Raw genomic sequence first — 274,439 nt, forward strand, 5'->3', positions numbered from 1 at the left:
TGCGAGGCACGTGTCGCCCCGGAAGGATCTGCTCGGCACGCCGACGACGCGAGGGGCACGGCCGGCGTTCTCGTCACCCGCACAGACCGCGGCGTCCGGGAGGACCGGACGGGACTCTGCCGTCGGCTCCCGCGTCACCCGGGACATTGGACAGCTGTCCCCCCACATCGTAGGCCCTCAGGGATGGTTGACACGTGTCCCCGAAGGTGAACAGCGCTTGACAAAATACTAGATTGCGATGCACGCCCTTTCCCGGCGCGACCGGAGCCGCTCGGAGGCGGAAGCGTCGTCGGTGCTGGGTGCTGGGTGTGGAATGACGTGTCTGGGGGTGGGGGGGCGGTGAAAGGTGGGTCCTGCCTCCCACCTGGACGCGGGTGTGAGCGCCGCCTCCCGATGGAGGAAGCAGGGCTCCGCGCCCCGCTGTGATGACCTGTCATCGATGCCAGTTAAATGCCCGGTTGCCAGTCGCTTCGCGGGCCCCTCGGAGCTGCAGTCGCCGGAACGTTGTCCCAGAGTCAGAATTCGCCGCGGCTCTGCTTCCCCTCAGTCCCACGAGACGGCCCCAGGCCGGGGGCCAGTTCACAGACTGCAGGGCCTCGGTTCCCTCCCCTGTAAAGCGGGACAGCTGGACGTGTGACCTGAGAGGTCACACTCCCCTGCCGTGGCTCTTCCAGGCAAGCAGAAAATTCACAGACAGAACGTGTCCGTCGTGAGCCCACCCCTCACCCGAACAAAGGCATCCTCGGTGACCGAACACCCGTTAACGGTGTCGTTGCATAAGTGAGAAGCCAGGGTGAATGTCCCCGGAGACGCAGACCCTTCCTGCCTAAAGGCTCTGTGGCCTGAGACAGAAGGGTGTGTGCGGCCTGGGGTGCCCACCGTGGGGTGACCTCTATTCCAGGCGCGGGCCACACTTCCGGGCACGCCCACGCTCACTGCATTCACGGCGTCTGGTTTCTAAAGCTGACTCCTGCTCTCATCCACATTCTCCTCCTCCCGACCGCGGCCAGGAAGCTGGGAGCGAGGCCAGAGGTGACCCCCTGAGAGCAGAGGCGGCTGCCCGGAGCGGGCTGTGGCCGTCCGCTCGGGGCAGTTCTGGGACTGCGTGTAGGAAACGCGGCCGCCTCCCCCACGGGGTTCCCGAGCGCAGTGCGGAGACACCCAGCCCACCTGGGGCACTGACGGTCAGCTCCCCCTGTGCCACGCGGTCGACAGGACTCATAAACGACTTCGTTGGAGACCCTTCCGCGTCTCGCCGGCCACATTTCCCTCTCTGCCTGACGGTGCAGCCCCCACGGGAAAAACCACACCTTCTCACTCCTAACCATCATCACGGAAAGGGAGTGATCAAGCCAGGCCCCAGAGAAGCAAGCAGAAAGGAGGAGCAGAGGCTCTCGCCCGCCGCCTGGGTCCCCCCCCCACGCCCCCGCAGAGCGGCACAGGGGTCACCGTGGTTCGTGACCCTCCTCGCGCATCCCTTTTGAAGGCGTCCGGCGAAGAGCATGGCGCACACAGGTTCACCAGCTCATCAAGGCTGGAAGCGATGTCGGGGACACCAGGCCACCTCCTCGAGCCACAGCTGGTACACGAGGGCCCGCCAGGTGCCACGGTCCAGGTCACGGGGCCCGCACGATGCGAAGCCACACCGGCGGGGCCCCAGCTGTGTCAGATGTGAAGAGGAATGAGGGCCCGCGACCCCTGCACCCACCCAAACCTGGCACCCCCCACAGCTTCGCCAGGGGACAGGGATCCGAAACTTACCCCTAAATAACCTCACGAGACCTCCTCTTCCTCCCTCTCCTTTTTAAAGGACTTGACTGTACCGGGAGTAAAAGTCTGTTAAGAGGATGTCGGTTTAAACCACAAAATGGAGAATTTAGGGTGGTTCCTAGGCGGAATCTTGTGATTTGAAAATTGTTAACAGCTGGGCTGGACACAGCTGCTCGGGAGGCCTTGCTGGGTTTTAAGTGGCGAGAGCCGTGGGCTGAGAGCTGGGACGCCCAGGTCCCCCTACTCTGGCACGGAGGACGCCGTTTCTAAGGTCCCTGTAATCGTATGCCACAGAGTCCTCTTTCCTAGCTTAAAATATAATAAATATCGATTTACTGAGATGCTCCCGCAAGGCAGCAACAACATCCGTTCAGAGGACCTGCAAAGAGCACTTACGACCTAAAACTGGGCATTGACTGATATTCCCGGCCTTATTTATTTACTTATTTTTTTCAGAATCAAAAAGACCCTCTGGCCGTGGACAAAATAATGAAGGACCTGGACCAGTGCCGAGATGGCAGAGTGGGCTTCCAGAGCTTCTTCTCGCTCATCGCCGGCCTGACCATCGCGTGCAACGACTACTTTGTAGTGCACATGAAGCAGAAAGGGAAGAAGTAGGGGGCACGGGGCAGCGCCCCCTGCCCTCGTGGGGGCTCCCCCAGTGAGCCGCTTGAGGAATCTCTGCCCCGCAGCCTCCCCGTGTAAGGATTCCACGAGAAGACCGGGACCCTTAGAGAGTGTACAAATGAAATCCCGCCCCCATTTTGACAAGAGAAAGAAAAGCCAGTGAAAGCCAGATAAGCTTTTGATTTTTATATTGCTTGCATCCCCTTGCCCTCAATAAACAAAATTCTTTTTTTAGTTCCTAATTTGAGACAGAATGTTTGTTCCTTCCTCAGATACCCGTGTCCCCAGCGTTGGCTCACACGAAGCCCGCGCGCCCCGGGGAGGTGTGTGGCGCAGGCTTGGGGTCCGACTTCCCTTGTTGATCTGCCCTGTAGCTGTCTCTGCCCGAAGGACCACAGCTCCGCGGAGCGAGAGGAGGCACTTCGGGAGCACGCGGTCATTCTATCATTGTCGGGCGGTCTTGCCAAGCTAATTCACTGCCTTTCCGGCCAGCGCGGTGGACGTCTGAGGGGTCTGCGTCCATTTTCCAGAGCAAAGTTTCAGCAAACTCTAGGGTAAAAATAAGTCCACAGGACAACTACTCAAAGGAGTGTAGCGTGATGCCTCCACGACATCGCGTTAACATTCACCGAGCTGTCAGGAGATAGACCGGCGCGACTCACGTCCTAGGACGGTGCTTTGGTGTTGAAATGCTAGTACTGACGTCTTGGTAAATAGCAAAACGGGTCTCCCGGCCAGTTCACACACCTCGGCACACGCACGTTACATTCTACGTGCTTATTAATAACGCAATACTCCACGAACCGGCATATGAAATTGTTCCAACTACATAGGTCTATGAAATGGAAACATTTATCTTTATGATTGGACACATCATCATTTTGGGGAAAAGTTCCATATAAGGTCATCTACCACCACAAGGAAAAGCATGCAGAAGGGAACAGGGTAGTCCAAAACTAGCTTTGGGGAAAAGAAAGTTAATAAAATCAAGGTCAAAGATAACATTCCACCATTTAACTTTGTCGCAGCCATCAAATGAGCAAAGTGAGACAACTCCCAGCGCGGTAGCTACGGGATTATGTGAGCGAGTGGGTGTCCGAAGCGGGGTCCATTACAGGGGAGTGGATGGAGGAGGGGCGCGGGCTAGCGGAGGAAACCGAGTCCAGGGATGACTCCCAAGTCCAGGCCGTGGGGCCGCGCCATGAAGGGAGCTGCTGGCTCAGGCAGCTGCCTGCTGAAGGCAAAGCCCCTGCCGCCCCTGGCAGCTCCAGAGCCACACGGCCCAGGGCACAGTCCACCGCAGCAAGCGCACATCCTCCCTGCCACACGGGCTGTGGCCCCCACATCCGCGTCTCAAAGCAGCGCCTCTAACGGGCAGAACCTCGTTCACGTCAAAACCTGAACTGCCAGGGAACCTGGAAAATAAAGTTTTCCACCGTCCAGCCTCTGCGCGCCAGGAGTCAGCGGGCCGACCCGCCATGCCTGCCACGGTGACGGCTCCTCACTCGAAGTCTTCCGACCTGCGGGCTAGAGAAGCTGACCTCTAAGGACAGGCAGCTGTGAGAGCCTCTGACGCTGCAGGGAGCAGGAGGAAGCAAAGCCACCCGGGATGTCACGCCTCTCTCTGCCCACGAGCAGGTGGATCAGTGCGGAGTCACACCCTCAGGCTGCACCGTCCGTCCGTCCCCCGGGGCGGCCGCGGTCCTGGGGCATTATAAAGCTCGCGAATGGACGGGTGACGTTGTCACAGGGAGATGCTGTGTGCTCAGATGTCCCCAGACCCATAGCAGACTTTCACGGTCTAAGCCTCTCTCCCTGGAAACAAGAAGTACCCCAGAGGGAGGGCTCTGGGGGAGGGGACAGGAGGGGTCGATTCATCGTTACCGTGCGCATGCAGATTCGAAAAAAACCTGTAAAGCAATGTGCGATCCCCAGGAGAAGACCCCAGACTCCACTCAGAAAGGCACCCAGTGCCAGAGAACTATCTGGGTCACACGTCATTAGGTGTGTGTGCGCGCGCGTGTGTGAGCGTGTGTGTGTGTGTGCGCACGCGTGTGTGTGTGCGCGTGAGTGTGTGCACGCACGTGTGTGTGTGTGAGCGTGTGCACGCACGTGTGTGTGTGCGTGCGCGTGAGTGTGTGTGAGCGTGCACCCGCGCACGCTGCGTCGAGAAGAGGCGGGGAGCCTGCACTCCCCTCACTTTAGCCCCACTGCTGACAGCACTTAGTAGGGCGCTGGCACAGGGATGATGGACGTGGGGCCCATGGCCTGAAACCCTTCCCGCTATCCAGGCGGCGCAATCGCACAGAGCCCCGGGCTGGCCTGCCGCCGGCCTCCCCACAGCCGACCAGCTCCCCGAGGGCAAAGCTGCAACTGCGGTGGCAACGCCCATCAAGAGGAACGGTCTGGAAAACTCCACTGGCTCCTGCCCTGCGGAGCCCAGAGCAGGCCCCGCCCGGAAGGAAGAACCGGGCGGTGGGGAGGTGGGGTGGGGAGGCCTCGCACGGCTGCAGGGCTCCGCTGGCTGCAGGGCTCCGCTCGCCCCAAAGCACCTCGCTTTTCCGCTTTTCCTCAGGGACTGGGTTCCCTCGCCCGAGCCCCTGAACACGAGCCGAGCGATTACCTGTGATTTAACACTCTCCTGCCCAGCTCGGCGCCGTGGGAGGAGAGGGGCAAGTACACAGATCTCTCTCAACCCGACCGATTTGAAAGTCGCTATTCAAGCACCTTCTCCAGGTCTTAACCCCAGAGGGACAGCGTGACCAGGAGTTCACTCACGGAGCAAATACCGACAAAGGGCTGCTCTGAGGACGACATCGAGCAGAGTTCTGCGGCCGATGTGACAAAAGGGTGAGCCTGGACCAAAGCACTGGCACCCCGCGACGGCCGGCGTGCTGACCGCGATGCTACCGGGCGACCACGGGGCGGGGGCCGGCAGCACGGGCACGCGGGGCCCAGAACGGCGACTCACGTCACGCGGGACGGATCCAGATGGCAAGCTGCTAGCTGGAAACGCAGCTGCGCAGGGCGGTGCGAGGGCGGAGCTTGCGATGCCTCCAGCGGGCTCCTTTTCCTCAAGATCGAGACAGCGTTCTGCGGAACAGCCGAAGCCTGGACAGGGCCTCGGTGTCCAGCAACACAGCTACGGGTCAATCGGCTGTACACGGGGTGCTACACCACGCGTGAAAGCCATGATTTTGACGAATAGTAAATAAGATGGGGGAATGTAAAGCAGATTGCAAAATTGGTATGTAATAGGTTTCCTTTCTTTTTTAAAAGATGTGTGTCTGGAGAGAGAGAGAGAGAGAGAGAGAGAGAGAGAGGTACTGGCTCGGGAAATTGCTGTCTCCAGAAAGATGTTTATGGGATTACTTCAATTTCCTTCTCTATACGCTGTAATGTTATCTAAATTTTCTACAATGATTCTACTTTTACAATCTGGGAAACGGATTGTAAAAGTGTTTATTAAGGGTCTACCAGGAGTCAGGGATTGTACGAGATACACTTCCTAAGCATTATCTTATTTAGCCCTCACAAGAATTCTGTTCAACTACTTTAATACTCATTTACAGAAGATAAAACTAAGACTCAAAAGCAGCTCCCTCAAAGTACCATAGTAAGCGGTAATGTTAAGATCTGAACTCTGATGTTGTTTTTCTTTCTTTCTATTCTGCATCTATCTCAAGGTGCTATTTGAGTAAATTAAGAATCAAACATGTTATATTTTCAAAAGAGTAAGAGATCGTGGGCTGGGAGGGACCAGTCAGAGATTTCAGCTAAGAGGCGGACTTTTGTCTGGTCCTTGCAGATTAGGAAAAATTTGGATAACAGCTCATATTTTTTTTACTAATATTATTATTAATATTTAATAATATTAAGTTCTTACACGTTCCAGGTTCCGTCCTAATGCTTTACAAGTATTAAGTCCTTGGCTCCTCTCAACGACCCGGGAGGTAAGTACTGTCACTGACCCCGCTTCAAAGGTGATCTGACCAAGGTGTGGAGCTGACAAGTAGCAGAGGCAGAATTCGAACGTGGACCGTCCAAGGGTTTAACGAAGCGCCTGCTGCCTCCCTGGGCGTGGCCGTGAGGACACAGGGGAACCCCCAGTCCACAGAGCGCCTGGGAGGCCACACGTAGTCCGGCCAGCTACCCACAAGCAAGGTGCAGCAGGTGGGACAGGAAAGGCGGGAAGCGATGAGCCGAGCACTATGTGAAGAGTGGTGGTGAGGTCACCGGATTGAAAACTACAGACCTAAGGTCTGGGTCGTTTCTACTTCGAGGCAACCAATCGATCGCATCCGGCTTGTGCAAGAGAGAGCAGGGCGGGGATCTGCATTTCTGAGAAGCGCGGAGAACAGAGGAGGGAGAGAAACCGACCTCTGCCAAGTCGTGCCTAAGCCAAGGAGGGTGAAGACCAGGACACGGGAGCCGCCTCGGGGCGACCAGACGCCCTGTGGTGGAACCGAGCTCTTCTCGGCTCCTCCCCCGACTACCACCTATCCACAAACGGCCTGCAGCCACCCTGTGTTTGGAAGATGCATGAACGTGGGCAAAGTCTGGGAGGGGCGACGTGGAAGTAAAAACGGTCACGTTATTACAGTCCTCCTTGAGAGTGTTGTATCACCCCTGCAGTAAGATCGACCAAAGGGGGAAAATTATTGCAAGTAGCTCTCCAGACACAGAGCTTGTTCTGCAAAGTCCCATTTGTCACAGTGCCCAGAACAGCTCATCAGGGAGCAGCCCCGTGTGGCAGGGCCCTCTGCCAAGGCTCGGCCTGCCCCTTGAACCCCTTACGGACACTTCCCGCAAGGCGGGCTCCGTGAGCATTAACAGTACGAGCCTCCTGCCTGTTTTTCCAGAAGAAGGAGGAAGATGATTCAGCTTTGCTCTCTGCAAGGAGGACTCTGCTCTGTCCGACCCCGTTCTGGGTGAGTCAGCGCACGGAGCCGGGTTTCTTGGCATTCTTACAGATATCACCGGCACTGAAATTTCCTTGCAAAGACGGGATTGGAGGTCCTGCAGGAAGGAGCAAAGGACAGGGAGAACGCGGCCTCCGCCTGCAGGGAGCCTGCGGGCTGGCGGAACAGCAGCCACGCCCACCAAAGCAACGGTCAAGACGGTGTGCGCGGCAGAAGAGGCGGCGAGCGGCGGGCGCCGCGGTCAGCTCTGAGGGTCGGGCGTTCCGTGGAGGAAAGTTTCTGGCGAGAAAGGACAGAAAGGAAGATGCATGTGGGGCGGGACGGGGTGGGAAGAACGAGAGGAGCCAGAGCGTGCGGAGGACGGACAGGCCCGGCCGGGCAGCCGCGAGCGCTGTCAGGGCGGCGGTGGCCACGGGCCTCGCCACAGCTGGTGGCTGCCGGGGGCGCAGGCGGGTTCACGCGACCTCGCGGGTCGCTCTAGAATTAAGTTATTCTACCTACGGCATCTAGAATAATGCTTGGCATATAGCTGACACCATATAAAGATTGACTATTGTTAGCCCTGCAACTCTTTCTTAATTTAAGTGTAGGACGTTGAAAGGAGAAACAAAATCCTGGCGGACAGGATGTATGCCGGGAGGTACCACACAGGATGTATGCCAGGAGGCACCGCAAGGCCTCGAAACCCAGCTGCCGGCCAGCAGCTCCTCCCTTGGAGTCGGGAAGACGGGCCAGGTCCTCCTCCCCTACCTGCTCTGCGGCCTCGGGCGACTGACCTGACTGCCCCGAGCCTCAGTCTGTTGATGGGTAACAGAAGCAATTATATCCACGGGTCACGGTCACTGGGAGGACCGAGGAGATAACTATGCAAGATGGGCTCGCCGGTGCCAATCAGCCACACACGGACAGGGCCGAGGCTGCTCGCTCCAGCAAAATCTTGCCGAGGAAGAGAAGTCAGACCTTTGACACCGAGGCGGTCAAACATTAATGAAGGGCGGCTGCTTTCGCTAGGTCTCTACCAAATGGCACCGCGTGTTTGTGCCAGTCAAAGTTCCTTCCGTTCTGGTTTATCGAGTCATAAAACAGGGACAGAGCTCGATTTCACTCGTGTCCAGGGCACTTCCTACGGAGACCCGAAGCTTCTAAACTACTGCAGGCAAATGAGCACTAGAGCTGGGGTTCAAAGGAACCTCAGAGCCAGGCGCTCCACGTTCTCCCTTGTGACTCCAAACGGGTTTCTCGCCTCTTTTGCAGGCCTCCGCTCCGCCACTCGAACATGGGGGGAAACACTATCCGGCCCCAAAGAATTCCGTGCAGATCAAATGGCGTAATAAATAGCGTACACTGGCTCTTTCCCGCTCTTCTCCCACTGAAATGGACCACACGTCCGTCTTCCCCTCCGAGGTTGACCCTTCGTCCCACGCTCCGGTTCTCGTCTCCCCCTGGGCACCTACGAGATGCGTCCTCTCGTCTACGTCTGTGCCGTCACGCCCTCTGCCCGCTCACTACCCTCACTCCCATCGACATTCACATTTGCCTAAATCTTCCCACCAGAAGGAAATGATGCACCATCAAATCTGTTTCCCACGAAGTTCCTGGAAAAGAAATCGCCGGCCACCTCCCCTTCCTCGCCCCCCCCTTCTCCGTTCTTCCTGATCTGTGCTGCGCCCGGTCCACTCCCCTGCACGTGCTCTCTCCCAAACTGCCACACGGCTCCCTCCAACGGGCAGACTTCGGCCCCGAGTGCGTCTGACCTTTCGGCAGGATTCACTCCCGTGGAGAGTCCCTCTTCTAAGACCTTCTCCCCTGGGCTCCGTGAGGTCTCGTTCTTCTGATTTTCCTGCTTCTCGGGCTTTTTCCTGTTCTCCCTGCGAGCGCCTCTTTGTCTCCCACCGATGTGCGTCTTCCTTGAGCACAGCTCTCTGCTCTTCGCACGCTGCCTCTGTCCCTGGGTCATCCCGTTCACACGGTAATGACCGCACTTGGATGCTCCACAGGCCCCTCGGACCCGCCACGAAACAACAATCGCGCGTTCTGGTCCGGCACATAAGAAGCTTGGAAGTCACCCCTCCATCCCAGCAAGGAAAAAACTGGATGAGCTAAACCAAAATGGACTGGCTGCTGCCGAATGGACCAACCGCCAACTCCAGCGATCACAGAGACAGCGTTCGATAAAGAGGACACAAACTGTGAAGGTCTGTGGATAGGGTCCCTGTCAAAGTAACTCATGAACTGATCGGAGTTAGCCTTGATCACTTTGGATGGGAGACCGCCTGGGAAGACCAGGTGCTGTGGGCGTAAAAAAAAAAAAAAAAGGGGGGGGCTTGTAAGCTGACAAGGTCCTTGCAATCTGTGAGGTCAACCAAGGGTTGCCTCCCCTAAAAATAAAGAGAATTGGGATCCCCTATTGGGACAGCTACACTCCCGGCGTCTCATCGGACGGCGAGTCTCAGATGGGCACTGCCAGCTTCTGTCACAGGGCCCCCTGCGGCACCCTCCACTCTCAATGGCTCCCCGCCTCCAGTCCCACCCCGCGTCGCCCCGCGTCGCCCCGCCTCCTCTTCCAGTTGATGAAGTTTGCTTTCTGAACAACCGCTCTAAGTTCCAGTGCGTCCCACTTAAATCATGTCAATGGCTCTGCAGCTCCTTTGGGCTGAAGCGGACATTCCCCACCCTCCGGCCTCGCCTCCTGCCACCGCGTCCCCCCCTCCCCACCCCCCCCCCCCACACGCTCCTGACCACCTGCAGCTCCCCGAAGCGCCCCGCGGGAAGCGCCCTCTCCCCTGCCCCCGGGGACGCCCCTGCTCTCCCCCACGACCCGGCCTGAGTCTCCCCTGCCCCGTGGAGCCCTCTCTGAACCCACCGGCCGTGCCCGCCCAACGCCCAACTGCAAGACGAGGACGTTTTCTCCCCGGAGCCCGCACTCGCCCGCGGGCGGCGCGCCATCTGCCGAGGGGCAGCGGGACCGGCGGGGGCAGCGCCGCCGACTGCGGCCTCGCCACCGGCCGGGACGCGGCCTGTCCACGCGGCTCCCCGCTGCGGCGCGCGTGCGCAGACGACCTCGAACGTGGTCCCTCCGTCTGGCCTTCGTGGACCGCGTGCTGCTGCCGCTGCCGCTGAGCCACCTCACGACTCAGACTGCGCGTCACCGGCGCCGAGATGCGACCACGTCAGCCCTGAGCGTGGGAGCCGTTAGGAGGCACTGAAGGTGTCACATAGTTTGGGAGCCATAAAGCAGCTGCTGAGACTGTGTTATCAATGGTTAAACGAAGCGATTGGTTGATTTAGTCATCACTGACCCTGGAGGGGAGGTTTGCCTCCTGAAGAAATCCTTTTAAGATAAGGGGATGTTTTACAACCCAGATAACAAGGATGTTATATGGTCGTGTGTGATTGTTAGCATTCGAATGATATACCTTGTGCTTTGCTATTGTATCCGAAAACTTACATAAAGGCCGAGCTAAATAAAGACGGGGCTGCAGCAGTGAGACTGTACGCCCTCCCGAAAGTTCTTTCCTGTCTTCTTCTTTTTTCTTAGGCTTCACCCCCTCTTTTAGGTGCTGTTCCACTTTAGCCGGCTGGCTGGCTCCGGCACCTGAGGAACAGGCGCCGTCCAGAGACCGTGCATTTGGAGACGGGCACAGTGACTGAGGATACTGCCGTCCGCCCCCTGGGGAAGGGGAGAAACAAGTCACACACACTGCGGTGCGTCAGGCTGTGCGGGACGAGCCCTTCTCCTTTGCAAGTGTAAATACAGGACAAGGGAGGCAGGTCGGTGCTGGACCAACGGGATGGGCTGCGGGAGGTTTTTTTTTACTGGATGTGGCACGCCACTACCTGGCATCTGGAGCCTCTTCCTATGGAAATTTTCCAGCCTCAGGAGTTTGGGTGGGCGGGACAGAGAGAGGCAGCTGTCTGGCCACACCTGCTCCTACGCATTTTCCTTTCTTGAGATTCCACGAGCTATCCAATACTCTCTCAGGAAAACCCTTTCTTGCCAAGCGTATGATTAAATGTATCGTTGGTTTCTGTTCTTATGAACTGAGAACTCCGATACGGGCGGATATTGTCTCATTTCCTCCATATGAAAATAGAAATCTTAGAGAGATTAAGTGACCACGGATCCAGACGTGACCGAGGAGTGGCGGGCTGGGCTTGGGTCCTGGCCCACTTGCCTCTCTCCTCTGTGCCGTTTCCACGGCAGATACGACAGTATCCAGGACTGAAGTGTCCCCTCCACAGCGGAAAATGGCTCACATCACGGAGGCTGCCAGATTAACGAGAGAGAGCTCATGCACGACGTTTGAATGGAAGAGAGGGAAAATCATTTTTTTCCAAGATCGCTTCCCATCTTCTGCTTATCAGAATCAGCCACCAGCGTGGAAAGCGCCGGAATGCAGAACTTCCATCCTCCTCAAAACAAAACCTGTTTCCTTTGTCTGCCAGAGCATGCTGGGGAAAAAACTCTGTGCCTAAGAAAGCAAAGAAAAGCCAGCCTGACCAGCTACGAAAGTCCCTGCTGCCTCTCTGGAGCGAGGCCGGCGTCCCCCTTACTGAGCGAAGCTCCTCCAGAGAGAGGGGTGGCTGGGTCGTGGTCACGGGCAGGTCAGCCTCTGAGCTGGGGAACCCAGAACGCTGGAGCTGGGCGGGGCTTTGAGGGTGTCCAGCGCCGTCTTATGCAGTGAAGGAAGCACTTGCCCAGAGAGCTCAGCTGACTCCCGGGGACACAGGGACCTGTTGCGGAGTGGGACTCCAACCCTGGCCTTTCGGCTTCCAGTCCAGGACCTGGTTCCCATCACGCCGGTGGTTTCCAGAATCACCGGGGAGCATTTTGAAAAACACTGATCCCGAGCCCCACCCCCAGAGATTGTCTCGTCCCCCATTTCTGACCCTCCCTTGGCCTGTCCTAACATCCCGACATAGACCAAGTTCCGGGACTGAGGCCTGACCTCTGCTGCTGCTCCGATCTCTCCCGTTCCTGGAGCCCCGGCCCTCTCTCCGCCCTCCCTTCACGCCCACCTGGATCCCGCCCGCTGGTCTCCGCCTTCCGCGGTGCCCCGGACACGGGACATTGCTAATCATGTCTTCCTGCTTTTTATTTTCAGTCGTCTCTCCCCTAGTTTAGAAACTCTCAGAAGGCGAGGGCTTCGTGTTCGTTTCTGTCTGTGGCTTCGCACTGTGCCTTGGGCATTGGGCACAACAGCTTAATCAGGCCTAATTAGGTGACTAGAGGTTGATTTTCATTGGTGTGTCCCTCCTGGAGGGCACATCTACACTCTGCTCCAGCTCAATGAGCCACAGGGCCACGGCCACGGAGCACTAGACCCCGGGACCCGCCCGAGGCGCCCAGCTTGCCTGAGGCAGGCCCGCCGACTCCCAGAAGCCAGCCAGCTCCAGAGGCGTCCACCCTGCAGGTGTGATGCCTGTGGCGGTCCCAACGCTCCTGGCTGAAAAGTGTCCTCCCAGGCGCTTAAGGAAACGCTGAACACTCCGCCTCGGTGTGCCTCCCCACCGGACAACGAACACGCGCGAGGAGCCACACCTGTTTGCTAGGTTTGCTGGTGTTGAGGCTTCGCAGGAAAGGATCTTATCTGTGTCAGGACTAAGTTTGCAATTTCTCGATACACGTGGAAGAGCAAATGGATCTACAGGTCCCTCTACTGGGAGGAAGGAGTTAGGAGAAAATGTGCACAGGACAGTCACGGGAGTTTACAGCCACACCCAGACCTGAGCTCTCCCTGGTTTACTGCAGGGACCGGGCAGTCGCCCAACCCAACTATCTGGCGGTTTTAACTGAAAGCGGTTGCCTCTCTCCACCCAGCCGTGAGCATGACTCACCACCTGTCCCCCTGGCCGACTGTTTTACAAACGACTCTTCATCACCATGGCAACAGCCCGGCATCTGCACTCACTTGGGTGTGGTCAGACTAAGTATTACTGCTTCTTTTTTTTTTTTTTGGTATCTGTTTTACCAGTTATAAATGTGAAGCAATAATCACAAGAAGAGGCCACACTTGGCACAGAGCTGCCGTAGAGCCACGCAAGAAGCAGAGGAAAAGGTGAGCCCAAAAGAATGCACTAAACATTTCGTCAGCGGCGGGTATGAGGACTCCGTCTCCGCCGTGACTTAGACACCGAGGACCTGAGGGCGGCGGGAAATGAGGACGTCGAGAACTGGCGGGGTCTGACAAGGGCCCCCTCTGTCCTTGCAGTGCCATTTATCACTGTTCCCGCTTGGCAGATGAAGAGGCTGGGACACCCAGAGCTGGATGGAGGTCGCACCGCCGGTAGCAAGTCCAGGCAGTCTGCCGACCGGGACCCGCCCTCTTCACCGCCAGGTCCCCATCACCTCGGGCTGCACGAGACGGTCCGAGACGGTCCGGTCCTCACCCGTCGTCCGGCTGGCGTGTAGCCCGTTTCTGCCAGCTCGGGCTAAACTAGATGAAGACCGTAAAGACTAAGACAGGACGGGTCTCTAACTCGAGAGGTAACGGGCTGCCTTAGCGGCAACCGAGGAAGGGGCGCGGCAGAGACGCCCCTCGGGCGCACGGGGGAAGCCGTCTGGCGCCGAAACCGTCAATTCTGCTGGGGACGGATGAACACGAGTCCGCCGCAGTCACGGAAACACAAGGCCCAGACCCCGTCCGACTGACAGAGGGCCCTCAGACACACGCGGGGCAGCCTGGCGGCCTGAAGATGCGTCTTCATTTGCCGGGCCGCCCGGGCCACTGGACCTGCTCGCGCTCAGGAGGGCTGTGGCTCTGGGTGACCACGTGGACTTAACGCACAGGGGGGAGCAGAGGTGCGCTTGAACCCAAATCCGAAAGCAAACGGAGCATGAAACTCAACCACTCCTTAGGCACTGCAGTGATTTAAGTATTGTGACATTGCGGGCTAGCTGTTATCTTAGGTCTGATTTGGGTCATCGGGGGCAACAGCGAAGTTCCTCTGGGCTTGCAGCATTGTGCATGACGCAAACCCGTGGTGCCACCATCACCAGACATGCTAGACACACGCCATGTCAGGCCAGCCTCGGAGAGGCCAGCGAGATGTGACCGCCGGAGGTCAGCTCCTCGTCAGCGTGCGGGCCTGGCGTCTGGGCTGCCCGGGCTCGGGGCCCACCTCTGCCGTGACTGGCTGCGGCACTGGGCGAGTTACCCTAAAGCTTCCCAGTCCGGGGCCTCGCCAGATGTCGAAGCCCAAACAGGGCGGAGTCAAGCACGATCGCTTTTTCAAAGTGATTCCGACCACAGTCCCAACCAAGCACCTGATCAAGTCCAAAAGGGGTCAGAAAAGCAGACCACAATGCCACTCTGCCCGCGACAGACCCACTAATGCAGGGAAGGGACCGAATCCCTACTGCTCTCATTCACGGCACCCTTCAGAGTGGGGTGCAGGCTGCCACCCGCCCTTCCGCGCTCCCCCAGGAATTCCTCGACAGGAGGAGTGGAGGGCAGTAAGGCTGGGAGGGGCAGAGGGCGTGGGTGCTTACCTTCCAGCTTCATTTGTGATAGCAAAACCTATTATTTTATTCAGTTGCATATTTACTTGCAGGGGTGGGGGTGGGGGTGGGGGGTGGGAGGTCTTTGTGGGAGGTACTTATGAGAATGAGGGGCTGAAGCCCCCAAACTGCCCCTTGGTTACTATTTCTTTCCACTCAATGGCAGGAGTGTTTAGTTCATCAAGAGTTTACATTAATTATGTTTTAAGAATATTCTGAGACTCTCCCCTTCCCCAGTGAGGTCCCCAGAGGATTTGCCTAGAGGTATCAGAAAAGGGAAAAGAGAAGCCACAGAAATGCTCTCTGACCAGAGCCATTTTCCTGATTCAAGAACTTCTTTCTGAATTTTCAGCTAAATGCCCCAATATCACAGGCACGTAAGTGCCTTCTGGTCCATTAGCTCGAGCTGCTCCTGAAGAGTGGGCGTGAAGCTGCTATGGCCGGCAGGACCGTGGCATGCCCGCTCGGCGGCAGTGCCCGGACGCGGGGGCTTCCGGCAGCCTTGCTCTCCAGGGGTCTCGCTTCCCTGCGCCCCACACGTGAAGGGCGGACACGGCTGGCTCTGTCACCGGGGGCAGGCACTGGCTGAGGCGTCTGGGGTCCAGGCAGCAGCTAAGTCGACTGACTGCCTTGGAGCGGGCGGCTCACAAGTGAGTGGGAAGTGGAGAAGAGAGAGGGCGCCTGCCGGCGGGGACAAGCCCGTCTCGTTCCAGTCTGTTGCTGCCACACAGAAGAGGACAGGAGATTTTCAGACGTCTGGGAATAAGAGGATATTTTCAAGGCAAGCGAAAAACTGAGGTTGTTACAGAAAATCTGATTTTTAAGGTTGAGGAATTACTAATTTACTAACTGTTTTTAAAGGACTGCATGGATGACCAAACGTGTATAGGCCACTAAGTCACTCTGGCCACTAACGACACTCCCTCTACATATGCTCCCGACTTTTAAAGGCCCGGTGACCTTGGGGCACTCAGGAGGTGGAATTCATGTCCACGGCATGAGCCTTCGGTGCCCGGTGGCCTGGTCGTCGTGCACTCGCCCTCATTCCACCCTGACGACAGATGAGTTAGGGGCTAACACTGCGACCTCCACTGACGGATGAGAAAACGGAGTGTGGGCGGGGATTTGCCCTGGGGCCACCCTGCACTCTGGCCGACTCCACCAACCGGGGATCTCAGACTCGGGGCACCAATAGTCAGAGTCAGTGTGGGCAGATGTCAACCACTCAAAACAAAATTTACTTAACTATTTTTTAGTAAAGGGCAGACAAGTGTTAAGAGATCTGCCAAAAACATCTAAAAATTTAGCAATTTAAAAAGCCACCACGAAGCAATTCCATGCCATGGATCCATATGCCTTAACTTGCAAGATTTGGCCAAGACTGTCATGAGTGATGCCAACAGAAGTGGCGGGGTGGGGGGGAGGGGAGGAAGAACTGCTGGATTTTTGTTTCCTCACAACAATAGTAAGAGCTGGAGACGGTTCAGGGAGTGGGAAAATCCACAGAGCCTTTTACCAAAGCTGGTTTCAATTTTTTTGACTACATAGAAACAGCATGTAGTTACCAAGCAACTACATCGGTGATGAAAATACAACACACACCACAAACCTGACGTTTCCAGTGAGTGGCCCCTGACTCATTTTCACGGGTCCTGAATAGCACCATCCACAGATCCGCCACAGCTGTGACAGCATCATTTCTCCCAGTGAGCCAGAGGGAGTATTTGTGAGTGTGTGTGTGTGTGTGTGTGTGTGTGAGAGAGAGAGAGAGAGAGAGAGAGAGAGAGAGAGAATGAGAAGAGGGCAGGGCAGCTAGAAAGGAAGTCAGATGGTCTTGATCAATTCCGCAAGCAGCGGGCTCACTCAGATCAGCTTGGGCCTCTGACAAACTCTAACAGAACCACTAAGCATTTTGAGGGAACTGATTCAAGACCAACCAGTTTCTCCCACCAGGCAACGGGGTGCAATGGGTTATTCACATAGACTCGCACCAGATTCCCTTGGTTTGCACCCCAATTTCTTTACTTACTATCTGTGTTTCCTTTCCTATCTTGACAAGCTTTAATTTCTCTATCTGCAAGTTTAATTTCCCCATCGTAGGGTTGTTGAGAAAACTGAGTTAAACTAAGTTAAATATTTAGAACAGTGGATGGCATGAAATTAATACTCAACAAACATCAACTTTATTATTATCTCTGCCTAGGAAAATCACAGGTAACTCAAAAATCCACGGACCAGCCAGGATGGTGTCGCCTCTGCGAAGTGGGAAATTTACAAGTGTGGTGTTTTTTTGGTTGTCACAGGATTGGCAGGCACTGCTCGCCCTCGGGCAGGGGCAGGGACAGGGCAGGGGCAGATGCCGGGAGTTCTGCGTCCACACATCAGTGCAGCGTGAACTGCCCACATCCCACACAACCGCGCACATCCTCCCAGCCTTCACGTCAGCACAAACGTGGTTCACGATTATCTGAACCTGGGGCCTACTTCCATTCTACATACAAATACAACGCGGTTCTTGCACAGCTGGAATATCACCGGGTTTCCTAGGAAGGCAGCCGTCGCGTCGAGCGCGCGAAGCTAAGCTCCATGCTGTCCGACACCTTCCCAAGAACTGTTCGCTTGGTCAGATTAGACGACTAACGACGAATCCGAGTCCCCACCACACCTGCGCCAGCCAGCGTGTGTGGCTGCGGCGATCGCAGTGGCTCTGTGCGCCCCGCGCTGTGCCTCCTGACGCGGCTACGTCCGAACAGTTCCATATTGGAACCGATAGTGTCTCATCACGAATTACGTCTTTCATTTCTCCTCTACGTGACTGGGCATGAGACTGGCTTTTTTTTTTTTCTTTTTTTTTAAGTTACACGTGTAGATGTACATTACCTCTGAGTTTTGTTTCAGGAGCGCGAAGGGAGCATCGCGAAGGGTTTGTTAGGAGCAAGGGGGCTTGGACCACAAGTGATGGAAGGACCATCATCAGAGACCCCACGATGAACAGGGAATTAACTGCCAGACAGTGCAAACAACGAATTCTTCAACTAGTCAGCTAAACGCTATGTCGACGCTGTTGGTACCCGACGCGAGAGGCACGTATCCCCCCAAAGGCGCTCGTTCACGTGCCGACCCCCAGAACCTGTGAAACGGCAGGTAGCGTGGCAAAGGGGCAGTAAGGCTGCGGATAAAATGAGTTACCCATCAGCTGCCTTTAAGCTGGGAACCACCCGGGTGTGCCCGACGACGTCCCGTGGAAGAGGGAGGCGGAGGAGCGAGAGTCAGAGGGAGGAGTGACTGGGAGAGAAGTGCGGAGAGCCTCCTGCTGGCTCCGCGGTGCAGGAAAGGGGCCGAGGAACACGGCACGCGGCGGCCTCCAGATGCTGGAAAGGGCAAAGACTGCCCCCTGCACCTCCGAGAGGAAGACAGCCCTGCCTGGACACGAGCCCCGGGGGACCCAGGCCAGACTCCGCTACAGGCCTGTAAAAGAACAAGACGTCTGTGTCGTTTAAACTGCTAAATTTGTGATGACTTGTTACAGCAGCAATAGCAAACTAATACACCCGAAAACATGAAGTACTGTTAAATGAAAAGCAGCAGAGTTCAGCGCACACGCGTGTACACGCGTGCATGCATGTGCGCGCGCGCACACACACACACACACACACACACACACACTGCCGCAGTGGGGTTTGAATGTCGATGAGCAGACGACGCGTGCGGAGCTAGTGCTCAAGTGACTCGACGTCGACAAGCGAGACCGGTGAGCATGGACCAGGGACCCCGGGCCCGGGCCCGGCTCCATGACAGACTTGCTGGATGAAGTTGTAAGAATCAGCCATCCCTCTGGGCCTCGGCGTTTCTCATTCGGATAACACGTATTTCCAGGACACCTGCTGCTGACCGGGCCCCGAGCTGGGCTGCGTGGAGTCAAAGCACAGGACGGAGTCCTCGGTCTCGAGGGGATTCAGTTGCTCCGGAGGACAGGGGAGGCGACTGAATGCTGTCTGAGGTCTCCTTGAGCTTCAACAGTCCATGCGTCCACGAGCCTAAGCGTGATTTCACGCTTACTACCTTCCATGTGCGTGGGTGAGGCTGCCTGAGTCCGCAAAGGTTTTCGATCACAGACAAGTTTCGTGAAGTAGAGCGAGCTCTGAAGCGGTAAAGGAAATCACGGTCTCGACTTATCTCAAGTCGAAACAGCTGCTACATTTCCTTTTCTCGACCCCATCTGATTTTAACTCAGTGCCCAGTCCTCATCCCCACCCGCCACCCCGGAAATCCAGTGAGTGCCGACCAGCTCTCGCTTCTCCTTGTAGGAACTACTTGTGCCATAATATCAGAGCTGCCAAGTTCCCTTTAATTTACATGTGCAGAGACAATTTTAAATGAGGACGTTTTAAGACAAATTCAAAGTTCTTAACAGAAATAATCTAAAGGCGGAGGGGGGGAAGAGTAGGGAGGAGAGTGACTTATAAGAAATCAAGGAGCTAAGTGAATGTGGGACTCAGATGCAATTACCGCAGGCAGGACTGGGATGGAAGTTTAAAGACAACATTAAAACAAACAAACAAACAAAATTAAGAGAAGAGAAATGTGGCAGGAAACAGCCGGGGGAAGGTAAGACGTCGCCTCTTCCTGTCTGTAAGCTTCACTTTGCTGCTGCCCCGCCAACCCCACACAGAGTGACACCTCAGTCGCCCTCCGGCAGCTTTCTGAGTTGTCCCAAGGCCAATGAGGACCGGGCTCCATGGGCCTCTGGTGCTCCCTGCAGGTCCCCAGGCACCCTGCTCTCCCTTTGTTTCATGCTACCTCTCGGACCATGCTTAACCTTTACAGTAGAAACCTGGGTCCAACAAACAGCTCCAGCAACTGGTTTCGCCAAGTGTGTGCTTCTGGGAACGATTCTGAAATGATGTTTTGACATTCCCCGTGTTAATGAAATGAAGGATTTCGCCTTGATTTGGAAGCGACCTGTAGTATAGTTTGCTGTGATTTAAAATGCATGAACCTTGTCAGAAAGATATGGATTTGAATTCCTGCCTCCTCCATAACTTACAAACCATGTGATCCTGGAAAGCTCACTCATCCCTCAGAAGTTTCCTCACCTTCCAAATGGAGATTTCAAGACAGAACTTACAGGGTTGCTGTGACCAAACGAGCTATCATGGGCGTGAAGTGCCTCGTTAGGCACCTAGTGCCCCGCGGCTCCTCAGTAAGTGGCAGCTTTCATCACCTCATTCCAGAGAGAAAAATATCTGGTTAAGAGCTCTATACCCCTTGCCATACCAGAAACCAAGGAGATGTAAATAGCATCTTAGAACAGTCTTCCTGTCCTCTCCCCCTCCCCCTGCCTCCCCCTCCCCCTCCGTGCAAAGACGGTGGCTTGTGTGGTTTCTGCCCTGGAGATCCTACAGGTGGAGGCCTGCTTCCTGCAGCTGCCAGACCCCACCCACGTCCCGTCCCGGGGGTGCTGCCCTCAGGGGGCCTTCACACGTCATTTTCCAGGAAGACCTTTGGAACGCAAGTCCTCTTCCCCAGCAGTCCTGGGGCCTTGGCACGGCGCTAAGCTACACGCTTTCCACACGGCAGATTTCTGCACCCCGGAACCTGCTTTCTCGCCCTAATCCCACTCAGGGGAGGACACACACTTCCTGTGAGCCTGTGTCTGCTGCACAACCCACACGCCGCCAACAAAAAGCAACCATTCGAGACCTGCCCCCGCCGCTGTTCCAGAAGACAGGCGGGCGCCGCAGTGCAGGCGTCGGGAGAGCTGGCCCCGGTGTGAGCTGGCGCAAACCGCGGGACACGCCCCTCGGTCGGCCGCGGGACCCGAGAACTGGAAGAGGAGGGGGCATCTTACCCCTCCTTCCACAGAAGAGGACAGAGTCTCCAAAATCTCCCTCTATGTATCTGTTGGCTCTTTTATACCCAATTTGAAAACCAAAACGGTTAGATAATAGAGCAATCAATCTCTGTGTGTGTTAGCTGGAAGATTCCTGCTTAAAATTGATTCCTTGCTGGAAATTACTGTTTAGCTATCGCCATGAGAACATAGGCTATTAATTATGGGGACAAAAACATTCTAATAACAAGCTTTCTGCTTCTGTAGCCCCACTTACACACCCGAACTGTGGGTTGACAGGTAATGAATAAGAGAAAACAGACCTTTGTGTTAAGACAAAATGAGGAATGATGGGATTTAGGGTTTAAAAACCCTGTACCTCTACATTTCGCGGCTGCTTAATTTGGGGTCTGCGTACCCCTGGCAGACCCAGCTGGCTGAATAAAAAGTGTGTTTCCTATAACTCACTGAGTTCTGGTGGTCCGCGTGTCTTTCGGGGGCTGGCGGCTACAACATGTATAAGGCCCAGGAGACTGAGTCCTTCCTTTTGAAGTCCTTCTAGGCCCCTAATAAGACAAATCACTAATTACAGGTTCAAACTAACAGGTAGTGAGAGAGACATACTGATCAGCTTACTGAGGAAAATTAGCCTAAAATTATACTAGGAAATAGAGATGTATAAAAATCTTCCTAATTGCTCAAAGGATGTTTCAAATAACCCAAATTTGACCTCCTGACCACAAAATCAGAAGATTCAGGATAAAAGTAAATGGAATAAATAATTATCCAAATACACTGTGGCAGGCAGAATAGTGGACGCCCATAGATGTCCATGTCTTAGGCCCCAGAATCAATGCCTATGTTACTTCACATGGCAAAAGGGACTTTGCCAGATGCGACTGTGTCTGGGATCTTGAAATGAGATTTTTCTGGATTGTCTGGCTGGATCCAGTGTAACCACAGCAGTCCTTAAATGTGGCAGAAGTGGACAGAAGAGTCAAAGCAGACATGAGAGAGAGGCTACGGTGAGTGATACGGCCACCGGCTGGGGCCCCCACACAGAGGGGCAACGGCACCCTCTAGGGGCTGGAAAAGGTAAGGGAAAGGACTCTCACCTGCATCCACCAGGCCTGCTGACACCTCAGTTTAGTCCCACGACACCCACTTCAAACTTTGGACCTCCAGAACTATATTTGTTATTTTAAGTCACCAGGTTTGTGCTAATCTGTTACAGCAGCAATAAGAACTAATACGCACTATTTTGGCTATTTCAGGTTTATGTGCAGTTTTGGTGAGAATATAGCGATCGAAACTCAACAAATTCTGTGGTTTCTTTGTGTGTACTCAGTGACACTATGAGATAATTAAAAAAAAAAATGGAAGGTAAAAAATGTTTTAAAGAAAGAAATGGAAGAGTTACTGCAATTTAGTTGGAAAGATTAAAAGCACAAACTTTATGGAACATAGAGCTGCAACCAGTTTCACGCAGAACACACAAAAGAGAGTGATTAAGAAGGTACAAGGAATCTGGCTTTATTCCTAACGCATTTCCCCACAAGCTGGTAAGACGTCACAGTTGTCAGTGGACTATTAGCCATGTTTAAAGCCTAAAAATCCGTATTTTATAGTTTCTCTAGCAAAAAAAAAAAAAAGTGGCATGCACTTGAGAAAAGTCTAATAAGCAAATAGATCTATAATGGTGGTGCTGCTTCTGGCCATCTATCAAAATGAGGATTATCTGCGGCATATGTAAGTCACAGTTCATTGTCCTCTAGATGAGGACAGATTGTCAGAAAGCTGTGTACCTATAGGACACGGTCTCACCTGCCCTCTGGGTCTCCTCCATCTTTCTCTGGACTTTGGTGCCATCAGCTTATGCTGAACCCTGGTAGAACTTGGTAGAACCCTGTGAGACTTGTTGCCTTTACAGCAAGGGTGCCATTGAGGATGCCACTCACGGCATTATACAGAATCCCCTTGGTGAGAACTCCAGTATAAATCCGTGTCTTAAGGTGTCAGCAGCAGAAACAGGTAAGCTGCTTCTAAGCAGAGGGTCATTCTTTTTTTAAACTCTTAGAGAAGTACACGTGGCATTACACTTTTGTCAAGAACAACCGACCTGTACAACATAGAGTGCACCCTAATGTAAATTATGGATTTTAATTAACGTACCACTACTGGTTCATCAACAGTAACTAATATACCTCACTAATACAGGATGTTAACAGGAGTGGGGACATATGGGGCTTCTCCGTACTTCCTGATCAACTTTTCTGTGAACCTAAAACCGCTCTAAAAAATAAAATCTATTGAAAATACATACATAACAAAAAATAAATAAAATAAAATAAAATACATATACAACATACATACGGCAAAGCGCAGATTAGGGGATCCTGAGAGGATGCGACGGTGGCGGGCACACCGTTTGTCAGCCTCTCCGAAGCCCCACACAAAACAGACAAGGAACCAGACAGCAAAACCAAAACCCTAGGGCCACTTACGGTAAAACGAGACGATAAAGTATGCCCATGACCCCAAAATGGAAGCAAGCGGGGACAAATCAACAGTCACGAAACCTGCAGGGCATCGGCATCGGTGTGGGGAAAGGAAGGGAAAAACTGGGGCGGCATCGGACGGGCTGGAGAACGGGCTGCAGAACGGTAACAGGTTCTAACAGGTTCGATGGGCCCTGCTGACGCTCCCTCCGATGCGAGGTGAGAGCAAGGAGCCTCCAGGAAGGACCGAGGGGGCTGGAGCTGTCTGGCCCCTGTGACCTCTCAAAACTCACGTCCCAGGGCTTCCTTCCAAGACGGGGCCCCAGGCAGGGCGTGAAATAAAAATCGGGCAGGCTGGGGACTAGAGAGCAGGCAAGGCCCGGATCAGAGGCCGGGGGAAGACATCGGGAGGCGTCAGACGGCAGGCTTCGTGCCGGGAGCGCTACACCGACCGCGACCGCGGGAGGGAGCTCGGTGAAGTCAGAACTGCTTTCTTGCCTCGTTCAAAACGTTCAGGAAAGGTCCTTTCACATAAAAATGAGCACCAAAAAAGGAATTAGATGGCAAAGTTTAATAATAAAAAAAAGAGTAGGGAACAAACTAACGTCCCTGCAAACAATAGAGCTTGGCAGAAAGACATGCCCACAAAACAGATAAAACCTATAACCTGTTAATGATGGCTGCTAGCATTTAAAATTAGTTCTGCCGGTTTTAGAAAGTCATATAAATGAAACTTCATCTAACAGCTTGGTCGGGTCCAACAATCCAGCTGCCTTTACTTAACACATTTTATGGGGATCTTTACCTCTGAATTCGACAGAAGCGATGTTGAAAAAGACCAGTCCAGCACTCCGTAACGAAGCTCTTAGGGGGCACCGTGACATCTGTGAAACTCTCCATCTGATGTCGGCACCACGATTTTCTTCAGGTGTTTCATTTGTCAAATAGGGATAATAATGGTTGTTTTTTTTTTTTCCACACAATCATACTGGTGACTAAGTGAAGAGAACTTTGAATTGGAGATAAAAAGTCAGGATTTATCAGCATCTACATGGTGTTTAAATCCACGGGAAGGGATGCGATAACCTAGAGAGAAAGAGCCGAGGGGAAAAAAGCCCCAGTCTCCCCCCCAAATGTTTCCCATCCATTTCACCAGCTCTTGCGTTTCCTCTTCCCTCCATTCTCCTTAACCAAACAGTAACCAAGCAGACTCATCATGGCGATCACTTTGTGAGGTATATAAATAATGTCTAATCACTATGATACACACATGAAACAAATATAATATTGTAAGGCAACTGTAAATTAAAAATGAGTTTCTAAACAATCAGTATAATTCACAATATTAAACAAATTTAAAAAGAATACCACATGATCACCTCAATAGATGTAGGAAAAAAAGCATCTAAATCCAAAATTCATTCCTAGAACTCTTAGCAAACTAGGAATAGAAGGGACTTCGCCTCTTACGAAGCATCCACGAAACCCTTACAGCTAACACCATACTTAACGGTGAAAGACGCAATACTTTCCCCCTAAGATCAGCAACAAGACAGGAAGATGTCTACTTTCATCACTACTATTCAGCATTGTACTGGAGATTCTAGAAAGTACAAGGCGGGAAGGGGAGGGGAGGGGAGGGGAGGGGAGGGCTGTCCGGATAGTAAAGGGAGAAGTTAAACTATTCACAGATAACATCTATGTAGAGAATCTAAGGAATCTATTAAAAAGCCACTAGAACTAATAAGTGAGTTTAGCAAGTTTGCAGATATAAGATCAATACAGGCATTCCGGGGACATATTGTGGGTTCGTTCCACACTACCAAAATAAAGTGACAGTTGCAATAAAGCGAGTCATAATCTTTTTGTCGGTTGGAAGAGCCTACCTTCAATTTGTAAAAAATGCAACATCTGTGACATGCAATAAAGGGAGGTGTGATAAAACGAGGTATGCCTGTATATAAAAAGTAATCGTATTTCTACATACTAGCAATGAACAATCAAGGATTGAATAAAAACTATTTACAGTAGCACTAATACATATGAAATATGGCAAAAGACATACAAGGCCAGTACAACAAAACAGTGTTGAGAGAAATTACAGCAAATTTAAATACACAGAGAGATATAACTTACTTGAGAAGAGATATAACTTACTTGAGAAGATTCCATTTAAAAGGTGTCAATCCAAAATCCCAGCAGGTTTTTTGGTAGACATTGATAAGCTGATTCTAAAATTCATATGGAAATGCAAAATATCTAGAATAGTCAAAACAACTTCGAAAAAGAACAAAGTTGAAAATAAATTTGAGACTAATTATAAATCGACAGGAATCATGACATTATCAAGTATCAAGAAAGATAGTTAGATCAATGGTACAGAATAGAGTTCAGAAACAGACCCGTGTATATATATACATATATATATACACACATGCATATGGATATACATATATATATAACCGATTTTTGATCTAGGTGCAGACAATTGAATTGAGAAAAGAGAATCTTTCAACAGTCCTGGAGTAATTGAAAACTAATTTCGAAGATAATAATTGCTCACCAAAAAAAAAGGTAAAATGGGGCTCTCTGAGCTTAGATCCAAGCCCAAAGCCAAGTATATCTATTTCTGATAAATCTCTCCTGAAAAATGACCCACCTTTATGACGTGAGTGGTTACAGAGCTGTGTTGGTGGGGAAATATTGTATGGTGTGCCAGGGGTAAGCAATTCTGTGGCAGCCTGACCCTTGCCCGGCCATTTCTTGCTCAAACCTGACTGCACTTCCTCCACCTCTAGGACTCTAGGCTACCACTGTGTTGTAACTGAAGGCAGGTGTCAGAAGGTATGTGCCCAGTATTCCCACCGGACAAATACGACAGAGGTAAATAACCTCAAGGGCACGGATAATAGCAAAACGTAGGAAACTGAGGGATTTAGTTTTAGTATCTAAACCCGTTTTTAATATTTTTAATTATAAGTTTACATAATTTAAACTTTAATAATGGCAGTGCTCCCATGAGCTTATAGAAGCCAGCTCCCAGGACTACGTTCTTTGTAAAGCAGCTAGTACAAGGTTAACTCCAGGTAACTTCTAATTTTGTGACTCTCAATGAAAGGGAAGGTCTCGACAATAGTAAAACTCGATATACGTTCTTTTTAGTACTCAACAAACAGATGAGGAAACAGGCTGCACAGAGTGTTAAGTGTGTGTGGGGGGGCGCTGAGCTCAAGCCTGTCTCCAAAGCCAGAAATAACACATCCTTCGAATGTTCCACGACTTCTATTTCTATTTGAAAAAGGCAGACTTAAGGACTTTTTGCTCTGTTTGTGGAAGGGATGCGACGCGGAGAGGCAGACAAAGGAGAATTTTAAGAGTCTAAATACCCTCGGCGCTCAGAAAGCCAACACCGCCCCGGTCCCAGGGACTCGTCTATGGCCTCCAAGAAACAACTTCACGCCTGCACAGCGCAAAGTGCGCTCCTACGCGCCCCCGGGGCCTTCAGTCCTCTGCGGGAAAGGACAACCACGAGGGACCCAGACAACGCTGAGCTGTGCGGGCGCGAGACCGCCGGGGGCCGCGCCGGGAGGGAAGGCGCCGGCTCGGAGCCTCGCAGCGCGCAGGTGCACGGTCCAAGGGGCGGCGGGAGGCCACAGCCGGCGGGGCGGGCCCTTCCCGCCTCCTCACCTGTCGGGGACTTGGGTCGCGGCCCTCCGGGTCACGTGGTCTCCGCCCTCCTCGCCCGTGTTAAGAGTCGTCGGTGACCTCAGGACGTCATTCGCCGCTCGGGCCGAGTTACAGCCGGTGCTCGGAGAGATGCTGAGCAGCTGCGGCGCGCGCCTGCGCGCGCTCCGGGCTCTGTGCAGAGACGCCTCGGCGCCGGCGAGGAACCCGCGGCCGGCGCTGGTGAGTTCCGGGCGCGGGGCGGGCGGAGCCTGCGCGGGGCGTCCCACCGGGACCGCGCCTCCGAGAGCCGACGCGTCGACTTGATCGATTATCCATTACTTCGACCGACTGCTCTCAGAGTAAAACTAACATGGGCTCCAGTGCTAACAGGGTCGCGGGAATTTATAGTCCCGAGATTCGCACCGTTAAGAAGACAGGGCAGGAAGGTGACTCCGTTTGCAAACCGTGCAAGCTCTTTAACGCCGGTTAACCGCTGCTCAAGGAAGCACCGCTATTACCGATATTAATAAAGGTGAAGTTGATCCAGCGAGGTCACAAAGAACACGGAGTTGGTTAGGAACCTCGGCGGGCTGGCTCGTAACCATGCATAATACCGATCTAGAAGGGCACCAACTCGCCCCCAGGGTTTAATCCTAATTCTTTGCCTGCCACGTTAGCACATTTCCCAGACAGCCATCTGATCTTGAAAGGTCGTCGCAAGACTTAATGGAAGTGATGACGAGGCCTTTACTTTATCTCTTAGTTCTCACCTCTGAACTGTTACAGAATTGACTGATTCTCCCCACGGGAGAATCAGAATTGTCCACCTGCCCTCCTGGGTGAGTCTGCCTGGCGTCTGGGGCTGAGGAACGTCTCTCAGCGGCCGCCCCCTGGACAGGGCAGGTCCTCACCCACGGTGGCAGGGGCCGCGGGTTTTAGGAGATTAACCCGCCCCCCGCGAAATCTCGCTGGGGCCTCCAAATGTTATGGCACGTTCAAATCTAAGACCCACGGAGCCAATTGAGATTAATTACGAGCCTTTGTTAGTCGGCTGGCGACTGACCCTCCCCACTAGAGAGTCAGCCCTGAGGCTCCGGAGGAGGCAGCTTATAAAGCCAGAAACTATGTCCTGGTTGGCTTTGATTAAGCAAGCAAGCAGATTACAAAAGCCAAAGTTCGGTGTTAGCGTCTAGTACAAAAAAAATATGGTTTCTGGTGGACAGCTATGTTATCTGTACTCCAGCAGCAGTATTGTTTTATTTTTCTTCTTAGGAGCCTTGGAGCTATTTACTCCTAGGCAGCTGGCACCTGGAGATATCACTCTCTGCCCTGTCCTTGGGGCTGACTTACTGAGGAATTGATACCAATAACCATAACAACATATTTTCCAAAGGAGTAATGGCTGGAGTTAAGAGGGGAGATGTGAACAAGGAAAATTTATTGAAATGCATTTTTTTTACACTGTTACACAGGCCCTTGAAAGCGAGGCCTAAGTCTTCTCTCTTCGTCTCGCCCGTTTCAGGCACAGAGCCAAGGCACATAGTAGAGCTCAAAAAAGTTTGCTAGTTAGCTGAGTCCCAGACCTTCAAAGTTAAAATCAGGTTGGAGAGCCTACAGTCGAGGTAGTCATTCTAATACCTAAACATCTTCAATTATTTCTATTATACTGATCCATAAAAGGACCCTGGAACTGATCGATCCTAGAGTTTTCTATTTAAGATGAGACCTATGGATGCGATAAGCCTGAATTCACAATGCCAAAGCTTACACAGCCTATTCTACGTCTCAGTTGACATGGCTTGGTCGATACCTAGTAATTTGTGACAAATCATATTGTTTCTGTTAAAATGCTTCCAGTATTGGTGTACTTTCAAAGCTATCTGATTGAAACTGGATTCTAAGGAAATAATCCAAAATAGAGAAAAAGCTATAGTTATAATGTTCCAATGAACATTTTCATTTAGAGCAGCAAAAGATTGAAAACAAACGTCCAACTTAAGTGGTTAAGGAAAAGATAGTACATTCGTTCGTTTAAAGGACTGTCTTTCTGCTGTTGAAAATAATTGTGATCAAGGACATGAGAAAGTGAACACAACAATTTTAAGTGCTGAAGCGAAAAGAAAAATTATATTCCTTATTGAGATGAAAATTACATTTTCAAAAACTTGCAAGAACTACATCACGGTTTTATTATTGGTCACAGTAGGACGGAGAGATAATGGGTGGATTTGTTGTTGTTCTTGTTGTTTTTCTTTTTCTTCTTTTCTAGATTTCTCGAGGTGGGTTCTGAAGGGGTGAGTCAATTCAAAACCACAGTAAAAAAATAAAGGCACACAAGTCCTGGGCTAGGGAATGGCGTGGTCTTGACCCCGCTCACAGTCCCCCTAACAAAATCAAGACTTCCTTTCGTTCGACCAGAAAGTCGTTAGTCCTATAGAGCTCTTGAGACAGGCTCACCGTCGGACCAGGATTGGAGCCAGCCCAGGTGTCAGCAGAAGTCCAGGTAGCCAGTTCTTCCATCACAGGAAGCGTGGTCTCCCGACTGTGGTTTCAGGGTGCAGTCCACATGTTGTGGGTACATCGAATCTGAATGGATTGATAAGGGTGGCCGGAAGCAGGACGTCACAGGTAGCTTCTGTGATCTCAAATGTCTCCAGATTTCCACTGAAGGCAAAAGATCCAATTGTCCTTTCCAGGAACCTGGGGATGGTCTCTGCGTCCTGCTCCCCCAGGGCCCTGGCCCCTGTCCTGGTAGCAGTCCTCAGTGGAACAGAGAAATGCCCCAGGTGGAAGCCGTTGTCACTATGACCAAGCACCTGCCCCTCCCCCTCCAGCTCCCGCCTCCTCCTCTCCCCGGGCATCCATCTCCTCTCTGCACAAATGCCTCTGTCACCCCTCTGTGGCTCAGTCCAGAAACCTGGATGGGCTCCTGTGTTTTCCCTCTTCCCTCGCCCTCCTTATCCAAATGATCACCAAGTCCCGCTTCCTGTTCTTGTGTCTCTTGTCTCTCGCCTCTTGCCTGGGGCACCCTGGTAGCCTCCCAACAGGGCCCTGCCATCCGGTCTTGGTGGCTCCCACTACCTTTCATGTTATGGCCAGATCGCAGCATGTCTCTGCTTGTTTAAAAGCCCAGAGCACTGCAGAAACAATTCAGACCAGTTCAAGGAGTTGTGGAGGCTTCTCACAGCCAGGCCCTTGCCTACACCTCTGCAGCCCTCAGCACCTCCCCTTGTGAAAGGGAGGCAGTAATTAGTACCTTCTTCGCAGGGCTGTAGTAAGGCCCCTCAAAACTGTTTCACGTCTCCTTGCTTTGCATGCAGTGTTTCTTCGCCTACAATACTCTGCCTGATTTCTGTTTGTCTCATCAACATTCAGGTCAAAGTATTCCCCTCCCAGACCCCCGATCTGAGATGAATACCTCTCCCTGTGCCCTGGCTTCCTGTGCTTAGTTAATATTTGAAAATAGGAAGGAGTTTGCAGACCTGGGTTTTAATACCGGCTCCGCCGATAGCTAGTTGGATGACACCAAGCATGGCATTTACACAGTGTAAGCCCCCCGTGTTCCCCACGGAGGTCCGAGCAGGCAATCCGCGAAATTTGCTTCTGCTCCAAAATGACACGCTCTGGGAAGAGGAAACGTAGCAAAATGGTCTTTAAAAACAGGAGAATGTGTTATGCCATAGGATGTACTTCCCGTGACCCTCTCTTTCTTTGGTATTTTAGAGGTCCTTTTCTTCCGAGAAGGACCCTACTCCCCTGAGCTCCAGCTGGAGCGAGGAGTTAAGGCTCCTGTCCCACCAGTTCATGAAGAAATGTGACAACGGCTCCTGGACGTTAATTCCTCCCCAAGTTTTTCACGATCTTCAGTATCAAGCCTACAGAACCTTTCAGAGTAAGAACAGCCACTCTCCCATAAAGGATATTTAAACATCAAACGCAAAACTAACAGATCAAAGCACTACTTACCACTCAGAAAAGGAAGGCGCATGGTGCCAGGGTTTCTGGACAGGCCAGGCAGATCCGTGAGTTTTGCAGATTGCGGGAGGGATAAAGCCTCTTGCCGAGGGTAAGACTCGCCACCGCTCTGTCTTGGCGCCATATTCAGTAATCTCACTTTACCCTTTATCCCGATGTGGCTCCGTCGGCCGAAGAAGCTCAAGACACTCAGGTTGCCCCCTAACCTCCCAGACTCATAACTCCCAAAGCAACCCACCGCTCCTGCAGCAGGCATCATACTTCCCGCGCTCCTGCGTGTGTGACCCTTTTCATTGAGACTTTAGTTCTCATGTACCCCAGCCCCCAGCCTTCCGTTGTTAACACCACGCATTAGTGTAGTACATTTGGTATATTCAAGGAGCCGGTATTGATACATTATTATTAACTACATAGTAAAGTCTGTATTTTACTTAGGCTTTACTCTCTGTGTTGTACTCTCGATGATTTTTGGCAAATGCATAATGATGCATATCTATCATAAAAGTATCGTACGGAACGGTTTTACTGTGCTCCAGGAAACCCTTAGTAGCCACTGATCTTTTTACTGACTCCATAGTTTTGCCTTTTCCAGAACGTGTCGTATTTGGAATCATATAGTACGTAGCCTTTTCCGATTGTTTTCTTTCGCTTAATAACACGCAGTCAGTCAGGTGCGTTTACTGCTTTCTACAGTGCTGACCACCACCCGACATGCTTCGCACTTTCTTTCCTTCACGGCCGCTCTCTCCGCACCAGAGCGTTAGCTCCGGGAGGGCAGGATTCTTGTGCGCGTTGTCCACTGCTGTGTCCCTGGTATGTAGGGAGCACCCTACAAACGTTTGTAGGAGAGGGAGGGAGGGAGGAGAGGCAGCAGGGGACCGACTCCCTGGAGAGGCTCTGCCTGTTTTTCTGTACCTACAATGCCTGCCCCCACGGACAAAGACAAACCATTAAACGAATAAACCGAAGCATGTCAGATGGTGATAAGTGCGATGGAAAAAAAGTAGAACTTTTTAATCTCTAAAATGTGCCAGATCTCTGGGATAGAAATTGGAAGGAATAGCGAACGCTTTCCTTCCTGCCCATTGCTTTCTTAAAACAAGTAAACAAACAAACAGAAGTATACAGTTTTTGGAAACCAATACTTGTCAGAATCCTTTCCATGACTCTCTTTGAAGACTAAACATGTCTGAAAAAGCATCGGAATAGAACTATGACTGTAAATGACAAAAAAAAGACTTAGAAATGGGCATAATCGAAGGTCCAATAAGAGTTCATTCTAATGCAGTCGACAAGGACATTTGGCTATTTCCGTGACATACATTTTAAGATTATGATTTGAATTACGAGTGATAGCATTATGCCAGGACGAATCAGATTCCTAGAGATTTCATACAATTTCTGGAGCATTTACAATCTCTTATCAAGAGTAGACCAATAATCTAAGAAAATTGTCCTTTCGACATGTGAAAGTGTTGCATTTTAATTTCACGTAGGCACCCTATCGATATTAAAGCTTATTTTACTTTTTCATTCTGAAACAAACAGTTCTACTTTAGAACAAGGTTATTCTCTTTCCCTTGAGAAAAACACAGCTCCATACCTCATACCTTTTCTTACCCGAAACATTCTGTTTTCTTTGTAATGCAGAATTGTTTCCCTAAGATGCTCATGGCTTCAATCAGAGACATCCTCCCCGACCTTCTCCCCACTTCTGACCAGATCTCATCTCCTATCTTTTTCCAAGTTAGTTAATGTCAATTCGGTGACAATAAAACTTAAACAGTGTTATGCACGGGAAATTGTGATGAGCTGTGAAAGAAAGCTAAGAGTTTTGGCAATTAAATCTTGAAACAGAGATGGAAGGACAAATAGAGCAGTAGCTTTCGGTGTTTATTTATCTATTTATTTATTTATCTATCTATCTATTTATGAAATGACCTGCGTTTTGACTCATAACCCAGTACATAGAACTGGTGCACAGTTGTATAATTGAAAAAAAAAAAAAAACCTAAAAGAGTGTACCAGTATGTCCCAGGATATATGTAAAGCATTCTGTTTCTTTTAAAAGTCTGATTATAAATCACTGATTTGATTTCATGAAGCCTGACAGTTCTAACCCCACGTTTGGGGGCTTGAGATTCATGATCACATAGCACATTGAGTTGAACTATACGGGTTTCTGATCCAGTATGATAACTGTCATCTGCTCAGGCTACGCTCATGTCTGCAAGGAAAACGTCCCTAACTGTTACGTTAGTCCCTGTCTTTAAATCCCATTGGAACCACGTGCATTCTAAGAAGGATTTCTGCATACGCCTTACGGTTATATTCCGTGCACCCTCAGCATTTAGATTCCATATCTCCTGATTGCCACGTGTGGTCTCATTTCCATTTCCAACGTCCCCAGTGAGGCTGTTACTTCCACAAGGGCAAAGACCCTAATTCTGTTTCTTTGGGACCTTCCCATTCCCTTCAGTGTCGTAGCTGGCGGACATTTCGATCAGTCATCCATCATCCCGTGACCCTGACAGGGTACACTCGTCGAGCTCTGTCACGGCATCTCCCTCATATCTGTTTCTCATGTGCCCATCTGGCTTCTTTCCCTACAGACTCAAAGTTAATGAAAGGGAGACAAGTGTCAACGACCCTGTTCTTAGCCAGAAACTTCCAGGAAATCCTGGGCTTTGAGTATGCGCTATTCTATAACAAGGATGAAAGAAGAGTGGTTTGCTTCTTTCAAGGAGGTCCTCTCCTGCAAGGATTTCCTGGGTAAGAATGGCGGCCTAGAGCTGTAGATGCAAAAGGTCATTATCTTCAAGGTCCCCACGCAGCCGCGGACTAGATGGAGGGCATTAAAGTGGTCCTTACACACACTCACGGAAACGGAAAGCTGTCTGTAATAACCGGTTGGATCGCCAAAGCACAACACATAGAATATAATTTGAAAGAGTATCATTGACATGTTACCGGTGGTTTGTCACTAGATGGCCTTACAGTTTTCTATTTCTTTAGCCGCATTTCCTAAATTTTTAAACAATGATGTGTATGATTAGTTTAATAAAAAATAAGATATGCTTTTTAAATAATATTTCAGATTTTTGCTCACTTATGATCCGATTACCATTAAGTTCCAGTTTATTACAAATACAGTACAAACAGTAAAGTTGGGGACGTGGATATTTGACGTTTAGTACATTGAACGTGGACTAAGTGGACCTGTCATAAGCCAGTCACACGAAGATCCTTGGATAATTCTCTCTCTCTCTCTCTCTCTCGACCTTTTAAAAATGCCCCGCTTCCCCCACTGTGGTAACTAGACTCCTGCACGGGGGTGCCACCGCGACCCTGATAGACAGTATCATGGCTATCCTTGCGGTTAACACCATGGGGTTCATAATGACCACCACTCTCAACATCACTTATAAAAGGTAAACTCGTGGACGTGCTCCCCTTAGGTGTTGTGGGTCGGGTTCTCCAGCAGCGGTCCCTGAGGCGAAGAGTTGTGTGCAGGCGACCACGAAGGAGAGGCTCCCATGGGGAATTAGCGAGGGCCTGAGAGGAGCGTGGAGGGGAAAGGGGTTGCGGGGGGGACGGAGCCCTGCGAAGGGGTCTGCAGCCCGCTCGCACCGGGAACGCTGGGGTGAAACGCAGAGAGTAGGTCGTAGGAAATCCCCATCCTGCAGACTACCTGGCTCTCTGTGTGTGAGCCAAGCAGGCTGTAGGGAAAACAACCACAAAATTAAGGTGAAAGAATCATCGAAGGGGATCCGGGTGGAGCACCGGCATCCACCGCGTGGCAGATACGGCCGCGTTCTGTACCTTCGCACAGGAGTTGACGGCAGCAAGGTGAGTTTGGTGTCTGTCAAAAACGAAGCTCAGTGTGACGGCGGTATGGAATTCTTCACTCACACAGCTGTCCCCATACAGCTGACAAAGTAGCGTGGGTATGGCAGAGGAGGAGAGGAAGGTCGGAGGCTCCCCTAAGGGAGGTTCTCCCGCGTGAGCCGTATGGGTTAGCACGTCCCACGTCCCACGGAAGGGGGCCTTTAAGTGACAGCACAGCTCCAGTGGACCCCAGGGAGTTGTGTGGCTTGCAGGGCCGTCATCAGGAGCCATGCTTCATAAATCATGGGTTCGTTCACTGCAAGTGATTCTTCGCCAGCTGTCTCTTGCTCGGCACATTCTGTAGAATAGGACTCTTCCCTTCTGGTGACTATCATTCATTTTTTTCAGGGGTCAGCAAAACTTTTTATGTCAATATTTAATCCTTTGTGGGCCAGATAGTCTCTGGCACAACTACTCAGCTGTGCCCCTGCGGCCCACATCAGCCATAGACAGTGTATAAGTAAAGGGGGTCTAGCTGTGTTCCAAGAAAACTTTATTTACAAAACCACAGACGTCCAGTGGGCCATAGTTGGCCAACTCCTGGTCTGTTGACCTGGAGGCCCTGTTGGAAAAAAAATTAGACAGGTCACTTGCCTCCTTTTCTTTTCTCTCTGCCCCGCCCTCCGCGCGCGCGTGCACACACACACACACACACACACACACACACACACACTCTCTGTCTCTCCCAACCCCTCCCCCGCCCCCCTCAATGAATTGGAGGTCAGCTGCTTTAACTTCTCCCCCCCACCCAACTGCCAATAACAGTGACTTCAAAATAATATCTTAAACGAGATAGAAATTTATGGAAAAGAAGTCTAGAAGAAGCCATCCTAGGCTGGTATGGCAGCTCCCTGGTCCCCAGAGTTACAGGCTCCTTCTGGCTCACATGTTTACAGTCCAGAGTGTCAGCAAGAGCCATCACACGTCCTGGGCCGCAGAGCTGAGGAAAGGGAGAAGGGCCGAGGAGACGTCCTGGGAGCACTAGCCAGCACGTGCATTCGCTCTCATTAAAGGAGGTTGGCAAGGTGGTCCCTTAACTGGTGTTATCACCTCAGATTCAGGGCCAGCAACTAATACAACCACAGACATGGTAATGAATCCAAACTTATAAATTGTAAATATTTAATATGTATTTTAAATACTGAAACATTAATTTAAAACGTGATCAGATTCTACTGAACACATCAGTAAATAACATAGCAAGTCTAATCTGGTGGTTTTTCTAAATGCCTCAAACACGAAATCATTTCTCAATGACTTACAAGGCTTATTATTTCACCTACACTTAACCTATTAAAATTTTTTCATTCTGGATTTGATTAATTTCTTTAAGATGTCAATACCTGTATTCCTCTGAAGTTAGCATGTCATTTGTTGGGGGGACATTGTTAGTGTTTGAGCATCTTTTTATTTTTCAGTGGGGAAGGTGAATGAGTGTGTAAATAAAGCCTAAACCAAAAGAGTAAAAACTAAGATGGATGGATGGATGGATTAAATGATATAGATAGGTAGATGATAGATAGATAGATAGATGATAGAAAGAATTCAGTTTTTTAAAATGCAGGAAGGAAAAAAGAGAGTCAGAAAAAGTGTGTCAAGAGAATGCCAAAATAAGACAACAGAAGTAAGTCTAAATAAATCACTAAATAAACTAAAATATATAAATGGACCAAACTGTCGGTTCAAAGAAAGAGGTGAGAAAACTGAGTTTTAAAATGTAAAAAGCTGTAAACTGTTGATACGAGACCTCTAAAGCAGGACACAGAAGAGTTTAAAAGGAAACAAAAATATGCCAGGAAAAGCTAACCAGAAAAGAGCTGGAATATCAAAAATAATAATAATAATAATAAATTATTTTAAAAAGGAATATTAGAAATAGAGAAGACTACTTCATAATAATAAAAGATTCAGTTCAATAGCTGATAGTAACAGTTCTAAATCAGTATGCACCTAGTAAAATAACTTCAAAGTATATAAACAAAATTAGTAGAATCGTAGAGAGAAATCAACCCCGATCCACTTTCATAGTGGAAGATTTCAATGCAAACTGTTGGTGATTAGTGATGGAGCAAGTAGACAAAAAAACTTAGAAAATTTAAACACCACGAGATAACAAGTATAATTTATTGAGCATATATAGAAGCCTATATCCAGTTATTAGAGAAAAACGTGCTTTCTTCCCAAGCACACATGAGACATTTACAAAAAGTGATCACGTATTGGTCCATAAATCAAATCCCAATACATTTTAAAGAATTGGAATCTTACAGGCCAAGTTGTCTGGCCACATTGAATTAGAAGTCAAAAAGAAGAGAATTTTTTTAAAAATCTGTAGTGAATTAGTTGGGGGAACACTGGCTACTATCACAGCCCCGACGTTTTACTTACTGAAATCGAGAGATTAGGTGCAGTCTGCCACGCTCCTCGGCGAGGGTCTCACCCGGCGTGGTCCGGAGACCAGGGCTTCTTCCCAGGTGTTGCTTCTCTGTCTTCTCAGGGCCTCGGTTTCTTCCTTGTTCAACTCTTCAGGCTCCCTAATCTTTTCTTTTTCTTTTCTTTTCTTTCTTTTTTTTTTTTTTTTTCAGTTTGGATAGTATCTTTTTCTGCAAGAATTTCCATTTCATCTAAACTTTCAAATTTATTGACACGAAGTTATTCATAGTATTCTTAATGTTTTGTTTTGGTTTTTTTTTTTAATCTCAGCTAAATCGATAGTTATGTGTTTTTAAGTCTTAATAGTATGTATTTCTGCTCTCTCTTGTTTTTCTTGATCTGTCTTGCCAGAGATTATTAGTCTTTGAAGAGAGCCATCTTTTGGCTTTGTTAAGCCTCTCTGCTGTATATGTTATTTTCTCTTTTCTCTTTCAAGTTTGCTTTTCTTTTTATTACCTCTTTTCTGCCTCTGATACAAGTCTCAGGAAGTTATCTAGCAAAACTCGATTTAAGGAAAATGATCTGAAGCCTGTTTTCTATGCCAACCAAACTAACCTATGCCTAAATATCACTTATATTTACAAAGTTATACTCTATAAACAGCGGTTCTATTGTTTTGTATTTGCTGAGACCTTTTCTCTTAGCCTCTCTTATTAATCAAGGACCATTTCCAGTGTAAGAGCTAGAACTCGACTCACACTAGCTTAAAGAAAAAAGGGGAGCTGTGGGCTGATGTGGATGAGAAGACAGGTGTGGCTGGGTGCAGGTGTTCAGCGATGCCGTTCATGTCTCAGGCACACTTTCCCCTGGGTCCTTCCTCCTTGGGTGCCTTTCCCAGTGTAGTCCCTTCATCTGCGTGGTGCTACCGTAGGAGCATAAACCGCACCATCCTATTCTGCGTTGTTTCCACCAGCTAAAATTTCTTCTTTTAAAGAGATCTGTTTGGTTATGGTGCTGTATCTCTAGGATTCCCAAAGGGTGCCTCTAGCCACTACTCGAATGTAGCTACTTAAATTTAAATTTAAATCAATTAATTAGCATTCAATACATTTAAAGATTCAGTTTCTCATTCCCAGTAGCCACATTTTTGAATGCTCCGCCACCTGCAGCTACCATCCTGGACCACTCAGAGAGGGAATATGTCTGTCATCATGGAAAGCTCTATCAGACAGCACTGGCTTAGCACATCAAGCTGTTACCAGAAACGTGTTGTTGTTAGGTGTCTTTCTAGTGAAAGTTACCCTAAAGGGGTTGGCGATAAATGTTGATTATGATAGACAAAATGAGAGAAGCCTCCTGGGGTCATCCCATGGCCCTGTCTTTAAAGGTTTCCAGCTCCCTTCAGACCTGGCTCTGGATCTCCAGGCAGGACAGCCTGTGCCGTCACAAGCTGGGATCCCAGAACCTTTGACCCTAACCCAGAAGGGCCGTCAGGGGCGCAATGCCCAGCAGCGGCCGGAGCGCGGGGCGCTGCTTGGGAGCAAGGGGGCTTGAGCAATCGCTGTGGTCAGCCCTTCTGAGGACTGTTTTATCTAAGACAGTCAGCACCCACCCACATAAGCTGTCAAGAATGTCCACCCCCTGCCATGTACTGGACCATCTCTTGGTGTTATGTAAATCTGACCAAACCTGATTTCTTTTTTCTTCTGCAGACCTATCGCCATTGGCTCGGTGGTTGTGCTAAATATCCAAGTTGATAAAATTGAAGGAAAGAAAGTGTTTCTTTCCTGTAGTGTTCGAAGTGCTGATGAGAAGATCCTGTACTCAGAGGCAACGAGTAAGAAGCCGCCGCTCTCTTTTTCTGGTTGGGTTTAGTTTGGTTTGGATGTTTTTGTTTGGTTTGGTCTTTTATTTTTCCTTTTTTTTTTTAATTGTTTTGGGGCAGTTATTTGTTTGGGGGGTTTTTTGGCTTTGGTTTATGAGCCACACATGCCCAGAAATTCCTAATTCCCTATCATCCAAGATAGTGTCAAAGGTATTCATTGTACATGCCCGTAGGGAGCTATTTGCCAATATTATTGAAATTAAAATTATATATCCTTTGACCCATTTCTAGGACTCAATCCCACAGGCTTGCTAACATGTGTGCAAAATTACAGAGTATAGAGTCGCTCTAGGGTCTCAGTAATCGTGCTACTCATGCAGAGTTATTTGGACTAGCAAAGGATTAACAAAACACAGATACCCACAGATGGGAGGCTGGTTAAAGAGACTGCAGTTTGTCTGTGAGCCGTATCGCGTGTGCCATAAGAAGTCTCATGGAATGTCAGCAGCGCCATAAATAAGAATGAGGAAACTCTTTCTGCCCAGTGTGGCGCCATCCCCCTGCATATGGCATGGAAAAGCGAGGTGCCACCCAGTGGACGCAGTACGTCATAACTGCGGAAGGGACAGAGAGGTTCCTATTCTCCTCCTGTTCCTCCTCTTTCCCGCTCACCCTTTTCTTCCTTCCTGAATAATTTCTTCCAAAAGCCATAACGCAGAGCCAGACCTGGCAGGCTCGTGGGGCGGGGGGGCGTGGGCAGCGCCGGCACCGCCCCGGGGAGGGGTCCAGCGCAGGGGGTCCGCGCCTGCAGGGCGAGGGCGGCCCGTGTGCGGGCTGGCGGGCGTAATGGGACCCGGGTTTCTCACTGTCACACCCCGGGCTGTCAGACGCGGGGAGAGGGAGAGGCCGAGAGCGAAGCCCGCCCTGCGCGCGGGGCCGGAGGCCGGACGCGCGCGGTCCCCCGGCGCTTTGCTCTTTCTTTGCTCTCGCACGTGACGCCGTCGTGGATGGCTTTGTGTATTGTCAGTGTGCACGGATCTGGGCGAGTCACTCTCCAGTGTGTCGGGAGGAAACGGTCCTTCGGACTCTCACAGTTTTTCTGTAAGCTCGAAATTATTTCAAAATAAAAAGTAAGAAATGGGAGGGAGGCGAACATGTCTGTATAGAATCGCATAGACTCTTTCAGGAGCGTCACGCCGGAGAACAGCGGCTGCCCCCGGGGAGCGGACCAGGTCGGCTGGGGAGACATTCCACTGTGTGCCTTTTGTATCCTGCGGAAGCAGTTTCCTAACCGGGGTGCCAGGACAGGACCTAGGCTTGGGCGGGTGTAAATAAAGCTTATGCAATTCAGGAAGCCAAACTTAAGAAAAAAAGATTGCAAACTTGGGTACAGAAATTAATATTTATTTTCAAAGAGAATAAATATTCACAGCATATTACCGCTGTCTCAGAGATGCTGGTCCCTCCCTTCTGTGATCAAGTGTGGACGTGACGCGTTCCCATAGAAACGCTTCCCAGTATCTCCCTGAGCTTCGCCCAGCTCCCAGCTCTCACCGTTCCTTCGCAAGCGAGGGCCCCCCCCCCCCCCGCAAGCCTCACGTTATTAACTTCAGGTTTAGACACATTAACTTAGATACCCAGGGCTTTTCGTTCATTCTTATTCTTTTATTTTAACGGACCTCAGATGGCACAGGTTTAGGTTAATCATAAACTTGGACTTAGGACACACAGTCATCACTGAACGGTCATCTTTCACTTTTGCATTCACTCATGTGTTTAATCTTTTTAATTGAGTAATAAACACCCTGGAACCTACCATCAAACAAGAACCAGAATCCTAATAATAATTTATCTTGCCTAATTACTTTCCCTCGTCTCGACCTGCTTTTCCCCCGGAAGTAACTCTGGTCTAGAATTTTGTGTGCTGTATTCCTTTGTACTTTGTTTGTTTGTTTGTCTGTTTTTGTTCTTATCAGGGATATAGGCCTACCTAAGGAATATATTGTTCAGTGTTTGTTTTTGAAATTTATAGAAAAGAGATCAAGCCGCATGTGCTCGTCTGGGACTTGATTTTTTTGTCACTCAGCTTCGTGGTACTGAGGTTCACCATGTTGCTGGCTGTGTAATTTGTCCGTTTTTATTGCTGTGTAATATTCCACTGTGTGATTATGTCACAGTGGATTCATCCCTTCTGATGGTGGGCCTCTAACTGTTATGAATGGGGCTGCTGCAAACAGTCTTTTTTTTTTTTAATCAATTTTTTTTTTATTTTTCAGTTACAGTTGACATACAGTACTATATTAGTTCTGGTGTACAACACATGATTAGACATTTGTATAACTTACAAAGTGATCACACCGAGAGAGTCAAAAGTTGATTCTTAATTTGCCTGGAAAATAAAAGCTGGACTGAGGGTACAGATATGAATCTAAATGCCCCCTTTTTTTTTTTTTTTAATACATACTTCTGCTTAAACAATTCTCATCAGGTTGAAGTCAGTTGACTCATAATCATCTTCTGGTCTTTTGTTTAGGTTTATATATAAAGCTGGATCTTGAAAAACGTCTGACATAAAAGAGCTTCCGGCAAATTCCACATCACCCTGCGTAAGGTTTTCCTCCCTCAAGAGCCATGGTCCCAGCCGCGGAGAATGAAGCCGCCTTCCCAAATGGTCTTCCAAGGACAGCCGCGGGAGCTCCATTTCCACCTTAGAAAGCATTTATAACACAAATACCTTGATCCCCTTACGATGAATGTTTGGTTTTCCTCAAATTATCAGGGTCCTTAAGGTGACCTGCCCCACTGTAGACTGGAGAAAAGATTTATACTGAAGCTTTTACTGCAAACTGGGAAATGCCAGAACACCAAAGGAAGGAATAACTATGAGGCCGAGGTGCATGCGCGTGCTCGTGTGATTAACAGCCAGCTTTGCTGTATCTAAACAGATCTTTCTGACCACAGCAGGAAACACCGCTACTTTCTATGAGAATAGACACGCCTCGAATCAGCTGTCTCGGATTAAACCACTCACTGTGCTGTTTATAACGTAGCCCGGGTGGTCGTCGTCCCTGGGAGCAGCCTGCATTTGTTTTCTATGAGTTGTAATCTGTCCAGGCTGCTGTAACAGACCGGAGTGGGGGTAGGAGTGGGCGGCCTGTAAACGACAGAAGTTTATTGCTCGGTCCTGAAAGTCTGAGACCAAGGTGCCAGATTCCCACAGTCACCTTCAGGTGAGGGCTCTCTCCCAGCTTCATAGCTGGCACCTCCTCACTGTAGCCTCATGTGGAGGAAGGGGGGCCCCTTTGGTAAGGGCACTGATCCCATTCACGGGGTCTCTGCCCACACAGCCCAAGGACCTCCTAAAGGCCCTGACTGCTGGCACCATGGCCTCAGGCATTAGGGTTTAAACATCCGAGTGTTTGTAACAGTGTAAAAAATTCATTTCAATAACATCTTCCTCGTTCACATCTCCCCTCTTTATTCCAGTCATGACCACTTTGGAAAATATGTTGTTATGGTCATTGGTATCAATTCGTCAGTAAGTCAGCCCCAAGGGCAGGGCAGAGCGTGACATCTCCAGGCACCGGCTGCCTAGGAGAAAATAGCTCCAAGGGTGCCAAGAAGAAAACTAAAACAGTATTGCCACAGGAGTATAGATAACAAAGCTGTCCCCCAGAGACCACATTTATTTGTGCTGGACGCTAACAACTATCTTCTGCTTTTGTAATCTGCTTGCTTGCTTGATCGAGGCCAACCAGGACATAGTTTCTGGCTTCATAAGCTGCCTCCTCCGGAGGCTCGGGGCTGACTCTCTAGTGGGGAGTGGTCAGCTAATGAAGGCTCATAACGAATCTCAATTGGCTCCGTGGGTCTTAGATTTGAACGTGCCACAACATGTTACGGAGACACAAACATTCGGACCATAGCATTAAGGATGCCATAAAAAGGACCACACGGGTAGCTTCAAACCACAGAAACTCACTGTCCACAGTTCTGAAGGCCGGAAGTGCAGAACCAGGCCGTCCTGCACCTGTGTCGTAACCCCTGGTGGCCTCAGGCGGCCCCTGGCTAGCAGTCGGACACCCCCGTTTGATTGCACTTCCCTTTTACTGCACATCGCAGATCCTGTTTTTCACTAACGAAAGGTTTGTGGCAATCCTGGGCCCAGCAAGTCTTAGCGGCACCATTTTCCAACAGAGCTTTTGCTCACTTCACGTCCCTGGGTCATAGTTTGGTAATTCTCTCAATATTTCAAACTTTCATTGGCATAATATTTATTCATTCTGGTGATATGAGATCTTTGCTGTTACCGCTGTGACTGTTGCGGGGTCCGTGAACCACACCCACGGGGGGCGAATGGGCTGTTCTACCAGCTGTCCAGCTGTCCAGTCCCGTCTCTCTCTCTCTCTCTCTCTCTCTCTCTCTCTCTCTCTCTCTCTCTCTCTCTCTCTCTCTCTCTCTCTCCTCCTGTCTCTCTATCCCCTGGGACACAATATTGAAATTATGCCAATTCATAACCCTACAGTGCTCTCAAGCGTTTGAGTGAAAGGAAGAGTCTCACGTCTCTTTCGAAAGCCAAAAACGGTTAAGCTTCGTGAGGAAGGCATGGCGAAAGCCGAAACAGGCCGAAAGCTGGGCCTCCTGTGCCAAACAGGTAGTCGAGTTGTGAATGCAAAGGAAAAATGCTTGCAGGAAATTAAAAGGGCTACTGTAGAGAGCATACGAATAGGAAGAAAGAGAAACAGACTTATTGGTGCTAGGGAGGAAGTTTTGGTGGTCACAGACAAGTGTGTATCTTTCGCAACCTTTGTAACCAAGCTGAGAGATGTGTCGCCTCTTGCCAGCCAAGCCGCCCACGGCCCCTCTGGGCAAACCACTCAGCACCCCAAGCCTTTTGGCTCCATTCTATGGACCAGGCTAGATGAAGATAGCCGTTTCCTTGTCTTGGCTAGTCTGAGACCTGGCTTCTCAAGCTTCCCCATGAATTCCTCCCACCCATGGCAAAGACCCAGAGCCTTAGAAACTGTGTGAAGCAGAAACTCTGAAGATAGTAGAGTCAACTGACTCACCGGCAGCCCACAGGGCAAGATCCAGGCAGAGATGGAGGTTTGGCTTGTGCAATATTTTCATAGATCAGTTGTAACAGTTAAAAGTCAGAAGGTTTCTTAGGAAGGTCTGGGCTCCTGCTGCCTGTCCCTGGACAATCAGAAGGACTGACACCAGGCCCATGTTCCATCAGGGGCTCCTCAGTGGAGCAGAACCAGGACCACCCCCTCTGCACACCCCAGCTTTACCCATCACTCTCCACTGAGCACAGCGGCTCCTGCCGAGCCCACCCCCTGGCCCTGAGCTCAGGAGGTGGTCAAGAAAATGAGGGCAAGCCAACCTGGGCAGAGTGTGAAGGGAGGGGTACAGGAACAGGCAGTCTGGAGCCTCCAGAGACCACCTGTGGGGCCAAGTCTTCAGGACGGACCAAGTTCACAGAGGACTGAATAGCCACGGCACTAGGAAGCCTGCTGGGAGGTTCCTTTCTCATCCAGAAGGGCCAGATGGAGGGCGCCCTGATGGACGCGTCTGTCGGGAGCCATTCTGAGAAGCCATTATGAGGCACTGAAGAAGTCACGTAGCTAAAAGCCATGCTATGGCTGATGAGTTTAAAACAACGGTCACCTTGGTAAGCCTCATAAAGTCACCTTTTAAGGTAATGGAATGTTATACTACCATAGAAATGAGAACATGTAGGATCTCAGGTAATTGACAAGCATTGTCATAGATATGTATGGTGTGCTTTGCTATGGTAACGTGGTGATTGATTATGGTATTCAAGAATCACATAAAAAGGCTATGCTAAATAAACTCGGGGCTGCAGCTCTGACTGTATGCCCTCCCGGAAAGATCTTTCCCGTCTTCTCTTTTTTTCCCTTAGGCTTCGCCCCCCTCTTTCAGGTACTGATCGACTTTAGCCAGCTGGCCCCGGCAAGCACCTTAGGGTGCTGGGAGCCCCACCAACACAGCAGGCAGAGGCCAGCCTGCCCCATGTCCAGAAGGGTCGTCTGAGAGGGGGCATCCAGGGCCCCCCACGACTGTGTCAGTTTCCCGGAAATGTTATGATTTTCCTCTAATAAATGTCCCACGAACTTATTTGGTGGGCAGCAGGGAAGAGGGCAGGCCGGGGGGACCAGGGGCTGCAGTACGGCCACCTTATGTGTGGGGGCAGCCAAGAAGGAGGTGCGGGGGGCGGGGTTGCGGCGTGAGCTGAAATGTGGGAGCCCGAAAACGGGAAGAAAGGGCCCGGGCCTGAGAAGTGACACTGACCCCACCAGGCCTCGGTCACCTCTGCTGCTCCGCTGGGTGACATGTGATCATCACAACCACGGGTCGACGCCTTCGGTCCCCTGGACCACGGCATCCAGCTGAACCTCGGTGGTCATCAACTCAAGGAAGAGGAGTTACACGAGAAAGGAAATGTGACTGCAATTCGTGGTAAGGCTGCAAACGTTATTTGCGTACCCATAACGACATACATGTTTGAAAGTCGATTTAACTAAAAACTGTGAAGCAACTAGAGGGGGAGGGGATCTGCAAGAAAAATTCCGTGTTTCCCCTCCGCTCTCCACAGGGCATGTCCGACTCTGGACGTGAAGGGTGTTTTCCCCAACACCGGGCGGGTCTCCATGATCCCAGCTGGACGTCCCACAATTTAGTTCCGACCCCAGCCAGAGCCGGTGCAGGCGAAGGGCTCAGTCCCACACGATGGCACCCCCTCATTTCAGAAGCCAGGAGATAGTGGGCCCCCAGGTCACCCACGACTTCTGAGTCGGCGGCAAATCGGCAGTTCCTGCCACCGCCGTCCTTGGCCTTCACCGTCTGCCGGCAGCTCCCAGAGCTCAGGGCCACTGTGAAGCTTCCCTGCTTCTCACGGGACGGAGGCTGTGTGACAAAGGACACAGATGAAGAGCCACGCGGAGAGGGGCCCAGGGCGAGTCGTGGGACGGCTTCTGTCTCCAAGGAGTTGGGGTGTGCCGACCTGGGAGCTCTCCAAACCCCAGACTCTGGGAATTCTGTGGAGGCTTCCTCAGGCAGGAGCCATCATTCATTAACTCGGCTCCAGACCCTCTCCCCCTCCGGAAGGGGGGGAGGAGCGGGTAAAAGTCCCAAGCTTCTGATCATGGCTTATCTTTCTGGCGATCAGCCCCCATCCCTGGAACCCAGGCGGAGTCAACTCATCAGAACGAAGGACACTCCTTTCACCCCGGGATATGGGATATTCCGAGGGATTTAGGAGTTCCCTGCTAGGAATGAGGGGCAAAGGCCAATATATGTTTTTCCTGTGATCTCAGAGGGTGTTACTTCTCCAGTCAGGTGACAAGAGGTGCAGATCCGCCCTCCCACCCCCACCCCGCCGGGCCGCACGATTTGCAAAGAGATTCTGACCGTGTGAGGGTGACCACACAGCCCCCACGGGGCTCTCAGGCACTGAAACGAGGATCTCCTCTCCGGTCCAGCTTCTGGCTCCTCCTCGGGGAAGGGAGCCGGAGGCGGGAGGTTAGGGATAAGCGTCTCCCCCTCCCAACTTCGCTAGGCCAGCTCCCTGGCTCCAGGACCCCCCCCCCCCGTGGAGCTCCTCCCCTCCCCACTCCCATTTCCTCTTCGGGCCCCTTCCCCTTCCCTCCTGTCTCCTCAAGTCCCATCTTCCAAATCCAGAGTCACACGGAGAAACTGGGGGAGGGAACATGCTGCCCAGCGCCGTGGGGGGCCTGGGACGAGTGGAGGGCGCAGGGGTGAAGGTGCGCATGCGCCAGAGCTTTCCCCCTCCCCAGAGACCCCCGACCTTCTGTTTTGTATGAAACTCCCTGGTTCTAAATGTTGGCAATTCATTTACATAGTTTTGGTTAGACCCAGACCCTGAATCCATCGAAAAACTGGTGCCCCCAGTCCTGGAGGAATTTGCATTCAAAGCGTCACAGAGGTGAATATATTTATAGTCTCTTCTTGCCAAATACGGAGTGTGGGATAAAATCTTTACATGTCTGTATTAAATCAGTTTGGTCTTTCAGGACCTGCCAAAATGTCATCATTATCGTTATTATAATTCCAACCTGTGCACTGTTCTGACCCTTGGGATATGTGTTATTCTAGTGAACTAGAAACTGGTGCTTTTACTTGAAAACTGGCAGTTTTAAGTCAATAGAAGAAACACTGCCAAGAAAAAAGGCCCACGGGCCTGCAGATTGTGGCCGAGTGCCCCTCGCGCTCCTCCGCTCGGAGCCAGCTGTCTTTTCCGGGCTTCCCACCAAAGAAGCCTCCACTGCCCCACGTCGCCCCAGCACTGTCTGCCCCCGTCACCCCTCCTTGGGGTTCCCAAAACACTGGAGTGCCCTCGCCACGCTGCTTCCCCCTAAACGATTTTCTGTCCTCTCCAAGATTTGCCCCTTCTGACCCCGATCCCCTGCGGGGACCAGCAGATGCCGGCTTCCCTGTGCTCCTCCTTGTCTGGGGCAAAAGAAGTGGGTGGCTAAGGGCTGCGACTTGGTTTCCTGAGTCCCAGAATCATACCAGAGCTTGGGGAGCATACGGCACAAATGCCCCACCAACACACGCACCTCACGCCCATGAAGAGATAGCCCTCCCTTATCTTCCCGGGCGTTCTCTTGGCTTCTTCCCACAAAGCTCCGGGCCAGCTCCCCGAGCCCTCCCTACTTCTTCACGTGCCTCCCTGCTCCTTTAAGAAACACCCTTTCTGAATTGGAGCTAGTCCTGCCAGATAGCAACATCTGCCCCATCCAGGGTACGGGGTGCGGCTGGGACCAGATAAAGGTGTCAAGCATTTTGAGGTGTGTCAAACCAGTTCCACCTTGCCCCAGAAATAAAAGCCGACTGATGACAAGTGCAAGCTAGAAAGGAGAGGGGCCGGAGAGGGAGCTGCAACCACGGCCCCAAAGCGCGGCTGAAAGGAGCTCACTCACATCGGTGCTCGCCATGATCAGGACAGGCTTCCAAGCGGCAGCAAGACTGGGCCACCGCAGAGCCCTACCTGGTGGCCCCCGCATCCCGCCCGGACTCAGCTCTACCTCAGCCTTCGGATACTCTGTGGACTCCCGGGTGAGTATGTCCCCAGCCCGGCAGGTTGGACAGCCCTTCCCCCCAGGGGCCTAGGGCACAAGGAACGCCCCAAACCTCCCCTTCCTAGATCGTGGCTGGTGTAGGTGGGCAAGGTGCTCTGGGACCCCAAGTAGCCCAGATCAGAAACTAAGAGCAAGAAGGCCATTTCTTCCCGTCTGCTTTTGTGTGGCCACCAGTGACTCACTCTCCTTCCATGATGCTCGGGGTGCTGTGGCTGACCGGGAGCATCCCCAGAGAGAGGGGCCTGTGTGTGGTCCTGGCCAGCGGCTGGCTCACTGCCTGCAGCTGCGATTGGCGTGTGGGCACCTGATGCCTAGTCCCACGAATGGTACCACACCTCTGTGGAAGCCCAAAGCCTGCCACGCCATGCCCGCAGCTGTAGACAGAGCCGAAGTAGCCCCTCAAGTGAGGGGGTGGTGAACGTGGCCTTGGCCACCTGTGGTCAACCGCCCTAGAGAATCCAGCGACCCTTGAGGGGCTCTCACCTGACCACCAGCTCTCACGCTCACAGCCTGGCAGCCCTGGCCCTCTTCCAGCTTCCCCATCTGTACGATGCAGCTCACAGGTTTTAAAACAATGGAGCAGACGCCTACGCGGGGCTCCCAGCCCTGCGCAAAGAAGGAAGATGGGCCATTTCCCTCAAGGGACTCTGGCGGGGGGGGGGGGGGGGGGAGACCGAGGGGCCCCCCACGAGTCCAAGTGCACACTACCGGGAAGTCCCGCAGCCCGTGCGGCAGCTCCCAGGAAGCCCCGCTAGTCCCCCTGAATTTTCCTCCCCAGGTCTCAAGATTCTGCCTGCAGAAGACCGAGTTGAAGGATTATGCCCTTCCCAACGCCAGCTGGTGTCCAGACATGCTGAGCCTGTACCAGGAATTCCTGGAGAAGACCAAGACCGACGACTGGGTCAAAATACCCTCCTTCAAGTCCAACAAAGACCACATCCGAGGGCTCAAGCTGCCCTTCGAGTTAGCAGTGACCTCGGGTAAGGCCTGGCCTGAGAGGGCGACAGCGCTGGGTCCCAGCCGCCCAGCCCAGCCCCCTTCCCTGTGCTCAGAGGCACTTGGGAGCGAAGGTCACGAGCCCCCCACCCAGGCTTCAGCCAGGGTTTCATTCTGGTGTCTCCGTCCGCACCCCACCGGTGCTGCAGCCCCAGGCAGGTAGATGGAAGCGACCCGTCCGCTCTCCAGCACCCCACCTTCCATCTGAAGAGAGCGCACCCCAGAGGCACCACCCGGGAACTGCCCTCCCGCCGCATCCCAAGCCCCCCTCCCCCACCCCAAAAGGCCTCGGGGTGGGGGTGGGGCGCCCTCCGCCCCCGCCCCTCCAGGCCTGGGCACGCCCTCAGCACCTCGTTCTCCAGCCGGGACACCGCCGCCTGTTGATCCCTCCGCAGCAGACACAGAGGACACGCGCCTCTTCACCAGGGGATTCCAGGCGGACGGGCAGGGCTTCGAGTACGTCATCTTTTTCCACGTATCCCAGAAGAAGGCTGTCTGTCTTTTCCAACCAGGTCCCTACCTGGAGGGGACCCCAGGGTAAGACTACAGGCTGCGACAGGGTGGGCGGCCTTGGCTGCGTCCTGGGCTGGGCTTTACCCGTGGATCCCGCGTGCACCGGGCTCCGGGGCTGTACCTCTCCCGAAGGAGCGGGGTTGGGGGGTGCACTGGGCTTCAGCCTCACGCTGTCAGGCCTGGGAGGACGGCCGGGTCATCTGGTCCAGTCCCGCTGCACAGGTGAAGGGGAGCCTCCTGACTGAGTCTGGGAATGTTCCGGTGAGAAGAGGTCTCAGAAGCCCCTTACAGAGGAATGCAGTGAACTTGGAAGAGAGCGAGCTAGACTTAGGAGCCAGGCTTCCAGTCCTGCTCTGCCACTTCTGGCCTTGGGACCCCATGCAAGCAGTTTGGCCTCTGGCTTTCCGTCTCCTGATCTGAACCCTGGGGCGATGATATCTATTTGCCAGAGCGCCTGAGAGGTTCGCTATTGTGGGCCGGCGTGTGTGGCTCGTGCACCATAAAGCACGACACAGCTGTCCGACACCATCTGTCCACACCACGTATTACCCCGGGGCGAGTTCAGACGCAGAGGTAAGGTAACTTGCCCGAGGTAGCACAGTCCATCAAGGTCAAATGCAGGACTCTAGTCCAGGAGCTGGGCACTCCAAGTCCAAGTCCATTGCTCTCTCCGCGGTGCTCTGCAGCCTCCAGACTCAGGAAAGAACTCACTCTGGACATAAACACACCCACAAGATCAGTCAGGCCGGCCCTGAGCCTCTTGCCAAGGGCCTAACCACCAAGTCCACGGCCATCTGCCTCCTCCATCCCTGAGTCTGCTCCGGACAGCCATTGAAGGCCGTCGGCGGTACCCGCGCTCCTACGAGGAAGGGCGAGGAGAGGGCGGAGCAGCTGCAGGGTGCCGAGGCCCGAGGCCCGAGAATTCAGAGACGTAGCAGGTGTCAGCACCTCTGCAGGCGGTGGAGAGAGACCGCAGCCCTTGGTCACCGTGGCCATCTCGGAGGCCTCTTCTGTGGGGACGCCGCTCTCCCCACGAGTGTATGCAGACACGGGGGGCCCAGGTCAGAGCCCGGCGCGGGCCTGGGATCGCCTCCCTTTGGAAGAGGATAAACCCCAAGAAGGCAGGCTTGGGGTGAAGTGTAGCTGGCTCTTGTCTGGGGGCTCGTGGAGATGGGGTAGAGGAGGCCAGAGACGCACCCTCCAGGGCTGAGGCCGGCGGACTGGGGGTGTCCAGGGAGGACATGACTGCTGGATCGTGTACACCCCGTTCAGTCCGCCTCCCGTGTAGGGAGAACCCCAGCTCTTTCTGCCGTGTCTTCCCTGTGTGTCCCCCGGCCCGCTTGCACAGAACGCTCCCCTTCTGACACTTCCGGTCGCCAAACGCGAGGGTTTCGCCCATGCCACGCCATTTCCTGCGACTTCAGCCGGGTGTCCTCCAATTCATCTCAATGCTAATACTGTCTACCTGGAGATAGTGTCACATCCCACAGGTGAAGGACTCCGTCCCACAGGCCCCCCCTCCCCCCACTTCAGACGTTGATCGTGAGTAGTAGGTCTCCAGACCACTCACAACTTCGGACCGACTTGGCTACACATCAGAAGTTCCCACACCTTCTTCCTTGGGTTCGATTAATTTGCTAGAGCAGCTCACAGAACTCGCGGAAACGGGTATTTATATTCACCGGTTAATTTAAAGGCTGTGACAAAGGACACAGGTGAACGTCTAGGTGAATACTGAACTTTTCTATTAACTCTACCAGGAAAAAAAAATTTTCCCGGTGAAATAAATTAAGTGTGGCAAGCGGTCGCTAACACACGCTGGTCATGCCTGGTTCGATCGGAGGAGGTCGTACTCCGTTTCCTTTCCTTTCCTGGCGAGGAGCAGAGGCAGGGCGGCTCCACGCAGGGTTGTGGGGTCGGGGGAAGCCCAGGACCCAGTCTGCCCGGCACTACAGCCCTGGCCTCGCTCCCCGCCCCACCCCAGGTTTGCCCACGGAGGGTCCCTGTCAACCATGGTAGACGAGACCTTTTCTAAAATTGCCTACCTGGTCGGAGAGGGGCTGGTAACGCTAAGCCTCAACATCAGGTTCAAAAAGTAAGTATGGATCCCGGGAGTGTTGGCCAAAGTCATGGCCCTTTTCAGCAGTGAGGGGGTGGCCATCCTCGGCAGCCGGAGTGCTGGAGGGAGCCTGTCACTCCCCTTCCCCGGCCCCCCGCTGCCCTCTGACCCTGGGGGCTGGCGGGTGGCCCCTGAGCCCAGAGCCCCTTGAGTCCTTGAGGCAGGGTGGGATGAAAAGAAGGATGGGCGAGCCAGGGGGGTCGGGGGGAGGCCGGGGGATGAGCTCAGCCGCCTCCTCTCCCAGCTTGATCCCCCTGGGCTCTCTGGCTGTAATGAACATTGATGTGGAAAAGATTGAGGACCAGAAGATTCACCTGTGCTGCGTCATCCAGAGCAGAGACCAGCAGACGGTCTACGTCAAGTCCTCAGGTAAGCAGGTGCTTCGGCCACAGTCCCTGTCTTGGCACCTCTGCCCCTGGAGCAAACGGAAGGGGGGGGGGTTGCCAAGGACCCAGTCTGGAGCTGGGCTCGGCTTTTTAGCTGGGGGCAGGGTGCCTCCTGCAGACACGGGTGAGGAAGGCAGAGCCGCCCTGGGATTTTTTTTTTTCCCCCTACGTGTGAGTTGCCCATGCTGCACCGCAGGACAAGGGCTGGGTGCTGGGCAACTGGATGCAAATGCCCAGCGTGCCCGCCAAGCGCCCGCCGCCTCCGCCTCGCCCCTGCCCTTCGGCTCGCCCTTCTCTTGCAGGTGTTTTCCTTCGGCTGCCTCTGGAAGAGGGGTTGTCCCCCTGACAGTCGCCATGCCTTCAGGAGAGCCCACCCCTGCCTGCCCTGCCCGCCTGGACCCGCCACGCCACAGGCCGGGGGTGGGGGGGCTCCCAGGGGAAGGGCCCAGTGAGGAGAGGGAGGGCGCACGTTCCTCTGAGTAAGCAAAGTTTTCAGCCCCAGACCTTTCCGCGGTTGGGTAACAAAACCCTCCGCAGGCGCTCCTTTCCCCGCCTCCTCAGCTGGCACCGACAGAAGAATTCACCTGCCAGGCCCCAGGCCAGCGAGGTGCCGAGCACACTGCACCGAAAGGGCCCCTGACCTCGAGACACACCGCCTCGGGCCAGGCAGAGTGTGTGCACGGTCCCTGCGGCCCACCGAAAGGGAGAAAGGGGTCCATTTTCCTCAATAAAAGAGATCAGAAAAGGCTTTCCAGAGAGAGCTCTGCTTGAACCGAGTCTCAAAAGTTAAGCGGCGTTCGCCAGGCAGGCAGGGCACAGGAAGAGCAAAGGGGCGGACGGGCGAAAGGGCACGGCGATCTTGGCGCACAGGCGGAACACGCAGGGCTTCCGTGGGGCGGGAGCTGACGGAAGAGACGAGGGCAGCGGGCGGGGGCCGGCCGCCAGGTGGTTTCAGAAGCCCTGCCGTGGAGTTGGAATTTTGTCTTGCAGGTAGCAGCGTTTGGGCTGGGGGATGACACGAAGTTTTGTTCCTTAGAAAGATGACTCTGGTGGCATTAAGAGGTCAGCGAGACTGACGGTGGGAGCTCTGCTTAGGAGACCCCCAATGGGGCTCCACACGAGGGCTAGTGAGGGCCTGACACTGGCCAGAGCCGTGACGATGAGGCAGGGAAGTGTTCCCAGTGCGCGGGACCGCGCCGCCACTTGTGTGTAGCGGATCTGCGCGGGGGAGCTTTTGGGGGTGACTGCGCGCTTCCGGCTTCCAGGTGGCACCACCGGGAATAGAGGGGAGCAAGCTTGAGGTCAGGCGAGGTAACGAGCTCAGTTTCACCGAGCTCGAAGTGCCCATGGAGCGTTGGCCACGCAGCGAGAGACCGTGGGAACCCGGGCGTGGGCTCAGCTCGATCCCCCTGGGCTCTCTGGCTGTAATAAACCTGGGCGTGGGAACCTGGGCGTCGTGATTTGGAGCTCCAGACTGATGAGCTGCCGACCCAGCTCGTGAATCATCAGCATGAAAACAGACGCGGACCTCCTGGGAGTGGATTATGCTGAGCAAAAGTGAAGAGGAGGTGAGGAGAGCGATGGGGAGAGGAGGGGAGAGAAAAGCCGGACAGGGAACGGGGCCGAAGACGGAACCTTTGGCCACACTGAGGCTTAAAGTTGGGGCAGAGACCGAAGACCCACTCAGGCGGCAGAGAACGAACTTCGCTGAGGGGGCGGTGGTAGCGGGAGAGGCCACGCCGCCGGAGCGACGTCCTAGAGGGGAAACGAGCTGGACCCCACTGAGAGACCTAGAGGGGAAACGAGCTGGACCCCACTGAGAGACCGAAGGCTGGCGGGCGGGCCCACGTGCCCGCCGTGCAGGCCAGGGCTCGTTTTGTTGGCAGTGGGCAGAGCTTCCGAGGCTCTGCCTCCGGGGAGGGCAGGGAGGATGTGGGGGAGGGGCGACATCCCTTATGTTTACAGTTTAAGGCCTTCTGCCAAGTATGGGGTAGCGCAGGACAACCTGACTCTGACCCACTGACGGAGCCAGCTCTGTGCTCGGTGCCTCTATGTCCAGAAATCTCGAGCCTGGTCACTTTTTCCTGGGCCGGTGTATGTCAGAGAAGTAGCCACTGAAAGTCACTCTGTCTGGCAGCCGTTGGAATGGCTCCAGGACTGGCGTAATGGGGCCAAGGCAGGGCTCCCGGGAGGAGAGCTAGGCAGAAAATGTGATTTGTGTGGCCATGGCTATGGGCTTCACCTAGGAGGGCTGGGGCGGGGCCAGTGTGGCACCAAGCGGGGAGGCCCCCTGCTGGCCCCCTCGCTCTTTGAAGCTGCCCTCCTCAACACCCCAACAGAGGCGGCCAGGGGAACGCGATTGGCTCGCTGCCAGAAACCGGGCTGGAGGAAGGAGTTAAGGAGGCCTGGCTGATGGCCGCAGAGACAGAGCTGTGTTTATCCAGGAAAGGAGGTCATACGTAGGCAGCAGGCAGCAGGGGCCCCTGCCAGCTCCTCCCAGAAGGACTGGTCTGGGGGAGCAGGCGGGAGAGGCAGCCGCTCGGCGGCACGCTCCGCGCGCCTCCAGGCCGGAGGTCAGGGCCCAGCGGCGGCGCACAGGTGAGGCCCGCACCCCTGGCGCCCGCCCGAGCCCACCGCGGGCTCAAACAGCGCGCGCCGGCGCTACCTCCTGGGGCTCGCCGGGGTTGGCGGGGAGTCAATGCTGCCTTTGTGCTACACGGTTTCTCAGGCATAAAGGAGTAGGCGGTGGAAGGGCGGCCCAGCGGCCGGCCCCGCCCTGCGCCCTCGGGCCGGGGTGGGGCTGGGGGGCAGGGACCAGCCCCGGCAGAGCTTAAGGCGGGTGAGATTCTGTGCCCCCCATGCGGAGGAGGGGCCTGCGTCTCCTTGGACCAGCCCTGGGCTCTCGCAGGTCAGCAGCCAGGTGTGCATCCGGTCTGCCGCTGGCCTGGGGCGACCCAGGAAGGCCAAGGAGAAGCTGAAGGAGGCAGGGGGGCTGGGGCGGAAGGGCGGCTCAGCCCAGAGAAGTTTGCGGGTGGGACAGGGGAGCACGGCGCGGCCAGAGCGTGGGGAGGGGGAATCAGGGGATGCGGTGGGGGGGCTCTTATAGGTTCCAGACCAGATCTTGGAGGAGAGCCTGAGTGTTCAAATGAGGGGGTGGTTTGGCCACCCTGGGGGTGCTTGTATGAACGCGGTTTGGCATCTGGGTCCCTGTTTGTGACTACAGACACTCTGATAAGCGGGTGTTACTCTGGTCCCCTAACAGGAGCCCAGGCCTCTAGTGGGTGTGTCGGGCCTTCTCCCTCTGAAGCGAGTGACCCCTTTAGTGCCAGTGGGAGAGTCTGTGTCTTCCGGATGTCCGATGCCCGCGTCTGAAAATGTGACTGTCCGGCCGTGAGCCCCTTCTTTGCTCCCCGGGACCCTGGCTTCTCTGCCCTCGGTGTTTCCTACTCAAATAGGGGCCGTGCGCAGCGCCGTGGGCGCAAGGAGAGGACGCGGCTCCGCGGGGTGCATGCACCTCCCTAACGCCGCGCAGGTCCCGCGCCTCTTCTGCCCTGGCCCAGCCCAGCCCCGCTGAGACGCGGCGTGCGGCCCCGGCTGGCCTCGAGGGATTGACAGTCGCATCACCCCCCACCCACCGCATGTGGCTCTTGGAGAAAGCCGGCTGCGGGGTGGGCACGGTGGGGCCCGCGAGGCCCGCGACCCGGTGGGCGCTCTGCAGCCGCTTCCCTAAGCGCTGGGCCCCCGGCGCGCCCGCGCGCACCTGCCCCAACGTGCTCACCCCCGATCGCATCCCGCAGTTCTTCATCCCGCCGCGGCTCCCGGACCCCGGCGGCGCCGAGCCCCCCGCGGCGCGCGAGGCGGGCGGCCGCGGCCTGCCCGCGGCCTGCTCGCTGCCGCACCTGGCGGGCCGCGAGGGCTGGGCCTTCCTGCCCGAGAGCCCGCACACGCGCCGGCGCGAGTCCCTGTTCCACCGGCCGCCGTGCGCCGCGGCCCGCGGGCCTCCCCCGGCGCTCGCCCGGCTGCACGTCTCCGCCCCGGACCTGCGCCTCTGCTGGGTCCCCGACAGCGACACGGCCTCGTCGCCCGAGTCGTCGCCCTTCGGCTCGCCGCAGGCCCGGTCGCCCCGGCCGCCGTCGCTGTCCCCGGAGGAGGCGAGCTCGGAGGACACCAGCCCGCACGCGCCGCGCCGCGCGGGGCCACCTGCGCCGCCGCTCTTCCACCTGGACTTCCTGTACTGCCAGCTGCGGCCCACCAAGGACAGCGTGCTGCGCCTCGCGCCCCGCGGCGGGCAGCTGCGGCTCTCGGCCGAGTACCAGGCCGGGCCCGGACGGCTGCGGCTGCGCCTGGTCAGCGCCGAGGGCCTCCCCTGCGCGCGGGCCGGCCCCGGCGGCGGCTGCTTCGTGGTGCTGGGGCTGCGGCCGCGGGTGCGGCCGCGAGGCCAGCGGAGCCGTGTGGTCAGGTGCAGCGCCAACCCCATCTTCAACGAAGACTTCTTCTTCGACGACCTCGGGCCTCCAGAACTGGCCGCCCGCAGTCTAAAGGCCAAGGTGCTGGACAGAGGCGCAGGGCTGCGCAGGGACGTGCTGCTGGGGGAGTGCGAGACGCCCCTCGTCGCCCTACTGCCCCCCTTGGGTGGGGGCCCGGGTCCAGGAGCCTCCCCCGCGCCTGCGCATCTCAGCCTGTAGGCGGAGTCTGTCCTCTCCAGGAGTCCTCCCGGGGTGTGCGGCCCCCACTCCTTCCATCCGCCCAGCACGTATTTGCTTTTACTAATAAAAGTTCCGTCTCTGGTCTCTGGCTGGACCTGTCCCCTTTGGGGCACCCTGCACTCTCAGTCTGCAGCCTACCCACTTCCCTCTGCCCTGGCCATACAGGGAGGGAAGCAGCTCATTCGGAGCGTCTGAGTTGGAGAGGACCCGGAGCAGTGGCCCTCAAACTGGAGAGAGCGTCAGAAGAACCAGACCCCGGAAATGCCGAGGGAGCTGGTGAAACACGCAGCAGGCCCGGGCTCCATCCCCAAGAGAGGCCGCAGCCCATTCACTGGGTGTGAGCTGGGTAGGCCCTTGCCTCCCTATCCAACAAGGTCCCCACCCTCTCTGGGGGCCCTCGGATCTCCGAGCCACTCCAGAAAAAAAGCTCCGTGACTGAAACCCAATAAGCCATCTTGCCCTGGGGTCTCCTCAGGGCTCCCCCCACCCCACCGTCTGCCTCTCCGCTCCAACCCACATCCGTCTTGAAGAGAGATGCCACTTCTGGGCCTTGAGAGTGAAGAGATTCAGGCTATAGCGCACGGAGCCTTCAGGTGTCCTCTCTCTTGCCTGTCCCTTCTGCCCCTGTGCCACCCGGGGGGGGGGGGGTGCGGAGGCAGAGCCAAGAGCCAGAGTGGCACTTAGGCACTAAACGGCCGACATAATAACGTCCCAGGGGTTGACGACTCTGGGGGGGAGGGAGTCCTGCCTGAGTGTGGGCGCTGGGGGCCATCCAGAACAGTGCGCGGCAGGAGTAGGGAGAGGGCGAGGAGGATGGAGAAATGCAGGTCAGACCGTGTTCGCCTCCTGTGCGCACGTCCCTGACGTCAGCAGTGACCTTATTCTCTGTCTCTCCACCTTCCGAAGCAGGTTCCTCTTGGCTCGGGCCGGGCCGGGAGGAGGGGAGCGGGGAAGGAGGGAGGGACCTGCCTGAGGCGTCTTCCCCCACCCTCCCTCCAGGCCTTTTCTCGTTTTCCACGCTGCCCGGAACCAGGGCTGAGCGCGCTGGAACCCTCGGCTCGTGCAGTGCGACGGCACCCACGCCTCTCCCGCTCAGATCGCTCCCCAGTTCTTTCTCCCCGGCCCCCTCCCCTGAGCCCCCACCCAGGGCCCGGGAAACCTCTTGCGCCAGATGTCCGCCAGGTGGTAGCATTGACCGAATAAAAACAAGTGACAACAGCTAACTGATTATCACCAGGCAAGGAACTGCCATTCCAAGGACCAGTCGAGTCTTTTATTCCTCCCTGCAACTCCCATGCGGGTTAAGTACTGCGATTATCAGTGCGACCTTGGACTCGACTCACCTAGCAGGGAGAACCAGGATTCAACCCCGGAGAGTCCGGGCTCCTCGTCACCTCTTCATAATGTCACTTCCCCACCAGGGCACTCTGAAAGGGGGCTCCTCCTTCTCTAGGATGATGGCGCTCCGCCCCATTCAGTCCACGAAGGCCACCCCTCGGTCTAGCTCTATCCCTAGTACTGTCCTCTACTTCAGCCCCGAATCCTTCCGCAACGACCTTTCACAAGCGGCTGGATCTCGTGCCCATTTGAAAATAGCTGGGAAGAAACGTCGCTGTCATCTAACCTTTGTCCACACCTTCGTCAGGCCAGCGGGGAGCCAGGCGTCGGACGCAGGAGTGATCGAACCACACGTGGGGATCAGACAAGTTACGAAATGAACGAGTGAGATGTAAATGGCGTTTGCGGGCGACGTTCTGAAAGGAGACAGGAAGGGCACGGGGGACGGGCCGGGGGCTGAGAAGGGACGACCATAGCGATGGAAAGACGAGGGAGCCCTGAAACATTTTTTTTTTTTAAATCGACTCCTTCGTGCCAGGTCCTATACTTTACCTGTGCTTCTCAGTTCATTGTCACGCTGAGGTCGGTGTGTCCCCATCTTACCTCGGAGCCTGATCAGGAGGTGAAGTGTCACTGGGGATCACCTAGCTTCAGGGAAAGTTTAGGGCTGTGGCTCCACGCAGACCCCCCACACACACACACGCACTGCATCCTGCTGCTCAGAGGAGGCTGCGAGGCTGGGTTCGAGTCCACTCCACGCAGGAGCCGTTCACTCGGTGGTCACCGCTGTGGACCATCCCCCTGTAATGGAGGCCACAGTGTCCCCAGAGGGACTTTCGGGCTGGCTAAAGCCACAGAAACATGCCCTGGAGCACATGGGCTCCCAAGAACCGCTCCGAGTGCCGACCGCTGTGGCCGCTGAGCCGCTCACGAGCACGGGCGGACAGCCGGTTTCTACTGCTGCGGTGACTGAACTCGTCGTGGCAGGCCACGTTCTCAGCCAGGCTTTCTGGCTGCCAGATTCAGAGCTCCTGCTTCTCCATCCTCCTCGCCCTGTCCACGCCTGAGTGACCACAAATGTTAATTGACAGAGGATAGAGGAGTGGTACGGGCAGGGTCACCGTGGAAAGTCCAGGGCCCGGACCTGGGGTCAAACTCCAACTGTTCCCTCCACCCACAGTGGCCTTTGTGACAGGGAGGGGGAGGGGCAGAGGCTGTGAGATCTATAGCTGTTTATAGAGCCTGGGTTGGCCTACTTTTTAATGGATGACGGAGGGAGGGGTACAGCCCCCTCGCTGAGTCCCTGCCCTGGGTTGAGGTGTCCCCAGACATGGACCTCCTAGAGAGGACCCAAAGAAAGATGGTCCGTAATCACTGGATCAGGCTTTTGCAGAGGGGCAGCCCTTGGAAGATGGGGCCAGGGCCATGAGAGGCTCGCAGGCCACACCAGGCCCACACGCTCTCCACCCCACAGCCGGGCCCTCCCTGGCAGGGCAGGCTTGCACTGAGCTTTAAGTGGTTTCTGCGGTTTAGGGGGTGGGGAGGAGGAGAAAGAGAAGTTGGTGACTGCTCCCCAGTTCCAAGCCACCACCACCGGCCTCCACACCCTCCAGGGTGCGTGCCCCCTGCCTTGAGATGCCCGGCTTGATAAGGGAACCGGGGCACGTGGGGGGAAATGATTCTCTCGATCTCTATCAGTCTCCACCTTGCCCAAGAATACAGGTATGTATTTTAGGAGGAAATACCCACTGGCCCTCTTTGAAAGGACTGATTCATCCAGAAAAGGGGCTGTGTTGGAGCAGGAGGGAGGAAGGTTCAGCATCCTTCCTGGAAGGGTGACCAAGGGACCTACCCCCTTGCCCCGGGAAGGAAGGACCCTAGCCATCGATGCTTAGGGCAGAGAAGGGGTAGAGACATGAGAATGTCTAAGAAGCATGTGACTCACATAGGCCCAGAGGCCAGGACCTTGTCTTCCAAGCCCCTGCCCCCCTCCCTGTCACTTCCTCCCCATCCCACACGCTGGCACGAAGTGGTGCAGCTGGGAGAGGCGGCCACTCCTGCGGCATCTGGGGCAGGAAGGGCTGCCCAGCGTGGTGCCAGCGCCAGGGGCCCCTCCCCAGGCACTCTGCAGGGCTTCATACTGTGCCCACGGCTGGAAGGTCAGGAAGGGTCTGGGAGACCGGAGTCACCGAGGAAGACGGACTTAAAGAGGAGACGAGATCAGAGGGAAGAGCGGACAGAAAATGGGAGAGGCTGCAGGGAGGCCCAGAGAGGACCCGGCATGGAAGCAGAGCCGTCCGCAGAGCGAAAGGCGAGCAGGAGGGCAGGGGCCCAGCTCTCCCCCGCCCTGGTCCCTCGGGCCCCTGCGTCTTGCTGGCCCCTCTTGTCCGCTGGAGGGCGCTGGGTGGAGAGGTGTTTTCGGAGCGCTTGGCTCCGTCCTCCAAGCCCACCCAGAGAACGGCACACACACACACAGACGCATGGGCCCCGCCTTTACCGCAAGGACGCGGGGTTGATCAGAGGCCGGAGACACAGACGCCCTCGGACTCTGCGTGCGAGAAGCTGCCCGGAGATTTCCGTTCCGCTTTTCCTCACTCCCTAGCCCCTGGTTCCTATCTGGAGACGTGGAAAGTCCTCCTCCGCTTCTGACCTTTGTCCCTTGGGTTGCAGCCTTGGAGACTCTGGGAGCTGCCCAGGAATTTGGGGGGCGGGGGTAGTTGCTCATGGTAGCAGAGTGCTGTGTGCTCCAGGTGGGGCAGGAGTGGAGGGTGGCGAAATGGGAAGGCAGCAGAGGGAGGGGACAGCTGCCTGGCCTCTCCACGCCGAGGGCCACGTGCACCAGGTGGGGGTGCGTGAGTCACGAGGCGGTGGCGTGGCTGGCTTCTGGCTGCTGCTGTTTACCGGCGGGGAGGGAGGGCAGGGGGCGGTGCCAGGGAGCCTCCCCTATGCAGCCTGGCCCCTGGCCAGCTGGCCTGTTGGGTAACCAGGAGAGCCAGGCCCAGCTAATCAAACTCTGGGCCCAGGCTGTGCAGGAGAGAGGTGGCACCCAGGACCTGCAGAAGCCTCGTGGGGCCGCCGTGCCCCCCATGGAGCCCTTCCCCCCATGCAGGCCCCCGGCGGGCACACTTGGCCTGGGGGCCCTCTCTCCCCCAGCTGGGGGAGAGGAGCATCGTCCCCTCCCCTTGCTCCTCTGCCTCCACACCCTCCTCTAGGCCTGACCCCTCCACCCCTCAACTGACAGGAGGATGCGGAGGCGTGGGCATCGGGGAACACCGGGTAAAGGCAGCGAGGGGCAGGGGCCAAGCAGGCAGAGGCCACAAGGAGCCACTAGGACGTCTGACTTCATCCTGGAGAAGAGGCGCAATACCCCCAGGCCCCAAACAAGCATCCCTTCCCCGCGGCTCCCTCCCCATCTCCCCGGCCCTGGTCACCTGTCAGCGAGAAAGCACATGATTCTGAAGCCACAAAGACCTGGGTTCAAATTACGCTCAACCCCTCCCGGTCCGGTCCTCGTGCAGGTCCACGGGGAAGCCGTTCGCACCTCCGTGCACCCTCGGCTCACGGGTGCACCTGGGACAGCTATGCGTGCTCACGGCGGCTTTCGCGAGACTGGAAGAAAGTCATGGACCTACACAGAGTGCCTGGCGAAGGGCCCGGCACAAGACAGGTGACCACCGAGGCTAGTCCCCTTCCCTCTGCCTGTCCTGTTTTGCCTCGAGGCCCCAAAGTCGGTTCCTCCGGTCTCTCCCCTGGTCCCCTCCCCGTGCCAGGACACTCTGCCAGCCACTCCTTTCCCCTGCCTGCTGACAGGCCAGGTGCTCCCTCCCTCCGCCCCCGCCCTCCCCTGGGCCCTGTTCCCTGCCCTCCTGGGCAGCCGAGGCAGCAAGGACGGCACCCGGGGAGTTGCCCATGGACAGGTCCCCACAGAAACACCCCCGAGCCTCGCAGGGTAAGAGGCCCTACGGCCCTGCAGGCAGGTGGAAGGGGCTGCCAGGAGGTTCAGGAGAGGAGCCGATGGGACTGGCCACGAAGCCAGGCGGGGAGCGGGGGGATAGATTGGCAGGGGAACACGGACGGGTGACACAGGACGGATCTTGATGGACCCTGAAGGAGGCACAGGAGAGGAGCTGGGGGACCTTCCAGAGGAGGGGGAATAGGGAAGGGGAGAAACAGGACATACGTGGAGAGGGAGGCAGGGGCGAGTGAGGAGAGAGGAGACAGGTGGGGTGGGGGAGGCGGGAGCCGCACAGGTCAAGGGAAGGGTCAGCGCCCACGGGGCCCCCTGGGGCCGCGGAGCCCGCTGGGCCCCGAGGCCGCAGTGGCCGGAAGGCTGGCCACTGACTCTCTACTCGGTCACCCATAAAGGAAGCCGCCCTGCCTTCAAGGATGACAGACAAAGGCGGGGGGATTTAGCAAGCTGCTCTTGCCCACTACTGGTCACCTTTCTCCCACTGGCCTGGAGATATAGGGTTTCATTTCCGCAGGGAATGTGGCCGGCGGGGCACAGAGCGACAGGCAGCCCTTAGAGACGCCCTCAGAGCAGACCCCACAGCCACAGGCTTGGTCAGCTGTGAGCGCCCAGGCTCAGGGTGCACCACCAGGCACGGGGGGTGGGGGGAGGGTGCCCCCATATCAGGGCTGCTCTGAGGTGCAAGGCTGGAGCCCAGGGAGCCGGTGCCACGTCAGGGAGGAAGCTGGGTGGGGCCAGGCCAGAGCAGCGGGGAGGCGGGCGGGGCCGACGGAGCCACGCCCCCCGAGGCCGCCCTCCCCCCACCCCACGCGGCAGGGCCCAGGCCTGCGCGCCCACCCTCCGCTGCAGCCCCGTGGAGGTGCCTGCCGGTGGGGAGCATCCTGGGAAGGCGGACGGTGTGGGGCGGCGGTGGCCAGGACTGGCCAGCAGAGGGAAAACGAGAGCAGGGCAGAGGTTGGGGAAGCTTTGCCGCCCGGGGCCTGAGGCCTCGGCGTTCTCTGGCCCTGTCCGCAGGAGGACCTGCTGTGCGGATGGAGGAAAGGGACCAAGGCCTGGCGGGGTGCCTCTCCGGGGGCTCCCCCGCGCGTGTTGAGTGAATGCTGAGCACATGAGCAGATGACGCCCCAACGGTGCTCTAGCTTAGGGTCCCCAGTCAGCCGCGCCCCTCTGGAGCTCTGTGCCTCTCTGGGGGTGCCCCACGGTGACCCGCCTGCTCCCTACTGCCCGGTGCCACACGCAGGCCAGGCGCCCCCCGTCCCTGCAAACGTCCTCGCCTCCCTGCTCTCAGGCCCCGTGCCCGGGTTCCAGGTGCCCTGAGGTGAGCGACCAAGAGGCCTCGCTCTGTCGGCAGCATGTTCACTGCTCCCCTGTACCAGGCCAGGACCACGGGGGGTTCTGGGAGTTCAAGGTGAATCTACAGGATGGACTCTGGCCCTGTCTCCGGGGCGGGGGGGCTCACCATCTGGCGGGACGGCCCCATTTCCTGGGTCATGATACCATCCCGGCAGTCAGGAGACGTGTCGAGGGCGGGTGCCTGGTGTGGCTGCAGCAGAGCACAGAGAGGGCAGGCACAGCCGCTCCGAGGAGGAGGAGGAGGAGGAGGAGGAGGAGGAGGAGGAGGAGGGGGGGGTTTTTTTTTTTCTTTGAGGGGTTTTTGGGGGGGGGGGGGCTTGCTTTTTGTGTTCTTCGGTCCTTTTTTGCTTCGTCGCTTTTCTTTAGGGTCGTCTCTCTGTCTTCTTTCCGGCTCCGTTGCTTCGTCCTGGAGGGTTCCTTCTTTTTTGCTTTTCTCTTCTTTTGTGTTTCTTTTTCGAGGGGGAGGGGAGGGAAGGGGGAACCGATGGGCAACCTTGTGGATTGAGGCGAAAGAGAGGGGTTGGGCTGGGAGAGGGAGTGAGGGAGGAACATTCCAGGCGGGAGAAATATGGACACTCTGGAAGTCGCGAGGGGCCTGGCTCTTCTGAGGGTCTGGACCAGGAACGTTGTGACTGAAGGGCCGGGAAGGAAGGAGAGGAAGGCGGCGTGGAGGGAGGCCCCACCTCGTCCCCCCCCCCCCCAAGCCAGGCAGCGCCGGGCAGGATCAGGGCCTGCGAGCAGGGCCGCATCTCTGGGTCCTCCAGGGTCTTCAGCTGTTGGTCCTGACGCCATCTCTTCTCTCTACAGAGCCTCTGACTGCAAAGAAGACCCACAGCTGTGAGTAGAGCTGGGGCGGGAGCCGAGGCTGGGTGTGGAGCTAGGGCGCAGGGCCCGGCGGGGTCTGGGGGAGGCTCGCGGCACGCGGTGCACAGAGCGCGAGGAGCCGGGCAGAGGCCGCGGGGCCAGCAGAGAGATGCAGCCTCGGGACCCCGCGAGAGGGGGCGCCGCGAGGCGGGGGAGGGGCGCAGAAACCTCGAGGTCCAGCAGTGGGAGGAAGCCAGGGAGCGGCCTGCAGAGCGAGGGGCAACATCTCAGAGCCGCGGGGCGAGGCGGCCGCCGTGCTGGACAGCGGCACCAGAGCCCGGTCCGCGGGCGGGGCGGGGCGGGGCGGGAGGCGGGACAAGCCGGGGGGGGGGGGGAGGCAGAGTGGCCTGCGCCGCGCTTTGTGGCCCCAGAGCCAGGTTTGGTGTTCATCTGTGTGGTTAACACTCCGAGGTGTGAACGAGCTGAGCCTGGGGCCAGGCCCTGCAGGGCTGAGAGCGGGGAGCACCTGCAGGGCACCTGCAGGGGACACGATGCACAGGGACACCCGGGTCGAGGGGCCCGAAAGACTGAGGCCGCAGCAAGCAAGGACTGGGCAGGGCTCGGGAAGGACTTCCCAGGGGACACTAGTGAGTCGGCATCCTCCGTAGGCCCGCCCCGCACCTCGGGTCTGCCCTCCTGGTTTGTGGGAGAGGCTGCTCCCCCAGAAACACACCACCCCAGGGGCAGGGGCCCTTTCACTGATGAGGACAACTCCGGAGGGGGAGCCTGCCAGTTCCTCCTGAGAACTCGCCGCCACCCCTCCTGCCCCCACATTGCCTAGACCCTTGGCGCGGGGGCCAGAGGACGCACGGCGGGGAGCAGCGTCCCCCCCTTCCTGCGCTGGGCGGACAGGGGCTGGGGGGCCATCAGGATGCTGCCCTCGGGGTGAGGGCTTGCTTTGCTCAGCACAATCCTGGTTGAGCCTCGCCTGCCCCTAGCCACAGGGCCCCACGGAAATGCTGAGCAGGCCCCTGGGAGGAAAGCGGGTCAAGGAGTGACGCGTGAGCCGGGGGAGGGGCGCGGGGACGCTATGTGGGTGGGGGGTGAAGGGGGACTTTCGGAGCGGCTGGAGCTGGAAGAGGCTGAACTCTCTTCCCACCCTTCGCCCCCCACCGCAGAGACCTGGTCCAGGACCACACCTCCGACGCCCTTCCCCACCCCCGCCCCGGCCCCCCCATGTCTGTGTATGCCGAGGACCCAGGCCGGCGGCCCCTGTCCTGCGCCACGGCCCAGCTCCTGGGAGTTGAGGAAGGCTGGCAGGGAAAGGCCCGGACCAGGCTGAGGAGCCGCCGCGGTCCAGGCGGATCAGGGACCCTGGAGGTTTTACCGGTAAAGCCAGGAGAGGTCAGAGCCTCCCCCAAGCCATGACAAACGCTCTGAACAGAGACAACCCGGAGGAGAAAGGAACTGGGGAGGGACCCCCCAGATGAGGAGGGGGCATCACTACAAGGGAACCTGAAGAGGGAACCCCCAGGGTCCCCGCAGAGCAGAGACGAGGCTGAAAGTGCCTCTGAAATTGATCGGGCCCTCAGAAGGACCCCCAGGCCGAGAAAATAGAGATGCTCAGAGGCCAGGAGGCTATTAGAGACCAGGAGGCCACCCAGGCGAGACGCCCTCGAGGGCAGACTTGGACCAGAGAACCCTTCCCGCTCCTCAGCTCCTCAGACAGGTCTGGGGCCCAACGGCCTGAGGGTGAATCCCGACCACCACTCGCAGCCGCGTGACCTTGGGCACATTTCTTAGCCCAGTTACTCTGCGTCTGGCTTGCCCCATCGTCGAGGGGGGGCTAAGGGTACCTACCTCATAAGGCATTTTGTGAGGATTGGACCGTCCGCGTGAAACGTGAAGAGCCGTGGCTGGCTCGTCGCTGGCATCGGCGTCCTTGGCCACAGAGCTGCATTCTAAGCTCGGCGCTTTTGCTCCTGAGGACATCGTGGGGGGCCTGACCCCCTCCTGCAGCTGGTGGCATGTGGCCCTGATATCACTGCTACTGCTGCCATGTGCTCCCTAGCCCAGGGCCTCCACCGTGTCCGCAGGGCGGGGGGAGGGGGACGCGGTGGCCGCCGGGGTGGCCTCCCAGACTGGGCCTCGCTGGGCATGGCCCTGGCCAGTCCACGGGGCCTCCGGTGGCACACGCCGCCACCCTGGGCGGACGTCCTGCGACTTACCTCTAGAAACACCCCTGGCCCTGGAGTCGCCTGGCAGAGAGGGTCAGTCTCGGGGGTCCTGTGGGGGGGGCACTGGCCGGCTCCCATGAGCACCCCTCTGGCTCCTCAGCCAGAGCCGCCCTGTCAGGTGGAAACGGCTTTGACCGCGTGTGGCTGTCGCATGTGGTTTTGGAATTTTCCGACGCCCCCTGCGATTGGCTGCCCCGCCCCTCACACCCTGCCCCAGGCCCAGATTGGCCACGTGGGGCGCCTGTCATCCTACCCACTACACCCCAGAGGGGGTGGGGGGTGGTGGAGTGGGGGGTTGTCACTGGGCCACCTGTGTGGTGCGAGCTTAAACCCCCCCCTGCCCAGAAGCATTGGGGGAGAGCTGGGTGCTGAGCTTCAGACTGAGGCTCTGCCGAGAGGGCCTTGCCCCAACCCTGCTGCCAGCTGCACCCCATCTCTGGACCCCCTCCCCAAGAAGGACAGGGAGCCGAGGCAGCGGGGAAAGCCCACGGCTCAGCCATGAGAAGTAAGTGAACGGGGCCACCTGGGAGTGGAGGGGAGCCTGGGTCTCGCCGTCACCCCGGGTCCCCTGCAAGGGGAGGGGTTCTAGGGAACAGAGCGAGCAAAGCTGGGTGCTCTTCCCTGGCAGGGTGTGTCCTGGCCAAGGCCAAGGTCTGTTGGCAGATGGGTGGAGTAGCTGAGGAGTCTGGCTGCCAGGCGGTGCCCTGGGAGCAGCGACAGTTAAGAGGCCCCTCTGCCCTGAGCTCTGGAAAGGGTCTCCAGGAGCATCTGAGGAGCCCTGCCCCCTCTGACACGCAGAGAGGCTGGGCACGTCACCCCAGAGCACACAGCTGTCGCAGGGGGAGGTTGGCGATTGCCAGGTGGCCCGAACTCTCTCCCCCGGGTCCCACAGCAGGGTTGCCTCCGACCTGCCTGTGAGCAGGTGGAACAGGAGGCCGGAGGAGCCTCTGAGCCCGGAGTGGCAGGGCAGTGAGAGTCGAGCGAGGTCAGCAGGCAGCAGGGGCCAGAAGCCCAGGATCCGGGCCTCGGAGCCACCCAGTTCAGGGACGCAAGGAATGAGTGAGGTCCAGCCAGGGTGTCCCCGGGTTCAGTCGCCTCAGCTGCACCCTCTTTCTGGCTTGGGTCCATGGGCTGACAGCCCGTGGGCAGGTGTCCTGGGTCCCCGTGTCTTCTAGTGGATGGAGCGAGGCTGGGCGAATCTGCCAGTCCCCATGTTCATGTGAGGGGAGCTGGGGAGCCTCTCAGAGCCCAGGGGGAAGGCGAGAAAGGGAAGCCCCGGGCTCCGGCCTCAACCTGGGGTCTTCCCACGGGACACAGAAGGGAGGCCATCTTGGGTGCGGGAAAGACCCAAGGGCTGCGAGTCCAAAGACCAGGTTCTGGAGCCGCCTCTGGCACTGACTAGCTCTGCAGTCTTAAGCAGGTTACTGGGCCATGGTCTTCTCATCTGCATTACAAAGGAGCTGGGTTTTAAAAAGAAAGGCAACTTGGGAGAAGCTCCCAGTTCCGTGGGCCCGGTACAAAGAGGAGAGCCCTGGTCCCTGCCCTAGGCACCCCCAAGGGTGGGGAAGGGCACTAGGCTTTCCGGGGGGGCGGGGGCGGAGGTGGGAGGGAAGAGCCACACGTCCAGGCTTGGGATGGAGTCTCTGGGCGCAGTCTTCTGGGGTGGGGTGAGCCGGGCGGGGCGAGGAGGAGAGACAAAAGCTCCCGCAGGAGGCTGGGCCCCTGGAGCATCGGCTTCCCTTCTAGCTTCTTCCTATTAGCAGCCAAGGGTGAACACACCCATAGTCCCAAATCAGCAAGACCGCCCCGGGAAGTGATGCCTGGGTGGGCGTCAGAGCCTGGCAGACGGGCAGGACCGGGCAAGTGGGGCCCCGGGCAACTCTATGTGATGTCCGCGCACAGCTCCATCCAGGCCGCAGGGAGGCGGGGGGGGAGGGGGGGGAGGGGTCTCCTGCAACCTGGGCTCGGTGCCAGCGATCCTTCTCGCCCTTCTCGCTCGGACATCTCTGGGTATCTCATAGCCCCGACTTCTCTGCCTGCCCCCCGCCCATGGGTGCCGGCCACCACCGTGGCCTCTGACCGCAGCTGGGACAGGGCAGAGCACTGAGGACTTGGGACTGTGATGCACCCAAAGGCCAAGGGACAGAAACAGACCAGGAAACAAGGAGAGATGCCGAGGCCCAGCTCGAAGGACAGATTTGCGAAACGCGCGGGAGAGAGCGATGTCTGGACGGAGATGCGTGGAGAGAGCAGGAGAGCCGAGGGCTCGGCTGAGGAGCCGGAGGCAGAGGTGGCGAGGGCGGAGGGGCCGCAGGTGCGGGGCGGCAGGTGCGGGGCGCGGGGTCCCCGAGGCCGGGAAGGCGGAGCGGGAGGCCTGGCTTCCACGGAGGGTCTGGAGTGGCCTGCCGCCCCGCCACGGCGGCCTGTCGCTCAGCAGAGCAGAACCGTCCGCGAGCCAGCAGGGGGGCGCGGGGCCCAGCTGGTCCCCTCTCAGGCCACGCCGGCCAGAGGCGGAAAGGCCGGGGTGGCGCGGCAGGAGGAAGGAGCCCGGTCCCCGGCTGGTCTCTGCTGCACCTGATACTGAGGAGGAGTTGGGGGGGGGCGGCGAGGCCTGGCTGAGGACCTGACAGAGGGCCCGTCCTTCCTGCCCTCACCCCTGCTCCTGCGCCTTTCCCTCTGTCCCCATTCCCAGTGGGAGAGGCGAAGCCGCCGACATCGAGGGTGTCATGGTGTCCTGGTGGGTGTGGTGTTGCCACCCCTTCCAGGGGCTCCCTCCCCCTGCCTGCCTCTGGGCCCTGACTCACACAGGGGACGGGGACTTTCCCCTGCGAGCTCTCTAAGGACGGCCGCCCCGGGGTCGCCTCCCGTCCTCCATGGCCAGTCCGCTCCGCCTGCTGCCAAGGCACAGCCGCTTCCCGGCGGGCCGGGCCCCAGGGGTGCAGCTGTCTGATTCGGGGACGGGGGAGGGCTGGCGATGGAGCAGGGCCCCCGGGCGGGAGCCAGCGGCGCCCCCAGCCCGAGCCTCCTGGAGGCAGGCAAGGGGGCCCGGGGGCCGCCTGGGCCCCCGCCCCTGGGAGCTTCCTCCTGGTGATTCACCCCTCCCCCATTCTCTGGTTGTTTTCACTCAATTCTCTTGTTTCCCCTCTTTCCTCCTGTCCCAGACTGCGGGGGTGGCGGGGGAGCCACGAGGGGGGTTTCAGGTGGCTGGCTGTCTTCGGTGGCTTTTCAAAACCCCAGACTCTCCGTCGCCCACCTGAGTTTTAGCTTCGCTACTTTCTCAGCCCTGGCATCTGGTGTATCAGCAGAAAATGCTCGCCGCGGGCTGGGAGGCGAGCTCACCAGGTAGAGTCGCTCCCCCCTCAGCCCCCACCCGGCCCTGCGGCGGCGCCCACCGCCGCGGTTTCCAGCTTTGCAGAAGCTGCGGGAACCGAGCGCTGGGAAGGGAGGGGGGCTGGTGGCAGGCTGGGGCACACGGGGGACCCCTGGCCGGAGCTGCGGCCTCCACAGTGAAAGGGACTGAGCGTCTCGGCTGTGTGGTGGCGGGGGGTGGGGGCGGGGGGCGCTAAGCTAAGAAAAGAGACCCCCGCCCCGGCACCACTCACTCCTTCACTTCTGCAGAGGTCTCCCGAGATGCGCGAGGGCCAGTGCGCGCCCGTGGGAGCTGTAGACTCCACAGGGCTCCCGAGCCAGGGCCTCTGTTGTTGGGACGGGAGGAATATTGTCCCTCTGGGTCTCTCTTTGCACAAGACACGAGTCTGGGCTTTAGTTCCAGGGTTGTCCTCCCTGCATTCAGCCCCTAGACCACCCCATCATTTCACCCACCCACCCCACCCCCCCTGCAGCAGGTAAGTGACCTTGTCCCCTGTCACAGTGTACTCGATCAGCTCGTCCTTGTAGGGTGTAGAGCTTAATGGCCGAGCGAGGACGCTGGCCCTCAGGTTGGAGAGACACGTCTGCCACTTCCGGCTGTGCAGCCTTAGTCAAGCCATCGACCCTCTCCCGAACTCAGTTTTCTCATCTGCAAAATGGGGACAACCCGAGTAGCTGCGATCATTCAATGAAAGACGAATCCGGAACCTGGCACCGAGTTAGAGTTCAGCCGACACCTATGCCCGCCGCTATTATGCCTCCTTAATCCATGTCCTCTGGAGAGAAAGAGAGAAGGAGAGGAGCAGCCCAGCTCTAGACGACAGAGCTCCAGGAGGAGACGGCCCCAGGGTGCTCAGGCCTGGGGGGAGGGGTGCGGGGTTCGAGCAGAGAGATCCCCGGGCTCGCAGCCCCCACTTCGCGCCCGCCGCTTCCTCTCTGTGGCATAGGGCACCTGGACAAGGCCCAGGGTGGCACAGGGCCAGCTCTGGGTGCAGTGGAAGGGAAGACCGCCGTCAGGGACTCTCACAGCTGTGGGACGGGTGAAGTCGGAGGCGGCTGGGGGGCCGGGGGCGCGGACTCTCCCGTCTCTACCTGTCTACGCACTCCCCACGTGAGGTGTGCTCATGGGAAGCTCCCTAGTGATCCCGCGAAGCCCAAAACAAGCCCAAAGCGATCAGGGAGAGATGCGTTCTCTTTTCCTCGTAATGCGTCAGAATCATGTTTTTAGAGGTTCCGCTGGATGGTGCGGAAGGTACCAGGATGGGCTGGGGAAGAGGCCGCCCACCTCTCCCTCTGCTGCCCGTGGGAGCAGCCTGGCACAGAGCAGGAAGGGAGGAAATTCCTGCTGCTCGGAAGTGCGGGCTGAGGACCAGCCAGCTTGGGCACCAGGCAGGAGCTTGTTCCAATGCCGAATCAGGCCCCTCAGGCCTCCGAGCTTGAGTGCACAGATGCCCGGCAATGTCTCTCGTGCAGGCGCACAGGGCCCCAGGCATCCGCCGCCAGGGGACTTGGAGAGGGAGAGCATGGTGGGCGTCTCTCTCCCTGGGAGAGGGTGCCGGCGAGACAGGGGTCTTCCCGCAGCAGCGCGCCGGGCAGGGCGGGCTGCCGCGGGAGCTGCGCTGCAGGCTGGCCCAGAGGTCCCTGACCTTTGCTGGGTTCTAGTTCCTGGCACCAGCAGGCCCCTAGATGGTAAGTTCCTGGCAGGCCGGGCTCCCGGGCCACAGTTTGAGTAATCACAGGATTACTCAGCTCCCCCTCCCCAATCTGGCTTCCCAGCACCTGCGGCTTCGGCTCCTGGCAGCTCGGGGCTGGGTTCAGAGGGCGAGGTCTCCTCTTCGAAGAGTTTTTTTTTTTTTTTTCATCTCCTGCTCCCCCCTCCACCACCTCTGCCAGCCCCCTTCCCGTCCTCTCCCCTCCCCCCCACCACAGTCACACTCATGTGCACCGGGACTTTCTCTTTGAGGTTTCGGGTAGATGGCATTGAAGGAGACACAGGTGGCAGGGGAAGGAGGGAGGAGTAGGGCGCAGGGGCCCGAAGGTGCTGACAGGTCCAGGGTCTGGGCCAGGCCAGGATCCGGGGGGAGGCGAGGGCTTTCTGTGGCTCTCTGTCATCTCTGGGTCTAAGTGTTTGTCGATATGGTCCTCTAGCTCAGACCCTCTGACTCCGTGCCTGTCTCAGTGGCCACCTCTGTCTTGGACTATGGTTGGGGACGTGGGGGAGTGGCTGGCCTAGTGGCTGGGGGTCCAAACCCTGACATCCCCCAAACATGCTATTTGTGAAGGAGGCCTGTGGCTGGCCACAGCGTCCCACGAGAAGGGCGAGGTCTTGGTGACACCATTGTGGGGTTCCGGGGGCCAGGACCAGCAGCGGGCCAGGCGTGGGGCAGGGAGAGGTGTCTGGGTCCGCCGTGTGGTCGGCGCACACACACGCACGCGGATGTGGCTCTGGGAGAAGGGAACAGGCAGGGAGGCCTGTGGTTCACGGCCGGGCTGCGGCCCGAGTTCCCACCGTGGCTTGGCCTACCCTCCCACCCCCCCACACGCCCTGCTTGCTTTTCTGAGTGACCCACGTTGGTCTCTCCGCCGTCTGGGCTTCGGGCCACTGAGGAGAGAGATGCAGCAGTGCTGGGGGCACGGCGTGGGGGTGGGGGCGCGGGCATGGCCTCGGCCTCGCGTGCCCACCGGCTGGGCCGTTAGTGGCACACGCCGCGCTCCGCCCCCAGCACGGCGCTCTCCACGGGTGACGCCGCGCAGCTGTCCCACCCGCAGCCATCCCGTGGACAGCCACGCGCTCTCCATCCTGACCTGACGGACAAGGGGACCGCCCCTGACCCCCTCTCCTTCTTTTTCCCCCTCCATCATTCCAATCTGCTCCTACGCGCACCGGAAAGACTCTGGAAGCCTCCCTTTCCATCTGTCCTGGAGGGGCACGGCTCACCGCGTGGGTGTTGGGCAGACAGGTGGGGCCGGGGTGCGGGGGGGGGGGGGAGCCGTGTTCTAGTGGAGGGTGGAAGACACCCGGGCGCCCTGTCCCCCTTGAGGAGGCAGCTGCTTACTCCTGCTCGGCTCAAGGCTGGCCTGAGGGGAACATGGATCGAGAACGACGTGAACAGCAGTTCGGGCAGCGGTGGGCAAGCCACAGTCACCCCCCAGCTCCCATCGGCAGGCCCTACGTGGAACCCCGGGTCCAGGCCTGGGCCCAAGAGAGCTTGCAGGGAAGATCCGTGCCGGAGAGGAGAAGAGGTTCTAGAAAACTCAGTTCTAGACCAGTTTTGTGGCCCGTTCCGCTCCCCTCGGAGGGGAGGTGGCAGGTCAGCGACGGCAGAGAAGAGACCCGTGTGCCCATGGGAGTGACGGAAGCCCCTGAAGTGGCAGGGCCCTGACTCTGCTCAGCCCCTCTTCTAGGACCGGCTGGCGGAAGGCCGGCTCTGGTCCCTAAAACTCCGTAGCGCTGCGGGCACTGGCAGGGACAGGGCCAAGTAGAGGATAAGAGCCTGGGGCCAGCAGCGAACCACCGTCTGGGGGATAGGCACAGCTTAGGACGGCCTCGAGCGGCGGGTGGGCTCCACTGCGCACACGCTCACACACACACACACACACACGCACGTGTGCACACTGGGTCGGGCAGACACACCCGTTGGCTCGCAAGTCGCATGTCCCTTTCATGTGTTTACACACACGTGCGCGCACACACACGTGCCCACTGACGTGCACCCCCAAAGCCACGTACTCAGAACAGCATAACGAAAAGCCTGGGGGAGCTGGGATGTAGACCCAGCTCTGGGACGGACTAGCTGTGCGACCCCAGGCCCGCCCTCTGCCTCATCGGGCACCTTTCTCCATCCGCAAAGGGAGGGGAAGGTGGGCTGAGAGGGTCTCAAGTCCCAGTCAGTGTCAGGAGGGGGACCCGGCAGCCTGCGCGCGCGCAGACGCAGACGCACCCCGTCCCGCGGACCGGTACACCCCGTCGCCCTCCCTCTGCTCCGCGGCCTGTCGGAGCCTCCCCCGGGCGGGCTCCGGGGCAGCCAGCAGAGCTGGCTTGTTGAGCTCCTCTCTCCCGGGCTCCACCTGGTCTTCTCCCGGCCCTCCCCGGGCCCCACGGCGTGGCCCCTGCCCCCGTGGCCCCTCCCTGACGCTTCACTGAGTCTAACTTGCGTCTCTGCCTGGTGCCCCCTTGGCCCCACCGTGCCCATACGCTGCCCTGGGGAGCCGAGCCCCGATGGGGGAGGGCGGCCCAGAGGAAGCCCCCTGGGCGGGAAGCAGGTGTCGTGAAGCAGCGAGGACTCCGAGGTCCCGGGCGGGAGGGAGGCAACCGGAGCTTTTCGACTTGAAGGGCTGACTGAGCAGGTGGCCTCCGTGCAGCTGCGTTCTTGGCCCCCATAGCTGGTACACCTCCCAGCCGCCCCACGGAGCAAAAAACAAACAAACAAAAAACGGCCTCCACGGACCCTTGCTGAGCAGCATTTGGCGCCTCGCTCCTTCCATTTTGCACGAGGGAGCCGGGGAGCCGGAGTGGGGCGGCCCGCGGTGCGCCCCTGTCCGCGGGGCCGACACGGAGGCGGCTCCTGGGCTGACCTCCTGCCCTCTCCCTTCCAGCTCAAATCGAAGTGATCCCCTGCAAGATCTGTGGGGACAAGTCGTCTGGGATTCACTACGGGGTCATCACCTGTGAGGGGTGCAAGGTGAGCATGCGCACACGTACACGCTGTTGGAGATGAGGAGAGGGGCTCGGCCGCCGTCGACCCCAGGGCTGGGCTCCTGGGCGCCCCTGCTCACGGGGGGCCCTTGTCCTGAGCCGGGGAAGTGATTCCAGGACAAACTGCCATTACGCCAAGAACCAGAGGAGAGAACAGTGACCTGTCCTGGGGTGTGGGGCGGCCGGAGGTGCCGGGCCGGGGCCGGGCCTGGCCGGGGTCAGCAGCCTGGTGTCTGCCCGCCCCCCCCAGGGCTTCTTCCGCAGGAGCCAGCACTGCAACGTGGCCTACTCCTGCACCCGTCAGCAGAACTGCCCCATTGACCGCACGAGCCGCAACCGATGCCAGCACTGCCGCCTGCAGAAGTGCCTGGCGCTGGGCATGTCCCGAGACGGTGAGGCCCAGCGGGCAGCCCCCCGCTTCCCCGGCTGCGCTCCGTCCCTCCCTCTGACAGGCCCTGTCTCCCCCGCTGTCCATCGTGGAGGAGGGCAGGCCGCCCTTGTCACAGCCCAGCGCGGTCCCCAGCTTAGGCTCCGCTAGAACCACCTTCCTTTCCCCAAGGTCCCTGACGCTTCATCTCCTTCTCCTGGGGATGGGTGCGCCTCCCTCCGCACCCTTCCAGCCCGGAAACGGTCCAGGTTCCACAGATTTGCTCCCGGCCCCACATCTGCAGCCCCTGCCCGGGCCATCTCCCTCCACAGCCCCCCATTCCCGCCCTCAGACACGGGACTGTGGCAGGAATGGCACCAGAGGCGCCTGAGAGCACCCCGGAGGCCTCGAGGGAGGGGGGGGGGGCTGCCGTTCCTGGCGCCCCCTCAGGCCCCCACCGCAGAGGGAGCCCGGGGCAGGGCAGGGGACGCAGGAGGTGACGAGGTGTCAGAAGGAGCCTGTCAGCACTTTTCGGCGCCCAAAATAACAAAGTGAAAGGAAACGCACAGGGGCGCAAGGGGCAGGGGGGTGAGGGGCCGTGCCCCGACACCTGGGTGGGCGGGGGAGAGAAAGGGCAGGAAAGAGCAGAAGAGGATGTTGGGAGGCGAGCCGCGGGCGGGCTGGGCTGTGGTGAGTATCTAGGTCACCAGGGAGCCTGCAGGCCTGACCACAGGGAGACCTGTGTGCTCGGCTCTCCTCTTCCTCCGACCCTCCTAGACAGGCGAGGTGACCCCAATGCGGCTTGAGGGGCCTCCTCGACCACCCCCGGCCCCGATATCCAGACTCCTCAGTCCAGACTCGAGTGCTTGAGTTCTGCCACAGTTAGAAGCTGGTTTGGAGCCGGGAGCGTTTGCTGGGATGAAGCAATGTCTGGGCCGGACAGAGCCGGGAAGCGAAAGAGAGCGAGAGGTGGGGAGGGGTCTTGAGCAAGAGTACCCCCCCCCCCCACTCAGCTATTCAGGGAGCAGCAAGCTAATCCCTTAAGGATCTGAGTGCCTATTGACTCTGCCCTGCCCTGTGACCTCCTGGCCTCAAACACTCCTGACCCCTGACCTCTTCTAGCTGTCAAGTTTGGCCGCATGTCCAAGAAGCAGAGGGACAGCCTGCATGCCGAGGTGCAGAAACAGCTGCAGCAGCAGCAGGAGCAGCAGCAGCAGCAGCAGCAGCAGCGGCAGCAGCGGCAGGAGCAAGTGGCCAGGACCCCGCCCGCAGGGGAGCAAGGGGCGGACCCCCTCTCCCGCACCCTGGGGCTCCCAGATGGGCAGCTGCCCCTCGGCGCCTCGCCTGACCTGCCCGAGGCCTCTGCCTGTCCCCCGGGCCTCCTGAGAGCCCCCGGCACCGGGCCCCCCTACTCCGGCAGCTTGGCCAAGGCGGGGCTCAACGGGGCCTTGTATCACCTCGAATATAGCCCCGAGCGGGGCAAGGCTGAGGGCAGGGCGAGCGCCTACGGCGCGGGCAGCCAGCTGACCCCCGACAGATGTGAACTTCGCTTTGAGGCCCCCAGGCATCCTGGGCTGGGGGCGCCAGGGCAGGGCCCGGACAGCTACTGCAGCCCCGGTTTCCGCAGCACCCCAGAGGCGCCCTATGCCTCCCTGACAGGGATCGGTGAGCAGCTGGGGAGACGCACGGGGCCGGGAAGGCAGGGCGGGGGCGGCCCGGCAGAGGCGCCCTGCGCCTGCGCGTGGCGGGCCGCGGCCGGCTGAGTGAGGCCCTGTCTTCTCGTCCGCCTCAGAGCACTTGGTGCAGAATGTGTGCAAGTCCTACCGAGAGACGTGCCAGCTGCGGCTGGAGGACCTGCTGCGGCAGCGCCCCAACCTCTTCTCGCGGGAGGAGGTGGCGGGCTACCAGAGGAAGGTGAGGCCAGGCGCCCGCGGGCAGGGAGGACACCCACCACCACCGGGAGCCCAGGGGTGGCTGCCACCCGGGGTGGCTGCCACCCAGCGTGGGGGCCAGCGCGAGGCGGGGCAGCCCCGACGCTCACAGCGCATGCCCGTTTGGGGTGGGCGTGGGGGTCTACACCCCGGCGACGATGACAGTGAGCACTTTCCCCGAGCCCCCGCACACCGGGGGACGTGTGACTGGCCCGCATCCTACCTCCTCTCCCGCCCCCGCCCCCGCCCCCACGGACGGTAACCGCAGTCGGAGTCCAGCTTCCCTTCGGTTAAACGCCCCTTCTCTGCCAAGTGCTTTACATCGGTTGTCCTGGACCCTTACTGCGACCAAGCTGTGGGGCTGGCACGTATTTCCGTTTTGAACGGAGCAGGAACCTGAGCTCAGGGCCGCTCACAGGCTGGCTCCAGGTGACAAAGTGCTGCAGCCGGAGGCAGAGGCAGGTGCGCAGGGCTCCAGGCCCGCTGCACGGTAACGGCACCGCCAGCTCGGGAATCACTCATCGGCACTGCGCTTCTGCTGCTCCGGGCTATTCAGACCTTGGGGGCCTATGTCCTTTTGGGGAGAGGGGGTTCAGTGCATCCTTTCCGCATCGACGCGATGCAGACGCTCTGAGGGCAAAGCTGTGTCTCAGACTTTTGCTATTCTCCCGTGAGGCCTCACTCGGGGGCCAGCTCAGGGCGTGCGACCCAAGGACAGCGATTGCCCCCGAGTGTGCCCGTGTGCTCAGAGTAGGCTGGAGCACCCTGGCCGGGAATGCGGGCGTCCAGAACCTACGCCCCGCAGACAGTCGGTCCGCCCGGGCTCCCGGGCCTGGCCGGCCACCGGGCGGGTGAACGGCGAACCGGCTGCAGTTGGCCCCGTCTCCCCGCAGTCCACCTGCGAGATGTGGGAGCGCTGTGCCCGCCGCCTCACCGAGGCCATCCAGTACGTGGTGGAGTTCGCCAAGAGGCTCTCGGGCTTCATGGAGCTCTGCCAGAACGACCAGATCGTGCTGCTCAAAGCAGGTGCCCGGGGAGGGGAGGGCGGGGGGGGGCGGGGCTCGGGGGACCGGGACCCCGGGCAGGGGGACCGAGACGCGGGCCTGGCTCCGTGTGAGGCCTGCACCTTTCCTCCCCGCTCCCCAGGGGCCATGGAAGTGGTGCTGGTGAGGATGTGCCGTGCCTACAACGCCGACAACCACACCGTCTTTTTCGAAGGCAAATACGGTGGCGTGGAGCTGTTCCGAGCCTTGGGTGAGGGGCAGGGGGGGAGTGAGACAGAGGGCTTGGGCGCTGACTCCCTCTACAGCCCCAAGACCCCGGGCGCCCTTCGCTCCCCAGGCCCCGTGGCCTCGCCCGCCTTGCTCACCCCTGCATTCCCACCCACCGCGACAGGCTGCGGCGAGCTCATCAGCTCCATCTTTGACTTCTCCCGCTCCCTGAGTGCCTTGCGCTTCTCCGAGGACGAGATTGCCCTCTACACAGCCCTCGTCCTCATCAATGCCAGTGAGTGTCCCTGGGCGTGGTTGCGGCAGGGACATTGGGCTGAACGGGGTTCAGATATTGAAGAGCCTGGACCTCTGGGCGTGGTTAAACCCGGGAAATTGCTTTAAAGAGCCTGTGAGCCCTTTTCTGCCCAATATCGCTGTTAAATAAGATGAGCTGCGACGGAGATTCGGAGGAGGCTGAGAGAGGCAGGATGCAGAAGTGGGGAGATGGGAGGGCCCCGAAACGGGTCTGCGTGCGCGTCCTCGAGGACGGGTGGGCTGAGCTGAGCCCGCTGACTTCCAAGTATTCGGAGAACCTGTGGAAGTCGGTCAAGGAACCAACCTGAGTTTGCAGACCAAGCTTGTCGGTCTTCTGGCTCTGCCGATGAGTCGAGACCTAAACGTGCTTCTCAAACTGGAAATAAAGTCCCAAAAGATGGTTCCTGGCTATTTTACGGAGCCATGGCGAGAAGGCGGTTTGTCTGTTGCAGTTAGCTGCAGAAGCCCTGATGTTGGCCTAGGCGGCTTCACGGAGGCCGGAGGCCTCCCCTATCTGCGGTCTCCCTTGGTGGGGGCAGAAGGCTGTCTTCCCATCCCCGCCCCCCACCCCGGCCACCCATGGCAGGATCCTAGTGCCGGGCATTGGATGGGCTATGTGAAATGTCAGGGCACCAGGGAGGAGTTTGGAAATTGGACGTTCTCATCCCTTTTTTCACCTCTCTCCCCGGTTTTTATCTCCCCAGCTAGCCAAGCCCAAGGCATCCTAGCTTACCACTATCAAACCGACACACACACACACGCACACACACAGACACACGCGTGCGCGCGCCGGAAGACCTCATCCAACACAGATGCCCAAAATGCTCCACGCTTTCGGTGGAAGTTCATGTCCACGCTTTTCCTTGTTCTCACCACGTCCCCACCCCCGCCTCCTCCAGGCCGGCCGGGGCTCCAAGAGAAAAGGAGAGTGGAGCAGCTGCAGCGCAGCCTGGAGCTGGCCTTTCACCACCATCTCTGCAAGACGCACCGCCAAGGCATCCTGGCGAAGGTAGGCGCAGTCCCCGGGGCTGGGGGCGGGGGGGCCGGGCGCCACCGCAGAGCTGTGACGTCCGGGCTCGCGAGGCCTGGGGTCTGTGCGTACGGAGGAGGAGGTACCGTCCGGCGTTGGAGAGCCTGCGACAGCACAGACAGTCACTTCTATTTGCGTGAAGAGGAGAGTCAGAGAGCCTGGAATTGGGAGCGACCTTCGGGGATCAATTCCGTTTAAGATAGCCAGTTGTTCCCAGCACCTGCTGGCACAAGGCGCTGTGGCGTGGAAGGATACAGGGATGGGTCCTTGTTCCCACCAAGAGTCTTCAGTCCGGTGAGAAGAGACTCACGTGCCCGTAGCTCTCACGCGGAGCAGAGTGGGAGATGTGATATAATAATAATGCGATTCGCAAGGGCACGTGGCAGACATGCTCTCCCATGCCCAGGGGCCTCCGTCGGGAGGACAGGTATTAATCTCTCCGTGGAGCGATCAGGAGACCTGGTGACTTATCCAAGTTTGCGAGATTGGCAAGTGAAAAATGCAGGATTTAATCTAGCCCTGTGTTCCTGATGCACCGCTTCGGTACAAGACTTTGGAGAAGCGATAGAGGAGCACAGGACGGGATTAAGAATAATTTGGGGGTAAAAGGAGGGAATCATAGATGCTCCTTAGAGAAGGCGGCATTTAAACCAGGCCGTGAAATCGGTAAGATTTTAACAGACATTTTCGGGGGCAGGGCAGGCATTTCATTCAGGCTTGGAGTGCCACCCGAGCAGAAACGAGGAGGCAAAATCGTGCGTGCGTGGAGAGCAGAGTTAAGGCGCACTTTGACTGAAGTACGAGCTCAGGATAGATCGGAGGGGGCAGGGAAGTAGCAGAAGACAAGCTCGAAAATTAGGTCAGGGAGCAAATCAGAGAGGACTTTCAATGACATCTTAAAGGGTAAAGGCTTTATTTCTAGGCAATAGCAAGCCCCAAGGGCTAGAGGAATGATATCATCAGAGCTATTATTTAGGCAATTTAATTTGGAGCCGGTGTAAAGGAGTCGCTTATGTAAGCACTCAGGCAATGGGCGCTTGCTGTGTGCCAGACACGGTGCTGAGCGCTGAGGACACAGCAGGGACCTGAACGACGGTCTCTGCCCTGACGAGCTGCAGGTCTGGTGGGAGAGACCGGAGCCGGGGAGGGCCGGGGGGAAGCAAATCTGCTTAGATCCACACCTTCGGAAAGCAGCAGCTCCCACGGTCCACACGCGCACGCGCACGCACACGGACACACCTTCCAGCTACCAGTTCGCGCCCCGCCCCGCCCCCGTCTGTCCTGCCACACAGTGCTGTCCTCAGTCCTCCTGTGGCTGCCCCTCACGCTGAGAATCAAAGCTAGAGGCTGAGTCACAGCCGAGGGGCCCCCTGCCCTCTCTATCCCCTCTCCCCTCCCGACACGACACTGCCCTCCCAGCCACCCGCCCCGGCCACACCGGCCTCCTGGCTCTTCCTGGAACACGTCACATACAGCTGCATCTCTGGGCTTTTGCACCTGGCGTCCCAGCTGCTGGAAGCTTCTTCCCCCCGGTTTCCCAAATAGCTCGCTCCATCCTTTCATTCTGGAGAGATTTTCCCAGACCACCCCGTACAAAAAGCCCGCTACCCTTCACCCTCCTTTATTGTTCTTTAAAGAAATTCTCTGATATATTATATATTTGCTTATTTTCTGGCTCCCTCTTTAGAACATATATTTAAGATAAAGATTTTATTTTATTCACTGGTGTATCACCACAGCCCATCCCAGTGCCTAGCTGAGTAAATTCTCAACAAATTTTTGTGGAGGAAGGAAAGAAGGAAGGCAGGAAGGCAGGGAGAGAGGGGAGGAAGAAAGAGGGAGGGAAGGAAGAAGGAGGAAGGAAAGAAGGAGGAAGGAAGGAAGGAAGGAAGGAAGGAAGGAAGGAAGGAAGAGGCTATTGCGATAGTTCAGACAAACTCGAAGCAATAGAAATGAAGAGACGGAGTCACAGGGAAGACGCCGCCCGCTCTTCCCTGCTGGCCCCTTTCCTGAGAAACTGAGCCGGGGAGAAGTGGGGAGGCTGGTAAGAGGTGTAGTTAAGGCTCGCTTAGTTAGACAAAAAAAAAAAAAACGCAGAAGATAAATGGCTTTCTCAGCCTTTCCGTAGGAAGGTCTCCCGCTCTGTCTCCTCATGGCCTCTGGCCCTGGTCGTCTGCCTCTGGCCGGCAGTGTTGGGCACCAGCTGGGAAACTGTTTAGTTCAAACGAACAGTTACTGCGTATTTGCCATGGGCAGGGGGGCGGTGCAGGGGGAACTCCACCTACGGAGCTTAAGCCTAGGGTGGGAAGGCAGACAAATTGGGCCATTTCCTTAAAATGGGGCGTAAGGGCCACACGGCGGGAAGCCCACAGGAAAGACCCTTAATCCAGGGGGTAGTTAGGGAAACATCATTGGAGAAGGTGACCCTTGAAGGTGAGTGACAATTAGCTAAGCAAAGAATGGGAAAGGCATTCCAGGTGAGGGGCGCATCATCAAGGCCGTGGGGCAGACCGAAACCCAGAGAGCCACAGAATTTCACATCGGAGCATGAAGTGTGATGTAGGGTCACAAACAGGGTTCATTTCAGGAGTAGCGGGAACGTGATTGGGGTTCACCCAGAGGTCTGCTCTCGCCTGACACATACCTGCCCCAGGGCTCTGGTGGGGTCTGGCCTGTCCACAAATGCCAAGGGCACAGAGAGAAAGCAAGAAGGGGACGGACTCCTGACCTGGGAAGGACGGAGGGGCTGGGGACTCTGGGGAGAGCGCTGAGTCCCCCCCCCCTCCCCCCACCCCCGTCCCGTTGACCCGCCTCCAGCTGCCGCCCAAGGGGAAGCTGCGGAGCCTGTGCAGCCAGCACGTGGAGAAGCTGCAGACCTTCCAGCACCTCCACCCCATCGTGGTCCAAGCCGCCTTCCCCCCGCTCTACAGGGAGCTCTTCAGCACTGAAATCGAGTCGCCCGAGGGACTGTCCCAGTGACCTGGAAGAGGGGCTTCCTCCCCAGAGCCTGCCGCTGCCCCCCCCCGCCACCTTCAGCCTTTGCCTTTCCCATGCACCCCCACCCCGGGAGGGTGGTCCCTGCCTGTCCTGTGGGACTGAGCAAAGGCTGAGACCAGTTTCCTGCCACCGGCCTGCCTGGCAGTGGACCAAGAGCCAGAGGGTGGGGACAAAGGACCGGCACCTCCGGCCTCAGCTCTGTTCTGGCCCCTTTCCCTTGCCTTGTCACCCCAGCTTCTGGGAGGCCTTGGGGGGAGGGTGACAGAAGGACCTCGAGGAGGACCAAGCTATCCTCAGGACAACGGGGGGGGGGGGATCCAGGACACCCTGGACGAATGGAACTCAACGCTGGGCTCAGAAGCTAAGAACTGGTCTTTGAAATACCTCATTGCATTCCCCTGTGGGCTTCGGCTGGGGAAGAAGCACCAAGCTCAGAGACCGGTGGCCGGAGCCCAGAAGGGCTGTCCAGAACGTGGCCCCGGCCCCGCAGATACCCTGCCTTCCCCCTTCCTGCAAGGAAGTGGTCGGGCACCCTGCCCTTTTCCTGGGGTCAAAAAAAAAAAAAAAAAAAAAAAACTGCATCCATGGAGGGTGAGGGGCTGGGAATGATATTTTTATGGGATTTGGGTATAGGATAAGGTACAATGAAGGGTGAGACCTCTCTACGTGTATTTGACGCTAGGGGTTGGTACAACCCAATCAGAGACACAAGTCCACATACAGGTGAAACACACACTCAGACCACTATGCAGTTGTACAGACACCTCTAACCTGACGGGATCTGTCCTGGCTCAGAGGAGTTTAGTGGCCTCAGGAAGAGCGCCAACCCTGAGGGACCCCGAGAGCATTGCCGTGCACCCCATCCACCAGCCTTAGACCTCTAGAGAAGCGGAGGTGGCTGGACACAGGTCAGAGGCCAGGGACAGACTCTCGGAGGACTGCCTGGGCCCCGCCCGCCGGCTCCGCTCTCACTAGAGAGGAAGGGACGCAGCTCCACCGCCCAGCGGCTGGGCACCACCACCACCGTCGCCAGCAGGCAGTTCCTCTCCAGCCCTGACCTTCCCCAGCACGCGGTCTGGCTTTATAAAGAGCCGTGAGCCCCCCCCCCCACCCTCCCAGGGAGAACCAGCAGGTGATGGGGGGAGGGGTTAGCCGGGGAAACCTGAACCCCGACTTGTGCCATTCTTTATAAAATGATCTTAAAGGCCAGAGGTGTGTGTGTGTGTGTGTTGGGGACGGGGGCTGGGGGTGGGGGGGGAACTGGGGAGCCTTCGATTAGCTACATGCTGCCCTGCAGCAGCGCTGCGGGCGGGGGCGGGGGCACCCTCTGGTCTCCAGCCCGGCCACCATCAGCGTTGTAGGGACTTGAGCCCCAACTCAGAACATCCCCCGCTGAGGCTTGGGGTCCGGGCCTCAGGGACCCCCACCGAAGGAGCCTCAAATTCGGCTCCCCAGCGGATGCTCTGAGCTGAGAACTTTGCCCACACATGGTGCCCACCGGAGGCGTTCACACTGAGAGGTCGCACAGGATTGCCGTGCACCTGCCAGACTAAATGACAGCCCCAAGGCAGGTGCTCAGCCCGGGGAGCCCCGAGGGGGGTCCGGAGCCCCGAGGACCCTTCCGAGCCGCCCAGCTGCGTCTGCGGCGCCCCGCCCCTCTCTCCGAGCCGGAGCGCCGCCTGCTGCGGCCCTCCCTGGCTGCTTTATTTATTTATTTTGCTCCAACAGGGTTGCTGCAGACTCATTCTCGCCTGGTTTAAAAAGAGAGAGAGGAAAAAAAAAAAAAAAACAACGGAGAAACGCTTTCTGGCTCTTTTCTCTACCTTGGTCTTGGCAGCAGCGGCCGCAGCAGCAGCAGCAGCAGCGGGCGGGCGGGCAGGCAGCGGGGCGGGGGGAGCGAGGCACCCGGCGGAGGTGCAGGCTGAGGTGACCTCGAATGGGACGGGCCCCCAGCCCCGGACAGCTGCAGCCGCCGACTTGATGCCGCCCTCCGCTTCTCCGGTAAGCGCCCCCACGCCCTGCCCCGTCCGCAGGCTGCAGTGACCCCTCCCCTCACGCTCCGGGAGTCGGGAGTCGGAGCCAGCCCAGTGTGCCTGTCCACGCTAGAGGGTCTGTGACAAACCCCGCCCCCAGCCAGTCATTGATTCTGGCCCCACGGGACTTTGATGGGAAAAGTAAGATGTCCCAAGTGCCCCTGCACTCAGAGAAGACCTCCCTCCATCTCCCCAGTGTTTCCCCCACCTCTGGGAAGGGCCCCTCTCCCCCACCCTGCAATCAGCCTGGCTATTCCAGAAATCTTTGGTCCAAGAGCCCCCTCCCCACACGGGTCCCCATGCCTCAATCGAGCCTGCTCTAAAGAGGACATCCAGGTTCAAATGTGTCTTTGGACTGCCACAGAGATCCAGGAAGAAGACGGCACCCTATTCCTCGTGGGGACGGTGCCCCAGACCCTAACCCACTTAAGGAGAGCGAGAGGTGGTTCCGACAGCTTTCCCTTCCTGCAAAGTGGCCAGAAGCCAGTCCTGTGGCCATGGCGACTGGCAAGGGAAGTCTGCGATCCAATTAGCCACCTTATAAATAAATAAGAAGGGGTCGGCCCCTGTCCCCCAGCCCCTGGCCCGGCAGGCTTGGGGGACTGAGCGGGAACTGGCGGCAGAGGGGAGGAGGGGAGCTGGGCTACACGCTTCGCTGCACTTGTGCTGGGCGCAGAGCGAGGAGGAGCAGGAGCTGCAGTGGCACGAGACAGGGCCGCTGTCCCCTCGCCGTCACCGTCACCGTCCCTGTCCGGCCGACTTCCCAGGCCGGACGGGAGTGGCCGGGACAGCTGTATGCCTGGAGCGCTCTCAGCAGGCCACAGAGACCTGTTAGGCCGGACGGGGACGGGCGGGACGGTCGCAGCCTCTGGCCGCCCCGTGCCTCGGCCTCAGAACAGCGTCCTGCGTCCCGCGGCTGTCGGGGCCTCTCTCTTCAGCTTCCCAACTACTGCGGTCCCCTGAAGCGGCTACGGGATAGCGGCCACCACGACCCTGCTAGAGGAGGGTGTAGAGCGGGGAGGACAGGGGGAGAAGTCCCGCCACGTCCCAAACGTCCTCTCCTCAGCGCCACGCGGGAGGTAATGGGGCACATGAGGGCCCAGGAAGCCGGAAGCCCGCACCCCAAAGCTGACCAGAACCTGCAGCTAGAATGAAAGGCAGGCACCCTCCCTTCGCTGGGCCGCCCCGCGCTCCCTGGGGGTCCCTCGTTGGTGTCGAACAGGGGGAGTCAAGGGCCCTTACCACCTGTGGACCCTTCGCCATCGCTAAGGCCAGTGTCCAGCGGTCGGTGGTCACCGTCTTCCTGAGGCTGCCCAGGCCCCTGGCATGCAGAAACCCACGTTAAGTCGACAGCTTGTGCCCAGAGATCTGCTGTGCCAGCCACGGAGTGCCCTGCTCCCCACCCGCCGCGTCCGGTCAGGTGCTGTCCCTCAGCGCCTGTCTGTGCCTCCCGGCTTACAATCAGGCCGCTGAAGCCAAAGGGGACGAGACGGTTTCCCTCAGGTTCACACGCCGGACTTGAATCAAAACACCACGAAGGAGGGACGTAAGAGCAGCCGAGGACCAAGCGGCGGAACCCCAAACCTGGGCATCTCTCAGGTCCCTCACGCACCCCAACGTCATCCATCGGGGAGGAGGGGTGGCCCTTGCGGTTCCTGTGAGGGATTCAAGTGGCCCTGTGTCCTGAGCCACGGCTAATGTGCAGCTTGGCCGTTACCCACAGGAGCACTCTGGGGAGATTGAATCTTGCTGGTCCAGGGCCTCGGGCCCTGTGCCAGGCCAGAGGGGGCCAGAGAGGCAGTAAGGCTGGGGGCAGAGCTGAGGGGCAGAGCTGAGGGCCGCACGGTTCCCGGCCTTGGGAGACCGGCTCGAGGGGAGGCCTCCACCCTTCTACAAAGCTATAGGTAGATAATATGGGAGAGAAGGACAGAGCAGAGCTTGGGGAGAGCAGATTTCAGGGAGAAGGAACCCGAGCATCCTTGGATTTCACAGATACGGAGAAAAACCAGTTACAGGGAGACCAGCCCAGAGTTACTTCCTGCTGTTCCCGGTCCCAGCCCCATAAAACTTCTCCATGGAAATCAGTCTCGAGCAGGGTCCCATGAGCTCGTAGCACTTGGCCTGTTAGCCGGGGCCCGGAGGGAGGAAAGCAGAGAGGCCAGGAGCCCCAGGGGGCCCCAGGGAGGAGGCCCTGTGCCCCATCTGCTGGCCGAGCGGAGATGGGCAGCTCCATCTCTCCCCGCTCTGAGGAGGCCCAGGAAAGCCCAGGGTGACCATCATCCGAAGCCACTTCCCAACAAGGACCATGTCACCGTCTGTTTCAGGACTGAAGAGGGGATGGCCACGGCCACAACTCCGCAGCAAGCCTGGCACCCGTGGCGCCCCCTCCTGGTTCTGCTCCTCCTGCTGGGAGGGGGCGGTGGCGGCTGCCCGGCTGCGTGTGACTGCACCTCCCGGCCCCGGGCCGTGCTCTGCGCCCACCGGCGGCTGGAGGCTGTGCCTGGGGGGCTCCCGCCGGACACGGAGCTCCTGGACCTGAGTGGGAACCGCCTGTGGGGGCTTCAGCGAGGGATGCTCTCCCGCCTGGGCCTGCTCCAGGAACTGGACCTCAGCGACAACCAGCTGTCGGCCCTGGAGCCCGGGGCCTTCCTCGGCCTGCAGAGCCTGCTCACCCTGAGGCTGCGGGGCAACCGGCTGCGAATCCTGGGGCCCGGGGTGTTCTCCGGCCTGTCTGCCCTCACGCTGCTGGACCTCCGCCTCAACCAGATTGTCCTCTTCCTCGACGGAGCTTTCGGGGAGCTGGGCAGCCTCCAGCAGCTGGAGGTTGGGGACAACCACCTGGTGTTTGTGGCTCCGGGGGCCTTTGCGGGGCTGGCCAAGCTGAGGTCCCTCACCCTGGAGCGCTGCAACCTCAGCACGGTGCCTGGCCCGGCCCTGGCCCGGCTCCCGGAACTGGGGGCCCTCCGGCTTCGCGACCTGGACATCGGGCGGCTGCCGGCGGGGGCGCTCGGGGGGCTGGGGCAGCTGCAGGAGCTGGAGATCCACCGCTGGCCAGCCCTGGAGGCCCTGGAGCCGGGGAGCCTGGCCGGGCTCAACCTCAGCAGCCTGGCCATCACCCGCTGCAACCTGAGCGCCGTGCCCTTCCAGGCGCTGCGCCACCTGAGCTTCCTGAGGGTCCTGGACCTGTCTCAGAACCCCATCTCGGCTATCCCGGCCCGGAGGCTCAGCCCCCTGGTGCGGCTGCAGGAGCTCCGCCTGTCGGGGGCCGGCCTCACCTCCATCGCTGCCCACGCCTTCCACGGCTTGACCGCCTTCCACCTCCTGGACGTGGCGGATAACGCCCTGCAGACGCTGGAGGAAACCGCCTTCCCGTCTCCGGACAAACTGGTCACCCTGAGGCTGTCCGGCAACCCTCTGACCTGCGACTGCCGCCTTCTCTGGCTGCTCCGGCTCCGCGGCCGCCTGGACTTCGGCTCGTCTGCGCCCGCATGCGCCGGCCCCCAGCATGTCCAAGGGAAGAGCCTCAGGGAGTTCTCGGACATCCTGCCCCCGGGCCACTTCACTTGCCAGCCGGCCCTGATCCGAAAGTCTGGGCCAAGGTGGGTTATCGCAGAGGAGGGGAGACGTGCTATCTTCTCTTGCTCTGGGGATGGGGACCCAGCCCCCACGGTCTCTTGGATGAGGCCTCAGGGGGCTTGGCTGGGAAGGGCTGGCAGAGTAAGGGTCCTAGAGGACGGGACGCTGGAGATTCGCTCGGTGCAGCTACGGGACAGAGGGCCTTATGTCTGCGTGGTCAGCAACGTCGCTGGGAATGACTCCCTGAGGACCTGGCTAGAAGTAATCCAAGTGGAGCCACCAAATGGCACTCTCTCTGACCTCAACATCACCGTGCCAGGGGGCCCGGGGCCTTTCTTCCTGGACAGCAGAGGCGTGGCGATGGTGCTGGCTGTGGGCTTCCTCCCCTTCCTCACCTCCGTGACCCTCTGCTTCGGCCTCATTGCCCTCTGGAGCAAGAGCAAAGGCCGGGTCAAGCATCACGTGACCTTTGACTTTGTGGCTCCTCGGCCCTCAGGGGATAAGAAGTCTGGGGGGAACCGGGTCACCGCCAAGCTCTTCTGACCCCTCCCTCCACACTAGGGACCCGGCCACACCAGCTTCGGGCATCGAAAGGGACGGGAAGGAGATAAGGCTGTTTGGACGGGAACCCGGTCCCAAGCGGCCCCAGCCTCCCACACCTGCCTGCACCCCGCCCGCCATTAAGGGTGCCTGACAGGTCAGCCTCGTGCTTCTGCAGTCTGAATGGCACTGTCATCTCTTCCCTGGGGGTCCCAGGGAGCTGGGACTAGACGCTGTAGCCAGCCCAGCCCAGCCCTGCCCCGCCACACACGGCAGGAAATGGGCCCAGGGCTCCCGCCTGCTCGTCTCACCACCAGGCTTTCTTCCCACGTGTACCCACCACCGCCATGAGGTCGCTTCCGAGGGAAGTGCCACTTGCTTCTCAGAGACTCCGCTCCTCGCCCAGGAGTCTCCCTCTCTTTCCTGCTCCATCCCCTTGGTGGGCACCAGGAGCTGGGGCCTGCGGGGAGGAGGACGGGAGTGTGGGATGGGGAGGGCGGCTGCGTCCCCGCGAGTCCTCACCACCCGCTCGTGTCACATCATTAAACCTGCTGCCCAACGGCCGTGACCGTGGCAGCCCAAACCGAACATGATTTCCGGAGTTTTCTTTACTTCCGACCTTTTCTGCCCCTTATTTCTATCACATCTCCCCCTTCTGACGCCTCCTGTGTCCCAATAGCCTCGCCTGAATCTAACGAACGGGTCTTTGCAAAAGGGGACCAGCCCATTTCTGACCCAACCCTGGCCCCCTGCTCTGCGCCCCCAGGCCTGCAGGGGATGCTCTGCAGTGCGACCTGACCCCGAGCTCCGCCCCTTTTTTCTCCTCCCTGGGGGGCTCTCCCCAGCATCCCTGGGTCCGGCGCCCTTGAGGGGAAGCGCGAAGGGAAACCTCCGCCACCCTCCCGCAGCCGCCCCGCCTCCGTGCCTAGTGCAGCCCTGGCGGGAAGCCGACTCTGGAGGGAGGTCACCTGGTCACCTCTGACGCCCCGCGCAGGGGGCGGGGGGGGGTGTGCAGACTGCCTCAAAGTGGGAGACAGTGGAGATGCTGAGAGCTCCAGGGACCGAGCCGAGCGTCCTCCATCGCAAGGGGAGGGCGAAGGGAGGGGGGAAGAGCATTGAGGAGGGGCGGCGGAGTGGCGAGTCACGTGGCTCTGGGAAGCCCCCCTCTGCGGCAGCGTCGGCGCAGCGTCCTCGCCCACTCCTCACCCAACGTCATGCAATCATCGTGAGAGTCCCTGCTCTGAGGAGCCCTAACAGGTGAGCCAGCGCCACGAGGTCGCAGCCGGACTTTACCGCTGGGCTGGGCCCGCTCCCCGGCCAGCAGAGGTGGGAAGATGGGGGCGGGGCCAGAGGTGAGCGTGAGAACCCGCGGTTTGGAGTGAGGCTGGAGAATGACAGGCCTGAGAAATGGGTATCCCTGGGCCTCCGACCCCGCCCCCACCTGCACGCGCAGTCCCCTCCCTCCCTTCGCATCCCAGCGAGGTTCCCACCCCCGGGGCAGAGCCTCCTCCCTCCGCCCCAAATTCCCCACCTGCAGCCTATTCGGCTGGGACTTTGGGTCAGGTGCTAGCTGTCCTCACTCTAGCTGTCCCTTCTGCAATGCAGGCGAGGCCGGAAGCCAGCACTGCTCTTTAGAGAAATCTCGGGGAGGCCCCCTGAGGCAGACGGGGACAGATGCCACAGATGAGACGGTGTGTCGTCTAGAGCCAAGATGCTGCCTGCCGCCTGAGGCCCAGTCTCCAGGGCAGCATAGCCCAATAGAAACGGAATGCGAGTCACATATGGAAGTTCCAATTTTCTAGTATCACATTAAAAATAGGGAAACGTACGATTACTTTTGATACTATTTTATTTAATCCAATGTACTCGAACTATTATCTCAACATGTTATCAATATAAAACTTGGTAATGAAATATTTTACACTATTTTTTGTATTAGGTCTTTGATATCCAGTGTATATTTTACACTTCCAGGACATTCCCATTCGATCACTAAATTTTCACCAGAAATATCTAATCTGTATTTAAGGTTTCATAATATTCACTGTTAAAAAAAAAAAAAAAGTCGATTTACACACCTAAGCTGTTCCAAACATTAAAACTTTTCTGATAACTAAATCAAGAATCGGTTTTTCATGCTTAAAATTAAAGAAATTTCAAATTCCACGTCCAGGTCGTACTGGCCACCTTTCAATTGCTTGACGGCCACATGTGACCAGTGGCTACTATAGCGACCACATGGCTCCAGATGCTACAACTCTGGACATAAACTGGGGCCTCCTCGGCAGAGGCGGGCAGAGCGTCCCCGAGGCAGCGCGCTCTTGCTCGGGGAAATGCTGGTGGCGTCACCCCCGCTGCCACCCTATTCTCTTTACACAGCTTTTCCAGGGTACCTTCGAGAGGCGAAACCCGTTAACATAGCAAGGTTACTCTGACGAGCACCTCCACAGTTTGCGCGATCCTCAGCCCGCCATTCTTCACCTGGCCCGTCCTGGAAGGCTGCCCTTAGCTCAGGTGTGACTGTATAGGCCGGTGTGTGTCAATAAGTGTGTAAATGCAACCGGGGGCATGTGCACGTGTGTGCACGTGCAGGCATGTCATGGTCCCCATCTTCGCTGCCATCTGTGGCGCTCCCTCCAGGGTGGGATAGAGGTGGAGAGAGCAGAAAAATAACATTTATCGAGGGCCCTGTGTCAGTGGCTTTATCTTCTTATTCATCTTCACATCAGTTCTGTAAGATAGGGCATCTTAGCAGATGGAACTAAAGGTCACATATGTGAAGTAACTTGCTCAAGTACGCAGAGCTAGTTAGTGAGGGAGCTGCACTTGGACTCAGGGCTGTGTGGCTCAGAGCCTCATGCCATCAGCTCTAGTCACTCCCCCAGGGCCTCTCAACTGCAGGACCCGGCCCCTGAGAAAGGTAAAATCCGCGGGTGATCATCTATCCCGCCCGGTCTGAACAACTCTTTTCAGGGCCTGGGGCCAGTTGTTAATCCTCGCCTTCCTTCGGTAACTCCAGTACACCTGATTCGGGAGGCTGAGGGTGGGTTTTCATTCTTTCTTCTCAGTCTCCTCCCCATTGTCCTTGCTGCCTCTGCCCCAAGGACCAGCAGAAAGTGGCAGAAATTCCAGGAATTGGTTGGACTGAACGGAAATGCCTGGTTGCCAGTGACAGCCCCTCTCATGGTTAAAACCAGGCTTGAGACTTCCTAGGTCCTTTTCTGGGTTCCAACCCCAAAAACCTCTCAGGCCACAGAGAGGCTGCTCAGGATCCCTAGTGTGGAGAAACATACCTGAGCCGTTTCAGATTCAAGGAGAATTTGACTGCCCACCTTCTGCCTACCCCAGCTTGAAATCATCTCACCTAAAATTATCTCTTCTACTCCCCAACCTCCCTCCCAACGAATTAGAAGTCAACCCTCCTTCAAAAGATTTCCAGGAAAAGTGATTACACCTGGCTTTCCACTGCTCTAAGAAGTTCCTCCTGTGGTTTAATTTTTAATTTTTAATCCCTCTTTTTTGGACTTGCACTTCATTTCCTTTTTTGTGCCCACCACCTCCCACCGGAGCTAAAAGACGATGGATGAGCCCATAAAGTAGGGCTGTGCTTTTTATAGCAGCAGGCAGGCATCCTTCACCGGGTCTCAGCTACTCTTACCCTTGTAAAGGTAAAAATAGCTATAGCAATTAAGGCACTCAAATACCCAGGGATCTTAAGAAATACGTAAATTCTAAATGACAAAAACTTTAAAACGCTACTCATGGGACATCAATGACTTAAATATGTATGTAGGAAGATTCTATATTACAAATAGAGCAATTCTCCCTTAGGGAATCTAAAGATATGTGATTCCAATCAAAATAGCATTAATAGTAATCGAAGTCAATTGTGGTATACTCCCACAACATACTGCTACGCACTGATGAGGACAGGCCAAAACTACGCACAGCAATATGGCTAAATCTCACAAAAATTATGTTGAACAGGAGAAGCCAGATACAGAAGAGTAGACACTGTATAATTCCTTTATATAAAATACAAGAGCGAGCAAAACTAGTTTCTGCTATTAGGAGTCAGCAGAGTGGCTGCTTGACAGGAGCAGGGATTGGGAGGGGACACACAGTGGCTTCGGCTGAGCTGTAATGTTGTTTCTTAATCTAAGTGCTGGTTAAACAAATGTGTTCCGTTTGTGAACATTCATTGAGGTGTACGCTTTTCGTTTGTGTACTTTCTGTATGTGTATAGTATAAATTTTTTTTAAATTGTGGTAAGAGAAAAACACATAATGTATATCAATTTTAAAAACCAGTATGGAACTAGAACATGAATAAAAGATCAAGGGAACATGAAAAACCCAGAAAGAGACCAAAATATATATGGCAGGTGAGTCTTATAAAGGTAGCATTCAAAAATGATGGCGGAAATATAGGTTATTTGATAAGAAGGATCGGATAAAACAAAATAGTTATATTTCTATCTCACTTTTACACCAAAACAAATTCCAGGTGAACCCAATATTTAAATATACAAAAAGAAACTATAAAAGTATTTATGGAAAACAGGATAATTTTTAAAAATAATCTGAGGTAATAGGAGGCTTCTCCAAATATGATATGAAACCCAGAAGTTATCGAAGAAAAGGCTCACGGATTTGACTGCATAAAAATAAAAAATATTTGCGTAGCAAAAGGTCACCATAAACAAAGTAAAAAGGCATAGGACAAATTGAGAAAAGAAGAGCAAGTATTAAGAAAAGACCCAATAACCAATAAAAATATGAACAAAGTATATGAACAATTTACAGAAAAATTAAATATAACTGCCACTTAAAACATTAAAAGATACTCAACCTTATAAAAGAAATGAAAATGAAAATTCCAATGAGATACCAGTTACACTATCAGATTGTAAAGACTCAAAGTTTGATAACATACTGTATAAACATGTTGATTGGAGAGAGAATATTTGTAAAACTTTCATGGAAAGCAACTTGGCAATACTAGCCAAATGAAAAAAAAAACAACGCTCACAGTTCTATGACCTAGTATTTGCAGTCCTGAGTATTCATCATACAGATATGCAAGAGCCAAATGAAATCTACTTGGGTATCAATATAATGTTCAAGGACGACTGAATATATCTTAATATGTTCTTCAAGCTTACTATGAAACTTTCTATGAGGCAATATGAACTGCTATGAAAAGACGTTAGACTATACGAAAGGAAATTGCAAAATAATATGTTATCAACTGAGTAAAAATATATAATACAGGCATGTTTACTGAGTCCCTGAGGCATCTCCTTTGTCGACAAAAGATACTATCTTGCGTTCATCAACAAGTCGCTGAGTGCCCGCCATGCGCCAGGCATTGTGATAGAAGCTAGCGCGGAAGATCCGCGCATTACAAGGAGGGCCCCATCCCTGGTCCCCAGGGTGAGTCCCTCGTGCGGGGCGGGGGGGAGCGAGGAGGGGCGCAGTGACCCGCTCGCGAGGCTCCCCGTCGCGCAGGGGCAGCAGCAGGGCCCAACCGTCCCTAACGGTCCAGGACCCGGCCGGCGGCTGGAATGCGCTCTTCCAAAGCAAACCGCCGCCTGCGGGAACCCACCCCCTTTCCCGCCCGCGACAGAAACGGCCCCCCGGCGTGTGCCTTGGCGCCTGTCGCGGTATCGATTCCCCTCAATCCCCAGGGAAGGGCGAGCCCGAGGCTCCCTTACCACGGGGCGCTTGCAACTCGCATCCCTCTCCATCTGTCCTGCTGCGTGTCGGTCCTCGTCGACACAGGAATACAGCGGACCCTCGCTCTCTGCAACGCGGCTCCTTCCCCTTGACCATCTGTCCCTCTCTAAGCCTACTTTATGTTTTCGGGGGGGGGAAAAAGTGCTTCCTTGTCTTTCTAGTCCCTGGTGTGGGGAACGATCGAGGCAAAATCGCGCAGAGGAAACAAGCGGCGGAGCGTGGCTCATCGCGAGGCTCCCCTCCCAGTGGTCACCGGGTTGTGGGGCGGCACTGGCATCGCACAAAAGCACTAACGTCGTGCGAACCGCGATACGGGGCAGGGGCCACTCGAGCCCCTCGCACCTTGGTCCAGCCTCGGAACGCAGGGTTCTCCCCGAGGTTCAGGAGGTGGACGCCTCCTCGGTAATTGGCCTGGAGGCGACCGCACGACGCCTCTAATTGGCTGTTTAATTCTCAGCAGCTGCACTCTTAATTAGCATCGGCGGCTTTCCCGGGATCCTATTGGCTGACACGGAGGGCCGGCCCCGAATTCCATCCGGGTAACTGGGCATCGGCGCGCAGCCCCGTCGCTCAGGGGCAGCCCGGGGCGGGATTGGTTGTGGCGGGGAAGGCGATTGGTCGGGCTGCAAGGCGGCCGTTGATTGGTGCGGGCGGGCTGTGGGGGCGGGGAAGAGGTGGTAAAGGCAGGCCGGCGGGGCCGCGAGTCGGCGGCGCGTGGGCGGAGGCGGCGGCGGCGTCGGGGTTGAGGTGCGAGGCGGAGCGCGCGACGGCCGACTCCGGGAGCGGTAAGGGCGGGGACCGGGAGCCGAGGTCGGGGGAGTGGGCAGCCTGGAGGCGGAAATGGGTTGAGGAAGGGCGGAATCCGAGGCGCCCGCGGCCGAGGCGGGGCTCGAGGGTGGGGGGGATCTGAGCCCCAGGAGGCGAGTCGCGGCTGCGGGCAGCCTCGCCCCGGAGGCCAGCCACCGCACCCGGAGCTAAGCCCCAGCGGACCAGGCCAGGAGAGTTCGCCCCGAGCCAGTTCAGACTCTTCCACCGACCGGTCCTTTTTGAGAACCATCAGTGTCTCAGTTTGCCTTTGCCTCAGTTTCCCCAGCTTTTCCTTTTAACGATCTCGGTTTAAAAATAAATGTAGCTGGGATGAGGAAATCGAGCTGTTTCAGTTCGACAGGCGATCACCGTGTTTTAGGTTCTCTGGTCATTCGGAGACCCTTGCTGCCCTGCTGCTCACCACGTGGTTCGACTCCTAACCGTTTTTGAAATGATATGTAGAAGGAAGCCTTAGTTGTGCACATCAGGTAGTTGTTAGCTGCTCTTTAATACAAAGGTCAGGAAACTTCTAAGTTAGCTTTTCCCCGAAAGCCATCATCGAACTACATTTCTCACCTTGAAATGAGCCACATCTCTTTACCCAGCTTCCCCTGGGAACTGTGGTCTTAAATTCTACCCTCTTCATATCGAGCTGGAATTAATAAGAACAAACACAAGCTAGCATTCAATACTACACAACTGTCCCAATTGCCATCATATTATTTCCCACTTTTAGATTTTTTTCTAAAGAGAAACTTAAAAGTGTGCAAAGATGTGTAAATTGTAAACAAAACTAGATCAGTGGAGTACCTGTTAATTTGTTGAGACAGCAGCTGATAACTCAAATTAGCCCAAACCTCATTTGTAATATCTGAAGAGGACTTGGTCAAATTTAGTTTTTGGTTCAAGTAGAGGTCACCCAATCAATTTATCCTTGTCACTGACATTCCCGTCTTCCTACCACACAACCCACCTCCACCACCAAATCATCAGTGTTCTCTGTCTCAAATGCCCCCATCTATCGGGTGCTCGGGCTCAAGCGAGAAACCTGGTCGCCAGCTCCTTGGCTCACCATCTAACCTTCCCATAAATTGATTGCTAGGTCTTATGTATTTACCTATTAGAACTGATCCAGCCACTTCTCTCCATCCTTATCGTTTATACTAGCCTCTAAATTGGTCTTCCTGCCTTCAGTTCATTCTCACTGCAGACAAAGCTGTTAATTAAAAATTACAAGTGATGTATGTGTTATGAAGGGATGCTTGGAGCGTATGGAAGCCCATTGCCATGAAACCTGACCTGGTTAGGACTGGGGATTTGGCTGCAGAGTCAGGACTACCATATCCTTTTGCTTTGATTCTGATAGATTCCGAACTGGAAAAAAAAATGCTGTTAGTCCTTTTAGGCTCCTTGAAGAGGTGCGGTGTGACGGTCTTCAAACCACCTTTCGCAGTGCATTGTGTGGAAATGACCAATTAGCTGTGTGTCCTTAGGGAAACCCTGTATCTCCCTGGGTCTCGGATTCTCAACATTATTAGTGGATTCAGGTCAGCTCTGTAGTCCCTTCCAGTTATACAATTCTATGACTTCTATGCCCCATAAGCATGAATTATGGCCAGAAAAATGGTGTTAAAGGCAGACAGCATCAGAGGTCGGATCAAGTTACTGCTCTTGTTCACAGGGCTATCCCTGCCTGGAAGCTTCGTAAGGCAGCTACTAAGTGGGCCTGGACCGTTGTATCCTCAGGGCCAAGCACACATTGGATACTAAATATTTGTTGGTTTGAATGCAGAAGAAAAATGATTTGTATTTTAATGGGGTGGTTTTAAGAAATAAGACTTTTAAGTTCTGGTTCCTCCCAGCTGTTGCATGAACCAAGAATTTATACTGTCTTTGTATTGCCACATAATTAGTCATTCTGGTGTTTATCTTTCCTACTAGACTATCTCAGGGCAGGAGGTATTACTCTTCCTTGTGTCCCCAGCATGCTCAGCGCATAACAGACAGCTAGCACTATATCGCTGAAGCACATTAAAAGTGAAGACAAGCTATGTACTTTAGAGCCCATATGAGAAAATATATGAAATAACCAGTAGATAAGTGAAATCCTTTCTAGACACCCAGAACAAAACAAATCCTAATATAGGGGCAGTATGAGCTAAAGAAACTCACCCTCAGCCAGCCAGGGGAAATCCCAGAGGCCTCAGAAGTGTTAGTAGCAGAGCTGAGATTTGAAGAAGGAACAAGCTTTTGCCAGGGATACCAGATGGGCTAAGGAGTAAAACTGGGAAGGCAGGCGACACACAGCAAGGAAACAGAACGGAGCAGCATGTCCTGTTTCTCTAGTAGAGATGGGATCAGAATATAATAGTAGGGAGAGGTCAGGTTACACAGAACCGTGCCTGCCATCGATGAGTTTACCTGAGGGCCACAGAGTTGCTGAAGAAGAGAGAGTTGATTCCAACAATTATTGACCAAATATTTATTGAGTGGCTGCTGTTTGCTAAGCACTAAGGAATGAAACAAAAACTCCTGCCCTTCTGCAATTTAGGTTCTAATGCAGAAACAATCAAAATAAATACCTTGCCAGGTCATTATGATGACTTTGGCTTTTAATTATACTGAGACAGGAAGCCACTGGAAGGTTTTGAGTGAATGAGTGATGTCATTTCACTTTGTCCAGCCATTGAGGATAAACTGAATGGACAATAGCAAGTGCAGGGACATAGTTAAGAAGCAATTGCAAAAAAAAAAAAAAAAAAATTGCAGTAATCTAGACGAGATAATCAAAAGTGGGTTTGAACAGGTAGTGGTCATAATGGCGGAGAGGTGAAAAGTAGTCAGATTCTGCATAATTCGAAGATAGCATGAATAGGATTCGCTGACAGGCTGGATGTGTTGTTCAGGGGAGAAGATGAGCAGGATTTTTAGCCTGAGGAAATAAAAGAATGGAGCTGTCATTCACTCCTGAGATGGCAGAGACCACACACTGGAAGGGAGTGAGATTAGGAGCTCAGAGTTAAGTTTGAGATGCCCGTGAGACATCGAATGGAGATGTCTCCTAGACAGTTGGCTATTCAGACCTGGAGTTCAGGAAAGCAGTCCTGACTGGATCCGGGAGTGCTCCGCATGTAGGTAGGATTCAGCATAGAGCATGAGACTTAATGAGATTAAAGAAAACAGGGAAGAGGGCAAAGTCAGTCCCGGAGCACTGCAGAGGTTAGAGAAAGAAGGAACCAGCAAAGGAGACCAAGGGAGCAGCCAGAGAGGGAGAGGGAAAGCCAGGAGGATGCTGTGTGGGAGCCACAATGTCCAGAAGAGAGGCAGCCTTCAGCCGTGCCAGACACGGGCGAGGCGGGGTAAAGCGAGGACGGAATTGGTCATTGGCTTTAGCAATGGGAAGTCACTGGTGGCCTTGCCAAGGAGCAGTGAGAGTGGATTCAAGAGGAGAAATTGAGCACAGAAGTATTAACGCTCTTGAGTTTTCTTGTAAAAGGAAGGAAAGAAAGGTATTTGGAAGAAGTAGTGAAATCGAGGAAGTTTCTTCAGGAAAGGAGAAATAAGAGCACGTTCGCCGATGGAAGGGTCCAGTGGAAGGGAGACGTTAAGGATGCTGGGGAGGGAAGAAGAGCAGCAGCTCCGCTGTGAGAGACTCGGGGCTGGGAGCAGAGACAGTCGTCGTGAGCACAGGAGAGAAGACACAGTAGCTAGCCGCAGGTGGAGGTAGGTGGGCAAACGTGGACGTTTTATCTTCTCTGATGTACTACTTTCTCAGTGCACTAGGAAGCCAGGACATGAGTCGAGAGAGAGGGTGGAGGAGGAGGCCCTAGCGGTTCGAGAAGAGATGGTATGAAAAAATGGCGAGGGTGAGGAAGTGTCTGGAATAAGGAAACGCATTAAGGGACGTGCTGGGCATTAAGGTTTGCTTGGCAGCAAAGTGAGGATAGAGTGACACGGGATCTGACTGTGTCACTTCCTCCTGGCCGTTGTGAGAAGGCCGGTAAGACCGCCGCGGCGCTGCGAGGTTTGAGGAGTCTCCAAATCGATTGGGGCGCAGTGTTGTGGAGTCGTTAGCAGGTAGGTAATGATGAGGCTGCAGGTGTGGGCGAAACGAGCCGAGCAGAGCAGAGTGACAGTAGCAGCGCAGAGGCAACAGGAGGGCGAGCCCCAAACTCAGTGAAGCAGGAGAAGCCAAGAAAAAGAGGGGACGGGGTGAGCTCAGACGAGGCTCGCAGGCGCCTTCTGCGTTGTTTTCTGCGAGCTGGAGTTTTGGCGGAGGAGCAGGGCAGAGCCCGCTTGCACTGCTGAGTGAATGGAAATCAGGAGTGCAGACAGCAAAGATCGTGCCTCTGGGAAAGGTCCGCAGAAGTCGCAAAGCCTAACACGAGGCTGCAGAGACAGCAGCTTCTGGAAAGGCCTGGAAGCAGAGAAGAGCACGAAGAAGGAATTTTCAATAGTTTGATGTGAAATCTAAATACGTATTTTTTTAAATAGGAATAGTTTTGTGTTTATTTGTCTTTTAAAACTGCTCAGTGTATAGTTCGACTCGGACCAGGGGAGGAAGCACGCCTCTGCTTTGATGTATGTGTCCCTTCGCTAACTTCAAAAAATATCAAGCCCTTTTACGTGACACAGGCTTGGAGACCACTCAGGCTCTTGGAACGGGGCAGCAGGCGCGTAGCGTTCTCAGGAGCCTCGGACTGCGTTCCCACGTGCCTCCGCCAGCCGTGGGGGTGTTGGGCGAAAGCGCCTCCTTTTCTCTCACTTGCTTGTTTCAGGATGTAAGAGTACACCGGAGAATGTCCACCGAACGGACTTCTTGGACAACTTTGTCCACTGTTCAGAAAATAGCGCTGGGCCTGGGGATCCCGGCCAGCGCCGCGGTTGCCTACATCCTGTACCGCAGGTACCGGGAGAGCAGAGGTACGTGGCCCCCTCGCCTGCGGCCTCGTCCAGGCGCAGTGGCAGCTTGCCAGGCCCGCTGTCCTTTGCTGGGACTTAATTGGCTTTCTCTGAGGGGTCTTTGAAACGCTTTGGTTTCTTCTTTTCCCTGTTCTTAATGTGAAGCTATTGTCATTTCTATGAACTGGTCATTGCTATGAAATAATTCTGTTGATCTGTTCCCTTCAACATCAGTGCTGCAATGGGTTCCTTTTTTTTTTTTTAATATCTATACTCATCTTTTTCATATATAAGCTTCTATTTAGTCGTTAGGAGAAGGCTAAGTGGGGTTCAGTTTCCCCGGCGGCCGGACAGGAGAAGTGACGTGTGTACAGATGGGGGCTCCGAGCCTGCTCTCCGGGCACCGTAGCCTCCATTCTTCTCCAGAAGTAGTTCGCCTGAACCCAGCAGAGCCCAATGCTTTCCCCACTTGCGTACCTGAAACAGTCCCAGAGAGAGTGCCCATCTTCCAGTCTTTCAGGGTCTTCCAGTGCCCACTCAGATGTGACTTCTCCCTGTCCTTGTGGCTGAGACCCTCGGTTTATCTCTCGGATCGGTGTCCGACGGCTCCGGCAGGGGAGGGCTGGTAGTGGCGCTGGGCGTTGTCGGTCTGACCAGTCGAGCGTGATCTCTGCAGAAGAGCGGCTGACGTTCGTTGGGGAGGATGACATCGAGATAGAGATGCGAGTGCCCCAGGAGGCCGTGAAGCTCATCATCGGCCGGCAGGGAGCCAATATCAAACAGGTGAGCGTGCGGAGGCCTCCGGCTCCCCCTTCTCTGCCCCCACCCCACAAAAGCCACCCATGCTATGTATACTTTAAAAGTAAAAAATGGAGGAACTTTTTTTAGCTGGTATGCTGACTCCCTTCTAGAGATGAGTACTTCTCCCTAGAGAATGGATGACTTAGCTTGGAACGGGGATCTCTGCGTGGACGAGTCTCAGCTTGGTATAGCTTGAATCATTCTACTGTGGAATTAGTGAACCCTCATTAATCCATAGTAAATATCGACTCTCTGCCTGATTCTTCGTACCATCTTCCATTGTTCAGGTAGAATGTCAAGAAAACAAAATATCTGAGCCTCTAATCCAAGTAAGGTTAGGAGGAAAGCGGGCTCCAAGCACGGGGAGAAGCTCTTTCGCGTTAACTGCTGTTTGGGGTTGGTCACCTTTGTCACGAATCCCCTTCCGTAAGGGGACTGCACATGGCGGCCCGATTTGGCTGATAACTGTGCAGTGCCGTCTGCCTCCAGGGCTGGATTTCAGGCGCCCTCGCTGGCCCGGATGGGAGCGCTTCCAGAAGCACACTGCCTCGTGTCCTTTTCTCTGCAGCTGCGGAAACAGACAGGTGCTCGCATCGACGTGGACACAGAGGACGTAGGCGATGAGCGGGTGCTGCTTATCAGTGGTTTTCCTGTTCAGGTGTGCAAGGCCAAAGCAGCAATCCATCAGATCCTGACAGAGAACACCCCAGTGTCTGAGCAGCTCTCAGTTCCCCAGAGATCTGTGGGCAGAATCATAGGTATCACCGGACGGCGTCCTCCGCTGTTTCCATTTCTTCTTTGCCTTTCTCTCACACCTTTCCAAGGGTTCCTGGCTGATTTCCCCTTCACCCTGATGTGAAAAAAAGACATTGGGACGAGAGGTTTCCTTTTTTACAGAACTGTTCGTAAAGCAAAACCCATTACCGCAAGTCGTATGAGCTGAACTTTGCAAATAGGTGTCAGAGGGTTCAGGTTCAGGTGACCGTCCTTACCTCGTGACAGATGTGTAGAGGGAAGCCGAGGGTGCGCGTGCTGGCCCGGCGCGCTCACGGGAGTGCTGCAGAGCGCCCGGGCGCGCGTCCCCTCGCACTGCCGTTCAGGGCGCAGACGGGCCCTGTCCTTGGTCCCACGTTTCACATGTCACGCAGGCTCTCGTCCGATGCAGCGGGAGGCGGGCCTGCTGAGTGGTCAGAAAGGGAAGTGGCGCGAAGCCAGCCTGGCCAGTGCCGGGGTCCACGCCAGGCGGGCGGAGTGCAGGGCCCAGCGCGCCCCTCCGTCCGGCGGGGGTCCCCATAGCGTCTCTCGCGTCGGAGTTTTGCTCTCCACACCTCATAGATGCGCACACAGTGGTTTCTCTGGTGGCGGAGGCCAGCCAGGACCCAGACGGGGTCTGCTGTGTTGTTGAACGTAGGGAGAGGCGGCGAGACGATTCGTTCCATCTGCAAGGCCTCTGGAGCCAAAATTACCTGTGACAAGGAGTCGGAGGGGACGTTACTGCTGTCGAGACTTATAAAAATCTCAGGCACACAGAAGGAAGTGGCAGCAGCCAAGGCAAGTAGCCGACGGAACTGAGTCACGTCTCAGAACCAGGCGAGCCGTTCATTCCGTCCTGGGTCACGCTGGCTGGCCACACAGCTCCCGTCCCTTCCCTTGTTCTCCACAGCACTTGATACTAGAGAAAGTTTCCGAGGACGAAGAACTTCGCAAGAGAATTGCTCATTCTGCAGAAACCAGAGTCCCACGCAAGCAGCCGATCAGCGTGAGACGAGAGGCCGCGGCCGAGCCGGGCGCAGCCGGAGAGCCAGCTTCATGGCAAAGCGCCGGGGCCAGGACGCAGCAGGCTTCACCCCTGGTGGCTCCTCCCCACAGAGGGGGCGGCGACATGGCCGTCCTGGGGCCAGAAGAAGGTTCCTGGGAGATACCCAACAGTGACAGCATTCAGAAGTCTGGAGCCCAGACCAGCCCAGAGACGTCCATGTTTGAAAGTATGCAGCTGGTGGTGGGGGGGGGGGGCCCCCACTGGCTACATGAAGATTGAAATCCTGGCTTATGTAACCCAAAATAGGAACAGTAAAAAATAACTTCTGGTTTCTTAACTACACTTACAAGTCTCTTCACAGGCCTTTTTGGTAATATTTTACTTAGATTGGTGCTAAAGATATTTTTCTGAATACAAACCAGCTAGTGATGGAGAACATTATAGAACTTTGCTAATTGACAGGAAACTAGTCTGGGAGTAATATATCAAATAATTGAATTTACACGGTGTTCTTTCTCCAAATATAGTTATCAAACAAGTAAAATACTCAGCCCAATTTTTTTTTATTTTTTGCCTGTCTCGTTTTTTAAAACCAGCTGTTGAAGAATTAAAAGGCTGTGAGCTTTCTATTCCACGCATAGGTGTGGGATGGGCAGAGGAAACGGGGGCCCCCAGGAGGCTCACAGACTTGTCCAGGGTCACGGAATGAGTCAGTGGGAGAATGGGATAGGGAGCGAGCCCACGTCTGTCCGAGCACCGCCACCGGTCCGCGCGCAGCTGGCGTGTGCAGGGCTTACCGTCACTGTAATCGATGACTGATCTGAGTACCTGGCCGATGACTAAGAAAGTAAACTCTCATTACTCAGTTCCGTAGGAAGGCACAGAACGTAGCTCAGTGCCTTTCAGGGTGTTGCCGTGTGAGTCACCCATTTGTCCCTCCAGCTCCCTTCAGAAACGGTAATGGCCACTTTTTTACTTGGCACCCCTCACCCTCAGGTGCAGTCTCCCCACGATGTGGTCACCACATCAGAGGGTGGTGGTTCTGCAGCTTAACCGGCTTCTCCCCGTGTTCAGTCCCCAGTCCTGACTTCAGTTTCCATGCCGACGAGTTCCTGGAGGTCTACGTCTCCGCCTCAGAACATCCCAACCACTTCTGGGTCCAGATCATCGGCTCCCGCAGCCTGCAGTTGGATAAGCTCGTCAATGAGATGACCCAGCACTATAAGAACAGTCTGGTGAGTCGCCTTAGGGGCAGGGTTGTGTCTGATGCAAAGAGGGACCTACCCTGTTCCTGGTGGTACATTTGCTTCCTTTTCCTGTGGAGCAGCTGCTTGTCCTTTTTCCTTCTGGCATTGCCCGTTAGCTGTTTTCAGCCTACGCCTCCCTAAGTCGCCCCTCTCCTGGCCCCTCCTTCCCACGTGTAGCCCGAAGACCTGACCGTGCACGTAGGGGACATCGTAGCAGCACCTTTACCTACAAACGGCTTCTGGTATCGAGCCCGGGTCCTCGGCACCTTAGAAAATGGGAACCTGGACCTCTACTTTGTTGACTTTGGAGATAACGGAGATTGCCCACTGAGGGACCTCAGGGCACTCAGGTCAGTGTGGAGGCCAGGGTGGGGTCAGGCTGGAGTCCCAGCTGTCGCCTCGGCCCCAGCTGGAGGTTGGTGAGCTGCTGCCCCCTCACTGCGGGCCTCACAATAGGGCATGGTCACGTGGAGCATGGCCACATGGAGCAGACCGTGCCTTCCCCTGCTGGGTGCGCCACCGCCGTCTAGGAGCAAAGGGCAGAGGAAGGCCTCCCGGCACCGCATCCTAACTGGCATTGCTTTCTCTTCAGGAGTGACTTCCTCAGCCTCCCGTTCCAAGCAGTAGAGTGCAGCCTGGCGCGGATCGGCCCCGCAGGTAAACCGGTCGCGACACCTACTGACCTTGCCTCCAAGGAGAACGATGACGCAGCCTGTGGGAGGAGCTCTCACGGTCCAAAGCCCTTTGAGTTCTAGGGGCTCGGGCGTCTCGTCTTCACCAGCACCGGAAAGCGACAGCCAGAAACTTGCCTGGCAGTCACGTAGGTGCCTTCCAGAACAGGAGGCGGCGGTTCCCGCCGCCCTCCAGGGGGGCAGTTGCAGCCCTGCAGCCCGGGCAGCACGGACCCCTTCCCGCTTCCGAGTCCCCCTCCCCCACCCCCCGCCCAACAATCTTTTGCCAGGCGAACAGTGGGAAGAGGAAGCTTTGGACGAGTTTGACAGACTTACTCACTGTGCCGAATGGAAGCCCCTGGTAGCCAAGATCTCTAGCTATGTCCAGACTGGGATCTCGACCTGGCCTAAGATCTACCTGTACAGTACCAGCAGCGGGAAGGTAAGCCTGGGGCTCGCACACTGCTCGCTGGATCTTCGGTGTGTTTATAGCTCGTTTACTTTTCTTTCCCAGAAGCCCTGACAGACATGACTCCCGCGTGGTCGGATCTGCTTACTGACCCAGCAGAGGGATGTCCGGAAAGCATCGATCCCAGCTGCCCTGCCATGCCTCAGGTTTGCCCTTCCCCACAGAGAGAACATCACGCCCTTTTCGTTGTTCCTCTCAGAAACTCGACATCGGGCTAGAGTTAGTTCGTAAAGGGTACGCAGTCGAGCTTCCCGAAGACGTGGAAGAAAACCGAGCTGTCTCAGACACGCTGCACGCCGCGGTGAGTGAGCCAGCGCACTGCCTCAGGCCACATCTCGTGCCTGTCAAGGCACGAGGGCTCTTGGGCATGCCATCCTGCAGAGGGCTCTACCGAGGACGCCCGAGTTGCTCCGCGGGGTTATCAAAGGCAGTGTCATGTCTGTCCCTCTGGGCAGCCAGACTCGACTGCCTGAACCAGATCCTCTGAGCAGAAAGATTGGCCAGGCCTTTCCCTCTGGCCAGCACAGTCTTCCTTCTCCTGTTTGCATCCCCTCAGGCCAGAGAAACAGACATCTCTATCAGCAGCATGGTCACTGAGACTAAGAAGAGCCTCGAAGAGAGAGCGAACACCCTGTCCTGCCTCAGCTTATCAGGTACCAACAGCACCTCCTCCTGGAGCGCCCTCCGCAGCCACCGTTTCTCCGTCGGCCCCTCCAGCTAGGGAGCTTATTGAGGCCCTTGGCGGGGGGTCACGGAGCACCCCGAGCCTCCATGGAAGTGCCTGCTAGATTAGGGTGGGGTCTGACTTTCTCCTCATTTCTCTACGTAGAACCTACCTCCCTGTCTGGCGATGATAATCCCGAAGATGACTTCTTAATCTGAAGTCGGCTTCCGCTGCCTTGGCCGCCCGCTTTGCTGTGTGAGTGCATCTCTCTTCTGTCTGTAGCAGCAGGAGCAGTAGGGAGGGTGGCAGCAGGGCCCTGCTGCGTCCTTGCGTCTCCACAGCCTAAGCGCCACCTCTGCGGCTGCTTTCCTGTAGCTTACCTTGCTCTCGGATTGAGCCCTCCCAAGCCTCTCGTGTCTTCGGCAGAATTTGCACAGGATTTGGTGCCTGGAGAGAGGAGCCTGTGCCAGAGATCTCTGCCGTCCTGCCTTCCTCACACACACGGTCGGGCCCGCTGCGGGCCGAGTGCGTTTTCTCCTTCCGTTGGACTACCAGAAAGTGTGGGTGGGGGAGACACACGTGCCCCTACTCCACCCCCTCCCGCCGCCTCCCGGGGTTTGACTCCTGCTTATGTCCGGGCTGCTCAGCATCTGGCTTGTTCCCCTCTGCCAGTCCGGATGCCCCTGCTGCCGGGCTGTGTCCTTTGCAAGGCTGGGAAACAGCCGGGGCTCGGTCTTCGGAAGTGACGGGCTTCCGATACACCCCAATACACCCCGTCAGGCTCTGGTTAAGGGAAGCTTTGCGTGATGAACTGCCGTTGAGTCAGGAGGCAAAGGCAGAAATCAGCGTATTCATATTAAAAAACCTCAGGAAGTGGGAGAATACTGCCTCCCAGCTTCAACTGCTGATATTGGAGACGCGTTTTTTGAAATAATGCTCCAGCCATTTCCCTGTACACTTGGTTAAAATACAAGTTAACAGAGAGGCGGCTCAGGAAATACTCTAAATCGCTAGTGTGGTGACTATAGTATATGTGTACTCACACACACTGAGAGAAAACAGTGTAGTCGTTTAAAGCACTTGGGAGCTGCTTTGCTGAATAGAGTTCTCAGAAACTTAACACTACATGCTGATTGCATCGCAAGGTGGAAGCAGGCCCTTGGCAGTTTTCGCCAGATTTAGGTGAGAAGGTTCCCAAACAGCTCCCAGAGAGGGGCCGCCGCGGGAGCGAGTGTCCCTCCTGTGTGTGTGTCACACTCTTTTCCTAAAGTTACTTCAGAACTAACCATTCGCTAAGAACCAGAACCAACTCGGTTCGGACTGGGCATAACCCCACGTAAACTATTTGGAAGAAAAGGCCTGGACTAGGGTTCTAGAAACCTGGGTCCTGGCACGAGGCCTCCGCTGTAAACAGGCTGTAAGGCTTTCGGGAGCCCGACCCCCTCCCAGCGCCTCTCCACTCCCACCAGCACTGCGAGGACCCAGTGAGAACCGTGACGGGACTCGAGAGTAAAGAGAAATGTATAGCAGTGTGGGTGGGGGAAGACTGGTAAATGAACATTTGTTCTTCTTAAGGGTCAGCAAGGTAAACTGGAAAACTTGAAGTTAGCACGTGAGGACGCCTTATGCTGGATTTGTTTTTCAAGCTAGGAATTAGTGAGGTCTACCCGTATACTACATGGCAACTCCATTTTCCCACAGATGCAACTTTCAGATTTTCTCCGAAAAGCCTCAGTACCAGTGAGCAGAGGCTCCCGTGAAGGAGCAGCCCCCGGGGTCAGAGGAGGCCGTGGGGGCTGCCATCGCTCTGGCTCCCGGGCCGCGGCTGCCCGAGCTCGCGCACTGACGCAGGCTCGGCCCCCAGCAGGGTCCTGAGGCCGCTTAGTGCCTGGTTTCCTCGCCCCTCATCCTCTCAGGCAGAGAGGGCTCCTGACATAAGTTCATAAGACGTCCTGTTCTAGAACACGAGTGGCTTCTCGTTCCTGGCCGTCATTTGCTACTGTGCGTCAAAGTCTGTCCCTTTACCGTGGCCTCTAAGTCTCGTCAGCTTACGTCGCATTCTGATGGGTTCCCTGTCCTTCCAGTACGAGCCTGTGCTGTCCTGCTGCCTGGAACGCCCTCTTCCACGCCACCTGTTTTTTGTCGAAATCCCTTTGAGGCAAAGCCGGGGGACCCATGTGCCTTCTCTGTCCTCCATACCGCAGAGGAGGAATTAGCGCTTGTGTCCAGTTAGCTTAATGTGGATGACAGTCTCCCAGCACGCTTGGCTCTTGCTCCCGTCGGGTGCTCAGTAAATGGTTAGAAAAAAGGGGGCCTGGTTTCGGGGTGGAGGGAAGGCAAAGGCGCCTAACATCTTTGGGCCCCTTCTGCCTTTGGTCAGGTCCCTGACCTTTCCAGCCATTAAGTATTTCTCGTACAGCAAATTCTCTGCGATGCTCATGTTCCACGGCAGCCAACCCCACTTTCGCCCCCAAGAAACCGTGAACACGAGGACTGCACTACCCTTTATTCCTAGGGTGGAAGGCGGTGTCCTGAATCACATCCTCGGCCCCCGGGTCCCGTCTGTCAAGGCCCCCAGCCCCTCACACAGTAGGAATAAGCACATCAGGGAGGCTCGCTGTGGCCCAGGTCCCTTTCAAGGGGGTACACCATGAAGATGGCATTGTCCCAGGGAGGGAGAGCAGGGTGGTCTGGTCTGACCAGCTTGAAGCCCATGTAGCTGAAGGCCCGCAGCAGGGCGCCTGTGGAGGAGAGAGGGAATTAGAGCTGGGAAGCCACGAGCATCCCAGGGGTCCAGCGTGCTCCACGAGGGAGTGGCCACGGGGGAGCCGTGTGGTGCAGGTATCTGGAGGATGCGCTTTAGAGTCCCCCAGGCCCAAGACTAACCCTGGCACGAACGTTCACTTAGCTACGTGACAGTCTACGAATTGACCCTTCTGAACTTCAGTGTCTTCATTCGTAAATTGGGGACTATAGAACCTTCCTCAACAGAATTTGGGATTAAACGGGATGTTGATGAAATGCCTAACAATGATAGTTCTGTCTAGTCTTGACCATCCTTTGTCTCATGTCCAGCAGTATAAACTCGAGGGAGCAGGTAGTTTCTGTAAGAGGTGCTGCGCATCTGGTTGAATACACTGCTGGTCCTTACTCCTGACCCTTTCAAACCGCAGGTGCTTAAGCCACTCGATACCCTTCCCGTCCTCCCAGCTGCATCCCTCGGATGGATGCCGCGGTTTCCCCAGTGCCGCTTCAGCCTGCTCTCAGCTTTACCTGCAGGGACTGCCTGACAGCGGCCCGCTGTGACTTGAACAGAATGCTGGATACCTAAATTTCCTTTGTGGGGGCGAGGAAGCCCTAAAATGCTTGCGGGTGCCCTTTTTAAAGGGTGGGGGAAAGGGTGTCTCCTAAAAAGGCAAAGTCACTGGGAACCGCTTCAGCACCAAGGGCCAAGGACAGCAGATCCCACCTCTGTCGTTCCGGCCGCTTTGGAAGTTTACAAACACAGAGTCCACGTTGGTCTTCTCTTCCACATATTCCAGTGTCGCAGTCAAACTAGGAGCCAGGGAGAAGAATCATGGTTAACGAAACATTTAGTGGACGCAGAATCCAGAAGGTGCCCACTTGGAGCGGAAGAAACCTCACGGGTGAGGTTTTGCTGATCCCAGCCAAGAAGTACAAGTTACTAAATTCATTTTGATAGAGCCGTCTCTGAAGCCAAGGGCTCATTCACTGTGAGGTGTGACACCCCTGCCCCGGGCAGGGCCTGTCAGCAGCTGAGAGCACATCCCCGTCAGCTGTTCCCCGATCCTCTGTTTCTGCCCAAATCCAGCAACCTCCCGTGGGCCGCATCCTCGAACCCCGGCCCCAGGCGGGCTCGCAGGCCTGTCTGCGTGCAGTTCGGCTGGTCCAGCTGTCTCCAGCTCCCGAGTCCACCCTCACCCGACTATGACGGGGTGAGGGTGACAGCCCCTCCCCTCTCCCAGCCAGGTTCAGTCACCTTTCTCGGTTTGCTCGATCTAAGGCCCGATACGGGATGTCCAGGAAGAGTCGGTGGTCACAGAGAAGGCCGTGCCAGTGGGCGGAGGTCTTAGGGGTGAGGCGGAAGTGGAAGTCCAGCTGCACGGGGCCCTGGTGGAGCTGGGGGTCAGTGGCCAGCACTGTCAGGTTGCCAGCCTGGAAAGGGAGCGGAAGTGGTGGTCTCCTGCTTGTGTGCGCGTCTAGTCCTCACGTCAGACCTCAGGCCGCCTGAGGCATCTGGACGCGAGGAGGGGGCGGTGGAGAGCCTGCGAGAACCGGAACTGGGGTTCCAGCAGCATCCCTTAGCCCTAGAACCTACTCCATCCCTAGCTTGGAGTTCCCGATGGGGAACGTCGCGTCTGGAGCCAGCGTCATGTCGCTGCTGCCAGCCGCACCTCGGCACACGGCCCTTCAGAGACGGACGCCTCAGAGCTGGTTCTCGGGGCCGTGCCGCCTGCTGACATTCTCACTGGCAGATAAGACAGTTCCACTTTTTGCCATCATATGGGTGTCCTCTGAATTCTCCCATTTCTCATCTGAAATGCAGAGGTCACACGCAGGCGTGCTGGTGCAATATGATATGGGGGCAAGTGCAGGAGTTCCGGGTTCAAGTTCCAGTTAGCATCTGAGCAGCCTTATGTCCCACGAGCCCCAAGACGGGCTGCTTTACCTCTGTTCCCACTTTTCCCATCCTGCTTTTCACCACCAGCTCTCCAACCTTGACATGAGATCTCTGAGTCAGAATCCTTGTCTATAAAGCAAGTAGCTTTTGCACCTGAGCTCCGAGGTCTCTTCTAGCACTCTCTCTGACTTATTTTCCAACCAGCTAATGTCCCTTGTCTGCAAGGTATCATTACAGCAAGCACAGGGCTGTCCGGTACCAACTCGGCGCCAGCTCGCAGTCCACTTACCGAATACAGTTCTTTAAGCTGGTCGTGGTCACTCTGCTCGGTGTTTCTGCCCACCTGGAGGCCTGTTAGGGACTCAGGAGCACTGAAGGCAGCAACGGGGCCGGAGTGTCAAGTCCTCCCGTTCCTTGTAAGTGATGCTGCTTGGGTGAAAAAAAGAAAAGGTCCGAATTAGATTATCTCTGAGTCTGAGGGGAGAGGGTCCCAACTGCCAGGAACACAGATAGGCCCAGGCTCTCGCGCCAGCTTCTGCATCTTCTGGGGACCAGCCTGTTCCCATTTTCCCAGGCCAGCCAGTTGGAAAAAAATTTAAAGTTCAACACCTATTTCACTATTGTCATCTTGCCGCTTGGGAAGTTCTCTCCAACTCTTATGTTTCCTTACAATTTACATGAACAACTACGAGTAGAGATGAAAATAAGTACCTTTTACAACACGGCAGCATCTTCTCCCGGAGGGTGATCCGGTACTTGTAGCAGTAGAGGTAATAGGCGTATGGTGACCAGATCGGGTACTGGTAGTTCCGTGTTTTTCCCCTCTTGATGTAAGAAAGGGAGTAGTAAGAGGGGCGAGACCTGTTACAAGGCAGCTTTTCAGTTCAGTGCCTCCCTGCGGCAAAGTGAGAGTCAGAGGTGAGCGGCAGAGGTTTAGGCAACCTGGTGCCATTGTGATGCAGTGGGCTCTATGACATGGACAAAGAGTCCGTCCTGCTGCTCCTGTACCCTGCCCTGCCCCCTTAGCCAAGTACTCATTTCACGGCCGTACCAGTCAGTTGTTAAAATACTTCAGCTTCTCTCCCGGTCGGTAAACAGCCCTGCCTGAGCACTTGTGCCCACCCAGCCTGTCTCCGCAACACGCGCACATCCTCACTCCCCCTAAAATTCAGCAACGAAAGGGCTGGTGTCTGCCACTTCAAGAGGCCTCCAAGACCCTTCTGACCTCATTGGCTGGTTCCCGGTTCCTATCACTTCAATATTTTTATTATCATCCCTACCCTTAATAAGTTAATAACGCAGGAGTGCTACACACTGTTGAGCCTTCTCATTGCAAACTGAATGCCTCCAGGGGCACAGATAGCTAAAGGAAATTAGTTGACCTGCTGGGTGGGCCTGTTGCAAAAGAGCTCACACCCTGTCTCAAAGAAGCTGATATTTCTCAGCTCCGTCCACCCAGCTGTCATGCAGGAATGCAGACTCAGTGGCACCAAATTATGATTTTTTGACAAACTGGACAGATTTTTGTGGTAAACTAACTTTTTTTAAACATTGGCCAGTAATGCAAAAAAAAAAAAAAATCTGATTGAAAAAAGAAAAGCAACATTGTGGTTAAAATTTGGTTCTGGGGTCATCAGTGAGACCTCTGCATGTTCATTCGTCCACTCAGCAAATACTTGTTGAGGGCCTACTATGAGTGAGGCAATATTCTAGGTGCCTGGGCTATGTCGGTAAACACAGATCCCTGCCCCGTGGAACATAATTTCTAACAGTGAGAAAACCAACCTGAACGGTAAACAAAAGGAAATTGTTCAGCATGTTTGAGGATAACTGCAATGGAGTAGAGAATGGGGAGTGTGAAGCGGGTGGGGCAGGTCGCAGTAGTAAGGTGATCCGAGCAGGCCACATTGGAAAGTCTTGACTGAAGACCTGAGAGCAGTGAGGGAGTTAGCCAGGCCAACAGCTGAGGCTAAGAGCATTCCGTGTCTAAGCAGCAGCCAGTGAAAAAGCCCTACGGAGGACGTGTGTCCCGTGTTTTCAAGGAACAGCCAGAAAGCCCAGTGCAGGTGGAGCAGTGTGAGCTATGGGGAGGGGAGAGAGGACGGATCAGATCATACAGGGCCTTGGAGACTATCCTGCGGCCTTTTTCTTTCACTCTGAGGAAAGGGAGAAGGCATTTCAAAGTTCTGGCTGGAAGAGTGACATAATGTCTTCATGTTTTTAAAAAGATTCTGACTGCTGTAAAGAAACTGTAGGGCATTAGAATTTGTTAGCCCACGGCGGCGATCCGGAAGGGCAGTCTTATTCCAGGGTGAAGGGCTGGAGGTGAGGGGTTAGTGGTTGGATCTGGAAATAGTTTAAAGGCAGAACCCACAGGATTTCCTGGACTATGAGAGAAGTCGCGTCCACGAATAAAGAATGGAGTTGCCATGAACTGAGACGGGGAAGGCTGCAGGTGAGACCGTGGGTTAGATGGAGCGTGTGAACCTTGAATAGTCCATCAGACATATGAGGGGAAGGTAACAAGTTGGATATTCAAATCTGGGGCTTAGAAATCTAGGCCAGAGATAGAAATTTGGGCTCATTGGTTATATTCATAGTACTTTTTAAAACAACCGACTGAATGAGATCGTTAGCAGTGTGCATATTGAGAGGAGATCCAAATACGGAGACCCAGGAGCACGCTAGGAAGTGGGGGTGGGGGTGGGGAGGAGGGACAGCAAAGGAAACGCGTCCTGGAGGCTAAGTAAAGAAAGTGTAATTAGGAGGAGGGTCGGCTGGTCAAAGGCTGCGTGGGGGGTAAACAACGCGCGCAGAGCATCTTTCCGTAATCTCTGCCACACAGAGCCCGTCTCCCCAGTGCCCAGGCCCTCGGGAGGGACGGTCTGGGGCCCTCCGGTTTCCTTTCTCTGCGGCTTATCTCCCTTGAGACCTCGGACACGTCTCTCAGTGTCAGCTCAGGTACCGCAGTCGTAAAGATCACGGGTTGGACGACTCCGGGCCGGCAGTTTTCCAGAGCATCCCGTCCTTGCCCCGCCTTCAGGCAGAGGTGACAGCGGCGCCCTCTTCCCTCTACCAGCCACCGCAGGCCGTCGGCGCGCCAGTGACCTCGGGGCCGCTGGGCTGAACCCGAGCCCGGTGCTAAAAGCAAAGCGAAGCCGAGAGGGGCAGCGCGCCCTGCGCGTGTCGGGCCGCGCCGCGCCTGCGCCGGGCCGGAGCCGCCGCCTCGGGCGCGCCGCGGGCAGCCGGCGGGGGCCTTTGCTGCGCATGCGCCGGCCGCGCCCCCGCCAGGCCCCTCCGCGCGCGGGAACATGGCGGCCCCCGTGGCGGCCCCGGGCCGGGCTCTGCTGCGGGCGGGCGCTGAGCGGCTGCTGCCCGGGGGAGTCCGGAACCTGCTCCGGCCGTGGCTCGAAGGGGGCACCCCCGGCCCGGGGCGCGACTTCTGCCTCTCTCACAGCCGGGTGAGACTCCGGGGCGCCGTTTACACCCGCTCCCGAGTCTGGGGGCGCATGGGGACGCGAGGGGCCCGGGGTGGCGGGCTCTCCCGGGGCGGGGAGGGTCAGCGGCGGGGGTGACTCGCTGACGCTCGCGCCCCGGCCTCCAGGGCACCGTCGTCGTGGAGCGCTGGTGGAAGGTGCCGCTGGCCGGGGAGGGCCGCAAGCCGCGCCTGCACCGGCGACACCGCGTCTACAAGCTGGTGGAGGACACGAAACACCGGCCCAAAGACAACCTGGAGCTGATCCTCACGCAGTCGGTAGACGGTAGGGCCCTCCTCTCTCCGGCAGGTTCCCTGCGGCAGCAGCTTTTTACCGCCCCTGCCCCTCCGCTGTCTGCGGCCCTTTCCGAGTTCGTGGGAAGGATCGGCTCCGTATTGGAGAAGGGGAGGCCGTAAAAGGCACTGTGACTGTGTCACTGGCCCCTGCATGGGCAATGAGAACAGCAATGCGGGAGAGGGGCAGGCGCGGGCGCCTCCTGCAATGGGACAATGCCTGCTTTGTTCAGGGAATATTAGGTTTCTAACCCAAGCCCTTAAAGAAACTAATTAGAAGTCTTAGATGTTTCTAGTGAATGTTGACATCTCTTCTTTCTTTAGGGACTCCTAGACAGTTCTAATCCAGTGTCTCTTTCCCCTTGGCAGAACTTGGAGTCCGGGGAGACCTGGTCTCTGTGAAGAAATCCGTGGGTCGCAATCAACTACTCCCTCAAGGACTGGCTGTATACGCATCCCCGGAAAACAAGAAGTTGTTTGAAGAAGAGAAATCGGTGAGCTCAGAGGAAGGCAGAGGGACTTGGAGGGATAAAACCTTAAAATGTCCTCTAGTGACTTCCTTCCCTTTGATGTTTAATTTGAAAATGAAGTAGAGAATAGAACAGGAATCCAAAAGCTCAGCCTACATCCAGCATAGAGTTTGTTATTTACTATGGGCTCATTTTTTTCCCTTCCATCTTTAATTTTCTTTTCTAGCTGAGACAAGAAGGAAAATTAGAGAAGATCCAGACCAAGGCAGGCGAGGCGGTGAGTAAAAACAGCAAGTCTTTATATACTGGTCACCAGTATATGAAGGCTGCTGTGGGAATCACCAGCCTCTTCCTGAGAGACTGATTTCCTTGAAGTCTCCTGGTTGCAGACGCAGGATGGGGGAAAGAATGTGTGGCTGCCAGACCTGGTGTTGAGACCTGGGAGATCCTGACCTGTCTATAAAGTGCCCTGGTTTACCCAGTGAAGCCCCAACCAGGGCACAAGAGGACCCACAGAAAAGTTAGAGATGAAAGGTATTTACAGACGAGTTGGAGAAAACACACTGGAGAAAGTGATCAGTAAAATCAGGCAGTAAATTATAAGTGACATGGACCAAAAGGGATTAGGGCCATTGGGAAGGGCCATTTTTCAGATGGGTCTGAACTAGGTCTGATGGGATTAGTAGCATTTGGATAGGCCAGGAGGATGGGAACGGTACTCTTAAGAGAGAAAAAGTATAAATAGAGAGTTAAATTGTATTTTTACATAGAAAGTAGATCAGTGTAGCTAAAGCAGGGACTTTTTTTCATAGTGTAGCATTAGGAAACATGGCTGGTAAGGAGGTTAGGGCAGGATTTACAAAACATCTCAAATCCTTGGCTGATGGATTTATATCTCATTCTGTAACCAGGAAGGAATCAGTGGGGTAGGGTTGGGGGGATTTACTGCCAGAAGTATAAGGTTAAAACAGCCCACGAAAGTCATGACACTGAGATACCAGTGGCCTCTAACTTTGATGAACTTAACTTTGACATGGCCTGTGTCTTTGATTAGGAACAGCCAGGTATAGGTGACATTCTCCTGTGAAGTGTCGCTAAAATATCTTTCCACAGTGTCAGCCTGGAAGTAGTGAGAATGTTCTATCTTTCCCATTCATCTTCTCACCCATCTTCACTGTGAAGCAGAAATTATGCCCTGAGCTCTCAGGCCTGTGCCTCCTGCTAACTTGCTCCCTCTCCTCTGATTTCATCTCTCACCTGTCCCCTTCTATAATTCCTCTCAGACAGTGAAATTTCTGAGAAGCTGTCACCTGGAGGTGGGGATGAAGAACAACGTCAAATGGGAGCTAACCCCTGAAATAGTAGCCCGCCACTTCCTTAAAAACGTGAGTGCTCCCAGACACGGTGCCCGTGAGGGGCCCAGCTGGACCCCTTTGTCAGGGACAGTGAGGTGTGATCATCCAGCTGGAGTTAGGGACGGTCCTTGGTTGGTTTGCAGGGCTGTGGGATGGGCATGGCTAAGGGCTAAGGGCGGTCACGTGGAATTTGAAGAGTGACAGGAAAAGATGGTGGTAGCATTTATTTCCTCCCTAGCTGGGGAAAACCTGGGGAAGTGTGATTCGCTGGAGGATTTTTCTTTTGTGAACATTGTAATTTTGTCCTCAAGCCCTGTTTCTCTTTGTGACTTCATCTCCCTTTCTGAGGAGTGATGACTAGATTTCTCTGCCACCATCTGGAGGTCTGTGCCCTCACATGGCATCAGCCCAGACAAACTCCCACTTTTATTCAGCTCTACAGGAAATTCTAGAATGTTCTTTATGAGGCAGCATGTAAACAGAGCTCCGTTTGGCTGTGATTTTTTGCAGCTTGGTGTTGTGGTCGCCCCCCATGCTTTAAAGTTACCCGAAGAGGCCGTCACACGGCGGGGCGAGTACTGGTGTGAGGTGACGGTGAGTGTTCCGCACGCCGTCCCCTCTCTCTGACTGGGCGAAAAACGGAGATGAAAAGCTGAGATGGGGCGGCGGGCGGGGTTGGGGCGCCGTTAGCTCGTATCTGCCCGGCTGACTCTGTGGATTCCTGTTGCTTTGCGTACAGGTCAATGGGCTGGACACCGTGAGGGTACCTATGTCCGTGGTGAACTTTGAGAAGCCCAAGACCAAAAGATACAAGTACTGGTTAGCCCAGCAAGCTGCCCGGGGAATGGCCCCCACCAGCCCCCAGACGCTCTGAAGCCTCTCCCCCTCCAAAGCAGCAAAGCAGGATCCGAGGCAGTGAAGCAAAGATGGGCCAGCTCTGACCCAACGGGGAGTTCTAGAGAGCATGTGGGGACATCGGGCTAGCTGCGTGTGCTAACTGCGTGTGCGTGGCGAGTTCCCCGTCTTCGATGGTTACACATCCGGCCTTTTGGGGGCAGTCTTACGCAAGGAGTGCCAGGCTGTGGCTTCGATGAGCTGAATAGTAAGAGTGAAACAGTCTAGATCCTATTTCTTCTTCCTCCATGGAATTCACCAGAGCAAACGGAAGGGCCTCCATTGTCTCTAGTACTTGGCTCGTTCTCATCCAAACTGAACATTTGTACCTCAAGAAGAAAACAAAGCAGTGGTGTTCTTTTTTAAGTGTTTACTGGGCCTGAGTAGACTGGTAGCAGGGCATCGAGTGAGATGTCCCCTTGAGCCTCTGGGGTTTACTGCTAAAGGGGAAGGGGGAAGACATTTGCAGCCTGCGTCCCACGGTTACGGTGGGCAAATTACAAAACAAGCTATTATGTCTTTGGTCTTAAAACGTATTAGGTATATTGCTAAAATTACTATGAATAAAAATGGATTCTGCTTTTCTACGGTGATCTGAATTAAGACCTAAGGGTAGTTGGGGAAAATAAAGCTGAGATGAAAGAACTTAAGAAGGGAACTTCTGTTTTGTTTCTTGAACCAGCTCCTGAGATTTTGCAAAAGAAACCTTGGTTTCCAGACCAGAGTTGAGATAGGGGCTGGCCGTCAGGTAGTTAGGAAATAGGTGTCCTGATCAGAGATGAGGGAAGTAGACAGTATGGCAGAAGTTCAAGGTCCATTAGCAGGAAAAATACCCAACTTTTGACAGGTGGATTAAGATCCGGAGTCTCATAACATAATACAAAAATGTCCCAGTTCCAATTTTTAAACTCTCTTATCATACAAAGAACCGATCTCAAACTGAATGGAAAAAGACAATCAATAGATGTCAGTACTGCGAGGACAGAGATATTAAAATGATCTGACAAAGATTTTTAAAGCCACCGTGATAAAAATGCTTTAATGAGCAATTATGAATGTGCCTAGCAAATTAAAAAAAAAAAAATAGAAAGCTTCAGCAAATAGAAAATCTCAAAGAAATAGAAGCTATAAAGAACGAAGTGAAAATGTTAGAACTACAAAATACAATAACCAAAATGCAAAGGTCAGTTACCCAACAGCAGAATGAAGAGGACAGAGGCAAGAATCAGTGAGCTGAGAGAAGTCACCCCATCGGAACACAGAGGACATAGACTGAGAGCCTCAGGAACCTGTCAGGCTGACAAGATTCCTGCAGCCAGCGGCCAGGCTGCTCCCAGGGAGATGCTCCTACAGACAGCGCTAGCGCCCCCGGAGTTCAGGCATGCCACCGCGACAGAGGTGACATCTCGGAGCAGCCCTCTCCATGGCCAGCAAAGCCAAGGCCCTCAGAGGCTGGTAAACAGCAGGAAACCAGACTCGCCCTTGGGCTTACCGACGGGGTGCCTGCAATTCCGATTAGCGTGTTAGCGTTCACGGGGCCACCTCCCTCTGTCCCCGGCCCACCCCAGTGCCAGTCAGGTGCCCCTCCTCTGTGCGCCCACAGCGGCTTGGATGTTCCTTACATTTCACTGTGAAACCCTATTATAATTTTCTATGCATTCGTCTTCACCCCTTGAGATGAGTGCAGCTTATTCCCCAAACTTTGCATCTTGAGTACGTAAACATAACCTAATATTTCTTGAATAAATGAATAAGTTAACAACAACCAAACGAATGAACGATCGGCCTTGCAAGGTTTCTTCCTTCCGACATTTTTAAGGACACATCTGTGGAGCTGATGACGCAGCCGGGCCCGCGCTTAGGCCCTGGGCTCGGTGACTTCCGAAGACAAAAGCCAGTCCCAGAACCTCCGCCTCTGCGAGCAAGTCCCGCTCCTGCTCCACTCAGGCCTGCAGCAGGCGTCCTCATCCTCGAGGGCCGTCACGAGCTGCCCAGGAGAGGGCAGCAGAGGCCCGCCCCGCGAGAAGGCCGCCCTGAGGTGACAACCCTGAGGAGAGCTCTCCCAGGAGCTCACCAGCCCGGGGCCACGGACAATGAGGAGCAAACGAGCAAACACAACAGTATCAGACAGCGGCAGGATAGAGAAAGGTGGCGGTTTAAACATACTTCAAGTGTCCAGGCTCTACTGCAGCGGGACCCCTAGGAAGGGACTCTGAGGAAGTGACAAGCTGCCGAGGGCACTGGTGGCCAGCTAAACGCTCCATTGTCCAGCCTCCCGCAAAGAGGGGACCATGCCCCCGATGCCGGCTGAGGACACGTTGGTGAAAGCTGGCGGGCGGTGGCGGAGGAAGTTTACCTTCCTGAAAAGTGACACTTGCAGAGTCCCTTCCCGGTCCCCCTGCTCCTCCTCTGACCGGAAGGGAAACCGCAGAGGCAGCCGCTGGACTGACACCAGCAGCCTGCAACACTTTCTAAACACGAGTCTCCTCACCGACTCTTCTCGGCTTAAAGTTCTTTGCTGGCTGTCCAGTGCCTGCATAGGAAGCCGACCTCTGCCCCACACGCGGTGCCCTCTGCGGCCTGTCCCCCCCTTCTCGTCTTCTCCCGCCCCACACGCAGTGCCAGTACACACCCTAGTGACCACAACCCACATGCCAGGCACAGCTCACCCTTCGTCCCTACCCGAGCGGTGGGTATTACACACCTTCGTTGACAGTCAAGAAACTTAACGCCAAGGAAGCTAAGTGGCTAGGCCAAGACCACACGTCCAGCCATGGAGGGTCGGGGCCTGATCTCTGGTCTGATTTCAAAACAAATCAGATATATTTTCCTCACTTGCCAAGAAACCTGAAGGTGGGTGACTGCTGGGCAGTTCGGGTGATCAAAGATGCCGTCAGGGCCTCTGAGGCTTCCGGGCTCCCTCTCGGCCACCTCGAACACCGGTCCCTAGCCACCTGCTCTTGCTTCATGGCCTAGAACGGCTGCTTGGCTCCGGACATCACACTCAGGCTCAAGCCAGGCGGGGAGGGGAGAATGGCTGCAGCGGCTGACTCTGTCTCGGCCCCTCCTTTTTCCTCTATTGTGGTAGAGAGCGAAGGCTTTCTCAGAGGCCCCAGCACCGTCACCCGTGGCTCCTGGACACACGGCGCCCGCAGCGGGGAGGAAGGCCGGGGAAGCGGGAGAGCGGCTGAGCCCACTGCCGCCCTCAACGACACCGGCACTCTGTTAGCAAGGACGAACGGGGTGGCGAGGGCGAGCAGGTGACAAACAGGGTCGCCAGCACCACCCCGCTCCTCCCCAACTGCCCACACCTCTCCTCGCACCTGCCAGGCGAACCCCCCCAACCCGGACGTGCCGGTGTCCGCGGGGCCTCCCCCGCTTCCCGCGGCAGGCCTGGCGCCCCTCTGCCTCCTCCGGCATCCCGCGCCGCCCATCACGGCACTAACTGTCTTTGTGACAACCGATGAGCGCGAGAGCTCACCCATCCCTCCACGAACGCTCCCTGAGCACGAGCTTTATTCCAGACACGTGCCAGGAGTCGGGAACCCACCATGAGGGGTTCGGTCACGGTCTGGGCTGAGGAGCGGCCCCCCTCCCAGGCCGCGGACCACTGCACGCCGGGCACCAGCTCTCTGCCCGACGCCTGGGCCCTGCACACCGTCTCGCGCCACGTCGGCGCCCTGGCCACGTGCTGAATGCGTTCCTGACCCAGGAAGGCGTGGAAATGTATTTTAAACGAGATGCATTTCTTCTACCGACTGGGACCAGTGCCCCTGCACGAGCCACTGTGCTCGCGCTGTGTTAGATCACGCGCCGGCACCCCGAGGACGTGCAGCCTGCGGCGCTGCAGCCGCTCCTCCTGGGAACGGTTCCGGGCGTGTCTGAGATAACACTTTGCAGCAGAGGTCCTCGGCGGGTGTGTTTTTTGCTGAAGGCTTTGTTAGGATTTTCTAAACAGGGACGCCTCATCCTCAGAGCCACAGCTGACGAGGATGCTGAAAGCGCTTGAAATAAACCCTCGGCTTCCGTCCGGAGCTTATTCTGTGCAGCTTCACTAGTTCTCTAAACGCCCTACTGTGTGCGTTGCCCTTTCCCGCAGGTGACGGCAGCGGAGAACGAGACAGGCCGCGACGAGGGAACCACAGCCCCTGCTTTGGGCTGTGCTTCTGTTGCCACGGTGATGCTGACACGTGACACGCGGACGCCAGGTCCCTCACACAGCAGAGGCCAGAGAACCAAGGCAGACGCCGACACCACCCCTGCCTCCTGGCCTGGACGCCCTCCCCGCGGCCCCTGCCCCTCAGCCGAGAACCAAGTGGCCGGCGGCTGGCTCCCAAGGCTCCTCGAGAACCAAGCCCACCCCCCGAGTCGCTGTTGGGCTCACACTTCACCATACACGTGACCCTGAACGGGCTTTCTGTGCCTGCTCTCCGGCCCACTCTTACCAAGTCGATCGTCGCCTGTACACCCTGCAGTAACCCAGGAGTGAGATAAACAGCAGAAGCCACCGCCGAAGGGTCCACCAGGCCCGAGCCACCACAGCCCGCTGCAGGCCTCGCCCCCCCCCCATTCTTTCGTAGGTCGTGGCTCGGGGAGTGGGTGGCCTGGAGGGGCGGGGAGCACCCAGGATTGAGACCCATGGGGAAACGGCCCGCCGCGGAGAAACAGGCCTGCGGCCTACCAGGCAGCAGCCTCCCACCCAGACTGCCCGCTCCGGAGAAAAACGAGGCCCAGAGCAGGAAGGTCCGTTTTTAATGAGCACCTTCGAAAGCCTTCGCAGCAGCGGAGGGCTCAAGGCAGCTCAGAAACCCCCACGGTGACAACAGCGCCCTCTTCCTCCCAGACGACCCTGCAAAACATAGCCAGTTCTGGGAAATCGGGAGTGTGCCTTTTCCCCACCTCACACACACACACACAAATCCCAACCTTCGAAATCCTTTCAGAAACCAGCCTGCCTGTGACAGGTGCCACGGCCCCGACGGCCCCGTGGTTTGAGGGGGAGGGGGGCAGGCGCAGCCAGGGACACTGCCGCCGCCCTCTCCGGAGCGGTGGGAAGGCTCCCCGCCCCCCACGGGGACACGGGAAGGTCTGGGCGCGGAGGGCCCCGCCCCCACCGCCCCGCCCCGCTCCGCTTCGCCCGAGGGAGGAGGTGTCTCTTCCCGCGCGGAACGCGCTAGACAAACCCTGGGCCCCTCCTCCGTCCCCGACTCCCCGAAATAGCGTGGAAGGCAGCCGCGCACGCCGGCTCGGGCGGCTCCGTCGCTCCCGTTCACGCCGGGCCGGGAGCCCGTGTCTGCCGGGGAGGTGAACACCCACCCCGGCTGCAGCCTGGCTGGTCTCGCTCAGCAGCTGAGTATCACGATTTTGCTAATTAAGCCGCTTTCTTCTCCTTAATTAGCTGCAAGTGAATCTTGTTGGGAAGTCTTGGATCCGTGAAATAGTCTGGGATAAGAATCAAAAAGAAGAAATCATCGAGACCCAAGGGGAAAAGCCTGGGCGGGAGACACTGGCTGACAAGTGCGGACGGCTCGGTCTGCGCGGGGCTGTGACTGGTGGCCCCGCTCCACGACGTCATGCGAGATGTCACCGCACACCTTGCAGTCACCGTCCCCCGCGCGCGCGGCTCGGAGCCGCCAGCTGCAGCGTCCCCGGGAGAGGCTGGCACAGGACGCGCCCCTCCCCGCACGCCGCTGACGCACGCGGCCGGCCGCGGGCCGAGGGGCCTCCGGGTTTAATGCTCCAGCCCATCCTGGGGCCCAACTAAATGCCAAGTGCTATTTTTGTCTCGACTCGGCTCGCCAGCTCCTGCCTGAGATCGCACGCCCTCTCAGAGAGCCAGGCTCCCGCCCGATGACGACAGAAGAGGGTTTTTTTCCACCCAGCAGAGTGTGAATCAGAGGCAGCAGCATCTGCTGTGGCAGCAAAGACGCAGTCGGGCCCAGCGAGAACCTCCGGGGCTTCGGAGACCGCGGGACCCGCGGCCCAGCCCCTCCCCGCCGAACGCCACTGGCCTGCGGCCACGGCCCCCGGGCCCATCGGAGCCACCTGGCGGCCGGGCCCGCCCCGCGCGCACGGCATGAACCCCCGGTGCGGCCTGGGGCTCGGTCCTTTGAAAAGGTCCCATGACTGAGCAGCCAGCTGCGGACGCCTCGCGGGAGACCCCCGACCCCCGACCCCCGACCCCGCGCGTCCCACCGACCCCAAACCCTTCATCCTCACGCGAGGAGGTGCAGACTGGGGAGCAAAACGTCTTGCAAAGACGCTCCCTCGGGGACATCAGGCGAGGAAGGACCCTCCGGCCTTGTCTGAGTCTAAACCCCTGGTGACGCCCCTGCGCTGGCTCATCAAAGGCCCCCGCCTCACTCACCTGAGGCAAACTCCCGGATGTCGTCTGGCCTTTTCAAAAACATCTCTCTGGAAAACAGTAGGGGTGAGGGCAGGGGAGGGAGCAGGCTGCGGGGCAGGTGTGCTGCGGCCCGAGGAAGCCGGGTGTTCATTCACCAAACAGGTTCACAGAACCAGAGACCAGGCCCCGGGCGGGCAGCGGAGCCGAGCCTGCAGCCTCGTGCTCGGGGCGCCCACGTGCGGTGGGACGGACGTGCGACTCCGAAATCTTATGGGTTGAACCATGAATTCCCACGGGGGTGGGCGGAGGGGAAACACACCAAAAGGAAGCTGAGAAGGTGGCCTGGGGGCCTCCAGTGCAGCAGACACGCAGCCCGCGCGCCACTGGGGAGTGGAAAACATCTTCCCTGGAAGAGTGTTTAGCGTGCGTAAAGAATGTCAGATACAGTCCCACTTTCCAATGACCCTGTGAAACAGCAATGACTGTGTCCTGTTTTACATATGAGGCTTGGTTAAGCCTTCAAACGGTTGATCATTTGCCCAAGTTCATAAAGTGAGCGAGCGAGTAAATAAGAGAGAGAGAGGGCCCAGGCCTCTGACTGCAAGGGCACTGGCTCTCTACACGGTCCCCAGCCACAGCTGCCCGGCCTGCCAGCTGGGAGGCCTCGCCAGGCAGGGGGACCCCCACTTCCCAAGCACTGAGAATTTTACTTCCTTCCTTCTCCTTCGATTTGAGAGTTAGCACAAGCCTCTGTAAATAACCGCACTAGGTATGATGGACTGATTTTTTTTTTTTTTAAAGATAAAATGTAGCCCCACCTCAAAGAAATCAGTCAAGCAATGAGATGGGTAAGTCTCCAGATGTCCAAAAGGCCACCTGAGGAAGTGCTCCAAGGCGGAGGGGGTCAGTGCACTGGGAGACCAGAGGGGAACGGGACCCCGGAAATCTCCACAGAGTGGCTGGCGCCTGAGAGGACTGTGAGGTGCACGTGGCTTTCAGGGCAGGACAAGGGCTTTCCAGACCCAGGGAAGCAGAAAGTGCCAAGAGCTGGACGCAAAACGGCCCATGTTCTAGAGAAGGTGAACCCCTCGAGGGTAGGAACTGGCTCATACCCACTTCTGTGCCCCCAGGCGGGGCCTGCAGCTGGAAGTCCTTAGTCTTTTAAAGCTTGCCTGCGTGTCTATAGGTCTACAGGTGAACCTAGGTCTGTAGATGAACGGTATTTTGCTGCTCCAAGATTTTCCTTCCCCTCAGTTCTTTGCCTTTCATCCCATTAGAAGATTCTTCAATTCAGACAAATGCCACACTGCAAGGCAGCCCAGAAAGGGAAAACATGCCCCAGGCTCTGCCAGAAAGTGGCCTTTTCCCCCAGACACACAGGGGAATGGCCCCCAACTCTGCATCTTTCTTCTTTCTAGAACTCTGTTCTCGGGCAGGGAAAGGGCGGACATCTGAATTTTTTAAAAGTTCTAGTGCTCTCGTTAAGTGCTTCTGATGGTGAGTAATGTTCTACACCCAATGGCTACCTGTGGATTTCGTGGCTTGACTGCATATGGAATGAACCTTTCCTCTTGACCAGCGAATTCATATTAATATTTTTGAGAATTCAGACATAACTGAAAGAAATGTCTAGAGAAAACTCACGGAAACCCTAGGCGCCCCAAATCCCTAGCTTGGAAAAAAAAAAAAAATTCAACCTGAGAACACTACAGGGAGCAGTCGGAAGCGCTGAAAGGAGTCACGCACACTGAGGTATCGCCAAGATCTGGTCGAACCTTCCACGAGTAGCTCGAAGCCAGTCTGGAAGACCACCTACCTGAAGAAGCCACTTATGAGCAACTCCACTTCTTTGTGGGTCCTCAGGTACTTTTCACTGGCAATTCGAGTCTGAATCTGGAGGCAAAGAGCAAAAGGTCACGCCCCATGCGGCAGGCTTCAGAATTCCAGCCCCGGAGGTGTGAAGGGCTAAACTAAGGCCGGGTCTCCATCGTCAGCAAGTTCTGGTTTGTATCTAAGTTAACGTATCTGGCAGTGATTTCGGTCCCTGTTTTAGTTCTTCCTGCACGTTGAGGCTCTTGCAGCGGCTCTGTTCCGGGGGCCGCCGGGGGTCTCGCCCCGAGGCTTCCGCCCCTCTATCTGGAACAGGCTCCCTGCTCTCGGGGCCCTGCTCGGGTCCGGGCCCCGACCCTAGGGGCGCAGCCCTGTGGTGGAGGCGGGGGCGGCGGCGCACCCACCTTGAGGTCGCGCAGCTGCTCTAGCTGCGCGGGGCTCAGCGCCCCTGGGTCCGACTCCAGCAGCCCGCCCTGCAGCGTCGCCATCTTGTCGCGGTCGTCAAGGCGACGGGCCGCGCGCCTGAGACGCTCGGCCCCGCCCCCAAGGCTGGCCCCGCCCCCAGACTGGTCCGGCCCCGCCCCCATGCCAGCTCTGCCCCAAAATGGTCCCGGCCCCAAGGCTGGCCCCGCCCCAAGCCCGGCCCCCTCCAGCAGCCGAAAGGCCCAGAGGGAAGCCACGAACAGCGGAGTTGACCCGGGAGGTCTCTACGGGGCCTCCTTCCCCAGATCTGGGGACTGATTTCGTGGCCCGGTTGCGTATGGAATGAGTCCTTCTTCTTGACCCCACTCCACCTCACATAGTTTTTTCCTTAGCTCTAGAGCAAACCTGGGAAAGGGGTTCCTAAGGCAGAGTCTCCCAGAAGCTGGTTCCTGGCCCTCCCTCGTGCGGAACCTGCATGAAGCTTAGCAGCAGGAAAAGAGAATCGGGCTCCCTCCCCTTCCGCCAAGCCCCTCTCCGACCCTTGACCTTGAAGTCTCGAATTCTTAAAACAACGTGACAGCACCGCATAGGATGGGCTGAACGCACTTCTGCAAACGGAGGACCATTCTCAGACTAAAGATGCCGGAAAGGACCTTGTCATGCTCCCAGACGTTTCCCCTCGTCAGCTGACTTTCTCGTGCAGATTAACTTGCTCCTCCGAAGTTCGCAGCGGTGGCTGCCATTCCCAGTCGAGTAAGGGAGGGAAAGGCAGGCGGTCTTCCGGATGTGCCCTTCTAGGGTCTAACTAGGTGGGACAGCGAAACATTCAGCTGGACAGCCGAAAATAGGGGCCCGGAAAGGGCTAGAGCCTCTCTGTGTGTGTGCAACCCCCACGGGGCCGCGTCCAGCGGAGGCCTTTAGGAAGGCGGCTAAGGGAGCCCCGAAGCGAGGCTGTCTTTTCAAGCTGGTGAACAACTGCCCAAGGAGCAAGGAAAGAACCTGAGAAACAAGCCCTGCATCAGCCCATGGCCTGGGAGGGGGTCTCTTGGGGGTCTGCCTCTATCCTTCTCCCCAAAGACTGAGGAAAAGCAGTGAAAACGTTGGCAGTCCCCAAGACAGGAAAAACCCACAAGAGGCAGATGGGACGGGGGGCCACAGGCTTTCTTCCCGGAACCCCGCCCAGGCCGCTAATCGTTTAGGGTTGGTTGTCTGTTTTTTTAGGAGAGAGAGTTAATAGAGTGAGACGTAGATAAGTTGCCATTGGTCAGAAGTGATTTCTTCAGGCAAGAGCAGAGGTTAATCAGAGGTGATAGTTTCTGTTGGCCAAGACCTGTCTCTTCCCACCCCTGCACCCCCCAGGGAAGACAGTGGTGCAAGCTCCAGAGTTACACCATCCAGTGTGGTCACCGCGAGCCACCTGTGGCTCCTGAGCCCTTGAAATGTTGCTGTGAGTGTCACATGTGCTGTAAAACACACACTGGATTTTGAAGATGTAGTATAAAAAAGAATAAAATAGCTCATTAATAATCTTCATATTGACATGTTGAATATTTTGACTATCATATGAGCACATTGAATAGTATTTTGAATAGACCGGTTAAGTAAAATATATTATTAAAAGTATTTTCACTCGTTTCTTTTTATTTTTTAATGTGGCTACCAGAACATTTTTAATTATACATATGGCTTACATTATATTAAAGAGTACTAGTCCGGACTGGCAAATCTACTCGCACGCACACACACCTGGATATGCGTGCGCCGTTCTCTCCGGCCCCGCCCCATGCGTGACATAATTAACGTCCTCTTTCTGCCAGTCTGCGCTCTTCTTGCACTTTGAGAATCAATCAAGCCTTTCCTGACTGATCACTTCCCATGGCCCGAATCCCAAATACCTGTGTGTATAAACGAGAGAGGCTGTTCTTTTCTTAACAGCATGTCAGTCCTCACTATTGCACATCGTGTCGGCCTGTCTTACCTCTCCTTTTGAGACAGAAGCCACCTGAGGGAAGGAAGGTTATATAATCAATTATTTTCCAGATTCCGCTGTGGGATGTCCTCACTCTGTTTTCATTAGGCCAGCAGGTGTTTGGTGACAAGCCACTCTGCCCATGATGACTACCACCACGTTTTGCCATTTCTGAAAAATATCCCAATTATTTGGCATTTCTCATTTCCTAAGAATCTAAAGTCGGGAGTGAGTTCCCCCTTTATAAAGTCAAAAATGTTGTATATAGGGCAGCTTAGCACTAAGTGCAGGGGAACAAAAAAAGACGGTGAACTTGGGGGTGGTGGGCAGAGAAAGAACCTCAGAGGAACTAGGGCTTTGAAGCCTCATTTCGTCCTGGGGAGCAGCTCTCCAGAATGGGCCTCTGAATCATAAGGGATCCCCCAGTCTTTTCCTCACAGGGCTCCCTCCCCCACAGCCTGAAGGAAAACAGAGATGCGCCCACAGTCGCCCAGCAAGGAGGGCCTGCCAAGAGCTGCCACCTCTTCTCCCGTAAACCCTGCCTCTCCTCTCAGAATGAAACCTTCCACCTGGGGACCACAAACTAGGAGAAGGATCAGAGGCGTTATGCTGCCCGCGGCTGACGCCCCAGCTGCTGACTGCGAGGAGAAGCAAGGGAAGTCGTTATAATTCGTTTTCGTGAATGTTTAATATTTCAATTAATATGATTAGCCCCAAGCCTAAATGAGCAGTAGGGCGGCAGATATGCTGACAAGACACAGAGTAATGAGATCAACAGGGCCGTGGGGTCTTCCTAGGCTCCATCCTCAGAGGGCGTGATCTGTTTAGTATCTCCATAAACACCGAGATCAGATTAGACGCAGTGGGGGTGGGGGAGGTGAGTGAGAAGTTACTTTCCAGATGTGTTTGTGCTCGATTCGCTGGCACTGCCATCACGTGCTCTCTGAGGAGGGGGCTGTTGGGATTCAGCTGGGACATGTTTCAGAGGCACCAGCCCCACTCTGGGGGGAAGAAGGGAAGGACGAGACACAAGGTGCTCCACAACAGGTCGCAGCCCCTGTCGCGAGCACCTGATGGCAAGGTGCAGCCGGCTCCAGGATCCTTGGCAGCAGCAGATGCTCCCCGTGATGGGGGTGTGTGTGGGGTGGAAGCTGGGAGTGGACCCAGTGCATGGAGGAGCCCAGCCCCCTCAAGATTATGGAGCAAACCGATCATCCACAGAAGTATAGCTGTTTAGGGGAGCAAAGCCCCCCAAGTGAGGTCCCTCCACCCCTTTGCTACCTGACAATCAGAGAATCCTACTGAAGGAGCCTAAGGGAGGGCGGAGCAAAGAGGCGTCATTGGGTTTCCTCGGCCCTCAGAGCAGCCTGGCGGCTGTGGAATCAAGAACCTACTCTTGTCGGAGGTTCTTTGCATCAATCGCTTATCCGAGAAATATGTTAAGCACATACTACGTATGAGCAACACGCTGCGAACGGTAAAACGCCGAATTAAACGGTGTCCTGGTCTTCAAGGAGCTTAACAAGTGAGAGCTCCCGCCCTCGCCGCCGCCTCCGCCTCGCTGCCCACGCACTGATACACACGAACCCCCCAGAGGGAGAGAAGGGGGTGTCGGCAAATGCCAGCAAGATACAGTTCTCCTTGATTCCTTTCCTGGAAACTATACAGTTCTCTCTCTGCGTTCATCTCAGCCCGCTCTCCCCTTGCCCCCGCCCCCTTTCCATCTTCCCTCTCTGGGTCCCTTCCGCCCTTCCCCCCAGCTCTGCGACCTGCTTCCCTCCCCAGTTACACCTCCCTCCACCCCCACCGCCCATCCGGCCCAACTGTCCCTTTGCCATTTTCTTTCCCCCGGTTTCCATCCTTGGCTCCCCACTCTTGATCTCCCCAGATGCCGGCCGCCCCGTCCTCCCCCTGCTCCCCTCTCCTGGGTCTTCTCTTTCAGCACCGGGGACAGCTCCAGCCCCCGGAACAATGGACCCCACCTTAGGGCTCCTCTATAAATTCTCCATCTTAGTGCCTTGCCCAACTCGTGATTGGGGAGTAAGATGGGGGAAGGGTTATTATCAACAGGCCCAGCTGCCCTTCTGGGGGCGGGAAGGGAGCCGGGGAGGAAGGAGAGAGAAAGAGGGCGTGGCTCCCGTCCGGATTGTGCGTCCCTCTCCAGGGTACGGAATTTGTATTCCACCCCTGAGACTGACATCACTGCTGTCAGGGGAAAGGAGGTGGGAGTGGGGAGGGGGGTGTGGAGGGGGGAGGTTTTTGTTGAGGAGAGCGCGGCCGGAGAGCAGAGCTCCGGGACCCAGGTGACCGGGACAGCAGGCAGCCCCAGCAGCGGGAGCAGCCAGCAGCAGCCCAGGCCCGGGGACCGGGGTGGGGGTGGGAGGGGGGCTGAGGGGAGGACCTTGAAGGGGGGCGGCAGGGCAAAAGGGACCCCGGAGCCCTGCCGCCATCAGAGACCAAGCATCTGGCACCAGGGATCTTCGGACCCGGCAGAAGGATCAGCCACAGGGGAGGTGTCCCCTCAGGGACGCCAAGGAGCACTCCGCCTGCTCCCCATCAGGACCCCGGCCCCTAACCCCGCGGCCTCCACCACTACGGCCCTCCTCAGGCCCCTTTCCCCGCCTCCAGCTCGCATCTTGGCCCCCGCTTCCACCCTACCCTCCAGGTCTGGGCCACACTGACCCCCTCCTGGGAGGAGACCGCTTGTTTGGGCTCTGCCCTCTGCTGGCATGGCCGTGTCTGCTTAGACCCCTGGCCCCCTGGCCCCCAGCTCCCCGGCCTCCTTTGTGTGGAGAGCTGCCCCTCTGCCCAGCACTGTGGTTGGCCCCAGGGAAAGCCAGCCCTGGGCTGGGCCCCGGCCCCCACCACCTGCCGCCTTGCTGGGCAGCTCCCCCTGGCCTGCGGGCCTCTCCCTGCTCCCCTCGGCCCCTCCTGCTGGGCCGCCCCGATGAAGGAGCCGGATGCCATCAAGCTGTTTGTGGGGCAGATCCCGAGGCACCTGGAGGAAAAGGACCTGAAGCCCATCTTCGAGCAGTTCGGTCGGATCTTCGAGCTGACTGTCATCAAGGACAAGTACACCGGGCTGCACAAGGGTGAGGGGTCAGGCCAGGCTGCAGAGGCTTCTGGGGGTGGGCTAGGAGGCTGGGAGGGGGCTGGAGGGTGGAGCGGCTGCAAAGGACCAGTCTGGAAGGCAGAGTTTCTAGACTGGGCAGTGTGGATGGAGGAGCTAGACGAGGACTCGGCAGGGTGACCAGGGGACCAGGATGGAGACTAAGGTGGGCCTCTCTGGGGGAAGAGGTGTCAAGGGGGCTGCAGAGGTGTGGGTCCCAGAGAAGACGGGGCGATGTCGTGGATGAACTTGGAGAAGGGTGGAGGAGCACGAGAGCTGGTTTGGGAGATTAGGAGCTGGGCAGGGGTGTGTGTGCATGTGTATGTGCGTGCGCGCGTACGTGCACGTGTGCAAGATTGAGTCCTAGTAGCCTCGGAGACTATTGGGATGGAGGTCAGGACACAGGGTCAGGTGTTCGACCAGCAAAGAGTAGACGAGGACTGGGCAGGACAGCTCTAGGACCGAGGAGAGGGACCTGGGAGGCAGGGTATGAAGGACAGAGACTGGTGGAGACCTGGGGTGCGCGGGGGGCTCGAAAGTTAGGAGAGCTGGAGGCCGAGAGAGGCAGCGCCTCAGGCCCGTCCAAGTGCCGCGTGGCCGAGCGGGGGCAGGCCCAGCGCAGGCCCTGGCGGGCTCCGGGCACAGGGGCCGGAGGGCCACGCTGCCTGCGCCCCCAGCCAGGGAAGTCGCCTCTGCCTCGCTCTCGACCTTCCGCTTGCCTCCCTGGGAGTTTGAGGGAGATGAGGAAAGAGGGAGAATGGGAGAGGGGAGGGTGATGGTGAGCAAGATGGAGGGAGGTGGAGGCGAAGGGGGAGGAGGGAAGATGGGCTGAGGAGAACGCCACCCCACACGAGCCGTCTGCCACCACACGCCCCCCGCCATTCCCCTCTCACCACCCCAGGGTGCTCCCTTCCCCCTCACGACCCCCATCTCAGCCCCAGGCACGGCAGCCCGGAGAGCCCTGGGGCAGAGTGTCCGCCCCTCACAGACACCTCCCCACCCCGGCAGGGCAGGCAGAAGGTGGCAAGAAGGGACAAGCTTCCGAGACCGCAGTCTCCTGGGGTAGGGGGTGCCTCTTAGGGAGGGGAGACCAGGACCCCCTCCCACCGGGTCTCTCTGCCCATGCCCTCCTCAGGATGTGCCTTCCTGACATACTGTGCCCGCGAGTCAGCCCTGAAGGCCCAGAGCGCCCTGCACGAACAGAAGACGCTTCCAGGGGTGAGTCCCGGCCTTTCCAGGGCCCGGGGGCTGAGCCGGGCCGCACAGGGGCAGGGAGCCGCCACCTTCCCGAGACACCGAGTGTCTTTTCCACCTCTTCTCGTCACCAAGAGGTCCCTGCCTCCTCCTGGCACCTCTCTCTCTTGCTGTAGGTGCATGCACCTCTTCTGGCCTGGAGAGAAGCCATTAGCAGAGAAACTGCCCTTTGCAAGGCACAGAGGCAGCCCCTTCCCCACTCCCCGCCCTGCCCCTGGGGCAGCACTCAGAGAGGGAGGACCTAGCTGAGGGAGGCAAGGGGAGAAGGCTTCGGACACCGAGTGTGGGGCACAGAGAGCAGGTGGCCCCCAGGCTCTCTTTTGTGGTTCTGGGGACGAAGCCTGGCTGGGAGCTGGGGGAGGAGTGCCCACTGCCTGGATGGGCAGTCGGGGCCTGCTGGCCCGGCATCTCTCTGCTGGCTCCTGAGCTCAAGCCCGCTCACCTCACGTCTCCCAGGAAGAGCCGTAGGAAAGGCTGAGAGGCATCAGGGTGGAGCAGGGCCTGGGTGGGCCTTGGCTGGGAGAAAGCCTGTGGGGCAGGCAAGGTTGGGGGGCAGCCATCGCTGTGGACGATCGGGCCTGCGCACCAAGTGCCACTCCGCTCTTTGTCCGTCACCCTGCAGATTGCCCCAGGCCGGGCTGGCAGACCCCCTCCCCACCCCCGTTTCCGAGCCCGGCAGGGGCGAGGGGGGGAGGACGTGCCATTTGCGGGCTTCTGCTCCGACTGCTTCTGGAGTCTCCAGCACAGACTCCAGGAAGTACTTCCGGAGAGCTCACTCCCCCACGCCTTCAGCAAACATTTGCTGAGCGTCCAGGTGCTGGAGACACACCTGTCCCAGCCGCCACTTCCCCGCCTCCTGGGAAACAGAGAGAGGCTGATTCTCCATCTCTTCCTGGGAGGGCAAAAGACAAAACAGACCGGGAAAGAAGGCGGGGGTCTAGCTGGGAAAAGCTGGACTGCTTCGCCCACTCCCGACTCCCAACCCCACCCCCTCGGCGGCCCTCAGGCCACGAGTACCCCTGGGAAAGCGAATCAGCCGCAGGCCCCTGCTGTCACCCACAGCCGGACCTGGTAGGTGGCAAGGCAGACCAGAGGGGCCATTGCTCACAGGGTTAAGGCCCCTGCACGTGTGTGAGCAGCCTTGGAGTCCCGGGCGCACGCACGCATGCGCACACGCGTGTGCGGCACCCTCCAGGCCAGGTGTGTGGCTGTGGATGCGCGCGCCCCTGGGAAGCCTGGTTCCAACCAGCCAGTCACATTGCGGCTGTCTCTTCCCTGTGGGGGCCCCTCGCAAATCGAGTTCTCACTCCACTGCTGTTTCTCTGTCTTTGCCCTGTTGTCTCCCCGAGCCCCTGCGGAAACCAGAGGGACTAGAGAGGAGGGAGAGAGAGGAAGGGACACCAGAGCCTGGGGCGGCCTGAGCCCCCAGGGCCGTCTGTGCCCCCTGGAGCCGTCGGCCATGGGTCTGCCCCCCTCGGCTGCCCGCTGGGTGTGGGAAGGCGCTGCCTCCCCATCCAGAGGAAACGAGGCCCCGGGCAGGAGGTGAGGGAGAAGGGCACCCCGGTTAATGATTGTCTGGCCTTGTCCCCAAGCTCCCAGGTGACACCGAGTTCTCCACTTTGGCACTGGCCCCAGAGGACAGAATGCACAGGGAACCGACAGGGCCTCTAGTAGGAAATGAAGGGTTCTATCTTCCTGGGGGTTCTGGGGAGCAGGCCAGGGCAGCCCAGGGAGCAGATGTCTGTGACCAGGCTCTGCCTGACCCTTTGTGTCCCCAGGTCTTTTCTCTGCCACCTGCCGTCCGGGCAGCATTGTTTCCCCTCAGCCGGTCTGGTGTGTGTGTGTGTGTGTGTGTAAGGTGTGTGTGTGCAGTGTGTGTGTACAGCGTGTGTACGGTGTGTGTGTACAGTGTGTGCGTGCATGTACGGTGTGTACGGTGTGTGTACGGTGTGTGTGTACAGTGTGTGTATGGTGTGTGTGTATGTATGGTGTGTGTACGGCGCGTGTGTGCAGCGTGTGTGCAGCGTGCCAGCTCTTACACAATCATGTAGGGAAGTTCTCCCTGCAGTCTAATCCCCATGCCCTCCTCCGGCAGGTTCCTTTTAATAGGGTCCTTTAGCCCTCTCTCTTTTCTTCCCCTCTTTATCACCCCGGAACCTGGAAGGCGCCACCATGCTAGGGGGACACTTCCGGCTGCAGAGAGAGAGAATGGGGGCTGGGCCCGAGACGGTCCAGCCCATTTCCTTTTCTCTCCCCCCTGCCTCAGGTCCCTGGGTCCTTCCTGCGGGCAGGGTGTGGCCTCCTGGAGGAGGTGGCATGAGGTGCGCCCTCTGTCTGGCCTGCCCTCCCCCCTCCGCTTGGGCCAGAACCCCACTATGGGGACATGGGTCCCTTGTCAGCCTCTGTTGGGCGGTGGACTCTGGCCTCACAGAGGGGCCGGAGGGGCCCGGGGCGCCGTCTGGAGCCAGGAGTGGCAGAGCCCCAGGCCCATGCAGTCAGGGGGATTAAATGAGCTCTTATTGGAAGTGGGGTCCTTGCTATCGGTGAGGACGAGGACCTTACAAGCGGCCATGCTGGTGGGGGGGTGTCTCTGCAATACCTGGACAGACTATAAATAGCCCCTTCTTCTTTGGGAGGCCCCCAGGAGGGCTCACCACCCGGCAGGCGGTAGCTAGGGAAGAGAGGCGCCCGGTGCTGGGTTGCCAGGTAAACAGGGCCCTGCTGGACTCAGGGGAGGGGGCAGGTGTGCCCGAGCTGAGCTAACAAAGGCTGAGCTCCCCACAGGAAGTGCCAGGCCAGGGGGAGGAGGCTGGCACTGGGGCTCCAGGGCCACTGAGGGAGGCTGCCTGGGGCCAGCGTGGGGGGACCTCCCATCAGCGTGGTCTGTGCTGTGGTCGGGACACTCGCATGTGTCTTTGTGCGAGTCCACGTCAGCCGTGGATATGTACTGACGGGCTATTTTTGTGCCCGGGAGCCCGTGCGGGGAGGGGCAGCGTCCTTTCTCTCTGGGCCCAGGTTTCCTTCCCATTCCCAACTAAACGCAAATCCCCAGGGGCGTCGGCAAGGGGGGAGCGGCAGGCACGAGAATTCCCCGACACACCGCCACTGTGCCCTGGTCGCGCGTGTGCTGCGAGGGGACGTCCTGCTTGCTGGGTGAGAGAACGGGAGAGGAGGCCGAGGGACCAGAAGCCTGGGCGCGTGGCCCCCAGCCTTTGCCACACGCGCACGCACACGCGATACATGCGCACGTGCACACACGCACGCGCACACGCGCACACATGCACACACGCGCACACATGCACACACGCGCACATGTGCATGCATACACATGACGCGCGCACATGCGCATGCACACACATGACACATGCGCACGCGCGCACGCACTCTGAGGCGACTGAACCTCAGATGGGATAATCCCAGATTGGTGGAGGATAAAGCTGGGGAGATTGGCCGAGGATTTGTGTGACTGGTACCCTGTCCCCCACCAGCTGCTCTGAGATCCAGGGATGGGGAGGGGGCCACTGCGGTGGGGCTTAGCCTTGCTCCGGCCCGGGCCTCCCTCGCCGGCGGCCTGGCTGGCACGCGCTGCGGGGCAAGGGGTCCAGGGCGGAGCCGGCTGGCGGCGCTGGTCTCCGCCCTTGACAGTGAAGTGGTGGCTGCTCCCCTCCCTACGACACCGCGCTGGGATCCCCTGGCTCCAGGCAGCCCGGTCCAGCCGTGGTACAGATGGGGAAGCTGAGGCAGCTAAGGCCCAGAGGAGAGAAACGACTTGTCCGAGGTCCCCCAGCGAGTGAGTGGCAGGGCCGGTGGGAAGTCCAGGGCCTTCCCTGAGGGTAACTGTAGCCGCGCCCTCGGAACGCTGACGGTTTCCTTTGCTAACTTATGATTTTTGGTCCCTGGAACTAGGGCCGCCCTGCGGACAGGTGAGTGGAGGGGCCAGGGCGGCCCCCGGGGTCAAAGTCCTCGCAGCAGAATATTTTCAGACACGCGATGCTGAGAGCCCCCTTCCCTCTCCGGCTCCTAGGATACCCCGCCCCCACCCCGCAGGAGTCCCCCCAGTGCTCCCGCCAGACAGCCTGCAGAGCGGACCTGGGGTGCCTGCGCGTCCCCTGGAGCCGCACAAAGGGCGGGGGCGGGGATGGGGGCGCGCTGCGGGGGACTTCCGGGTGCAGGGAGGCCGGTGCAAGGGCCCAGGACGCCCGCTCCTGCTTTGGAGCTGCCCTGGCTGCGAGGCGAGGCGCCGAGGGTCTGACCGGAGGAGGAAGGCAGGGGACAGGATGGCCCCTACGGGGCCTGCTCGGCGCGGCGCCCTCCAGGATTGGGAAGCTCTCCCACCTCCCAGCCCCCACGGAACCCTCCCCCCTAGCATACCCTGTTTTCCCCCCCACACTCCTTCTCGGGTGTGTGGAGCAGCAGAAGTGATGACGTCACCACGGTCGCCAGGGCGACGGGGACGGATAAATCAGGCTGAGTGGGCGGTTGCCATGGCGCGCATTCTCCCGTTGCCACGGAGACTGGGCATCTGCTCCCTTTGTGCTGCCCGAGTGCCTTCCCCCTAGGGTCAAGGGGTGTAAGGGGGCAGAAGGAGAGGCAGACACACCTCTAGGGGTCAGCAGGAAGTTGGGGCATCTGTGGGGTCCCCCTCAGTCTAGAGTCTTCCTGGAGGCTTCTTGACAGGTGGCCTCTGCTGCGCCCACTGTGTAGAACTGAGGCAGCTCTTGTTGAATGGCCCCGTAGTTGGGCTGGCTCAGAACCTGGGTGCTGCGGGCAGCCCCACTGTCCCCCTAAGGAGAGCAGCACCCGACCTTGGCCAGGCACCGTGTCCCATGAGTACCCTCCCCTACATGCCCCCCCCCCCCTCCCAGCCTCTGATCCCCGGGCCCTACACCGCGCCCCTCACCAGCAGTCCAGAGGCCCGGAGAGCCTCGGGGCCTGGGCCTTCCTGCCTCTCGCCTCCCCGCAGGTGCCGGCCTTGGGCGGGCTCTCGGGGGCTTTGGAGGAGGTCCCGAGCAGTTGCCTTCTCTTCTCTCCTTTAGATGAACAGGCCGATCCAGGTCAAGCCAGCCGACAGCGAGAGCCGAGGAGGTAGGTCCTGCATCTCTGGACTCAGTCCCTGGCCCTCAGGCCACAGGCCCCGGGCCTGGAGCGGCTGAGCGGCAGCCATTCTTGAGGAAAAAAGTCCCAATTTTGAAGGGTCCCCAGTCAAGGCGGGCAGAGGGGATGTGATCCAGCCCATCACAGAGACGGCACGGTTGAGGCCGGGAGCGAAGGCCTTCAGAACTGGGACAAGGTCTCTGTGTAACTGCGCCCATCCCTAGCCATCGCCCCCTCCACGCCCGAAAGCCTGTGGTCCCCAGGGTCAGGGGACTGTCTGGAGCTCCGGGGAAGAGCAGAAGGTAAAGGGTGGGGTTCCTGCCTGTCCCAAGCTGGGGCAGACTGGAAAGCAGCCAGGAGGCCCTGAGTGTGCCCCCCATCCTGTGCCCTGCTCCCTAGAAGACCGGAAGCTCTTTGTGGGGATGCTAGGGAAGCAGCAGACAGATGAGGACGTCCGGAAGATGTTTGAGCCGTTCGGGACCATAGACGAGTGCACTGTGCTGCGGGGGCCGGACGGCACCAGCAAAGGTAGCCGCCCATCTGGTTCTTTGGGCAGCGGGGACTGGGGGGCCCCGGTGGGGCACTCACCCTTTCCTGCTCCCTCCTGAACGTCCTAGGCTGCGCCTTTGTGAAGTTCCAGACCCACGCCGAGGCCCAGGCGGCCATCAACACCCTCCACAGCAGCCGGACCCTGCCGGTGAGCCCTGCTCTCGGGCCTCGGGCCCCCCAGGGCGGCCCCCCCGGCCCCCCGCCAGGCCCCGCTCCAGGCCCTGGCTCAGCCACGGAGGCCCATTTGGACAGGGTCTTTGAATTTGCTCAGGAAGAATTTTCTGGCAGAGGAATCAAACCTCTTAGGGACACCTTCACATTTCAAATGACATCTCCCTACCCCTCATCCCCTGTCCCTGTCCCTGATCTTCCATCCAGATGCCCTCACCCTCCTCGCCCGCCTCTGCCACCCCTCAGCCCCCCCTTCACCTCCCACCTTCCCAGATGCCCTGCCCTCACTGGCAGGTGACACTTGCTCAGAGGCCCCACGTGCCCTCAGCACACATGAGCTGTACGTCAACTGACTGCACTGGTGGGGGCCCCACAGAGCAACCCCCTAAACGAACTAGCTGTCTTTGGAGGAGGCGAGCGCCCCCTAACAGAGTCTGGGCAAGCCTGTGGCAGGGACTTGCCGCCCGGGACAGAGGACTGCTGTCCAGACTCTAGGCTGTCCCATGACCTTGCAAATGTTCCAGTTTGGTTTTCACTGGGTGCACACTGATGTTAAAACGTGAGGTTGCACGCCCCGACATCAGGATTGGGGTGCGGGGGCCGGAGTTGTGGTCAGGGGGTGAGGCAGGGGCAAAGCGAGCCCAGCCCGAACTGAATTCAACATCCTCTGTGGCTGATCCACCCCGAGGACCAGTTCCGGCTCCGAATCCTCATGCAGACACTGGGGTGCCCTCTGCACCCCGGACGCCCATCCCTCCCCAGGCACGTGGCTTCACGTCCCTCAGCCTTTTCTCGTCTCTCGCACATCCCGGCGCGGGGAGAGGGCGGGGTGAAAATCCCCCCGTTTGGCAGGATGACGGCTGCCCTGTCGGAGGCCAAGCCGTGAGTGGTGGACCCGAGCCAGGTCCTGGGGCTCAGGGGAGGAGAGCTCCCCCCGCCCCGTCCCTCTGACCGCGTGGGGGGCCCTGCCCAGGGTGCCTCGTCCAGCCTGGTGGTGAAGTTTGCCGACACGGAGAAGGAGCGAGGCCTGCGCCGGATGCAGCAGGTGGCCACCCAGCTGGGCATGTTCAGCCCCATCGCCCTCCAGTTTGGAGCCTACAGCGCCTACACCCAGGCCGTGAGCACCGTCCCCCCCATGCTGGCCTCCCGCGTCCTGTCCCCAACCACAGCTGGGCGGGGAGCCAGGCCAGGGCGCGGGGGTCCTGGCCCCACTCTCCTCTCTCCCCGCCCCCAGCTGATGCAGCAGCAGGCGGCCCTGGTAGCAGCTCACAGTGCCTACCTCAGCCCCATGGCCACCATGGCCGCCGTGCAGATGCAGCACATGGCCGCCATCAATGCCAACGGCCTCATAGCCACCCCCATCACCCCCTCCTCAGGTAGGGCTGGGCTGGCGGGAACGGGCGGGGCAGGGGAGCCACGCCAGGGTGGGCCGGGAGGGGCCCAGGGCGTTGCTCGGAAGCCACCGGCTCCGGGGGGCGGGCGGTGCAGGGCTCGGGGAGCGGGGTGCGCCCTGCCCTCTGCCCTCGCTGCTGACTGGCTCTCTGCATCTGCGCGTCGGCTTCCTGCTCTGTCTGTCTGTCTGCCTGTCTGTCGCTCTCTCCCGCCAGGAACCAGCACCCCTCCGGCCATCGCTGCCACGCCCGTCCCGGCCATCCCTGCCGCCCTGGGCGTCAACGGCTACAGCCCCGTGCCCGCCCAGCCCACCGGGCAGCCTGCCCCCGACGCTCTGTACCCCAACGGGGTTCACCCCTACCCAGGTGGGGGTCTCTGCTGCCCGCCCGGCCCCGGCCACCGGCCATCAGCCACGGTCCCTTTCCAGGCTTGGGGTTGGTTATAAGGCCTCTCTCTCCTGCTCTGTCACCCGGGGCAGGGACGTGCCTTCTGGTCTCAGCCAGGGAAGCTGAGGCGCAGAGAGGCCAGGGGACTTGTCCGGGCTGCACAGCCCGTCACAGACTCCGGTCTCACTGGCGCTGAGCTCCGCCCCTCCCCGCGCTCTGCGCACGGCCCCCCCTCATCCTGCCCACGAGGCTCCCGCCCCGCCCGCCCGGCCTCCGCTGTGCCCTCACGGCCTGCTGCTCTCCCCAGCCCAGAGCCCCGCAGCCCCCGTGGACCCCCTGCAGCAGGCCTACGCGGGGATGCAGCACTACACCGGTGAGGAGCCGCCGGCCCGGCCCAGGCGGGAGGGAGGGCAAGAGGGCAAGTGGTCCGAAGGCTGGGTCCCTGGGTCTCAGGGGGCTGCTGGGCGGCTGGGTCCCTGGGTCTCAGGGGGCTGCTGGGCAGCGGGGGGTGGGGGGGGCAGGGCTGGGGGGCCGGGCCGGCCGGGGCATCTCTAGCCGCGTGAGCTCTCTGTCTCCCCACCCAGCAGCCTACCCGGCCGCCTACAGCCTGGTTGCGCCTGCGTTCCCGCAGCCCCCCGCCTTGGTGGCCCAGCAGCCCCCGCCGCCCCCCCAGCAGCAGCAGCAGCAACAGCAGCAGCAGCAGCAGCAGCAGCGGGAAGGTGCGGCCTGGGTGGCCCGAGAGCCTTGGCGGACGGGGTGCCCTGTCGTGGGTGCAGGGACCCCCCCCCTCGCCCGCTCACCTCCCGGCCCCGTGGGTGGGGCTCAGGGGCTGGGCGCCTGGCCACGTTGGAGGCGGGCGGGACCAGAGGGTCCCCCCAGGCCCTGCTTTTCCAGGGCCCTGGCTCCTTGGGTCCGTCCCGCAGGCACCGAGCTCTGCCTTCTGTCTCCGCCGCCACCCAGGCCCTGACGGCTGCAACATCTTCATCTACCACCTGCCGCAGGAGTTCACCGACGCGGAGGTCCTGCAGATGTTCGTCCCCTTTGGCCACGTCATCTCAGCCAAAGTCTTTGTTGACCGGGCCACCAATCAGAGCAAGTGTTTTGGTGAGGATACGATCTAAAAGATAATATCTGGCACGTTTTTGCCAAACTCTGGACGAGGACAAGGTCTGAGACATTCGAAGGCACTTATGGTTGCCGTGGCCCAGTATTTGGAATCCAGATTGGCCAAGAGTCCAAAAACAACCGTTTCCCACACAGCCAGCTGCGGCCCGGGCCTCCTCTCGCTCGGGAAACCCGCAGCCTCACCTTCCCCCCCCCCCCCCCCCCCCCCGCAAGCTCTCACCTGGCGGAGGCTCGGAGGGGGGTGCTTGGTTTTCACAGGCAAGGCTGAGGGAGTCGGGCCTTCTGCAAGGCTGCTCGGGAAAGAAAGGGAACATTCTCGTCCTCCCTGCTGCAGAAGTCATTAGGGTCCGAGACAGGTGTTTTCAACAGGCAGGTTCAGAACCAGGCTGAGGAAGCGGCTCCCCCGCAAAGGGCGCTGGGCGAACGTCCCAGTGTGCGCATGCGCGTGCGCGCTGGGCTGGGCTCGCTCCCTCGGCCCGTCAATCACCACCTGCTGGGCCGGTGCCTGGGCACTCGCTGGGGGTGCGCGGGACGGGCGGGGCCGGGCGGCCTCACGCCCCTCTCCCCTCAGGCTTTGTGAGTTTCGACAATCCGGCCAGTGCCCAGGCTGCCATCCAGGCCATGAACGGGTTTCAGATCGGCATGAAGCGCCTCAAAGTCCAGCTAAAGCGGCCCAAGGATGCCAACCGGCCCTACTGAGGGCCCCCAGGTGGGTCCTGCTGGGACCTCCCAGCCCCCGTGCTGCGCCAGCCGCCTCGCTCGCGGCTCATCCCCGCCCCTCCCCCCACCCACACTGACACACAGACAGACACACGCACACGCCCCACAGAGAGCCGAGTCTCCGTATAGCTGTCCCTCCCCCCCCCACCCCAACATCCAGCCTCGTCCGTCTGGCCAGTGTCCGTGCGTCCGTGTGTCTGTGTGTCTCTCTCTGGTTTTCCTTCGAGCTGGAGTGGAATTAGGGGACTTGGGTTTGAGGACTGAGGGGGCTGGTTTCGGAGGCTGGTTTCTGGAATATCTGTTCTGAGAAGTGGGGGCGTCAGCTCCTTGCCGCCCTGGACTCCAGGTGACTTTCTTATGTGGCAGTGGACGCACGGGACAGTGGAGAGTGTGCAGAACAGACTGGGGGGAGCCCCCGCCTCGGGCCGCTTGGGAGCAGCTGCGGCTCAGGTGGAGGCCGACATGCTGGACAGCCTGTGCCTCCCCTCACGGTCCCTCCACCGCCCCCCGCCCCCCGCCCGCAGCCCGCAGCCCTGAGCTTCCGTTACTTTCACGTTGTTAATCTCCTTTGGACCAAACACCCGAAAAGTACAACCAAGAACAATACCCACATTTTCTGTTTCTCCCCCTTTCCCCTCAATCCTGGCTGCTTAACTCCCCCCACCCCGGGGGCCCCCAGCCCAGGGCCCGTGTCCATTGTCGGCAGAAGCCCCCATCCCCGGACCCCTGCTCCGGGCCCCTGTAAGTCGCATGGAACGAGCGTGTTGTCTTTGGAGCCGATTGTTCGTTATCTGGGGAGGGGGCCGCGGAGGGAAGCGCCCCCCAGCCCAGGCTCAGGGCCGGGGGCAGCTCGCGGGATGTGCTTGGTTGACAGTGGTTGGTGACCGTGGTCTGTGTTCTGTGCATTTCTCCCTGGCTTCCTTCGTTCCTTTCTAAAAAGGAATGAGCACTCCCCAGGGGCCAGGGTCTCCCCCCGAGACCCCCGGCCCCCCCTCCCTGTGGGTGCCCCCTCGCTCTCTCTCCAGGTGTCTGTGCAGACACGCACCTGCCGCCTCCTCTCTGAGTTATCTCCGCCCGCCCGTTTGTCGTCTCCTTTCTTTGCCTCCCTCCTCCTCCTCCGTCCCTGTCCCCGACCTCCTCAGCCCTTTTCTCACGGGCTGTTTTAATTATTTCCTTCCTGATGTCTTTGGCTTCTTGCACCATCCGCCCCGCCCCTCCCTCTCGCTTCCATCCCCTCCCCCTCGGCCAGTGGCTGGGGCGGCCAGATGGTTCAGTGTGGACGGAGGCCTTTCGGGCGACCGGCCTCCCTCAGCCGCCCCAGCCTCCTCTTCCTCCCAGAGCCTGTGACCTGCGCCGGCTGCCGACTTCCCCATGGCTTCACCTGCATCTCCTTCCTCCGCAGGTCTGGAGACGCCACAGGAAGGGGCGCCCTGCCCCCTCTCCCCACGACTGGCCCCCGCCCTCTGCACACCTGCCCTGGGTCTTGCTTGGCCTCTGTGGCAACAGCTGCTTCGTGGCCCTGGGGGCCCAGGACAGCAGCCCGGTCCCACCACCCGGCCCCTCCCCGAGGGCCTGCCTCCTCCCAGGTGCCCTTTTGGCCTTTGTGACGGAGCAAGGGACAGGCTCGCAGACTTGGGGTGTCAGCCTTCTGCTGGGGCCCCTGTGCCCGGCGTCCCGTGCCCAGCTTTCGCACTCGCCTCCCCCACCCGGGGGCCTGCTGTACCTGTGCAGCTCGGGGCGGGGGGGCAGTGGGAGCCCCTCACACGCTCCCCACCTCGCCCTCGTCCCAGCCTCTTCCCCACTTTAGGGGTTTCTCAGACGCTGGTTCCCACGCTCCCTGCTGCCCTCAGCTAGAGGTAGGACGTCCAGCCCTAAAACTCACTGCCTCCCCCAAGGGCCCCCTCCAAGGAGGTGTGGGGGAGCCCTGAGGGCTGCCCCTCCCCAGTCAGCCACAGAGACCCTCCTCCTCCCGCGAGGAAAAGACCCCCCTGAGCCCCTGACAATGTTTACAGTCTCTGGTGGTCCCTCCGTTGTCAACGCCCTGCGGGCCACACGTCCCCCAGCCCAGAGGCCGGACGCTGCCATCTCTCCTGGGGCTTTAGACAATGTTCCCCTGGATTTTTCTCTCTTGATTTCTCCCTTTGCTTTGGGGGGTAATTGGGTGTTGGGGAGGAGGGGTGTGGGGAGGGATAAAGGGGTTTATTATCTGATCATTTTCTTTAGGAAGAGGTTTTAGGGAGAAGAAATGGGGTGGGGGTGGGAGAGGTAAGGGGAGACGGGGGAGTCAGTTTCAGACACTTCTCTATGCTTAACTTATTTATTTATTGCATTAATTTACTTTTCAAGAGTTCGTCTTTTCTGTCTAAATAAAGAAAAAAGTTTAAAAGCATCAAAGACGAGTCTCGGAAGGCCGAGGGCGGGAGCCTGTGCACGCGGAGCGGGGCCGAGCGCGGGGGTGGAGTGTGGGGGGCCGTCAGCAAGGGCCAGCCCTGCCTCCGCGCAGCCCGGGCCGTGGCCGCGGCCTCGCAGTCCTACCCTTCCGCCCTTCTGTGGGGCCTAATTCTGGAACGCTCCGCAGAGCCGGCACGGCGGGAGGAAGCAGGCCGCGGCCTCTGCCGCCCGGCCCTGTCCCTGAAGGCTGAGCACTGGCGGCCTCGTAGCCCGCACCCCGTTCCGCCTGGTTCACGTGGCCGTGCTGCCCCGGGCCCGGCGCCGTCCGGAAGCACCTGCCGCCTCCCGTGCGTCTCCCCATCCGGCCTCCTGCCGGCCGGTGCGGCAGGTGTGACTTCGTAGACAGGCAGGATGGAGGCTTTGGAGGTTAACTCACCCCACACGAGGCTCCTAAGGGGTGGCCGCGGGAGTCGGACCGTCGGTCAGACTTCCAAACCCGCGACGCGCTCGTCTCACACGACCCCGAGCGGCATTGAGGCGGACGCGCCCGGCGACCCCGGCACGTGGCCCGCGTGTGCCCAGAGGGCCCTGCAGCGCTGCTCCCCCTCTCTGAACCGCTTCGGGCCGGAGCTCGGGGCTCACACAGATGTAGTCTTTGACACGTGGGCCATTTGCTTCTAGGCAGGTACCTGTCACCCATCTTCATTACCTTCCTGCTGACTACATCTGCTCACCTTCCGGGCGTGATCCGGCCTCAGGCCAGGGACGCTCCGGGAGAGGGCGAGGAAATCCCACAACCCCGCCTCCACCCCACCCGTCTGCCTTCTCCCAACCTGCCCCAAAACTAAGAACAGTTAAAAAGAGAAGCGGCCTGAGGAGCACGGCAGAGCCCTCTCTGTGGGCGCCACCTCAGGAGGAACAGCCTCTCGGGTCGGTGGAGTCCGGGACGGGACCCCGAAGGGAGCCCAGTCAAGACCGAGATCCAGATGGTTGGGGGGCGGCGGGGGAGCCGGATGTCAGCGGCGGGAGGAGGCGTCTGTAGGGACGACAGGAGCGGGGTGAACGTCGTGAAGTTCCCGAGCGCTCATGGGACGGAAGGCGGGCCTCAGGCCTAAGGACGTTGCCCTGAGTGGCTTTTTGGCCGGCAGGTAACAGGCGCGGGCGGTGTTCCCGCTCCCGGGGACCTCCCAGGTCTCCGGCAGGCCCCCCGCACAAACACCGAGGACGCCGTTGCCTGTCACTGCTGCCCCCTCTCCCCACGGGGCTGCGGCCGGATTTCCTCCAGAGAAGCAGGAGGCGACCAGGGGTGAAGGATGGCAGTGGAGACGCAGAGGGGCGTGGGGGGGAATCGCAAGGACCCTGGGGCAGGGATTTTTCTAGGTCCTTCGACAGAAGAGGGGGCTCCCGGCTCATCTCTCGTATAAACACAGGCTTTTCAGGGATCGCACGGGCTTCAGATCCAGTCGGCAGGCTCGGTCAGCTGCCACCTCTCTGGAGCCCGAGAGGCCTCCGCAGAGGAATGAGATGACGGCAGGGCCCCCTCGCCTCAGGCCCGGCAAGGGGAGACCCGGCACGTTTCTTCTAAAATAACCAAGTCCCCGCCCCGCGTTAATGGCAGCATGAAGAGAAGGGGGCGGGGGGGGGCACAGCGTGGGGCGGACAGGTAGCAGCCGGGCGCCACAGAGGAAGCACTGAGACATCCTCGCCAGGGCCGTGAGAATGCGGCGGGGACGCCTCGGACGGTTCCTGCCATGCGCTCCCATCCCCCGCCTGTATTTTTAGGGCTTTGGAGTGTACAGGCTCCCCGTGAGGTGCCCCATTTCCTTCGGGTCGGACCCTGTGGCAGCCTGAGAGCCTCGGCCTCTCCGACTTCCAGGGTTTCCCTTGGCTTTTAATTCTGCTAAAATGTCAGCGCCTTCCACAGCCTCGGCCTCCTGTGCTGGTGGCTGAAGGGGACCCCACTCCGCCGAGCCTCGTCCTCCTCCCCTCGTCCCAGAACGCCAGGCTCCTGCCGCTTGGACGATTCCCAGCCTCAGGCCTCCCTCCCGGCCGACTTCCCGGACTCGCCAGTCAGCTGCCTCGTGCTCCCCGTAAGCGGGGTCTCCCTCCGCCGTCCTGAGCCACCGTGCCTGTCGGCTGGCTTTCCCCCATCTTCCCTCAGACTTCCCCGTAGCGAGGTTCTGGGCCAAGCATGGAGGCCACAGCCTCTCCCGTCGCACATGCAAACCGCGAAGCCCCCCCTGTCGCCCGCGAGCACCTCGGTCTCCTCGCGGGTCTCCATCTCCACGGCCATCAGCACCGTCCGGGCCGCCCTGGCCCCGCCGGCCACCTGCCTGCGCACCTCCCTCCAACCCGCTCTCGGCACCATCACCTCCGACGAACGCATCCGGGTGCCGAGTCCCCGCCCTGCCCCGTCCCCATTCCCACTGCGTCCCCATCACCGCCGCCATCACCGCGGCAGCCGGCGCTCGGAGCACCGGAAGGCGCTCGGCCAGGAGGAGCCCGCCCGCCGCAGACAGCGGCACCTCCACTCCTCAGCCCTGCTACACCATGCCATTCGGTCAAAAGCTAAAACGTTTTCTCCCTCCGAGTTTCAACTCTGAAATATTCCTATTTTCTAGTCCCCTAGACACGAAACCTTGGGAGTCTTGTTCTCTCACATACATTCATTGTTATTAAACCACAATTTTTCTCGGACCTGTTTCCCTCCTTCCAGTGATCGCTGCCTCTACTTATTAACTGATCCTCGCGCTCTCTTAACTGACCTGTATATACCCTGAACCATCGTCAGTGTTGCTAAACCACAGCTAATTAGGAAAAACAAAACTCCTCTGGTTCGCTCTCTCTTTTTTGTAGAGCACGTCACGTTGGCATTCGAGGCTCTTCAAAGCCTCATCTTCCATTTCGTTCCCGCGTCCGCCCCGAGTTCTAATCGAATGGGACTGTGGGTGTCCGTCCGGGCCAGGCCGATCCCCAGGCCTCTCACGCCCCATGACCAGTGTCGGGCACATGGTAGCGCCAGAGTTTGTGGGGTGACTTCTTGCTGGGACTCTGCTCCCCGCAGACGGCTCACCTGCAACGCCGCGTGCTCGTGACGGTTCAGTTGCCTTGGTCTGGAGGACGCTGTCCCTCTGTCTGGTGCTGGTGGCACCTGAGCCTTCCAGGGCCGCGCAGTGTGGCCGCCTGCCAGTCCTTGCCGTGGCCGGCAGGACGCGCCCTCTGCCTCGGGCCTGCAGCCGAGTCACCACGAGCCCCGCACACGCGGGCGTCAAGTGCTCGCGACTTCCACAGTCATGATTCCGACTCCGGAATCTCTGTGGGTTCCTCCCTTGTCAAAGGAAAACAATGTTTTGCTGCCAGGATGGTTAATACCGATCGGATTCCGGTCACTCGATGCTGAGGGCCGAGACCAGAAGCCAGTTTCTCCCCCAGCGGCCAGACAGAACATGCACCTCGCCCTTGCTGTCTGGTCTTCAGTCCAGGAACGAGAGCAGGGGGGCGGGGCGAATCGGCCAGGCCGACACGCACCCCGAGCTCGAGAGCAGGCTGGGCCGCGACTGCGGACCGCGCAGAGGGCCGGTCGGCCAGTCCCCAGGGAGCAGGCGCTCAGGCCGCAGCAGGTGCGGCTGCCAGGGGGCGAAGGCGCTGGTCACCCTCACTGCAGGCTGAAGGCCCGGGAGGGACCACGACCCGAGCGCCTGGCCCTGGGCCGGCCCCGTCCACCCCGGTTCCAGAGGCGGCTCCTGAGCTACTTGGAAAATGACGAAGCGCACACACGTGGCTGGGGGTGGGGTGGAGACAGTGCCGAGATCCGTCCCAAGGACTTTGTCGGGCTCTGTCTGCCTAAGGCCAAGGGAGAGACCAGGGAGCCAGCGTGAGGTTCCTGCGGGCGGGCGCCATCACCAGACCCGAGGGAGGCGGAGGCGGAGGCGGAGGCCAGACCAGGGGCCTCCAGCGCTCTGCCCTGCCTTCCTCACGCTGCCTCCCAGCCCAGAGCTGGGTGGGCCCTGCTTCCCCTTTCCAGGCTGATCTAACTCAAAGCTCAAAGGTCCCTCTTCGCTCCTTCCCAGACAACCCAAAGGATTTGCAGTCTAGGAAACCAAAGGAGAGTTTCATCAATAAATCAATTTATTTAAAAGAATATGTTACAATTAATTACACTAAGTGACATTACCGAACAACTTCAGAGTGGTTAGCTCTAGAACAAGGAGTGAAAGAAACACTGTTAGCCGTTATGCGTCTGTGTATTTTCTCTTCACATTTCTTCAATCACAAATAAAAAATACAAGATACTGCAGTGAAAATACAATTAGAGTTTCTCTCAAATAAATTAAAAGTGTGCATGGCCTGGGAAAAACTGAAGCCCAGCTCACTGGCTTAAAAAGGGGCACGACATGAAACTGGTGTCCAAGTCAGCAGTCGGCCACCCGCCTGCACCCCGCGCCACCCCCTCTTCGGGCCTGGTGCCCTCACGCACGAGGGTCACCGCCGCTGCGGAGCGAGGCCCTGGCACGCCGTGCTGGGCGCAGACGGGGGGGGGGGGGAAGGGGGGGCTGGAAGATGGGGCGCTGCTGCACCCCGCCGCCTCTCTTCTGAGCACTCGACCACATCGCCCTCCCTCCGAAAGGAAGCTCACGTGACGAGGACCCTGTGAGGGGACCCAGCAGAGGGCTGGAGTCCAGCAGAGCCCACGGTCTCTCCCGCTCAGTGAGCCCGGCCGGAGCAGGACGGCGGCAGGGCGGGCACAGACCAACCCGGACGCGGCCCCCGCCCGAGGCGAGAGGCGCCGCCTCCTGACAGGGCCCCATGCTGCCGCTCCGAGCACTGGGTGGGGAGCTGCAGGAGGGGGTCGCCCACAGCGGCTAGGGATGAGACCGCGGGGCCAGGCACGGGGGTGCTGAGCTCCCTGAGAGCTCCGTCCAGGCCTGGGAGTTGCCCTGAGCACTCACGGGTGCTGAGCTCAGGCCTCGGGCAAGGGGAGGGCGGAATGAAAGCGTCAAGGGCAGAGCGCCCAACGCAGGGCCCAGGGCACCGTCTGCGGGGACAGGGCTCTGGGCGGCGTTTTCTCTTGGTCTGGGACAAACTCGGAGCTCTCACCGACGGGGCTGGAAACTGAGCGTGGGCTGGGGACGGCCGGGCCGGGAAGGCGCTGCTGCTCTGCTGGGCCGAGGCGGGGGGAGGGGGGCCCTTCCGCTTCCCGGAGACGGGCTGCGAGGACGCCTCCCTGGGCAGGACCCAGGACCAAGACAGGAAGTGGGGGTCAGAGAAAAGAAGTGGGGAGCGGGGGAAGGAGTGTCACACTAGCACTGCTTCATGCAAAGAAGAACCTGGCCCCCTGGAGTGTGCCACCACAGTGACTTTGCCGGTGACCCCCAGCGCTGCCCCCCGCCCCCGCCGCCTAGGGCAGCTGGGGGCTCTGTCGGGGTACAGCCTCCGGTAAGGGCTCTTCCTATACAGGTCCGACCAAGAGCCCTCCCGCCAGCAGGGCCTGCACCACATGACTTCACGCCGCAAAGGGACAGACAGCACCCACCCTCTCTGAGGGCTCTCCGCCCCAAGGGCATCCGGAGGTCGCACCTGGGCTGTCGCATGGCCTCGAGATTCGTGTTCCTAACCCACCCGAGGGAATGGGGACAAAGTGCTGCTGGATTTTACAGCTTGAGCAAAGCTGGGGTCAAAAGCATCTTTAGTACTTGAGGTGGAAAATCGACTCTCTCCAGGGTCCTTCGGCTCATTATTAAATTCGCTTAAGCCAAAAGAAGTCAATCCCACGTCACAGCTTTCGAAGCAGGGATCACTCTCTGCCGCTGTGAACATTCGGCGTTCTGACACTGCGCACTCTGGGGGTCCACCGGGTGTGGAGGGGGAGGACAGGCGGCGGCTCCCTGTACGCCCTACACTCCCGGGGGCCGACAGCTGCCAGGAGAGTGAGAGAAGGAAACGTGGCCTCACCATGCTCTGCGAGAACAAGCTACAAAAACAGACTGCGAACCGCCCGAGCGCTGCTCGGCGGACGTGCCCACCGCCCACGGGGGCGGCCTCCCTGCGAGACAAAGCGCGAGACGCCGCCCTCTGGAGGATCTGTTAAGAAGGTGGAGAAGGGAAAGAGGCTCCGTGACGCGCTCCGCTGCGTCAGAGCCTGACTCAGACTCCCGGCCCGGAGCTGGCCGAGGAGGCCGCCCTGCCCGAGCCAGCCCGGCCCGGCCCTGGGCACCCAGCACTCAGGCCTCAGAAGGTCTGACTGCAAAGTCAGACAAGGAGATCCGTAAGGGACAAAAGATTTCCCTTCGGTCTCCTTGTAAGTGAAAGCTGAGACTCAACCTGAATCAACCATATTTGTACTGCTCTTTCCTGGGCCCTCGGCTGGCTCGGAGGCGCTGTGGTTGGGCTGGCACGAACCACTGCCCTGTCTGGGTTTCCCCAAGGCTTTGGGGATACTGTCAATTCCCGCCCCCCCCGGCCTTCACAGCTGTTTAAGGAAGTCGCTGAGGGTGTGATGGTTGGTGATGGGCGCTTACCAGTCAGGAAGCAGGTCGGGAAAGCTGCCCAGCACAGGGCATTGCTTCCTCCTTCCCCCACCCAAGCCCAATCCCCGCGCCTCTGGTCCCTGGTGGCAGGAAACGGGAAACTGCAACCATGAAGTGTTTCGGGCCGCCGTGGCCTCGGCCACCGGAGCCCACCGTCCCTTCCATCCTGGGCCAGCTGAGGGAACGCAAACCAGGGCCCGGCAGGAGGATGCGGGCCGTGGCCAGAAAGCCACGGGCGGGAGAGCGAGACGGGCTGGGTAGACCGTCTTGGATTTGAGAGGCTGCACCGAGCCCCCCGCCTGGCTCCTGAGAGGCCCCTGCCCCTCCCCAAAGGACCACGCGCCTCGCTCCTCGGACTCTTCGGTGACCCACAAGCCGGAACCTTCACTCAGTACAAAAAAGGGGCAAAAAAACCCAAGCAGGTTGTAAACTTTTCGAGTCCTTCACGAGGAGAGGTATTTTCCCTGTAAAATATTTTTTTCCTTTTTAAAGTTTGTTTCAAAATAAAGAGAGCAAGAGAGAAGTCATGAATCCTAGTGAAAGGTGTGTAAAAACACAAGCTAAAAAAGGTACTGCCATCAGTATGAAATTTAAAAAGAAATATATATATATGTATATACGTGCAGCTAATTTGCGTATATATAGTTTTTACATACATACATATATATGTCTGAACAGTGCAAATGGGTGGAGTTCATAGTTCCAGTTTCAAAAACGTGGTGCGAGGAGTCTGTTGGCAGGAGGCCCAGGCGGAGGACGAGGGCCTCTGGAGTGCCGGCCGGGCCGCTTTCGTTCCCTAGCGTGACTCAGTGGACCCCGCGTGCGGACCGAGCTGCTGTCCCCGACCGGCTCAACTCCAGAGACGCGGAATTCAGAGGGCTTAGTAATAATATTTAGTTTGGGGCTTTTGAACATAATGACTTCCTTTTTCTCGTCTTCGGTGTTAATGGTTACTCTGTCTGACATGGGAGACGAAAAGGGAAGAGGATGAAGGTGAAGAGAAGGGGAGGGGATGAGGAAAGGCTAGGTGGCCACATCCCTCTGCTGTGACCGTGCCATCTGGAAAATGTTCTGAAAGGAAAGAAAGCCGAGAGTCACTGCGTGGCCTCCGGGCCGGCGCCTCCCCCGCCCGGAGACGCGCCGCAGGCGGGGACATGGTGAAGGACCGCACGCCGGGGTGTGACGGCCTGTCCCCCACGTGGCTCCCGTGGCTCCCGTGTGGGGTCGGCCTGCACCGCACCGCAGCTGGGAGCGCCCCAGACGTCAGGGTCTGGCCCAGCCTTCCCGTTTGGCACACGAGAGAACGTGGGAAAACTGGGTTCCAGGGAGACAGATTTGCCCGAAATCACACAGGAAAAAAACCGGGGGAGAATCCAGATCCGGGTCTGCAGCCCGAAGTCCTCCCCACTGTACCAAGAACGTCCGTCTCCACGCTCCGACTTTTCCTGCTGAACCTCGGAAACGTTTTCTTTGAGAATAAGCAGCTAATCAGTCAGGATCTTTGAACTCTGCCCTGGACACTGCCAGCAGGGGCAGGAACCCGCCCACACGCGCGCGCTCCGTGCCGGCCTGGGCTCATCCTGGAACCGCGAATGCTGAGCCCTGCTGCTCTGCGGGGTCCAGACCAGCGCGGAGGGCGATGACGGAAGCCAGAGGGAGGGTCCGGGGAGTCACGGGAGGGGGCAGAACCACTGGCGCCCTCGGACGAGGAAAGGGGCCGGGCATTTTTCAGGGCCAGTCGGCATCCAGAGGCCGACCTCTGGGCCAGGGAAAGCCAGCCTAACTCACAGTCCCGGGGACACAGAGGCGGAGGGGAGGGTCCCAGGTACTTGGCCATTGGCCTGTATGCTTTAAACAAAGATGAAAAATCTGATTCACGATTGTTCAGAATTACCTCTTTTCTCCACTTGAGCTCACAGAACACCCTCTCGAAGCATTCGTGCATGTAATTGAACTGGAAAAAAAACAGAGCAACATCACTGACTTCTCAAGACCAGGCACCTTCGGCGGTGCCCTTGAACTCCACCCCCAGCCAGCGACCTTCCCAGACCTTCCCAGCCCACTGGGCCTGAGAACACCCTGCGGAGCCCAAACCCGGGCCTGGCGCCTCTCCTGCCCTCTGGCTCCTCCTAGTGGTGACTGTGAGATGAGCAGGATGTGAAAGCGCCGCGAAGGCGGAATTCAAAGGGGTTCAGAGTCCAGGGCCCGCGGTCTCCTCGGCTCTCTCCCTGCGTTCAGCTTCGGGGGAACCCCAGGCCCCACCTACTCCCCCGCCGCGAGCTCCCTGTGCACCACTCACATACGGCGTGAAGATTTTGACCCATCGAGGCTTCTTCTCTCCTCGCGCGTATTCGAAACAGAAGGCCATCCCTTCTTCGTCGGTGTCCCACCGCTGCATCTCGTCCCACTCGAACGCTATTACCTGGTTCTGAACAACCGAGAACGAGCAGGTGAGTCTGAGAGGCGGGAGCCGGCGTGAGACCGGGCAGCGGATGACAAAAAAATGAGTGATGTCCGCATCGCGGCGGGGGCAGGGCTGGGCCGGAAGGACAGAGGCGGTGGGAGTGAGGAGGGGCAGGCGTGGGTCGCTGCCTGTCCCCCGAAGCGGGCAAAGAGGTCTGGCTGCGCCCCACACCGCCCCGCTCCGCGCCGCCCTGCGCCCAGGCCGCACCTCCAGCTGGCCCTCTTCGGTGCAGGCGTGCAGCTTAAAGTGCGTGATGCTGATGGCGGTGATGACGTGCCCCTTCCTCCTGGAGTCGCACGCACAGTGGGGGAAGATGATTTCGTTGTAGCCCTCACAGGTTCGCAGCATGTTGAGGTACTAGAATAAAAAAGGGAGAACGGTGTCCCCGTGGAACTAAACCACCGTGCAGAGCCACAAGAGACCGAACAGAGAATCCGCTCGCTGGACACCGGGAGACCTTCCTCTGGTCTCATGCCCGTCTCTAAGCTGGGACAGGACTCTGAGACAATCCTTATCCCACCTCCAACCTCCAACCTTGCCTGTTTCTCTCCTTAAAAAAAAAAAAGAGGGAACACAGCAAAGCAAGAAGAGACACTGTAGCCTCAGACGAGACGGGAATTCACGACGCCACCAGCCCGGCCCTCGCTGGGGGTGGGGGGGCGAAGCTCTCCTTTCATTCAAGGAAAGAGGGCTGTTCCGCCCCGCCCCTCTGCAGTCAAGACACAACGATCTCCGCGGCGGGCTCATGCTACCCCGATCTCATGTTCCTAAATGTTTAGGCTTTTATTTAAAATCTGTTTTGTTTTTTTTTTTAACAGAAACCCAGAGTAACAGGAGATTTGCTTAAGGCCACATACGTGGTACAACGAGGATGAGAGGACAGGTCTAACTTCTTGGTCACTGAGCCTTTATCACCAGCGAGTCCCCAGATCAGCCCCACGACCCACTGGGTCTCCTTAAAAAGCATCTGGACGAAAATCGGGTGACATACGTGATCCTCACAGGTACGATGCTGTAGAAGACTAATCCAGCACACGCACAGAATGAAATCTTACCATCTGCAACCACATGGACAGACCTAGAAGGTGCTGTACCAAGTGAAATAAGTCAGAGAGAGACAAATACCCTACGATTTCACTTATATGTAGAATCGACAGAACAAAACGAATGAACAAAGAAACAAACAGAGAGAGAGCCTGGTCCGAAGAGGTCCGTGAGCTGCTGAGTCTAACTCAGCTCGTCGCTTGGCTGTCCGTTCTCCCCTCCAGGTAAGGCTGGCCTCTCTCTCACTCAACTCACTATTTTGAGTTGAGAGGGGAGAGGATAAAAGACGAGTGGGAAGGAAAGTAGAAGAGAAACAGCAAAAAAACTCATGGACTCTGACCTGGTTTCCTCTCAGAGACTGCCTGGGAAACAAGCCAACGGTGTAAAAAAGGAAATAATGATAGTACGTACATCAGTTATTTGCAAGCATTATGGCATTCAGCATAGTATTTAGTGCATAATTAGGTATCCAATAAATGGTAGCTTAAAAAAATAATTTTAAAGGCTCTGTTATCCTCAGCCAGAGGGCTCAACGATTTTCTCTCTCGAGAACGCCCTGTGAAGTGATATATATGGAAACTAACTTTTCGAAACTCTGGGGGAAAAGCGCGAGAGGGAGGCCGGACGGCAGAGCCGAGGGCTGCCGGAGCCGGGGCCGGCACGTGGGGGCTAAGTGTGCTGTTCTATCGACTTCTTCACATGCCAGAAAACGTCTACGATGCAACGTTGGAAGAAAAAGAAGAGGGTCTTGCAACCAGGCCTCCAGCCCTCGACCCACGCGTCCCCCTGACAGCCACCGGAGACTTGCTGCGTGCTCGACGAGCACCAAGTTCTGCTCGCAGATGCTCAGGACCTCTGCCAACGCCGGCGGGTGTCACGCAGCCTTGAGACGAGTTCTGCTCACGCCTTCAACAAAAACGGCTTAAAACAACATGCGTGTCGAGAGTTCTCCTTTTCCAGAGGTATTGTCACTGTTTTAAAAAATATTCGTCATGTTCCTAAATGGGAGATTTACTACATAGGTTTTTTAAAGAGAGAGAAACATGCAGACAAAGGGAGGGATTAGGAAAAGGCCTCAGAGGAGACGTGGCACTCTGCCCGTCCTGAACCCTCCTGCTGTGACCCTGCAGAAGTTGCTCTACCCGGGGACCCCCCTCTGCAATCTGGAAGCAAAGGACCCTGCTGCCACACTCGCTCATCTTGGATGGAGGGAAAAACATCCACTTTGGAGCCAGGCAGAAACGGGTTCGGATCCTGGTTCCACTTCTGGTCTTGGGTGAGAATCTTCCTCTCAGGCCCCACCCTCCTCTGCGGAGCGGGGACAAGCCCAGCCCGGCTGCTGGGAGGAGCGAGAATGCACCCACGGGACGGAACAGGACCAGGCACGCGACATGCCCAGGCGAAAGCTGTTTACCCCTCTGCGTTCAGAGGTACAGTCCTTGCAAGCAAAGGACCTTCAGGGGACGTCCTAATGGCATAAGTTCTAAAAATAATCTGCGTGAGCACTAAGGGCATGTGTGGCCTTGGGGACTCTCAGGTCAGGCAGCGTTTCTCAGCTTTAGGCGGGCAATCTCTACATTCCTACATGTGCACAAAGTGTAACGAGACGAGACATTTAAAGTTTTATATACACCCACAATTTCCGAAGGAAAAGTGAATTTTTGTTTTCAAACAGATTTAGGTAAGGGTGTAGCTATATATTCAAAACAAAATTCCCCTGTCCATTTTCCTTTCATATTACATTTTGAGTACTTAAATATGTACCCTAAATTACCTCCCCCGATTCACACACCACTTGGATGATGGCCCACAGCAGGCCGGAGGAACGATGGCGCGTGGGATGTTCTGTGCATGTTCAATACTTAGCAAGACAGGTAAATACAGAAAGAGGACAGTAACTAAAGCAGAGACTCAGCACTTAACAGAGCAGAACACTTTTGGCGAATAGGTCGAGGTCCATTCTGGAAAGCTCTCTGTTCTCCCAAACAACCGGCCAAGGGTCAAGCCAGGTCTAAAACTGAAATAAGGGCTCGAGGGGACCCTTCGGAGCCAACCGTCCCACGCCCCCCGGGCAGTGATTGTGAAGCGCTGGGAGTTTCGGCACCACCAGGGTGCTTCTGTAGAAATCTTCACAAAAACTCGTAGGTCCTCACCCCAGCCCACCCCGCCCCAGAGATTCTGGCTCAGGAAGCGTGAGGTGGGTCCAGACACCCGCATGGCGATTCCCACGACACTGAGCTGGGGGCCCCACTCTAAGAAACACTGACTTTCACATTTACTGTCTTGTGTGAAATCACTAAAATATTAACGTTGAGAAACACTAACGGAAATTGATTGTTCAGTTCAATGATGGCAAAATCAAGCCACTCCAACATATTAAACGTTTTGCAAACGTCTACTATTTGCGTGCAAGTGAAAAAAAGGAGAAAAAAGAAAATCTCTCTTAGGTGGCTGGATTCTCAACCATCCGGATTTGAGATTCAATCTAACTTCGTAAATAAGCAGAAGTAAATAAGCAGAAAACAAAGATTACTGATCACGCTGGGTCTTACAAACTATGGCAAAGATATGAGCTGCCTGGGTATTCGGATAACAAGGAAACTTACACAAAGCTTATTTATCTACCAAGAACTCTGGAGCACCCTGTCAAGATTCTAGTTGATAGCTGGCAATCTGAACATCCTCCTTTTCAGAAAAGAAACCTGTTGACTTGAAGTTCTCACAGCATGTGGCAACCAGTTATGCTAATTTGACCTAATCTTAGGCCCATCGGACACACTAAATTGCCTTAGATGATGGTATGCAGACCTAAGGGCTCCAAAAGGCCATTTGACACAGAAGTTCTAATGTACTGACCTTGACTGCGACTCAGCTAATGCCTTTGAACACCAATCCTTGAGAACATCAAATTACACCTGATCAGAATTCAAACTCTGGTGGGATCTTCTTTAAAATCTGACTGTAGTATTAAGGGGCACTAAGTTTTCAAGACAAGAGAATTCCATAAATGTTTAAGCATATTTTATACTCAACTCCAGTGACAGACCCATGGGGAAACATATCAAGGTATCGATGCACCTGAGTTCTTAACTGGGTGACTATACGATATAAACTTGAGTCTGAAAGTGATTTCATAATAGATTACTATGCTTGTTAACTCAGATTTTCTCTGTCCTGCCCCAGAACGACCCACACCTACTTACGTCTCCAGCACCTGGGACTGTGCCTGGCACGCACCTGGTGCTCCGCAAGCACTTCTGGAAGACAGAGTGCCTGCAGTACTGCGCGCGGTGCTGACCGGTACTGCGTCCGGTATTACCAGAGGCCCTTACGAAACCATCTGATTCTGTTGGCTTTGGCAAAAAGAACTACTGCAGAGGTCGACAGTCCTTTAGTATTTGGCCCTTTTACCAAGATGCGGATGTGCTGGTCAGACTCATGCATTAATACACAGGAGACAATGCCTCATCTTAAAGAAAAGGTAGAAGTCGAGTTTTAAGATCCTGTCTCCCACATAGTAAAATTCCCTTAACCAAAATTCTGCAAATTAATAGACGTAATTCTGTGTTAGATATTTTTAGTTGCCTATTTCAGCCTGTTGGTACGCAGAGCATTCGTAGATGATTCCACGATCTTTGGCAAATCCCTAACTAAGGCAAAGAGATTTATCACTTTCCATCATATAAGTGATAAAATAACCATCCCAGCTAGACATAAGGTTACATGCTAAGCTCAGTGCCTTACTGTGTATTCTTACTCCAACCCAATTAATTTGGATGGATGAACACTCGACATTCCCTCACAAAAAATGCACAGAAGGTACAAAGAAATTCGAGTGATCTATAAGAATCATTACCAATGCAATTGCTGCCTTGTGTGAAATCACAAAAAATTATAATTGGAACAATTTCAACCATATGTGAGTTTGCCAAGAAAAAAAAATTTAAATGCTATGAGTGGAAGTTCTGTAAGTGTTCTTCACAAATTTTATTTTTGACAATTGTCATCCTTGGCAGATACAAATTGAAAACTAATTTTAAAAACATTTAAGAAATATTCTAAGGCGGTCTTCTCCAACAGAACTTTCTGTGATGATGAAAATGTTCTCTGAGCTGTCTAACACAGTAGCTAACAGCCACATGTGGCTATCAAACATCTGCAATGCAGCCAGGGCATCCGAGGAACTGAATTTTAAATTCTATTTCACTTAAATAAATTTAAAAGTGCGTTTTAATCGCTACAGGAAGCTGGCAGCCGTGGAACCGAGCAGCACGGCTCTGGGGCGGCTTGCTCATCAAAAGCGTTACTGAGCATGAAAGTTTAGCTGCTGCAGAGGTCGAAGCTATAAAAACGCCTGATTCTGCCACTGCTGAATCACAACTGAAATAATTTCTAATGTCAAAATATCAATTCTTACAGAATCTTGTCTTTATCATATTAAACGTTTTGCAAATCTTTTTAGAACTTTTTCTATCAACATAAATTCTATTCAGTTAATAATAATAATAACGTTAAATACCTACATACAGCAAAATAAGCTCTTTGTGCACTACGGGGAGGAACACAGTGGGCTCTGCTTCAAGGTCTCTATCCCTCTACCCTGCGACATCTTTCACGAATGACAGGAACGACAGGTGCAGGAGGCAAAAAGGAGAGTTCTGGAAAGCGGGTGTGGGGACAGACACCTACCATGACCATTTTCCGCTGCTCGTACAGCTTCTGTAGCTGGTAGGACTTTTCCTCTGCTTTGATGTAACCTTTTTTCACATCGTCAACGGCCTGTCGCCAAAACAAAGGCAGGGAAGAAAGGAGCGTAAAAATCATTATCAAGTACATTCTTGATAAAAATAGAGGCACAGATCCATTTTCAGAACAACTCGAACCTCTGTGCACCATCGCCATCAGCGGCGAACTCTGCCCCACGGAGGGATTTACCGGAATAGCGGCACTAAGCGTCTGGTACATTCCCGGCACGTGAGCGATCTGGTTTCTCACGTTAACAGGCTTAAATTCCGCTTGCTCCACACATGTGAACCATCGGAGAACGTTAAATGGCATAGTGCTGATTACAGGCACAGTGAAGCAGCGAAAAGGTGCGGTGTAGACAGCAAGGGGTGCGCGCGGTCAGAACGCGACGGCCTCCTGCCAACCGCCGTTACCAAGGCAGACGCGGCTGGACCCCAGAGAATAAGCTGACCAGAAGAACTGCGAGCTGAAGTCAGGGAAACAGGAATGGGTTCGAGTTTAAACACATTTAGGAGACAGATCTGCCTGGTCTGAATAAAAGGTCCATGTTAGGGGACAATGACAGATAACGCTAGAGGGGTAGGTTAACAGATTAGGACGCGCCCTAAAAGGCAGCTGCAAGACAGTAGGGAGCCAAAATAAGCAATGAAAGTACTTTTTTTTTTAAAAAGATTGATTTGTACATGAGCGCCAAATGAATTAAGCTGAGCAGAAAATAAAATAAGGGAGCCCAGCGATGTGGTACTTTAAGCACGAAGCGGAGCAAGACCTCACGCTAGGCTGAGGGCGACTGGAGGAGAGGAAGTGACAACTCTCAGACCGCGAACGGACAAAACCCCAACCGGACTCGATACAGGCGCAAAGGTACCTGGATACGACGTGCTAATTCTAAACGACTCCTGGTTCCGAGCCACGAAACCTGCGCCCCTTCCCAACCTCACTCCACCCTAAGAAAACATTTAAAATCTCATGGAAGGAAAACTGGTTACTGGGAGAAAGAAAAGAACAAACGGAATCATCTGACCAGGGCCCTCGGGACCTCTGCGCAGGCACCGGGCAGGGGCTGCCTGACCCCCCCCCCCCCGAAGACTGCCCGTCTCCTTGAGGCAGCAGCATTCCCCGGCGTCTTTTAAGGGAAAAGAGCTGCACAACGGGATGCGTTCGGGATTGAAGTCACAAGGCTCGTTCAACTTCTAGCTCCGTCACTACCAACGTGCGCTTTCCTGAGCTACTTAAACCCTCGGCCTGTGAAACAGGAACAGTACTCCTCGCACAGGTAGACAACAAAACGAGGAAACGGATGTGAGGAGCTCTCTAAAGCACAGAAGAATAGTTGCTATTAGTATCATTGCTCTATTCAGCTGTTAAGTTCTAAGAACCACACGTGGATATTAACATCCTGCCCGGGATGTCCTAACGGAAAGGCTGCCCATTCATCCCCATCCCTGGCCATACAAACAAGGGCTCACGCCGGCACAGAGGATCATGTTCACATATTGGCAGTTAATAAAATAACAGTGCATCTTACAATTGATGGCGTTTTGGAATTGATGAAATACATTTGATATTCACATCATCAAAATGTGATACAAAAAATAACTAAAATTAAGAGAAAAAATTTAATATTAGTTTCCAAAGGGCACAACTGTTCACCTAGTCAAGCAAAAAATCATTTGAGCCCTCTGGCATGCTGGGAATGTAAAATGGTGCAGCTGCTATGGAAAACGGCATGGCGGTTCCTCAAAAACTTATAAATAGAATTACCATGTGGTCCAGCAATGCCAATTCTGGGGATATTAAAAGCAGGATTCTGAAGAGCTATTTACACACCCATGTTCGTAACAGCATTATTCATAATAGCTAAGACGCAGAAGAAACCCAAACGTCCACCCACAGATGACGAAACGAAATGATATATACACACAGTAGAATATTATTATTTTGCCTTAAAAAGGAAAGAAATCCTGTCATCGGCTGCAACACGGCTGAGCCTTGAGGACGTTACGCTAAGTGAAATTAGCCAGTCACAAAAAGACAGATGCTGTGTGATTCCACTTACAGCACCAGAAAGCAGACCTGGGCAGAGCCATGCTAGGGCTTACCCAGGGCGAGCTTGTACTTGAACCAGATACGCTGTCTCCTCGCTAATGACTCTTCCACTCCAACAATGCGAGAAAAAATATTTCATTCATATTCGTCACAAAAATATAAAATATTTGGAAATTACTATAAGGGGACATATGGGAAACATAAAACTACAGAACATTATTTAGGGAAATAAAAGAGGAGTTAAATAAGATAGAAATATTATGCATTTAGTTGGAAACATCACATTTAATAAAAATGGTGAATCTTCTTCAGTTAAATTATGAATTAACCCAAATTCAGTGTGCTAAATTTATAATTTAACTGAAGAAGAAATTTACAGTGTTAGGAAATAGGTTTAAAATTATTTCAATATTTAAAACAAAATGTTTAAAAGGAAACAGAAAGTAAAGATAGTATTCACTATATGGCTCTGCTATAAAGTCGTGATTTATAGAATCATAATAATATAAACACTGACTACTAATCCAACAAATCTAATTTGCCTGTATTAAGAAGATGGGAGAGATGAAAGGTGTGGGCATCCGTGGAAACGGGGACGAAATGGATTAAGAATCTCATCTTCTATGGCAAGAAATGAAGAGATATTGCCTGAATCTGAAAAATCAAGCGGCAGCAATACAACCAAGTTATAACAGAGACATGGAAATAAATATAAAACAAAACAAAACAACAAAAATCAAAGCTAAAAGAGGTGAAAGAGGGTGCTTACGAAGGAAGATGAAGAGGGGCGACTATTATTTGTCATAATAATCTGTATAGAACTATTTGATGTTTTAAATTCTAGGTATGTGTGATTTTGATGAAAAACTTCTGAAATGGTCCACAGTCATAGTGCTCATTTTCTGTTATTTAAAAAATATATATATATATTTTAAGCTCTAGGACATCTTCACTTCTTAAACTTATTTATCTTTTGTGAAATGAGATAGAACATTTTACAAATTTAACTGAGATCCAGAAGACAGAGCAGGTTACCCGAGGATTCACACTGAACTGGCAAGCTACCCGCTCCACACAAACAGAAAAAGGAACCAGGCCTTTCCAGAAGATCGATTCACCCACCTGATGAAAGAAGTAGGTAACAGCAAGGTCATTGTCATTCAAGAGGATTTCTTCTTCTGTTGTAAAGAGCCACTTTCGAATGGTCAGACAGGTGCCTGGCACAGCTGATGTGTAATTTTGGACGTAGAGTTTATGAGGAAATTCGTTAGGCGCCAGCTTACGTACTGTAGAAAAGACAAAACAAAGAAAGCCAGAGTGAAAAGACACATAAGGAATTTCCCCAGTATAAACTGAGATACAGCGTGAACAGGCAGACCACCTACGGCGGCTTATCATTAACCAGACTATCTGCTTAGGTCCATCAAGGAGCAATGTCTTGGGACCACCAAATAACCTTTTATCTAGCCAAATCTGTCTCTTCTATGACTAGAGCCAGTTGAACCTCAAACAACTAAATTCTATCACCTGAATGACACACTGTTCAGTTAACATGCTGACTCTGCACGTTACTCAGTTAAAATTTCAAACTCAGTTAAAATATCTGATCCATTATCTGGTGAGTTACAGTGATGTCCACTGATCATCTTTAAAGCAAGCCTTTCCTCTCACCCAGTTATGGGGCGTTGAAGAGTCCCTCATGTGGCAGTTTTCGATGAACTGCTTTTATTGTTAAGAGCTACAAGGCTCTCCCACCCACCCCTGACTCTAAGACATTCGTCGGAGTGAAAAGTGTCTTCTGAGTGAGGTTATTTCCTCTTCCTAACAATGGACCAGCAAGATAAAGCGCTACCACTTTGAATTTCTATATTGCTTTTCTTTGGGAGAGGCTGAGTTTTCTTCTCTTGATATTTACTTGGCTTTATAACACTGCAAAAGACATTAAATATCTCCTGTTTTAGTTAATAACTAAAGCTTATAAAAGAAGGGTAAGATTAGAATCCGAATGTCCTGGTTCCTTAACAACCCTTCATGACATTTACATCTGCCTAGTTAGACCGTGGGGAATTGGGAAGAATGCTAGGGCGATGGCTGCTTCGGGGGAATCGAAGTTGGTCACCTTGACCTGGGGCGGCAAGGCCATCCAAATCCACCAAATGGTCCCCATTTCCAAGAAGAGAAAGGTCTGATCAATCGGTGTTGTCATTTCTGGCCTTAGCCAATATATGTGGAAACGACCCATAATCTGTAGGAAATCTATGTCACTCCGAGCAAGCACTTTCTCCCCCACTTTGGGTCTCAATACAACCAATGTGGCCGTCATCCTTAGCTTTTACAAATAACATAGAAGAGACGCTTCCTATCGCCATGCAATAAAATGTCCTGGGGAGAAGGTATCTATCTACAAAGAAACTTAAAGATATGCATTAAAGCAACTTATTTATGGCTTTTAGCAATTTCTTTCTAACTTCCAAAACAAAAAGCTGTTCTTGGCTTCCGGTCAAGACAGTGGAGCAGGTAAATGCTATGCCCACCTCCTGCCACAACCACGACGAAATTACACCTGAACTACAGAACAACCATCACTGAGAACCGCCTGAAGGCCAGCTGAACGGAGGTCCTATAATTCGGGACATACAGAGCAGCCGCGCTGAGGCTGGCAGAGGAGTGGAGAGGTGGACGGGGCTGGTCCCACTCCCACGTGAGGCGGTTAAGAACCGGCAGGGCTAGCTCAGCTGTGGAGGTCCCCTCCGAGGAGCGAGGGGTCCCAACCCCACCCTGGGCTACCCAGCCCAGGGTTCCAGGGCCAGGAAGAGAAGTCCCCATAACTGTGGCAGCTGAGTGGGCCGGGGGCTGCTGGAGTCCCAGGCATTTTCCGTAGCGTGCGGCGCACCTCTTGCTAAGCGGCCCCCAGCCTGGCACTAGTGGCAGCCGGCTTCAGTTCACAGCTGAGCCTCTTCGAGGCACCGCCAAGCCCAGGACAAGTGACAGCCACCTACAGATAACTCTAGTTCATAACAAGTGGTCTCGAGCAGGGCACGGGCAGTGGCTGACCTGGGCATGCACCGGAGCCCCCCACCCTACCCCGAGGCTCCAGAATCAACGCGCTGGTGGCTGGTGGCTGGCCTCGGACCACACCAGAGCATCGCCCAACCGCCTCCACGAACACCACACCCAAAGGACAGACTCAGCTGGGACCAGAGCCCTGCTAAAGCGGATCCCTTCACTGTAGTCATGGCCAGTCCTCACGCCAATCAGCCTGAGGGTCAGTCCCTCCCACTGAGGTGCCAACAGCAGTCAAGGCTCAACCACCACGGGAAGGCAAACACAACCCACAAAAGAGACATACCTAGGGCACCCGCCTCAGGTGACCAGGCAGATTGTGCCACTGGGCCCCATCCACTAGTTAAGGCCACGCTACCAAGACCGGGAGACATAGCAGCTCTACCTAATACATAGAAACAAACACAGGAGGCAGCCAAGGTCAGAAGACAAAGAAACATTTTCCAAATGAAAAGGGAACAAAGCCCCAGAGAAAGAACTAAACAAGAAGGAGACAAGCAATCTACCAGATGAGAGTTCAAAACTCTAGTTATAAGGATGCTCAATGAGCTAAGTGAGAACTTCAACAAAGAGATAGGGGACATAAAAATGGATGTAGAAAACATGAAAACGAACCAGTCAGGAATGAAGAACACAATAACTGGAATGAAGACACATTAAAAGAAATCGATAGTAGATTAGATGAAGCAGAGGACTGAACCAGTGACTTGGAAAATAAAAAACTGCCAAAAAAAGAATCCAAAAACATGAGACTAGCTTAAGGGGCCTCTGGGACCTCAAATGTACCAACATTGATACTATAGGAGTACCAGGAGAGAGAGCAAGGAACTGAAAACCTATTTAAAGAATTAATGACGAAAAACTTCCCTAACCTGGCAAAGTAAATAAACATACAGGCCCAGGAAATACAGAGTCCTGAAAAAGATGAAGCCAAAGAGTCCCACACCAAGACACGTCATAATTAAAATGCCAAATGTTAAAAACAAAGAATCTTAAAAACAGCACGAGAAAAGCAGTTAGTTACCTACAAGGGAACTCTCATAAGACTGTCAGCTGAGTTCTCAGCAGAGACTATGCAGGCCAGAAGGGACTGGCACAAAATAGTCAAAGTGATGAAAAACAGGGACCTAAACCAAGATTATTCTACCCAGTGAAGCTTCATTTAGAATCGAAGGACGGATTAAGCTCTTCCCAGACAAGAAAAAGCTAGAGTTCAACACCACAAGACCAGTATTACAAGAAATGTTAAAGCAACTTTTTTATAAACAAGGCTGGGTGTGTGTGTGTAAAAATATTAATAATAAAATGGCAATAACTACACACCTATCATCAATTTCTTTAAATGTAAATGAACTAAATACTCCAATCAAAAGACATAGGGTGGCTGAACGGATAAGCAAACAAGACCCAGATGTCTATGCACCGACAGTTGGATAAAGACGTGGTACACATATACAACGGAATATTACTTGGCCATAAAAAAAAGAATAAAATCTTTCCATTTGCAACAACACGAGTGGACCTAGAAGATATTATACTAAGTGAAATAAGTGTGACAGAGAAAGACAAATACCACATCATTTCATTTATATATGGAATTAAAAAACAAAGTAAATGAACAAATAAAACAGGAACGACTGATGGGAGCCGGACGGCAGGGGGGTGGGGGATGGGCGGAAGGGGGGAAGGGACGACGGCGCACAAGGTGGCAGTCACGGAACGGTCTCGGGGACGTAAAGCACAGCACGGGGACTACGACAACTACGCCTGGTGTCGGATGCGCAGGAGATTTGCTGGGGCGACCGGCCGCTCCGTAAGTTATACAAATGTCTAGTAACTATGCCGTACACCTGAAATTAACATACTATTCTATGTCCCCTGTAATGGAAAATAAAAAAATTATTTTAAAAAAAGCAATTCTAAGAATCTACAACCATAAAGTATGCTAAAACAAGTTGTGGCTAAATAGAATATCTCCTTTTTTAAGGCTGTTTTATTGGACTGTATTAATTTTGAACCTCTGATTTAAAAGAACCTCACGGACCTGTCTGCCTCAGCGCTGGGTGCAAGTACCTCATACTCACCAGTGACACCGGCGACCAGACACGCCGTGACCTGCGCTTAGCGGGACTCGCCCGGCCTCGCACCGGAGCGGGCTCCCCGGGGTCTGCAGCTCCTCTCCTGGCAAACGGTGTCGGTCTGACCGCTCCCGGGGGGCTTCAGTCCGACAGCATCAGAACAACATACCTCCGAACAGCACTGGCGATTGGCCACCGGCACTTACCGAAGGAATGACTGATCACTTCAAATAAGGCGAAGTAATTCACTGTCATGCTGTCCATGCCGACCTTGGCTGCGATCGCCTGAAGGGAAAACGGGAGAGATGAGCTGGACCCGGGGACACGACCCGGCGGTGCTGAGGGGAGAGCCGGTGCCAGCACGCTCCGGCTCCTGCCATGTCGGTTTCACGGCCATGAAATTCATGGTCGCCGCTGTTTTCTTTGCATGCGTGTGTACATGCACACTTATGCACATACAAAATAAAGGGGAAAAAATACCCGTATTGGATCCAAGCCGCTATGATCTCTAAATACGAGTATCTCCCCTCCTATTCAAGCTGACAATAATCTCTCATTAAATATCAGCTTTCCTCTCTGAAGTGTGACTTCATTCCACAAGGATCTTTTTTTAATAGCACTTACAAGAAATGTGCTCGATAAGGTCAGATCTTAAGAGGAAAGTAAATTCTTAAATATCCAATCTTATACATCCAGCCTACATTTAAGATAGGCTGTTAGCATACAAAATCTACATCTCTGGTTCTTGAGATTAAAATACTGTTTACTGGTTTTGTTCATGCTTCACACGTTTTTCTTGTTTGGTTTTCAGACAATCCACGTCTCAGGCTGGGGATCTCCACTTCCTACCCTCATCATTATCCACAAAAAAAGACCAAAATTTTGGGGAAAAAGAGACATTTTAAACAAGTATCGGTCCTTCTCTCTAGGAACTAAGGTCCTAACACAACAAATAAATAGAAATTGAAAGGCTCCATGTGAAAGCAAATGAAAACTGAAATTATATACAAATAAGAACAAAATGCAAAGCAAAAAACACAAACTAATTGTATCGAAATTCCTATTCAAGACCAGTCTCCTTATAAATAAGGTGTTACTTGAAAAAGATAATATTACTGAATATTAGTGTCTTAGTAAAACAAACACGGTTATACGTTTCTTCCTGCATCTGTTCACATACAGACCGAGGTACACCCCTGCTATGAGGCAGGAGCTGGAGACTTTAAGTGTTCCAAGTTACTTCTACACCGCACAGAAATGCTCTCAAGGTTTGGAAAATGGCTTACGGCTAGAAGTCTCAATTACAGGGTGAAGGGGAAAAGTAAAAAATAAATTAGGCCTTGCTAGAGAAATATGGGAGGAAAAAAAAAAAACAAAGGAAACAAACATCGGTGAGCTATAAAATTAACGTTTTCCTTACAACCACGCCATTTTATAGAAACACCTGAGATCCTGCCCACGGCCTTCGCCATGGCATACGGCATGTATGTAAACGTATGGGGAGCAGATTTGTTTGTTTGCTACAAAGAGAAATAAATATTAATATCCAGAAACCTGTAGTCGCCCTCAAAATCTTGATCAAATCTGGATCGAAGACCAATGAAAAGGTCTAAGAGCAACAACCGTTCCCAGGACCTAGACCATGATCTTTAAACACCATTTCTCACTGAAAGGAAACAGGACTCCTTGGGAAGCGGCTGCCTCTCGATCTAGCACAGGAAACACGCAAGGATGAGCCCAGAACCCCCCGCGGCACCGAAACAAGGGTGCTGTCACAGAGAAACGGGCTGCGCCGAGAGCTCAGGCGCAGGCGTGAAAGAGCGCCCGCCGGCCAAGACGAAACCTCCGGACGATCAAAAAGGTAACATAGGCTACTGAGTAAATCATCCCGAATTCCTAAAAGCCCACGTGATACTAAAAAACTAATTACCTCATTGGCATCAACTAGGATATCAATTCTTTACTCTGAAAACTGACAGTAAAAGAATTAAATATTTATCCCTCCTTTAACTACAAACTGCATTTCAGAATAACTAAATAGCTTTAGTTGATAAGAAAACGTTCTTTACATAATTCTAGCTCATAAATGTGAAGAAATGAGAGAATTAGAAAATCAGCATTTTGCAACCCTTAAAGAAGTTACAGGTCAAGGCAGCAATCACCGGTGTGATACACTGATCTGACAAGAGATCAATGAAGAACTTCACACTGATGAGATTAGGTTATCACCACCTAAACCTACCAATCAATCATTAAAAGTGAATAACCAGATATCGTATACAGCTTACTGATAAGCAATATGAAGCATATAATACCAATTACGAAGTATTCTTATCGAAAAAGCTGAACCTGAATCTAATCAAGCCTCCATTTATGGAAAATATGAGGAAAAGGAAAGCCAAATTAAATGACACGAACAGATAAAAAGAAACAAATAGATAAATTCAAAATGTGGGACAGTCCACAGGACACAGACTCAATTTCTGCAATAAACAATGACATGAAAAAAAAAAGTTGGAGCAGGAACAAAGACTGCTCTATTCTAAAATAAACACAGAAACCAAATGTGACATAAAGGTCTTATGTAGATCCAGATTTTAGCCAACCAACTATAAAAAGTCATTTTTAGATAAATGGGAAAATACAGCTATCAGGTTGTTATTAGTTAATAACAAGGAAGTACTGTTAATTTTTTAGGTTTGATAATATCTTTGTGGTTCTGTAAGAAGAATGTCCCTATTTTTTAGAAATGTATACTGAAATACACACAGTCCAATAACATGAAATTTGCTTTAAAAATATTTAAACAAAGAAGAAAAGGATATATAATGTGACTGTGGCAAAACCTTAATGACTATCAATTATGAGTGATGAATAGACAGAAGTTCATTGTACTATTTTGTTTTGAGGCACGTTACAAAGTTTCTTACGATTAAAGGGGGGGGACTAATCAGAACCACTACAATCTGGGATATTTACTTTAATAACAGCATCAACAATAGTAGCTACATTTAATAAAGCTGTATGTGCCAGATACTCCAAGCCCTGCACGTACAGTAACTCGTCTAAGCCATCTTCCTTAGCTTTAAACCACACGGTGCAAGTCTACTCGGCCGCGTTTACTTTACCTGGTACACCTGGTCTGTAGTGCTGTTCTTTTTAACCCTGACCGTAACTGCCGTCCCGTCTGGCAACGCGACTCTCAGCTCTACGTCCGACACGCCGTTGTAGTTCTGGGGAAGAGACACACAGAGAGTTTGGGACCCAGAGCGTCCCTGCTGTCCCTGTAACATGCTGGCTAAACAATGGCCTCAGTATGTGAAAGAGAAACGTGAGTTCCAATGAAGAAGAGAAAAAAAAGACACCCTGTAAGTCAAGACATTTACAAGTCATAAAGCCGACTTTAGGTAAGGCAGACGTTAGCCTTTAAGATGAACACAGGAAATATGCTGAAGCCAACATGTTCACATTTTAAAACAGAAAATTTATGTGAAGCAGTCTGGGTCAAGCGCAGATGAGTGTTGGCTTACTTTCAAATATTCAGAACTCACAAATGAGAAGACAAGTGAAAGCAGTAGTTTCAACAAATATCGTCTGTTTTTTATGGTCAGGCCATGCTGCATTAGCTCAAGTAGTATCCTAAGTTCCTTTCTGAACTCTGAAATAATCATGACACCTTTGAAAGGAAAAGTAGATGAAACTCCGAAATCTGAGTGAGCCTGATGCCCAATTTTATTCTAGCAAAGAGTAAACAATTCTAATCCTCTTTAATCCAAGAAATCCTTCTCTCATATTGCTTTTGATGATTACAACATTCCTCTAACAGATTTCTGACCTTGTAATTTTTATTAGAGATAAATAACTAGTTAGGAACAAGTCTATCTTCATTTACTAGTTAAAAAAAAAAAAGTACTATTCATTGCCTAAAACTATCTTAAGCATTACTTTGTTATAAGTCCTTGTCTGAGAGAAATTTATAATCTCGTTGGGAAAATAAGACACAGACGTATAAAATAATCAATAGATAATACACTATTTAATACAGTATCACTACATATTCATTCTTCTATTCGATTAATATTTATTAAGCACCTACAATATGCCTGACACTGTGATCAAACACTCGGAATATAAAGGTGATCGGGATTTAGCTCCTGTTCTGGAAATCTCACGTATCGCATGGTGACCTGGCAACTTGTTAAGAGGGTAGATCTTAAGCATTCTCACCATGGATAGAAGGATGGATGGATGGATGGAAAGGTGAATGGAAGGAAGGAAGGAAGGAAGGAAGGAAGGAGTAACCAAATGACGAAGATGTCAATTAGCTTGACCGTGGTGATCATTTCGCTATGTATACATACATCGAAATATCAAGTTCTACACCTCAGAGATGTATAAAAATTAAGAGAATGAGATAGCAAGAAGGTGATGATTAAGTGGTACTGACTGCAAAAGTTCTCGGTGGGATGAAAAACTGAAGACCTGAGAACGGGGAAGGCTTCAAAGAGAAAGTGGACCCAGCCTTAGGTTTTGAAGGATAAGTAGCACGCACACAAAAACGAAGTTGAAAAACAGTCGCCTGGAGAATTTATGGCAATTCGCTCCGTAATCGCTACCTTCCTTTCCCCCGAGGAGCAGCGCAGGGCGCTCACGTACCTCGTCCGACTCCGACAGGAACTCCTGCATGATGTCGCTCTCGCCGATGACTCGTATCGAGCACACTGCAGGAAGCAAGGACAGAACCTGGCGTGAGGCCCCGAAATCGAGAAAGCAAAGTTAAGAACATACCGAGATTTAAGTGTAAATCATCAGAACCGGACAATGCTGAGGCAGCATGCCATCCCTGACATATGCTATTTTAAGACACAACAAACATGTAAATATGGACTAGAACAGAGGAATAATAGATGTAGCTCGCTAAAAATATTAAACATAGTCAAAGGAATTCACCCCAAAAAAAGAGAAATAAAAGTTCAGTAAATCTAACTTTGCAGTCTTGTGTGAGGTAGACAACAGACCAATGGTAAGGTCAATTAAAAATAAACCAAACACAAAATTGAAATACAAAAGGAAAAATATCTACCTGGCTTAGGAACAGGCCAGTCAGAGAACCATAAGCATTTAAAGCCACTTTGGGGAAAATGGGTAGGTAACTCAGTACTGAGGCGAGCACATCTCCTCACCTCACTAATTTTAGCTTCTACACAACAACAAAGGAGAAAGGAAGGAGGAAAGCAGACAGGCAGGCGGCTAATCGTCTAAACCTAAGAGAGTTAATTTCCTGACACTCTCATGAGGATGGTCCATGACATTGACAATTTTCCTGCATTTTATTAAAAAAAAAATCGTTCCCTTTCTCATTTCCCAAGGGCTGTGTTTGGAGGCCATTCCATGTTAGAAAAAAAAAAGCTAAAAACAGATGAGGAAGTTTCACTCCTTCTCCAAGGGAAATGATTTTTTTTTTTTTAAATGCCTACAGCATCTGGTCTTCCTAGGTGGTCTCCCATCCAAGTACTAACCAGGCCCGACCCTACTTAGCTTCTGAGATCAGACGGGATTGGGCGTGTTCAGGGTGGCATGGCCGTAAATGGAAATGATTTTTTTTCAGGGATAAAGCTCTTTATCAAAGCCTAAAAAAAATTCAACTAGATTAATTAGTTCTTATATAAAGACACAAGGATACAGAATTACTAAATACCACATAAGACCATTATTCTACTAAATTAGTATTTTAAAGAAAAGCCTATTGCACACCTAGCACATTACTCAGGAGATGTGTGTCAATTTCCTCAACTTTCTAGATATACAAACGCTTGCTTCGGGTTCCACGTCCACGGATTCCTAGCGTACTGTGTGCAAGTCCTGAGATAACAAGTTTTAATACTTCTACCTATAACCTGTTTAGAATAAGGGGACTTCAGATTACCTGCCACTCGGCAAACCAACCCATGGACACTTCTAAGAGGAATGTGGAGTTTTCAGGTAGAATTAGCCAGTGAACCGAGAATCACTTTAATAAAAATGTCTTAAATACTGCCACTTAGTTCCCAAATCAGTTCAGCATATGGATGAGTCCGTCTGTATGTGTTTGCTGGCAAATAATATAACCCTATAAATAAAGGTCCTTAACGCATCAAGAACGATTCGTTTTTCTGCTGGTATGTGCTCGGCGAGTTCACCGAAATAGGCTATTCGTCACTGTACTGGACCAGTGAGTCCTGGCTCGTTAGCTTTGCTTGGTCGACATCTGCAGTCGGGAACCTGACTTGGTCCGCTGCTGAGTCTTGGGACACTTAGGCGCACAGTCAGGGGCTGCGCATCCAGGGCGCCTGTGCAGGGGGCTGGCGGCCCGGCTTACCCTTCTCCAGATACTCCTCCAGCCCGCGGCGCCGAGCATCTAACTGCTGTTCCGATAAGGAGAAAGGCCACTTCCCCGGGAGCCGGGGAAACGTGAAGTTGGCGAACTCCCTCTTCAGGTTCTGGTGCAGGATGGCAAACTCCCGGTACCGCTTGGAGCACAGCTGCCTCCCTGCCATGTAAACGTTGTACACCTGGGGAGGGGGACAAAGAAAGCGCGGTCACTACAGACGCAATCCCAGGACCAACTAAAGCCAGGCCCGGGCGGATGTTGGTTAGGTACACTCTGCCACACACCTAAGAGGCTATGTTCAAGGTCACTGTGAAATAAGACTTAATAAACACACCAGAAATTATTCGTACAAAAGAGGGCCACTCCTTTCAAAGGGGCCATGATTTGATATCTGCTATTGAAATGACTCCCAGCACACTGTTTTAAACATCTTCAATGGCAATTATCAGCTTTTAAGAGTGGATTTTATTTTCGGAAAGTTAGAAGTCACTCGAGGCCAATGTGGTAACTACAGTGAATGAACAAGCAAGCAAATTCGGAGATGTAAAAAGCTAGGGTTGACTTTGAAGCATTGTGACTGATATTTGTGGCCCAAACTTCCAAAGAAAAGGTCTAAAAATAATGTAAGCAATAGTGGCATTTTTGTTATCAAAAACTCCTTTCCCAAAGTCAGACATCTCAAGTTTTGTTCCTCTCCCTTCCATCATTAAAACAGGGTTAACGAAAAGTTGAAGAATAAACATACTCTAAGGACCTCCTCATAATGATAAAAAGTAATAATCCTCATGATAAACGAGTAGAAATTTTTGTCTGTTGTTCACAGAGGCATACCAAGCTTCTAGAACAGGACCTGGCACACAGCAGGGACTTAGCAAATATCTTATGGAAAAAAGGACGCACGTGTGTGCAATTCTCAAACATACGTCCTTACAGAGGAGAACGGTAGAATGCATAACCGAAAAACATCGAATAGTCCAAGTTACTTTGTATTCTCAGAACATATTAAATAATGCAGAAATGGGAATGCGGCCCCAAATCGCATTTACTAGCTTAGCAAAAATCATTCGGAACTTTAAAGGTGCGCAAAACAGGTCGCCTACTCATGTAATCGAGAGTTATCACTGAGCATGCTCAGGGCAAAGTCTTTCCTGCAAGCTCAAGAACCTTTCCCATGCTTCTGTGACTAGGAAGTACAAATTAAATGCAAAAAATAAAATAATTTAGTCATTCAAAACTCCTCTCCCACAATTCTCCTACGATCTCTCCCCAATTAAAAGCAAAGCCTCTAATCACTGTCAGGCAGCCTCCAGGGACGCGTATGATCCTGATCAATGACTTTCTTCCTGCGATTACCACTCAAATGTGTAACTGATTGTAATGAACCATACAGATTACCGCTTACTCCCATCACTGTTTTCTGAAGTTTAAAAGCATAAAAAGGAGAACGGTCTTCCCCTCAGACAGGACCACATGCTCTCTCCAGGGCAAGCAGTCTTAAGAAGTCTTATTCAGTCAATCTGGTCTTGTCTGCTTGCTTCTCAAACTAAACTTTGCAAATTTCTCAATACCATCACCATTCTTTTGCTAAAAAAAGCAAGTCCACAGTCCTAAGGTCCTAAGTCTGCCTGAGTGAGTCCCTCACGCAAGGTGGGCGGGGCGGGGAGGTAAGACGCTGGTGGCCCCGCTGGTCCACATATTCCCCAGGGGCTTTTTCTAGGCAGAGCACAGACAGCAGGTCTTTGCCAATGCACCTGAGGACGACTGTTGTTGCATCTCCCCAATGGTGACCAATCTTAAGTCCAACAAAACATTTCCTAGAGCAGACAGAACCCTACAACTTGAGAGGCCTTTGCGACAGTTTCATCAAGAAACTCTAAAAACTGATTCGACTTTCAGTTTCTTCCTAAGTTGGGAAGAGTACCATCAAGCGGCCTCTCACTCCGCCCCCACCCCCATTTAAACGTGAAGTCAAAGGGAGGAGAAATTCAAATGGGATGGCGACGGTTCAGCAACACCTTGATGCAGGTAGGAACGGCTGCCACAAGACCCACACCATTTTAAAATTAACTGTACTCAGCAAATGAGAAAACATACAAAAAGAAATCATAACAGAGACTGCTTTGTTCGCTTGTCCTTAAAATTAACAAAAATCATTAATATTCATTTCCTTGACACATTCATTTGCAAAAAAAAAAAAAAAAAAAAAAGGACTGATTCACTTAGTCCCTGCTGAGGTCCTCTGCCTAAAAGCAATGAATATACATGGTCCATGAGAAAGGACAGTCTCATTACAGATGAAAATGTGCGTCAAAAATATATTCTTTGGACCCGAAGGGGAACATAATCAAATAGGAACTAAAGATATACGCAGGCAGGCGGGACTTCTGGGATTTTTCCATTCTAATGTAAACCCTCAGACTGGGTGGCTCACACACGGAGTGAGATGAAGTCAGCCTGGCTTGCAAAAGTAAACTGCATTTACTGTCGCTGGCTGTTCCCTTCTCCAACTGACCATATCCTGCACGACTTCGAGCTGGAATGCTCAGACTTCAAGGCCAGCTGCCCGAGGTAACGACACGCAGCTGTCTTGACGAACTCTGCTGAGTTAGATCCCAGGAAGAGAAATGGGATTAATCACGGATGGGGAGAGTGTAAACGTTGTCTAATCAGTGAACTAATTTTGTGTCTCTGTAGTCTACAAGTTTCAAAATTAAGCTTTGACATAATGTCTAAATTTCCTAGTATGTAAATCTCCGAAAACCCATGCCGTGCCACTTCCCCAGGCCCGTGACTCAGTTCTAGAGAACGCTGAGGACGGTAACTGATCGAGTCTTGACAATGAGCACAAACCGCCGTGGGGAGAGCAAAGCTGGTCATGGCTGAGCTGTATTTAATAGCAGAAACCCACATCCCAGATGTTCAGAGATCTTTTTTGTTGATTCCTTAACTTGATCTACAGATTTCTTAAGACTTTCAAATGGTAATGTAACATCTTATGTAGGATCTGAATAATAAAATGTTCTCATTTTCTCGAAACTTCAAGTAATGGGCAGGAATTGTGCTACTGAACACACGGAAGAGAATCTCCTTATAACAAAGTGATTTAAAAAAAAAGGTAGAATGATGACATTTGGTTATGGTAATATCACCCGAGTTTGTCTTCCAAATGTCAGACACACACCGAACTGGTCCACACTGTTGATCTGGATGAATCTTCACTGTACACTACGACCAACGAATTGTTTCAAATGCCATCCTATTTCACCGTTTTTAGCTGGAAATTTATCTTTAAAAGGATATGTTATTTGCTGTTCACAAAACTGCTTCTACTAGCAAAAGGAGATACAGTGCTCAGCTGATTGTGGGGGAAATCTATGAGATCCTTGACTAAGGACTTCTTCCTAAATGCCTAAGTATTTAGGTTCCTCCTTGGAAAGAAAAAAAGCATTCAAGGCAACAAGATGCTGCTAAATAACTTACCCTAACGTGACTCATAAGTGGTCCCTATTGCTTTTCTTTATGGTTACTTGGACCTCAGGTGTACAGAACTGGATTCGTCATAATCCCTGGTTTGTAATACAGTTTTATTCTGATGAGCTATTTGAATACTCGTTTTTAATCTTGTAAAAAATAAGCTAGAAGCTAAGACCTTGATGGTAACCATGTGGTCTCTGCCGCCTTCATCCCATCTCCCTGCTTCCCTGAGCCCCCAAATTATCACACTCGAGCATGTTCATCGCTCCCCTGCTTTTCTTTTATAGTTTTTATATGCAATCCTTGATTTTTTATTTAAATTTTTAATGGGTATTTTAGTTTTAATAAAGGTTATCACGTAGACTGAGACCTTTTGGGACTTTTTCGTTGCGTCTAACTCACATTACATACCTTTGTGATTTATTCTGCTGTATATAACACTTTGTGTTGCTTTCTAAAAATCTGTTCTCTCATCGATGGGCATTTGGGTTGGGCATTCGGGTTTTGCTATTGCAAACAATACAGCTGTGAGCATCTGTACACAAGGTCCCCACTGCACACATGCAAGAGATTCTCCTAGCTGTGTACCTATGAGTGGGTCATCAGGATGTGAAGGGTCAGTTTAAGGAGATAATGCCAAACCATAAGCTGAAGTGGTTGCATTAATGGACACTCCTTTTGGTAATATTAAAAAGATCCTCTTAATTTTTGCCAATGAAATGAATGTGAAAAGATTTCTCACTATGGTCCTGATTTATATTTCCTTAATGACTAATGATGTTGATCAACTCTTCATATATTTATTGGCCATGAGTGTCTTCTTCTGTAAAATACCTATTCATATGTTTTTCCCACCATTACATCGAGTTTTTGTGCTTTTCTCATTGATTTGTAAAGTTTGTTATATGTTCTTGACATAATCATTTCATTTGTGTGGACTGTAAATACCTCTTCCAAGGATGTAATTTTTCTCACTTTATTTAAAGCATCTTATTTTTTTTAAGCTTAAAATTGATAAAGTCCAATTTATCAATATTTTTATTGCTATCCCCAGATTCTAAAGGCTATTCACCTAAACTTCATTAACTAAGAGTTTTTAATTTTTTTGTAATTTAAGTCCTTAATCCACCTGAAATTGGTTTTTCTATATAGTATGAAGTAGAGTTCATTGGTATTTCTTGTAAAGCCAAGAATATTTAAAATCAAGTTTTAACTGAATTGCCCATAAATAACGATATTCTTTGACAGGACGATCTGGGAACTTCTGGGTGGCCTATAATTAACCTCCTGCTGTGGACAACTACAAAACCGGGACGATACAGGCGGTACCTGTTCTCAGACACTGGACAACAGGCAGCTCAGAGCTGTGACCCTGAGAACCGGGAAGCACACAGGACGGGCCCTGCCGCAAGCCAGGCTGACCACCCAGAGGCAACGCCTGAGCTGCGACGCGGACGGGGCCCCACGGCGGAGTTGGGCAACGTCAAGGGGACAGAGACTGGGGCTCGGGGAGGCCCGAGCAGCTGGAACTCGCGGGGGTGAGTACACCAGAGGAGGGAGCCGGGGACGGAGCTCCAGAAAGCTGCGCGGGACCCCCTGGAACGCTCTCTGGCTGAAGACAACTTCCAGCAAAGAACTATGACCGGGAAGAGCTGTGAAATGATCCATTCCTGGAGTTCAGAACGACTCTGACTCCTCTGGCTTCCCTCGGGCCAGAACTGAGAGATCTCACTGAATCTGCATGACTTTCAGAAGGGAACGAAAGGGCCAGACTTCAGGAGGGCGGCTGAATCAGTTCTAGGGAACAAGCTACTATAAACTCACCCTAAAAGAGTTTAAAAACAAACCTCAAAAGGATCAAAGTAAACTGTAAGTAATTTAGCTGCACGCCAGAAAAACAAACAAACCCGACACTCTCTAAAGGAATATAACAGAATCTAACACCCGATATCATCAAATTCACAGTCTTCACTATCCAATCAAAAATTACTAAACAGAGACTAAAGGTCAGCCACGCAGGCGGTAGGTGATGGAGACCCAGGAAATACTCTGGACCTCAAAAGCTCAGGTGAACTTCCCTGATTGGAAGCAGCTCCCGAATAACGCCACATGCTGTGACCGAGAGGAGTTAAGGCCACTCCATGACGACACAGGAGAAGACAGCGGAAACTCCATGTCTGGACCTCTCCCGGCCTCCACCCTGTGCATCTCTCCTGATTTTAACCTGTACGCTTCCCCTATAATCAACCAGAACCAGGAGTGTAACAGGGTTCAGTGAGTTCTGTGAGGCCTTCTAGAACTCCACTGGCCCCGAGGGTGACTTCGGGAATGCCCCAAACTGGTGGTGTCAGCAGCGAGGGTGGGCTTGTGTGGACTGCGTCCCCTCTGACTGCCTAGCTGACCAACCGCAGTCGCGCTACTGGCAACCTGCCTGTGAAGACTGGTGCTGTTTTCACTGTTTCTTCTTCTTTAAGAGATAGTTTGTCTCTTTTTGATATGAAATGATTAAACGTGAGAGGATTTGGAACTTGATAAAATTGCACCCCAAGCATCCAAAAAGAAAAAAAAATTACTAGACAAAAAAACAGCATGAAAATCTGACCTGCAACCGGGAGAAAATTCAGTCAGTAGAAACAGACTCAGAAATGACAGGCACAAAAGAATGAGCAGACGAGGACCCGAGGCAGCGCCCACAGGCTGCCTCCGCTTCTGTTTAGCATCCCGGAAGCGGCGGGCACCGCAATCCCATCCCGGACACCAGGGAGCCCTGCTCGCTTGCGGGTCTTCTCCACGTGCCTCCTGCTCCCGCGAGAAGGAACAGGCGCAGGCAGGAGGAGACGGAGGTGGTCTCTGCGGCGGCCCAGGCGTAGGGAGGTGGCTGGCAACTGCTGGGGCACAGACACAAAACGCCACCCGCTGCGGCTGGGGGGCGGGGCCGAGAGACTCTTTCCCCAGACTAATGACAGCTACGGGGCCGAGTGTGGCAGTGGTAAGGAGGAAGGGCAGAAAGAGCATGAAAGCCTCGTCCCCAAGACACAGGCACACAGCCCCCGCCTAAGGCACAGGCTGAACCAGATGACACAGAACCCATCCACCTCCACCGCGAACCCGGGAAAAAGCAAGAGCGACCTACCACTGGGGAGGGGGCCAGGGTGTGGAGAGGGGACCTGTCCAGGGTACAGACACGCAGGGAGGCTAAAACCTGAGAGGGCGGGGAGAGCTGAGCACTGAGAAAAACCCTCCGATCCCAGCCGCCGCTCTAAGCACAAGGCCGCCCACTGTTAGAGTGGTCTGAAGCCTATGCGACAATAAAGGTACTGACAGCCACTGATGATTGACTCAAACCCCTAAAGAAGAGGCCTGCATAGTTTCAAGTTCAAACACTGTTTACTTCAGTCTCTAATGCTCTACACATGATGCCTGACATTCAATCAAATATCAGAGGACAGAAAGAGCAAGATCAGACAAAAACAAAACAAAAGCCATTTTATGTCAAGAAATAAGGCAGTCTCACAGATACCCGGATGTTAAAGCTGTCATACGGGGACTTTAAAATAACTGTGACTCGTGTGTTAAAAGATAATAATGGAAAAGACAGACAAGACGTGTGCGAAGAGGGACTCTGAGGGGGCAGAGAACGTTGGATGGAGACGACGGAAACGAAAGACACGGCATCGGAGACGAGGAATCTCTCTGACAGGCTCCTCGGGAGACTGGACGTGGCGAGGAAGAGATCAGTGAAGTTGAAACAGGGTAATAAAAATAATCTAAACTAAAAGGAAAAGAGAAGGTAAAAAAAAGAACAGAGTATCCAAAAGCTGTAGGACAATATCAAACATTGTATCATACATGTAACTGGAATCGCGGAAGGACAAAAGAAAAAGAATGAGGCTGAAGAAATATTTGATGACATACTGGCTAAGAATTTTTTAAAAATAATAAAAGATATTAAACCACAGATCTATAAAGCTTAGAAAACCCCAAGCAGGATAAATACCGAGAAACACCCACCTAGACACATAAAAAAACCTTTGAACACTAACCATAAATAGAAAACTCTGAAGATAGCTAGGGGCAATTAAAACATTACAAAAACTAAAATGAGCAGATTTCTCATCAGAAACTATGCAAAATCTGAAGAGTGGAGTGACATTTTAAAGCACTGGGGGCGGGGGGGGGAACTATCACCTAAGAATTTTATAACCTGTAAAAATATCTTTCGAACTTGAGGATAAAATGAAGACTTTTTCAGACCAACAAAAGCTAGGGAAATTCATCACCAGCAGATCTGCACTACAAGAACACTAACGGAGGTGCTTTCGGCAGTAGGAATGTGACATCGTATGGAAACTGGGTTCACACAAAGGAATGAAGGACATGAGAAATAGTAAATATGCAGTTAAATATAAAAGAATTTTTTTCTCACGCTATTCTCTTTAATTGTTTAAAGCAAAGACAACAAAGTATCAAGGAATTCACAGGATGTGACAGCAGCGCAGAGCGTGGGAGGGGGAAACGAAACACAAGATGTAAAATTCTCACACTGTGGAACACGGTGTTATTTAAAGGTAACGCACATAAATTAAAAACGTATACTGTCAACCTAGAACAACGCCTAAGAAAATAAAACAGGAAAGTATATCTAATAATACAATAGTAGAGATAAAGCGGGATAATGAAAAATACTTTATTCATCAAAAAGAAGGCAGGAAAGGAGGAAAAAATAAAAAATTGATGAGACATAACATATAAAGATAAGGTGGTAGATTTAAACATAACTATGTCAATAATTATACTAAATGTAAGTATACATTTAGTATCCACACTCCAAATAAAAGACCTGAGATTGCCATACTGGATAAAAAGCAAGACATAACTACATGCTGTCTGTAACAAACCCATTTTAAGTGTAACTATACAGGGAGGTTAAAGGTAGAGGATAGAAAAGATATCCAATGAAAACAATAATCAAAAGAAAGCCGAAGTGGCTATCAGGAGCTACATGTTATTTAATATCAAACGAAGACTTCGGAAAAACGAATATTACAACGGATAGAGAGATTTTTAAAGGGGTCAATTCACCAAGAAGACATAATAGCTTCATTATACAGAAAGAAAAACTGATAGAACTGAAAATCTTACTCAGGTTTTATTGTACAAACCCCCCGCAGTGCAACCCTCCCAGTGATAACAAGTACCACTTCTGGACAGAATACAAAAAGCGATTACCCGAGGATTCTGAACAGTTCACTAAAAGCATGCAGACTGTAGAGCGCATTCAAAATGTGGAGCATCCCACAGGGTGGGGGCCTTTCCTGCTTTTACGGGCTTGGCCCTGAGAGTGGGCATCAGTCACAAAGCAATGTGACTTACGCAACTAAAACTGCAATAAAAATCCTGACATCTTTCTAACTGGAGGAAAGAGAGAGAAAGGACTCTGGCCAGCCACGGCTGCCACAGGACCGATGAAGGGCTCCAGGGGAGAGGACCAGAGGGGAGGAGCCCTGAGCTCTGCGATGAGCCCCACACGCAATTTGGGACGGCCGCTCCCTGAAGGACAGACACACAGCGCAGACTCGAAGCAGCACGGCCAAGCCTGGAAGAACTGCACTGAGACTTCGAGTACAACCCACGGAAGGCGGCACAGCTTACGGTCAACTTCCAGGTCCCTAGAGGAATGTCGGAGAACCCGGATCCTGCACGGTGGAACATCCACAACAGCTACTACAATTCACAAGTACTCATCATACAAAGAACCAGGAGGCTATGACCCACTCAAGGGAAAAGACGCTAAAGAGAGGCCGAACTCAGAGAGATGTAAATACTGAAAAGTTCAGACACATAATCAATGGAGCAGAATAGAGCACACACACCAAAACCCCACACATTCACGTGCAATTGATTTTCAACAGTAATGCCAAGATATTTCAATGCGGAAAGGATATTCTTTTCGACACAGGTGGCTGAAACAATTGAATATCCACATGGCAAAAAAAAAAAAAGAACCTTGACCTTTAGGTCACACAATATACAGAAGTCAACTCGAAATGGATGACAGACTAGACAATAAATTGAAAACTCTGGTGCGGCCACTCTGACAAGCAGGCTGTCATCTCCTCAGAAGGGCAAACGTAGTTACCACGTGGCCTAGCAATGCTACTTCTAAACAGATGTTCGGAGAAATGAAGACACGCATCCAACACAAAAACACGTACATACGCGCTCATAACAGCACTCTTCACGGCAGCCAAAAAGCACACAACCCAAACGTCCATCAACTGGAGAACAGATAAACTGAACGTGGTGACTCCGCACGATGGAAGGTTCCTGGGTGATGCATGCTATGGCGTGGGTGAACCTTGGGAGCACACGATGTCATTGATATGCAATGTCCAGAAGAGGCAAATCTAGATACAGAAAGTGGGTCGGCAGTCACCCAAGAGCTGGAGGACGACGGGAGGCGTGGAGGAGGGCGGCTACCTGCCGGGGATTCTTTCTGAGGCGATGAAAATGCCCTAAAGCTGACCGGTGGTGGCTGCGGGGCTCTGCGTTGACTGTGTGGCTGACATGGGTGAGTTGACGGCACATGGATCACACCTGAGGACCGTCACCACAAAACCGGAGGGCTAAAACTATTCCACTTTTACAAGAAAACATAAAGGATTTATGCCCTTGGGTTAGGCGGATTTCTTAGAACACAAAAAGCATTATTCACAAATGAAAAAAACTGACAAAGAGAACTTCATTAAAATTTAAAAGTCCTGTTCTTTGAAAGACACCGTTAAAAATGAAATACAAAGACAAGCCACAGACTGGGAGAAACAGTTTACAAAACATCTACCTGATAAAGGACTTACATCCACAATACATAAAGAACTCTTACAACAAATAAGACAAACAACGTGTTTTTTGTTGTTGTTGTTGTTGTTTTTAACAATCTGATTTTTAAAATGGGCAAAAGCGCTGAACAGATACTTCATTGATGAAGATATAAGAATGACCATTAACACAGGAAAACAAACTCATCATCATGAGTCACTAGACAAATGCAAATTAAAACCACTATACCCACTAGAATGGTAAAAATTTTAAAAACTGAAAATACCTAGCCTTGGAGAGGTTACACAGCAGCTGGAACTCCCCGTTCCAGACGAAAATGCAAAAATGATACAGCCTCTGTGGGAAACAGTTCGACAATTTCTTATACGGTTACATCGCACTTACCGTGTGACCCCACAACTCTGCTCCCAGCTACGTATGTACGCGAGAGAGATGAAAACACGTCTACATAAAGATCTGTACGGTATTTCATGGAAGCTTCAGTCCTACCGGCCCCAAACTGGAAGCAAGTGAACGGATAAATGGTAGTAAGCCCAGCCAATGGAATGCCATCGGCAATTTAAAAAGGACAAACTACTCACGTATGTAACAATGTGCATTGATCTTAAAAGGTCTATCCTAAGTGAACAAAGCCAGACAAAAAACTACATATGGTATGACTCCATTTACCTGACACTCTAGAAACGGCAAAATATAGTGACAGAAAGTTGATCGGTGTATGACGAAGGTGGTGGCAGGTGGAAAGGAGCATGATGGGATGTTTCGGGTCATGAAAATGTCCTATATCTTGATAGTGGTGATGGCGATTTTAAAACTTATGTACATTTATCAAAACTTATGTACATTTATAAAAACTCATGAAACTGGACATTTAACATGGGTGAACGTTAATGTAATTTAGGCTCAATAAAGTTGTTGTTGTTGTTGTTGTTGTTGTTTTTAAAAAAAGGACAATTTCATTCCTTTTCTGGTTTTATTCCTTTTCTGACGTCCACGGAAGTTTCCAAGGTCTTAGGTGATTCCCAAAAAGTCTCGACATCCAATCTGCTCTACTTTGGGACCTGACCTTGGTTTCTACTTCTTATGTGCCTTCTGATTCAAGGTGTAGCACGTCTGAAACACAAAACTCGCAATCTCGTGTGTATGGTTACGAGAACACACAGACCAGGCTGACCTGAAACCTAAGTGCTAACATCTCCGGCTACGTGACAGATGCAGTCAAACATTATTTGACCCTTCTGGAACTTTTCTGGCTTCCTTGCTTGCTCTTCTCATCTCCCTACTAAAAATGATTTACCATAAACGTCTAGTGGCTCATTCCTACACAGGAGACAAACCCCGGTTTCAAAGACTGCAACTTTAGCCAGCAGGTCAGCTGTCAACACAGGTAGTCTTGTCTGCCAGTATCGAAGAGAATCCACTGCCCTTTTTACAGAGAATAATGAGTTTCTCATTATGTCAACATTCTCAAAATAATCGAAGGCAAATAAAACATACTGCGACCAGGAGAAAAATTGAGCAGACGGGGCTATCAGTGGCAATTAGACTGGAAGAAGGAACAGAGGTGTTCGGGAAGGGGGCTGCCACGTGTCACCCAGGATGCGCAGCTACCACAGCGACAGGCTGGAGACGTGACAGCGCCGGCGACCTGTACGCAGAACGCACTCGGGACCTTGGGAAAAACCAGGGTTAATCATGCGTACTGCCATCTCCGACGCCGCGGAAAAAGAACAAGAAGCGCGTGGGAAGCACGGGCACTGGCGGGCTGTGACACGGACCGGCTGCCCGACCACGTGCTCTGGAGGACACCGCCTTTTAAAGGTGCACTCGCCATACCTAGAGAGTCAACGGGGAGAGACCGCTATTAACAGAGAGATGTGGCGACCGATGAAACGACAGACGGACAGACAGACGGACAGACAAACTCCCGCGTGCTTACGACAGACCGGAATGCAAACTCGGAACTGTGGGGAGGAGACGGAGGTGCACTCGTGCGGAAGCGGGGCCCTGCGCGCTGCGGCCCCCCGACTTCCGCGTAAGGGTCACCCACCCTCCCGGCAGGCGGCCCGGCCCGCGCCGCGTCGCTTCTTCTAGCACAGGCCACGGGACTGGGGGGGACAAAAGCCAGACGCTGGGGGATCGAGTGGGGCTGACACTCACCACAAACTTCTCACCATTCTGCTCCACATGTTTGTATGTGGGGACCGATATGGGCACTGCTTGCTTTTCTGTGTAATCATAAAATGATTGTCCCAACGAGTCGTCACTGGGGTCTAGGTTATCTGCCTCGTGAGGGGGCACAGATAACACTGTCAAGATCAACTCCTTCTCGCCTGCTCGGATCAGGTCCACCACCTGCTTGTGTGTCGCCCCCTCAACATTCACGCCGTTCCTGAGGGGAAAAAGGGAAAAAGACAATCCCATGAAGCAGAAGGGTCCGCACACCTCCAGCGCCACCCTCCTGCCCCCGCTCCAGAGCCGCGCAGACGAACCGTCACATCGAAAGGTTAATTTGGTGCCAGAAAAGAAAGCCGTTTACGTTTTCACGGATTGGTGTAAAAAAAGAGTTCGAGACTTACAGGAGGGGAAAAATGGGGACAGGTGAGAGGACCTGCCCTTCCCCCCGGCTAGAAGCCCCCCCCCCCCCCACCGCAGGAAGGTGCGGGAACTCTCAGGGCCGAACAATCCCATCGCCTCATCCGAACTAAGCGTGCAACACAATCCAAGTGGCTGTTAATAGTTCCGCCATTTGAACTGTGCTTTGTCCTTCTGAAACCTGAACAATCTGTTGAAAGGAATTCTTCACAAAATGCATTCCCTTAATTTGCAAAGGCTTAAAAAGTACATAATTAAGTTAATGCTTTTACATTTATACCTGATTTCTCCCTATATCTTCGAATTAGTCAACTTAATTTTCCTTTATACCAAGGCTTGTCACCTTGAGAGTTAAATGGCGTATCTCTACAGGTACACTAGTTTCTTCTAGCACTCGGTTTTTAAAAGAAAGTGAGATAACCTCTCTAAAATGTGATTATCTGACCTCACTCTCTCTGTTCTCCCAATCACACTGCTGTGAATCTTTCTCAAAATTCCACTTCTCTGCCACTCTGTGCCACTCCACTTAAAACCCTGTGCAACCAGTTCACACTAAAAAATCTACATCTAAGGCTCTACAGTCTATCAACCTACTCGCTCTCCTTCCTGTTTCTCTGTGTATAAAAAGACTGAAACTAGGAAAAGTACAACTTTTGGAGGAACAATAATTTTGTCAAGAAAGATGCTGAGTCTCACAAAATTCACTCAGCCAACCGAACTACCTTCCAGAATGCTGACCCAGCCTGCTAGCTCAGCAAAAACCACGAGGCGGCTAGCTGACCCAGGGGCTCCCTCCATGGCTATCCCGAGAGTTTAGGCATATACATCTGGCCTTCAGTCAATTTGATAAAATCTAGCTACCCTTTAGAGTTAAACTCTTTTTCAGTCCTGTTCCAAACCACTAGGGTTTTTCCTTCCTGAAAATGATGCTAAGTTTAGTAACGGACCTTCCACAAACTTTTCAATCACCAGGATTGTCTCTGTCAGAGTCTGGTATCTGAAACATTCATTTATATAAACAGAACAGGCAGGAGATCACCCAGCCAGCCTTGTTCCTTATTTTAACAATCTAGCTAGTAAATTCAGCACTCCTGACATTTCACAGTCTAAAGTCTAACTTCTACACACACACACACACACACACACATACCAGTAATTTTATAATTGGCTAGCTGCAGAAAAAAATAAAGAGCCCTTTCCACTGATGGAAATTTGGGCTTTTAAAATCCAGATAAGGTCAGACTGGTGACCAGGAGAAACTGGTCAACTCTTAGAACACAGACCGAGATGGTAAAAAGGAAGCGGGCTTTGGAGCTAGGCCTACATGGGTTCAAATCCGCCCTTCAGTGTAGGACTGGTCTCGACTGAATTATCTGACCCTTCTGAGCACTGCTCTTCACATCTGCAAAATGGGGACAATAAGTCGTCCCCTAACCGGGTTGCTGTGAGGATTAACATAATACAATGTAATTTGCCGAGAACTGTGCCTGAACACTCACGTCTGAAGGCATAAAAAAGTAAAAGTACTACGTACCAGCTGGGTATGAAGAAATTTTGGTTAAAGAAGAAAGGGGAACCTAATGTTGGGACTGGCAAAGGATTTCGTCTAAATCTTTGGCCTTGTTTGTTCTGATAAAACGTTTTAATGGTAGAAGAATAAAACTGAAAAAGCAAAAGTTAAAAAAAAAAGTTAAAAAGATAAAAAAAAATTAACATACAGAATTTCACCTATCCCTAGTAATCTTAGCTAACTCATGCATATCCTTCCTAACTTTTTTTAAACAAAATGGGGACCGCTTTGAGACAGAACAAAACATCCTGGATACCAAAACAAGATTCTTATGTTAGTACAAATCTTACCTTTCAGTTCCCTAATTTATTCCGTTAAAGAATTTTTTATCTGGGATACTCTGTCAACAGGCTTGGGGGTCAGTGAACATCTACAAAATCTGTGTGTAAATGGTATTTGTGTGTAGATATGCATTTTTTTCCCTCTGGGGTGAAGGTCCACAACTTTCACCAGCTTCAGAAAGGATACGTCACCTCCAGAAAGCCTCAGAACTACACCGTTCCATTTCCGCACTGGAACACCCCGCTCCTGGGGTCACTCACAGAGACGAGCCCTGAAAACCGTCACAGACACCTAAGCGAGGCGTCCTCCCAGAGCCGCCAGGGACGAGGGGAGCCTGCTGAGGCTTCACCTCTTCTGCAGTAAGACCGAGCTTCAGATTGGCTACCATCCCGAAACCTCTTAAAAAAAAAAAAAGAAAGAAAAAGACAGGAAAAACTACCACTGCCACATCCTAAACATACTTGCTGGAGTTCACCTGGCTCCACTATAGAAGGACTGCTATACAGGCAACGATTTACTACAAAGCCGGAGATTCCTATGTTCTTCGGAGAATGAAATGAGGTCAGTAAAAACCCCAGGATATCTGATTTCAAAAAGGGCCCTCCCTCCTCCAGGATTAAGATGTCCTCACAGTCATAAAAACACGTTTCTATGATATCCTCTTTTCCACGAGAATGCTACTCGGCCAGGCCCGATTTGCACAATTCTAAAGACATAAATGAATGCAAACCATAAATTCTGCAATGAAGGGAATTTTCAGTAGTACAGACTTCTGGTTCAAAGAATAGGTTTTCAAGTCAGACAGACTTGGGTTTGAATACTGAGCATGCTATTTAACAGATAAGACATCAGGTAAATTATTCAATTTCACTAAGCCTCAATATCGTAATCCATAAAACAGGGCTAATGACACCGCTAGCTAACCGAGTTGCTGCTGTGAGAACTAAAATGAGATAAAGATCTAAAACATGGCAACGCTCACTAAATGGTAGCCATTCCTGGGATAGCATCTGTATCCGCTGTGCGAGCGAGTGGGTAGTATTTTGGCCTCTTGACGATATATAACCCTTTCTACCACCAATTTCACTGCCTTTCTTCCGTCTCTGCAACATAATCTAGTTGGAATTCATTTGAAAATAAACCACTGAGCTCTAAACCAGTGACAGTGGGGACCACAAGGCAGTCACCTTCACGAGACAACTGCATCAGAGACCCATCGGGTCCCACACCAAAGTGTCTACTGCCCAGTAGGTTCCGCCCACCTATGCTTCTTCCACAAAGACAGGCAGAGGCCGAAACAGACTACCAAAAAGTTTTTAATGGCGGTGTGATTAAACAAACACAGCAACATGTCAAATACCATCTAGGGGGTAGGTATGCAGGTTTCAACGTGCAATTCTTTCAACTTTTCTGTATGTTCAACTTTTTCAGAATAAAATGGGGGGGAGAAGGCTACTAAAAACCTCCAACAAAATTTTATTTCCTTTGACAACCAGATGATACTCAATTTACTTTGTATCTTCAACACTGTAAAGATACACTCAAAGATTTTAATAAAGTTCTCGTTTTTTAAGAGACCAAAATTTGGCCCCGTCGGAGAAGCCTTTAGCTGGCTAATGGGAGTGGCTTTAAGCAAGACTTTTATTCAACTAAACTTAGCCAGCTGAGGAAATCGCGAAGCTAATATAAACACTCCCAGAAGCAGGAAAAAGCTCTAAATAGTATTTGTTTTTGTGCAGTCCTTTGAAGGAAACTATATATAATGAAACTAGATACGGATGGAAATTCGGTACGGCCCATCACTGTACCACCACAGAAGCAGCCATGCTATGCTAGGCGGAATATTATTTTGACCCCCTGTGACAGGCAAGAAAGTAGCCAAAGGGTAATTAGTCCCTCAGAGGCAGCATGTGAAAAACAGACAATAAATTCCTGTAACTACAAACAATAAGATATACTTTTGAACTTTGTAGATTAAAACACGATGGCTATATGTCCACAAGCACGGTTCAAATAAACGAGAGTGACAAAACCCACTCTTGCCGAGGACATGAAAGAACCAGGACTCTCATACGCTGGTGACGGGAAAAGCCAAGGGCAAACACTCGGTACCCGACCTAACGATTCCACTCCCAGGTGTTTACCCAAAAGGGATGAAAACGTGTCCACACAAACAAACGACGTAGCTGCACGTTCACTGACGCTTCAGTCGCAGTCGTCCCAAACTGAAAACAGCCAAACGTCTATCAAAAGGCGAACACACGCGCACACTGGGGCACAGTCAAGCGATGGAGGACCAGCAAGAAGGACCGAACGCCCCATCCTGATAACACACGTGAATCTCAAGCACACACTGAGCAAAAGTGACACAGGAGAGAGTCTGATCGATCCGATCCCATTTATTCCAAGTTCCAGAATAGGCAGAACTACAGGGGTAGGAACCAGTCGGATCAGTGGTTTTCTTCAGGGGGCAGGGGACGGGGTGGGGGTGGGATGGGCGGGATGAGTACAGGGTGCGCAGGGGCACGAGGAGGCTTTCTGAAGTGACGGAAGCGCTCTGTATCTTGAGTGGGGTGGCGGTTAAATGGGGCTGTACTTCAAACTGTCAAAACTCAAACCACACTTAAAATATGCGCTTTTGACTATTTGTAAATTAGCCTCAATACAGTTAATTTAAAAGTAAAACTTATTATATGTGATCACTTATAAAAATGAACTGGTAGTCCATCAGCATGAAACGTAAGTAACCCCGATTCTACTTTTAAATTACTCCGAAGTTCTTTGCTGCTATCAACAATGTTGATATGATGAGCCTAGCAGACGAGTCTCTACACATCTCTGCTCTGCGGCATGACATTGTTTAATGGATAAAACACATCCTTTTTTCTTCACCTCCCATATCTTCAAGGAAAATAAGATAAACCTTATGTACTTCCAAGTCTTACAAGCTTATTTCATGGAGTAATAAAATTAAGCTAGAGCTAGTTTTATCGCTACTACCAACCACTTTGGCTTTCTGTCCTAATCTCCTATCAACAACAGGACTCATATTTTGAGGCTCTTGTTGTTAAAAACATCAGCAGCAGATAATTACGAAGCCAGAGACTAAAAGCTCCTCTCTCAAGTTTATTAAAGCCATAATGTGAGAGACAAAAGTCAAATTCACTAAATATTGGATTAACACCATTACTGCACGACAAATATAACTGACTTTGTTTTTTAGGAGTCCTCGATTTCTCCTTAGATTTTTAAGCATTTGAGGCTGTAAAAACTTGCTTCTGACAGAGTATTTGACCAAGAATGTGTTCAGCCAAAATCTAACATTAGAGAAACCTTTAAGGACATTAAGGTACATCAAGCAAATGGACTGCGTGATTCTTTAAAAATATTTATGACAACTATATTGCAAACATGGAAAAGTCCTAGATTGTGTTAAATGCAAAAAAAACAAAGACTGTAAGTTGGTTCATTTGGGGGGGGGTTGCATTAAAAATGTAAAAGTATTGTCCATTGTGATGATGAGCATATAAAATATTTCTGCCCATAAAAAAAGCACGATATGTAAAATATGAAAATAGCTGAGCTTGAGTGCCTGGAACTATGAGTAATTTTAAAAATTAAAAAAAAAATTAACATAGCTATTTTATTTTTTCAATTACACAAGGAGTTTGAAACAAACTCCCTACCTTCTCCTTAATGGATTTTCTTGGGAATTCGGTGAAGACCTGGCGAGCTGGAGGAAGGAGACCCCTGACGCGGCAGCTGAGAGCGCCTTCCCTTGGCTGCTCACTGGCTCACTGCCTGGCTGGTGGGCGCGGCTCTACTAGACACTAGAGCATAAAAACAAGGCAGCGCTCCACCGAGATGTGAAAACACACCCTTTCCAACTTGGCGGTCAGGTCGCCCGACTGGCCTAGACTGACTCCTTTTGCTTCTAACTCGGCCTTGATATCTTACTTCAAACGATCAGGTCAGAGGGTGTTTTTACTGACTGTCTTAACAGTCACGCTACACTTTGCCCTCAGACTCGAGATAAGAGATTCGGACGTGAACAAGCAATGGACAGAGTCGAAAGCAGTGGCGCTTGAATATGTCCACACAAAAGCTACTCCGGCCAGCTAAACGGCAAGAACGTTCTAGGATTCTGTTTCAGAAATAATGAAATGTTGCATCTTACATTTTACGACATTGAATTTATTGATGAGCCAAGAGAAATACAACTAGATGAAGTAAATGGCCAAAGGCTTCTAAAATGTTTGAGCTTTTTCTAAAAAACAGCACATCTGGTTAACAATGTAAAAAGTGCAGAATTATGAACTCAATTACTTTTAATGTTAACTTATATGAAAAATGAAATAACCACATAAATATATTTTTAAAAATCTTTCCTTTTAGACAGCAATTTCACTGATAATGTGTATCTAAAGACATAAAAATGTTCATATTCTTTGAACTCAAAATGGCATCACTGAGAATTTATCCTAAGAGAATCATTCAAATGTGAGCTCCACGAGGGCACGAACTCGGCAGTGGCATGGAGACCACTCTCATGTATTTGAGAGAATAAACGAAATAGTCCTGAACTCAGAAAAAATTAGGGACAAACATATTCATCATTGTTTAGATTGGTTCTAAATTTGTTTTATTAAAAAAAAAAAAAAAAAAAAGCCCACAATAGGAGCAAAACCTCAGACATCAATAAGAACTCACGTTTAACTCCACACAGATACAGAAGGTTACATACAGAGGCATCTACAGGTAGGTGTATATTCGGGGGTCATAGAGACATAGGTATTTCTTTGCCCTGAAGGCTGAGGGGGCCAGAAAGAAACTACGCGCTGGTCGCACGGAGCACGCCTAGCACGCGGGCCTTGGTTCCCGATGCTGTTCTCCAAGAAAAAGAACCGGCTCCTTCAAGAAATGGCTGATTGTAGGGCTGGGACTGATTCTCAGATAAGCCTGGATCGTTTTGGAGTGCCAAAAAGCAAGGAAATACTAAAAAAGAAAACAAAACTGAAACACACGGATGGGGATATGAAAAGCTACGAGGACTGGGGCGACAACATCAAGCAGCAGTGTTGGGGGACAGTGCCGAGGTGCAGGAGAAAGACCCATGGGCCCGTGCTGATCAATACGGAAGACGACCGAATGAATCGATCCGTGGGGGAGAAGACACATTCTTCCCCTAGGCGGAAGAAGTAAAAAAAAAAAAAAAAATGTATATAGACACCACACTCTAACAGAGGGGGGCACGGCTCCCCACTCCTCGGGTGCGGGCTGCACACGCTGACTCCTGTCCGAAGGGCACAGTGTGGGGGGGCAGCGATAAGGAGAATCAGTTCCCAGTGGAGAAACCTGACAAACACTACTTCAGCCAGATGATCAAGGTCAATATCAACAGTCATAAATTATGAAACATGTACCCTTGATGAAAATGGTACTTTACCTCTGTGATCGTCCTCTCAAAAAAAAAAAAAAAAAAAAAAAAACCCAAAGTCCCAGTCTAATCACACACACAAAAAATTCCCACAGGCAGGCATCCTAGGTTATACCTAACCAGTACTGCTTAAAACTGTCAAGGTCATCAAAAACATGGAAAGATCGAGAAACTGCCACAGCCAAGATGAGCCTGAGCCTGACGAGACGTGACAACTAAATGGGATCCTGGAACAGAAAGATAAGTAAAAACTAAGGAAATCCTGATAAACTAAGGGCTTTGCTTAAGAATAATGTATCAACGTTGGTTCGATAATTTAAATAAATGTACCATACTAAGATGCTCGTAACAGGAGAAAGTGTGTATGGCGGGTGTGGAAGGGATATATAGGAACGCTGTATTATCTGTTCGAATATTCTGTAACTGTAAAATTATTCTAGAAAATAAAGTCTATTAATTTTAAAAATTAGATTACAACAGTCTATAACAGCATGATTTCGACTTCATAGAAAATGCATAAATAAAACACAGCCAAGATACCAAAAGTAGCTAGCTATGTTAGGATAAGATGATGGATAATTTTTCTCTTCCTCAGTCTCCATATTTATATTACTTTTATAATTTAAAAAATGGATGTCGCACCACCACACACCTATTAGGACACCGATGCCACCAGATGCCAGCGAGGAGAAAGATGAAGAGGCGCTCCCATTCATTGCTCGTGGGAATGCAAAATGGCGCAGCCACTGTTAAGAGACGGTTCGGCAGTTTCTTACGAAACTAACAAACTCTTACCGGCTGATCCAGAAATCGTGCTCCTTGGTACTACCCAAGGGCGTTGATAAACTTATGTCCACACAAAAGCCTGCATACAGATGTTTACAGCGTCTTTATTCATAATTGCCAAAACCCGGAGGCAACCAAGATGTTCTCAGTCGAGGAATGGGTAAGTGAACAGTGGCAGATTCAGACAATGGGACGTATTCGGCACTGGAAAGAAATGAGCCACCAGCTATAAAAAGACATGCAGGAAACTCAAACGCGTATCAGCCAGCGAAAGACGGCAGTCTGAAAAGGCTACATACTTTACGGTTCCGAATACATGACAATCTGGAAGAGGCAAACCCAGAGAGACGGTAAAAAGATCAGCGGTTGCCAGGGTTTGGGGGGAAAGGGGAATGAACAAGCAAAGCACTGAGGATTTTTAGGGCAGTGACACTACTCTGTATACTATAATGGTAGACACGTGTCATTATAAATTTGTCCAAATCCATAGAGTGTTGCCTAACGTAAACTATGAACTCCAGGTGACAATGATGTGTCAATATAGGTTCATCACTAGTAACAAATGTACCCCTCCGGTGGCAGATGTTGACAGTGGGGGAGGGTGCGCATGGGGGAGGGGGCCAGGCGGTACATGGGAAACCTCTTGACCTTCCACTCGATTTTTCTGTGAACCTAAAACTACTCTAAAAAAAAGAAAGTCTATTAAATTTTTTAATGAATTTTAAAAATTAGAATGAAATCTCAAAAAAAATACATATCAAAGTGGATCCACCTGTTGTCAAACACTAGGCATCTATCACAATTCCTTAGTGAATAATTCAAAACGATGGAGTAAGCTATTCCATTTTCTGCCACGAAAATCAAACCAAGATCTGAAGTCTCCTCATCAGAAAAATGTCATAGCTTTAGATGGTTAAACCATATTTTATTTTTGCTTAGGAAGCGAGATCCTTCAAATAATTTCACTAATTGTCACTTATTCCTATTTCTTTCCCTGCACACCAAAAAACAAAACAAAAGGAAAAACTAACTGGCTCTCTTCAGTTATAATTTCATGTGACCATTTTCTGGCTTGAGCAAACGAAATATTTTTGAGCAGAAAAGTATGGCATCAGAGTTATAGAGTCTAAAAAATTACAGTCAGTTTGTTTTGTCTTTGCGATTTTTAAGGCCACTGTCATGTAATGCAATAATTCTGACAGACTACCCTTTACCAGGAAAAAAAGAATATAAAAGTAGAGTCTTGACTCGAACTATAACCAAAAATAAAAACAAACAAAAAGCTTGACTCTATTCTAACTTCACCTTTAGTAAATGAGGGGGAAATAACAAATGTTGACTACATATAGACCAAATAAAATTACTTCCAGCCCTAGTTAACAAATCTTTTGGTGCCTCTTTTAAGTATCAAAAGCAAAATTCAATATTTATACTAATACTTGAAAGCACCTACAGCCAAACTTTTAACACTGGGCAAAAGGGAACGTTCGTAACAATAAAGCACGGCTCTGGCACGGCTGAGAAAGTGCGCAGTGTGTCCACGAGCACCTGTCCCCAAAGAGAGAAAAACGAACGCACAACTCGGCACACAAACTGCTTCCCATCACCGGGACTTTTTATCCCTGGCTGGGTGTTCTACTGACAGGGAACGCTCCCTGAGGCAGGACAAGGACAAAGAAGGCTCATCTGTCTTTTAACCTTAATGCCCCCCGCCAGAAGTAACAGGGTTTATTACTGGAGAGGAGGAATAGAGTCCCCAGACCTTCTAATTCCCAGTAATCAATTTATGAATACAATCTGTGCTGGTAGATTTATTTCTGAATAAATGAATCATACTTGTCATTCAGGAAAAAGGTATAATAAGGCTTAAGGCTTTAAAATATTTTTTAAATAAATATAAAATTATAATCAAGCTATTCGGGAAAAAAGTTCATTATCTGATAATGACCTGTAAAGCCAATGTACCCACCTGTCACCAAGAATAAAAACGTGTCCACTTTTCTGTTCATTTCCCCCCTGATATAATACAAAATTCCAGTCTTAGAATTTTAAAACGGCCTCCTGTATTGAAAGTATTCAGGCTATAAACCTGTGTCCCAGTTTGCCAGGACGCACCTGGTTTATACCTGTTGTCCTGGCATAACTGATGGGCCCCTCGCATTGTCAAGAGTGTCCTTGCCTGGGCAAGAAACCATGCAGTCCTGATTTCAGCACATTCGCGTCTGGCAGACGCCTGCTAAGATGTACAAGTCCCTGGGCACTTGTGCTCATTAGCGCAGATAACTAAGGGCGGAAAGGACTTCAGGGGACTTGGAGGGATTGTTCTAAGTTGGTTCACCCAGCTGGGGCAGCTGGGGCCACCTCTCTTTTCTCGCCCTCCCTGGCTTTGCTCTGGCACTGACACTGGGGCCCTGCCCGATCCCCTGCCCGACCACAGCTGCCTCAGGGCAAAAACTACGTGCCATGCAGCCTTCTATCCCCAGTGTCCAATCCCGCGTTTGTCACGTACCGAGCACTCACTAAAGATTTTCCCTAAAGGAGAAAGTTATTAAGGCCAGCACACGAACACAATGATGGTTTTCCTTCGTGCATTTCTACGATTTCATTCCTGATTTTTAACTTTGACTCTGGGTTTCACTGTTCAGAGGGAAATATTAAACATACTATGCAAGCATTTTTCAAACTTTAATGTTAGTGACAATTTTGCTTTTTATTATGGGAAACATAATAAATGTTTAGAAATAATGCTTAAAAGTAAAATATGGCATTTACTTATGTAAGCAATTTCAAAGTGTGGCTATGTTTTCTTTTATTCAAAAATATTGAAAAGTAAATTATTTTATTAATTTTTAAATATAACATTATTTCCAAGAATAGCAAAATGAGATAAAGAAGAATAAGAAATAAATACATTGATATTTAAAAAGCAAGTCTTCATTTCATGTGAATTCTGGAAATAATCTATTGTAATTATACCGTTTCATATCATGAAAACTAAATGCACCAGACTTAATAGGAAAAATTTAATAAGCACATGGGTTTCCTCATGTGACAGATGCTAAAGAATTAATTACCAGTAAGGCCTTAAAGATTCTGGTACTAAAACTATAAAAGTATACGCTGATTTGGTTTTGAGAGGACTTTTTGTTTTTCAATTTTTGTTTAAAAACTTGATCGGCATTTAACTTTGTGGTTCTATTCAAATGTAAGGCTGGATGTGAAAATGGGTTAACTGTCCCCACTGTGGGATGATAACTGTGAGGTATGGGTTAGAAAGCTGCTAACAGCTGTAGCAAGTCTTCCTAACCCGACTCACTCCCCTCCTCTGCACATCCTTTCCAAGGACCCCCTCTCAGTTATTCTCCGGCTAAACGGTCTGTCCTCAACCCTTTCCACACACCAACTCAGACTCTGAACCACCGCCCACATGGCCGACTGAAATGCAACCCCCAGATGCTTTTAATTTTGTATACTGTACACAGTGAAAGTTAAAGAATAAAATCTACTTGCTTTATCAACAACCTCAGTTTGCGAGTCAGGAAAATTACCAAAGGAGGAATCAAGTTTTAAAGCTCCACTTCGCCACTATTTCTGAATTACACAATGCAATTAAATGAATGATTCCTTGTGTGATCTGGTTAAGTCTGTTCTGGGGTGACAGCCTGCACCCCAAATCCTGACACCCATTTCCTAAATGTTCATTTAGTCTGAAGAGGTACTTTACATGAGCGTGAATAGAAGTATAAATCTACCGCTACTACTGAAAATACAGTTCCAAATACCTTCATCGATGAAAGAAAGCCTTTCGAAATTAATACCAAGAGATACACTTTTGAAGGGATACAGCCTTTGGGCAATCAAATACCACTATCCTTTAATCCAAATTAAATGTGGACAAGCTCTTTTGGAAGGTGAGAAGAGACTCCGGGGGAGTCTACTTCCACGTACTGAACAAGAAGGTACAGAAAGGCCTTGTCTGAATCAGCAGTACAAAGGACACCTGGGTAGGACAGAGAACTCTAGAATAATGGAGGAGCACATAACTCATAAAGGGAATCCTCAGTGTCACATTTCCTCGGGCTCGAAACGGCAGGTAGAGAAACTGACCGCCATTTCCAAATTAAGACAAGTGCAGGTTACACATCTTGAGAAAACAGATCCAAAAAAGTGGTTTTTTTAACCCTACTAGAATCAAAATGACCATAATATTGGGTAAAAAGAATTAAGTAACCTGCATGATTAAGTATTCAGTGGACAAACTTTCTAGATGACTAAACTGATGAGCAAAAGAAGTTCCCTACACTGTCGCAGAGGCCAATTGTTTTCCAAAATCTCCAAATATTAAGTTAATCTCCTGATTTTTAAAACATACTAAATAGACATAACTAGAACTAGAGAGGCACACAGACATAAAAGTACTGCAGTATTTGGGGGCGAGGGGGCAACTTCCTGGGCAACCTCCCTGAACGGCCGGTAGGAATGAGCGGCCTCCCCAGCCCAGCGGGAAAATACCCACACGAGCAGCTGACTCCTGCGGACGCTCTGTACTTTTCCAAAGAGAGCAAATTAATTACTTGTGTTTCAAGTCCACAGAACACACACCTTTGGGATTCCAGCCTTTGCCGAGGTCAGACGCAAGAACCTGCAGTTTCAGACAGCTCAAGCAAAAAACGAATCATTCATCAAAGGACGTTTTTATGACAGTGCAAGTTCCGTGAAGGAGGTACAACACACATGAGGGCACTCTAACAGTTCCTCGCTCTGCAACTTTAATACCTTGCAGAAAGGTGTACGTCCTCAAATACCGCGAGAACCTCACCTGGGTAGCAGGGGGAGGTGAGTTAAGAAACAGAAGAGCCGATCCACGTACAACCCAGCATCTGACTGACACGATTCCACAAAACTGCAGGCTGCGGGGCCCTCGCATCGCTGAGAGAGCGCGACCTTGCACTTTGTGGTCACTGCCCATTCTTAAACTTATCCGAATGGTCCTAGCATGAACTTTGGTTTTGAGGGAGACGACGGGTATAAGCCTCAGCGCTACGTCAAGTTCGCTGCCGGCAGTCCCCGAATCCCCGAGGACACGCTCTACGCTGAAATAAACTCTTTCAACGGGAAGGAGGCGTCTCCCGATCAGAGGAGCGGACCTGGAGGAAGGCAGTTAAAAAAAACGCCACCACGGGTAGGGCGGGCACGGGGATCCAACTTATCAACTGTCAACACGACAGTAAGTACAGTCATTTAAAACGTCAGAGAAAGAAGCAGATCCTCGAGGAGCTGGACTGGACTGAGAGATAAAATGCACAGGCAGATGAAAGGCGGCCAGCTCCTCGCCAGCTGTCGCCGGCTCTGGGTGTTAGGGCTCAGTTGTCCTTCGTTCTCGTCTTTATATAGCACGAGACAGCCCGAGAGACTAGATGCTCTGAAATTCTTCTAATTCTAATAGTGATTTTCCTCTTTGGCCTTGGAAAAGTTATTCCACCTCTTCGGGTAAATAATAAAAACTAAATTTCGCAGGGAGTCTTGGGTATTCACACACATACAACCATATTCTGACTTCAAAAACAGAATAAAATCCAAACTTCTTAGCGAGATGCATTCAAAGCCCTTTTGGATCTAATTTCAACCATAACTGTCTACAGACAAACGGCTGTCTTAGACTCCTTATAGTTATCCTAAGAACTTCTCAGGTCTACAGCCACGCCACCCTGAACGTGCCCGATCTCGTCTGATCTCGGAAGCTAAGCAGGTCGGGCCTGGTTAGTGCTTGGATGGGAGTCCTACCACCTAGGAAGACCAGGTGCTGTGGGTATTTAAAAAAAAATTCACATCTTCAGTTTCCTCAGCCGATAAAACCTCTCCCTCCTCCTTCTCCGCCTGCTGAAATTACACCTGTTCTTCGATCACAGTGTAGAAGCCCTCTCTGACCTATCTACCCATCAATCTTCTCAACATACTCACTCTTTCCTCAAAACTCCCACTGTTTTTCGAGGATCTCCATCATTTCATGTCGCTTCGCACACAGAGAACGGTTTACACGCACCGTCCCCACAGCAGTGTAGGCTCTTTGGGGACAAGGACGCAGGGACTCTGAGACTTGTACAAGCCCAACAGCTGTTCACACATAGTTTATGCTTAACTGTGGAACCAGGCTGAATACAGGTGATATCAGTAGGCGAACCATAGAGAAATGATGCCCTGAATCATCATTTTTCAAACAGTGGATTACAACCTAATGAGCCTCAAGAGTAATGCAGTGGGCCACCATTAGCATTCAAAAAACAAAACGAAATAAAAACACACAAGATACTAAACAGACTAAAACATACCGGAGTACATGATGCCAGTAAATACAGCGTTGTGAAACTTGCTTCAGGTGGTTTTTGTTTTTTGTATTTATACTGAGTTGTAATATAAATCCTATCTCTTACTGTGAGCTGCAAGTTTGAAAAATATTTTAAAACTGCCTAAACAAACACTTTTTTCCGGACATGGGGCTGGAACCGAACCTTGCACACACAGGCTCCCGCTGGCTGCCGAGGGAAGCACAGAAACCCTCCGCACGGCTGCGGGTCCAAGAACAGAATGACCCTCACGGCCTGTCACCTAAACCACCGCAGCGGCCTTTGCGCCAGTGATGTCATCGTCTCACAAATGAACTCACCACAAGATCATGTGCCCGAAGCACTGTGACTGATCATAAATTGTGTTTGCTTGTCACTGAGTCTCTGTTTATCTACTAGATCACAAGAATTATTCCCAAAGGCGCTTATCTTAAAAAATAATTATCCTGGAGAGCATGGTAACAAACCCTCACCTGAAATGAACTGGTCAGCGGTGGATGGAAAGAGAATAACCCGGACAAAGCTTCGCGTTACTAACGAGAGACCTTTTCCTGGTCAAGGCCACGCTATGGGAGTGACTCCCCAGAGGAGGGCAACGTTATTTCCAAATTTAGTTTTATGTTTGCCACCTCACCTGCCTAGGAAATTAAAAGCATTTCTTTAAGTTGCAGTTATGATTGTCATGCTCCCTTCACCGAAAACCAATAGATTAAAGACAGAAACAAATAAGGGCAAAGAATGACTGCTTCAGGCTCCTCTTGCCCACCCAATTTAACAAAGAGACAAGGTAAATAAAGATGTGAGCTATATTCCACAATAAAAGAACCAAAGCTCAACCGCTATCCAAATTTATAGAGATGTGACTGAATTTTAAGAGTTTTAAGTGGCTATTCAGTCCAGAATAGATGACTATTAAGTCAACAATACCTGGCAAAACTAAAGAAATAGAAAATACGCTGGATTTAGGAATCAAAGATCTGGGTTTAATTCGAGTCAACATTCGTTAGTGCAACGCCCAGTGTCCTCGCTTACGAAACTGGGATGACGCTAATACATTCATTCATCAAGCATTTACTGACTAACACCTTCTCTGCGCCACCAGACACCTGGCGGGAAAAGAACACAGGTAGCCCTGGCCTCAAGGAGCTCACCCGTTCCTCACCTCGGAAGGCTGCTGTGAAGACTGACATAAAACCCCGCAGACTCTTACACACACTCCACAGAGCAAAGCGCTATGATGACTTTGATTACTGTTCCACCTCTTAACCACCCATCTTTATTACAACAGTTTAGCAAGATTCAAGAAATGAAGTACAGATGATTAGATATAACAGTCCACCATCTGCTGAACTTATTTTCCTAAGAGCTGCCATTCAGGAGCCCGACAAAGTGCAGAATACAGTCTTAGCTCATGACTCGACATGACCATAAAGATAACATGAACTGAGAATTCAAGGCCTATGGCCTGCGGTGTGGCTCCAGGTAGGGTTGAGTGTGTGAGTTGCATCACCCGCACTTGGCAAGGCAGTAAAGAATTAAGGATTTCCAGGCCCCACGCAAGACCTACTGGATCACAGGCCTTAAAAAGTGAGCATGACAATCTACACTTTTGACAAGCACACTTACCCAGTGATTCTTATGCTCACTAAAGCTTGAAAGTCACTGCCATAAAAATTCCTTTGATCAATAACCATGATTTCAAACACCATTTCCAAAACCTACCTGGAAAATCTGAGCCAAACAGAATGGAATTCAGCTACAACTGAGAAAGCAACTATTGAGGAGGTACACAGCGGTCAATGTTACACGACTCGCAAGTAACCTGTAAACATTCTTGACACCGACCACGTTTTTATTCAAGCATTTTCAAACTTTCATATAAAATAACCCCTCCCCCCAAAAAAAAGAATGCCCATGAGATAGCTGTAAGTTATCAAAATTAACTCTCAAGAGTCAAACATATGGTGACAGAAAGAGGTTAGCCTTTGGGTGATGAGCACACAGGGCAATACACAGATGACGTATTACAAAACTGTACACTTGAAACGTACGATGTTATTAACCAATGTCGCCCTAATAAATTTAACTTAAGAAAACTCTTTAATTTAGTTTTAAATTCATTTTTCTTATGGTTTAACAAGGGCGAGTTGATGGGAACATTACTCGATAGCTTTCCGTACCATGATTTCGAATGGCTGCCAGCCGATCTTAGGAGTGCATGCTTACCAAAGACACACTGCCAGATACCAAAGAGACAAAACACACGAGCCAGCAGACAAACCCGACCCCTCAAAAACACAGATGGTGCCACGTCCAAACCCACCGCACACTTATACCCGCGGCACCTCTCGCGAGACCAATCCAGAGCCCTTGGAACTACTTTCACCTTAAGAAAATTAACCTCAAACCAAATGTTACTTCACGTACTATAGGATTACTGCAAAGATATATTTATTTTGGTTCTGTTTGTTTGGAGTATTTTTCACTCAGCCTCCAGGTCTACATGCACACATCAAAGTGAAGACACTCAATGTATGTGACACTGGGGAAAATTACAAGGCAGAGACTAACATTCCATCTGCAGTAGGATTTAGAGCCCAGAGGGCTTGTTCATATTCTGGCACCAAGCCCTGCAACAGGACTCTTTCCCCAAACAGTTAAAATCCAGTCTATTCTGAAAGGAGGAAGGGCAAACTGAACCAGTGAATTTAGTTTAAGGACTGTTCCAAGGTTCAACGAGAATGGGGCTTGGTAAATAGACTTCAAAAGAAATGCAAAGAAACTGATGCCCTTTCTTTTGTGCGAGCTTGCATTCCCTTAAATCTCAAAGTTATTCTGTTTGTTCTTTTAACACTTCTTTCAGTTGTCCAAGCAACTGCAATATATGAAAATTGGAATAAAATATTTTGTGCACAGGAGGAAAGTGGCTAAAATAGGGAAGAGTCTTAGTTAAAAGGCAGTTATCAAAGTCCAGACATCTCTCTATGATTTTCTACAAATGACATCTACATAGTAATAATCTACCCATGCCTAACCCTGATCCCACCTGGTACTTCATCAACTTATAGAGCTTTCCTGGGACAAGAGAGGTTAACTAAAGGAACTTGGGTGAGAGACAGAGAAAAGCTCTAAGGAATGTTGCCTAAAGAATGCATTAGGAAAATCAGCATCAACCTAACCAACATCAAAACAAGTAGCAGACACAGAGATCCCTCAAGAATGTCTGCTTACTGATTTCCTCCTCTCACTTGAAAACCTAAAGAAAAGATGCAGATTTTGGACGAAGAGAAAGAAAGAGAAAGAAACTGTATACAGTTGACTGCTGAAGGTGGGGGTTCAGGGAACTGACCCCTACGCTGTAAAATCAAAGTATAACTTCTGACTTCCCCAAAACTTACATTTTCCCCTCAGTGTCCTGGGGAGGGGGAACAGGTTTCAGGACCCCCCCCTCCATCACGGATACCAAAATCTGAAGATGCTCAAGGCCCCATATAACACGGTGTCAACGCATGCAGATGGTCCTCCACATCCGCAGACTCCCAACCACGGATTGAAAACAGTACAGGTATTTAATGAAAAAAACTCCACATAAAAGTGGCGCCGAGCAGTTCAAACACGAATTGTTCATGGGTCAGCTGCTGAGCTCTCAGGGAATGTACCAACCAGCTCAGCTCTGTGTTGCAACCATCAGTATTTTCACGATAGCAGCAGAATTTGGAAATCAAAATATAGTTGGGAGATGAGAACCAATGCCAGGAAGATGTCTGATCATCACAACCTTCCAGAGAAAGGTTCACTAAGCAGAGTGTTCTTCTGCCCTGACCACTAAGAGGGCAAAGTTCTCTATTCACCCCCAAGGATATGCCAAAAGGCAGCGTCTTTTCTCTAGAAGGAGGAATGGACCTAGTCTGGAATGTGGGCTTGAGGTAAGCCCATTTCCTGTCCTAGTCTGAGGTCTCCTTTACAGAACCTAGTTTATGTCTGAACTCTGCTGCAAAACCACAATAAGGGGAAGAAGCCACCAACTATGTTAGCTGGCGTATTGTGTGTGTGTACATATACATATGTATATATATTTGAAATGGTCAATCATGTTAGCTGTAGTCTTCTACGAAATTATTTTAGTTTAGTTCCTTTAGCTCCTATAGAGTAAATGATTTAGAACTTTAAGATATTTATAATTTTAAATAAAGTTTTAAATTTAAAAATAAACAGCTGAATCCAAAGTTAACTTGCAAATGGAATGAAAAATGACCAATTCTGACAGCTTGTTGGAAGAAAACATCTGCCACAGATTTTGAGTTAACTACAAAGAAAAGAATTAGGCACAAAGCAAAAGGTCACTATCGCATTCCATATCTGAATGCCCTGACTCTCAAAAAGATTAAGAATATATTGCCAGAGAATACTAGAAAAGAGTATGTAGAACATTAATGGAAAAAGAAAGCATCTATTTATAGGAAGAACAGGAGAAAGTCATAGTAACAGTTGCAAACGCTTCCATGATGAGCTACTTGAAACAGTGAGTGGATAGCTCAGAGTAAGAGTGTCAAGGATGAGGGCAGGGGCATAAGGTAAATGAGAACAGATGGACGACTCCTCTATATGCTGGGCCCTCCAGACCATATATCCCCTTTGAAACCTTGAGCAAAACTACCGTTTTGCCAGAGGAAAGCATGAGGGTTGTGGAAATTGTAATTAAAAAAAAAAAAATTGTAAAAAATGAGAGAATTCATGACAGCAAATGCAAGTACTGCGGAAGAGGGCTCAAAAGTGGGAGAAAAGAATGTAGAAGACAGAGTAAGAAGGAGGGAGAGACAGCACGGAAGGCTGCTGAGCGGAACGGCGATGAGAGCACACACCACCTACCAGTCAAGCAGCAACTCCTCACATTTAATACAACCGTCCAAGTGAAGCACCTGGATGAGAGCGGAGGAGGGCCGCACAGGCATCGCGAGACCAGGCAGCAATCTGCGCGAGCTTCAAGGGATGCGGTGGGGAAAGAAGGATGAAGGAGCCTACAGGGGGAGGGACTGCAGCAGGGAAGAGGATGGGCTGCAGCAGCAGGAAGGGCCTGAGAGCGAAGGCAAAGCAACCTGGAGGTGAGGAAGAGGAGGGCGGGCTCCAGCGTGGGCTCACCAGATAGGGCAGGAGAGCGAACGGGAAACGGCATGCCCTGAAGGGGGGGGGGGTGGTCAAAGACCCCAACGGGAGGTCGTTAATTGTAGACTGAACAAAAAGTAGGAGCGCGGAGCAGGAGCGAAGGCGGGCCGAACAGGGGTGCTCCCGCGGGCGTGTGGCTGGCGATGGGGGCCCGAGAGTCGAAATCGCGGGGTGCACACGAGGGCTACCGTGACGACGAGCCACGGTGTCCGCGACCCCACCGCCCCGTCGAACGGAATAAAATAAAACAAAGGCATGGGAGGGTCAGACAGGTAAAGTCCGAGGACAACTACGAAAACGAAGGCAGGAAAGGGACACACGGAAGGACAGAGGAACGGAGACGGGGTGCTTCGCCAGCAGCCGAGTCACTAGGGAGAGCAGCGCGGCGCGGAGGGCGGCTGCTTCCGGAGGGAAAGCGGGAGCGGACCAGAGTCCCGCCCGCCCGGGCCCGAGGGCGGCAGCCACGGCCCGCGGGGGCAGAGGGAGTGGCGGGGGACAAGCAACTACGACGCTCAGGACGAGAACTTGGGGAGGACACACGGCGGCCGGGTCGGAGGAGATGCTGTCATGCAGCAGAGGAGCTTCGCGACGGGCGAAGCGGGGGGCGGCGAGCCGCCTGCCAAAGGTGAGGCGGGGGGCGGGGGCGGGGGCCGCAGCGGTAGGGGCGCGGGGACACACTGGAGGACACGCACGAGGGAGGGGGGCGTCGCAGAAACCCAGGTTTGGGGGGGTAGAAGGGTCGACCGCCCCCCGGGAGATGCGGGGCCCGAGGGGAGCGGGGGTCCCGAGGGTGCGGCCTGAGGGTGACAGGGGCAGAGGGGAGGTGCGGGGACAGGCGGAGGGGACGGGGCGGCGGGCAGCGCCGATACTCACACCTCCAGAATGCGGTCCCCCTTGCGCACCCCGGCGCGATCGGCCGCCCCCCCGGGCAGCACGGCGCTCACATGCTGCAGCGGCGCGTACAGCTCTCCGTTGATGCTCCGCAGCTGCCCGCCCTCGCTCACTTGGCCCCGCACGTTGAAGCCGTAGCCGGACTCGGACTTGACGATGCGCACGACCCGCGGGCCGCCGCCCCCGCCGCCGCCGTTGCCGGCGCAGTGGAGCCCAGAGCCCCCGCCGCCGCCGCCGCCGCCGTTCCTGTGAGCGGCTGCGGGGTGAATCCCTTCCCCGTCCTCGTCCGCCATCTTGCGAGCCAGCGACCGTATCCCCGCCCCCCGACGCCTCACGCCCTCCCGGCGCGCGCTCGCCCTCCTCAGCGGCCGCGCAGCCCCCGGCGCGCGCGCCCGCTCCGCCGACCGCGGGACCCGAGTGGGCCAAGGAGCTGCCGGCGGGGGCAAAGGGGAGGCAGTGGGCGGGCAAAGCGGGCGGTTGGGTGCCGCGGAGCCTCCTGGGAGGTGTAGTTTCTGGGCCGTGGCGGGTGGGGCCCGGCCGGAGCGCGGGTTACGTGGCGCGTTCGGGAGCGACACCTGCTGGGAGTTGTAGTTTGCCTGCTGCGCTCTTAGGCAGTTCAGCTGTTGGATGGTCAAAGCTTGGTGGACTCGGTGCTAGAGCTGCTGACTCCGGGCAAGTTTTTTTTTTTCTTCATCCATTTCATCGCCTCTAAAGACGTTGGTGATTCAGCACACTCTTAAATTATAACAACTCATTTATTCACTAGCTTCCGTGTTCACATACGTTATTCCGTGGCTCCAACAGCCTCAGGTGACCACTGGATCATGAATTCGTTTCTCTATTTCACGTTTTAGGAAGCTGAACCTTAAAAGTGCCCGAGGTATTCAGCTATTAAGTAACAGGAACTAAGGCCCAGTTATTTTGTGTAACTTTCTTTTTGTGTATTGCAACTCCATAAAACTGTCGCAACCATACAAAAAGCATATATAGAAGAAACTATGGCCTCATCGATTTAGAACTGGATATGAGAAGACCAAGTAATTTCACTGGAGCAACGATTTTGAAATTAGCTTTATTTCTAAGTCATTATGTTTTCCGATAGCACAGTAAAGTTATTTGCAAACGGCAGTGATTGATATTTTGTGGCTACCTAACCAAACACAAACTTGCAGATATCGTGCAGAATGCCTGGCGAAGCCGATTAAGCAGAGCAAGAGCAAAAATAATGTAAACATCTTAAGCACTTAATACTCAAGTCTGATATTCGACTTTACCAGCAGGCTGATAACTTGTCTGTTACTCTTTCATGGATGCTGAAAAAAGACACAAGATTCCTGGATCAGAGACAAAGGACTGTGATGACACTGGAAGCAACATGAGCTTCAGCACGTTTGTGTCAATTCCTCTTGTCCCCCCAAGTCTCACGGGGATGACATGAGGGCTTAGATGAATGCCTTGTGCTTGGTGGATTTATACCATGGCAGAGGAACACTGAGCTGAGGGAACCTGCCGTTTTATAGGAAGCAGGAAACAAACCTGTTCTTTTCCTGGAGAGAGACTTTATTCCATCCCTCAGAGTAGTTCACTATAAACACAACCCTGAGAAATGGCCCCGGTGAGGAGCGGTCAGGGCCTTGCATTCTTGGTAAACCCAGGAAGGTGGATAGAAAGCATGAACAACCCATGAAGGACTGTCAACATTGCTATGTGCAAAACACTATTCTAAGCACTTTACATCTATAATCTCATTTAACCCTCACAACCCAATAATGTGCCTATTTTATAGATGAATAGACAGGCATAGAGAGGTCACGCAGCTAGTAAGCAGTGAATCTAGGAGAAGGAACTTATCCGCTAAAGCAAGGCATCCAAGAAAGGAACAGGGATCTTCCACAGAAAGAGCTAATTTTTAAAAATTCGTCTATTCGAGAAAAATTTATTGGATGCGTACTCTGTTCTCGGCACTGTAATGGTGGCTAAGGACACAAAGATGAATGAGATATCTACAAATTCCATGAAGGGCAATATGACACAGTCAAATTATAAACGCACGTGCTCTGTGACCTGGCAGTTCTACTTCCGGGAGTTCATTCTACTGTCGTGCTTGCACATGAAATGACATTTTTGTGAAGTTAGTCATTGCAGTATTGTTTGTCTTTGCAAAAGATTGGAAATAACCTAACATTCATTGATTAAGTTATGCTACGCCCTCAATGGAAAACGGAATAAGTGTAAAGAAAGAATAAGGAAGCACTTTATGTGCTGAAATGGAATGATCGCAGAGATACTGTACATAAGTAAGTGAAAACGAGATATGGCACAGTCTATAGAACATGCTATTATTTTGTATAAAAGGGGGACCATAGATATATTTATATCTCTAGAGGCAGAAACTGATAACTTGGCCTCTGGAGAGGGGGACTGGACAGCAGAGGTGAGAATAGGGTAGCAGGAGGGAGACTTTTCACTATATTCCTTTTGGTAATTTCCGAATTTTCAGACAGATGAATGTGCTGCCTATTCAAAAAAAATAAAATAGAAAGGATCAGATTGGAAGAAAAAGTGATTAGAGCATCAAAATAAGAAAATTAAGATGCCATTACTGCTCTCAAGAACTCACAATCTAGCGAGAGAGCCGGCAAAAGAAAAAATGATTGCAATGCGGGCCTTGGCACTCCTGAGTAATGCGGGCTGTGACAGGGCCCTGCGCAAGCTGCTAAGAGTAACGGGAGGGGCCTTCCTGATGGAGAAGCTAAGCTGAGTAATCGCAGATGAGAAGAGTCCGCAAGGCAGAGAAGGACGGTGGTGAAAGGGAATTTCTGACAAGGGGAACTGTATTCACACAGATTTGCAAGAACGTGATATGATACCGTATGAAAACCACAAGCAGTTCAGCGGCACTGGAGTGTTGGGGATGGGAGGAAGTGGGCCAAGGAGGAGACAGGGGAGGTGGGCGGGAGTCAGATCTGGGAGGCCTTCAGATAAGGAATATCACGCCCAGGAGTTTGGATTTCATCCCTGAGGACTTAGGGGCCGCTGAACGATTTTAAGCAGAGCAGCGGTGTCACCGAACCTGGGCTTCAGGATGTTCGTGCCGCAGGAGGTACTGAGAACAAAACGAGATAGGACGATCAGTTAAGGAGCAGTTGTGGTCATTCAGGCAAGAAATGACGACATTCGGACCAGGGCAGCGGCGACGGTCAGAGGATTCCCCCAAGGGAACAGGCTTGCCGGGCCCCCTGGCTGTCGGGCGCGAGGCTGAGGAGGAAAGAATGACGCAACCTTCCTGACTCGGTGGTGCAGTCCCCCAAGAGCAGCCATGAGCAGGAAGAGGAAGAAGTTTGCAGGCAAGGCCACGAGTTCACTTTGGGGTACGTGGCATTCGAGGGCCCTGCAGGAGATCCAAGAGGAATCAATCGCCAGATGGTTGGACGCACGAGTCTGGCGTCGGCGAAAGGGGTCCGGGCCAGAGCACAGATGTGGGAGTCCTGGGCCCCGGGGGGCAGGTGGTGGCAGATGAGAGCCTCGAGGCAGGGTGCATAGTGAGAAGAGAGGAGTGCCAAGGCCAGAAGCCAGAGGATGCCCCACGCCCCGCCACCCCCGCCATTATTTAGACTTTAAGAGGAAGGGGCTCAGACGAAGGACTGAGCGGAGTCCGAGAGCGGGGAGGCCCAGCGGAGTGGGGTCTTGGACAGTAGCAAAGCTGCTCTTGGAAACCGGCCCCGAACTGTCTGCAGAGCACTTCCCACCCGAGAGCTGTTCGGTCCTGACCGTGACCACGTGAACGGGAGCCTCCACCGGAAACTAGACCCGGACGGCCCGCAGGCCCCAATCACACGGCTAGTTAACACCAGAGCTGAACCTTGAACCCACATTTTCCGACACCGAGTCCAGACTCTACTATACAGCTTCCTCTTAGTTAAAGAATAAAAATTCCTCCCACCTTTTGGGACGTGCGAAGTCAGCAGGTTTTCATGCCCTTTTCGTGTGGGAATTACTTAGGTGAGGCTCCTCCTCCACACCTTTGCTCATTTGTCCTGCAGTCCAAGGTGTCCTGCTCCTTCTCAGTCCCTCTTCGCAGGTCTGAAATCTCATCCATCAAGCTCCACCTTAAGTCTCCTCATGAAGCCTCCCCTGAGGGTTTCAGTTCACTCTGACATATCCCTTTTTTTAATTCCTTTGGCAGATACACCTTGCAGTGACGCCTCCTCCCCCCGGGCGAGCCACAAGTGTGTGATCCCCTCCCCTTGAGTGTGGGCAAGGCCTACGACTTGCTTCTAGGCCATAGAATATGGCAAAGGTGATGACGTGTCAGTCCTGTGATTGCAGCTACATCCTATAACATTCGTCCTTAGCAGACTGGGGTAGAGAGTCTTCTGCCGGCCTCGAGGAAGGAGGCCGCCATGTTGTGGGCTGCCTGCGGAGAAGGCCCGAGGCAGTGAACTGTGGGCGCCACTGGGAACCGAGAGTTGCCCCCAGCTTACAGCAAGAAAACGGGCCCCTCCGATCTAGATCTGCGAGAAATTCTGCCAACAATCACATGAGTTTGGAGGGAGATCCTGGGCTCTCTAAGGAACACAGTCAGCCAACACCTGATTGCAGGCTCATGAGACCCTGCAGAGGGCCCAGCTAACCTGAGCCCAGACTCCTGACTCGCAGACACTGTGACATAATCAACGTGTGTGGTTTCAAGCTCCTAAATCTGCAGGAACTTGTTACACAGCAATAGCGAACCGATGTGATTCTTAGTGCATTTTCTCGTCAGCGTCACTCAGTTTAGACCATAACAATTTAGGATCTAGTTTAGCTTTACTTTTCCAATCTGAAGATAAGCTTCTTGAAAACAAGGATCTTGTCACATGTGACTCGCACCCTCAGAGTGTATCAGAAACACAAGGGAAGGAGCTCGACAAGAGTTGATAGGAAGTTCATCCACGAAAGGCCCATGAAGAGGCTGATAGCGCCTGCTGCACAGGGACAAAGCCTAACATGACGCCCAGCACATGGCTTTTATCCATAATATTTATTAAATAACTATCACACCCAGCCCTATTTCCTCGCTTTGCTGATAAGGCAATGGCTCCCTCCACTCCACCTTCCAAAAAAAGAAGCAGACCCAGCAAGGTACAATGACTAGTCAAAGGTCACTCGCAAGATCAGTGGCCGGAACTCAGCCCTAAGTAGAAAAATTAAATGGCTTAAGTGAGGCAACCAGGCGTGCCATTCCCTGTGGATTCAGGGGTTGAAGAAAACGAACAAACACAAAGGACCCTTCTTTAGGCCTTCGCCCCAATGCTCGCTCCTCTTTCCTCTTCACTACCTTTCTGCAGTTCCCTCATGAAGACCACATGAAAAAGTCCCCTTCTGGTAAAGTGAGTAATTTGCAGAAGTGGAAGGTACCAAGAGACAAGAGGATTTATTAGTCAAGATTCTTTAGCTGCGAGTGGCAGAAACTCAATGCAAACTAGCTTAAGCAAAAAAGAGAATTAATTGGTTCACGCAGCTAAGGGCGACACTGGGCGTCCCAGTTAACTGTAGCTACGTAATGAACGACCCCCAAGCTCAGAGGCATAAAACGGTCGCTTCACTATGCTTACGCACTCTGTGGGTCAGGAATTCGAATGGGGCACTGCTCCTCGATGCCTCGGGCCTCAGCTGGGAAGACTCGGAGGCTAAGGCGGCTTGGTGGCTGGGGTCCATCTGGAATCATCTCGTTCCGCTGAGGTCGGCCTGACCCCTACACGCGGCCCCTTCACGCACGGGGCCTGGGTTCCAGAAGCGAGTGTCCTGAGAGAATAAAGCAGGAGCGCGTGGCCTGTTTATGGCGCGGCCTCTGAAGTCACGTGGCATCAATTCTACCACACCGCTTTGTCCAAGTGATCGCAAGAGTCTGCCCAGGTGCAAGGGGGGGAGGGGACGGGGACATCGCCACTCGCCACTCAATGGGAGGCGTGTCCGTGCTGCATGGTGATTAGAGTACGTGGTGTGGGCCACCTCTGGCGGGGGCGTCTCCGGAAAATAAAATGCGTCCCACTGGGACGGCTTAGATTGAAAGCAGGTGCCGTAGGAACTAAGACCTCAGAGTCCGACACAGAGAGCTCCGAGCCGCTTCGCTCATTTTCACTCGCCTTTCCTTTTTGCTCATCTCCGCTTCTCTTTGTCTATTAATTAGCAAAAACCAAACCAAAACAAAACTGACAACAACAACAACAACAACAATGAAACCAGCCCTCTTCTCAGGATCCGTGTGCAATTTCCCAGGGAAGGACTTCGATTGAGTCAGGGGCCCACCCCCTGGACCAACGGAAGTGGCCTGGAGAATGACCCATGTCCCAATCTGGATCGCGTGCCTCAAAGAGCGCTTGCTGGGTAGACTATAAAAAATAGCTAGTATAAGGTAGCGCAGGTCGAACCTAAGCGACCACTGAAGATGTGGTGGGCATGCCGTGGAACTCACCTTGGTTCTCGATCAGCGTTCTGCAGTTGCAGGACCTCAGAGCCCGTTATCTGGGGTTCGTTTGTTTGTTTGTTTGTTTGTTTACCTGGTCACCTTCATGCCGCGTCACACCCTGGCCTTGCACTTCGCCACACCCCACCTCGCTGAGAGGGGCTGGGTTTCCCGTTGGGGAGGGAAGCTCCCCAGTTCTCAGAGCCCCACCAGCTGGCTTTTCCCCATCATCCCTCTCTCCGCACGTGGCCGTCATGTTTCTCTTCCCAGACGTCACTTTTCGCCATCCTTCCAGGTGCCACTTCCTGGGCTATAGTCCCTCTGTTCACTGTGTCTCTTCCTTTTTCTTCTCCCTGCTCCCCGCCCCCCACCGGCCTTTTTTCCCCCTTATAATCAAACTTAATTTTCCAGGGGTCCTTTCTCCTATAAATTACCTCCCAGAGCCAACAGTTATGCGGTAGACTGGGAGACCTCATACCAGAAGGACCTTTTCTGTTCTTTCGCCAATGACCCGCTTAGGGGATCAGCAGGTGATACACTTGTGGCCCACGAGACGTGAGAAAAAGCTGACGCGAGGACCCCCGAAAACCTGAGTTTGCTTTTGAGGGATGAAAGCGGTTTTGAGTCATTAGCATCATCCCGTGGAAAAGAGTGTGAGACTTGGGGCCTCCGCACACGCTGCTGGTGAGCTTTCCTCCTCAACGTGTCATCGAGCATGCTTTCGGCTGCAAGTACCAAAAGTTCAAAAGCGGTTTAAACAGTAAGGGAATTTACGATCTCACATAAACGGCAGGACTAAAGGCGGGTGTTCCGGAGTCGCTGAATTCAGCGGCGCGTTCACACCGCGAAGGATCCCGACTCCCTCCACCTCGCCTCTGCTGTCTTCGGTGTGGTGTCTGGATCATTCGGTTCATTCCTTTCGTGGTGGCAAGGTGGCCGCTGAGCTCCAGGCATCGCCCACACATGTGGCCACCACAGTGAGAAGCAGAAAATAAAAAGCTTCTCCTTGTGTCTATTTGGAAAAGCAACAAAATCCTTTCTAGAAAGAAACCTTGCACCAGCTTCCTCTCACGTCTCCTCATGGGTCACGGGTGTGTGGCCTGCTGATCCCCTAAAGTCATCATTGGCAAAGGAACTGAAATTACTATGATCGATTCGAACTAATTGACACTTACTCCTGGAGCTAAAAGTAGCCATTTCCCCGTGTGCAGGGCTTGCCAGTGAGTCAAGAACAAAGCGGGGCTCTGCCAAAGGAAAGACGGGGGGCGGGGAGGCCAGGGTGGGGATCAGTTTGGATTAAGCACCTAGTGGGTCTGATGCACTCACTTCTCGCCAACGTCGTTTCTCCACCTCTAAACTAGAGGTGGAGATACCTGCTTCATCTGTGCACGGAGATGCTTCGAGAAAAGATTTTGCAGGAGCGCCTATGAAAACAGCTTAAACTCTAGTGCAGGACATGCTTGGACAGGAATGAGCCTCGAAGAGACACCATTCAGAGTGGCGCCAGCCAGCGGCAGAAGGGCGGGTATCGCACGCTTCCTCTTACGCGCGGTCTCTAGAGGAGTGGAATTCAGACGGAAAGCAGGATGGAGAGTGGGTGTCGGGCTGGGCGCGGGGAGCAGGGGTGGAGGGTGGGGGGGACTGGGGCTCGTGCTGGCAAAGGTGCAAGAGCTCTGGAGGGGGAAGGCGGGGATGGCCACGCAGCGACCGAGCGTACTGACCGCCACGGACTCGTACACCTAGAAATGATCGAAATGGTGAGTTTCATGCCTATTTCATCACGACGATTTTTATTTATTTTTTTTACATAAGCGAGGCTCTTTAAGTTAGCGAGCAGAGGGATTGCGCTAGGCCTGAGAAACGTGCGTGAACTCGGGGTTCTCGCTCATAACCGCGAGCTTGAACGGGCGCCTACTCTCGCCTGGGAGCGGTAACGCTTTTCCTTCCGGCCGCGGCTCTCGCTCCGCAGACCCACGACTGTTCTGACTGAGAGCAGACGAGACAGTCCAGCCCCCGGACTCCCCGCAGGGGACCCCTGCACAGAGCGGATTCCGCTGCAGCCTCCCCCTGACCCTCCCCCCGGAAGGTTGCCTGCACCTGTCTGCCTTCGGCTCCTAGACCTCTTTCTATAGGGCCAGCTGTCCCCACATCCAGGCCACACCCTGGGGTCGAGGCCGCAGAGAGCAGAGCCGGGGGACGCAGGAGCGTACGCACCCGCGGGCGTTGGCAGCTCTCGCAAAGTCTGTTTGCTGACAACGCATATGTACCAACGTTTACTGATTCCCTCGGAGGTTTGCAAACGAGGCGAAGCTGTGAGAAGCTGAGCTGAGCGCCAGCAGCCAGGTATCTGACCCCAGCTCCCCCGGATGGAGGCCCGGGCCGTTCCACCTGAAGGTCCCGAGGCCTCCCCACCCCACGTCGGGTGCCCAGAGCCGGGAGCCAAGTTCTGTCGCATAAACTTGAAATCAAAGGTCTCTATATTTAACCTACTCACTCCAAACAGTCTTCTTCCAAAAAAGAAAATATAACAGATCGTGAAGATCTTTCACTAGGAGCATCCACCGCTCGCTCGCTGCGTTCACATCCTGGGGCTTAATCACACCAGCAGGAACCTCCTCCTCCCGAGCCGTCTTCCGTAGTCAGAACAGATTCTCATCAGCACGTGCTCCGTGGAGAGCGCCGTGGTGCCCGACCCGGGGCCTCAGCAGATCAGCGACCTGCATTTAGCTCCTGAGACCAGGACAGAGCCCCGCCCTCCTGCGCCAGGAACGAGGTGTTCTGGCCAGTGACCTTGCAAACACCCTGCTGGGTAGAGCAGAGGGACTCCGTTGTCCGTTCAGCCGACACTGACCGGGTGTTCGCCAGGTGCACGGGCCTGGGCTGGGGTCACAGGGACAAATCCTCAGGCCCTGCTCTTGAGGAATTCCCAGGTCTGGGGGGGGGGGGCGGGCGGAGGCGGACATGGAAACAATTACTCCACATTGTGATGACTTTTCGCGCCAGCGCCGATGGGAGGGGCGGGGGAAGACGGCAGCGAACAGGGTCATTCGAGTGGGGTTTTGCAGGGTGAGTAAAAGCTCGTTAGAAGGAAGAGGGCGGGGAACAGCTTCCAGGCAGAGGGAACAGCATATGCAAAGGCAGAAGCGTGAGGGAAGACGCAGTGTGTTTCAGAGACCAGCGCCACGCGACAGAGGTCCAGAAGCGAGGCTGGACGAGTGAGGCAGCTCGAGTCCCACGGCCCTGGTGGGGGGCGGGGGGGTGCTGTCAAAAACAGACCCAAGCGCCAGCTCTACTACAGGTGGATGAGCAACGTCCTCTCTCCATCAAGGTCATCTCCTCAAGCCTTTCTCCTGCGGCTGGTCTAGTTCTTCTGCAAGATCTAATCTACGGGAACTGTCTTCCCCAGGAACCAAGGTTTTTCATCTCTGAAAAGGCCCTTGGACAGGTCACCTGGAATCTTTGGGCCATTGCATGATCGCAGCTCTGAAGAGCCTGATATTTGATAGAGGAGAGACAGGGGCTCAGAGAGGCAAAGGGCCCACCTGCCTCATTATGACAGAACGGGCCGGGCCAGCCCCCAGCCCTCCTTACCAAACTCAGTAAGCTTGTCAGCTCCTTTCTTCCAGGAAAAAAAAAAAAAAAAAAGTAGTATATGGCTTGGCTGAGCTCTCCGAAAACTTCCAGGACCAATTCTCTCCCGAGTAAGGGCTTATTAAACACAGGCAAAATGAACGGAAACTCCTCATGGAACCCTAAGAAATGCTGGTCTACCACGGGAGCCTTACAAACAAGTTTTTAGGATCACCTTTCAGCCTGCCTGCCTGTAGGCAACTTAAACTAGGACAGGGATATATGTTCGATTTTTTCATAAAATATTTACTTTCCCAAAATCCAATTTCTGTTCAGGCACGGTCTTTCATCTTTCATTTGCAAAACTGCTCCCTGGTCTCCCCCCAGCCTGGCTGGATGCCCTTTGCTAAAGAAGCGAGTTTATGATTTGTAACAGGAAAACTCCAGGGACCCTGGGAAGGCCTGCGGCCTCTTCTTTTGGGCCGGAGGTGGCCCACCTGCCTAGGTGCGTAAGGACCTGCTGCCCTCTTGTGGCCGCAACCTGGGGTGCAGTAATGCCTCCACTTTGCAAATAATAATAATAATTTTTAAAAATCTTGTTTTCAGGTTTGCCAGCTGACAAAATGTGCTTTGAAAGCATCGTCCTCTTCTCGGGCCAAGTAGTTTTTGAGCTGAAAGAGACCAACCTCTATTTTTTTTTTCTTTTTCTAAGAATAGGAACCCAAGGATCCAAGAGATTAAGGCATTTAGCTAAGGATACTTACTGTACACCCTAGTTAGAAAAACAGCCTGGAATGAAACTCCCACCCTCCCTAGAAGACGAGGAAGGAAGAGGAAGAGGAAGTTGCTATTTGCAATTTGGAAAGACTCAGCGGTGCTGAGCGGGGGACCTGGGAGCCACGTGGTGCCAGAGGATCTGGCTTCCCTCCCTCGGTCAGCGATCCCTCCATTTCCTGCCTCCCCATGCGCACAGGCCCGGGGTAAGGACCATCTCTCCGCCTTCCTCGGACACGCGCTTTTGCCAAGGACTGCACTCCAGTGGAGAAGCTCCAGGTTCTGGTCCAAGCTTCCGCCTTGAGTAGCTCATCGCTACCCACCGTGGGGCCTCCATCTTCTCGGCGGTAAGGTGAGGGAGTTGGATTGGACGCTTTCTAAGGTTCCTCTGAGCAGCGATAGTTTACGACGGTCCCTTTGCTCTTCCTCACTTTCTGGAACCAACCCAGAGAGATGAAAACGATTCAGAAAACGGAACAGGTCAGCACAGAGAACGCAGGCTTCCTGGAAGAGGAATTCGGGCTAAATCTGGAAGCATGAGTAACTCGCTTCGATGTTGTCTTTGATTCTTTTCTGTCCATCTCGTACGTCCAGTTGGTCATTCACCAAGGCCTATCGGTTCTTCCCAAACAACTCTCACACCGGTCCCTTAGGTTCCAGTAATTATCCCGGCTCGGCCCTTCATTACTTCACGCCTGGAGGTGCCCAAGTGTCTGCCAACTTGCCTTTTCGCCCCCAGCTTTTACCTTCTCCATCCACGTTACCCACCTCTTTCGGGTTAGCCCTCTTACTTTATCACGTCACTCCCACGATGCATTTATTCCGACTTCCTGTCAACTAATATTTATTGAGCATCTACTGTGTGTCCGGCTCCGCACTTCCGTGCATGACGGATTTGAACAAGACAGACAAGGAAGACTCCCCCCACCACCGCCACTGCCCCCGGAGTTTACACGCCAGTTTTCAAAAACACCGGTGAAGATCTGCTCCTTTCAAGAATAGAGTCCAGACTAACCTCTCCTAATCTCTAGCCATTCACAGCAGGATTCTTCGGCCGGGGTCGCCATTGGCTGCAGGTTCCCTCATTTATCTTCTGCTCATTCTAACCTTACGACCCCTCTCCCTGGACCTCCCGCCTCAGGCTGCACATCTCCCCCACCTTCCAGGGCCCTCCTCTTTCAGCCTCCCTTGCCTCTCTCCTCTCAGCATTTCACAAGCACCTGCCATCACCCACCTATCCCCACCCCTCTCCTGACAAGACTAAGCGGCTGGAGGCTACAGCCCTGCTCTGTATTTTTCCACCCCGACCTTCCCCAGCATCTGGCACATATTGTGCAAATAGTAGGGTTTTTTCCTTCTTCCTCCTCCTCCTTGCTTCCCGAACAATGACAGCTAACATCTGCGAAGCACTTTACGGTGTTTTCATATACATCATCTTCTATAAGCTGCACAATACCCTTGTATCGATTCTCGATAAATATTTAATGGATTAATAAGGCAAAAAGAGGATGGCATTCCAGGCGAAGGAAGTAACACCCACAAATAAATGCACGGCGCGTGAGCAGCCGGCAGTGTGGGGGCGCAGCCCTGCTGGGGAGGAAGAGCAAGCACCGCAGGAAATTTGAAAAATGGAGAATAAACGAATAAACGTAACAAAAACAAACACAAAAGCAAATCCTGCCTCCTTACCACGATTAGCAGTTAGGCGTGTGTGTGTGTGTGTGTGTGTGTGTGTGTGTGTATCTATGTATATATTTTTTAATTAAAAATTAATACTACCAACTCACATAAATACAGTCATTGGCTTTTTTCCCAGTAGTTTGGATTATAGTTGAAATTTGAATATACTTCTTTTTTTTAATTAGTTTCAGGTGAACGACATAGTGATTCTGCATTTATATGCCTCATGACGTGATCTGGGGACATGGTACGTCTAGCGGCCGTCATTGTATGTAGTTATCACAATAGTATTGACTGCGTTCCCTGTGCCGTATGTTACATCCCTGCGACTTACTTATTTTATAACTGGAAATCGGTGCCTCTTAATTCCTTCACCTTTTTACCCAGCCCCACTCCCCTCCCTCTGGCGACCATCAGTTTGCTTTCTGTATCTGTTTGTTTCTGTCTCGTTAGTTTGTTTTGTTTCGTTGCAGTCCGCATATAAGTGGACTCACATGGATTGTCTTTATCTGTTTGACCTGTTTAACTTCGTGTAATACCCTCCAGTTCCATCCTGGTTGTCGCAAATGGCAAGATTTCATTCTTTTTTTTTTTTAATGGCTGAGTAATAATCCATTATATATATATGTCTCACCTCTTCTTTATCCATCCATCCGTCAGTGGACACCTAGGTGGCTTTCATATCTGGGCTACCGTAAATAGTGTTGCAATGAACAGGTAGGGGCACATCTGTTTCTTTGTTTGTTTGTTTTTAATTAGTGTTTTGTTTTCTTTGGATAAAGACACAGAAGTGGAATTGCCGGGTTGTATGGTACTTCTCCTTTTAATTTTTGAGGCTGCTCCATACTGATTTCCCCAGAGGCTGCACCAATTTGCATTCCCACCGGCCGTGCCGGAGGGGTCCCTTTTCTCCACATCCTCCCCAGTGACTTTGCCGAGGGTCGTTCTGACAGGTGCGAGAGGTGCATTTATTTCTCGCCTTTTTAGAAACGGTTTTTCTTTTACGAAAGCTCTAGTAAACGTCCAGTACAATTTTGTGTCCTACTTTTGTTTACTTGCCATTCTAAGCACAGTTCCCGATGCGACACAGTCTTCGTAAAAGGCCGTTTGTAGTGAATGCCTAATATTCCAGAGTGGCCGCATCTGAAATGAACTTACCCGCTGCTCTGTGGTCGATCCCGTCCGTGTGGTTTCCCATGTCACGCATGTATGAGAAGCACTGCGACAAAGCTTCTGTGCAGAAAGGAGATGCGGAACACAGCTAGGTCTCCGGGGAAGCCGCCCCGGGCTCTGGGCGGGCTCACCTGAGCCTAAAGACAGCACCTCTGGACTTCCTGTCGCCGGAGCCAGTGGGACTGACCCTTTACTGTTGTTGAAGCCTGTTGGAGTCTCATTTCTCTGACTTCCACACTGTCCCACCTAACGTTAACGACTCCCAAGGTGGGACCACACTTGTCTGGCTCACCACCATGACCCTACCTGACGCCTCAGTTCGGAGTGCGGAGAGGGGGGCCTGTCCAGAGTGGGCACGTAACAAATACATGCAGGAAGAAGATGAACTCGTCTCGACGGCCATTCAGGAGGACCTTTGTATTTTTAGCAATTCATTTCAGCTCATCAATAAAAACGCTGCCTCTTTGTCGCCTTTGCCGCGAATAATTCCTCATCCTTTTGGCCTTCTTTAGTTTTTTTAATTCAGAAGTTTTACATTTTTATGAACTCCAATATTTTCTTTCATGACCTTTATTTTTTGATTGAGATGTAATTGACCTTCATGACCTTTAATACTAAAATTCTAAATGGATCTCCTCTCAGAGTTGACATTCGATTGTATTTTCTTCTCCTTTTTCTATAGTTAAGTTGTGATAATTTACCTAGAATGTAGTTAGGTGTACTGTTTGTGGTTCGAGGTTCCTGTTTTTGTTTTCAAAATTTTAACCAACTGTTCAAATGCGTTCCTCCCCATTGAGTTGTGATGCTTCTTTTGTCCTTTTTAAATAAAATTCGGTCTATTTCTGCCTAGCTTGTCTGGTAAATGGATATATCTAAGCTATATAACGTTATACATCTGTGAAGGCTAAAACTCCTCCCAATTAAGCTGTCTTCAGAATTTTCTGGACCATCTCCCCTGTTTGTTCTTCTAGATGAATTTAAAAATAATTATGTCCAATTCTAAAAGGACTCTGTTGGTTGGGACTTTCCCTGTGCTTACATGAAGGCCTAAAATAAATGAAAGGAGAATTGATATCTTTACAGTTTCAACTTTGCCACCCTGGGAAGTTTTTCTTAAGTTTTCCCATAACTTTCTCAACAAAAGTTAGTCATTTTCTTCACATGGATCATCGACATTTCAAATAAAGATCATTTCTAGGTATTTTATGTTTTAGGTTGTTTTCCAGTTGTATGTAGGGAAGCTCGGTAACTTGATGGGACAGTCCGGTTGACACTACCTGTCAAGGCGTCCTTCTGTTTCTTCCCACAAGTGCCACTCGCAGGTCTGAGCTCTGTCCTCTGGAACTAGAGAAAGCGAAACCACCCGCCTCTCCTGCAGGACAAATTTTCACCTCTTTGGAGACTGCCATCATGTTTCCCATCGGCCTTCTTTCGTCCTGGCTAAATAACCCCGACTGACAGGATGAAATAGTATTTGGGAAAGATTCAAACGACGGTGACGAGAAGAGTGGACTTGGGGCAGGTTAGACTAGAAGGTAGGGGACCGGCGAGGACCGGCTTCTGTCATCCAGGCTTCATGACTGGCCGTGGAACGGGGCGAGTCAGAGAGAGATTTCAAACGAGGAAACATTTAAGACTTGTTGACCAACTGGATGTAAGGGATAAGGGAAGGGAAAGAGGAGTTAAAGATGATGGCTTTAACATTTCTGGCCTGAGTCACCGAAGGATTCTCTCTCTACTAAGAGAAAGCGCGAGAGATTGAATAGGAGAGGCAGTTGGGAAGGAGTCGGTTTCACACCTCCGGACCCCGAGAAGCCGCCGCATCCAGGGCTGTCCCACAGACGAGAGTGAGACAGAAAACACAGATGCGGTCTCTGCCCCGGGTTCCAGGCACAAAGTTCCTCGAACCCTTGTGACTTCCTAAGCAACAGAGCATCAGGTGACCCTGGGTGGCTCTGGGGTGCGGTGTGCTCTCCAGAACGACCAAGCTGTGATCGGAAGCCCTACCCTCCTCCTCCAGAGAGGGGAGAGAGGCTGGACATGGCGCTAACAGTCGATGGTGCCTGTGTGAGGAAGCCTCCGCAGAATCCCAGTAGTATGAGGTCGGGGACCTCACCTGGGTGCTCATCTTGGTGACCACACCCACATGGGGACGGTGACGCACTCCAGCTCCACGGGACAGAGGCGCCTGCGCTCAGGGCTCTGCCAGACCTCACCCTTCTCATCTCCTCATCTGGACGCCCATCTGATTCTTCATCATGCCCTCTGACAAACTGGTACATGTGTCCCCTGAGTTCTGTGAGCTGCTCTAGCAAATTAGCCAAAGCCAGGGGCGGGGGGTCATGGGAACCTCCAACCTGTAGCCACGTCGGACCGAAGTTGTGAGTAACCAGGGGACCTATTACTCGCGATCGATGTCCGGAATGGGGGGAGTCTCGTGGGACTGAGCCCTTCACCTGTGGGATCTGACGCTGTCCCAGGTAGACAGCGTCAAAATAGGGTTAAATTGTAGGACGCCCAGCCGGTGTCACAGAGAACCGCGCAGCATGGGGGAACCCCGGATGGACTTTTCAGAGTGACGTGTTGTGTGCAAGCAGTGCAGGAGACACATAGGGAGAAAACCGAGTTTTTCCTAAACACCAGTGTTTTTGAAATTTTTCCCCACAATAACATATTTTACAGCCAACCAGTTTCCCCCCCCCCCCCACACACACACACACAGATATGAAACAGCGGTAAGGGTCTCCAAACTCCTGCAGACACATGTGAGTTTGAGCTGGGGTACTGGCGAGAGGGAGGAAAGGCCTAGGTGTGCCATTCACACTGACTTGGCAGTTTAAGGCATGGGGACAAACGCCTTTCTTCTCCTTGGCCGAGATCCCAAGGCGTAAGACTTGGCGACCAACACCCCGTCAGGAATCCATCGTGTTGCCACCATGTACCCGCAGTGCTACAAGCCCAAGGTCTCCCGGGAAGATTCTAGCAGAAAGGCTGGAGTTCAGAGGTCTCCCTGCCAACCTCCGGAGCGCATGGGGCCAGACGTGGCTCGCCTTTATGAAAACCTCTCCCTCACCCTCAGCCTGGACAAGGGTTTTCCTTGCAGAAGGAGGGGCTGTAGACTATTTAGGTCTCCAACGCTGAGTTTTGAGGCCATGGTGCGTAGAATTAGGACAGGGAAGATAGAGAACAATTTCTCCTTGCACAGCCAGACTCCTAAATTGAAGCGTGGAAATGAGGCCGAGAGCCCCAGGCTCATGCCTGTTGGGTCAGAGCCCAGACAAGCTTGGGCCCAAACCCCGCAGCTGGGCTGGTCGGAGGCCCACAGAAACCGGCGCCACAACGCGGAGAGCTGGGGAAAGAGGAAGGGGCGCTCCTCCACCCCAGGGGGAGCCCCCCTCCTCGTTCCAGTGTGTCCAAGCACCTTTCCAGAGAAAATCTCGGGCTGTTTCAGAGTGAAAGGTTTTAAGTAGAGATGAAAATGAGACAACTTTTAGCTTTAGAAACTCGAGTTTTCAAAAAATCCAGATACACTGTTTGGTTAAAACACCATGTCTTTATTAGGCTTTTTTTTTTTTTTTCTGTTCAGGGGACGGGACAAATGAAGAGGTTGGGGGCACGGGGCGCTCGGGGGGTAGGGAGTGCTCCCGTAAGCTGCTTTTCCCACGTCGGGCTGCTGCTCCCCATTTACGGGAGGCTGCCGACAGCGGCGTGTCTGGGCAGCTCCAAGAAACTGGTCTTCGTGGCAAAGGTCCCAGGGAGTCAGACTAAATCTTTCCTCCATAAAATATTCAAGAGGCACAGGGGAGTTGGCTTACGGGGGACAGGACATAGGCGAGCGGGCAATGAAGAGGCCCCTGAAGTCACCACACCTCCCCCGGCCCCCTGGGCCTTACCTCGCTCTCCTCCTCCTCCTCCTCCTCCTCCTCCTCCTCCTCCGGGCACCACGTCCATCTACACTTGAAAAGGCTGCCGAGATATGCGAGATATACACCTTTCCCTCAAAGGCTTTCTCCTTTCTCCTCCCCTCCCCGAGGCCCGCCTTAGCCCTCTGAGGCAGCCATACAACCAAACTCTGAGGAAGTCACCAGAGCCACTTCCCCGGCCCAGGAATCTCTCGGTGCCCTGGTTCTAGTCTCCCCTCTGTCTTCAGGCCACGTAATTATGTCCGACCTACACCTCTGCGTACCCCTCCAGGCCCAAGGCCAGAGCCTCCCGTTGCGGTGGGCGGGCACCCTCTCGGGCTTCCTCCTGCCTTGCACGCCAATTGGCGCCTGGGGCGACCCCGCTCCGCCCCACCTCTCAACATTCTGAGAACAAGCACCGTCTAGATACACCCCGCCAAGCCGGACCTCCGGAGAAAGGACCCGTGACTGTCAGGAGACAGACCACAGACTCAGGCCCGGAGCAGGTTTCCCACGCACTCTGAAACCCGGAGAAAGGTGGAGAATTCTAAGAGAAAATGTACATTCTTTGAGTTGAAGGAGAAAGGGGGGGCAGCAAGGAAATGGCCCGGGGGAAGGGGGTTGCATTTCCAGGTCCTTTGGTCCAGAGAAGGTTCCTGTAAATTCAGCTACGCCCCCAGTCAACTGCATTCTCGGCAGAAAGAAGATCAATGGACTAACTGAATGATGCCCAGAGGCAGCGAGAAACTAAAGTCTTGAGTGGCTGCAGCTGGCATGCCAGAGTGACTGTCATTTCTGCAAAGGACATGGAATTACTCGTCCCCCCCACCCCCGCGCTCGTCGGCGAATCTCTAACCACGAGAACTCTGACCAGTTCTCCGCCAGCTGAGGACACACTGGCGTGCTCAGGGGCCCCACAAGGCCCCCGCCCCGGACAGGGGCAAAGCGAAGGTCGGGGCCGCCTCAGCTCGCGAGGGCTCAGGCCGCGGAGCGAGCTCGCAGCAGGGACGCCCCGACTCCTCGCATGCCGCATGGTGCTCATGTCACAGTGTGGACCACGCTTCCCAGGTGAGGACAGCCGGGCGCCCCTCTCCGAGAGGCACTAAAACCATGTTCTTTCATCTGCCCCGAAACGTGAACAGAAACCAGGCCAGGCACTCAAAGAGACACACAAATACAGTGTATTGAATTCACCACACGGAGACTATGCCGCAGGGAAGAGCATCGCGACTGGAAGGGCCCAACGGAGCTTGTGCGGGCCTGACCCCCGATGGCGAACGAAAAACTGCGTGAAGCACCCAGAATACCGCTGCGGACGGAGCCGGAGTGTGACGGAAATGCGGATGTGAGGCTCCGGGGTCGGCGCCAAACAGAACCCGGAGACTTGATCCACGCTGACTGTCGAGCACTCTGTGCTATAATGCCGCCTGCTGATGCTACCTTAGCTCCTTGCAGGAAGGACCCTAGGGCACTCCCGAGTGGCCGTCACTGAGACCACGTCAACAGACCCACTGGGAAGCAGAGAGAGGCGGAGGGGTCAGCGGGAGAATTCGCTGCCTCCCCGAAGGCCCCCATCACCCTCTTCCCCCAAACGACATGCTCAGACCCGAGGCCTCAGGGCAAAGGCCCGGCTTTCTAGCTACAGATGGGGCGTGGGGGAGGAAGGGGCAAGAAGCAGGCGAAGAGAGAGAGGGAGCTTTACAACGACGTCATTCGGAAACGACGTCCAGAGGGAACACTTGTCCCAGAATCGAGCAAATCCAAACGCTGCAAGAGAAGGCTGCCGAGCCCTGCCACGGAGTCGGCCACGAGCTATAAGCAAGACACCAATAACTTAGCAAAATAAATACGAGAGTTTCGCTGAGATGGATGTAATCCAGTGAAAACAGTTTTTGGGCTCCGAGGCAGTCAGGAGGACAAGTGGACTCCGTACCGCGTCCTCGGGGAAAACCCTAAGGGATTCTGGGCGTCTTCAGAGCAGAGTCATGAGCAACCGTCTGTCGCTAGAGAACCTTTCTGCTAAGAGCTGCTCCGTGACTATGCATTCCGTCCTCCCCAGAAGGGCAGGCGGGCCCGGCATGGCGGGGTGACCCGCTTTCCATCCGAAGGTGGCTTGGGGCAGCTGGAGCTGAGGCCGGAGCAGGCGGGAAAACAAAGTTTGTTGCGAAGACCTCGGAGGTGTTTGGGGAAGGAACTTTGTTCCCCCAGGACGCTTTCCAATCGATCCGAGCCCTGCGGACATCTGCGCCTCTAGCTTCTAGGCCTGAGGCCAATCTTGTCGTCGGGGCGCCTCCCCCGACTGCACGAGGGCCTGCTTCTGGCTCCGGTCTGCAACCGGAGGGAGGCTCTAAGGAAAAAGACAGTCTCTGCAGGGTCCAGGACGGCGCCTTGGCTCCTGCGGCAGCACGCCGCCTCCCGAGGGGGGCTGGACCTCCCTGTGCCCAGCACTTGGAGGACAGGAGTTGGGGACAGTGGGGCACGCGGGCCCCGAGTCCTGAGCGTGGCCAGGGGACAGGCAGAAAGTCGAAGTCGGTGCCAACGGCCGGCGGGGGCGGCGGGCTCCTCCGCAGGCCAGGGGCGGCGGCGGCGGCGGCGTCCGGGGCTCACGTCTCCACCACGCGGATGAGCGGCATGGACTTGGGGCTGGGGGGCTTGGCTATCCTGACGCTGGAAAGGAACCGGAAACACTGAGTCCCGCGCTACTCCACACAGAGCACGTGGGCCCCGAACGCCCCGAAACAGTCACGGTCAGTGACGTCTGGGAAGACTAGGAGGTGGCACTTTCTTCTGGTGGCAGGGGCCAGAAAGGGGGGGGGGCAGTCAGAGGACTGAGAGGTGGGTCTAGCTGGGATTCCTGATTTTTTTCAAAGTCTCAGACCTTTCTGGGAATCTCTGGGGGCGGGGGGAGCCCCTCCTCCTGGAAATGCACCCGCACTGTACACACACGATCTCTGCACACGGTATCGGGGTTCGTACACCTCCAGCGGCTGCTGGTGGGCCGCCCGGGGGTGTGGGGGCAGGTTCTACTCTAACCTGCTTAGAAAACGGTTCGGGCGGAGGACGGTCGGTCAGATTAAGAGACCCAGGGAATGCGGCTGGGTTCCAGGGAGCCTCGCCCTCGCCCTCACACCGAAGGTCTCCCCCGGCCTGTGCGGCGCGCTCGCGGGCCCCGCGCCGCGCACACCCACTCACCCGCCCAGGTTCTCCGTCGTGGCCCAGGTCTGGGTGCTGAAGTTGCTGTGGCTGATCTGCTTCTCGATCAGGTGTTCCATCCGGTCGTGCATCTCTAAGTTCTGCGACATGAGCTCTGAGGTCAGAATCGGCCCTGCTCTGGCTTGCCGCTGGCCACCTGTTTCCTCGCTCGTTCAGGTCTCCCCGCCCGCGTACGTGTGCGCGCGCGCATGCGCCGCTGTCGCCCCCATCCCCGCCACGCTTGCCACCATCACGGGGACCCCTCCCTGCAGCTCCGGCCCCGGCCCCTCCCGAGGACCTGTCCCCTCGGCAGCTCTGTACAGCACGGGTCATTTCCTGGGGTCCGCAGAGATATTTACTGGCCCTTGTCGATATGCTCTTCTGCAAACCAGTTTTTTGACCTTTTATTTTTTAAATGTATTTTTATCTCTAACCCAGACTGCAAACTCCCTGAAGATCAAGAGCCCTGTCTCCCATTTCTCTTTATCTCCCCCTTTTTATCTTCCCGCAGAGGCTGCAAAGCGATCTTTAGGCCGTGGGGGGGGGGGAGGCGGGAGGGGCTCTGAGGGAAGGCGGACGTGAGGAAGAACTCATGGGCTAAACGAGCCAGCCGGCTCGGCCATAGAGAAGAGTCCACCCAACAGAGGCCTCCCCTGCCACGCCCATGGTCAGAGGGCAGGGCTCGCCCCCACGCAGCCCTTCAGGGTGGGGACGGGTCTGGCCTTTGCGAGTAAGCCGCTGCCGGTTCTCAGAAAACATTTACTCAGCTGATCTAAAGAGGGACCAACCACCCCAGCGCCGGACTTCCGGGCAGCAGCAGCCTCCTCCCGCCCAGCCTACGCCCCCACCGCCAGCGCCTGCTCCCTTCCCGGGGCGGCCCGGGGTGTCCCGCCAGCCTCCCCCGCGACAGCCAGCGCCCGCTCCCTTCCTGGCGCACACACCTCGGCTTCCAGGTAGGCGATCTTCTCCTGGAGCTCCTGGATGGTGCTGTCCTTTGACTGGATCACGGCTTTTGAATTCTGGAGCTGCAAAGGTATGGGAGGCACTGGAGCTCATTGCGAAATGACTCATTACACACCCATCGAACTCCGCCCCATGCCCGGGGAGCCCGCAGAGCCAAAAGGCAGGGTTCGCACCACGCACGACCCGCTTGTACCCTTTTCTGCAAAAGCCTCGTCTCAGTCACTATTAAACTGATGATCCCAGGTGAGGGGAACATCATCCTCATCATCCAAAATAATGGGTGATTCCAAAACCACCCTATTTGACTTTGGGAAATACTAGTTGTTTCTTCATTTAAGAAATATTTATTGAGCGCTTACTATATGACAGGCCCCGTTCTAGACAACGGGAAAATCCTAGCCCTCCTGGTGCTGAGATGCGGCTAAGATGCCCTCCCGCTTAGGGCGTCTTAAGTTCTCAGAACAATTCTGCAAATCGGTATATCCTGAGGATGCTGCCCTTAAGCTGGGGGGGGTGGAGGGGAGGAGGAAAACCTGCCTTTTCCTTCTTTTTCTCATTGGGAAAGGAGACGCAAATGACCAAAAATGTAGGAAAGGAAAGCAAATCCTAGTAACCAGTGGCCATAAACGTTTACGGGACACTTATGCGTCTAAGCCACAGTCCCAGGAGAAAGCAAAACGGCGGGCGGGCGTGACAAGGTGACGAGGGACAGGGCCGGCCTCTGGGGCCGGCCTCCGGGGCAGCCCGCAGCGGGGGACGCTGGCCCGCGCACCTGCTCTATCATTTGCCGCACTTTCCGCTGCTGGCTCTTAAGCATGTCGTCCAGGTGGTGGATCTTCTCCCGCAGCCTGGCCACCTCACTCTCCAGGTCCGCAGCCCTGAGGGAAAAGATCAGAGAGCTGAGACAAGGGGTCCGCCCGGCCCCACGGCGAGCCTTGGGCTCGGGGTTCCATCAGCTGGGATCCCCTCTGCCCGAGTCCCCGTCGGCCCTAAGGAGTGGGCGGGGACACCATAGGACGTCCCATCGGGAACATCACCAGAGATCACGTCTGAACAGGGGCACTGGGAAGGGATAAGTCCTTCTGGAAAGCTCCAGAGGGCAAAACTGGAGCCAGCACGTGGGCATTCCCAGGGGGCCGTTCTTCAGTAAACGCAGAGACGTCTCAGCGCTAACGCGGTCGGTAGTGGGCTGCCTCGTGTGTGAGGGGCTCCTCGCGCCCGGAAAGAATCAGGCGGGAGCGGCATCATGACACCAACCCCGTGGAGCTGGTGGCAGGGGTTTCACGTCAAGAGGGAGGTGGGATCTGAGGCCCCTTATGGCCTCGTCACCTAAGTCTGTCGCTAAGTCTTCTGATTCCGTTAAGATTCCCAAAGGTCAGCGGCAGGGGAAGGTGTCCTAGACCTCAGACTTCTGAAGACTTCGGTACCCAGCCCCTTCCGGTTCTGCCTGAGGAAGCAGACAGCTGCCAGCAGGTCCAACTCACACAGTGGAGATCAGACCCAACGTGCTGACGTTAAATTTGATTTACCATTCGAGATCTTATTTATTAATTGCCAACAGCATAAAGAATTTCCCAAGTCTTAAAAGTCCAGACTGGCCCGATCTTTACTCTAGGTTTCACGGGTCTGGGGCCTCCGATCCCCTCTGACTGGGGGGAATTTGCAAGGCCATCGAACCCCAGAGTGGAAAGGACCTCGGAGACGCCCGCTTTGCCACTGGACAGGCGGCTCTCGTGAGAGGAAGTTCCGCATCTCTTCAGGAAGCTGCGCGTTGTATTTTTCGGCAGCTTGGCTCGTGAGGCAGTTGCCCGATTTCGCCCTCACATAGTTGACAGTCAGCTGTTTTGGCGGGGGGGGGGGGCCCGTGGGGTGATAGTCCCCCACCCACGTCTGGGAAAACGACGGACGACAATAGGGAATCCTCTCCCGGCTCTCCCTTGACCTTGGCTCTCAGACCATAAAAGCCTTTTCTGGAGGTGATTGCTCCATGGAAAATGAGCTCCCCGGAGATGGCAGCCTCCCAAACGGCATCTCCCGGGAGGGCCCCGCCCTGAGCAGGCGCGGCGTGAGTCAGAGCTAGAAGATCTGACGCCAGCACCGGCTTCTCCCGCAGGTCCGGCCGCCCTGGGAGCCGCACGGCCCTCCCGCCCCTCCCTGCACCCCGGATTCATGGCGAACGGGGCCCTCACTTTTCCTGCTCTGCTCGGCAGTCAGCGCTCTGGCTCCGAAGCTCCTCCAGGGCCGTCTCCCCTTCCCTGACCTTCGCCAGTAAGGCCTGATGCTCCTGGAGGGGCCGGAGCAAAGAAAAGTGGGGGTGAGGCGACGGGGCCGGGGCTCCGCCCCTCCCCCAGGACGGCTGCCCGAGAGCAGCAGGCCAAGCTGGTTCGATGGGGCGCCGTCCCCCGGCAGGTACAGACACTTCCCGGCCTCACCCAGCTGCCTGGAGGGAGGGCCTGGTGCGGCACTGCCCGGCCCACCTGCCAGCCGCGGCAGCCAACCCCTCGGAACCGGGCTGAGCAGCTCCTGAAGAACTGTCTCCCACCCCGGTGAAGGGCGGCTGTCCCAGACGGGCTAACACGGAACCAGGCTCCCGTCTCGTCGGCGAGCGCTGAAGCCGAACGACAGCCAGGCTGAGGGGTGCTCGCAGGTATTTGCCAAAGGCAGCTTTTCTGGAGCCGCTCAGAAGAGGAGGGTCTGCACAGCCCGCCCCCGGGCACCCCGGCCCGGGAGCCTGCTCTCTGCGGGGCCGGCGTTACCGTCTGCATCTCCAGCAGGCGCCGCTGCAGCTCCCAGACCTCCGTCTCCCTCTGCCCGGCTCGGTCCTCCGCTCTCCGCAGGGCCGCGTGGCTCTGTTCTGCTTCTCTCTGGCACCGGCTCACTGTGGCCTAGGACGCAGGACGGGGCAGTGTGACGTGCGGGCAAAGAGCGCGGACGTGGACAACAGGCTAAGGAAAGACCCGGGAACCAGAAGCAGTGGCGGGGGAGGGGTGACTCTGATGGTCACTGTCCTGGAGCCCCTCGGGAGACTGGCCGAGTCGCTCCGCTTCCAGGGTCCACCGGCTCAGAGCTGATCGGGCTGCACTTCGGAGCGACGCCCAGAACCCACTTTCCTGCGGCGGCCCCCACCAGCTCGCACCCCACCCCCACCGCGACCCCCTTATCGCCCCAACCCCCCCCCCCCCGCATCCCCACCCACCGCGCGCCCCCCGGCGCTGCCCAAGCTCGACCCAACGCTGTGGCTTCCTGCTAACGCGAACCCCGAGAGCCCAGGGCGGGGGCGCTCCACGCGTCCGCCCCCCGACCCTCCCACCCCCGGCCGCCTGCACGCAAAGGCCAGGGCGACGAGGCGCCAGGGAGACCTCGTGGCGTTTCCCTGGGATCTGAGATGCCGGGCTCATCTGGAAAGGGCCGCGGCAGTTCAGAACGAAACAGCAGAGAGCAAGCCTCCCTCCCCGCCGCGCACGCTGCCGCCTCCGAAGCGTCTTCCTCATCGTCGGTCCTTCGGGTTTCGGCTTTGACACCCTTTCTTCCTGGGAGCCGCCCACGGAGGCCGCACGGCCCCTCCCTCTTAGAGCACAGAGCCGCGACCCCGAAGAAGACGGTCGCTTCGTGCTGGCGGCGGCACCCCGAGCTCAGCACAGCCCCCCAGCACAGTCACAGCCCGACAATACACACGCGGAACTGGCCTTCACCGAGGCCGCCCCTCTCCGCTCACGGCCGAGGCTCAGCTGACCTCTTTGGGGCGCACAAACAGCTGGACCACCATCCATCTCGATGCTTCCTGGTCTCCCCACACGGACCTCCCCACCCCACATACACACAATCAGCTACTAAAAGAGAACCCACGTGGCCTCTGGGAGCCTGACCAGCCCCGAGAGAACAGAACGGCAGCGGCCAGTCCATCCGGAGCCTCCCGAAGTCGGAGTCCGGGAGCAGAAAGCAGAGCGAGCTGCGCGCAGGCCGGCGTGTGCCGGGCGCCTCCACGCTGCGCACCGGCCCGGCCCGAGCACACTCGCTGCAAACCCGTCCTGACGGCGAGCGGCCAGTCACATGGGAGGCCCGTGCTCAGCGGCGGGCTGTCATCACGGTCGCTGATGACCCTGCCCTTCCCGCTCCCGGGTTCAGGAAGGTAGGCCAGAGAGTCTAATTTGTCAGGCCAGACTGAGAAAGCCTGGAAGGGGCTGGCCCCGCGGGCAGGAACCTGAGAACGAGGCCTCCGATTTCCGTACAGAGCGCGGCACCCAGGTCGAAACGTGCCTGGAGAACCGTAGGATCACAAGGGAACAAGAAGACGACACCCCCCTGCTGCAGCCGTTTCTGCAGCCCCGGCCGGCCCTGCCAGAAAGGAACCTCTTCGGCATGAGGGAGGGCGTGGGCCTTCCCCGGTCGTGGGACCAGGAGCACCTCCCACTGCAGGGGGCTGCTATGGACCTCAGGGGTGAGAGGCAGCCCCTTGTAAGAAACAATGGGCATGTGGCGACGCTGTCAGGGGCCTTCTAGCCTCGGGCTTCTGCTCGGGACACTTCTGCTCAAGCTAATAGCGCCCGCCGCCTGTGGCCAAAGCCATCCAACCCATCTCAACGCTTCTCAATGCAGAAATCTCTCTCCCAAATTCAGTCTGGCCAGTGCCACAGCCTCAACCTCCCCTTCCTCCTCCTCCGCTCCGAGGAAGCAGGGAACAGCTGGCCACCAAAGCGACACATCCCCAGCCCCATTACCCAAACTGCAGAATCGGAAACGGATGTGGCGAACCCCTCAGCGACTCCGTGCCGAGGCCACACTACCCTGAGCGTCCTCAGGCCAGAGCCTTCGGGAGACGAAAGCCTGCACGTTAGACTGATGACTGAGAAACACACAGGGCAGCTCGCGTTTCTAAAGGCCCTTAGAGTGATGACTCTACTTACCTCCATCACCTCCCTCAAGCCACACACAAAACTCGTGAGGGATACGTCACGACCACTTTCTGCAAAAATCGAAACTGATGCCCAGGGAGGTCGAATTCCTTGCTCAGACGACACTTCGACTACTCTAGAAGCCGCCGATCACTCTCGGTGCCCTGCGCCCTCCCCCTCGGACCCCCAGTCTCACGAGGGCGAGCTCGGGGCCGCCCTCCCCTTTCCGCGAGCTCCCGGCATGCCTGGGCAGGGAGGCCATGAGCCTCGCATTCCGAATTTATGACGTAAACACCTGCCATGTGGCTGAACACAGCAGGCTGAACCCAGCAGACAGCGGATGGTGAATCTCACACAGCGTAGTTAGGAAAACCAGCCAGGGTTTGCCCAGTGTACCTCAGGTGACACTCAAAGAATTTTCTGGAACGTATGGAAGACCTCAGGCACTTTTAATAGTGGAGGGCCTTCGCTGTCTACTTATAGATTTTTGTATCGTTTTCCTCTTCTATAATAATCTAGTATTACTTTTTTTTGTACAGAACAAATTGAGACATTTGTTCAAGATGGCAGAACTCAGTGCAGCAAAGCCAAAGCTGGATCTACGGTCCCCTGACCCCCGGGCACAGTTCTTTCTACAACCTCAGCTTCATCCGCGCGTCCGGTCCGCTCGACGGGCGCTGTGCCAGGCAACCTGCAGAGCCGGCCCTGCCCACGCGGTGCCTGGCGCCCCGAGCTCCTCGCCGTGGAACTCGGTGAGGTGACGCTGGCGTGACCCGCTCTGCCAGACCAGCTCCCGCTGCCCTTCGGCGGCGCGGAGGAGCGGGAGCCGCCCCCGGAACCACGGGCTGGCCTCGGACAAACACGCAGGAGAGGGACGAGCAGACAGGTAGGCAATGGCACGCGGCCGGCAGGACGTGAGGTCCTCGCCGGGAAAGCCCCGGGGCTCGTCCCGCCCGCATCTCCTGGCATCTCCCGGCTCACCTCGAAGGACACGCGATCTGACTGTTGCTGCCGCTCGGCCTCCTGCAGCTTGGCCAGCAAGTCCCTCACGGTCCTCCTCAAGCTCCCGGCATCTCCCTCTGCGTCGGGGTCCACCTGCAGGCAGAGCGGGCGAGGGGAGGTGAGGCCACATGTGTGTGACTTGGCCAGACAAGGTTCCCCCCGACACGCACTGCCCCGCCACGCGGGGGGAGGCGGCTCATCGGTTTCGCGGAGCCTCCCGCCCGGCCGCGCCCAGGGCTGAGTGGCATGCAGGGTCTCGCCCCCTTCGCCTCGGTCGCCAGCTCCCCGGGCGTCTGACGGGAAAGCCTGCCCTGCACGGTGGCAGCCGCGACACCCGTGAACCAGGGCACCCGGCTCTCGGCGGGGGGCGGGGGGGATGAGGTCTCGGTCCCTGCGCTGTCGCTGAGGCCCGTGGGCCTTCGTTTCTCTACCAGAGAAGCAGTCAGAAGATTCCTGACCGCACCCTGCCTTACGGGCCACTCAAAAACAACAACAACAACAACAACAAAAACGAGATAACATCCACTCGGGCTTGGAGCGCCTGAGAAGAGGCCGCCCAGAGGACACCGGTTGTCATTATGACTCGTTGCCGACAGCGCATGGGCCGAACGTGGCGACTCGGGGGAAGGGCACAATCCGGGCTGCGCGTCTGAAGCAGGTCCCCCCGTCCGTCCCCACAGCTCTGCCCGCGTGGCTGGGCAGGCGAGGACGGCCCGAGAGGCTCCCGGAGCAGCACTACGTGCTCCGTGCAGACGGTGTTCTCGGAAGGCTTTTTTTAACGACATGGAAAGTTTTCACGATACGGTACGAAGAGAAAGAAAGTCCACGGTGAAGACTAGAAGAGCCCGACCCGGAAGAATACCCGCCCGAACCGACAGGCGCAAGGAAACGCCGCGCACGGCATCGTCTCGATGGCATAAACACACATCTGCAGCCCAGGAAAGACGGAGGAGCTGCCGCCCCGCTGGGCTTCCTCTGGGAGGCTTACAACTGATGCTTCATAACGAGCAAACCTTATAGCACATAATCACGAGAAAAATAAAATGTCATTTTTTAAAAAGTGAAACCATGTTTGTTAGTCGTATGTCAATAAAACTAGGGGAAGGGAATTTAAAAAAAATAAAAAACAGTACAGCCATGGAAGGAAAAAGTCTGTTGTTATTCGAAAGTATGAGGTAGCTCTACAGGGACTAACATGGAAAGAAGGTTATAATATACTCGTCGGTTTAAATCAATCAAAAAGCTAGCCAGGAATTTATTTATCACAACCCTGTATTTATGAGAAGTATGTGTATATTATACACAAACGATTGTGCATTGTATATATCTAGATATGCTCGGGCACACATCCATGCGCTATTTAAATATGGCTGTCTGTGCAGGAAGACGCTCCAAAACACAGGTACTCATCCCTGGCTAAACAGTACAAGCACCTGAGCAGCTTTCCCAAGTCCTGACTCCAAGGCCACCGCCCGAGTAGGTTACATCCCCAGGGAAGACACACAGGCATTGGGCTCCTCAAGGCTCCAGAGGCCACGCCGGCGGGCGGCGAAGGCCGAGAAGCATCCACGCACTTTGATGTGGTCACGGGGGTTGCTTCCAAGGCTCAGACCAGAAAGGAGAACTTTGCGTGTGTCTCCATTGTTTGAGTTTTTACAGCAAGTGAGTCCTACTCTCACATTTAGTGAGGGAGAGAAAGTGATGAACAAAGGGGTCGGGGAGGGGACATCCTGGCGCCCGGCTAAGTGGCAGTCGCCGCGTGCGCTCTCGGGTACCTACCTCAGGCGGGCCACTGTACAGGGTCCAGGGGCTCGGACTAAAGCCATTGGGCTTTTCTAGCACCACCTGTTCAAAGAAGAGTAAAACCGGTTAAAAGAGTCCCGAGTAACCACCTTCAAAACATTATTCTCCTAAGAGCGCAAATCTTAAATGATAGATGATAGATAGATAGATAGATAGATAGATAGATAGACAGACAGACAGATATAGATAGGAGGTAAAGAGAGAAGGAGGAGGAAGAAGATGAAGGAAGGAAGGAAGGAAGGAAGGAAGGAAGGAAGGAAGGAAGGAAGGAAGGAAGGAAGGAAGGATGAGAGGGAGGGTGGGAGGAAAGGAGGAAGGGGCGCGGGGAAGACTCCAGATGCCCTGTGAGAAAGTGCGAAGGAAAAGAGTGGAGAACGCTGCCATCCTGAGAGGGAGCCGCCGGCCTCGGAGGGAGGCTGAGGAAGCGTCGGGCTGCACCCTCCCCTCCCTGGAGAAGAGCAGGCCTACTCCCTGCAGCCCAGGGAACGCAAGCAGCTGCCTGCCCCAAGCGAAGCGTTTGTCCCTTGCCCCGGGCATCCTGACAAGGTCTGACAGAGCCTCCGCCAGAAGGGGAAGCAGCATGCGCTGCCATTCTTTCCAATTATTCGTCACCTGACTGCTCGTTTCTGCAAACAAGGGGCCTAGGCTTTCGGCCAGGCTCCTCCGAGCACAGAGTGTTCTTTAGTCACCTGACAAAGCACCTCCCAGATGCGAGCTCAGGTACTGAAAGTCCTACCTTCAGCCACAGCAAAACGCATTAGGGCGAACCGGCCACGGGGCCAGGACGCGCCCACGCCGAAGGGGAACGTGGCTGGCACTAGCTGCTCGGTCGCCGTCCCCCTCGGGAGAAGGAAGATGGGGGACGCAGGAGCAGGACCACCCCACCCAAACCGAACGCGAGTGGAGGGGAGACAACTAGACTCTGAAGGAGGATGAGGGTGAAGTCACGGAAAAGACAGTTCTGCTCCCCTGAGGCCACTCCCGTCCACGAATTTTAGAAAAGCTGAAAGGCAGGATCCCAGGATTGTCCCTCCCACAAGGCTTTGCAATCGGTTCCGTCGGAAGAACGCTTATGGCGACCTTCCGCATCCCAGCCCGGCGCTGGGCGTGGGGTGCAGGGACGGGGGCGGACCCTAAGCTCCAGGATCTCCCCGTCCTGGGGTACAGGTGGCGGTAGACACAGACAAACAACAGACAAGGACCAAGACTTCGCATTTACACTACGGGGGTCACCCAGGTGGAGCAAGGTCAGCTTTATAAGTTTGGATTTGTAGGTGACTGCCTCATAAGAGCGCATTACCAGAAGATTGATCCCAGAATCCTTATAGATAAGAAGTTTTGCCTATAATATAATGATAATTTCATTTCATGTAAATCCAGTTATCGGACAGTGTTTTAGGAAGAGGTGAGCTTATACAGGGGCGGACAGGTGTACAGGGCGGTGACTCCGCCGGAGTGCCCTAACGAGGCCGCGAGCGCGCAGAGAAGCCCACACTGCCTGTCATCTCTCCCTTCCTGGCAGCGGTGTGAGACTCGGCACCCACCGGGTGACAGCCCCACCTGCTCAGCGGGGGCCTGCCCACGGACCGTTTCCTGTTACCTGTAACTCCTGTCTACGGTGAGGCTCTCCTGGATCTCGCTCGAGCTTGCTACTTATATCCTCCCGGAGCTTCTGCAAGCAGTTCCTGGCCTGGGGAGGGAGCGAGAAGCTTCAGCTTGTGGCCGAGGAAAGCGAGCGCACCAACTCGGACACCCTGCAGCGGTCCCAGCGTCCCAGGTCCCAGCGTCCCAGCCCGTGCTCCTAGGAGCCCGGCGCTGTTCGGGCACCGGCTGGGGGAGGGCAGGCCCGTGTGGAGTGGGGCCGCAGCCCCGTCCCCCCTGCACAAGCACCAAACCTCTGCTCTGAGGAGCTCGCACTCTAGCTGAGGAGACACACAACACTCAAGGCGAATAAGACGTGTAATTGGTCATATAGAGACAAGTGTCGGGATGGTTAGGAAAAGCTGCGGAAGTAAAGCCGGCAATTCTAGCTAGGATGGGTGGGGCCAGTGCTAGGCTCATGGTGTTTAGTGTTTGTTGATTAATGGGAGGGTCAGAAATGATATTTGACACTTGACAAATATCACTTGGGAGTTTTGAAAGGAGTAGAAAGAAGGGAGAAATAATCAAAACACACAAAAGAAGGGAAACCCAGAAGGTGAGATTTAGAGAAATGACGTAGGCCATTTCACAGGAGGAAGGCGTGCCCACCTCCTGGATGTACTGGACCTCACTCTTCAGCTGATTAATATTCTTCTCATGAATCATCTTGTCTCCAGACTTCCCCTTCAAGTACACCTAACATAAGGAAAAGAACACTGTTTAGGTGAGAAACCTCCCGTTAAATTCATTTCACGCAGGCCGCCTCACGCACCGCAGGTGGGTAATAAAACCCTTCTGGTTGGCAACTTGGTGATTCAGATTAGAAGACTTAAAACTATTTTTTACTCCTTGACCTGTCAAATCTACTTTTGAAAATTTATCCTAATAAAATAAAGAGAGCTAAACTGGCATAAATACACACACACGTATATATGTACATATATACAAATTCACGGAAAGGGGTCAACGGGGATTTTCACATTTTTCTCTGTATACCATGCTTGAATCTTTTACAATTTAGAAAACGTTTCTTTATCACTTGTGTTATAAAACACATACACAATTTTAAAACATGTATGTTTAGCAAACTATTGTTCATGGCTGCAAAAAACAAAAACAGACAAAATGTCCAATAATGAGGGATTTCTTAAATAAATATGGAATGTCTAGAATAGGCTACTATGCAGCCATGAGAATGCCAGATATTTACATTTATGGACACAGAAGATGTTATAAACTACCGTGGGGGCGAGGGGAAGCAAATAGTGGAATAAAGTGCATAGCACAACTTTATTTTTTGAAAAAATTCATATGAATATGAAAATGTCTGAGAAGATATTCAATAAAGTGTTAACGACGATTACATTCTTAGAGTTGCGGGGTAGTTTTACCTTCTTCAAGGTCGATGCCACAACTTTGAGCAAGAAAAAGAAATTAAAAGCATCTAGATCGCAAAGGAAGAGATAAAATTATCTCTATTTGCAGCTGACATGATCACGTATACAGGATATCCCAAAAAATCCACTAGAAAAAAGTTTTAGAGCGAATAAAGGAATTCAGCAAAGCTATCGAATATAAGATCAATATACAAAAATAAAAAATACATTGTGGTTTTATCTCTATATACTAGCACAGAACAATCTAAAATGAAATTAAGAAAACAGTTCAATTTATAATATCAACAAAAAGAAAAAAATACTTAGAAATTAATTTAAGAAATTTCAAGAATTGTATTCTGAAAATTACAGGACACTATTAAAGGAAATTGCAATCGGAAAAGAAACGGAAAGAAAGAAATGCAAAGGACCCAGAACAACTAAAACAATCTCGAGAAAGAACGAAATTACTACAAAGCTACAGAAATCAAGACGGGGGGACCAGCAGAAGAACAGACCTGCGGATCAACGGGATACAACTGAGAGCCCAGAAATAATCATAATACAATAAAAACTCACTCGACTGAGCTTCGACAAGGATGCTAAGGCAATTTAATGAGGAAAGAACAGCCTTTGTAACAATGTTGGTAAAGCAGATATCCACGTGCAAAGGAATGAAGCTGGACCTACTCCTCACACTGTGCAAAAAATTAACCCCACGCGGATCATAGGCCTATTTCTAAGAACTAAAACGATAACTCTTTGAAGAAAATGTACAAATAAATCTCTGTGGAATCGGGTTAGGCAAAATCTTCTTAGATACAACATCCGAAGCACAAGTGAGAAGAGAAAAAATATATATTGCATTTCATCACGTTAAAAACTTTTGTTTCGAAGTCCATCATCAAGAAATTGTTAAAAAAAAAAAAACAGAATGGGGAAAAAAGTTTTTAAAATTTGCAAATCATGTCTCTGATAAGGGTCTAGTATTCAGAATATATAAAGAATACTTACATCTCAACAATTAAAAAACAACTGAATTTTTAAATGGGCAAAAAAAAATGAAAACGTATCATGCAAACGGACAACAAGCATAGGAAAAGACGTCATGAGGGAAACGGAAATTAAAACCACAATAAGATACCACTTCATAACCACTAGCGTGGCAATAATCAGAAAAGACAGATAATAACAAACGTGGGTAAGGATGTGGAGAAACTGGAATCCTTGTTCATTGCTGGTGGGAATGCGAATGGAGCAGATGCTTTGGGAAAAAGGCTGGCAGTTCCTCAAAATAATAAATATAGAGTTACCACACGACCTAGTAATTCCACTTCTAGGTATAGACCAAGAGAGCTAAAAACGTGTTCACACAAAAATTTGTACATGAATATTTGCAGCAGTGTTAGTCATAACAGCTAGAAAGTGGAAACGACCCAAATGTCCGTCACTTGAATGGGTAACAAACTATGACACAGCCATCAAGGGACTATTACTCAGCCATCAAAAGGAAGAAGTCCTGGCACGTTACGACACGGCTGAACCTTGGAAACATTATGCTAAGTAAAAGGAGTCGGGCACGAAGGCCCACATGTTCGACGACTCTGCTTCTGTGGAACATGGGGAAGAGGCGAATGCACAGAGACCGCAGCTCGGTGACGGCTCGGAGCTGGAAGGAGCCACTGGAAACGTTCTGGAAGGAACAGTGGCGACGGCTGCTCAACCGCGGCTACACTGAAAACCACTGAACGGCACATTGTAACGGAGTCGACTGTAGGGTATGTGAATCACATCTCAAAAAGCTGGGCTTTTTTTTTTTTAAAGGAATAAGAAAAATTATTTTAATTTTTACAAATATGTTCCACAAACACACCTCTCATCTGTCTGTACGCACTTCAGCACCCAAACACAGACAGCGGGGAGGCACGTGAAAAGGCCGTCCCCTCGTCCCCACCCCCGGGGCCGGCAGGCACCTGCATCCGTGGGACCCTCCGGGAGACGGCCAGGGGCTGGTGTGGCAGGTCTGGTTCTTCCCAGGGGAACCACAAGCTCCCCGCTCCCTCCCTCGTGCCTGAGGCGGGAAGGGCGGAGGCGACCTGGGCCTTACCTTGATGATCTCCTCGTGTCCGTCGTTGGACTCCACCAGCTCCGAGGCCAGAGCGTGACTGGTTGAGCAGCCGGACACCACGGCGTAGGTCTTCCTGCCCGCCTGAGAGAGAGGGAGAGAGAGCAAGCAGCTCAGAAGTCATGGCAAGCCAAAGACGTCTGCCCTCGCCAGTGCAGAAGACCTGCTCCTCAAAAGCCTCGAAGGGTCCCCCTCCAAACGAGTCATCTCGGAACCTCTACCAGGAGCCGCGCGGCAGCAAGAACACGGACGAGGAAAGTCGGGAGGAACGGCGCGTTAGTTTTCATCTGAGCGGGGGCCCCCCACCCCCAAAGCAGCGCACGACGCGGAGGCCAGCTGGGTGTGTGTGACAGAACTGCTCCGAGGTGGCCCCAGACGGCACTGGGAGGATGGGGCAGCGGCGGGGAGGGGGAGCTGGCGGAGGGCAGGAGCCGCAGCCCACCAGGCACCTCCGTACCTTCTGGGCTATGTGTTCAAGTTCATCTGCTGTCAGTTCCCTCTGGAGGGCCAGTCTGAGAATGTCCGTGCTGCCCTGATGGTGACGACAGCAAAGACAGCCCCTTACCTCGAGTCTGCGATGCGCAGGGGCGCGCCTTCGCCGGCCCCGGGGGGCGGGCCTCACTGTCGCCCTTTCACAGACGAGACACGCCGAGGTCTGGAAAGGTGACGCCGGCTTGACCGAGACCGGGTCACTCCTGGGTGCCAGGGGGTCTCTGACGGTGCTCTGTACACCGCAGCAGAGAACACCCCGCACACGGCTCCCTGCGGCTCAGCAGGGCGGCCCTGGGCCTCCGGTTATAGGAAGCCCACTGTGTGGACTCCCCTCCCCCCAACCTGGACGAGGGCCTCCCTGGATCCATCAGCCCCAGCCCGGGAGTTCTGCGCCAGACGGCCAACCAGGAAGTTATTGACGCGCTTTACAAAACTAGGATATCTTTCCTGAACCAAACTAGAGGAAGGTGCCTGGGCTCAAATCCTATTTCCATGAGCCACATGGAAATTATCCAGATGAAAGCAGGCAAGACAATAGGTGTTTATCTAGAGATCAGCCTAGTTTCAAAGAAAGGAGGCTTTATTCATAACCCAGAGAAGGTTTAGGAAACGCACGGTGGTCTACGGCCACGAACGTGCCCGATCCCGACTCATCTTGGAAGCTGAGCAGGGTCGGGCCTGGTTAGTACCCGGATGGGAGACCACCTAGGAGGACCAGGTGCTCTAGGCATTAACAAACAAACAAACAACATCGTGGGGAAAGTTGAAAACCTGAGGGGAAAATCCGAAAACCGCGGTCAGAGGGGACATGGGGGGATGGATCTGGGGACATAATAAAGCCTGGACGGGGTCGGTGAGGCAGAATGGACCACACCCTGCCAGTGACCCTGTTACGCGTCGCTGTGGATGAGGCGCGTGGCCACTCTGGGCCTCTGGCTCCCACCAGGGGAAACCAGAGGTGGGACTGAGCGTCTCCGAGGACCCCCCGGCTCCGATGCCATGACGGCGGGAGAGAGGAGTATACGCCTCTCCGGCCAGTGAAGAGAAGATGGGCGCTAAGGCACCCATGGACGAGAGGGACCTGGAGGCCATCCGGTCACCCCCTGCCTCGAGGTCAGAAGTATCAATGCCATCTTACCCTTAACAGATTTTAAGGAATGCTCTTAACCTGCCACCTGTCTGCTGGAGGGAAGGGAGGAAGAAAGGGTAGGCTCTGCCCGGGGAGTTGGGAGAAGCTTCTAGCAGGCAACGGCCCTTCCTTCTGACACAAGAAATGGCAACGCGGAGAGGAAATCGGTCTCTGCAGTCAAACATTTAACTCCCAGAGTCCCCTCTGTAGGGTGCGACTGCTACCATCCCCCGAAGAGGGGGGTGCCCGAATATCAGCCTCCTCCCACTTCTCGGAATGAACCCGAACTTAGGAAAGCTGGAAGGTGCTCCCCCGTGACCCTTCTGCCTTCTCAATTCTGGCAAGGTCGCTGGTTTTACGAAAAACACTTCAACTCCTACCAAATAAAAGCCAGATCCTCAGCACGGTGTGTAAGGCTCTCTGCGGTCTGGGTCAGCTTACCTCTCGCTCTGGCCACCACCGCCCCCGCGACCCCTACATCGCCCCCACCCCCGCCTTCCCACTTCGGGGACTCTGTGCTCACCACTTCCTTTGTTTTAAGTCTCCTTTTCCCCAGTTTTCACCTGGGCATTTGCCGGTCCCTCACCGGTGCACATTCGAACCCCACGCCTTCCACGCTGCGTGCCTGCTCCCCGTGGGAAATGGTCGCCCACGCCCCTCCCGGAGCTCGCCTGGCAGGGGGCCCCCTGTGGCACCTGCCTCCCAGCTATCTGTGTCCCATGAGAAACTGCCACTCCTGTTAACTCCCTGTCGGTGCCCCGAACCCACAATTATAGTTGAAGACTTCAAAACCCATCTCTCAACAATTGATTGAGGAACTAGACAAAAAAACGAGCAAGGCTCTATGAGAGCTCAACACCACCGCCAAGGCACAAGATCTAATCGACGTTTCTAGAACACCCCACCCAACGACAGCAGAATACACATTCTTTTCATCTACCTATGGACCGGATACTAAGATAAGCCATATCTGGGCCATAAAACAAACCGACGAATTTCAAAGCATTGAGCTCAGGCAGGGTATGTTCACTGACCACAATGGAATCAAAACAGAAATGAGCAACAGAGTGTGGAGGGCAGGTACTGACCGCAAGGGGACCCCCGGGGTCCCTGCGGGGCTGGCGGGGATCTGGTGCTTGACCTAGGTGCTGACCAGAGGAGTATGTCTAGTTTGTGAAAACTACCTGACTGTACGTGGATATGGTTTGTTGTATGTATGTTGTTGTTAAGTAGACTTTTTTTTTTAAAGCAAGCAAGAATTAAGAATGCCTTATCACGGCATTAAAGTCCCCTTACGGGCAGACCTACCACTGTCTACACCACATGACTTGACTCCCACCAGTACCCTACCTGCACCCTGCACTCTCTCTAACCACCTCGGGCTCCCCCGGCCCAGCCGCAGGAAGGCATCTGGATTGAAGCGCCTCCACTCCTGTGGGGCGGCCTCCTAAAGTGCCGTGTGCTCCCGCCTCCCCGCAGGTGAGCTCGTTGTTCTGGCCTCCCTGGCCTCCCTGGCCTCCTTGCAGAATTCCCTGAGGGCCCGCACCCTGCATTCCGCAGCTGGACCCTGCCCTGGCACCTGCGGGACCCCGCGTGTCCTACGCTGTGACACCGGCCCCGTTCCTTCGTTAACTACACATCCCTTCATCTCCCCCAGTAAAATCATCAGGTCCTTGAAGACGTGGAGAGTTTATTTAGCACAGTGCCTGGCCTAGAGCAGGTACTTGAAAAACGCGTTGCATGAATTCCAGGGATTTCCCCCAAATTCCCTTTCTTTTGAGAACTCGGATTCCTCAGGCAAGAGCGGCAGCATGGAACAGTGGGAAAAGCAGACATGAAAACGGGAAAATGAGGAGAAACAATGAGCGGAGGCTAAGAAAGGCAGCTGGGAGAAGGAGGATGAGCGGCCGGGGGCTGTGCGAGACGCGCGATCTCATCTATAATCAAGAAAATCCAAGTTCAAACAACAACGAGTGATCGCTTTGGGAGGAATTTCGTTAAACTTACAGATTTAAGAAGTGTACGAATAGGACAGATGAGCACAGCAGCGTTGCACGCAATGGCAAAACACTGGAAACAACCCAGGTGGTCCGCCGACAAGAAAACGCACGAATAGACTCTGGCGTGTTGGCACAACGCACTCGGCGGCGAGAATAAGCGACCGACAGCCACATGCACCGACACGAACGACTCTCGAAATCCGAGAGAAGTGACAAAGTCGGAGGAGGCCAGGCATATGAAGTTCTAAGCAACACATCACTTGGGCATATAGTAAAAGCAGAACAAAAAGCAAAGAAATAAACACAACTTTGAGGTCAGCGCTCTTCCGGGGAGGAAGCGGAGGGTTAGATTCCCGGAGCACCCCTGGGTGAGGCTTCTAAAGTACTGGCAAGGTTCCGCCCCTTAAACTGGGTATTCAGTTCACGGGGTCCATTCTACTGCCATGCTTAAAACTCCCCACATGCACAAGCCTCTTTCTCGCTTCTCAGTAAAGCAATTGGCGTTTCTTCACGTGAATCCTGCAGAAATACATTTTTAGACTAACCGAATGGCAAATAGTAAAGATGCCGATCATATCTAGGCTTGGCGAAGATCAAGGGGAAAAGACTATTTCATCCGCTGGTGGAGAGACTCTAAGTTTGCAAAAGTATTTGTGGAAGTTACTTTAGCAATATTAATAAAAAGAATTTGCGTGTTTTATAAACCCTTTGACCCAGTAATTTCACTTTTAGGAAGACACTCCAAGGAAACCCATCCACATTGGTCTAAAGATATATGCGCAAAACTGTTGACTGCAGCACCGTTTACAGTCGTTAAAAACTGGAGACAGCATGAATATTCTCTAGCGAGTGACTGAGTGAACAAAGCAGTGTGGCAATATCTATAGATGAAATACTCCACTGCCGATGAGCAAACCTCCACGATCCGACAGGAAAAGATCTCCAAGATACATCAAGTAAGAACAAGTAAGTCACAAACTAATTCTGAAATATGACGTCTCGTTTAAGCATACACACTTAAGATTCCTTTTCATCGTCTTGGAACTGCCAAGTCCCATATGTATAGCAATCACTACGTGCTGAGCACCCTCCCACCACCATCACCGGCCCTGTTCTAAGCACTTTGCATAGCAGCTCAAGTACCCCTCGCGACAATACCACGTGGTCGGTATTGTCACCAACATCCTCACTCCATAGATGAGAAAACTGGAGCACGGAAGGTAAGTATCTTGCCCAAGGTCATAAAACCAGGAAGGAGCAGAGCCCAGAGTCGAAGCCAGCCCCGGTGGCTCCAAGAGTCTGTGTCCCTAACCATGAGGCCACATGGCATCTCCGAAAGCAAGCGCATAGAGAAAGCACTGAGTAAAAAAGAGAGAGAGAGAAAGAGAGGGAGGGAGAGAGAGAGGGAGGGAGGGAGGGAGGGAGGAAGGAAGGAAGGAAGGAAGGAAGGAAGGAAGGAAGGAAGGAAGAGAAAAAACGCGCTCTCCACTAGAGAAGGGCGGGGGAAGGAAGGGGTCTTCATTCCATATACTGCGACAGTGTTTTAAACTTGAGCAAAGAAAACACATTTGTGCAACACTCCTATAATTAAGTATACAAATGGATGGGAAGAAAAAGTACTAAACTCGGAGTGAGAGGTGGGCTCTGAGTAGGACGGACCGCCAGCCACCCCGAGCGCATCGCTGGATCTGTCCGGCCTCTGCCTCCGGCCTCAGGACCGGGGAGGACGACACGGCCCCGCCCTGGCAGGCGGCACACGTGTGGGAACAGTGTGAAAGTGCTTTGCAAACCATAAATCACAGCGCGACTTTCCCAAGGAGCTCCAGAAAGGCTGCAGGGGAGGAGGGCGGCCCAGACGGCCCGTCTACGTGGAGCCTGTGAATACAGCCGCAGTTCCCTCTGGCACCTCCTCCTCCAGAACCAGAGAATCCAGTCTGCGAGGTCACCGGCCACACCCCACAATCCCAACCCAGGGCCGGTGCCGGAAACCGGCCCCCCCATCCCCCCCCCCCCCCCCCGCTTAGTGCCGCTGGTTGTTTTCTGGAGCTGCAGGTCTCAGGGCTGTAAGTGGGCTCCAGGGGTACCCCCAAATGTCTAGCATGGTGGTCCCCACTGGGGACTCCCTGAAATGAGAGATGCAATGTGGAGCCTTCTTCTCCAGGGAAAAAAGCTAATCACAAGGTAAGCAGTCTCCAGCCCCATAAACAGTCTTGGGAAGCCCAGCCACCTCCAAATTACACAGGCAGCCTCTCCACTCTGTTCAAACAAATCTCCGCCGTGACTCACTCCTCGGAGCGGGGACGGGGGATAAACACATAGCTGAGGGGTTAGAGATCGAGATGCTCAGAAGAGGCGATAGGGAGATGAGCAGGGCCCGTCTCAGGGGAAGCCGCAGTCTCCCCACCTCCTGCTCCCCAGGCACCTGGGGGCCATGAGGGCTGGGCGGCAGGTGAGGGTCACGGGTCTTTCTAAAAGGACGTAAGTGGGGACCGCCCGAGCTGGGAACCACCAACTGTAATTCACCTTCGACCTGTGACCTGCTCCTCCATCACTTTGTCCTTTGATTATCACCCCTCCCACTCAAATGTATGTCACCTCTCCAGCTTCTGCAGCAGCAGCCAGCTCAGCTGTCCCCTCTGAGACATGGGAATAGCTGGCCCCCTGAAACACTGGCTCCCCAGTGGCCAAGGCGAGGGAAGTCCCAAGAAAGTCAGAAAGAAGGCCGGAGGTGGGGGCGGGGGCGGGGGCCACCCTTTCCTGGCTGAGACTTCCGGCCTCGGCTTACAGGTTTCAGGTGCCCTTGATCACCTAAGCACGGCTTTCTCAGCCACAGGTGGCCCTTTGTTGAGTATGACACAGTCACTCCCGCTCCTTCCCACAGATCGGCCAGCAAGACAGGTGTTTGTTTGCCTTTTGTCTGGCCACCTGCCCGGAGGAATGGGCTGGACAGCTCGATGCAGAGGGCTGGCCGGGGTGACTGGGAGGTGAAGTGAGAAAAGGGGATTTAGGGTGGCACCCCAAATGGGGCAGCCCTCCTGTCCCCTGGAGCCCTGGCACAGCCTGGGCCTGGCAGGAGCGTGCGTACGTGGGGGGAGGCGGGCTCCCTGACGCCCAGCTCTGAGGGAGACACCCTCTCGCTGAGCCGGGCTCTCTCCAGGAAACCTGCCCAGCGCCCAGCCAGCCTGGGCCGCAGGGGCAGTTCCCCAGGCCCCTGCCCTCGAAGGGCCGGGACAAGTGACCTGCACCCCCGGTCTCTGACCACCTTGCTCGGAAACCTTTGTGTCTGTGTCTCCGGACCCCAGGAGCCCGTTTCCCTTTTTCCTTTCATCTACCTGCACCCACCCTACCCTATACGATCTTTTCCTTCTTCCCGGCCCCGCTGGTTTACTTATGTCAAGCAGCAGTGAACATGGGAGACATTTCAATAAACATTGATTGAAACCTGGCATCGCTAGGAAAAAAAATATGTATATAAACTATATGTATATAAATCTGGGCCACCAGCCTCTCTGGTACATACCCGTTCCCCCATCTCAACCTCCCCACCCCTAGGGAACAGGTATTTCACAAGACTCAGCGTGTAACTCAAAGAGGCACATACCTGAATTACCAGCAGGCAGGGAAGTCGCCCCGCCTGCTCGGAACCGAAACCAGCTGGGTGCGCACACACACACACAATCTCCACCCTGGAGAAATACGGGCCTATGTTGGTGCCGAATGCCCGGTGACTGGGTCAGCCTCCTCTCCCAGATCCGCAGGCCCCCGGCGGCTCTGGAAAGAGCAGCCGCAGTAAGAACCCGACAGTGAACGGGGGAGGTGGGTCGTGTGTGGAGGAATCGGGGTGGGGCTTGGGACAGATGTCCTGCGTGGAAGGAGCAAGGAGCAGGCAGCCACTAGACCTGAAAGGTCCCTCTGTCTGAGAGTTTCTTTCTCGGCCGGGTGTCACGGAGCCGGGGCTGCCACCATTTTAGACTTCGTTCCTGACTCTGGAGTAAGCACCAGGGACTGAGGATGAATCGTGCTTTTAAAATGCAAATATCCTGACCCAGCAATTCCTCTCCTAGGTATTTCCCTCCCAGAAAAATGAAAACACATGTCAACACAAAAACTTGTAAACAGTGTTCACGGCGGCGTTATTCACAATAGAAAAAAAAAGTGGAAACAACACAAAAGTCCACCAGCATTTATCCACGATGAGCATACGTGATACTATAACCCTGCAATGAACTAATTTAGCCACAAAAAGGAACAAAGTACTGATTTATGTTACAATGTGGATCAGCCTTAAAAACATCATGCTATTTGAAAGCAGCCAGTCGCAAAGGATCACATGTTATATGATTACATTTATATTAAAGTATCTAGAATAGACAAATCCTTAGAGAAATAAAGTAGGCTGGTGGTTGCCTAGGGCTTGGGCGGGGGCAGGGAGGGGCGGAGGCGAGGTCCCTGAGTGACTGCTCACAGACCAGGGTTTCCTTATGGGGTGATAAAAATGTCCTAAAATTGATTGTGTCGATGACTGTAGACTCTGTGAATTGTACGCTTTAAATGAGTGATTTGCATAGTATGTGAATTATTTCTCCATAAAGCGGTTAAAAAAAAAAATTCAGGCCCATGGTAAGCCTTCGATAAACCACAGCTTTAGTTATACATTTAAAGGAAAAAAAAAAAAGTTGGGCTCATGAAAGACGGTATTGCACTAACTCGGTTTCTGAGGAAGGACTTGGCATTGCACTAATGTGGTTTCCGAGGTCCTAAAGGAATGACACCTGTCCCATGGTAAAGACAAAGGTTCAGACTGCAGCTGACCAAAAACTGCAAATCCACGCAGGTGTTGAGAGGAACTCTCTGGCCAGAACTAATCAAAAGAAAAAATTAGAGGGGATGAAAGAAGAGCAAATATTCTAAGGAAGGGTGACACAGACTTGAAGAAAATGACCTTATCAAAGAGCTCAGAGCATCACGGGACACCCATCACTCTGTCTAAGCCAGGCCTGGATGAGCTGGGACTAGCAAAGGTCACTCGGGCCTTCATCCCGGGTCTATCGATAGGCCCCTTCTCATCTTCGGGACCCTCGGCTGGCAGAGGTAAAGGGAAAGGAACAGACAAGCAGAAACACTGATATAATGAGGAGAGCAAACTTTGCCCGGACCGGAGTTCGCAGACTCTTCCTTCATCCTTTGGCCAAGCTGAAGCAGTAAGTAGCAAACAGAAAATCACGACGAACTTCTGAGCACTTACCGTGTGCCAGGCACTGTGCTGACTGTTTCTGGGGTATTCTCTTATTAAATCCTCACAGCCACCTCCTGATACAGTGCGATTATTATCCCCATTGCAAAGATGAGGAAAATGAGACTGAAGAAATTAAGTAATTTACTTAAACTTGGGCACAGCAAACACTGAAGTCTTGACTCCAGGCCACGAGGTCGATTCCCAGGACAAGGCTCTCAACCACAATGCTATTAACAGAAATCACAGTTTAGCCCGAAGTTGTGATATAAGTACATTAAGAGGATGGAAGAAAGGAAAGAGAGGGTGTGAGGGGCGGGGGTATAAACTTTGCCAGAATTTCCTCCAGCAGGAAGCCCATAGGTGTCTAAAATTGATAAATCAAGAAGTATCACTATAACCATATTATTTTTAAAGCCTTTTGATATTATTAGATCTTTTTAAAATCATTCATATATATTCCTTTGATAACACTGATTTAAAAAGGAAAAGAAAGAAAATCAGAGATCACGCAAACCATGCTCTTGCCACACAGCACCCACCGTCCCCTGGCAGAAGCACTTGGGTTCTGCTCTGGAGACCCTCCCTCCTTCACCGCGTAATGTGGCGGGCCTGTCAATCAAGGAACCCTGCCCTGCCCTGGCCAAGGCGGTCAAGGGCAAAAAGACCTAAAACAGCTGGAACCAATTCACCAGGAAGTAGAAACCCTCCATGAGTTCCTCCCACCTACCCAGGCCCTCAGACTCCCTCAATTCATCATAATTTTTATGCTTTCCCTTAAATTCTCTGAGCTGCGACTTCCTTCTAACAAATTCCTCTTCTGCTTAAGTTAGCTGGAGTCACTCTCTGCTGCTTATAACCAAAACAAACTTATAACCAAAAAATCTTAATGGGAATATCTACTGGTTGAGGTTGATTTCTGCTTTTATTTGACAGTATAACTTAATACAGTTGCTTGCAAACTTTTTGACCTAAAAAATACATAGTACTTTACATGGAATAAATACCGAGACACACACATAATACGTATACATATACATAACTGAAACAAAAGTTTTCCCCAAAAAGTCTACCCTAACACTCTGAGAGTGTTCATTCTCTCTTCTCTTTTTTTTAAGACTATTTTTTAAGAGCGGTTTTAGGGTTTATGAAAAACTCTAAGGAGACTGCCCAGGTATCCCCCGCCCCACACATGCAGAGACTCCCTCGTTATCATCATTCACCAAAACGGTCCATTTTGTACCAAGGATGAACCTACACTGACACATCGCAATCACCCAAACTTGATAGTCCGTTCACCTTAGGGTTCGCTCTAATGAGGTGAATGGTGTTGTACGTTCTAAGGGTTTGGACAAAAATGTAAAGACGTTTATCCGTCGCTATATCATACAGAGTATTTTCACTGCCCTAAAAAATCCTCTGCGTTTTATCCACTCACCACTCCCACTCGCCCCTAAAACTCCCGGGAACCACTGATCTTTTCATCGTCTCCTCAGTTTTGCTTTCTCCAGAACATCATACAGTTGAAATCTATTTCTTTTCTGATGCTGGTTGTAACCCACTAAGTGAATGTCAGACCCACTAGGTTGCGGTCTGCAGTTTGAAACACACTGGCTCCTTGTACCTACTGCATCGGCCTCCGACAATTAAAAACAGCCCAGAGAGTGTATGAGCTGTATTTCCATGTCCACATGCAGTGCACGAAGGCACGTGGCCTGGCTGTCAGGGAAACACCAAGAATTCCAGGGTCCTGACTCCCACAGGGACATACCAGTCGGTTAAACTGTACACTGCAGACATCGGAAGAAACATCTGTTCATTGACTCACTCACTCGGTGGCGTGAATATACGATAGTTCTTGGGGCCTGTCCGGAGCTGAAAATTCTCTCTGCAGGCTGGCTCAGAGGACAGGAATCCAGGACAACGCTTGACTCCTGACGGATTGATTGTTTTTCATCTCCTCCCCCTGCTTAAGAACTCAGGAATGTCTCCAAGATCAGATCTGGGCAATGATTATTCCATTCCCAGCCTTGAAATAAAATAACTCTCGAGTCCAGTCTAGGAAAAAGGAATAAAAGGGAACTTCTCTCCCGCTTTGTTCTAGAGGTCTCTGGTTAGCTTCACACTAATCTATGGCTGGAGACTGCCTGAATTCCTTGCTCACAATTTTCCTGTGACTCTTTCTGCTCCACCAGACAAGCAGCAAAAACATCGAGGGATAGAAGAGGGTGTCAGTTCATTCTCAACACTGCCAATGCCTTGTCTTAAGACCCTTCTGGATCTCCTTCCTACAGTAAGCAAAAAGAAGCCCAAACACCCCTCTCCTTTATTTTCCTCATACCCATTGCTCTGCCTCAACCATTCCAAAACAGTGAGCAAGAGCATGAAGTAAGCTGTGAGGCTGACACAATAGGGGATGGATTTTTCCCCATCTCTACAGCATCCCATAGCTGAGGGAGTCGCAGGCTACAGAAGAGCAGGGGTTGGGGGACTGTGGTTGGAGAGCAGCAAGACCCGTATTGTAAGGTGGCAGAAATGCAGCCCGGGCAGAAATGGAGAGGAGAATTAAGTGATCATCTGGGCCCTAAACTGGAAACTAGCAACTATTCCATAAGTAGTATTCCTTGAAGAAGAGCCAATCCAGGTGCAGCTGGGAGAGCTACCTCAGGGGCACGCTGAGACAGGAATCGGGGAAGGGAATCAGATACAGGGGAGGGGGGCCAAAGGACAGATACAAGCTCCCCATCCCCTTGGCTCCCACTCCACTCTCACCCACAATAGCTTGGAAATCAATGAAACCCTATACCCCCATTCTGGGTTAAGTTCTCCAGCAGCGTGGAGGCACTCAGCCACAAGTCACCCTCCTCTGCCTGTCGAGAGGAAAAACCATATGGTCAGCTGAACAGAGACCCGGAGCCACGGAGCGAGGGGGGCAAAGCGGGTCGGTTAGCACTGGCGGACGCCCCCGCCCTCCCCTCCCCTCACCAGGTCCAGAAATGCTCGCGTGGGTCCCCTCCCTCCCTTTCTCAGCCCAAGTCCTGGCATCTCCCTCTCCCGGGCTCGGATGTTGAGGACGGAAGCAAAACCAGCGAACCGTCCCAGGAAGCTATCGGTTGGCCGGTAGGGGGAAGGGAGCAGGAGAGCTGCATGCGGGAAGAAATCCGAGCAGGGAGGTGACCCCCCACCCCCCAAGCGGACGTCGGTCCTAGCGAGAGCGTTCCTCGCCGATCCAAGCCCTAGGATTCCACTCTCTGCCCTTTGTCTCGTTACCGGTCACCCAAAGCACCACGAAGTTCTTTGAAGGGCCTCTGAAGTCACCGGGGCCCACAGAAAAGCCTAATCCTCCTCGTCGGGACCCAAAGTCCAAAAGAGCGCAGAGAGCCCGCCTCGGGAGCTCAGCCTCCCACGACCCGCTCCGGCCTGCAGGGCGCCCGAGGAGCGCGCGGCGGAGACCCGCGCCCAGCCCCGGCCAGCAGCCGCAGCGTCCTCCTCCCAAAGGGCGGCGACGCCCCGAGTCCGCGAGCCTCAGAAGACTCTCCGCCCGCCGCTTCCCCGGAGTCTCGCTGCCCGCCGCGGGGCGGGAGGAAAGAGAAGGAGCCGACGGCTCGGAGCGCCGCACCAGGTGATGTCAGCGCACCGGCCGCGGGGGGCGCGGGGAGCGCAAACCGAGAATTCCGAGCCGGGGAGGCGGCGCGGCCGCGTCTGTACCTCGGTCTGGCCCTCCGGGTGCACGTCCACCAGGGTACACCAGTTCCGCGTCCCGTTCATCCTCTTCCCGCGGGGGTCGCAGCGCGCGCAGCAGCTCCCAGCCCGGTGATCCAGCTCCCACTGGCCCGGCGCGCGCGGAACCGCCCCCTTGTATAGGCGCGTCAGGGGCGGGGACCGGGCTAGGACACGCCCCCAAGGCGCCGTTCGCCAACGAGCGTGAGCGAAAGCGCAGGTGGGCGTGGCCTCGGTGCCCCAGGGCACGCCCACCAGCCCCCGCTTAGATATACATAAGGTGGGGCTTGGGAGTGACCTGGGCCGCCTAACTGAAGTTTTGTCTAGCATATGTGGCTGTACCTCAAACATTCTTCATCAGCCTTGCTGTCTCATTTCGACTCCAAGGTCATTGTTGGTATGAGAGAATCACCCTTCCTGCCCCTAGAGTTGGAAAGATGCTTCAGACATTATCCTCTCCTCACGTACAGGCGAGCGGGCATGCAGGCTTTGTGGAGCTGAGCAAACCTTTCCTCCGCCATAGAAATGCAGGCACCAAGGGCCAACTCACTCAGACTAGCCTAAGCCAGTCAGGCAGGTGCCCTTCCCTGGCAGGACGCCCAGGCCAAAGTCAAAGCCAGCTTTGCTCTGGGTGGGGCTTGTTTTGCAGAAGCTATTATACCAAAGCTGCGCTTATGGCTTATACCGTGGTTGGGAGAGGCGGGACACGTGTCCTTAAAAGGAATTGGTATTTTTGCAAAAGGATGAGCCTCAACTTCTCCAAAGGCATCTGCTCCCCAAACCCGGGTTAGCACCTTAGGGGCCTGAAAGAGAGAATGGCCAAGCAGGACCTTGGAGCCTCTTCCCAGCCTGGCTGCTGTCTGCAGGTGTCTGCTCCACTGGGTTACGGCGTGCATGCAAGGAAGGCAGGAGCAGTCTGACCCACTCTTGAGTGGCCAGGGCCCCTGACTCTGGCAATAGGCTCTGGCGAACGGCTAGCTCCCTCTTCAAGGCAACGCAAGGGCAGAAACTTCCCCACCTCCGAAGCAGGGACTGGGTTCCATTAAAGGAAGGAAGGGATGGGGTATCTTTGCACTAGGAGGTAAACAAATGCAGGGGGCATCCTAATACCCCGAGGGAATAAAACCTCAATCTGGTCTGTCTTCTCTAACCCTCGGAGAAGGCATTTACCGGCCTTGCTGTTCCCAGAAGCTTTTTATGAGAAAATGGAGGCGCTATAAACACTTCCTGGTTCCCTAGGCTCCATCTCCTCATAAAGAGCCTCTCAGAAGTGAGGTAAAGAAAATCCCAGCTTCGGCCAGTAAATCGTGCAGTTCAAATGTTGTTGTTTTTTTTTTTTTTTCCCATAAAACCCAGACCTCCAAATAAGCCAGGGAAAAAAAACAAAGAGAAAACAAGACAAGGATTTCAGTATAGATACATAATTTTAATATTTTACTTAAAATAAAAATCAAGGCTGGATTTGAGAGAAAATATCTGATTTGCAGAGAATTTTTTTTAAATCATGAAATTACAAGTCATTGGTGAGAACAGCCTTCTTCTTCCCGCAGAGCCTACTTAGAAAATAAGGGATGAATCATCTCCCTCACCTTCTTCCCCACCAGGGCTCGGCTCTCCCCAAAACCCAGAGAACTGAACCCTCCATTGCCTCTTCCCATTGCTACCAAGAGTTGGCCTCTACCCCGGGCAGAAAGCTCTGTAATAGGTCCAAGCTCCTAAGATAAAGAGGGCCCCTGTGTCCCCACTGCGGACCAGCTCGGGGGTGGGCACGTCTGGTCATAGATGTCCACAGGGATGTCCACAGGGACCAGAACCTTTGCTTTGCCACTTGCGTAGACAGTTGTCGTGGTTCCCAGATGCAACCATTTAATAAACACGTCCACAGTCGCAGAGGGAGGGGAGGGTGGAAACCCTGAGCAGAACCGGGCCCCACCACCACATCATGGTGCTACCAAAGTCCCTCCCCCAGGGGCTCGCTGGCAGAGATGTCGGAGCTCTCCGGACCAGCCCCTGGGGCCACCAGGAAGGCTAGGGTCCCCGGGTGGGGAAAAGCTGGTCCTTGGAGAGGTATGAATGTGCAGGTGTAAAAGGCAAGAACATTCCTATCTCCTCGCCGTGGCTAAGGCACTGAGAGGTAAGAAGGGAGGGACCCACTGGCTTGGGGAAGACAGAAAAACAGAAACGGAGGAGGCGGGGACTACCACGTGGGCCCAGAACTGTGCAAAAAGGCGCGTCAAGGAGCACCTAGAGCCACGTCGCACGTCCCTTCTCACCCGTAGCGTCCGCCTCGCCTCACTCCAGGGCGGGAGTCAAAGGAGCAGAACCACCTAGGAGATTTCCCTGAGCCTGAGGGGTAAGGGCTAAAGAATAAAGCTTTCCGTACATGGCAGTTTCCGTCCCTTCCTGTCCTGCTCACTCCCCCTCTACCTAGATGCCGACCCCCCCTGCTGCTGTGCGGGAGAAGAGGGAGGGCGTGGACTCAAGGAAAGGGCCACTCGCCTGAGGTGCCCACTCCTCCGGAGGAAGGTCCATCCCCCAGCTTGGCGCCGATGATGCCCTTTCGCCCTCCCCCCATCTTGAGTGTCAATCGTTGGGTCCCCTGCAGCACTGAGGGACCTGAGGCTGGGCCTCGAGCCGCGGCTTCGGGGCCGCTGTGGACCACGAGCTAACAGGAGCTGGTCTGCAGGTTGCTCTCTGTGAGCAGCGATGCGATGGAGGAGGGGTCGTAGACCCTGTCGAACTCCTCGTCTGAGCTCAGCCCCTCGTGTTGTAGGGCGGACTCGGCAGCCGAGCGGGAAGCTTTGCGCCTGAGCCAGAGAGGAATGCCGGTCATGGAGGGAGGCAGAAAGATCAAAACAGCCACCCTTTTCCGGCTGAGGAATCTCCCAATTCTTCTAAGACCTAAAAAGCTACTCTCAAGATCCCCCGCTAATCAGAGATTTGGGAGAACGGGGGCTGAGATGCTAAGGTCATCAGACTGGCTTCCGGCCAGGAATGAGAAGTCCGCCCCCCCCCTCAAAAAAAAAATCATCTCAGCAGAGCCTGTCTGTGCCCTCGCTGCCCCAGCATCCCGAGGGGCCGGGGGGCAGAAGGGCGGCCATACCAGGCGTCCTTCTCCATGGCTTTGACCCGGGCCTGGAGCTGTTCGTTGACCTCGTGCTGCTCCTCCAGCTCACGCTGCGCCTTCTTCCGCAGGCCGTCCAGCCGCTCGATCTCCTCTTCTGCTTCATCTACCTGCCTCTTCAAGGCCTTCACCTTCAGGCTGAGCTGGGCAGGAAGCCAAGCGCATTAGGAAACCCACTTTGGAAAAGCGTCGGCTGCTGGCAGTGCCCGGGACCCTCCGCTGCAGCAATCCTGACCCGAGATTGTTGCCCCGACAAAAATATCGTGACCACGGGCTTGTCTTGGGGATTAAACGAGTGTGTAACACTTAGCAAGAGAAGCTAGCACATCGCAGGCGCTCAGCGAGCGAACTTCCTGTGACTCCTCTAACCCAGGCCTCTGAATCGAGGCTCCGTCCGTCTATCTACAAAGAAAGGCTGAGTCGGGAAGACCTGTGAGATGGGGCCTCCCCTGGCCTGCAAGCAGACACGCGGCAGGTAGCGGCCACAGGGCCCGGCCGCCGTCCTACCTGGTCCTTCTGGTCATTGACGTGCTGCCGCTCGTCATCGATCTGGATGGACAGCTCTTTAACCCTCCGCTCCAGTTTTCGGTTGGTGGACTGCAGAACCGCCTTCTCCCTAAGGCGGTGGGGGTGGGGGCATGTCTACGGCTGTCACCATTTCTAAAGGAACCCCTGCTGCCTCCGAGGACGCCTCGCGGTCATGACCCCCACCATCGGACAGGGCAGGAGCCAGGGCAGAGCCAAAGAACCGGGGAGACGCAGGTCATGCGCATTTCAGCATTTCTGCAGCTCCCTCTGTTCTCCATCAGGAGAAAAGTTCTCCCGAAAAGATGAGGCTGGGTTGGGCACGTCTGAGGTGGGAGACGGAGGGAGCCCCGGAGGGGAAAAGCCCGGAGGGGGAGAGGGAGGACCGCCCGCGTCACCTCTCTTCCGCCTGCAGCCGCTCCTGCAACTCCCGATTCTGGGCTTCCAGCTGCGAGAAGCTGCTGCTGGGCTTCTGGAAGCCTTCTGAGCTGGCCAGCCGGCTCTTCAAGTCCTTGTTCTGAGCGGGACAGGAGGCCTCCGCGGTTAGCACTTCCATTCTGGTCCCTCCCTGGGCATTCTGCCCCCCACCCCCGGGGTCTGTCCCCGGGGCTCCCCAGCCCTCCCCCTCACCTGTCTCTCCAGAGAGATCTTGTCACACTCCAGGTCCTGCCGGGCGGACCTCTCCTGCATGAGTTCTGTCCTCAGCTGGTCCACCTAGGGGGTGGGTGACAGGAAGCTGACTTGGAGAGGGCTGACGACACACCAAGGGGGTCAGAAGAGCTATAATGTGCTCCCGGAACCCCGAACCCCAGAAATTCCCAGGTGACTGAGAAGTCACAGCCAATTCAAGCGGGAGGAGCCACAGAACTTAGACGGGGCAGCCACACACTGCGCGGCATGTTTTCGTGGGGCCGCGGAGCTGTTTGCGGGAGGGCCCGGGGGCTCTGTCCTCAGGGGAGACACAGATGCGCGGTAAGGAAGGGGTTACCTGGTCCCGGCCGCGGGTCATCCGGTCCGTCAGCAGCTCCACAGTGCTCCTCTCCTCGTCCAACTCCGCCTCCAGCCGCGAGACTTTTTCCTGAGGCGGAGGGACAACAGGTCCATTCTGCCCCAGCCGCTGGACACGAGGAAGCCGGACCCCAAGCCCAGCCTCCACAGGCTTTCTCTCTCGCCCACCCCGTAAGCCACTCGGTCCTCGCCCCTGCCCGGGGCCACCATGGAGCTCGTGCCCTCTGCTGACCAGGGTGGCGTCGAGGGGAAGGCAGAAAGCGGGTGCCCGAGCCAAGGCTGGTGCAGCGAGCCGGGTGCCGAAGCAGCAGGTACACAGTCCAGCCGGGCAGCACCACGCAGAGGCTCGGAGTCCGGCCTCGGGGACGGCCGGCCCGGGTGCGACCCAGCTGTGCCGCCCCCTAGCAGAGGGGCCGTGGAGGGGCCTAAGTCTCAGTTTTCCTCATCTGTACAACGGAGCAAGTAAGACTCTGCAGCCAACAGGGTTACTCTCGGGGTTAAACGAGTCCTAAGTGCTTGGCACACCGCGTAACGCGGAAGTGTCCGGGGCCACCGCTGCTAGCATCGTCGTCATCATTACTGTCGCTATTGCCGATGACAGCGAACTGAAGACCGGCGTGCACTTTAAGAGCGGCAGCCGCTGCTACGCGGAAACACGGGGCCAAAGGTCACTGTTACCCTGTTCTCCGGCCGTATAGAAGAGGCCACATGTTACGTGACGTCTGTGCATCTCTAAACGCTGGTGATTAATTCAGGCAAAACCCGTCAGCTGTGGGCTGCCAGTTCGACCCCCCCGTCCAGAAAGAAGCGTGGTGTGTCCCGGCTCCTTCGCCGACAGAAGTCACACCTGTGCCAGGACCCGAGCCGCCGCCGGCCACCCCCTCAGCACCCTCACCTCGAGGCCCTTGAGTTGCCGGGTCCTGTCATCCTGGGAGCGTTTTTTGTTTTCCGCCTCTTGCTCCAGCCCCTGCAGCCGCTGGGCCAGCAGCTCCTTGTCCAGCCGGGCTGTGTCCCGATCGGCCTGGGACGCCTGCAGGGCCTGCCGCAGCCTCTGGGTCTGGGCAGAAGGGAAGATGGAACAGCTGGGGGGGGGGGAGCGAGGTGGGGCCCGAGGGGTGGGAGGGGTCCGCCCACTGGAGAAAGATTTCATCACCGGCTGCCAAATGCCGTGATAACAGAAAGCAGACTGACTTTTAGACCATTTTCTTTTTTGTTTCACACTTCTCTGCACAAACTGGAATCACTTTAGGAGTTTTCAGACTACCAATCCCGGGTCCCGGCCGCAGGATTACGATTTAGTTGTTAGAGGATGCGGCTTGGGCACTGGGCTTGTCTTTAAATCTCCCGAGCTGACTCGACGGTCAGCAATTTGCAAATCCCTGCTCACAGACAGCGTGTCCACGTCTACAGTGGGCTGCTCACCCCCCCCCCCCGCCCGCCGTCATCCTCCTTAGTATGTCACACTAAGTGCTTAGACCAAAACCCGGGTCCCAGTGACTTCAAACCCAAGACACGGGGAAGGTTCGCGCCCTCTCGCCACTTAGGCTCCTACCTCATCCTGAAGCCGGCTCAGCCCCCCGGAGGTCTTCTCCGCCTCACTGGCCCACTCCTTGGCCTGGCGCTGGGCGTCCGCCACCTCCCGCCGGGCCTTCTCCTTGTACTCCTCCAGCTGGGCCTGGAGCTGCTGCAGGGCCTGCCTGGAGTCGTCCCCAATCTGCTCCAGCTGGGACGCGGAGCAAAGAGCGTTTTCAGCACTCCTCCTCTTTACCAGATGCCTCGGCCCCCATGTGGGCCCGGGCTCCCCAGACTCGGCCCCTCGTGCTCTCTCCGGGCCTAGGTCCCTCATGTGGCTACTGGTAACGTCCACATAGCCTGGGTTCAAACCCTGGCCCCGCCGCTTATTAACTGTGTGACCAGAGGCAAGTTACTTATCCTCTCTGGGTCTCAGAGCTCCCCATCTGCAAAATGGGACAACAGTCCCTGTGTCACAAGGTTCTTGGGACAATTATCTTAGTTAATGACGTGCTTACAATGGTACCTGATACAAAATAAACCTTAAACGACCTTATTTCAACAAACCCAAAATGCCAGGGATTATAAAATGCACCTCTAAGAAAAGTCTGCCACTGACACCGGAATACCGACACTCCGCTTCGGGGATGATAAAATGCGCATTTCGGAATTGATGCACTGTGTTAGGTGCCGGCTCTAGTTTTATCAAAAGGTCGGGAAGACTTTACCCCCCCAAAAAAAGCCATTTATTTCCTTTTCTTCCTATCTCCTTCTCCTCCCTCAAATATAAAATTCTCCCCGTGAAGATTCTTACGTTTAAGTCTTATACCAGGAGGAGGCAGCCTCCAAGGACTGAAGCCATAAAGGACTGGGATGTGTGTGTGGGGGGGGGAAGGGCAAAAACCCCGAGGGCAGGTAGGAAGGACGCAGCTCTCTGAAGACCTGACCTTGGCTTCCCTGACAATGAACTTGAGGGAGGCGAACAGCGCACATTCTGACCCATAACCACCCGTCCCCGGGGCGTGAGCTTCCTCCGAGCGGGGCCTCCCCCCAGAGCCCAGGCTGCCCCGCGCCCCACCTCCTTGTTCAGCCGGTCCACAGTCCGGTCCAACAGGCGCTTCTGCTCCTCCAGCTCGGCCTTGGCCTGCCGCAGCGCCTCCCGCTGCTGGCCTTCCTCCTCCAGGGCCCGGCGCAGCGCCTGCTGCTCCTGCGCCGAGCGGGCCAGCGCCCGCTGCGCCTCGTCCAGCCGCACCTCCAGTGCCCTCTTGGCCGCGGCCAGGCTCCCTTCCTCTTCCTGGGCTGTGTCCAGGGCCCCCTCTAGCCGCTGCTTCTCTGCCTGGGGAGGGGGCTGGACTGAGAGGGGGCAAAGCTGGGGCTCCAGCACTTGGAGGTGAGCAGATGGGGGGTGGACGTGGAGAGACTTATTCATGAAAGGGTTGGGCAGTGTGAACAGGCCCAGAGGAAGCTTCACAGAAATCAAGGCACAGGATGTGCAAAGGCTGGGACGTCCACACCGGAACACAGTCCAGGAAGTAAACCCGTGGTGGACGGAGGGTTTAGGGGGGCACACAGAACCCCTCTAAGGGCAAAATGAAAGTGACGGCCGAGCGTGTAGCCGGGGACTGGAGAGAACGGCCCCCCGAAGCACTGACCTCCAGCCGCTGCACCTTGTCCCGAAGCCGAGCCTCCGCCACTTCCCCGCCCTCCGCCAGGCCTCGCGCCTCCTTCAGCTGCTGCTCCAGACCCAGGATGCGCCGTCGGAACTCGTCGTTCTCCTCCTGGGTCTCCCGAAGCGTCGTCTCCACCGCTGCCCGACGCTGCCCCAGCACTGTCGCGTCCGCCTCTGCTGCCATCTGAGCCTGCGGCCGAAGATGGAGCGGCGGGCGGCTCAGACCCCGGGGCTCCGGGCCACTGAACAACCCCCCGAGAGCGGCCCCAGACAGCCCAAGGAACTGGACTTAAAGTGGGGTAGCGCCACCAGCCAGAGGCTGCCCGCAGAACCCCACCCCTACAGCGGGTGTCACCAGGTACAGCTGGGCCTCCCCCTGCCAAACCCTGGCTACTTCAACCACACACCTGGGACCGGGAATCCGGTCTGTACGTACCCACGACAGGTATCTTTCCATGCCCTCCGGCTCCTCAGCCCTCCAGACCCCTCAGCCTGCACCTCCTAAGCCCTGTGCCCACTCCCCTTGCCTTGGAAGCGTCTTCACAGTCCTGTCTCAGTTGCTGGAGGGTCTTTTGCAGCTGGACGTTCTGCTGCTCCAGGCCCTGGCTGCGGTCAGCCTCGGCCTTCAGCTGCTTCTCCAGCTCCCGCTCCCGGAGCCGCCCGGCCACCTCCTGGCTCTGCCGCTCGGCCCGCAGCTCCTTGAGCTCCTCCTGAGCCCGGCACAGCTCCTGCAGGGGGAGGGGAACGGTGCCAGGGTGGAGTCGGACGCGGTGAATTCCCATGCATTGCTGGGTGGCATGAAATGGTGAGCCCAGGGCCGGTTTCTCAGAAGTTAGCCAGTTACCATGTGACCCAGCAATTCCGCTCCTAGGCACGTGCCCAAGAGAACTGAAAATTTGTGGTGTTCACAGAAAGATTGTATGTGAATGCTCACGGCATTAGCCGTTACAGCTAAAACAGAGAAATGACCTAAATGCCCGTCGGCTGGTGAACCGATAAGCAAAAGTGGTACGTCCATACAATGGAATATTACTCAGCCATAAAAAGTAATGGAGTACTGATACTTGCTATATGACACGTGTAAACCTTGAAAAATATCAGGTTAAGTCAAAGATCACAGACACGAAAGGCCACATCTTATCGGAGTCCAACTAAATGACAAGTCCAGAACAGGCAAATCCAGAGAAAGGAGATTAGTGGTTGCCGGGGGCAACTCTGGCAGAGTGACTGCCAATGGATACGGGGTTCCTGTTTGGGGCAATAAAGGTGTTCTATAACTAGACAGGGGTGAGGGTTGTACAACTTTGTGACTATACTAAAATCTCCTCGATTTGTACACTTGAAAAGGGTGAATTTTATGGCATATGAAATAAATCCATTGAAAAATTATGTGGAGTGAGAAAAGATGAGGGTATAGATAAAAAAGGATTGACTGTTAAGAAGAAAATGTGTGGAAAATCAACACATGTTCCACGATAAATAGTGGTGCCGGTGACGTGTTTTTTAAAAAGTCAAAATATGAGTTCTGGCACTAATTCTTTAGCTAGTAACTACTTCTGAAATTCAGAAAGTACCATAATCAGGCTGAAAGGTGGTAGAACACCTAGCGAATCTTCGATGTCTGACACTGACAAAACCAGTTTCAAAGAAAAACAGCCCAACATATGATCAGACTGGACCAGGTCGGTCTGTTTTCGTAATGTATATTTTGTCTATTGACTAAATATTTGACAAAATACACTTACTGTATAAGATAAATAAAGCACTAATTGGTACTTTTTCATTTTTTAGCTCTATCCAACTGACATTTTCCAGAGAATATCCAGGTTCACTCTATCGACTAATACAGTGCCACGAATGTTAAGACTTTTTTTGGTATTTGTCCACTTCATAACAATATAGTAAAAATTTAAGAGTAGTTTTGATTTCACAACCATGAAAGGAAAGTACAGTTGGTTAACGCTTATTATGTTTTCTTCTACCAAATATTGTGTGTAAGTCCAGGCTTTTATTTATCTGGAAAATCAGCATTTAGAGCTATATTTCTTCACTCACTTAAAAATATGATTCCCTTGATTATAGTTAGGCATTCTTAAGCAATAGAATGATAAAACAAACACTGACTAATTATCACTTACTAAGTACCTACTATGATAGCATGATTCCAGCAAGAGAATCAAAGAAATGTAGACCCAGAAGGATTCTCAAGAGGCCATAAATGCCAGCTTCTTATGACTTATGAAAATATTTTCCAAGTTTCTAAATAACCAAAAATAATCAGTTGCTTTGTTGTCTCATAAACTAGTACCAGGACTGTGAAGAAATATTATGTGTTCACTTCAATTTTATGCCCTTATTATTTATAAAATATCTACATGTGATAAAAAATTTAATTCCTTGTATCTAAGCAGCTTTCAAATTGCCATTTGAGTCTACAGCCATGCTACCCTGAACAAGCCTGATCCTGTCTGATCTTGGAAGCTAAGCAGGGTCAGGCCTGGTTAGTATTTGGACGGGAGACCGCCTAGGAAGACCAGGTGCTGCAGGCGTAAAAAATGAGGGACTGTAAGCTGACAAGGTCCTTGCAATCTATGAGGTCAACCAAGGGTTGCCTCGCCTGAAAAAAAAAAAATTTGCCATTTCATTTCCCATGTAGGTCAGCTGGCCAGGCCAGTGCAAGAATTCCAGCCCACGTGACTACAGTTCTCATTGTAAACAAATAAACTGGCACTCTATGTTTAAATGAGGACCCTCTGCAGGCAGAGCAAGCTTTGCTCATCAAGTTAGCTTTCCAAGCTTGCAAAAATGACCTTAGAGTTTCGCAAATCCACCTAAACACCACTACCCATGAGGTCTCTTGGAAGAGAGCCAGTAGCCTCTGGCTGTAACTCAACCTGGCCACTGCGAGCCCTTCTTGCTAGAAATTCCTCTACTCAGTGAGACCAGCCACGCTGGATCAGAGTACATGCTGGAAGAGATAAGGCTGAGCAGACAGGATGGGGCCTGAAAACCAAGCAGAGGGAGACAGCCACACTAGTGTGGGGGCCCTCGTGGGTAGGGAGGCAGGTGCCCATCACCCCGACCTGCCCTTCGGCCCCCCACCTCCCAAGTACCTTCTTGAGCTCCTCCACCTGGCGAGAATCCCCAGCACCAGCGCGGGCCTGCCCTAATTCCCTCTGCAAGACCTTGATCTTCTCCCCGAGCTCCTCTTCCATCTCCTCCTTCTCCATTCGCAGCTGCAGAAGTCTGAGCCCAGACAGGTGAATTAAAAGGGAAAGGGAAGAGGGCGAGGCCAGCTGCCTGGGAGAGGGGGTAGCAGGGCAATGAAAACCACCTCCCTGGAGGCCGATACGCTCGGAGGGGGCTGTGGAGAAGAGCAGAGTGAGGAGCGGGGCAGCGGAGAGCACAGCACGGGGGGGAGGACGGGGGTATGGACGGCAGGCGCGGGCGAGCATTCCCGGGAGAGGGGCGAGGTCCTCACTCCTGCTTGGTGGCTCGGAGCTCCTCCTTGTTCTTCTGGAACATGCTCTGCCAATGCCCCGTCTCCTCTGAGGTCTCCTCCAGCTCCCTCTGCAGCCCCCGCACCAGGGCTGACATCTTCTGCTTCTCAGCCTCTAATGCCACGTGGTCCTAAGGAAGGGAGGCCGAGGGGGGCAGGAGGCTCAGAGGGAAGAGCTCGCTTCGAATCCCGGTGTGAGTGTACAGAAGGGGAGGCTCAGGCCTGGAGGACACCACGCCAGCTGCCCGGCCTGAGCCCCCCTGGAACCTGGTACGTTGCTAGCAGAGGCTCTCTCCCCAAGTCACTTCACCCCTGTCACCTACAGGAAGCTCCCCCCGTTACTTCCCCATGGGACTCTGGCCACGCACTCTTGTGGTCCCCTGGCCTGCAGGCTTCCTGACCAAGGTTTTCATTACATCTCCCTTGTGTCTTTTAGGGGGAGTTCCAGTTACAACCACAACGAGTCCCAAAACACCAAGACCTCGAGGCGGCCCCCTTCCCGGGAGCGTCCTCTGCTCCCAGCCCCTGCTCCGGTCACGTGCCTGGGTGGCGTCCTGCATGCTCCGGCGAAGCTGCTCTGCGTCTCGCTGGTACTGCTGCCGGACCTGCTCCACCTCCTGGTCCCGGGAGGCCACCTCCTCCTTCAGGGCGCCCTTCAGGGCTGTCAGCTCGCGCTCCCGCAGCCTCAGCTGCTCCTCTAGCCGCTGTTTCCCCTCCAAGACCTCTTCCAGAAGTTCCCGAGTCTCTGACAGGTCCTGGGGAAAGCGACAGTGAGAGCTCAGAGGTGACTGTACCAGGACCTCCCAGCCTAGTCGCGCGTTCAGTCGGTCAGCCAGAAAGTGCTCGTCAGGCACGGCACAAGGCGTACTTTGCCCGCCAAGAGGCCTCGTTAGGATAAAGGAAACCCACCATCCGGGCCTGAGTCCCCCCGGCCACTGGGTCTGTCCGAAAGCGCACTCAGGGGTACCGCCATCAGTTACCTACTCCCCGTATTTAGAGGAAACTGCAGATGAACAGACTTGAGGATGCTCTAGCCGAAAGGAAGCAGAAGCTGGGGTACCCGGCCCGGCTCCCTACCTTCCTCAGCACCTCCTTCGCAGGCTCAGGGGCCTGGGCCTGCTTCAGCTGGTCCTGCAGCTCCATCACCTGGGCCTCCAGCCTGCGTCGTGCCCTTTCACCCTGGTCCAGGAGGAGCTTCACGTTCTGGAGCCTGATCATCAAGAACGGATTATTGATGACCTGTACCACACGTTGGGCGGTTTTCTAAGCCCTTTACATGTATTAATTCATTCATGCCTCCTTTACAGTCTTTGCTCAAATCTTCGCGAGGACTTCCCCGACCCCCTGATCTAGTATTACAACCTGCTGCCCTGCAACCCAGCCCTCTCGACCAGCTGCGCCTTACTCTATTTGTCACCTTCTCACGTATGACAAGCTTACTTACAGGATGCGTTTACTGCTTATGGCCCATCCCCCCCACCCACCCGCTAGAAACCAGGCCTCTGGAGAGCAGGGCCTTTCATCTGTGCGGTTCACGGACGTATACTCCAGGAATCCAGATCACTGCCTACCACATGGCGCTCCCTGCACAAACGTCTGCTGAATGAGCGAGCGCGGCCTCACAGTGATCCTGAGGCAGGTCCTGTTGTTGACCCACTTCACAGATGAAGGACCGAGGCAAGAGGCAGACCGCTAGCCTAACTCGGGCACCGTCGCCACCGCAGACAGAGAAGAGAGGTCCCATCTTTAAGCCATCCCTGCCTTCTCCTTCCAGATTCCAGAGAGTCCCCGTCTCCCTCAGCCCTGGGGCAGCGCCTGACTCGGGCCGGGGCCCCCGGCAGCCCCCCTGGTGCACCCCCGCCGCGCTCACTCCTTGGTGCTCTGCTGGGCCTCCCCCAGCCTCCTCCCCAGCAGCTCCTGCAAGCGGCCACACTCTTCTGCCTTCTCCTCCAGCTGCCGCTCCAGCCCCACCCGGGAGGGCTCCAGCTTCTGCCGCTTCTGGAAAAGGAGAGGAGAGCATGGCAGGGGAAGAGCAGGGGGGCCTCCGAGCAGGACGTGACACTCGCTCCGTGACAGGCGCCGTACTGGGGACCTCGCACACACGTTATCTGCCTTTAACCTTCATGAAAAGCCTCGGTACTTGCAATGGCTTAAGATACGTTCACCAATGCTATGACGTTCCTTTCAAAAGGTAAAGCTTCTCTGCTTGAGTGAGGGCTGCACCTAGGGACGCTCATCTAACAAGCAGAAGAGGGACATGGTGACGTGGAGCCTCTGAGACTCGGTCATAAGGAGGCCTCGCAGCTCCCCCCTCACGTCCTCCCCGTTTCGCACACTCAGGGGAAAGGTAGAGCTACTGTTTTGTGACGACACTTGCACAGCCCTGGGACGAGGTCCACACGGCAAGGAACTGAGGCCTCCTACCCTCGAAGCCATTTCAGAAGCAGATCCTCCAAGCCTAGTGAAGTCTTCCGATGACTGGAGCCCCCCACCAATACCTCGACTGGAACCTCATGAAAGACCCAGGCCAGACGGCCCGGCCAAGCTGCTCCCCAATTCTGGCCCTCAGACACTGGGAGATGTTTGCGGTAAGTCGTTCGGTTCTGAGATAATCTGTTCCACAGCAACAGATAACTCATACAGGACCATCATATTCCCCACCTAGCAGTTAAGGAATCACAGGCTTGGAACATTTAAAGACCCTGCTCAAGGTCAATCACACAGCCAATAGCTAAGGGCACCAGGATTTGAGCGCGGTTTTGACTTCACAGCACACCATTTAACACGGGTTTCCAGGAAACACGGGGAGTCAGTTACAGGCCAACATTTACTGAGCTCCAGCCACCAACGGGCTCCACTGTACAAGGTGGCAGTGGGATTTTAAAGGGCGGGGGGGGGGGGGGGGAGGGGAGCGGGAGTCCGTAGGCTATTGAATAAGGCTGACCTGAATTTTTAAATTTCTTCTGTGCTTCTTACCACCTTGAGCAATTCTCTTAACCTCTCTGATCTTCAATTCTCTCATCAGAAGAGTCCGGGATGCGCACTCTACAGGGTCACTATCGTTATTATGTATCACCCAGGACAGCGCCTACTACAAACATTACTATACTCGATGGATGACAGCTACTGTTATCACCATCATTATCATGACGATGAAAAGAACTGACATAAGTAATTCGTTCACGATTTATATGGCGGAGCCAGGACGGGAACGGCCAAAAGAAACGGAACGGAAAGCAGCTGGACCCCTGAGGGACGTGTTCCTTCTGTCAAACCTCCGAGGATGCCCAGAAGTGCCGGCTGGGACCAGCACAAACTCTCGTCTCGTCCCGTCTCACAGGACACGCGAGTGCTCGCCCCACGGCTCGGAGGAGCCGGCCTGAGCCGCAGTCTCTCCCCGTGGGCCCGCATCCCTCCTGCTCCTCTGCTCCTCCTCACCTTCACCTCTTCATCCAGCTTCTGCTGCAGCTCCTCCACTTTTCGGGTGAGTTCACCCTGCCCTGCCAGGGCCTTAGAGGAACCAGGAGAAGCCACCTGTCAGAGACATGGAGGGAAGGAAGCGAGTCCACATCCAGCTCCTGAGGCCCCAAGGGCCGGAAGCCTGACCTTCGCTCCCACCATGAGGCCACTCACCAGAGGCTGCATCTGCTCCAGCACCAAACTGACCTTCCTCCTTACGGAAGTTTCACTTTCTGGGCTTCTGGAAGAGAAAAGGACAAAAGCCAAGGTTAGGGGAGGAAAGAGGTGGCAGAGATGAGGGAAGTCGGGGCTAAGGGAGGGGAGGATGGGGAAGGAAGCTGGATGGGAAAGGAGCGAGGCGTGGGACTCGGCGCTGGACCGCCCACTCACCCCTCCCTCAGGATGCCATAGATGGCGGCCTTCACGTGGTCTACGCCGCCAGGTGGGGCTGCCTCCCGCTGGTCTCGGAGAAGGTCTGGAGTCGACTTGAACTGCAAAAGAAGTAAACCCACAGACATGAGGATTAAGCCAGAAGCATGTGTGGGGTTCAGATGGAGCAGAGGTGGCAACTGGGAGACAAGGCCCTTCGAGCACGGTGACCGAGATGGAAGTGGGGTCAGGAGGCAACATCGCTGAGGGCTGAGCCCCAGCCGGGGACAGGTGTGAGCAGGACACACCCCTCACAAAGGTTTCCTCAACAGACAGCTCTCAACCCGCTGTGAGCCGTGTCACAAATAATTTGTCGCTAACGAGTTAATACTTGTCCAAGTGATTTACTTTCAGAACGCGCTTAACTTCTTCTCGGGGTACAATCGCTCCCCACTTACTTGCATCCCTGAGTGAGGGACAAAGGTGGGAGCTTTGTCAAGAGCCCCGGGGAGCCGCCCCACCCTCAGGCCCGCGCGTGTGTGTGTGTGCGCGCGCGTGCGTGCACACGCGGTCACTCGGGCGAGCACAGGGCACTGTCCGTGTTCGTGAACGGCGGTGTCAAGGATCCATGTCCTCTAGGATTTTGCCCGCGGAAATCGTGCACACGCGGATGGATGGAGAAGCGGGGCACAGAAGGCGGAGACCACCTGCCCCGGGCTGTGCGAGGCGCCAGGGGGCCCCGGGGCTGGAGGAGGGGCGGGGTCTGACCTCCAGCAGGGCGGGGTGCTGCGTGCTCCCTCGCGGGTCCTCAAAGCTCTGCAGGACCCAGTCCTGGGTCTGACGGGCCCGGCCCCCGCCGCCGGGGGGGCCGGGACTCTGCGGCGGCGCGTTCGAGCTGCGCAGCTGGCCGTCCTGCTTCGAGCCGGGGCTCCAGGGGCTGGGGGGCCGGCGCTCGCGGTCCCCCAGCGTGTCCCTGGGCAGCCGGTTGTCCAGGCTCTGGCTGCGCTTGCGCTGCTCGGGCGGCAACGAACGCAGGCGGCGGCCGCTGCGGCCCCGGGCCTGGCCGCCCTGGGGACTGTCGAACTTGCTGATGAGTGAGTCCACGGAGGACAGGGGCGCCGTGTCGATGGTGCTCCCTGGGGCGGCGCCCTGGGGGGCCAGCTCCAGCATGCTGGTGCTCCTGTTGCCCTGAGCCATGGGGACCAGGCCTGTCAGCGACGCCTGGGACTGGGAGCGGGGGAGCCGCCCCCGGCCGCGGGCCCCCGGCTCCTCGTCGTCGGACACGCTGTCCCGCAGCAGGCCAGGAAACTCCTTGGCCTGAGGGTAGGGGCTCTCGGGGCGCTCCGAGTCGGGGCTCAGGTTTCCTGGGGCCCCTCGGTGGTTGCCCCCCTTGATTTGGACCCCGAAGGAGTCGCCGCCCTTCTGCCCGCTGTTGAGCACCACAAAGGGCTGCCCCGCGATGCCCTGCACGCGCACGGCGACCCCGTAGGTACTGGCTCTGGCGTCCTTAGCCGGGCGTCGCCCCCCGTGGCGCAAAGTGCCCATCTCCGTGGCCCCCGCTGGCTCTGTGATGAAGCGAATCTGGACTCCATGGTCTACGGGGCCCCGGGGCTCGGCCATGGTGAACGCCTGCTCCATGGGCAGGAGGGGCCCTAGAAGATGAAGAAAGGGGAGTCGGCTGAGAGACTAGAAGCAGAAACCCAGAAACCTCCCCCAAGCCCGCTTTGGGGAGGCCAGCTGCCTTGTCATTTCCTCCTGCATGAGAACTGTGGTTCTCATTCTTGATCTGAATAGCAGAAGCACCCCCGTGGGCTTGTTAGGACAGCCCACCCCCAGAGTTTTTGATTGGGTAGATCTGGGGTGGAGCCTGAGGGTTTGCATTTGTAAAAGTTCCCAGGTGGTGCTGATGCTGCCCGTCTAGGGACCACACTTAGAGACCCGCTGCCCCAGAAGAATCCATCTCCTCTGTTGTAGTTCTGGGTACTGGGCTTATCAAGAGTTTAAAGATCTTCTTGATCTTCACACACACACACACACACGGGCGCCTCCCCACTCCACGAAGGCAGAACCCAAGCCCTGTCCCACCGAGACCTCCGCCCCCACAGAGCAAAGGGGCCTCCACTCCCCCAGCTCATTGCAAATACAGAGGACCCCCAAGGCATGGCTTCCCATTTCTGGAAGGACACTCAAACTGACAGCAGGGGTGCCTCTGGATTGGGGGGCTGAGGGCTAAGGACAGGGATGGAGAGGTGACTGGCTTTCTCTTGTGTACTGTGTCCCGTTTGAATCTGGAACCATGTAGATGTATTGCCTATTCAAGTGAAGACATAACTAATGGATAAGAGTGCCAACCCGAGAGGCCCCAGGACACACAGACTTGTCTCGCCCAGGGGGGCAGGGCCAAGACCAGCTCCCCGGGTCCACACTGCCTGGGCTCAGGGTCAGCGAGTGGAATGTATTCCAGGTGTGTTCCAGCTCCAGGAACTCCAGCTTCCTCAGGGAGCTGATCCCCACCGGAGCCCAGCACCAAACTGGAGGAGGAGCCTCTAGTGTGCCAGACAGAGAGACACACACACACCCAGCGCACCCTCCCCACCCTCCCTGCGGAGCTCCAGCTGAATAAGCTTGGCAAGGCCCCTTTCAGGGACAGTACAAAGTCCTAGGAAGCCCAGGCGCCTGCCCGGTGAGAGGGAAAGGGAGGGCTGGGCTCCAGGTGAGAAAGGCTCCCGCAGGAGGAAGAGCATTCCTGCCATTCCAGGCCCTTCCCCCTCCCAAGAAAGAAACCAGGAGGGAAGAGCCCCTTGTTGCAAAAAAAAAAAAAAAAAAAAAAAACCAGCCCAACCAACTCAACATACTCCTTTGCAGGACATGATGAAAACAGTGCACCCAGACTCTACCAAAGACTCTCAAGAGGTTCGTGAACACCTTAAAGCCCACCCATGACCCTGAGGACCCCAAGAGTGTCGGAAGGGCCTTAATCGACCTGACTCAGATGCCCCAAACAACAGGACATTTAGTCGGCAGGGCACTATGCTGGAATTCAAGTAAGAAATGGGACCAGAAAAGCCACAAGGCAAAAGGGGAAGTTTCCGAGCCACCCATCCAGTAGAAAAGGCTCTGGCCGGAGTCGGCGTCTGGCTTGCAATCCTAGCTGTGCTCTCCACTCGATCTACAACCTTGGGCAAATCGCAGCTTTTCTGAGCCTCGGTTTCCTCACCTTTAAAATAAGTATAATGATAATACCTCATGAGGTGATTGCCTGCAAGAATTAGACGACAATTGCATGGGTGTCCACAACTGTTAAAATTTATCTAGCTATTTATTCACTTAAGATTTTTGCACTTTATTTACTTAGGTTCTACTTTAATTAAAAAAAAAAAAAAGACAAAATATTAAACATCAATGCACCTAGCAGCACACGCCTGTCGGAAAGCTAACATGTTACCCTGCACACACCTGCTCCTTCCAGCAGGACCCTCTGGGCTTCGCCTGATTCGCAGAAGGATGTACCCTCCTCAGAGCAGCCTTCCCCGACCCCTCCTCCCACAAACTAGGTCACAACCACGTTGCACGCTCTACAGTTGTCCTTCAGTGACTTTGCCTCAGCTTGTTTTTATATATGTCCTGGAGTGATGCCTTGTTTCCTATCTGTCTCCCCAACTAGATTATAAGCTCCTGGAGGGCGAAGACCATGGCTCTCGGCTGACTCCTGTGTCCCCAGGGCCTGGCTGACGTTAAGTATTTGTTAAAGGTTGCCTCCTGAACCAACTCGCAGAGCAGTGGGGGGATGTGCCCCGGGATCCCTCACAGCCATTTCACACTTGCCTTAGTGACAAGACCTCCTCTTGGCCTGGGCTCCCTGCCCTACTCGGTCAGTTTTGGAACCAGATGTGCCTAGACTGCCAGCTCTCGGAAGTCACATGATTTATTCATGGTGCCGCTCTACCTTGTCAGCGCATCCACTGATCTTCCAGATCCAGGCCAAGAGGTTCCCAGGCCTGGCTCAGCGGGGAGCATGGCCCCTTGCTCGCCCGCGGGCGCTGAGCTGTTCAGAGGCGCCACTGAACGCACCCCCAGGTCCCGGTGACCCACAAACCTCAACCGATGGGGGTCAGGGGCCAGGAGGGCTGAAGGGATCTTTGGGGTAGGTCATAAAGTAGGGCTTTAAATGATTCAACATGGAAAACCCGAAACCTATCCGCCTCCAGTCACAGAGGGCAGCGGGGCGGGGAGTTGGGCAGCTCCAAGGCCTTGCGTAAGCCCCAGAGGCAGGTAAACAGTGATCCAGCACCAGGCAACAGAGAGTCCAGAGCCTCGCTCTCACCGGCTGCCTGACCCTGCTCCTCCCGCCCCTGGCAAATGCCCAAGGCGCTCCTCACCAGCTGTACTCTGGGAAGAGACCAGGCCAAAAGTTAATTCGGCTTCATCTGCCTGCCCCGCCATCCCTGCCCGCGAGGGGGTTCGATGGTGCACCTGTACCAAACAGCCACTTCTCCCCGAGTTACTCATTAGCCTGCCCTGCCTCAATTCCATCCCCTCTGGCCCAGCCACGGCGTCTGGCTCCCAACTAGGAGTGACTGGGTCTCCGGACTCCTGGCAGGAAGTGGGGGTGGGGTGGCTTCAGGTGTACAGAGGAGGAACTGACATCCGCAGGGCTAGGGAACATGATAGATGCTACGGAATTGGCAGATTTAGAAAACGGGAGACCTGGAGGAGGTGGAGGTTAGACTCCTCTCTGAGGCAGTAAGGAAAGTACATGATCGGAAGAGAAAAGGGCAGCTCGGACCTTGATCGCTTGGCTGCTGCTTTCTCATAGGGATACAAAGGTAAGGGTTCCTCATGGATCCGAAAAGAACCCCCCAAGTAGACTCCTGGCTCGGTCCGCTGGAAAAGCCGAAACCTGAGAGCCAGACTAGGGCTGCCTGGCCAGTAGGGTAAGAAAACACGATGAGGAACTGGGCCCCTTCGAACTTGCTGGACTGGTTTGAGGGGGAAGGGGAGGGCCAGGGAGACTCGGCCAGGCAGCCTGTAGAGCAGACCCGAGAAATTCCACAGCACAGAGGGGGCAGAGGGGCAAAACCATGGGCAGGGACTCTGTGCAGCCTAGATGTCAAGGCCAAGGCTCTGAAGGAAGAGGCAGAAGGTAGAGAGGGAACGGGCGGGAGGAGCAGATGCACAAGATGCACAAAAAACCTGCTGACTGACAGTCCAGCGCGTGACAAGAAGACTCTACCTTCCACCCCTCCCTTTCAAGTTCCCAAAGACGCATTCCTGATCCCACACTAACTCTGGCCGCCTCCCTGGCCATCCGTTTTCCCCTCCCCCACACGCAGAGAAGCAGCCCCACCCCCTCCCTTCCTCACTTCCCTCAGAGGTGAAGGCAGGCAGGTTCCAGGAAGCCAGAATCCTCTTAGGGTCAGGCAAATCCCGGGATTAGCAGTCCCCTGGTGCCAGCCCCCCACTCCCAAATATCCGGGATGGAAGCAGAGGTGCAGAGGCACCCGCAGGCAGCCTGTCCACAACATAGCGGTTACTAATTATTTCTCCAATTACGAGGGCATCAAAGGGGCTGAGCTCAGGCTGGCTCCGGTTCCCTTACCTGCCTAAGGCAAGGGAATCTGCCTCGGTCTCGTCGGCGCCCCGGCCGCGCACCTCTCCTCCAGCTGGAGACCCGGAGGCGCTCCCTCCCCTAGGCTTGTGGCCTCCTGCGGCGTCTTGCCTTCTTCCTGCACCTCCACTGCCCACTGGCAGTCTGACGGCCGTCAGGGTCGGGGAGCCAGGGACGCCTGGGGGGGTTTCAGGGAATAATAGCGATCTTCTGAGAGGCAACAGAGAAATAGGTTAGGCTCACGAACCTCACCTGGTGGCCCCGTCTAGAACCACAGAAGAAAGTATGCGTGCTTGGGGCGAGGGGAGGGGGGAGGTCTGACATTAGCCCCCAGAAACAGGGCTCAATAGAAACAGTTCTAGATATTGTGTAGGCCCCGGGATCTTCGCTTCCCCACAGCCCTCTCTTGGAGGGAGCACGGTTTCGAGAGGAAGAAGGAAAAATTCTCCCTGGCATGAAAGCAAAAGCGGACAGAAACTGAGCCTTAGTTTCACACCGGGCCAAGAGATGGGGGCGCCCTCCTTCCTGCTCGGCCCCTGCGTCTTATTTGCAGCTGTCTTCACCTGTATGTAGGTGAATGGTTTCAGGAAGATCCCACCCCTCAGCCATCTCAAAGCCAGAAGGGAGGTGTCAGCACCAGCGAGCCTGGCACCGGGTGGAAGCACCTCAGGAAAACAGCACCTCTCCCCGCCCCGCCGCTGTCTGTGAACCTGGCTGCCGTCCCCTTCGCCCCACCAAGACCGACGCCGTCCCCCCACCACTCCGGTCTCCTAGAGACATCCTGCCCCTGAGACCGACCTCTGACCTCCAGAGAGATCCGGGCCCCGAAACGCTCTCGTGCCCTGGGAAACGGCCTTAGCCTCAGGTGTCCCTCACCTGGCACCTTCCCAGGCACCCGTCTCTGACACCTTAGCATGGGAGCCAGCTCTGAACCAGTACGCCCACCCTGCCTTGACCTCCCCTCGTCCTCTCTCCAACTCCGCACCTGTGCCCTGGAGGGAGGTACCCCGGATCGCCGCCACCCCCGCCCCTCAGGGGTGCACCTGCGTCTCAGGTGCCCTTGCCCCGGCCCGGTTCACTCACCCCAGCCCGGCCCGGCGCTCGCGAGCTCGAGCTCGGGGTCGGGCTCCGGCTCCGCCGGAGCTGCACGCGCGGCTCGCGGGCCCTCCCCCTCGGCCCTCGGCGCTCCCTCCTTCCCGCTCCCCCTCCCGCCAACCTGTTACTCCCCTCCGGAGCTCCACCCCATTGGCCGTCACCACGCGGCCCGCCCCAGCCTCCCTCCGGTTGGTCCGTTTCCCGCGAGGGGCGGGGCCTCGGCCGCAAGGACCGGGCCCCGGGGTCGCCGGCCGGGGTGGGCGGGAGGTGCGGGCCGGGTCACGTGGGCCGGCGGG

At 54.2% G+C, this 274,439-nt stretch overlaps 14 protein-coding genes, 3 long non-coding RNA genes and 3 pseudogenes across 33 annotated transcripts in view; 11 read left to right on the forward strand and 9 right to left on the reverse strand.

The window, feature by feature from the left end:
- S100A10 (S100 calcium binding protein A10) overlaps positions 1-2,541 on the forward strand; it is an 8,792-nt gene extending 6,251 nt beyond the window's left edge. Inside the window, exon 3 of one of the 2 annotated variants that reach the window (XM_016126078.2) lies at positions 2,227-2,541. In XM_016126078.2, coding sequence (XP_015981564.1) covers positions 2,227-2,388 — 162 coding nt within the window. In that variant the 3' untranslated portion in view covers positions 2,389-2,541. The remainder of the gene's footprint in view (positions 1-2,226) is intronic. The other variant, XM_016126079.2, reaches the window with a different exon arrangement.
- Positions 2,542-2,568: 27 nt separating this feature from the next.
- LOC118612952 lies at positions 2,569-8,947 on the reverse strand. The gene is made up of 2 exons (XR_004955307.1): positions 8,070-8,947; positions 2,569-2,946 (listed from the first exon to the last, which is right to left on the reverse strand). It is a non-coding gene; the product is annotated as an uncharacterized LOC118612952 (long non-coding RNA).
- A 13,131-nt stretch (positions 8,948-22,078) lies between these two features.
- Positions 22,079-26,962, reverse strand: LOC107500644. 2 transcript variants are annotated; one of them, XR_004955295.1, is made up of 4 exons: positions 26,839-26,962; positions 25,309-25,382; positions 23,957-24,237; positions 22,079-23,675 (listed from the first exon to the last, which is right to left on the reverse strand). It is a non-coding gene; the product is annotated as an uncharacterized LOC107500644 (long non-coding RNA). The 2 variants fall into 2 exon arrangements; XR_004955294.1 differs by lacking the exons at positions 25,309-25,382; positions 26,839-26,962 and having other exon boundaries at positions 23,957-25,293.
- THEM4 (thioesterase superfamily member 4) lies at positions 26,952-44,726 on the forward strand. Of its 2 annotated transcripts, XM_016126074.2 has the most exons (6): positions 26,952-27,057; positions 30,541-30,709; positions 33,405-33,564; positions 34,113-34,223; positions 38,766-38,890; positions 41,412-44,726. In XM_016126074.2, exons 1-6 carry the CDS (start codon positions 26,968-26,970, stop codon positions 41,450-41,452), a joined length of 696 nt encoding a protein of 231 aa, XP_015981560.1. In that variant the 5' UTR covers positions 26,952-26,967; the 3' UTR covers positions 41,453-44,726. The 2 variants fall into 2 exon arrangements, with proteins under 2 accessions (XP_015981560.1, XP_015981561.1); XM_016126075.2 differs by lacking the exon at positions 34,113-34,223.
- A 3,131-nt stretch (positions 44,727-47,857) lies between these two features.
- On the forward strand, positions 47,858-52,853 carry THEM5 (thioesterase superfamily member 5). The gene is made up of 6 exons (XM_016126041.2): positions 47,858-47,980; positions 48,782-48,983; positions 49,395-49,536; positions 51,497-51,607; positions 51,876-52,000; positions 52,320-52,853. Exons 1-6 carry the CDS (start codon positions 47,858-47,860, stop codon positions 52,361-52,363), a joined length of 747 nt encoding a protein of 248 aa, XP_015981527.2. The 3' UTR covers positions 52,364-52,853.
- LOC118612950 lies at positions 49,337-52,172 on the reverse strand. Its single transcript, XR_004955305.1, has 3 exons — positions 51,946-52,172; positions 49,634-50,977; positions 49,337-49,519 (listed from the first exon to the last, which is right to left on the reverse strand). It is a non-coding gene; the product is annotated as an uncharacterized LOC118612950 (long non-coding RNA).
- Positions 52,854-53,028: 175 nt separating the features above from the next.
- On the forward strand, positions 53,029-56,807 carry C2CD4D (C2 calcium dependent domain containing 4D). 4 transcript variants are annotated; one of them, XM_036235240.1, is made up of 2 exons: positions 53,029-53,585; positions 55,280-56,807. In XM_036235240.1, the coding sequence occupies exon 2, from the start codon at positions 55,656-55,658 to the stop codon at positions 56,700-56,702; it is 1,047 nt and encodes a 348-aa protein (XP_036091133.1). In that variant the 5' UTR covers positions 53,029-53,585; positions 55,280-55,655; the 3' UTR covers positions 56,703-56,807. The 4 variants fall into 4 exon arrangements, with proteins under 4 accessions (XP_036091133.1, XP_036091131.1, XP_036091134.1 ...); XM_036235238.1 differs by lacking the exon at positions 53,029-53,585 and adding an exon at positions 54,043-54,615; XM_036235241.1 differs by lacking the exon at positions 53,029-53,585 and adding an exon at positions 54,756-54,937.
- A 5,113-nt stretch (positions 56,808-61,920) lies between these two features.
- On the forward strand, positions 61,921-83,465 carry RORC (RAR related orphan receptor C). Of its 2 annotated transcripts, XM_016126099.2 has the most exons (11): positions 61,921-62,010; positions 64,192-64,221; positions 74,391-74,476; positions 74,741-74,882; positions 75,980-76,522; positions 76,650-76,771; positions 77,682-77,814; positions 77,935-78,042; positions 78,184-78,294; positions 79,214-79,323; positions 82,162-83,465. In XM_016126099.2, the coding sequence occupies exons 1-11, from the start codon at positions 61,971-61,973 to the stop codon at positions 82,321-82,323; spliced, it is 1,587 nt and encodes a 528-aa protein (XP_015981585.2). In that variant the 5' UTR covers positions 61,921-61,970; the 3' UTR covers positions 82,324-83,465. The 2 variants fall into 2 exon arrangements, with proteins under 2 accessions (XP_015981585.2, XP_015981586.2); XM_016126100.2 differs by lacking the exons at positions 61,921-62,010; positions 64,192-64,221; positions 74,391-74,476; positions 74,741-74,882 and adding an exon at positions 75,654-75,826.
- Positions 83,466-84,200: 735 nt separating this feature from the next.
- LINGO4 (leucine rich repeat and Ig domain containing 4) lies at positions 84,201-89,044 on the forward strand. Of its 2 annotated transcripts, none has more exons than XM_016126063.2 (2): positions 84,201-84,342; positions 86,699-89,044. In XM_016126063.2, the coding sequence occupies exon 2, from the start codon at positions 86,712-86,714 to the stop codon at positions 88,491-88,493; it is 1,782 nt and encodes a 593-aa protein (XP_015981549.2). In that variant the 5' UTR covers positions 84,201-84,342; positions 86,699-86,711; the 3' UTR covers positions 88,494-89,044. The 2 variants fall into 2 exon arrangements, with proteins under 2 accessions (XP_015981549.2, XP_036091130.1); XM_036235237.1 differs by lacking the exon at positions 84,201-84,342 and adding an exon at positions 85,718-85,973.
- A 5,893-nt stretch (positions 89,045-94,937) lies between these two features.
- Positions 94,938-109,555, forward strand: TDRKH (tudor and KH domain containing). 4 transcript variants are annotated; one of them, XM_016126087.2, is made up of 14 exons: positions 94,938-95,013; positions 99,814-99,958; positions 100,614-100,720; positions 101,307-101,496; positions 102,150-102,289; positions 102,402-102,723; positions 103,572-103,732; positions 103,922-104,094; positions 104,337-104,401; positions 104,706-104,857; positions 105,084-105,185; positions 105,441-105,537; positions 105,714-105,803; positions 108,722-109,555. In XM_016126087.2, exons 2-13 carry the CDS (start codon positions 99,835-99,837, stop codon positions 105,764-105,766), a joined length of 1,686 nt encoding a protein of 561 aa, XP_015981573.2. In that variant the 5' UTR covers positions 94,938-95,013; positions 99,814-99,834; the 3' UTR covers positions 105,767-105,803; positions 108,722-109,555. The 4 variants fall into 4 exon arrangements, with proteins under 4 accessions (XP_015981573.2, XP_015981572.2, XP_015981568.2 ...); XM_016126086.2 differs by lacking the exon at positions 108,722-109,555 and adding an exon at positions 107,250-108,576; XM_016126082.2 differs by lacking the exon at positions 108,722-109,555 and adding an exon at positions 105,924-107,540.
- Positions 108,040-113,390, reverse strand: OAZ3 (ornithine decarboxylase antizyme 3). Its single transcript, XM_016126090.2, is given in 8 exon segments — positions 108,040-108,289; positions 109,018-109,103; positions 109,549-109,724; positions 110,480-110,554; positions 110,556-110,616; positions 110,902-111,014; positions 111,976-112,119; positions 113,156-113,390. Coding segments are annotated over 7 exon segments (771 nt in total). The 5' UTR covers positions 112,099-112,119; positions 113,156-113,390; the 3' UTR covers positions 108,040-108,152.
- Positions 113,391-113,475: 85 nt separating this feature from the next.
- Positions 113,476-117,323, forward strand: MRPL9 (mitochondrial ribosomal protein L9). The gene is made up of 7 exons (XM_016126088.2): positions 113,476-113,651; positions 113,795-113,951; positions 114,329-114,453; positions 114,656-114,706; positions 115,713-115,814; positions 116,295-116,378; positions 116,524-117,323. The coding sequence occupies exons 1-7, from the start codon at positions 113,502-113,504 to the stop codon at positions 116,656-116,658; spliced, it is 804 nt and encodes a 267-aa protein (XP_015981574.2). The 5' UTR covers positions 113,476-113,501; the 3' UTR covers positions 116,659-117,323.
- A 114-nt stretch (positions 117,324-117,437) lies between these two features.
- RIIAD1 (regulatory subunit of type II PKA R-subunit domain containing 1) lies at positions 117,438-125,359 on the reverse strand. Its single transcript, XM_016126089.2, has 5 exons — positions 125,259-125,359; positions 124,841-124,917; positions 123,046-123,092; positions 121,995-122,120; positions 117,438-121,527 (listed from the first exon to the last, which is right to left on the reverse strand). The coding sequence occupies exons 1-4, from the start codon at positions 125,340-125,342 to the stop codon at positions 122,050-122,052; spliced, it is 279 nt and encodes a 92-aa protein (XP_015981575.1). The 5' UTR covers positions 125,343-125,359; the 3' UTR covers positions 117,438-121,527; positions 121,995-122,049.
- A 4,164-nt stretch (positions 125,360-129,523) lies between these two features.
- Positions 129,524-143,208, forward strand: CELF3 (CUGBP Elav-like family member 3). 3 transcript variants are annotated; one of them, XM_016126098.2, is made up of 14 exons: positions 129,524-129,549; positions 130,233-130,338; positions 131,491-131,573; positions 136,646-136,694; positions 137,103-137,231; positions 137,321-137,400; positions 138,397-138,540; positions 138,658-138,799; positions 139,031-139,180; positions 139,509-139,574; positions 139,786-139,920; positions 140,162-140,305; positions 140,898-141,035; positions 142,449-143,208. In XM_016126098.2, exons 4-13 carry the CDS (start codon positions 136,646-136,648, stop codon positions 141,023-141,025), a joined length of 1,167 nt encoding a protein of 388 aa, XP_015981584.2. In that variant the 5' UTR covers positions 129,524-129,549; positions 130,233-130,338; positions 131,491-131,573; the 3' UTR covers positions 141,026-141,035; positions 142,449-143,208. The 3 variants fall into 3 exon arrangements, with proteins under 3 accessions (XP_015981584.2, XP_015981582.2, XP_015981583.2); XM_016126096.2 differs by lacking the exon at positions 129,524-129,549 and having other exon boundaries at positions 129,649-130,338; XM_016126097.2 differs by lacking the exon at positions 129,524-129,549 and having other exon boundaries at positions 130,194-130,338; positions 139,789-139,920.
- Positions 143,209-147,542: 4,334 nt separating this feature from the next.
- Positions 147,543-205,498, reverse strand: SNX27 (sorting nexin 27). Its single transcript, XM_016126080.2, has 12 exons — positions 205,143-205,498; positions 184,253-184,484; positions 171,767-171,959; positions 170,065-170,129; positions 168,537-168,641; positions 165,615-165,693; positions 161,390-161,553; positions 158,162-158,251; positions 152,636-152,785; positions 152,264-152,392; positions 151,859-151,918; positions 147,543-151,035 (listed from the first exon to the last, which is right to left on the reverse strand). The coding sequence occupies exons 1-12, from the start codon at positions 205,451-205,453 to the stop codon at positions 150,988-150,990; spliced, it is 1,626 nt and encodes a 541-aa protein (XP_015981566.2). The 5' UTR covers positions 205,454-205,498; the 3' UTR covers positions 147,543-150,987.
- Positions 170,879-170,997, reverse strand: LOC118612986 (annotated as a pseudogene).
- On the forward strand, positions 198,453-198,574 carry LOC118613125 (annotated as a pseudogene).
- An 18,367-nt stretch (positions 205,499-223,865) lies between the features above and the next one.
- TUFT1 (tuftelin 1) lies at positions 223,866-252,380 on the reverse strand. 2 transcript variants are annotated; one of them, XM_016126092.2, is made up of 13 exons: positions 252,264-252,377; positions 240,159-240,233; positions 239,684-239,785; positions 236,810-236,896; positions 236,160-236,249; positions 234,536-234,601; positions 232,736-232,849; positions 229,619-229,747; positions 229,052-229,146; positions 227,635-227,740; positions 226,841-226,924; positions 225,900-226,000; positions 223,866-225,374 (listed from the first exon to the last, which is right to left on the reverse strand). In XM_016126092.2, exons 1-13 carry the CDS (start codon positions 252,321-252,323, stop codon positions 225,311-225,313), a joined length of 1,173 nt encoding a protein of 390 aa, XP_015981578.2. In that variant the 5' UTR covers positions 252,324-252,377; the 3' UTR covers positions 223,866-225,310. The 2 variants fall into 2 exon arrangements, with proteins under 2 accessions (XP_015981578.2, XP_015981579.2); XM_016126093.2 differs by lacking the exon at positions 240,159-240,233 and having other exon boundaries at positions 252,264-252,380.
- A 1,308-nt stretch (positions 252,381-253,688) lies between these two features.
- CGN (cingulin) lies at positions 253,689-274,230 on the reverse strand. 3 transcript variants are annotated; one of them, XM_016126095.2, is made up of 22 exons: positions 274,132-274,230; positions 273,040-273,258; positions 268,209-269,092; positions 267,462-267,562; positions 267,246-267,312; positions 267,051-267,146; positions 265,483-265,610; positions 264,690-264,822; positions 264,155-264,367; positions 263,595-263,743; positions 263,227-263,359; positions 260,641-260,841; positions 260,097-260,303; positions 259,523-259,780; positions 258,485-258,655; positions 257,828-257,989; positions 256,913-257,002; positions 256,555-256,638; positions 256,323-256,441; positions 255,907-256,015; positions 255,379-255,542; positions 253,689-255,082 (listed from the first exon to the last, which is right to left on the reverse strand). In XM_016126095.2, exons 3-22 carry the CDS (start codon positions 269,076-269,078, stop codon positions 254,941-254,943), a joined length of 3,597 nt encoding a protein of 1,198 aa, XP_015981581.2. In that variant the 5' UTR covers positions 269,079-269,092; positions 273,040-273,258; positions 274,132-274,230; the 3' UTR covers positions 253,689-254,940. The 3 variants fall into 3 exon arrangements, with proteins under 3 accessions (XP_015981581.2, XP_036091124.1, XP_036091123.1); XM_036235231.1 differs by having other exon boundaries at positions 273,040-273,226; positions 274,132-274,225; XM_036235230.1 differs by having other exon boundaries at positions 273,040-273,255; positions 274,132-274,204.
- On the forward strand, positions 262,544-262,662 carry LOC118613046 (annotated as a pseudogene).
- Positions 274,231-274,439: the final 209 nt, after the last annotated feature.

Source organism: Rousettus aegyptiacus, unplaced genomic scaffold, assembly GCF_014176215.1.
Source record: "Rousettus aegyptiacus isolate mRouAeg1 unplaced genomic scaffold, mRouAeg1.p scaffold_m13_p_17, whole genome shotgun sequence".
NCBI lineage: Eukaryota > Metazoa > Chordata > Mammalia > Chiroptera > Pteropodidae > Rousettus > Rousettus aegyptiacus.

Excerpts from the sequence above, each read along its gene's own strand:
- TDRKH (XM_016126087.2), top strand. The coding sequence starts at position 99,835 with ATGTCCACCGAACGGACTTCTTGGACAACTTTGTCCACTGTTCAGAAA. Across the intron at positions 102,724-103,571 it reads AGAGACGTCCATGTTTGAAA|TCCCCAGTCCTGACTTCAGT; the intron begins GTATGCAGCTGG and ends CCCCGTGTTCAG. Across the intron at positions 105,186-105,440 it reads CAGACACGCTGCACGCCGCG|GCCAGAGAAACAGACATCTC; the intron begins GTGAGTGAGCCA and ends GCATCCCCTCAG.
- TUFT1 (XM_016126092.2), bottom strand. The coding sequence starts at position 252,323 with ATGAACGGGACGCGGAACTGGTGTACCCTGGTGGACGTGCACCCGGAG. Across the intron at positions 236,250-236,809 it reads AGGTCCAGTACATCCAGGAG|GCCAGGAACTGCTTGCAGAA; the intron begins GTGGGCACGCCT and ends CTCCCTCCCCAG. Across the intron at positions 225,375-225,899 it reads ACGACGGAGAACCTGGGCGG|CGTCAGGATAGCCAAGCCCC; the intron begins GTGAGTGGGTGT and ends GTTCCTTTCCAG.
- C2CD4D (XM_036235240.1), top strand. The coding sequence starts at position 55,656 with ATGTGGCTCTTGGAGAAAGCCGGCTGCGGGGTGGGCACGGTGGGGCCC.
- MRPL9 (XM_016126088.2), top strand. The coding sequence starts at position 113,502 with ATGGCGGCCCCCGTGGCGGCCCCGGGCCGGGCTCTGCTGCGGGCGGGC. Across the intron at positions 114,454-114,655 it reads TGTTTGAAGAAGAGAAATCG|CTGAGACAAGAAGGAAAATT; the intron begins GTGAGCTCAGAG and ends TTTCTTTTCTAG. Across the intron at positions 115,815-116,294 it reads CCCGCCACTTCCTTAAAAAC|CTTGGTGTTGTGGTCGCCCC; the intron begins GTGAGTGCTCCC and ends GATTTTTTGCAG.
- CGN (XM_016126095.2), bottom strand. The coding sequence starts at position 269,078 with ATGGAGCAGGCGTTCACCATGGCCGAGCCCCGGGGCCCCGTAGACCAT. Across the intron at positions 267,147-267,245 it reads TGGAGCAGATGCAGCCTCTG|GTGGCTTCTCCTGGTTCCTC; the intron begins GTGAGTGGCCTC and ends TGTCTCTGACAG. Across the intron at positions 260,304-260,640 it reads ACTGTGAAGACGCTTCCAAG|GCTCAGATGGCAGCAGAGGC; the intron begins GCAAGGGGAGTG and ends CTTCGGCCGCAG.
- RORC (XM_016126099.2), top strand. The coding sequence starts at position 61,971 with ATGGACAGGTCCCCACAGAAACACCCCCGAGCCTCGCAGG. Across the intron at positions 74,477-74,740 it reads TCACCTGTGAGGGGTGCAAG|GGCTTCTTCCGCAGGAGCCA; the intron begins GTGAGCATGCGC and ends CGCCCCCCCCAG. Across the intron at positions 77,815-77,934 it reads GATCGTGCTGCTCAAAGCAG|GGGCCATGGAAGTGGTGCTG; the intron begins GTGCCCGGGGAG and ends CCCGCTCCCCAG.
- RIIAD1 (XM_016126089.2), bottom strand. The coding sequence starts at position 125,342 with ATGGCGACGCTGCAGGGCGGGCTGCTGGAGTCGGACCCAGGGGCGCTG. Across the intron at positions 123,093-124,840 it reads CTCATAAGTGGCTTCTTCAG|AGAGATGTTTTTGAAAAGGC; the intron begins GTAGGTGGTCTT and ends ACTGTTTTCCAG. Across the intron at positions 122,121-123,045 it reads CATCCGGGAGTTTGCCTCAG|ACTATTTCACGGATCCAAGA; the intron begins GTGAGTGAGGCG and ends TTCTTATCCCAG.
- THEM4 (XM_016126074.2), top strand. The coding sequence starts at position 26,968 with ATGCTGAGCAGCTGCGGCGCGCGCCTGCGCGCGCTCCGGGCTCTGTGC. Across the intron at positions 27,058-30,540 it reads GGAACCCGCGGCCGGCGCTG|AGGTCCTTTTCTTCCGAGAA; the intron begins GTGAGTTCCGGG and ends TTGGTATTTTAG. Across the intron at positions 38,891-41,411 it reads CCTGTACTCAGAGGCAACGA|GTTTATATATAAAGCTGGAT; the intron begins GTAAGAAGCCGC and ends TCTTTTGTTTAG.
- LINGO4 (XM_016126063.2), top strand. The coding sequence starts at position 86,712 with ATGGCCACGGCCACAACTCCGCAGCAAGCCTGGCACCCGTGGCGCCCC.
- SNX27 (XM_016126080.2), bottom strand. The coding sequence starts at position 205,453 with ATGGCGGACGAGGACGGGGAAGGGATTCACCCCGCAGCCGCTCACAGG. Across the intron at positions 170,130-171,766 it reads GGAGGAGTATCTGGAGAAGG|TGTGCTCGATACGAGTCATC; the intron begins GTAAGCCGGGCC and ends TGCTTCCTGCAG. Across the intron at positions 165,694-168,536 it reads CTACAGACCAGGTGTACCAG|GCGATCGCAGCCAAGGTCGG; the intron begins GTAAAGTAAACG and ends TTTTCCCTTCAG.
- CELF3 (XM_016126096.2), top strand. The coding sequence starts at position 130,194 with ATGAAGGAGCCGGATGCCATCAAGCTGTTTGTGGGGCAGATCCCGAGG. Across the intron at positions 131,574-136,645 it reads AACAGAAGACGCTTCCAGGG|ATGAACAGGCCGATCCAGGT; the intron begins GTGAGTCCCGGC and ends TCTCTCCTTTAG. Across the intron at positions 138,541-138,657 it reads ACAGCGCCTACACCCAGGCC|CTGATGCAGCAGCAGGCGGC; the intron begins GTGAGCACCGTC and ends CCCCGCCCCCAG.
- THEM5 (XM_016126041.2), top strand. The coding sequence starts at position 47,858 with ATGATCAGGACAGGCTTCCAAGCGGCAGCAAGACTGGGCCACCGCAGA. Across the intron at positions 47,981-48,781 it reads GATACTCTGTGGACTCCCGG|GTCTCAAGATTCTGCCTGCA; the intron begins GTGAGTATGTCC and ends TTTCCTCCCCAG. Across the intron at positions 52,001-52,319 it reads GGTCTACGTCAAGTCCTCAG|GTGTTTTCCTTCGGCTGCCT; the intron begins GTAAGCAGGTGC and ends CTTCTCTTGCAG.